We start from the raw sequence: 288,358 nt of genomic DNA on the forward strand, positions 1-288,358 counted from the left end.
ATAAAGCTAAAAGTCTTTGATTACCATCCCTAAATTCAGTCCCCATCCCCTTAAGAGGGAGCAGTTGCTATCAGGTTGCTATATACAAATAACAGACTTTTTTTCTTTTTTGAGATGGAGTTTCGCTCTTATTGCCCAGGCTGGAGTGCAATGGCACAATCTCAGCTCACCGCAACCTCCACCTCCCAGGTTCTAGAGATTCTCCTGCCTCAGCCTCTGGAGTAGCTGGGATTACAGGCATGCACCACCATGCCCAGCTAATTTTTGTATTTTTAATAGAGACGGGGTTTCACCATGTTGGTTAGGCTGTTCTCCAACTCCCAACCTTAGATGATCTGCCCGCCTCGGCCTCCCAAAGTGCTGGGATTACAGGTTTGAGCCACCACACCCGGCCCAGACCTTTATTTCTATGCAAGTACAGCCATACAAATGTTTTAGGGTTAATTCAGAAATTCTTCCTGGAGTCAGTATATGCGTGCTTCATAATTTTTGCCTCCTGAATATCATGGTAATGCATTTCAGGAGCTATTGTCAAAAAAGTGTTAATACACCAATTTGTTGATGCATTGTACAAAATCTAGCCAGCTGCACACATCTTGGTAGGTACACCCAAATGAACCACTCTTGTTCCCTCTGGAACAAAATTGGAATTGTTAGACAGAATTCCAATATGATACTGAACATCAACATGTTCGAACAAATGCTGAAAATGGCAATTCTATTTTCTCACCTCCAGCCTTAAATCTTAAATTGACCATCAAAGTTGAATGAAAGTAAATTTTCCTAAAGCAAGGAACCCCATTCACCTAATTTCCATCCTCTCTTGTTAATAACATTTGGCATTATTTTGCCCCATTTATTAAACATATTGAAGAGAAGATGAAACTGGAATAAGATCATTCTTAACCAATATGTTATGAGTTTTCTAGTGAAAAACAGAAATCACTTAACATGATTTTTGTCTGCCACAATCTTCAAAATTTCCCCAAGCCAATTTTTCTTTTTTGAGTATATATATATTCTGCTGCTTTTAAGTGATACTTGTCCATTATTAAATTCCTGATGCCATGCATCCCTGCCACAAAAACAGATTTAGGAAAGTAAAACAGTCAGACACGGATGTTTTTAATTTCCTCCTAATATAAAGCATCAGAAACCCAAGTTTGCATAATTCTAATAAACATAATTATGGCTAACATGTATTTCACATATCATTCAAGGCATTTTGCATGTATTATCTCATTTCTTGTCAAAATTACCCTAGGAGGTAGATACTACTACTCCAGAAATGCTAAATCTAAGCATTGGGTAAACTGAACAGATCAATGTCCTCCCCTTGTCAGAGCTGACATTTTTAGGGGCAAATAGATTAATTAATAAGAAAACAAATGAATACACCAAGTCCTCTCAAAGAGTGATTAGCGCTAAGAAGACCTAGTGGGACCATCTTTTATCTTTAGAAAAACACAGCATGCAGTCATACTGCCTTTCTGTAGATGAAGAAATTGAGGAGCTGAGAAATTGCCTAAGGCCACAAAGGTGACAAGCGGCAGGCAGAACTAAAGATGGCATCTATGAGTTTGTGACTTGTTGATGCAATTTTTGATGCATGGAAGATTGCATAATTATTATTGGATCCCTTCTCTTTCCCCCCTACCTTCCCACTGGAAAACCAAATAAAGCTATCCCAACCCACCAAGTATAGATAATTTTTATATTTTTGTCAAAGCAAGAGGGTCAAAATGGTTCCATCACTGAACCACTATTTCTTGAGTAACTTCTGCATAGTTAGTTGCTGGGGATGGTTTAGTGACCTGGACAGACACACTCACACTAGAGTGCACCGTCTAGTGGGAGATGTGACAGTAAGCCTGAGAATGAAAGAACCAGTACATATGATGAAGAGCAATGCATATGATGAAGAAGTAAACTGGGAACTTGGGTAGAAAATGACTGCATGGGTGCATGTGAGGGTTTAGTGGGATGGTCAGGGAAGCCTCTCTGAGGAGATGAATTCTGAGCTGAAACCTGAATGATGAGATTATGCAAAAAAAAAAAAAAAACACAAGTGGGGGAAGCGCATTCTAGGATGGGGGATTAGCACATACAAAGCCCCTGCTGTGGGAACCAGCTTGGCATGTTCAAGAATAGCAAGGAGGCCAGTGTGGCTGACAGAGGGAGGGAGGCAGAGAGAGAGCCAGATCAGAGGGTGCAGGTCCTTGTGGAGTCTAAGGAGTGTGGACTTTATTTGAGGGACCATGGGAGTGATGCGATCCAATGAACACAAGTTGTGGTACAACAGACTGTTGCATAGTATTGACGTGGAACATCCCAGACAGTGAGGAATTTGGCACAAGAACAGCTGAATCTCAGGGTCTCAAAAAGTATAGCTAAGCCCTATCTTCTATAGGACACCCACGTGGGGCTCACAGATAGGCATCATGCAGATTCCAGTGACTTTGAACACTTCACCCAAATTTATTTGTTTTTTAAAATTTTTATTCTTTTAGAGACAGGGTCTCACTCTGTTGCCCAGGCTGCAGTGCAGTGGTGCAATCATGGCTCACTGCAGCTTCAACTTCCTGGGTTCAAGTGATCCTCCCGCCTCAGCCTTCCAAGTAGCTGGGACTACAGGTGTGCACCACCACACCCAGCTAATTTTAAAATTTTGGGGGGCCAGATGTGGTGGCTCACGCCTGTAATCCCAGCACTTTGGGAGGTCGAGGCAAGTGGATCACGTGAGGTCAGGAGTTCAAGACCAGCCTGGCCAGCATGGCGAAACCCTGTCTCTACTAAAAATACAAAAGTTAGCCAGGCGTAATGGCAAGTGCCTGTAATCCCAGCTACTCTGGGGGCTGAGGCAGGAGAATCGCTTGAACCTGGGAGGTGGAGGTTGCAGCGGGTCAAGACCATGCCACTGCACTCCAGCTTGGGCAACAGAGCAAGGCTCTGTCTCAAAGAAAAAAAAACAACTTTTTTTTGTAGAAACAGGGTCCCACTGTGTTGCCCAGTGAGCAACTCAAACACCAGGCCTCAAATGATCCTCCTGCTTTGGCCTCCCAAAGTGCTGGGATTACAGGTGTGAGCCACCATACCTGTAAACCTTGAAGGTGAGGCAGAAGAAGCTTGAGTAACACATTACGTTTTTCAGGATTCAGCTTTTATTGGCTACTATAGATGATTTAGGTTCTGCTAAAATTACCATTTGAAGTGTTAGAAATAAAAAAACCTAGAAGGGAAAAACGTAAATGACATGTAATAAGAGACTTTGGGGAATATTGAAATTGGCATTGTATGTCCTATTGCATACTCTTTGAATAAGTTCACTGCATGAAAGGGCTCCCCAGCAAACTGGCTGCATTGATCTCTTCTGAGGAGGGAACAGGAAACTGGGGACTGAAGGAGGACTTCTCCCTGCATACCCTTGCGCCTTTTAAGTTTTGTAACGTAAGACTCTTTGGCCCTGCTTTAAAAAAAGGAAAGTTATATAAACAAATAAATTAATGTATTACCCATATTTTTATCAGTTAAATAGGCAGAACTGCTAATTGGTACATTGTCTTAAATGCGTCTTAAGCTGGTTTGGTTTTCGTTAGACTTTGAGAATGCTTTTCCTTGTTATAATTCCACTGAACGCCTATCAAATACAGTCCCTTGACTGAATTCTCTAGTAAAATAAAATCTTTCTTAATCAAAAGTGGAATGAATGGCAAATAACACAAAAGTTAAACTATTAGTTGATTATACAGCATGTTTAATCTATTGTATTCCTTAATGGATGTTTTCGTTGTTCCTGTTTAGCGAGAATTATATGAAATCATCACTAAGACTTCATTTACTTGGAGTGATTTATTTTGGGGAAAACCAGATGTTTGGGATGGCTGATAACGCATGAAAAGCTTCATTCTTTGCTGTTCGTTTTCTAAGGGTGTGTTAGGCAACGATGACAAATATTAAGGTACCACGTTACTCTGTCTTACTGACATGCCTGTGACTGATCTTTTTTATCAGTTAGTTGAAAACACACACAAAGAAAGAAAATTTAATAAAAAGCTTTAAATGTGTGCACAGTTCAAGAAGTTAATTTAGATTTAGATTGCTAACCTATCCTTTGTGTCTAAAAGTTTTTAACAAAAACCTCACACACTAATACTACATATGCGCGCGCGCACACACACACACACACACACACACACACAGACACACGCACACACTTCTACAATCTGTTGGAAATATTTCTAAAGGACCACCTTGGGTGAGGAAAAAACACGCTTTGGCTGCTTGGTTTGAATAAGTGATATAATTGCTATTTGTCTATTTTTAAAATTCCAATTCTTATTGAATTAGGCACATGGACCCTGATGAAGTTGCAGGAAACAGCTGAACTACTTGTGTGGCTAATTCCAGAAATTCAAAGAAAATGCAAACTTGAGCATGTCACATAACATGTTTATGGCAACATGCAGAAGGGAGATGGCCTTGGTCATTGACTTGATTTCTCTCCTTGTATCCAGATGATCCTGCAGGGGAAATGTGATGATTCTCCAAAAATTGAGCTGGGAGAGTCCAAGATCCACACCCAGGGCCCACCAGGGCCACCTGCCCCCTCAACTCTGCCACAACTGTGGGTTCAATCCCGGCACTGGGAGATTTCCCATCCAATGAAAGAAGCCTTCCAGTCCACCCTGGGGCTGCAGACCAGGCAACCCAAGGCACAGCTGAGCAATGATTCACTTGCCAGCCTTAGACTTATTTCTGCCCCTCTGGCACTGCTGGCCATACCTGAGTCTTCAAATTATGTTCTCCACGTGTTTTGAATGCAGGCAGTGCCTCAGTGCCAAGTGCAGGCTGTACTTTGCCATCCAAGGATAACAGTATCATGGGGAGAGCTTCTCTCATCTTACACGGAACTAAAAATAAGACAATCTTTCAGCATTCAGAGATAGAAACTTCCAGACTTTTCTGAGCAAAACCTTATTTTTGATTTCCAGTGCTAGAAATAGAAAATGGTGGGCAGATCATCTGTCTCCACCAAAGGTCAGTTCTTTTGCTTTACGTCTTTTGATGAAAGAGTGTAATACATTAAAATATGTATCTCCAGCTGGGCTCGGTGGCTCATGCCTGTAATCCCAGCACTTTGGGAGGCCAAGGCAGGCGGATCACCCGAGCTCAGGAGTCCGAGACCAGCCTGGCCAACGTGATGAAACCTCGTCTTTACTAAAAATACAAAAAATTAGCCGGGTGTGGTGGTGCATGCCTGTAATCCCAGCTACTTCGTAGGCTGAGGCAGGAGAATCACTTGAACCCAGGAGGTGGAGGTTGCAGTGAGCCAAGATTGCGCCACTGCACTCCAGCCTGGGCAACAGGGTGGGACTCCATCTCAAAAATAAATAAATAAAATAAAATAAAATAAAATAAAATAAAATAGGTATCTCCTATATTATAGCATGATGTGGCTGTGGCAAGTGGCATTATGGGTGGGAGGACCACACCCGGCAGAGCATATAATGCTTTTATAAGGTGAGCCTGAGCACGCACATAGGGACCTCACTGGGGATAGTTAAGTTTCTCCTTTGTGTGTGTGTGTGTGTGTGTGTGTGTGTGTGTGTGTGTTTGGTTTTTTGTTTGTTTGTTTGTTTGTTTTTGAGACGGAGTCTCGCTCTGTCGCCCAGGCTGGAGTGCAGTGGCGCGATCTCGGCTCACTGCAAGTTCCACCTCCCGGGTTCACGCCATTCTCCTGCCTCAGCCTCCCGAGTAGCTGGGACTACAGGCGCCCACCACCACGCCTGGCTAATTATTTGTATTTCTGTTAGAGACGGGGTTTCACCATGTTAGCCAGGATGGTCTCCATCTCCCGACCTCATGATCCACCCGCCTTGGCCTCCCAAAGTGCTGGGATTACAGGTGTGAGCCACCGCGCCTGGCCCTTTTTGTGTTTTTTAATGTGAGTGAGGGACTTTGATGGCTCCAATCGCATGGCGGGGGAGTGAGGCCCCAGTGTACTCCAATGCAAGCGCTGAGGCTGTGTCAACAAGACTAAACATAGTCGAAAGCTGAAAGATTCAGTAAGTCAACACTTCAGGGTTTGTGGAGGGAGGGAAAGACCATTGATGACTGAGCTTGAATAGGTTTCTCCCTTGAATTAATTTATTATTATTATTTAAAAATATACAAGAATGAGAGCAGCTGCTGCCTTGTGTCAGGCCTGGTTCTGAATGCTTTACAAACATGAACTCACCTACAGCTCATGGTAACTTCTCTTATCCACATTTGAATGATGAGGGAAGCAAGTCATGAGAGGGATTGTAAACTGCTGATCTATGGCCCCCCTTTCACTCACAGATGGATTTTTTTTTTTTTTTGAGATGGAGTCTCCCTCTGTCACCCAGGCTGGAATGCAGTGGCGTGATCTTGGCTCACTGCAACCTCTGCCTCCCACGTTCAAGCAATTCTCCTGATTCAGCCTCCCAAGTAGCTGGGATTACAGGCGCCCACCGCCACACCTGGCTAATAATTTGTATTTTTAGTAGAGACGGGGCTTCACCATGTTGGCCAGGTTTGTCTCCATCTCCTAACTTCAGGTGATCCACCTGCCTCGGCCTCCCAAAGTGCTGGGATGACAGCTATGAGCCACAGCACCTGGCCCCGTAGATGGATTTTAACCTACAAAGAGTTTAGAAGGTTGGTAAAATTCACATAAAATGAAAACTTCTGGCTTTTCTTTAAAAAATGGAAAAATTGGGTGGTTTTGGGTCTGCATTTCTGCATGGAGACCATTGGCTGGATCACGGGGGCAACAGTGAGAGGCTGACTGGCAAGACACACAGACACAGCCCCTGGAGACAGAATGGCCTGTGTCGTCACTAGAGTTCCTACCTGGCCCGCTGCACACATTTCTGACCCATGCCAGGGCCCCCTGAGATCATTGGAGTTGTGACCCTTATATTTCAAGCCATTAGAGTTCATTGAAGTGGGCAGATCAGTGGCGGTGGTGATGGGGTCTGAAGAAATTGAGGAGGGAAATATTTGTTGAGTGAATGAATGAATGAATGAATGAATGAATGAATGAATATGTCCCTGGGCTTGGGTTGAGTTTTCAGAGTAGCCTGAAGGATAGAAAATACAATGAATGCCCGAATGTGATGGTCTGTGGCAGGGACTCTGGAGTCAGCCTGCCTGGATTCAAACCCCATCTTATTAGCTGCTGCACAGTGAACTCTGGACTTCACGGTTCCCATCTGTAAAATGGGGAAAGTAGCTGTTCCACCAGGTAGCTGCATGAATTAAATGGGATATCAAGTGTTAGGCACAATGCATGGTACACAATAGGTGTACAACAAATGTTAGCTATGAAAGTCCTTTAAAAATGCACCTTTTGGGCCGGGTGCGGTGGCTCACGCCTGTAATCCCACTACTTTGGGAGGCCAAGGCAGGTGGATCACCCAAGGTTAGGGGTTCAAGACCACCCTGGCCAACATGGTGAAACCCCATCTCTACTAAAAATACAAAAATATTAGCTAGGTGTGGTGGTAGGCACCTGTAATCCCAGTTACTCAGGAGGCTGAGACTTGAACCCAGGATGCAGAGGTTGCAGTGAGCTGAGATCGCACCACTGCACTCTAGCCTGGGCCACAAGAGCAAAATGCTGTCTCAAAAAAAAAAAAAAAAAAGTACCTTTTATGAAGTTGAAACAAAGGTCTGTAGTTTAGTTAATAATAACATACCCAGGTTAGTTTCTTAACAGTGACATGTATCCCCAGTGAGGGGAAAGCAAGGAGGGGTATATGGGAACAGTCTGTACTCTCTTTGCAAGTTTTCTGTAAAACCCAACTTGTTCCATGATAAAAAGTGCACCTTGGTTGGACACGGTGGCTCAGGCCTGTAATCCCAGAACTTTGGAAGGCCGAGGTGGGCCTGATCAACATGATGAAATTCTGTCTTTACTAAAAGTACAAAAAGTAGCCAGGCATGGTGGCGGGCGCCTGTAGTCCCACCTACTTGGGAGGCTGAAGCAGGAGAATTGCTTGAACCCAGGAAGTGGAGGTTGCAGTGAGCCCAGATTGCACCACTGTACTCTAGCCTGGGCGACAGAATGAGACTCTGTTTAAAAAAAAAAAAAAAAGGCGCACCTTTGGCTATAAACTATGTAAGTCTCGTTTCATCAATGCTTATGCCAAATATTTACTGAAATTAAAATCTGCAAACGTACTCTCAGGTTTTCATGCATCGAGACCATAAAATCTGTGTTTGTGAAATGATTTCCCAAATTGGTTTTTAAAATGCGTGACTATTTTGGGAAATACCACTTTCTATATCGTTGGCTGACCCAATGTCATGATATGTACAGGCACTAGTGAGCCATGGTGGGTATCAGAGCAGAGGTTGAGCAGCACCACAGAAGTTCCAAGTTGGGATGAATATCCTGGCTGAAACAAAGAGGTAGAATGAAGTCCAGAAATCAGACCAACTGGTTTGAGTCTCAATTATATGGCTGCCACCTGTGTGACCCAGAGCAAGTCACTTGGATTCTCAGAGACTTAGTCCCTCCATCTGCAGAATGGGCATAATCATAAGAGACATAAGACTTAACAGATTTAAACTTAAAAAAAAAAGTACTTCTGGGCCAGGTGCGGTGGCTCACGCCTCTAATCCCAGCACTTTGGGAGGCCAAGGCAGGCAGATCACCAGGTTGGGAGTTCAAGACCAGCCTGACCAACATGGAGAAACCCCATCTCAACTAAAAATACAAAATTAGCCGGTGTGGTGGCGCGTGCCTGTAATCCCAGCTACTCGGGAGCCTGAGGCAGGAGAATCGCTTGAACCCGGGAGGCGGAGGTTTTGGTGAGCCAAGATCATGCCATGGTACTCCAGCCTGGGCAACAAAAGTGAAACTCCATCTCAAAAAAAAAAAAAAAAAGTTACTTCTAACAGGACTTAGGTTTTAAAAAAAACAAAAAACAAAAAACAAACTCAGCAGAAAGTCTGACCTATTGAAAACACTGAATAAATAATACAGTTGAGGTCAGGTGCAGTGGCTTACATCTGTAATCCCAGCACTTTGAAAGGCCAAGGCGGGCAGATCGCCTGAGGTCGGGAGTTTGAGTCCAGCCTGACCAACATGGAGAAACCCCTTCTCAACTAAAAATACAAAATTAGCCAGTGTGGTGGTGCGTGCCTGTAATCCCAGCTACCTGGGAGGCTGAGGCCGGAGAATCACTTGAACCCGGCAGGCAGAGGTTGCAGTGGGCTGAGATTATGCCACTGCACTCCAGCCTGGCTGATGGAGCAAGACTCCATCTCAAAACAAAACAAAACAAAAATGCAAAATAATAATAATAATAATACAGTTGAGTGCTTCCATACTCCCTTTTTTTTTCTAGTACACTGTGTCTCATTATTATTCCCAAAACACAAATTAGAAAACACAGTATAAATAGAGGCCACAATGGCTTTGTTAGGCTTGTGAGGCTTAAGTTTCAGGGCCTCTTTCATAGCCCCAGCAGGGGCCTTAGCAATGTTGTCACATGGTGACATGTGTCTGTTAAATTTGCAAACATGAGGTGTTTTTATAGGCTTTGTTTTAGAGGCCCCCCACCCCTCCAATTGTAAAGTTTCAGGTTCCACAAAATCTAGATCTGTCCTGTATGGAGGAGAAGTACCAGCACAACAAACTCCACACAACCAACTTTTCCCTCTCTGGACTGGAATTCCACGGCATCCAACGCCACTGTAATGAACATGGGATCACTGGATTTGGGACTCGATTGGCTGGCTCCAGACTCCTCAGCTGTATGACTCTGGACACCTTCCCTTACCTCCCTGAGCCCTGCGGCCTCGTGAGTAATATGGGGATTAATCACGATAGCACACAACCAATCCTAGGAGACTCTCCATAGATGTATGTTTCTTAAAAATGGAAAACAGCCCTTTTCATAATGGGATTCCATGTGGAAACTATAAACATCGCACAATTCTTACGCATCTGTCCTTCTGTTCTTAAACTTGTGGCTGAAATACCCATCACTCAGGTCATGTCTCCAAACTTGATTACCTTCAGATTCCAAAGGACAATGGCCTTCACATGACAATAGCCGCTATCTCTTAGGAGGATAATCAAATAAGAGCATCTAATCCAGGAACACTGGAATGTGAGCTCTATGGGCACTGAAACCCCAACTAGGTGATCAGTGAATATCCCAGGGGCTGAAATAGACCAAGAAAACCAGAGACCACGAAGGCCCTGCACTTTTCTCTGCTTAACCCAGGCTACAAGATCTCCCACATCCAGTTCTGATTGGCAGTTGAATGTAACAGTAAAGAATGCTCGTCGTGGAGCTGACAGGAGAACCTAGTTCAAATCCCAGATCTACCATTTATCATTTGTAGGACTCTGGGCAAATTGCTTAAAATTTCCTGGCCTCAGTTTCTTCATCTGTAAAATGAATATAATAGTACCTACCTTTTTTGAGATTATACACAAACAGCTTTTAGCATAGTGCTTGCTGAACAGTAAGTGCTCAAGAAATGTTAGCTGTCAGTATCAGACAGCAATAAGTGGCCGCTATCTTCCTTCCTATCTTCCTTCCTTCCTTCCTTCCTTCCTTCCTTCCTTCCTTCCTTCCTTCCTTCCTTCCTTCCTTCCTTCCTCCCTCCCTCCCTCCCTCCCTCCCTCCCTCTCTTCCTCCCTCCCTTCCTTCTTTCTTTCTGATGGAGTATTGCTCTGTTGCTCAGGCTGGAGTGCAATGGCACAATCTCGGCTCACTGCAACCTTTGCCTCCCAGGTTCAAGTGATTCTCCTGCCCTAGCCTCCTGAGTAGCTGGGATTAGAGGCACACTGCCACCACACCTGGCTAATTTTTGTATTTTTAGTAGAGACAAGGTTTTACCATGTTGGCCAGGCTGGTCTCGATCTCCTGATCTCATGATCCACCTGCCTCGGCCTCCCAAAGTACTGGGATTACAGGCGTGAGTCACCGCACCTGGCCTATGTTTCCTTTCCTTTTCTTTTCTTTATTTTTTTGAGAAGGAGTCTCGCTCTGTCGCCCAGGCTGGAGTGCAGTGGTGCGATCTCGGTTCACTGCAAGCTCCACCTCCCAGGTTCATGCCATTCTCCTGCCTCAACCTCCCAGGTTCATGCCATTCTCCTGCCCCACCTGTAGCTGGGACTACAGGTGTCCGCCACCACACCCGGCTAATTTTTTGTATTTTTAGTAGAGACGGGGTTTCACCATGTTAGCCAGGATGTTCTCGATCTCCTGACCTCATGATCCACCTGCCTCAGCCTCCCAAAGTGCTGGGATTACAGGCATGAGCCGCTGTGCCTGGCCTATTTTCCTGTTTCTTGAATGTTTGGTAGAAGTGTAAACCTGCTTACGTCTGGTGTGTGGGGGCATGTTTACACATGTATGTAGGCATGTACACATGTATGCATACATGTTAGCTACTAATTTAATTTTCTCAACACTGTTAGGTCTATTTAGGATTCTGGAGTCTCTTGGTTCAGTTTCAGTAAATAATGTTTCTCTGGGAAGTTGTTAATTTCGCAGTGTTCAACTTTTCTTGGCATGAATTTTTTATAGTATTAAATTTCAGTTATTACTCTCTTCTGCATCTGCAGTTAAGCCCTCTTTTTATCCCTAATATTTTTATGCATTTGTTCTTTTTTATTAGCACTTAGTAGACTAGTAAATTATTAGACTTTCCAAAGAACTAGCTTTGGATTAGCTAGTTTTTGTGTGAAAATCTTTGTTTGCTATATAATTTTTTTTTTTTTTTTTTTTTTTTTTTTGAGACAGAGTCTCGCTCTGTCACCCAGGCTGGAGTGCAGTGGCCGGATCTCAGCTCACTGCAAGCTCCGCCTCCCAGGTTCACGCCATTCTCCTGCCTCAGCCTCCCGAGTAGCTGGAACTACAGGCGCCCGCCACCTCGCCCGCCTAGTTTTTTTGTATTTTTTTTAGTAGAGACGGGGTTTCACCGTGTTAGCCAGGATGGTCTCGATCTCCTGACCTCGTGATCCGCCCGTCTCGGCCTCCCAAAAGTGCTGGGATTACAGGCTTGAGCCACCGCGCCCAGCCTGTTTGCTATATAATTTAAAAAATTACCTTTACACCTTGTTCCTTCTGCTTTCTTTGGATTACTCTTTTTTTTTTTCTCCTAATAGCTTGCATTTGTAAGAATTAAAATGTGACCAAGCAATAGTACTAAGCTCACAGGATTTTTTTTCTGTTTTTGAGACAAAGTCTCGCTCTGTCGCCCAGGCTGGAGTGCAACGGTACGATCTTGACTCACTGCAACCTCCACCTCCCACGTTCAAGCTATTCTCCTGCCTCAGCCTCCCGAGTAGCTGGGATTACAGGTGTGCACCTCCACACCGAGCTAATTTTTGTATTTTTAGTAGAGACGGGGTTTCACCATGTTGGCTAGGCTGGTCTCAAACTCCTGACCTCATGATTCACCCGCCTCAGCCTCCCAAAGTGCTGGGATTACAGGCATAAGCCACCACGCCCAGCAGGATTGTTGTGAAAAGTAAGATTATGCATATGCTTGATAAATGTGAACTATTATCTTCATGTCTCAGTTTCATCACCTCTAAAATGCGTCCATGGACAGATTAAATAAGGTCATCGGTATAAAGTACTTGGCTTATACATGTTACTTGTGATCAGTATTATTCCCTGGATGTACAAAATACTTGTCATTCATTATAACAGTCATGATTGTGTCCAGGGGTGAGCAAAAGCCTCAGTGTCACTCAAGGGTCCGAGGATCAGCCACAGAATTTGCAGTGCATGGTGCAAAATGAAAATACAGGGCCTCTTGTTAAAAATATTAAGAATTTCAAGATGGCCACAGAAGAGCATTAAGCCAAGCTAGAACCCATCTGAGCTCGGGGCCTGTGTGACCGCAAGGGCTGCATGGCCCTGAAGTTGGCCCTGTCTTCTCTCTAGGTCACCTGGGCAGAAAGTTGGTGTTTGGGTCTTGAAGGATGAGTTTTGTAAAGGCCCCTTCCCCTACCCCTTCACACATGTGCATTCTCATTCTTCTAACTAATTCCAGCACCTTAGAATTCTATCTGACCCCTAAGGGCTGCTCCTAATGCAATCAGGGGGAACACTGGATTCAGAGTCAGCCCCCAAATCAAAGGCCAGCACAAAACCCTGGATAAATTACAGCTGTTATAAAGAAGCCACCTCTTCATCCTTGTTCTCATATTCCTTGCATTTATAGTCACAACTCAATGAAGCCATCAACATTTGCCATTCATAAACTTGTTGGATAAGCAAGGCTGATGGGCTCACAATGATAACTAGAGGCACCAAAGAAAGTGACAAGCTTCAAATTGGAGGCCAAACCACACTTCTAAATGTACAGCATATTTTAAGAAAGAATGTGTGATGGTTTATATTGATGTGGCTCAGAATAACATATTTATATAAGAAACTGTTAAATGAATTTGCAAAAGTCTAAGTTGGCTTGTGTGCTCCATGTATGGGCAGACAAACATCACGGAAATACTAGTTTTCTCTGTTGTAAATGCTGCTGCTGTCCAGTATGAATAGGCACCATGTCCTCCTCGCATCAGCTGGCATCCCTGCAGCACTGATCACATACATGCCAGGTCTCCTGCTGGCATCCTTAAAGGACTATTTCATTTAGTTTTCTCAACCCCCGTATGGCTACTAAGCTACCCAAGTTCACTTAAGAAGTGGGTGAGTTGCCGGGCGCGGTGGCTCACGCCTGTAATCCCAGCACTTTGGGAGGCCGAGGCGGGCGGATCACAAGGTCAGGAGATCGAGACCATGGTGAAACCCCGTCTCTACTAAAAATAGAAAAAAATTAGCTGGGCGCAGTGGCGGGCGCCTGTAGTCCCAGCTACTCGGGAGGCTGAGGCAGGAGAATGGCGTGAACCCGGGAGGCGGAGCTTGCAGTGAGCCGAGATTGCGCCACTGCACTCCAGCCTGGGCGACAGAGCAAGACTCCGTCTCAAAAAAAAAAAAAAAAAAGAAGTGGGTGAGCTAGGTTTATAATCCACCTGTCTCACCACAAAGCCTATGTTCTAACACACTATCTAAAATAGTCACCCAGGGCCAGGTGCAGTGGTTCACATCTGTGATACCAGCACGTTGAGAGGCTAAGGCAGGAAGATCGCTTGAGCCCAGAAGTTCAAGACCAGCCTGGACAACATAGTGAGATCCCATTTCTACCAAAAAATTAAATAATTAGCTGGGTGTGGTGGTGTGTGCCTGTAGTCTCAGCTACTTGGGAGGCTGAAGTGGGAGGATCACTTGAGCCTGGGAGGTCAAGGCTGCAGTGAGCTGTGGTCGTGCCACTGCACTCCAGCCTGGGCAACAGAGTGAGACCTTGTCTCAAAAAAAAAAAAAAATTACCCTGTCATATCAATATGAGTGACAGAAAGAGATCAAGATACTGAAAAAATAATACAAATGTATTCAATAAAAACTGTACTAAGACCTGGCCAGGTGCAGTGGCTCACGCCTGTAATCCCAGCACTTTGGAAGGTCGAGGCGGGTGGATCACGAGGTCAGGAGATCGAAGCCATCCTGGCTAACAGGGTGAAACCCCGCCTCTACAAAATATACAAAAAATTAGCCGGGCGAGGTGGTGGGTGCCTGTACTCCCAGCTACTCAGGAGGCTGAGGCAGGAAAATGGTGTGAACCCGGGAGGTGGAGCTTGCAGTGAGCTGAGATCACGCCAGTGCACTCCAGCCTAGGCGACAGAGCAAGACTCCATCTCAAAAAAAACCAAAAAACAACAAAAAAAAACTGTACTAAGACCTTTACTCCTATGCCTGCGTTTGCATCTCCTATTGGTGTTGTGAAGAAGGTCTGATTATTTATTTATTTTTTTGAAACGGAGTTTTGGTCTTGCTGCCCAGGCTGGAGTGCAATGATGGTGCGATTTCGGCTCACCGCAACCTCTGCCTCCCAGGTTCAAGCGATTCTCCTGCTTCAGCCTCCCGAGTAGCTGGGATTACAGGCACGTGCCACCACGCCTGGCTAATTTTGTATTTTTAATACAGATGGGGTTTCTCCATGTTGGTCAGGCTGGTCTCGAACTCCCGACCTCAGGTGATCCACCCACCTCTGCCTCCCAAAGTGCTGGGATTACAGGCCTAAGCCAGTGCGCCTGGCTAGGTCCGATTATTATTATCCCTGTAAGGTAGATGAGCAAACTAATGTTTGGGGAGATTGAATGACAGAAGACTGTGCAGCTAGTGATGGATTTCAAGACAGTATTTAGAAGCAGTTAGATCTTCAGAAAACAAACAGGAGACACTTACTTTCTTTGAAGCAATGGAGAACGGTGTGGCCAACTTTTTAATTCTTCGTTACTTATTTTTTCCATTCAACATGGAACGTGTTTAGCCTTTAGTGGCTCAAATGTTGAGAGGTAAAGGAGTATGTAGGGCTCAAAACCCTGAAGCCACAGGAGAAGAAAAGAAAAATACGTGGCTTGATGCTAGTGAGGAAAGAGTTAAAAATTCTCTTGCTTGTCTGACTTAGACGTTGCTGGACGAGACCAGAAACTTTTCTCCCCTCAGAAAATGTTATAAGTAAACACTGTAGGTAATAGGTCTGTATTCTCTAACTGTAAGCCCTCGACAGCACTGGAAGGTTACAGGAGACACAGGGACAGACAATCTAGAGGGCTGGAGGTGAAAGAGGTTTCTTTTCTTTTATTATAGGTTTGTTTTTATTTAAATTTGGAGAATATTTAAATCAACTGAAAAGTACAGAATAAAGTATAACAAACACCTATAGCTTCACTACTTAAGATTACCAAATATAACCTTTGTGTTGTAGCATCTTAGATAGTATTTTATTTATTTATTTATTTATTTATTTATTTATTTATTTATTTTTTGAGACAGAGTCTCACTCTGTTGCCCAGGCTGAAGTGCCATGGCGTGATCTCGGCTCACTGCAACCTCCGCCTCCCAGGTTCGAGCAATTCTGCTTCAGCCTCCTGAGTAGCTGGGATTACAAGAGTCCGCCACCACACCCTGCTAATTTTTGTATTTTTAGTAGAGGTGGGGTTTCACCATACTGGCCAGGCTGGCCTCAAACTCCTGACCTCGTGATCCACCTGCCTTGACCTCCCAAAGTGCTGGGATTACAGGTGTGAGCCACTGCGCCTGGCTGATACTATTTTAATAAAAAATAAGACATTACTGATAAAGTTGAGCCCACTGGACCTCAAGGCCTCCCCAGGAGCTATTGCTACCATGAAACTGATGTTTCCTTCCAGCCCATATTGATCAGTTTAGTAATAAATGTATGTGTCCATGTCTATGTGTGTATATATATTTACCTGTATCTTTAAATGCTATAAGGTATTCTTAATTTATATACATAGTTTCTTCTTTGACTCATCCTTTTGTTTTTAAGATGTAACATGTTGGCCAGCAGCCACTGCACTTAGCCCCATCTGCTATGTTTAAAATAATTTTCTGCCTTTACCAGATGACAGATGAATGGATTTTAAAAATGTGGTATATACATACAATAAAATATTATTCAGCCTTAAAAAAGAAGGAAATAGCCTGGGTGCAGTGGCTCATGCCTGTAATCCCAGAACTTTGGGAGACTGAAGCTGGCAAATCACCTGAGGTCAGGAGTTCAAGACCAGCCTAGCCAACGTGGTGAAATCCTGTCTCTACTAAAAATACAAAAATTAGCCAGGCATGGTGGCGGGCGCTTGTAATCCCAGCTACTCTAGAGGCTGAGGCAGGAGAATCGCTTGAACCTGAGAGGTAGATGTTGCAGTGAGCTGAGATTGCACCACTGCATTTTAGCCTGGGCAACAGAGCAAGACTATGTCTCAAAAAACAAAAACCAAAAAACAAAACAAAACAAAAAGATGTGATGTATTGACACATGTGATTATTTTTGATTGCAGTTTCATATTCCTTTTCGGGAACAGATCACAGTCTATTACCCTCCCCCTGCCTGGTGGATATTTAGGCTGTTGGCAATATTTTGCCATTCCAGCCATGCCATGAGCTTCCTTATGACCTTGGGACATTCCTGAGGGTGCGTTCCTAGGTTCTACGGCATGAACATGTTACTTTTCTCTTGATGTGGTACTCTCCAAGCTATCACAGAGAAATTTATCCTGGTCTTGCACCCCTCTTACCAACTAGGGACTAACAAGTGACACTTATGGTCAATCTGAGCTCTTCACCCAGCCTGTGGATCCAAGGAGGCGCAAGGTGTTGGCAGCCCATCCCTGCCTCTTCTCCCTGTCTGGGTGCCCTGGAGCTCCCGGCCACCTTTTGCTCCTGGAACATGCCGTGCTCTTCCCAGCTTCCAGAACTTGCTCTAGCTGTTCCTTGGGCCTCTGATGTCCTTCCCCAGACTTCCGCTATCCATCAGGTCACCACACGGCCCAGGTGGTGACTCCACATTTGAGATGTGACTGGTGCATGGGAGGAACTGGAATTTTTTTTTTTTTTTTGAGACAGAGTCTCGCTCTGTTGCCCAGGCTGGAGTGCAGTGGCACAATCTTGGCTCACTGCAACCTCTGACTCCTGGGTTCAAGTGATTCTCCTGCCTCAGCCTCCTCGAGTAGCTGGGATTATGGGCACATGCCATCACGCTTGACTAATTTTCGTATTTTTAGTAGAGACGGGGTTTCCCCATGTTGGCCAGGCTGGTCTTGAACTCCTGATCTCAGATAATCCACCTGCCTTGGCCTTCCAAAGTGCTGTGATTACAGGCATGAGCCACCTCGCCCTGCCAGAATTGGATTTTTAATTTTACTTAATCTGCATTAAAACTTCAAAACTGATACTTCACTCAGTTATTAGAAAACTTTTAAGTATCTTTAGTACAACTGGCATATACGAATCTACCTTGGTAACTGTCAACTGTATGAAACCTGAATTCAGATTAAGTACTTCTAGTGAGAATTTACAGTCCAGATTGAGGTGCGTTGTTGGTATAAAATACACACCAGATTGTGAAGACTTGGTATGAAAAGAAGAATGTAAAATATTTCATTTACTTTTTAAAACACATTTTTGAAAATGACAACATTTTGGAAAAAATAGATTAAATAAAAATAAAAGATATTATTAAAATCATTTTACTTGTTTTTTTCCATTTTATTTATTTATTTAGAGACAGGGTCTCACTGCACTTCATAGGCTGATCTCGAACTCCTGGGCCCAAGTCGTGCTCTCACATCAATGTCCTGAGTAGCTGGAACTATAGGTGTGTGCCACCACGCCTGGCTTGTTGTACCTGTATTTTATGTGTTCTTTTTAAAAATCTTTTAAAACTGGCTATGAGAAAATTTAACACTACACATGAATTGAATATAATAAAACGTGAGGCCGAGGCGGGCGGATCACAAGGTCAGGAGATCGAGACCACGGTGAAACCCCGTCTCTACTAAAAATACAAAAAATTAGCCGGGCGCGGTTGTGGGCGCCTGTAGTCCCAGCTACTCGGGAGGCTGAGGCAGGAGAATAGCGTGAACCCGGGAGGTGGAGCTTGCAGTGAGCCGAGATCACGCCGCTGCACTCCAGCCTGGGCGACAGAGTGAGACTCCGTCTCAAAAAAAAAAAAAAAAAAAAATATATAATAAAACGTATTATTAAATAAACAAATAAGCAAAATTAAAAATGTAAAATAAATAAAAATGATGACAATGCAAATAAATATATTATTAAAATAAACAGAAAATATATTAAAATTGGTCAGGCGCGGTGGCTCACACCTGTAATCCCAGCACTTTGGGAGTCTGAGGCAGGTGGATCACCTGATGTCAGGAGTTCGAGACCATCCTGGCCAACATGGTCGAAACCCTATCTCTACTAAAAATACAAAAATTAGCTGGGCATGGTGGCGCATGCCTGTAATCCCAGCTACTTGGGAGGCTGAGTCAGGAGAATTGCTTGAACCTGGGAGGCAGAGGTTACAGTGAGCCAAGACCATGCCATTGCATTCCAGCCTGGATGACAAGAGTGAAACTAGTTTCAAAAAAAGAAAAAAGAAAAAAAGAAAAAAAAAAGAAAAAGAAAATATATTAAAATTGCTTCTACCCGTTTCTTCTTTCTTCCTCCTCCCCCCTCTCCCTCCTTCTCCTCCTCCTCCTCCTCCTTCTTCTTCTTCTTTTCTTCTTCATATTATTATTATAAGACTGGGTCTCATTATGTTGCCCAGGCTAGATTCAAACTCCTGGGCTCAAACCATCCTCCCACCTCATCCTATTAAGAAACTCTGAGACTACAGGCTCACACCACTGCATACGGCTCACTCATTTCTTTTTACCCTTTTAAAATATAGCTACTAGAAAATATAATAGTACATATGGATCTAAATATAATAAAATAGGCCAGGCACAGTAGCTCGTGCCTGTAGTCCTAGCTACTCAGGAGGCTGAGGCAAGAGGACCGCTTGGACCCAGGAGTTCGAGGTAGAAATGAGATATGGATGCGCCATTGCACTCCAGCGTGGGAGACAGAACAAGACACTGTCTTAGAAATATATATATAAAACTGGCCAGGCGCGGTGGCTCAAGCCTGTAATCCCAGCACTTTGGGAGGCCGAGGCAGGTGGATCACGAGGTCAGGAGATCGAGACTATCCTGGCTAACATGGTGAAACCCCGTCTCTACTAAAAATACAAAAAACTAGCCGGGCGTGGTGGCGGGCGCCTGTAGTCTCAGCTACTTGGGAGGCTGAGGCGGGAGAATGGCGTGAACCCGGGAGGCGGAGCTTGCAGTGAGCCGAGATCACGCCACTGCACTCCAGCCTGGGAGACACAGCGAGACTCTGTCTCAAAAAAAAAAAAAAAAAAAAAGAAATATATATATAAAATAAAATATATTATTAAATAAATAAGTAACAAAATACATATAATAAATTATAAACTCATTAAAAAATTTATGAAATTATTTCCATACATTTCCTTTTACTTTTTAAAATCTGGCTACTAGAAAATTTTTTAGCACTACAGACATGGCTCACATTACTTTGTTATTTTTGAGATAGTCTCACTCTGCCACCCAGGCTGGTACAGTACAGTTGGGGCAAGGATGGCTCACTGCAACCTCTACCTCCTGGGCTCAGCCTCCTCAGTAGCTGGGAATACAGGTGCCCCACCACGCCTGGCTAATTTTTGTATTTTTTTGTAGAGATGGGGTCTCACTGTGTTGCCCAAGCTGGTCTTGAATCCCTGGGTTCGAGCAATCCACCCGCTTCTGCTTCCCAAAATGTTGGGATTACAGGCATGAGCCACCATGCTCGGCCCACATTACATTTCTAATGGGAGCGCTAGCTACATCTTCCTGAGTTGTTCTCCTTCTTCTCATTCAGATCTTTACTTTGTCATCACCTCCCCAGTGGGGTCTTTCCTAACCATGCAGAATCTATGCACTTAGCCCCTGTCCCAGTGCCCTGTCCCATTGCTCATTACCACCTGCCATTTTGGGGTTCTTTGTTATTTGTCTCTCTAGCAGAACATAAGCACTTTCTCAGTGAAGTCTCCGCTGTCTTGTTCACGCAGCCTGCTAAGTGCTAGAACGGTGTCAGCCTCCTCGTTTTCGCTCATCAATATTCGTTGCATCAACTCATCCTGATCATTTCTTATGAAAATTTTCAAGAATCATACAAAACAAACTATAAGTGTATACTCACTGCCAATTTAAGGTCTCAGGACTATTTACCTTGAAATTCAACATTGAGAGATGGCATCCTTTTCCATTTTGGATTCCACATCATTTGATCTAATTATGTTTAATTTGCCACCCAGCCTCTCTGAAAAGTGGATGCACAGGGTGGGATGGAAGAAAAGAAAGATACAGTTTGGATTTATGTAGGAAGCATGTTTGCCTGCAGCTTGATAAAAGATCATGGCCTGAACCAAAAAAAAAAAAAAAATCAATCAATCATTCGTTTCTTGATGGCTATTTTAAATATTTAGCTGAAATTGTCCTCATCTGGGTGTCAGCTGTTTTCTCTGCAAACACCCATAACCCTTGTGATCACACACAATGCTGGGATGGCGGGGGGAGCCCCAGCTGCAGGACACCTCTTGTGTTTTCAATTTAAAGCCTCTGGGTTGATAGTTCACATTAACATGGAAAGAAATATACAACTTACGAGTTGGGAAAGCAGTTTTTACTCATAAAACCCTTTGATAGTTTAGCCATCTGGTCAGAGTGAAGGCCCCCATAAAAGAGACCCAAATAAGGTTAAAGGGCACAGTCTCTGAGGGTCAAGGAAGCCTACTAGAGTTGGCTCTAGTGGACTCTGCTAAAAGGATGCCTGACAAATTATTGTGCATTCCATAGCTTTTTGCGTAAGTATTTGATTACAGTGGACAGGAATGTTGTTGATATTTTCAACCTTGAGTTGGGGAGGAGGGGAGGCCGGAGCTCTGCTTTTCAGACCCTCATATTCCCTGCCCTTGTGGGGAGATGTGCTCTAAGCATTTTATCAAATGGGGTTTGCTCTGCTCTGGGCTCTATCTGCTCAATCGAAGTCTCTTGGCTTTGGCAATGGTGTGAAGAGATAGTTTCCTGTCTTGGGGAGAAAAAAAAAAACCACGTTGCATTTCTGTGACTCGCCAGGAAAGCCCCTGTGCTGTTTTTCTTGCTGTTTAGCAATAAAATCGGAGAGGAGACCACAATACTTGGAGCTCTGTGCTATTTCCGGTGTGAATGTCAACAGAACTCAACATATTTATGGCTTTATTTCTCAGAGGGGATCACAGACAGAAGGGAATTTGAGGTGATTAAGCGTCATGTTCTTTAGAGGCCTGGACAAAAGCAGAGGAAATCACTTGATTTTATGGGGTCTTTGATAACACAAGTACAGTAAGTAAATGGCAGGTCTCTGAGCAGCTCTAGCACACATCTTGGATTTCTACAAAGTTCCAAGAAGGCAGCTCTTTCACTTGAAATTAAGAAGAATGAAGACATGATCTGAACACACTTCTTGGCGGGGCTTGATAAGGTGGTTTGTTATCCATTAAGGAGAGGAGACTGTTTCATTCTGGTAAAAGACACCACATCTGTGAAGGCTTTGCAGCTCTTTTTGCATAAGACTTTGTTGTAGGCCAGGCGTGGTGGCTCACGCCTGTAAAACCAGCACTTTGGGAGGCTGAGGCCGGGAGTTCGAGACCAGCCTGACCAACATGGAGAAACCCCATCTTTACTAAAAATACAAAATTAGCCAGGGGTGGTGGCACATGCCTGTAATCCCAGCTACTCAGGAGGCTGAGGCAGGAGAATCGCTTGAACTGGGGAGGCAGAGGTTGCGGTGAGCCGAGATTGCGCCATTGCACTCCGGCCTGGGCGACAAGAGCAAAACTCTGTTTCAAAACAAAAACAAAAACAAACAAAAATAGACTTTGTTGTAACTATTTCAGCTGCCAGACCAGGAGGAAGCAAAGAGGTGGTACAGGTGGATGCATGGGTCAGTCCATGAGGAGACATGTGTGCAAGTGGACACCCGCATCTCCAGCAGATGGAGGATTTGCTATGGTGGGGGACCTGAGTGTCAGGAAAGCCCCCCATGCCTTTCTAGGAGGGACTGGAAAGTCACTGGACTCTCTTTTTAATTGTGGTATAATACACCTAACATAAAACTTAACATTTTGAAGTGTACAATTCAGTGGCATTTAGTACATTCACAATGTTGTGCAACCAGCCAACACTGTTTAGTTCCAGAACATTCTTATCAACCCCAAAGGAAAAGTTTGTGCCCATTAAGCAGTCCCTCAGGCCTCCTGTGAAATAGCTCTTTTACTCATGGTGGGGACAGCGCAATAAACCCCTAAAAGATGGTGGGAAATTACTTACTCAATGTGTTTGTTTACTGGATTGATTTCTTTCTTGATAGGATGTAAAGTCAGGAGTTAAATAAATCCAGACACATACATACACACACACACATATATATATAGCTTAGCTGTGTGTTTGTGTGTGTGTGTGTGTGTGTGTATATATAGATATATATGGGGAGAAAAAGACAGAACAAGAATGACTGACAGATGAAATAGATCAGGAAGAGAAGGAGAAAGGAAGAATTACTTCATTATTGCCTGCTTGTGTGAAATTTTAAGTTCTACTCACAGGGAGGGCTCCGTAGGTCATTGTGGTCTTGGTGATTTCACTACGTGGCACATTAAAACATCCCCTAGGCCGGGCGCGGTGGCTCAAGCCTGTAATCCCAGCACTTTGGGAGGCCGAGATGGGCGGATCACGAGGTCAGGAGATCAAGACCATCCTGGCTAACACGGTGAAACCCCGTCTCTACTAAAAACACAAAAAATGAGTCGGGTGTGGTGGCGGGCGCCTGTAGTCCCAGCTACTCGGGAGGCTGAGGCAGGAGAATGGCGTGAACCCGGGAGGCGGAGCTTGCAGTGAGCTGAGATCCGGCCACCGCACTCCAGCCTGGGCGACAGAGCGAGACTCCGTCTCAAAAAAAAAAAAAAAAAAAAAAAATCCCCTTGCCGACTGTGGTGGCTCATGACTGTAATCCCAGCACTTTGGGAGGCCGACATGGGCAGATCATTTGAGGTCAGGAGTTTGAGACCAGCCTGGACAACATGGTGAAACCCTGTCTCTATTAAAAATACAAAAATTAGTGGGGCATGGTGGCACATGCCTGTAATCCCAGCTACTCAGGAGGCTGAGGCAGAAGAATTGCTTGAACCCGGGAGGCAGCAGAGGTTCCAGTGAGCCAAGATCACACCACTACACTCCAGTCTGGGCGACAGAGTGAGACTCCATCTCAAAAAAAAAAAAAAAAAAATCACCTTGGTGGGCCTCCAGGGGACAAAAAGTTAATGAAAATGATTGTGACTGAAAACAGTAGTAAAAGTCATCAAAAAGGAATGAGAGCTCACACCACCGAGTGCTTACTTTGTGCCAGGCACGGTACTAGGTTCGGATATGCGTCATCTTCTCATCCCACCAGAAGAAGGAGTCTGCAAAATGGGCTGAGTGGTCCACGATCTCATTTTAGAGATTAGGACATTGAGGTTCTCAGAGCTGAGAGGCAAAAGGCTATACAACTGGTTAGTGCCAGATCTGAGGGGTCTAAACCCTTCACCTCAATGCCATGAAAAAAGTGTAAGTTTAATATAAATCATATACTGAAATGACAGAAATACATACAAACACCTAATGTATACATATGCTTTATAAACAATCTGAGTTTTTTTTTTTGAGAAAGGATCTTGCTCTATTGCCCAGGCTGGAGTGCAGTGGTGCCATCTCAGCTCAATGCCTTCCAGGCCCAAGTGATCTTCCCACCTTAACCTCCCGAGTAGCTGGGACTACAGGCGCCCACCACTATGCCCAGCTAATTTTTGTAGTTTTGTAGAGACGGAGTTTCACCATGTTGGCCAGGCTGGTCTCGAACTCCTGGTCTCAAGCAATCCACCCGCCTCTGCCTACCAAAGTGTAAGGATTACAGGCGTGAGCCACTGCTCCTGGCCACAGTCTGAGTCCCTGAAGTGTTGCAGACACTTGCTTTGCCTACTGAATAGCCATCTCCTCTTATTCCTTGTAACTGGATCCTGATTCTGCTGAAACCGAATGGTGCTCAATTTCTGGTTTCTTCTAAACCAATAGTTCTGAAACTTCTTGGTGTCAAGCCACCCACTTAGAAATGAAAACTGAGAAAATTGTAAATTTTTATATATTAATTCATTAAAAATAATCCTCTTACATATTAATACACATAAATAATATTTATGAAATATGTTATGATCAACTACACTTCCAAAAAAAACATTTAATGAGAAGAGTTATCACTCCATTTTTTACACATTTTGCAAATCTCTTCAATGTCTGGCTTTAATAGACGATGGCAGCATTTTCGTGTCTGCTTCTGTGGTTCAGTCTGTTGTGATGTACTGTTTTGGTTGAAGTATGAGAAAAAAACCTGGTTCTCATAGATATATATTTAGACAGGAGAGATGTATTTTAATGGTCTTTTCAGATAGTTGTAGAGGTACTAACTTGACACTTCACCAAAACTTGACAAATAGTTTCTTTTTTCAGTTTTTTTTTTTTTTTTGAGACAGAGTCTTGCTCTGTTGCCCAGGCTGGAGTGCAGTGGCACGATCTTCTTGGTTCACTGCAACCTCTGCCTCTCAGGTTTAAGCGATCCTCCTGCCTCAGCCTCCTGAGTAGCTGGTATTATAGGCACCTGCCCCCACGCCTGGTTAATTTTTGTATTTTTAGTAGATAATGGGGTTTTACCATGTTGGCCAGACTGATCTCAAACCCCTGACCTCAAGTGACCCACCCGCCTCAGGCTCCCAAAGTGTTGGGATTACAGGCCTGAGCCACCACGCCAGGCCTTTAGAGGTTAATTGTAATACCAATTCTGAAACCTTATCACTGAACTTTTTGTACTGTCTGTGACATTAAAATCAATTGCTCTGTCTTGCACTCTGAATGAATCTTTTACCTGTGCCTGATTTTGTAACAACATATATTGACCATCTGGAAAATATTGCTGTTTTGAGTTTTACAGATCTTCAAAATGTTGGCACAGTTCATTATTAAATATTAAAAACCAATTGTTAATATAACGATCGATCTCATTAGAAAAGTATTTAAGTATTGTGAAGCTTTCAAACTCATGGTTGTGAATATAAATAAATATCTCAAAAGTTGAATTTTTTGCTTGAAAGCTCAAATGTTACTGGCAATGAAGAGTCTGTGTTGTTTTTCTTGAAATAACAGACTTGGCCGGGTGCAGTGGCTCAGGCCTCTAGTCCCAGCACTTTGGGAAGATGAGGTGGGCGGATCACCTGAGGTCAGGAGTTCAAGACCAGCCTGGCCAATATAGCAAAACCCCGCTCTACTAAAAATACAAAAATCAGCTGGGCGTGGCGGCGCACACCTGTAATCCCAGCTACTCAGGAGGCTGAGCCAAGAGAATCGCTTGAACCCAACAGGCAGAGGTTGTGGTGAGCCGAGATCGCACCTCTGCATTCCAGCCTGGGCAACAAGAGCGAAACTCTGTTTAAAAAAAAAAAAAAAAAAATTCCTGGCTAACACGGTGAAACCCCGTCTCTACTAAAAATACAAAAAATTAGCCAGGCGTGGTGGCGGGCACCTGTAGTCCCAGCTGCTCAGGAGGCTGAGGCAGGAGAATGGAGTGAACCCGGGAGGCGGAGCTTGCAGTGAGCTGAGATCGCACCACTGTACTCCAGCCTGGGTGACAGAGCGAAACTCCTTCTCAAAAAAAAAATAAAAATAAATAAAAAAAAAAAGAGGGAGTCACAGGAGAAAAAAGTCACTTTTGCCCCTACTCTCATACCCCCTTGTTGTGTGAGAATATGATATTGGCCGGGGGTGTGGTGGTGCACGCCTGTAATTCCAACTACTCGGGAGGTTGAGGCAGCAGAATCGCTTGAACCCAGGAGGCGGAGGTTGCAGTGAGCTGAGATTATACCACTTCACTCCAGCCTGGTGACAGAGCGAGATTCCGTCTCAAAAAACAAAAAAAAAAAAAAAAAAAGAGAGAGAGAGAGAGAAAGAATATGATATTGGTTGCAGTGGCAGCCGTCCTGGGGCAATGAAATAAGACATCAGTGAAGTGCTGAGGAAGGTCATGTGGAGGATGGGAAGTGCCCCTGTCCTGGATGACACTGTTGAATCATTTGGAGATGCAAGATTTTTATTTTCTGAGACAATTAAATGTCTTTGTCTAAGCCATATTGTGTTACTTTTGTGCACACATCCATCCTACACGATATATCACATTACAGAAAATACCAGAGGCTAGTAGATTTTAGAAGTTATAGGATTGGGAAGGTACTTTTTAACTTTTACCAAATTAAACAAATTAATGCTTGAAAAAATACTTTGCAAAATGCAAACTTATAGAATCTATGCATACACTATCCATTCCATCAGTCAACAAAAAGCTACTGAGCCCGAATCAGTTAGGATTAGGTCTGCCTAGGAAAGATAGAAAACTTAAAGTAACAGTGGTTTAAACACAGAGAGAAGTTTATTTTTCTTGCGTATCTATAGGCAGTACAGAGCCAATATGTTGATTTCATGATTATCAGGAATTGGGGCTCATTCTAGCTGTTCTACTATTCTCAACATGTAGTTATCACTGTGGTTCAATATGGAAGCATGAGCTCCAGAGAGCACATCAACATTTACCTAGCAGTAAAGAGGAAGGGCGGCAGAGAGACCCCACTCCTTCCCTAAGGCTGTTATTGGGAAGTTGCCTGTGACACTTGCATTTACATCTGATTTGTCAGAACAGTCACATGACCATACCTAGTAGTAAGGAAAGCTGGGAAATATAGTCTTAATTCTGGACAGCAAAGAATCCTGCTAACAGTAAGGGTTTCTGTTTATAGAAACCCTTTATAGGGAAGAAAAGAATGGCTAAGGTAAAGAGCAGCCTATAGGTTCCCAACATGTGCCATTTATGAAACACTGATGGCAGAGCTTTGATATGGTTTGGCTGTGTCCCCACCCAAATCTCATCTTAAATTCCCATGTGTTGTGGGAGGGACTCGGTGGGAGGTAATTGAATCATGGGGGCAGGTCTTTCCCATGCTGTTCTCATGATAGCGAATAAGTCTCACGAGACCTGATGGTATAATAAGAGGGAGTTTCCCTGACCAATCTCTTTGCCTGCCACCATCCACGTAAGATATGACTTGCTCCTCCTTGCCTTCCGCCATGATTGTGAGGCCTCCCCAGCCAGGTGGAACTGTAAGTCATTAAACCTCTTTCTTTAGTAAATTGCCCAGTCTCAGGTATGTCTTTACCAGCAGTGTGAGAACGCACTAACACAAGCTTCTACTAGGAAAATAAAGTATGCTTTTCATTTATTTATATATTTATTCATTCAACAACTATTGCTTGAGGGCTGTTTGAACAATCTATGAGATATGAGACGTTTGGTGATAGAAAAACAAAGCAGAAGAAATCATTATATAGTAAGAGAAACAGCCTGATTGGGAAGAGAAGCTTACGAGCAATCATCACGAATATTTTTCCCTAAGAGAATAAATTGAGGATATGCGTACATTTTTTGTTTTCTGGTTTTTGTTTTGAAATGGAGTCTTGCTCTGTTGCCTGGGCTACAGTGCAGAGGCACAATCTCGGCTCACTGCATCCTCAACCTCCTGGGTTCAAGCAATTCTCTGCCTCAGCCTCGCGAGTAGCTGGGATTACAGGCATCTGCCACTAAGCCTGGCTAATTTTTTTTTTTTTTTGTATTTTTAGTAGAGATGGCATTTCACCATCTTGGCCAGGCTGGTCTTGAATTCCTGACCTCATGATCCACCTGCCTCAGCCTCCGAAAGTGCTGGGATTACAGGCGTGAGCCACTGCGCCTTGCCACAAAGTTTTACCTATATGGAAGCTCCCTGCACTTTTATTTAAACCAACGAAAAATGGAAAACAACTGAAATAGCAGGCTATTTTAACAATTAATTATGGCACATAATTAAAAAACAATCTGGCAAAATCATAGCTAAAGCTAACATATGCCAGACACTGCACCAGCTCTTTGCATGTGTTAGCTTATGTGATCCTTATGAGAGTCCTGCAAGATCATGATTATTTTCCTTTTTTCTCTGGATGGAGTCTTGATCTGTCATCCAGGCTGAGTGCAGTGGCGTGATCTCGGCTCACTGCAACCTCTGCCTCCCAGATTCAAGCAATTCTCCTGCCTCCGCCTCCTGAATAGCTGGGATCACAGGCATCCGCCACCACACCCAGCTAAGTTTTTGTATTTTTTAGTAGAGATGGGGTTTCGCCATATTGGCCAGGCTGGTCTTAAACTCCTGACCTCAGTAACACCCAGATCTTAACAGTCAGTGGTTATCTCTGGGTGGTGGGGTAGTGGGTAGTTGTTTTCTTTCCTTATATGTGTATTTTATAAGTTTTTTGCAATGTTCACGTATTCCTTTTGTACCTTAAAGAAAAAGGCGGGTCGCGCCTGTAATCCCAGCACTTTGGGAGGCTGAAGCGGGCGGATCACCTGAGGTCAGGAGTTCAAGACCAGCCTGACCAACATGGAGAAAGCCCGTCTCTACTAAAAATACAAAATTAGTCAGGCATGGTGGCACGTGCCTGTAATCCCAGCTTCTAGGGAGGCTGAGGCAGCAGAATTGCTTAAACCTGGGAGGTGGAGGTTGCAGTGAGCCGAGATCGTGCCACTGCACTCTAGCCTGGGCGACAGAGTGAGACTCCGTCTCCAAAAAAAGAAAAAAAAGAAAAGAAAAGAAAAGAAAAAGGCTTTATAAAACCATCTGGAATAATCTGAACTGGAGAGACTGTGCACACAGTGAGGAAATGAAACAAGGGGGGTGGCTCAGGAAAACAGTTCCTTCTACAAAGGCTGACCTGGGGCCAGGCGTGTTTTGACAGATCTGGGGACTGACTTGACCCAAGGATGACACATCTGAATGTCCTCCCATCGATGGCCAAGGCTTTAACGCTGCACTGAGTTCACGTGTCAAGCTTGCTCGGAGGAGACTGTCACTCACCAAACCTTGCTCCACCCCGTGCCTCCATTTGTCACCAGAAAGTGACACGTTTTGATAACATGCTGGCCCTTGCCTTTTTTATTTTTATTTTTATTATTATTTTTTGAGACAGAGTTTCGCTCTTTTTGCCCAGGCTGGAGTGCAATGATGTGATCTTGGCTCACCGCAACCTCTGCCTCCCGGGTTTAAGCGATTCTCCTGCCTCAGCCTCCCGCGTAGCTGGGATTACAGGCATGCGCCACCACCCCGGCTAATTTTGTATTTTTAGTAGAGATGGGGTTTCTCCATGTTGGTCAGGCTGGTCTTGAACTCCCGACCTCAGGTGATCCACCTGCCTCGGCCTCCCAAAGTGCTAGGATTACAGGCGTGAGCCACCATGCCCGGCGCCTTTTTTATTTTTATTTTTTTGAGACAGGGTCTTGCTCTGTTGCCCAAGCTGGAGTGCAGTGGCGTGATCACAGCTTACTGCAGCCTCAACTTCCTTGGCTCAAGTAATTCTCCCATCTCAGCCTCCCAAATAGCTGGGACTACAGGCACATACCACTGTGATCAGCTATTTTTTTTTTTTTTTTTTAGAGATGGGATCTCACTATGTTGCCCATCCTGGTCTTGAACTCCTGGGCTCAAGCCATCCTCTTGCCTTGGCCCCCCAAAGTGCTGGGGTTACAGGTGTGAGCCACCATGCCCGGCTTGACCATTGTCATTTTGCCCAGCACTCGTTGGCCCTCTGCCCACTCTCTGCTGACACCTAACCCACAGCTCTGCAAAGACCTGTCTCTGGGTCTGACTCTCTTGCAGGTGAGCCACTGGCAGGCAGGCACCGGGTTTCCCTAGAGCAGGAGCTATTGCACAGTCTGTTCAAAGAACAACCTCCACCTCTGCTTGTGCAGAAAGCAACCATTCCCTCTTGCCAATCCAACTTGCTCTCTTCAACAAAGCCCCAATTTTCACATTTTCCACCTTGAGGATTTAAATAATAAACACGTCCTATACAGGTATCCCAAAACTTACAATTAAATTAAATTAAAAATTAAAAAATAAACATACAAACTATGGGAGTTAACGCTTTCAGGTGATCCTAGAGGGTGTCCATCCAAATTCCAAATAAAACCTCGATGTGTTAGTTAATACTTTTTCCAAAAACAAGGTTCTGGTTAGGACTTTTTTTTCTCCCCATCACTTTTTTTTAAATCTAGCAAATATACAGGGACCATTTCCTGTGTTCTAGAACACATACCAAGCAATGTAATATAGCAAAAGATAAGAAAAATAATTTTTATATTTTTAGTAGAGATGGGGTTTCACCATGTTGGCCAGGCTGTTCTCGAACTCCTGGCTTCAAGTGACCTACCTGCCTCGGCTTCCCAATGTGCTGGGATTACAAACCTGAGCCACCACGCCCCAGGTAAAATGATTTAACTGCCTTGTCGATGAGTGCCAGGAAAGAGACGTTCTCAACACAACAGAGTTTATTCGAAGAGTCCTGGCCCAGGTTTGTGAGAACACAGGGCGGGCAGTGGAGGCTTCCCAGGGAAATTACTTTTCATTTTCTGGATAAAAATATTAATATTGGGCCGGGCGCGGTGGCTCACGCCTGTAATCCCAGCACTTTCGGAGGCCGAGGTGGGTGGATCATGAAGTCAGGAGATTAAGACCATCCTGGCTAATATGGTGAAACCCCATCTCTACTAAAAATACAAAAAAAAATTATGTGGCACGCACCTGTAGTCCCAGCTACTCGGGAGGCTGAGACAGGAGAATCGCCTGAACCTGGGAGGCGGAGGTTGCAGTGAGCCGAGATGGCGCCACTGCACTCCAGCCTGGGAGACAGAGCGAGACTCCGTCTCAGGAAAAAAAAAAAAAAAATTAATATTTATTTCCAGGCTGGGCATGGTGGCTCATGCCTGGAATCCTAGCACTTTGCGAGGCTAAGGTAGGTGGATTGTTTGAGCCCAAGAGCTTGAGACCAGTCTGGGCAACATGGCAAAGCCCGATCTCTACAAAAAATACAAAAATTACCCAGGTGTGGTGGCGTGTGGCCGCAGTTCCAGCTACTCAGAGGTTGAGGTGGGAGGATTACTTGAGCCCAGGAGGTTAAGGCTACAGTGAGCCATGATTGCAGCACTGTGCTCCAGCCTGGACAACAGAGTGAGACCCTATCTAAACAAACAAACAAAAAAATTATTTACATATATAAATGAATGGGAACACTGTGGTAGAAGACATTGTAAAGAAGCCTGATGAGGATTCTAGCGGATAACAGCCACGTTCGGATTTAGAAAAATGTAAGAGCAAGATCATGTGTGGACACTATTCCAATGAGAATGTACAGGTCAGACTCGTATCAGATAAGAAAATGCAAAATTATCTTAATTGACATTGAGAAAATAGGCCAAGGCATTATTGTTATAGAAAAAAGAGTAGAACACAGCTGGGTGCAGGGGCTCACACCTATAATCCCAGCATTTTGGGAGGCTGAGGGGGGTGTGGATCGATTGAGGCCAGGAGTTCAAGACCAGCCTGGCCAACATGGTGAAACCCCTGTAAAGATACAAAAATTAGCTAGGTGTGGAGGTGCTCACCTGTAATCCCAGCTAGTTGGTAGGCTGATGCACGAAAATCACTTGCACCCAGGAGGCAGAGGCTGCAGTGAGCTGATATTGCACCACTGCACTCCAGCCTGGGTGACAGAGTGAGACTGTCTCAAAAAAAAAAAAAAAAAAGAGAAGAAAAGAAAAAGGAGTAGACATGTAAACAGCAATCAGTGAGACAGAAGTACAGCCACATATGGAAATACTCTGCAGCTACTTTTAAAAATGTAGTTGGTAGCATGGCCAGGCGCGGTGGCTTACGCCTGTAATCCCAGCACTTTGGGAGGCCGAGGCGGGTGGATCACCTGAGGTCAGGAGTTCGAGACCAGCCTGACCAACATGGAGAAACCTCATCTCTACTAAAAATACAAAATTAGCCGGGCATGTGGCACATGCTGTAATCCCAGCTACTAGGGAGGCTCAGGCAGGAGAATTGCTTGAACCCAGGAGGCGGAGGTTGTGGTGAGCCGAGATCACTCCATTGCACTCCAGCCTGGGCAACAAAAGCGAAACTCCGTCTCAAAAAAAAAAAAAAAAAAAGTGTAGTTGGTAGTTTTCTCTATACTGGTGATATGGATCAATCTACAAGTTGCATATGTAGTGAAAAAAGCGAATGCAGGTCAGTGTGTTTAGTGAGTGTGCTTCCTCTGTAACAATAAAGAGTATGGCCAGGTGCCATGGCTCACGCCTGTAATCCCAGCACTTTGGAAAACTGAGGCAGGAGGATCATTTGAGGTTGGGAGTGCAAGACTAGCCTGGTCAACATGGTGAAACTCTGTCTCTATTAAAAATACAAAAAAAAAAAAAAAATTAGCTGGGCGTGGTGGCACATGCCTGTAATCTCAGCTACTGGACAGGCTGAGGCAGGAGAATCACCTGAACCCAGGAGGCAGAGGTTGCAGTGAGCCAAGATCATGCCACTGCACTCTGGTCTGGGTGACAGAGGGAAACTCCATCTCAAATTAAAAAAAAAAAAAAAAAAAAAAAGAGAGAGAGAGAGAATAACGTTATAACATTATTTGCTTGTAAATGTATAAACATCTCCAGAAAAGTATACAAGAAACAAATAATGGTGGCTCCACCTGGGTAGGAACGGGTAGGTGGAAAATGTTTCCATGCATAGCTCTTTGTACCTTTTGAGTATTGAATCATGTGAATAGATTGCCTTTTTTAAATAAATAAATCACACGCGTACACAAACCACAAAAACACAAAAACACATCAAACGAAAATTGCAAACACTGAAATAACAGAGGATTATCAAAGGTATCCCGGCCCAATGAAATTAAGAATGACTGGTTTAGAATTTCGCTCAGACTTTAAATCATGTTAGGGAATTAGGGCTTCCTAATGGAATTCACTTAGGGAATCTTATGTTTTCTATGCATGTCCCAGGATCAATTGAGAGTTGCTCTTAGTTTTCACCGTAATAATGGTGTGTAACAGACGGGTTCACACCGTGTTTCCATAGTTTCTTTGCATGTTGGTATTCACAAAAATCTGTTTTGCTTCTTTGGGCCTTTTCTGTAATTAAATTTTTATTGCTGTTGTTCTGCATGTGTATTTAGTAATTAAGGGTGGGAAAAATTAATATTATTTAAAATTAATATGATGATTAATAGGTTTCTATAAGAAAGCTCACCAAAAAAGTCTTTAAACTCAACTAAAATTTAAAATAAAAAGAAATAATAAGAGACTCCTGTCTGGCTGTGGAAACTTTAAGGCATCCTTTCTTTCTTAGAAATATTAAGCTCCCAATAAGTAAATTTAAAAACTTTACCCTCCATTAAATCCTAAAACAGTGGAAGTGAATGATCCATCCCACAGTGTCATATTTCCGGAGGGGACAGTGATTATGAATGTCTCTTGGATCTGCACGCTCCATTAAACTCTGTTAGGGAGAACACTTTCAAGCTCCAAGAGACAATTAATTTCTTACAGGGAGTGGCATTCTTGAACGGACAACTGGGATTTTAATTACACTCGAGCAGAAAGTAATACTTTACAGGGCTGGGTAAAAACACTCATTCGGAAGTCAAGTTGGGGGGTCATAAAAACTGGGGATTACTTTAGTTAGTCATTTGTAACAGGTAAAAGTTGTGTTTTAACTTCCTGGAGTTGGGCGGGGGAGGCAGAAGGGGCTGTTTTAGGAGGGAGAGTCCAGTTAAGGAAAAGGAACGTCCTTACGAATTTTTCCAGGGTTGCGAATTCACGAGTAACAAGAGCATTTATTGTAAGAAGGACAGAACTTGAGGATTAACCTTTCCACACATCTGTACTTAACCCATTGCCCCAGTAAAACAGAGCCCATTGTTGATTCAGTGTGTCAATCATTATTAGAGAAAATGCACACACATCTCACCCAAAAGTTGGCAAGAAAGCTCGGAAAACAGTCATCAAGCTCGAGGTAACTTGCATGGTCTAGCCCGGCGGTTCTAAGTGGAGGTGATTCTGTCCTCCAGGGGACAGCTGGCACTATCTGGAGACATTTTGGGTTCTCATAACTGGGGGGGGGTGCGACTGAGGGTAAAGGTCAAAGATACTGCTAAACGTTCTACATTCAGCCGGGCGCAGTGGCTCACATTTGTAATCCCAGCACTTTGGGAGGCCGAGGCAGGCGGATCACCTGAGATTGGGAGTTTGAGACCAGCCTGACCAACATGGAGAAACCCCATCTCTACTAAAAATACAAAATTAGCCGGGCGTGGTAGCACATGCCTGTAATCCCAGCTACTCAGGAAGCTGAGGCAGGAGAATCGCTTGAACCTGGGAGCCGGAGGTTGCGGTGAGCCAAGATGGCACCATTGTACTCCAGCCTGGGCAACAAGAGCGAAACTCTGTCTCAAAAAAAAAAAAAAAACACACACACACACACACACACAAACACTCCACATTCTAAACACAGAATGCCCCTATAACAAATAATTCTCCACAACATGTCAGTAGTGCCAAGGTTGAGAGACCGAGGTCTAGTGCATTGATGGATGATATTGGCAGGGACTCTTTCCTTGCAATTCAATGTGACATAAATTCAGAGCAACAACTCCTTTTTAGGACGAGGCCTAGCCCATGACACATAATTTTTTTGGGGGGAATTATTCAGATCCCAGGAGGACTCCCCAGTAACCACAAAAACAATCATTTTTCTGTTCTCCAAGATCATTTGGAGGGCAAGGAACATATCCTTGGTCTCCACAATAGGCAACATACATCCCGTCATTTAAGAAACAGCTTACAAAGCATGGAAAAGAAGAAGAAGATATTTAGTCCTTTTCTTTGGTAGGGAGGGTGTAGGGAAAATCAACACAAGTTGAAAGAGGAAGTTTGGCTTTGTAGTAATCTCGCTAATTGGAGTCTTTGAAAGTCTTGGATGGAGTTCAAGAGGGTCTGTGAAGTCGCTTGAAATTAAATGCAGAATGTAGTTTGTATGTGCAAAGGGCTGCAGCTTTCATCAGATTCTCAGTAGGATGCATAACCCCCCAAAGATTAAGAACCACAACTGCAAAGGGTTCCAAATATCAGTTGTAGCTAAATGCACTTATTTTTTTACTGCATTTGAACAGGCCACACTTGCATGTGGTGGAAATAAAATCAGTCTGAAAGGGCAGCCAGTACAGCGATTCCTCACTCGCCTGGAGCGTGCAGTTTAAGGTGGTGCCAAAAAACTCAGTCATCTGGATAACTGCTATTTCCATGCAACATTTTAAACAGCACAACTAATGGAAATGAAAAAAATTAATGAAAAAAATGATGGTGAACAAAGTATCAACATTTGAAATAAAGGCCAGGCAAAGTGGCTGAAGCCGATAATCCCAACACTTTGGGAGGTCGAGGCAGGAGGATCACTTGAGCCCAGGAGTTTGAGACCAGCCTGGGCAACATTGCAAGACCCTGTCTCCACATAAAATAAAGTAATAATAATACATTAGCCGGGCATGGTGGCATGCACCTGTAGTCTCAGATACTTGGGAGGCTGAGGTGGGAGGATGGCTTGAGGCCAGGAGTTCAATGTTGCAGTGAGCTATGATGGTGCCACTGCACTTCAGCTTGGGCAACAGAGTGACACTCTGTCTCTAAAATAAAATGACATACTTAAATAAAAACAAGATCAGTCAGGTGTGGTGGCTCGTGCCAGTAATCCCAGCAATTCGGGAGGCTGAGGCAAGAGGATTGCTTGAGCTCAGGAATTCCAGACCTGCCTGGGCAACAAAGTGAGACCCCTTCTCTATAAAAAATGCAAGTAAAATAGCCAGATGTGGTGGTGCACACCTGCAGTCCCAACTACTCAAGAGGCTGAGGTGGGAGGATCATTTGAGCCCGGGAGGTCGAGGCTGCAGTGAGCCAAGGTCACACCACCACACTCCAGCCTGTGTGACAGAGTAAGACCCTGTGTCAAAACCAAAACCAAAACCAAACTCCCCCAAAACCCCAAAATCAATATTACTCCTTGTTTCTTTTTACCTCAAGCTCCAATAAAGCTTGGGAGGATGCTGTTACTGACCCTGGCTGTTGGAAGTTTCTTATGTGTTTTTCCAGACATATTCTATACAAATATAAGCAAATATGTATCTATCTACTACCTACATGTATGCTTTTTGTTACAGTATACACATCATTCTATATCTTGCTTTCTTCATTTAATATATCTTCGGAAATGTTCTATATGAAAAATGTATATTCTATGTTACATATTTGTGTTCTACATATACATTTCATATATTACAGTTGTGCAAGAAAACCCACTTGTCTTCTTTTTTGAAGTGTGGCTATAACCGATTGCTTTATATAATCAAACTTCCTTCTGCAAAGCAGAGTTGTTTCCTTTAAAAATCCATTTCTTTTCTTTTCTTTTTTTTTTTTTTTTTGAGATAGAGTCTCGCTCTGTTGCCTAGGCTAGAGTGCAGTGGCGCCATCTCAGCTCACTGCAACCTTGGCCTCCCAGGTTCAAGCAATTCTCGTGCCTCAGCCACACAAGTACCTGGAATTACAGGCATGTGCTACCATACCCGGCTAATTTTTGTATTTTTTTGTAGAGATGCGGTTTCATCATGTTGGCCAGGTCTCAAACTCCTGACCTCACGTGATCTGCCTGCCTAGTCCTCCCAAAGAGATGGGATTACAGACGTGAGCCACCATGCCTGGACTTAAAAATCCATTTCTCTAATGCTGGATGCTACATTTGTTTGCAAGGTCATATCATATTTAAAAAATCTCTGGGGAACTATACTTAATTAGTTCTCTATTTTAAAAAAGTGCACACCCCCTTTCCTTCCTCCCTCGAGTTGGTAAAGTGGCCAGAAATGGCCAGACCGACTTGGGGAGACTCCTGGGTAAACTGAGTGCCTTAGGAGGGCACGTTGGCCTCCTCGAGTTACTAGTCACTGCTAATTAGTTTAGAGAGTCTAAACCCTTCGTACTCTCAAATTCCATTTTCAAAGAAAATGAGGCTTAAGTCACCACAGATGCGAATGATGTCACAGACAGACTTCATGAGCCGTGGCCAAAAATCATCTGATGCTGGTAAGGCAACATGAACCCACGACGTGGCCCTCTGCTAATAAAATTTAGCCAACACAAGAACCATACAGCTTATCCCTTCTAGAGCCCAGGGGCCCCCAATACATGCTGCAGAAAATGCGCACTTGATAGTTTCACTTTGAGCCTAAAATAAAAGAAAGTTGCCAGACATGGTGGCTCACACCTGTAATACCAGCACTTTGGGAGGCTGAAGTGGGCAGATCATTTGAGGTCAGCAGTTCAAGACCATCCTGGCCAACATGGTGAAACACTGTCTCTACTAAAAATACAAAAATTTGACCGGGCACGGTGGCTCATGAGGTCAGGAGTTCCAGACCAGTCTGGTCAATATGGTGAAACCCTGCCTCTACTAAAAATACAAAAATTAGCCAGGCATGGTGGTGTGCACCTGTAGACCCAGTTACTCGGGAGGCTGAGGCAGGAGAATCGCTTGAACCCGGGAGGTGGAGGTTGCAATGAGCTGAGATTGTGCCACTGAACTCCAGCCTGGGCAACAGAGAGACACCGTCTCAAAAAAAAAAAAAAATTAGCCAGGCATGGTGGCGCTCCAGTCTGGGCAACAGGGCAAGACTCCGTCTCAAAAAAAAAAAAAAAAAAAAGAAATTTGACCAGTACACTGTCACAGGAGAATTTCTTGATGCCAGTAAGGGCCATGGTTTAACACAACTTCCTTTAGGTATGTAAGTAAATGAAAAATTCCTTTATTGCCTTTCTGATGACAAATTTACTATATACAATAATCCAGCAAATAGCTATAGAGGGCGAACCTGGGCAACAAGAGCAAAACTCCATCTAAACAAACAAACAAACAAAACTGAAACTTTAAACCATCCGCTTTTTTTTTTTTTTGGAGACGGACTCTTGCTCTGTCACCCAGCCTGGAGTGCAGTGGCACAATCTCGGCTCACTGCAACCTCCACCTCCTGGGTTCAAGCAATTCTTTTGCCTCAGCCTCCTGAGTAGCTGGGATTACAGTCATGTGCCAACATGTGTGGCTAATTTTTGTATTTTTAGTAGAGATGGGATTTTGCCATATTGACCAGGCTGTTCTCAAACTCCTGACCTCAAGTGATCTGCCCACCTTGGCCTCCCAAAGTGCTGGGATTACAGGCGTGAGCCACTGTGGCCAGCCCCATCTGCTATATTTAAAAGAATTGTCTGCCTGTATCAGGTGACAGATGAATGGATTTTAAAAATGTGGTATATACACATAATATTATTCAGCCATAAAAAAGAAGGAAATGCTGCAATCTGCAACAACAGAGCTGCAGCGTTTTTATTTTACTTTTTTTATTTATTTTTTTTGAGACAGTGTCTTGCTCTGTCACCCAGGCTGGAGTACAGTGGTGCAATCTTGGCTCACTGCAACCTCTGCCTCCCAGGCTTGAGCAATCCTCCCACCTCAGCCTCCTGAGTAGCTGAGACTTACAGGCACGTGTCACCATGCCCAGCTAATTTTTTTGTATTTTTAGTAGAGACGAGGTCTCACCATATTGCCCAGGCTGGTCTCAAACTCCTGGACTCAAGCAATCCTCCTACCTCAGCCTCCCAAAGTGCTAGGATTACAGGTGTAATGCTGTACCCGGCCAGTGATGAAAGTTGAGGACGTTATGTTAAGTGAAATAAGCTAATCACAGAAAGACAAACACTGCATGATTCTACTTATATGAGACATCTGAAATAGTCGAATTCACAGAATCAAAGCATGGAATAGTGGTTGCCAGGGGTTGAGAGAGGGGGAAATGGTGAGTTACTAATCAATGGGTATAAAGTTTCCAATTAAGCAAGATGAATAAGTTCTAAAGATCTGCTGTACATGGTACCTAGAGTCAACAATACTGTATTGTACACTTAAAAATGTGCTAAGAAGGGCCTGCCATAGTGGCTCACGCCTGTAATTCCAGCACTTTTGGAGGCCGAGGTGGGCAGATCACCTGAGGTTAGGAGTTCGAGCCTGGCCAACATGGTGAAACCCTGTCTCTCTTAAAAAAATACAAAAATTAGCTGGGCATGGTGGTGTGTGCCTGCAGTCCTAGCTACTGGGAGCCTGAGGCAGGAGAACTGCTTGAATCCGGGAGGCAGAGGTTGCAGAGAGCTGACTGCACCACTGCACTCCAGCTGGGGTGACAGAGCCAGACTCTGTCTTTTGGCTCTGTTGCCCGGCTGGAGTGCAGTGGCACGAGCTCAGCTCACTGCAGCCTTGACCCCCTGGGCTCAAGCTGTCCTCCTGCCTCAGCCTCTGGTGTATCTGGGACCACAGGTGCATACTATCCCACTAATTTTTTTATTTTCTTGTAGAGAAGGGGTCTCATCTTGTTGCCCAGGCTGATCTCTAACACCTGGGCTCAAGCAAGCCCTCTGCTTTGGACTCCCAGAGCGCTGGGATTATAGGCATGAGCCACTGTGCCCAGCCTTAAAAACTATTTAAACAATGAAATGCATCCACACAAACTATAAACTGACAGGTAGAAAACTGTACTGCCAGCTGGGCACCGTGGCTTATTCTTGTAATCCCAGCACTTTGGGAAGCCGAGACGGGTGGATCGCTTGAAGTCAGGAGTTCAAGACCAGCCTGACCAACATAATGAAACCCTGTCTTGGCTGGGCGTGGTGGCTCACGCCTGTAATCCCAGCACTTTGGGAGGCCGAGGCGGACGGAGCACGAGGTGAGGAGATCGAGACCATCCTGGCTAACACGGTAAAACCCCGTCTCTACTAAAAATACAAAAAAAGTTAGCTGGGCGTTGTGGCGGGCACCTCTAGTCCCAGTTACTAGGTAGGCTGAGGCAGGAGAATGGTGCGAACTTGGGAGGCGGAGTTTGCAGTGAGCTGAGATCGCGCCACTGCACTCCAGCCTGGGCGACAGAGTGAGACTCCGTCTCCAAAAAGAAAGAAACCCTGTCTTTACTAAAAATACAAAAATTAGCCAGTCATGGTGGTGTGTGCCTTTAACCCCAGCTACTCGGGAGGCTGAGGCAGGAGAATCACTTGAATGTGGGAGGCAGAGGTGGCAGTAGGCTGGGATCACGCCACCGTGTTTCAGTCTGGGCCACAAAGCAAGGGTCCATCTCAAAAAAAACAAAAGAAAAAGAAAAGAAAACTGGACTGCCCTTTGTTAGTTGCTGTATTTGATGGAACAAGTGCTCCTAGAGAAAAGCACAAAGTCTCCATGTGGCTGTACTCCTCACTGAAGGGTGACTAGGCTAGAAAACGAGATGAGTATTCAGAATATTGATCCCAAAGAGTTCCTATCCTTTGAGGAATAAGTAAGAAAATACATATGAAAATGGGGTGGGGGGGGGAAGAAAATTTTAAAAAGCCGCAACAACTTTAAAGTAATTTCCAAATCTTAATTATATATGCACATTTTTAAAAAGATTATCTCATTTTACTTTTTGTATTGAGGTCAAATTCACTTAACAGAATTAACCACCTTAAAGTGTACAATTAAGAGACACTGTCATTTACGATGTTGCACAGCCCCCAAGCTGGATTATCTTCACAAACATGTACATTGCACAGGGCTCTGGGTACGACGGGCTTCGTTATTTTATGGTATAGTCACGTAGCGTCCCTCAAAGACACTCAGCTCCTGAAGAATTCCCCAACCCTAGGCCTCTGGCTCATACTGGGTTTCCTGCCTCTTCTACATCTCGTCATTGAATTTCAAAGCTTTATAACACACCAAACAAATTGCCATGGGTCTTAATTCACAGTCTCTTTGATATGTGGCTGGTTTATAAAGCAAGTAAATGTCTGGGTCTCTGATTGGTTAAAAAGCCAAAAATAATCCTGATAATGAGAAAATTTTAATTATAACCATACTTGGTTTGAAAGGCCCCCAGATTCTGTTTGTTTGTTTCTTTATTTGAGACAGGGTTTCACTTTGTTGCCCAGGCTAGAAAGCAGTGGTGCAATCATGGCTCACTGTAGCATCGACCTCTCAGGCTCAAGTGGTCCTCCCACCTCAGCCTCCCAATAGCCTGGATTACAGGTGCACGCCACCATGCCCAGCTAATTTTTGGTGGAGATGAGGTTTTGCCATGTTGCCCAGGCTGGTCTTGAATTCCTGACCTCAAGGGAACCACCGCCTCAGCCACCCAAAGTCCTGGGTTTATAGGAATGAGCCACCTCGCCCGGAATGTTTATATACAAACTCAAAATGATCTCCTCTGCCCTTTGTCAGGTTGTTTGATGGGAGACAGATTCAATGCTTATGGTTGAAAATTTCCAGAATAAAAGTTGGGCTCAATAACATTTAATACTTATAAATGCACTGAACTATAGAAGACAGTTCAAAGCTTTTCCTATACTGATAATTTGAACTATCATTTCTTTTCAAATGCAAATAAGTTCTTTGGGGTATTATTAGAAAAAAATTAAAACTACATTATTTGCATCATAGTGTAGGAGGATTACTTTTTAAAATAATGACGGTTTTCACCCAGACCCCAGCCCTGCTTTAACTTCCAGACAGGTAGTTATAGATTCACAAAAAAAGAGAAATCCTGGCTATTCTTTGAAGCTACAAACAAGCCCTGCATTTCTGTATGTTCTTAGAAAATGCTCTGGTCAGGCAGTTTTTGTGTGTGTGATCACACCAGTAGCATCACTGAGTTCAAAGTAGGGGGAAAAACAATTTTAACAATGCAAGAATTTCCCAAAGTCCAAATGCCGGGGCCACACTGCTCCCACAAATGGAAATAGTATCAGATCTGCATCATAATTGATCCTCCAGATTTCCACCCACAAAAGAAGGATGTGGTCAGTAAGAACAAATAACGCAGAGGCCGTGAAGAGAAGCTGTTTTGCAAACTTTCCCCTCACTCCACCGACCAAAGTCAAGCAACCGACGTACATGTCAGCACAATTGCTCAAGATATGATGGCGTTTGAAGCTTATGAAATGTTGTCAAATGCCGTGGACAAGCACATCGGCGATATTTTTTTTTCCGCTGAGATGTGAACTGCTGATCAATATCCATGGTTGAGTTTTTTCCGTACTTTGATTCTTCAAAAGCTAAGCCATTCAAGGTGTCAAGGCTTTTTGCCCCTGCCTTCCACAGATAACAAGGGGGAGAAAAAAGAAAAAAAGAAAAAAGAGGATGAAAATGAGGGGGAATAAGAGAGAAAAAAAATGGACACAGATAAAAGAAATTAAGCGAGCCATAATGTCTGCGCTTTATTTTAACTGGGTTGTCCTGTCCCGCTGTGCAGCCCATAATCCAAGCTGGGAGAGAGGCCCCCGCTGGGTAGCTAATTAAAACAATTATAAATACAAAGAAGGTATCAATGGCATTCCAAGACTCAAACAAAGAGATAAAGCACTGAAGATTTAAATTGTCAATGGCCAGTCTCTTTAGGCAATTGTGAAGAGGAGTCAGTGTCCCCAAGTCTCCCGAACTCCTTTATAAACTGACTTATGTTTGGTTACAGGGGACCCTCCTCCCTCCTTTTTGGGGGGCTTATCGACATCAAAATACATCAGCGATGGAATTAAGGGAAGTTAATTTGTAGGCTCGCACACATTTATTTGTCCTGGCACATCAGAATAGTGGACCTGAGTTTAAAAATAAAATCTAATCTGAAAAAAAGACCCCAGCCCTCCTTATGGAATCAGTATTTTTATTTTTATTTTTTGGCAAGAAATTAGGTGCAGGTATCAGTATTTTTAAAGACAAGAAAACAAACAAAAAGATCTTTTAGCCCCAATTGAAAGTGACACAAACCGTTTTTTTCTTTTTTTTTTTTTTTAAAGTACTGTGGGCAACTTTGGGAATGTTAAAAATGTAGCAAGTGTGCCAGACTACTTCCTCAATGTATTTTTAAAAAATGATTTGCAGAATCAAACTTATCCAACAAAAATAGAAAACTTTCCTCATTTCTTAGACCTAGGATTTCCCCTCCCTGCTTCCTGGCTTTTGTAGAACACTTAAAGGAACACTCAAATCATGCATGCTAAGAGATGGCAGCCCAGTGCAGTTTAAAAGGACTCTCAGCCCACAGTCTGAACGAATAGAATGGATGGCAGAAGTTTCCAGGTGGGTCCCTTGGAGAGGGTGGTCAGTTTGTTCTCAAGAGCTGGGTGTGATCAGCGACAGCCTGAGCTCCAGGGCCTGGCCCGTGAGTGTGCTGCAGGAGAGGGAGCCAAAGGCCCCAGCCCTTAGAAGGCTCACTCTGAAAAGGAGGTGGTGACAGCAACTCTGGTCCCTCTTTTCACCATGAAAGAAAGCGCAGTAACTGGTGTAACTGGTAAGAGCCAAGAGGGAGGAAGGCAATGAAGGTCGAGGAGACTGGTAAGAACTCAGTAGGGGTCAGAGAAGGCGTCTCCTTCTCCTTCATCCTCCCTTACTTTTTCCTTTCCCCTTCCCACCCTCCTCTGCTCCTCCTTTCTCAGCTCCTCCCACTACCACTCCTTCCTTTTTCTCCTTCCCTCTTCCTCTCCTCCTTTTCCCTCCTTTTCTTCTTCTTCTAATTCCTCTTTTTTTTTTTTTTTTGAGACGAAGTCTTATTCTGTTGCCCAGGCTGGAGTGCAGTGGTGTGATCTCAGCTCCCTCCAACCTCAGCCTCCCAGGTTCAAGTGATTCTCCTGACTCAGCCTCCCAAGTAGCTGGGATTACAGGCGAGAGCCACCATGCCCGGCCTCCTCTTTTAATCTTCCACCTCCTGGTCCGGCGTGGTGATTCACATCTATAATCCCAACACTGTGGGAGGCCGAGGCAGGTGGATCACGAGGTCAGGAGTTCGAAACCAGCCTGGCCAACACGGTGAAACCCCATCTCTACCAAAAATACAAAAAATTAGTTGGGTATGGTGGCGCATGCCTTTAATCCCAGCTACTTGGGAGGCTGAGGCAGGAGAATCGCTTGAACCTGGGAGGCAAAGATTACAGTAAGCGGAGATTGCACCACTGCACTCCAGCCTGGGCGATAGTGTGAGACTCCGTCTCAAAAAATAAAAAATAAAATAAAAAATCTTCCACCTCCTTCTAATTCTTCTTCTCATCTTCCTTCTCCTTTATCTTCTTTTCCTTCTCTTTCTCCTTATACTTTTTTCCTCCTTCCTCTTCTCCTTCTACTTCTCCTCTTCCTCTCCCTTTCTCCTCTTTTTACTTTTTTACTTTGCCTCTAGTTGTAAGGAGATTGAAACTTCTTTCTTTTCTTTTTTTTTGTTTGAGACAGAGTCTCGTTCTGTCGCCCAGGCTGGAGTACAGTGGCGCCATCTCGGCTCACTGCAAGCTCTGCCTCCCTGGTTCACACCATTCTCCTGCCTCAGCCTCCGGAGTAGCTGGGACTACAGTCACTGCCACCGCTCCCGGCTAGTTTTTGTATTTTTAGTAGAGACGGGGTTTCACTGTGTTAGCCAGGATGGTCTCGAGCTCCTGACCTCGTGATCCACCCACCTCGGCCTCCCAAAGTGTTGGGATTGTATACAGGCGTGAGCCACCGTGCCTGGCCGAAACTTTCTTCTTTAGGAATATCCATGGCTTCTAACTCTTTGCCTTACTGTTATTTCTAATGCAAGTAATTGGAAGATACGCTTCTTTCGTGGGTGGAAATATCAATAAAAAGATAGAGGTGTGAGACTGAATGGAAACATTAGCCCGAAGCATTTGCCACAGGTGATGGTGATTACGAAAAAGAAAAATAGGATTTGACCAGAATGACTTTGTTTTCTGGGCTAAAAACGTTGCCTAATAAAGCACCTTTGCTGATGTATGTATTTGTGAGTTATTATGTGTCCAGAGTATTTATAATATAAAGTACAGAAGCTCCTCTGGTTATGAATGTTCAATTCAGAACTGATTTGAACAAAAAGTCCACACGGAAGCAAAAGTGTGGCCGGGTGCGGCGGCTGAAGCCTGAAATCCCAGCCCTTTCGGAGGCCGAGGCGGGCGGATCACCTGAGGTCGGGAGTTCGAGACCAGACTGACCAACATGGAGAAACCCCGTCTCTACCAAAAAAATACAAAATTAGCCGGGCGTGGTGGCACAGGCCTGTAATCCCAGCTACTCAGGAGGCCGAGGCAGGAGAATCGCTTGAACCCGGGAGGTAGAGGCTGCAGTGAGCCAAGATTGCGCCATTGCACTCCAGCCTGGGCAGCAAAAAGGAAACTCCGTCTCAAAAAAAAAGCCGCAACAGTGTGATAATTCTGCCCATGGCCAACAGAGGGCGATAGATACTGGGATCTGACATTTTCGTCTCAAAGTTTTTAGAGTAAGACAAGGACTGAAACTCACTTAAGAGGCAGAGCAAGACAGACGGGCAGATCTTTCAACCATGTCTGTGGACCATAGCCCACGTATCATATGCTGGAATGTGTAAAAATAAAAAAATCAATCTGAAATAAAACATTTTATCCTCCTACTTTGACAAGTATACATTTATAATGACAGAAGCAAAACATCTGTCAAGCTGTGGTTTACATATGATTAAAAGTCAGAAAATGATCAAAGATGAGGGAATTTAATTATTATTGCATATGTCTGGGTGTTGTATTGCTGGGCCTCTGATATTATTAGTATGAGTAACAAACATAATAAATTATTATATATTTATTCCATAACATTTCTTTTTTTGTTGTTGATTTCAGCAACATCACTAAATATGTAGTGATCAAGTTTTTACATAATTTATATTCTACTGACCAGGATGTGGCAATTTTTTTTTTTGGTAGAGAGTCAGGTAGTACTAGGCTTTGTGGTCCGTACATGCTTCTTTGTTTTACAAATCTTTAAAAATATAAAAAATTAGGCCAAGCATGGTGGCTCATGCCTATAATCATAGCATTTCAGAAGGCTAAGGCGGGAGAATCACTTGAGCCCAGGAGTTTGAGACCAGCCTGGGCAACAGAGTAAGACTTCATTTCTACAAAAAATAAAAAATTAGCTGGGTGTGGTGACACATAAATATTTCATTTAATATTTATAAAAATAGTTATAAAATATTTTATAAATATTTTATATGGAAATATAAAAATTTATTTAAAATATTTACATATTACATATATTATATAAATATGTATAATTTATATATGTAAAATTTATATATGTAATATATAAATATTTTAAAGAAATTTTAAAATATTACATATAGGTATATATAATTTATAAATATATTAATATACAAAAATACCTAATAAATATATATTTGTATACTGTATATATACCATCCTTAGTTCATGGGTTAAATTCAGCCCTCAGGCTGTCATTTGCTGGCCTTTGCTATTGGCAATAATCATCTAAAAGGTGAAAAAAATGAAATACAATTATAAAGTATAAAACATTTTAAAAAGTAAACCAAGAAACTCATGTTTACACATATTTTTCTTCTGAAATATTCAAAATATTTAAGATTGAAAAGTAAAATACAGAACAATTGATATCAAGCCTTCACATCAAAATTAAAGAAAATGTAAATATATTTTTTAAAGTTTTAGCTAAATCCCATTAAATATTTGTTATAAAAATAAAACTAGCTTCAATTCTGGAATTCAGTGTCCATCTATAGTTGCCAATGTGAAGAATCTATAGCCATGTTGGTTACATCAAGGCCCGTATAAGCAGATTCAAGAATAATCTGGGTTGGGTGCAGTGGCTCACACCTGTAATCCCAGCACTTTGGGAGGCCGAGGTGCTCCCAAAAGTGGGTGGATCACTTGAGGTCAGGCATTCGAGACCAGCCTGGACCAACATGGCCAAACGTCGTCCCTACTAAAAATACAAAATTAGCTGGGCATGGCGGTGCACGCCTGTAATGCCAGCTACCTCGGGAGGCTGATGCAGGAGAATTGCTTGAACCCAGGGATGGAGGTTGCAGTGAGCCGAGATTGTGCCACTGCACACCAGGATGGGTGACAGAACGAGATTCTGTCTCAAAATAAAATAAAATAAAATAAAATAAAATAAAATAAAGAGCAATCTGAATTGTTGATTCTGCAAAATGTTCTTCAGCTGCCGTTTGCAACTAGTACAAATACTGTGCTTTTTTTAAGCCCATTTGGAATAATGAGTTGGGATACTGAGAAGCAAGAAAGAGGATGCTCAGGTGTTGCTGGGCATTGACTCTGCAAGTATCTGATGCATTCAAGCTACGGGAGAGAAAGATGGGAGGGTTAACTCAGTTGTCTTTTCTCTTTCCACAGTGTTTTCCCTGATCAAATTCTCCCTGCACTGTGGAGCAGTGCCTTTTGATTTACAGATACAGGACAAAAGAGGCAGAGAACGGCTTCCCTGGGGCCTGAGCAGTGTTAGTGGCGATGGTGGGTGTTTAGTGCTATGGATGGCACAATGCCAGTGCTAAGCAGCAGACACTAAGGGGCTGATTTACCCGTGTTTTTTTGTTTTGTTTTGTTTTGGGGGGGGTTCTTTTGTTTGTTTGAGACAGGGTCTCACTCTGTCACCCAGGCTGGAGTGCAGTGGCACAATCTCAGTTCACTGCAGCCTTGACTTCCCTGGGCTTAGGTGATCCTCCCATCTCAGCCTCTCAAGTAGCCGGGTCTACAGGCATGCACCACCATGCCCGGCTAATTTTTGTATTTTTAGTGGGGACGGGGTTTTGCCATGTTGCCCAGGCTGGTCTCGAACTTCTGGGCTTGAGTGATCTTCCTGCCTTGGCCTCCCACAGTTCTGGGATTACAGGCATGAGCCACCATGCCTGGCTTACCCATGATTTTTAATATTTTGTGTGTGTATTTTATATCGAGAGCCAGTAAAATAGAGCAGGGGCTCCTTTTGCCCAAGTCTAAAGGTAGACTGCAGGTTGGATGAGATAAACACACAGCTCAAGTGGGAGATGAAGGCAGTGCTGACACAGCAGGCAGGACCACAGAGGTGACGGATGTGGCAGAGGCTGTGGTGACCTGGGGAGCCTGTGCTCGTCTATAGAACACCGTCAACATTCTCCCCTTACCAGTGCCTGATTGGTAGGAAAGGGGACCTGGCCTTGTCGAAATGTTTGATTTCTCAAGAGAATGCCACATTTTAAATTGTCACGTGAAAAGTGGATATTGATGAATAATTAAAATTTAAAAAAAACTAAAAAGCACATTTGGGTGGGGATCACATCTTTGGGCTAGATTTGTTCACAAAGCCACCATGATCCGCCCTCTGGTCTACTGCATTATGATATATTTGTGCGTATTTTTGAAGTGTTTATGGTCATTAATTCCTTATTTTATTTATTTTTTTGAGATGGAGCCATGCTATGTCATCCAGGCTGGAGAGCAGTGGTATGATCTTGGCTCACTGCAACCTCTGCCTCCTGAGTTCAGTGACTCTCCTGCCTCAGCCTCCCGAGAAGCTGGGATTACAGGTGCTTGCCACCAGGCCTGGGTAATATTTTTGTATTTCTAGTAGAGAAGGGTTTTGCCATGTTGGCCAGGCTAATCTTGAACTCCTGATCTCAAGTGATCTGCTCACCTTGGCCTCTGAAAGTGGTGGGATTACATGCATGAGCCACTGCGCCTGGTCAAATTCCTCATTTTAGAAAAGAAGGTGAAAGTTAAGTGTATAGCAGTGTGTACACAAGGGTTATATGTGCGCTGCCACTTTGACTTAGCAAAACATGGAGCAAGCAATCTCCTGTTTATATGTAAAGAAACGGTTTGGCACGGTGGCTCACGCCTGTAATCCCAGCACTTTGGGAGGCTGAGATGGGCTAATTACTTGGGCTGAGAAGTTCGAGACCATCCTGGGCAACATGGCAAGACCTCGTCTCTACAAAAACATACAAAAAAAAAAAAAAAATAGCTGAGCATGGGTGATGCACACCTATAGTCCCAGCTACTTGGGAGGCTGAGATAGGAAGATTATCTGAGCTCAAGAGGTTGAGGCTGCAGTGAGCTGTGACTGCACCATTGCACTCCAACCTGGGTGACAGAGTGAGACCCCCATCTTAAAAAAAAAAAAAAAAAAAAAGGCAGAGAAGTTTCCATACCTGAAAATGTCAGTTTGTTTTGGGCTCTGCCACTAAGTTAGGATAATTTTTCAGAGAGCTTCACTGTACTGCACCTTATTTTCAGTAAGAGCAGAGTAGAGAACAATTTTCTAGTGAGATTTTCCCACTCTAACAGAAGAATAAAGTTAGATATCCAAGGAGAGTGTTTCTGGAAGATGTAAAGCCTCAGCACATGGTTTATCCTACAGTTCTGGAAGGGACAACAGAAAATATCTGGTATGGAAGTAGCAAAGGCACCAGAAGATAGGAAGGCAGCAAGTTATGTTTCCAGCATTTTGGAGCACAAGTGAGATGTCTGGTGTAGTGGTTAAGAGGCCAGACTTTCCCAAGTTCAAAACCCAGTTTTTGCCTGGGCATGGTGGCTCACGCCTATAATTCTGGCACTTTTGGAGGCCAAGGTGGGTGGATCACTTGAGGTCAGGAGTTCAAGACTAGCCTGGCCAACATGGTGAAACCCCATCTCTACTAAAAATACAAAAATTAGCTGGGTGGGGTGGCATGTACCTATAATCACAGCTTCTTGGGAGGCTGAAGCACAAGAATTGCTTGAACCTAGGAGGCGGAGGTTGCAGTGAGCCGAGATCATGCCACTGCACTCCAGCGTGGGCTACAAAGTGAGACTCTGTCTAAAACAGAACAAAAACAACCCAGTTTTTGTACTCACCAGCTGGAAAAAGTTGCTTTTCCCTCTGAGCTCCTGCTCCATCATTTATATAAGGTGATGATGATTACCTACCTCAAAGGGTTGCTGTGGGCAGTAAATGAGTTGATCAAAGTCAAAGTCTAGTACACATTCCTCAGTAAGTACTCAATAAGCACTACCTATTCTTCATTGGAGAGTGATTGGAATTAGCAATGATAATTTGTGTAGTTATATTCAGAGCCACTAAAATGAGAAGTCCAGGGCAGGGGCCCCTTTTGCCAAACCTAAAGCCAGACTGTGTGCTAGATGAGATATCTGCAGTGAGGTACACAGTTGAGATCTGAAGAGAACACCTGGCAGAGCCTATACGTTTGGGGGCATACGTGTTTGGGGAACATGTGGAACCTTCAAAGAGGGTCAGAGAAAGAAGAGTAAGGAAGGAGAAAAGCCAAGGGAGGGAAAAGGAAGGCTCTGTTTGAAAATAAAAAGTAGAGGCCTTATTTTCAGAAAAGTGTTGAGAGTGTAAGTGAGTTAGAATGGCATTTTATAAGCTTTAGGACATCTATGAGTCACCTTGGAGAGGGGAGAGGTAGACATTTAAAATGCAGATTCCCAGAAAGTATGACTCAGTAGTTCTGGGCGGAGGCCCAGGAATCTACAGGAATTCTAACTGGGTGTCCGTGTGTGTCACCCCTACTACCCATGTACAAAAAAATACAGAGTCTACAAAAGAAAATAGGTAGCTTTCAATAGGTTGCTAGGGGAGTAAAGGAAGAGATGGTGGCTGGAGGTGTTTATTTTTTCTATATGTATATAACGGTCAAAGGCACTCAAATATCTGTGACTTTGGGTCTGGATGGATGAATTAAATTGGTTTTCCAGGATTAAACCAACCTCGCATTCCAGGAATAATCCAACTTGCTCATGATGGTTAGTGGAAAAGAGAGACATTGATCAGAACTCAGTCTCAGGCTTAAGGCACAGTTTGCCTTCCCTGAGTTCTAGGCTGATGTGACCTTCTGTCTAAACAACACAGTAGCTTCCTGGGACTTGGACATAAACATGGGGTCTTCTAGAACAGTGATCTTCAAACTATCTTCCTCATATATACCCTCTAAAATAATTTTTTTTTTTGAGATTGGGTCTCACTATGCTGCCCAGGCTGGAGTGCAGTGGCTATTCAGAGATGCCATCACAGTACACTGCAGCCTCAAACTCCTGGGCTCAAAGGATCCTTCCTGTCTCAGCCTTCCAGATGGCTGGGACTACAGGCACACACCACCATGCCTGGCTTAAAATTTTTTTTTTTTTTTTTTTTTGAGACAGAGTCTTGCTCTGTTGCCCAGGCTGGAGTGCAGTGGCGCAATCTCAGCTCACTGCAACTTCCACCTCCCAGGTTCAAGCGATTCTTCTGCCTCAGCCTCCCAAGTAGCTGGGACTACAAATGCACGCCACCATGCCTGGCTACTTTTTGTATTTTCAGTAGGGATGGGGTTTCATCATATGGGCCAGGCTGGTCTCAAACTCCTGACCTTGTGATCCTCCCGCCTCAGCATCCCAAAGTGCTGGGATTACAGGCATGAGCCACTGTGCCTGGCCAATAATTTTTAAAAAGATATATAATTCCTTCCATGTTCTAAACTTGATATCTATAATGTTTTCATATCTTTAGATATCTTTAGAGGATTCTGGGGTATTATAAATATTTGTACATCATTACTTAAATTTGTATTCATCATCATTCATTTAAACTACGCATGAACAAGCTGTTTTCCTAACAGTTGAAGCTTTTTTGTTTTTTTGGTTTTTTTTGAGATGGAGTTTCGCTCTTGTTGCCCAGGCTGGAGTGCAATGGCACGATCTCGGCTCACTGCAACCTCCGCCTCCCGAGTTCAAGTGATCCTCCTGCCTCAGCCTCCCGAGGAGCTGGGATTACAGCAATGCGCCACCACACTCAGCTAGTTTTTGTATTTTTAGTAGAGACGGGGTTTCTCCATGTTGTTCAGGCTGGTCTCGAGCTCCTGACCTCAGGTGATCCACCCGCCTCAGCCTTCCAAAGTGCTGGGATTACAGGTGTGAGCCACCACACCCAACCCAGTTGAAGTTTTACATCATTTTTTTTTCCCCTTAACCTTGTACTTCAACTCCACTTCCCCTGTGCGATTTTATGTGAACATAATAATTTGGGGGTCTTCGAAATTGTTTATTGATCATTCTATTGGACTTCTCAGCAAGACAATTTTTAAAAATTAATGAATTAATTAATTATTTTGAGATGGAGTCTCGCTCTGTCACCCAGGCTGGAATGCAGTGGCACGATCTTAGCTTACTGCAACCTCTGCCTCCCGGATTCAAGCAATTCTCCTGCCTCAGCCTCCTGAGTAGCTGGGACTACAGGCACGTGCCACCATGCCTGGCTAATTTTGTGTGTGTGTGTTTTTAGTAGAGACAGGGTTTCACCATGCTGGCCAGGCTGGTCTTGAACTCCTGACCTTGTGATCCACCTGCCTCGGCCTCCCAAAGTGCTGGGATGACAGGCGTGAGCCACCGCGCCTGGCTCTCAGCAAGACAATTTATAGAGAAATTTTAAAAATTTAACTTTCTTTGATCAGAATTAAGCTACTCTTACAATTATTTTTACATAATTAATGAAAACAATGTGAATGTCCCACACAACCTGAATGACAGAACGTTGATAACTGAAGCTGTTCCTGGGGCAGGGAGGATCACTATGGTTCTCACTCCATTGTCTATGTTTGACATTTCTGATAATAAAAAGTTTAAACACATGTTTAAAAAATAAGTATGTCACAAATTTTGGGTAACAATTTCTAAACAAAAGAAATGTAACATTTTATTGGCAATAACATTTTAACAAGATGTTTAACAAGATGGATGTGACTTGAATGGTCTCTGGTTTTGGTGTCAACCAAGTAGCAAACACTATCATACATACACTATCATACTATCATACACTATTCATACATACTCCTTTTGATCTGCAAGTGGTAACACACTGTGTGTTCCATTTTGCATTTTTTTTTTCTGTCTATATAGCTTTAGCTATGACCATGTCACATATCTATAAAAGCAAGTCTTTATAGATATATGTGTATGTGTATATATGTGTATGTGTATATATACATAGACTTGTTTATATATGTGTTTATGTGTATGTGTTTTATGTTTACGTGTATGTGTATATATACATAGACTTGTTTAAATTTATATATATGTGTGTGTGTATATATACACACACACACACACACACTTTTTAGAGCTAGAGTCTTGCTCTGTTGTCCAGGCTGGAGTGCAGTGGCACTATCATGGCTCACTGTGGCCTCAATTTTCTGGACTCCAGCAATATTCCCACTTTGGCCTCCCAAGTAGCCAGGACTATAGATATGCATCATTATGCCCAGCTAATTTTTAAATTTTTTGTAAAGACTAGGTCTTGCTATGTTGTCCTGGCTGGTCTCAAACTCCTGAGCTCTAGCAATCTTCCGACTTCACCCTCTCAAAATGCTGGGATTACAGGCATGAGCCGCCGTGCCAAGCTGCTTTATATTTTTTAATATAAAGCTTTTAATGCTTTCAATGAATTCCAAGGAATGAATTTAGCCAGCCTGCTCCCTATTTAGAAATATTTAAGTGGTTTTCAGTCTTTTGCCTTTACAATCAGTGTTATCATGAATAACCTTCACAAATATTGTTTTGTTAATCTCTGAGATTATCTTAGAAAAAACAACACAATTTTTCAAGACTAGTTATAATATAAAAATGCCTCCTTCCAATAGCTTAAGAAGTATGTTTCCTAAATGCTCATCATCACTGGCCATCAAAGAAATGCAAATCAAAACCGCAATGAGATACCATCTCACACCAGTTAGAATGGTGATCATTAAAAAGTCAGGAAACAACAGGTGCTGGAGAGGATGTGGAGAAATAGGAACACTTTTACACTGTTGGTGGGACTGTAAACTAGTTCAACTATTGTAGAAGACAGTGTGGCAATTCCTCAAGGATCTAGAACTAGAAATACTATTTGACCTAGTCATCCCATTACTGGGTATATACCCAAAGGATTATAAATCATGCTGCCATAAAGACACATGCACATGTATGCTTATTGCGGCACTATTCACAATAGCAAAGACTTGGAACCAACCCAAATACCCATCAATGATAGACTGGATTAAGAAAATGTGGCACATATACACCATGGAATACTATGCGGCCATAAAAAAGGATGAGTTCATGTCCTTTGTAGGGACATGGATGAAGCTGGAAACCATCATTCTCAGCAAACTATCGCAAGGACAGAAAACCAAACACCTCATGTTCTCACTCATAGGTGGGAATTGAACAATGAGATCACTTGGACATAGGAAGGGGAACACCACACACTGGGGCCTGCTGTGGGGAGGGGGTAAGGGGTAGGGATAGCATTAGGAGATATACGTAATGTAAATGACAAGTTAATGGGTGCAGCACACCAACATGGCACGTGTATACATATGTAACAAACCTGCACGTTGTGCACATGTACCCTAGAACTTAAAGTATTAAAAAAAAAAAAAAAAAAAAAAGAAGTATGTTTCCTACAATTGAAACTGACAGAGTGATTCTCTTGGGTCACCTTCATGCGGGATTCTTGTCCAGCTTCCGCTTCTCTAACTTCAACCTGAGCCAACTCCAATGACTGACTACAAATCTCATCTTGTTATTTCTTTTCTGAATCCTGAAGCCCAACTGATTGCTACTTTTCCTGAAATGACAGAGAAGGAAAAAACCAGCAGGTATTGAGAATTTACCCTGTGCAGGCACTGGACCAGGAGCATTAATATATTATCTCCTGGAGACTTCACAATAACTTCATGAGATTGGTGTTTTCTAAAACTAAGAAACCTGAGGGGCTGGGCACAGTGGCTCATGCCTGTAACACTCTGGGAGGGCGAGGTGGGAGAATCACTTGAGGCCAGGAGTTTGAGACCAGCCTGGGTTACATAGTGAGACCCCATCTCCACAAAAAATAAAAAAAAGTTAGCCGGGTGTGGTGACACACACCTGTAGTCTTAGCTACTCAGGAGGCTGAGGCAGGAGAATTGCTTGAGACCAGGAGTGAGGCTGCAGTGAGTGGTGATTGCATCACTGCACGCCAGTCTGGGCAGCAGAGCAAGACCCTGTCTCTAAAAAAAAAAAAAAAAAAAAACTAAAATTTAAAAGACAGAAAATAAAGAAAAAGAAAACTGAGGTTCTGAGAGGTTAAGTCACTCACCCTAAGTCACACAGCTGGTAGCTGGCAGGGAGAGGGACTCAGTTTCAGGTCTGAGTCCCGGGATTCATGCAGTATCTCTGGAGTACTACAATATACATGCAGACCATCCAAGCTAACACTGTCTTGTACACTTTTAAAACTTTTAATTTTGGACAACATTTATTTATTTATTTATTTATTTATTTATTTATTTATTTTGAGACTGAGTCTCCCTCTGTCTCCTAGGCTGGAGTGCGGAGGCGCGATCTGGGCTCACTGCAACCTCTGCCTCCAGGGTTCAAGCGACTCAGCCTCCCGAGTAGCTGGGACTACAGGCATGCACCATCATGCCGGGCTAATTTTTGTATTTTTAGTAGAGACGGGGTTTCACCATGTTGGCCAGGCTGGTTTCAAACTCCTGACTTTAAGTGATCCTCCGGCCTCGGCCTCCTAAAGTGCTGGAATTATAGGTATGAGCCACTGTGCCCGGCCAATTTTGGATTACTTTAAATTTATGGAAATTTTGCAAAGATAGTACAGACAGTTCCCGCATATGCTTCACCCAGCTTCTCCTGATGTTAGCATCTTAGGTAACCGTGATATATTCATCAAAACTAAGAAATTAACATTGGTGGCCCGGCGCGGTGGCTCAAGCCTGTAATCTCAGTACTTTGGGAGGCCGAGATGGGTGGATCACGAGGTCAGGAGATCGAGACCATCCTGGCTAACACGGTGAAACCCCGTCTCTACTAAAAAAATACAAAAAACTAGCCAGACGAGGTGGCGGGCGCCTGTAGTCCCAGCTACTCGGGAGGCTGAGGCAGGAGAATGGCATGAAGCCGGGAGGTGGAGCTTGCAGTGAGCTGAGATCACCCCACTGCACTCCAGCCTGGGGGACAGAGCGAGACTTCGTCTCAAAAAAAAAAAAAAAAAAGAAATTAACATTGGTACAACACTATCAACTAAACTAGAGGTTTTATTTGTACTTTGCCAATTTTTTCACCAATGTCCATTTTTTTTCCTCCAGGACCCAATCCAGAATACCACATTCCCTGTAGAACCTTGTACTGTTGTAAATTATTTCTTTCCTGTATGTCTTAGCCCCCCAACTACTTCTGGAGAGCAGAAATATTACGGAACGTTTCTCTTGAGTCCATCCTAGAGCCCTAGAGACAGTGCTGGACCCACAACAGGAAGTCAGTCACGATGTGATATGATTTATCTGGCGTGGCCTGATTTGTTAAGGTTCTGGTTGTAGAAGGAAACAGAAAGTTCCAGGGCTCTGGAATATCAAGTGTGCTAATGAACGGCTTGTAAAGCTGGGTGGGGCACATCAGCACCCTGTCACCTTGTCTGCCAGGCGCTGGAGGAAGTGGGAGATTTGCTTGTAACACCGGGTCATTTCCTCCCTTCCTGTCCTGACCGCCCAAGTTTTCCCCGACAGCCAGTAGAAGCCATGGCCCAAGTCACTTAGTGACATCTTAAGGTGAGGCAAAGAACTGACAGGGAGCGCTGGTCCTAAACTCAGACGGGAACTTCCAAATCCAGATCCCCCTCCTTAGAGGGGTTGCCACCTGGAAACAGGAGAAATCTAGATCCTGAGTGGATGTCAGAAAATACCTAATAAAAAGAACATTTTGCTTTGCAATTTCACCCCATTCCCATAACCATCTACTACCTACTATCCATAATGGAGTTTTTAAAAATATGCGAGTTTCATTCACTTATGCATTCAACAAACATTTACTGATACCTACTGTATTTCAGACACTGTTTTAGGGGCTAGGTATGGGCAATAAATGAAAGAGTACTGACCCCTTTCCTATCAATAGTATAGGAAATAGGCAAGTGAAATGCTAACCAACTGTGGTGTTACATTTATTTATTTATTTATTTATTTATTTTTATTTTTAAAGCGTGAGTTTTGTCTTTGTTTTGAGACGGAGTCTTGCTCTGTTACCCAGGCTGGAGTGCAGTGGCACGATCTTGGCTCAACGCAACCTCTGCCTCCTAGGTTCAAGTGATTGTTGTGCCTCAGTCTCCCAGGGAGCTGGGATTACAAGCATGAGCCACTACTCCCAGCTAATTTTCATATTTTGAGTAGAGATAGGGTTTCACTATGTTGGCCAGGCTGGTCTTGAACTCCTGACCTGGGGTGATCCACCCACCTTGGACTCCCAAACTTCTGGGATTACAGACGTGAGCCACTGCGCCTGGCCTGTTACACTCATTTAAAACATATTTGAGCACCTCTGGGTGCTAGGCACTTTTCTAAATCCTGAAGATGTGATGGGGAGCAGAAAGGTTTTGAAGCAAAGACAGATTCTAATAAAAGGGGAGGCTATTTTATTGCCTTTTTTTTTTTTTAAAAAAAAGACAAGGATTTGCTCTGTCGCCCAGGCTGGAGTGCAGTGGCACATATCTCAGTTCACTGCAACCTCCACCTCCCAGGCTCGAGCAATCCTCCCACCTCAGCCTCTCAAGTAGCTGAACATGTGCCACCAGGCCTGGCCTGGCTAATTTTTTGTATTTTTTGTAGGAACGGGGTTTCATCTTGTTGCCAAGGCTGGTCTTGAACTCCTGGACTCAAGTGATCCTCCTACCTCAGCAAAGTGCTGGAATTAAAATTGTGAGCCACCACACCCAGGCAGGCTATTTTAAATAAAGGAGTCAGGGAAGGCCTCCCTAAAAAAGTCTTGTTTAATTTGGGCTCTAAGAGATGAAAAAGGCTGTGGCTCATCCCTATAATCTCAGCACTTTGGGAGGTGGAGGTGGGCGGACTGCTTGAGCCCAGGAGTTTGAGGCCAGCCTAGGCAACATGGCAAAACCTTGTCTCTATTTTAAAAACAAAAAATTAAAGAAGAAAAAAAAGATGAAAAAGAGCTAGTTTTGGAACAAGGGTGGAAAGAGGATTCCAAGCAAATGGAGCAGTGTGTGCAAAGGTCCTGAGGCAGAAAAGACTTGAGAGGTTTGAAGAACTGGGAGAGAAGAGCATAGTGATGAGTGTGCAGTGAACAAAGAGAGGAGAGGGCAGCATGATAAAGCTCCCCTTACCCTGAGTTCCAGGTTAGAGACTGTCAGGGGAGGTATGGGTGAGAACCCTGGTAGTCAGAAGAGAGGCTAGCTGGAGGGAGCTGCAGGCTAATGAGGGGCGTCAGACAGCTTCCTGGGGAACATCATGAGGATTAACTGTGGTTGCTGCTCAGTGAGAGCTTTCTAAAGGTTTGAAGGGGCTTCTGGCAAGCTTATGAAAACTACCCATTGGGCCGGGTTGGTAAATTATGGTAATCTATGGCTTGAGAAATCTGGTCCACTTGTTTTTATGAATAAAGTTTTATTGGCACACAACCACACCCATTTGTTTGTGTATTGTCTATGGCTGCTTTTGTGCTACAACAGCAGAGTTGAGTGGCCCACAGAGCTTAAAATAGATACGAAAACTAGGCTGGGCATGGTGGCTCATGTATGTAATTCTAGCACTTTGGGAGGCCAAGGCAGGAAGATTGCTTGAGCCCAGGAGTTCAAGAACAGCCTGGGCAACATAGCAAGATCCCATGTCTAAAATAATAATAATAATAGTAATAATAAAAAGGTTTGCCAACCCCATGCAAGGATGTGGCAGGCTAACCCTGACACCCAGCAAAGGTTTTTATGCTAAGGAATGATATGATCCAGATAATGTTTTAAGAATTTTTTTGTGTGTGACTACTTGGAGGGTAAATTGGAAGAAGGCAAGACTTGAAGTAGGGAGGTAATAAAGAGGCAATTATCCAAGTGAAATATGACAATTATATGTACCAGAAGGGCAGTAGTGGGGATGGAGAGAGGAGGAAGCAGAAGATATAGTCTAGAGACAACCAGTACCAATGGGTACACCTAGTGCCCATGTCATGATTTCTAAATACTATTCTCCAATTAAAGAAACTGGGGCTTTGAGAAATGGCTGATTCCAGGGCTGGGGTAGGAAACATACAAGATGAACCTGGAACATCTTGTGATGCCAGGAAGTAAGAATGTGCTTAAAAAATGATGGGACATGTTGAAAGGACCTAGGAGCCAACTTGGAGGACCTCTCAAAGACCAAATCTGAAGCAATTTGAGCAACCAAATAAGCAATGAGAATAATGAACTAGTTAAGTCCATAACTGAATAAATCAATAAATAGGGGAGAAAGAACAGTGCTTCCCTACAGAAGAATTCTAATTAGTAAGTGTGAAAGGAATGATAGAATTTGAAAAGCACCATTTGGCAAACACCAAAGGAATAACTCTTGCAGGCAAGAATCTTCGAGGATGGTTTGTATTGGGCAAAAGAATGACGACAAATGGGATATTTGCCATCTTGAAGAATCTCCCCACAAGATACTCATCAAAGACAAAGGGGCAAAGAGTTATGACTTTACAGTGGAGAAATCCTACAGACACCACCTTCACCAAGTGACCAAAGGTAACATCAGCAGTAATAATGAGACACTCTGACTTCAGGTAACTCCTCATGTGATGCACTAAAAAGGCCAAGTGTGGCATTTCCAAAAAAAAAAAAAAAAAAAAAAAAAAAAGGCATAATCACGATCTAATCATGGGAAAACATCAGAGAACCCCAAACTGCGAAATATTCTCAAACAACTGGTCAGTACTCTTCAAAAGTATCAAGGTCATGAAAGATGAAGGAAGACTTTGAGTTCCAGATTCTGAACTGGATCTTGAGCTAGAAAAGGAACCTTAGTGGAACATTGGCAACATTTAAATATGGTCTGTAGCTTAATATTGTATAGCAAGGTTACTTTCCTGATTTTGATGTTTGTACTGTGGTTATATAAGATGTCACTTGGGGAAGCTGGGTGAAAGGTTTTTCTGGGAACTCTGTACTATTTTTGCAACTTTTTTCTACATCTAAAATTATTTCAAAGGGGGAAAAAGATCTAGGTTGGAGACAACAGTAACAGGATTGCTGGTCAATAGGTGTGCTGGGGAGGAGGGAGAGGGAAAAAATATTTACTGCTTTGTTGCTTTGTCATCAAGCAAGATAAGAAGAAATAGACACATGTAGCAATTCTGGGCCAGGTGTGGTGGCTCACGCCTGTAATTCCAACACTTTGAGAAGCCAAGGCGGAAACGCAGAAAGACTGCTTGAGCCCAGGAGTTCGAGACCAGCCTGGGCAACAAAGCGAGACCTCTCATTTCTAGCAAAAGACAAAAAAAAAATAAAAAAGCCCTAACACTTAAGATAAACTGTATAATCTGTGTATTTCCATCTGTTTGTATACGGTAAAATCTATTTTATACGTTAAGTGCATAATTGGGCATCATCTCATTCATACATTTCTGGAAGGGTTGCATATGATAGGAGAGGAGAGCAGCTTTATTAATTTGTATCTTGATTTCATTATCTGAAATTGGAATATTTTCTGAATATTTGAGACCAAACACTAGAATTAGCCAGTATTTATTTTGTGTCTGTACCAGAGTCTATTTTGACAGGTCAAAAATTTTTGGAGGATCAAATACAATGATCCATTATTAACGGAGCACCTATTATGTGCCAGGATTTGGACCAGGTGCCAAAAATGCCTCATCTCACATAATCCTCCCAACAACCCTGTGAACACCACTTAGATGAGGATGCTGAGCTTCCAAGAAATTGATAGACCTGCTTACGATCTTACAGTGAGGGAACAGTAGTGGAGGTATTTGGGAGTAACTTGCCCAGGTCTCTCAGCCAGTGAGCAGCAGAGCTGGTCTGAGATGTGAGTCTACACTTCTTCTTTTTTTTTTTTTTTTTTTTTTTGAGACCAAGTCTCGCTCTGTCGCCCAGGCTGCCGTGCAGTGGCGCAATCTTGGCTCACTGCAAGCTCCGCCTCCCGGGTTCATGCCATTCTCCCGCCTCAGCCTCCCGAGTAGCTGGGACTACGGGCACCCGCCATCAGGCCCAGCTAATTTTTTGTATTTTTAGTAGAGACGGGGTTTCACCGTGTTAGCCAGGATGGTCTCGATCTCCTGACCTCGTGATCTGCCCGCCTTGGCCTCCCAAAGTGTTGGGATTACAGGCGTGAGCCACCGCACCTGGCCCTGAGTCTACACTTCTGACTACAGCTGCAGGGCCTGTTCTGTCTTCCATTCTCCACAACTAGCTGAGGGCAGGACCATTTAGGGTCTTTACGATTTTGTCCGAGTCAGTGTGTTTACTTGCAAGAGTAACATAGCAAGTTTGTATATTTTGGGGACTGGATACTCAAATCCCATGTTTATGTTTTAGCTACCCCTGCCAACACGTGTATCACCAACTATAAAACGTCTGCCAGTCTTACAGTTGGAAACAATCTTGCTTGTTCTCAGGTCTATTTCCCTGTCAGGTTAAGTCCAGCTCTTTTTATGTGGCACTAACGGCATCTGTCCTCTTCAACCAATGTCTGTCCACAGCTTCTGTCCATGTTCTCCCCAAAGGATCAACTTTTTCTGATTGATTTGAGTTCTTTGTGCACTCTGGATGCTGGATGTTAACCATTTGTTTAATGTAGGCGAAAAATATTTTTCCCCATACCCTGCTTATCTTTTTCCTTTCCTTTTGGTGTCTTTTTTTTTTTTTCTTTTGAGATTGAGCCTCACTCTGTTGCCCAGCCTGGAGTGCGGTGGTGTGATCTCAGCTCACTGAGAGCTCTGCCTCCTAGGTTCAAGCTATTCTCCTGTCTCAGCCTCCTGAGTAACTGGGATTACAGGTGTGCACCACAACACCTGGCTAGTTTTTTGTATTTTTAGTAGAGATAGGGTTTCACTATGTTGGCCAGGTTGGTCTTAAGCTCCTGGCCTCAAGTGATCCACCTGCCTTGGTCTCCCAAAGTGTTGGGATTATAGGTGTGACCCAGCCAGTCCTATTAGGGTCTTATTACCATTACCATTATTGCTGTTTTAAATCTGGAGGTGTCAAATCTCTTTATTTGATGGTTTTCTTTCTTTTAAATAAAGTCATAAATATATGCTTCTATATTTTCTGCCACAACTATCACAGTTTTTGCTTTTTAGGTTTTGTTATTTAATCAGTGAGGATTTATATATTTTTTTATTTTCGAGATGGAGTCTCGCTCTGTTGCCCAGGCTGGATGCAATGGTGTGATCTCAGCTCACTGCAACCTTCGCCCCCTGGGTTCAAGTGATTCTCCTCCCTCAGCCTCCTGAGTGGCTAGGATTACAGGCACGCACCACCATGCCCGGCTAACTTTTGTATTTTTAGTAGAAATGGGGTTTCACCATTTTGGTCAGGTTGGTCTCAAACTCCTGACCTCGTGATCAGCCCACCTCAGCCTCCCAAAGTGCTGGGGTTACAGGCGTGAGCCACTGCACATGGTCCAGGATTTATTTTTATAAGTAGAGTAAGGTAGGGAAACTAACTACTTTTTTTCCAAATTGATAATTGTTTTCCCAGCCAACTTTATTAAATTGTCCTCCATCTTTCTCTTCTTAAATTATATATAAGGTTTAACTGTTTTAAAAATGAACATATATTATTTGTATAACAATAAGAAATACAATTACTTAAAAGGAATATAGATTGGGTGCAGTGGCTGAAACCTGTAATCCCAGCACTTTGGGAGGCTGAGGCGGGAGGATCACTTGAGTTTGGGAGTTCGAGACCAGCCTGGGCAATACAGCGAGAACCCCATTTCTACAAATAATTTAAAAAATTAGCCAGGTGTGTTGGCGCACACCTGTGGTCCCTGCTACTTGGGAGGCTGAGGCAGGAGGATCACCTGAGCCTGGGAGATTGAAGCTGCAGTGAGCTATGATTGCACCACTGTACTCCAGCCCAGGCAACAGAATGAGACCTGGTCTCCAAAAACAAAGAAACAAAAAGGGCTGGGCTAGGTGGCTCATGCCTGTAATCCCAGGCCTTTGGGAGGCCAAGGCGGGCAAATTATTTGAGATCAGGAGTTCAAGACTAACCTAGCCAACATGGTGAAACCCCGTCTCTACTAACATTACAAAAATTAGCTGGGCGTGGTGGTGCACACTTGTAATCCCACTCAGGAGGCTGAGGCAGGAGAATCACTTGAAACCAGGTAGCGGAGATTACAGTGAGCTGAGATTGCACCACTGCACTCCAGGCCTGGGTGATAGAGCAAGACTCTGTCTCAAAAAGAAAAAAAGACAAAAGGAATACAATTATGTGCTGATGCTTACCTTTCTTGCATTTCTCAGTTGTCTTGCACGAGACCAGGCACATAACATGTGCTTAATAAGTATTTCTGAACTTAAGGCACCAACTTGTCTATTTTCTATTTAAAAATATTATGGACAATACCTTCTTCTTGTTAACTATGGTATCATTCCAGGCATTTGGTGGTGAGATCACAGTACTGAAGGTTTTGTTCTCTTGGTGTCAGTTTTTTAGTTAGATTGCAAAGAATCCCGTTCTACAGATATAAGAACAGTAATTTTGGGTGCCAGGATTCGGTATTTGAAAAAACAAAATTGACAAGCCACATGTAATCTTTATATCCTCTTATGCCCTTATTGGATTATTCATATCACACATTTTCAGCTATTCTTAAACTACTTTGCAGCAGTGCTGAATCTTTTCCCAAATAAGGAAACGAGGTTACAGAAATAAGGGTACAATGAGTAGCCTTTTATAGATACTACCTGGGACTGGCACGGTGGTTCATGCCTATAATCCCAGCATTTTGGGAGGCCAAGGTGGGCAGATCACCTGAGGTCGGGAGTTCAAGACCAGCCTGACCAACATGGAGAAACCCCATCTCTACTAAAGAAAAATACAAAATTAGCCGGGCATGGTGGCGGGCGCCTGTAATCCCAGCTACTTGGGAGGCTGAGGCAGGAGAATCGCTTGAACCCGGGAGGCGGAGATTGAGGTGAGCCAAGATTGTGCCATTGCACTCCAGCCTGGGCAACAAGAGCAAAACTCCGTCTCAAAAAAAAAAAAAAAAAAAAAAAAATAGACTGCCTGTGCATTTCTCCTTCATTTTAAATATGTCAAGTTTTAAGGGATCTCTGGGGGAAGATTTCCTCAGCGCCCGCCCTCGCCCCTCCCCAAGGCGGCTCCCATTCATTTTCTGACATAAGGAGCTTTGTCAACCGCTGCGCATTTCCAATTTTCAGGTTGCCCTCAGAGTTACTGAAAATCCGGCAAAGCTGTCCATTTATTTTATTGTGGCGCCCACTCCATTGGCTTTCCTTGATCACTGCTTTGTCCGGCGATCAAGATTTACATTTAAATATAGGAATAGAAACAGACTTTGAGGCTATTAGCAATGAAAGATAATCAATTGGAAATGGTTCCCTGCTGGGCAATTTTCAAGCAGAGTCATCACCAAAAACCAATTGTGCTGGCAGCTTTTGGCCGTTGTGAACATCACCGTCCAATTAGAATTACAGCCCTTGGCGAGTCCCGTGATTCATACACAATTGATATTGAATATTGATTCAGCAAAGCAAGGCCTATGGGATAAATTCCCAACATTTGGGGAACAAAAAGATTTTAAATAATTTCTGTTTTTGCTGATTACTACAATGGTTATGTACAAAAATGGTGAAACTTCAAATGATTTTATGCTTATAGCACTTACGTTGTCTGATTAAGGGGTTGGTAGATTTTATATATGTATGTTGACACCTGGTCATTAGAACACTCATGATCCTTGATATTTTTGGTATGCTTTTATTTAATATACTATATATCACCTAAACAATGCAAAAATATGATCTCATATGGATTTTCAAAAATTCTTTACTAATGTCATTGAGTTATTAATGCTATAACAATAATCAGCTTATCTAAATTAGCACAGTACTTAACAAAAGAATATGCATTTTGGAAAACGGGACAGTCACCATTTTGGCCTTTCACCATTGCTGAGGGTAAACCACTATAGTCCTTGTGGAAAACAATTTGGCAATGTTTAGCAAAAGCCTTAAAAATGTTCATAACGTTTAACCCATTAATTCAATTTCTGGGAATCTATCTGAAGAAAATAACCCTATATACGGAAAGAGCTTGAAGCATTAAGATGATAAACACAACATTATTTTTAATTACACAAATGCAGGATGAGGTGGCACACACAGTCCTGGCTATGGAGTAGGCTGAGGTGGGAGAATCGCTTGAGCCCAGGAGTTCTAGGCTGCAGTGAGCTACGATTGCACCGGTGGATACCCACTGCACTCCAACCTGGGCAACACAGCAAGACCTACCTCTTAAAAAAAATGAGAAGAAAACCAAATGCCTACCAAGAGAGTAATGGTCAAGTAACATGTTTTTAAGTCATATATAATAATATGAAGAAATGCCATATTAGTTTTCAAAGAAGGAAAAGAAAACGTTCACATTGTACACACATTAACATATACCATACAATGATGTAAAAACATAATAGAGCAAAAGGCTAATAGAGCAAAATGTTAGCAGTAGTGGCCTATAGATTTGGGACTAGATTATATAGGTAATTCTACTTTCCCATATTATTTTGTATTTTCCAACATTTCTGTATAATACATGAATTTAATGCATATAATGAAAATGAGTGACTTATAATATTTTCTTTTCTTATGAAAATACCAATAATACATTAGGGTACTGTCTCCCAATACAATATTAATACTTTTTTTTTTTTTTTTTTTGAGATGGAGTCTGGCTCATCGCCCAGGCTAGAGTGCAGTGGCGCGATCTCGGCTCACTGCAAGCTCCACCTCCCGGGTTCACGCCATTCTCCTGCCTCAGCCTCCCGAGTAGCTGGGACTACAGGCCCCGCCACCACGCCCGGCTGATTTTTGGTATTTTTAGTAGAGACGGGGTTTCACCGTGTTAGCCAGGATGGTCTCGATCTCCTGACCTCGTGATCCGCCTGTCTCGGCCTCCTAAAGTGCTGGGCTTACAGGCGTGAGCCACCGCGCCCGGCCCAGGAAGGCAGTTTGTTCTCCAGACTCACATCTAGAAAGGACAGATTACATGCAATTCACAAATTGCATTATAAAAAGCTCTTTTCGGTTTGTCACCCTAGTACTTTCCAGAGAGTGGCAGAAAACCAAGTTAAAAATATTCAGGCCGGGCGCGGTGGCTCATGTCTATAATCCCAGCACTTTGGGAGGCTGAGGTGGGTGGATCACAAGGTCAGGAGTTCAAGACCAGCCTGGCCAAGATGATGAAACCCCATCTCTACTAAAAATACAAAAATTAGCCGGGCATTGGGCGGGGGGCACTGGCTCACGCCTGTAATCCCAGCACTTTGAGAGGCTGAGGCGGGCGGATCACCTGAGGTCAGAAGTTCGAGACCAGCCTCTAATCAAAATACAAAATTAGCCGGGCGTGGTGGCAGGCGCCTGTAATCCAAGCTACTTGGGAGGCTGAGGCAGGAAAATCACTCGAACCCGGGAGGCGGAGGTTGCGGTGAGCAGAGATTGCGCCATTGCACTCCAGCCTAGGCGACCAGAGTGAAACTCCGTCTCAAAAAACAAGACAAAACAAAACCCCCAAAAAGGTGGTGGATTACTAGTGGGGAAATCTGGGCAAAATGTAGAAAAGATATTTCTTTATTATTCCTCACAGCTGCATGTGAATCTACAATGATCTCCATGTAGACTGAGATTCAAATAAAACTATTTACAAAAACAGGTGGCAGGACAGACTTAGTCCCTGGACTGTAGTTTGCTGATCCCTGGATAAGACTATTGGGGCCAGTTTTTACTTCCCTGGGATAGGATTCTTTGTGCACACCCTTTGTGATATAAATTTGCAGGGCTCTCCCACTGCACACAAAGTATATTTCCCCACCCTCTGATGCTGGACTTGCTCTAGGTAGTGGAACATTGGTAGACATGATGCAAAGAGGGGCTCTACCCTGTTTTGTGAGTTTGCTTGCCCTCTTGCACTCCTGTGATCTGCCATGAGAAAATCAGTCATTGTTGACCCAGGGAGAATGTAGGGATCCAGGGAATAGAACTGAATCCAATCTAAATCTGAAGCCATGCCCAGTTACCCAGAAGCCTAGAACAGAGCTGCCCTGTTCAATCATGAGCCAGAAAAATAAGCACTTGCTGTAAGGCCCTGGGCTTTTGGGGGTGATTTGTTATGGGGCATTATCTTAGCAATAACTGACTAATACACCATCCAGCATTCTTGGCCAACAAGCAATAGATGTTGCTTTGCACAGCTGGGGTGACCTCTGTCAGGGTATGTGTTTTGTTCACTATAGTCTCCATTTTCCAGATGAAGGACTATTGATTTGCAGCAAATAGTCGAATAAAACAAATGTGGAATTATTTTAATAGTCAACCATGCCCACTGGATATAAAAATGCAAGTTTTGGCCAGGCACCGTGGCTCACGCCTGTAATCCCAACACTTGGGAGGCTGAGACGGGTGGATCACCTGAGGTCTGGAGTTCGAGACCAGCTTGGCCAACATGGTGAAACTCCATCTCTACAAAAATTAGCTGGGCATGGTGGTGGGTGCCTGTAATTCCAGCTACTTGGGAGGCTGAGGCAGGACAATTGCTTGAACCCAGGAGGCAGAAGTTGCAGTGAGCCGAGATTGTGCCATTGTACTCCAGCCTGGGCAACAAGAGTGAAACTCCATCTCAAAAAAAAAAAAAAAAAAAAGTTTTATTGCTAGAGGAGGAAGAGGAGGAGGAAAAGGTCAGGGGGATGTGTGCTGTTTTAGTCTTGGCTTACCCAAGAACAATTCTTAAATCTTGAATAATTTTAAAGAAAAGAAGAGCAGATCATCAGTCCATCCTCAGTGCACTGACCCTCAAACAATGCAGGGATTAGGGGCACCAACGGCACATATTTTGTACATGTATTACATACTGAATTCGCACAATAGTACAAGCTAGGGAAAAGAAAATGTTACTGAGAAAAGTGGGAGTGGATCATCATGCAAATCTTCATTCTCATCATCTTCACATTGAGTAGGCTGAGGAGGAGAAGGGATTGGTCTTGCTGTCTCAGGGGTGGCAGAAGAGGAAGAAAATCCACATATAACTGGACCCACATAGTTCAAACCATTTTTTTTTATTTTTATTTTTTTGGAGATAGGGTCTGTGTTGCCCAGGCCAGGGTACAATGGTACGATAACAATTCACTGCAGCCTGCAACTGCTGGCTTCACGCGATCCTCCCACCTCAACCTCCCAAGCACCTGGGACTACAGGTGTACACCACCATGCCCAGCTCATTTTTTATTTTTTTATAGAGACAGGATCTCACTCTGTTGCCCAGGCTGGTGTCAAACTCCTGGGCTCAAGTGATCCTCCTGCCTTGGCCTCCCAAGGGGCTGAGATTATAGGCATGAGCCACCATGCCAGCCAACTAAGCAGCTTTAATGAGACGGTCACAAGCAACGTGTTATGACAGACGGGAATGTGTCTCCAAGGTGACGGGCAGTGACCCTTGCAGGAACGTTGTACTGCACATCCTTCTCAGGTGGGGCCCATGTGTTGATGGAAGCAGTGAAGAGAGAGCGAGCAGAGGTGTCATTCACAAGATGGCGATGAGAAGAGTCATTGCTGCTTGGTGTGTAGGAATGAGGTAGGGTGGTTAGAGGGAGGCATCGCAAAATGCCCTGGGAGCACTACCTGCTGATGTCTGATGACTCTGCCCTTCGGGAGCCTCCTCCGTAATGTGGGTCAGCATCACTTACGTTGGAAAGTTGCTGGATGATGCTGAGGTGTTTGTGACACTCACAGCAACACCTGGCACTGGTAGCTCCTGTAATTGTTAATTTGTCAGCTAACACAAAAACAGCCACGACGACAAATTTTAAATCACAACTTTTGGCTGGGCACGGTGGCTCACGCCTGTAATCCCAGCACTTTGGAAGGCCAAGGCGGGCAGATCACTGGAGGTCAGGAGTTCAAGACCAGCCTGGCCAACATGGTGAAACTCTGTCTCTACCAAAAATACAAAAATTAACCAGGCGTGGTGGCATGTGCCTGTAATCCTAGCTACTTTGGAGGCCAAGGCACGAGAATCGTTTGAACCCGGGAGGCGAAGGTTGCAGTGAGCTAAGATTGCACCACTGCACTCCAGCCTGGGTGATAGAGTGAGACTTTACCTCAAAAAAGCCCCACGAACTTTTACAAATACACCAAGACACTATTAATGATGACTGCTTTTTGGGAGGTAAAATCAGGGATAGTGAAAAGAGATGTTTCCCTATACATCCCCAGGTATTGCTTGACAAAAAAAAAAAAAAAAAAAAAAAAAAAAAGCACATTATTTTAAAAGACAAAATGTTTTAAGGATGTAGGAGTTTTTATAAATGGCTTTCCTGGCCAGGCCTGGTGGCTCACACCTATAATCACACCACTTTGGGAGGCCAAGGCGGGCGGATCACTTGAGGTTAGGAGTTCAAGACCAGCCTGGCCAACATGGTGAAACCCTGTCTCTAGTAAAAATACAAAAATTAACCTGGCATGGTGGCGCATGCCTGTAGTCCCAGCTACTTGGGAGGCTGAGGCAGGAGAATCACTTGAACTTGGGAGGTGAAGGTTGTAGCGAGCCGAGATTGTGCCACTGCACTCTAGCTTGGGTGACAGAGTAAGACTCCATATCAAAAAATAAATTAAATAAATAAATGGCTTTCCTATTTAGAAAAGATGTGTTTAGTTTTGTAGTGGGATGAACATTTGATATATGTAAATTTACTTCATATCATTTATATATATTCTTGAGAAACACTACAGTCTCTAAATATACCCACAACTAGATGACAAAGGCCTTTGTATTTGAGCTTAATATAAACCAATATTTGGGAACAGCATATATCAGAAAAAAAAATCACAAATACTGTGTTCATGTCAAAAACAATCTGAGAAATAAGAGCAGTTTAATTCTCATGTTTATTGCCGCACTATTCACAACGCAAAGGTAAAATCAACCTCAGTGTCCATCAACAGACAAACGGATAAAAATGTGGTACATATATAGATGGAATACTATTTGGCCATAAAAAGAATAAAATCCTGTTATTCACAGCAACATGGGTGGAACTGGAGGTCACTGTGTTAAGTGAAATAAGCTAGGCACAGAAAAACAAATACGCATGTTCTTGCTTGTATATGAGAGAGAAAAAAAAAAAAGTTCATCTCATGGAGAGTAGATTGACAGATACCAGAGGCTGGGAAGGGCCTGTGGGTGTTGGGGTAGAGGGTGGTGAACAGAGGTTGATCAATGGATACAAACATACAGTTAGAAGGAATAAGTTCCAATGTTCAATAGCAGAGTAGGTTGACTATAGCTACTAAAATGTATTGTGTATTTCATGGCCTTTTTTTTTTTTTTTTTTTTTGAGACGGAGTTTTGCTCTTTTACCCAGGTTGGAATGCACTGACATGATCTCAGCTCACTGCAACCTCCGCCTCCCGGGTTCAAGCGATTCTCCTGCCTCAGCCTCCCGAGTAGCTGGGATTACAGGCAACTGCAACCATGCCCAGCTAATTTTTGTATTTTTAGTAGAGATAGGGTTTCGCCACGTTGGCCAGGCTGGTCTCGAACTCCTGATCTCGTGATTTGCCCACCTTGGACTCCCAAAAAGATGGGATTACAGGCATGAGCCACCGTACCCGACCTGTATTGTGTATTTCAAAGCAGCTAAAAGAGAGGACTTAAAATGTCCCCAACACATAGAAATGATAAATACTTGGCCAGGTGCAGTGGTTCATGCCTGTAATCCCAGCACTTTGGGAGGCCAAGGCGGGTGGATCACCTGAGGTCTGGAGTTTGAGACCAGCCTAGTCAACATGGCGAAACTCCATCTCTACCAAAAATACAAAAATTAGCCAGGCATGGTGGTGGGCGCCTGTAATCCCAGCTACTCAGGAGGCTGAGGCAGGAGATTTGCTTGAATTGGGAGGTGGAGGTTGCAGTGAGCAGAGATCGTGCCACTGCACTCCAGCCTGGGCAACACAGTGAGCCCGTCTCCAAAAAGAAAAAATGAATACTCGAGGCGATAGACACCTCAAATACATTGACTAGATCATGACACATTCGACGCATGTAACAAAATATCACGTGTATCCTATAATCACAAATATCATGTATTAATAAAAAAAATTTTTAAAGCAATAGTTTAAAATTCAATACCATATTTCATAAGCTGCTCTGACCGGCTAGAGCAGGAGTTAGGAAATTATGGCCTATGGATCAACAATAGCCAATAACCTCCTAGTTAAATTGAAATTTTTGAGATAATTGTAGATTCATGTGCAGTTGTAAGAAGTAATACAGAAAAAGCCCTTGTATGCTTGGCCCAGTTTCTCCAGCGGTAATCCACCTCTTTTAGGTAATCTACCACCATGAGCTAAGAACGGTTTTTGAATTTTTTTTCTTTTTGGAAACAGGGTTTTTCTGTGTTGCCCAACCTGGTATACAGTGGTGCAGTTATGGCTCTGGGCTAGGATTAGTGAAGAAAAGAGTATCTAGAATAAAAATTATTCTTTCAAAGGTTAAAAATTCTAAGTGACATCTGCACCATTCTCTTAAACATTGATATAAAAACTGTTTTCTTGCAACCAGGGACAAATGGAAAACTGAAGTACAGTTAATATTTGGTTTTTCTCAAAATCCAGGGTTGTCTATGCATTCATTCATTCATTCATGAAAAGTTCTGTCGCCCAGGCTGTAGTGCAGTGGTGGGATCACATAGATCATAGCAGCCTCCATCTCCTGGGCTCAAGCCATCCTCCTGCCTCAGCCTCCCGAGTAGCTGTGACTACAGATGCATGCCACTGTACCTGGCTAATTTTTAAAGTTTTTTGTAGGGACGGGGTCTACCCTATGTTGCCCAGGCTAGTCTCAAACTCCTGGCCTCAAGCAATCCTCATATCTTGGCCTCCCAAAGCACTGGGATTACAGGCATGAGCCACTGCTCCCGGCCACGTCCATGCCTTTTAAAAGAACTATACACAGAGAATCAATTTCTCTTAAAGAGATAGTTTATCAAAAGGATGCTCAAAGCTAACAAGTACAGATGACACTGGGCTGGGTACTAGAATTAAGTTATTCATGTGCTGCCCCTCCCAGCTATGGGATAAAAATCCTGCCCTTGGCATTAGGATGAAATCATTCTTTTGTGACCTTTCAAGAAATATATATCGCACAGCGTGAGAAACAGCACTAGTGCAATGCCTTTAGAATTTTGGGACTGACAAATGTACATTTGTTTTCTGTATGCCTAAGTCCCTCAAACTAACACATGGAGATTGAACCATCTTAAGAGCAGTTTATGGGAAAAAGACTAATAGAGAGGTATTACAAAGAGCCCTGTTTGGAGAATCCTTCCCAAATGCAAGGGTTTTTATTTTTTATAGAGATGAGGTCCCACCATGTTGCCCAGGCTGGTCTCGAACTCCTGAGCTCAAGGGATCCTCTCACCTCGGCTTCCCAAAGTGCTGGGATTACAGGCATGAGGCACTGTACCTGGCCCGAAGGGTTTTGTTTTGTTTATGTGGGGGGAATAAGTATTCAAATGCTGGTTCTACTTGTTCTGGTTAAGATGGAAGCAATTGCAAGTCAAAATTTTACCAAGAAAACTGGATCCCAGAAACTCCTTTAACATCAGACTTTTTTTTTTGAGACAGAGCCTTGCTCTGTCATCTAGGCTGGAGTGCAGTGGTGTGATCTCAGCTCACTGCAACCTCCGCCTCCTTGGTTCAAGCAATTCTCATGCCTCAGCCTCCTGAGTAGCAGGGATTATAGGCACATGCCATTACACCCGGCTAATTTTTGTATTTTTAGGAGAGACAGGGTTTCACCATGTTGGCCAGGCTGGTCTCGAACTCCTGGCCTCAAATGATCTGTCCTCCTCGGCCTCCCAAAGTACTGGGGTTATAGGTGTGAGTCACTGTGCCCAGCCTTAACATCAGAGATCTAACGTGAGGTCAGGGGGACAGTGTATGGAATTTTACAAGTCCAGGAACTTGTGTGTGAAAATCTTTTATTTTTAAAAATTTTGTGTAGAGGCAGGGTCTTACTCTGTTGCCTAGGCTGGTCTCAAACTCCTGGCCTTCAGTCATCTGCCCACCTTGGCCTCCCAAAGTACTTTGATTACAGGCATGAGCCACTGCACCTGGCCAGAAAATGAATCTTTAGTTTCACTAGCCTCTGAATGAAATCCAGTATTTCTGCCAATTTTGGATGTAGGCACCAAATCACAGTAGCATTAGCCAACCTGTGCTTTAGTCAACAAAACAAATTGGATATTTTCATATAACATCATGGCCATTGTAGATTGCTAGTTCAAAATAAAAGTAGTTACTAGATCTGCTGCCTGAGCTTGTGTTTAATGTTAATAAAAACACACCTAACAATTTAAAAAATATTTTGATAACTATTTTAATGGCAATGGTTCCTTTTGCAAACCTATGCATTTTATTCTTTTAAACATCGCTGAGCAGATTCACGGATTTCATCGAATTGCCAAAGGGGTCCATGACTCAGAATGAGCTGAGTCTTAAAGCAGGTCTCCTAAGCAAGGGGCATGGGGTATTGAAAGGGGATCCACCTCAGAGACCCAAGACATGGGTTCTAATCCTGACAAGCTGCTTGACCTCAGACAGGCTTCTGTCTCTCATGCCTTCACTTGCATCTCTATTGAAATAAAATTGGGCCAGGTGCAGTGGCTCACAGCTGTAAAAAGCACTTTGGGAGGCCAAGTGGGGAGGAGAGCTTGAGGCTAGGAGTTGAGACCAGCCTGGGCAACAAAGCAAGATCCCATCTCTACAAAAAAAAAAAAAAAAAAAAAAAAAAAAAAAGCATCTGAAGCAGCCTGTGGGGAGTAAACGAGATGCAATCGTGAGTGTCTCCTAAGAGTAGCTTCTCAAGCTCAAGTGGCCAGTGAAACTCACATAAATAATCCATGTTTGGTTACCAGAGATCAGCATTTGAGCAAAATTTATAATTTTGTAACCTATGTTGGGGGAATGCAACGTTGGTCATTCCCGCAACACTTTCCCCAGCACACAGGCAGCCCAGGGACATTTTTCCAACCTAATGATACTCACATTTGAAATCTTTTCCCATCCTACTATAGACCTCATCATTCTTGCAAAAAAGACTTTGTTCTATCTCAACACTTAGAACTCATGATTCTGTTCCTGAGCTGCCCACCTCTGCCAGTGGGAGACGCCCTAGACTAAGGTGAGAGGTTAAGGAAGCTAGTGGAAGGCTGGGCATGGTGGCTCACACCTCTAATCCCAGCACTTTGGGAGGCCGAAGCGGGCGGATCACTTGAGGTCAGGAGTTCAAGACCAGCCTGGGCAACATGGTGAAACCGTCTCTACTGAAAATACAAAAATTAGCCAGGCGTGGTGACATGTGCCTGTAATCCCAGCTACTCGGGAGGCTGAGGTGGGATAATTGCTTGAACCTGGGAGGCAGAGGCTGCAGTGAGTATCACTGCACTCCAGCCTGGGTGACAGAGCAAGACTCTGCCTCAAAAAAAAAAAAAAAAAAAAAAAAAAAAAAAAAAAAAGAAGAAGCTAGTGGAGAAAGACTACAGGTGCCCGGGTCCAGCACAGCAGGTTAGACTCCCCTGTACCAGCTGCATGACGCTGAGTGAGTTAATGTCTCTGAAGATCAATTTGCCTCGCAAAGATGAAGGCAAATACTTTCCATTGTGAGGTCCCATCAAAATCATGAAGCGGACACTAGTGAATGTTAGTGGGCGCCAGGGCTTGTTCCTCCCATCCAGAGACCTGGATGGTCACCCCTATCCAGGAGTCTTGATTTCAATGGTCAAAGGGCCTTCCCACAGCTTATTAGTGATGCAGACAGGCTTAGGTATGCCCTTGTCTTCAGAAAACTGGCTATGTTATTTGCAAGGCTCCATGCAAAACATTTTCAAAATTGTTATTCAAAAAATTAAGCAATTTCCAGTTGGTGACAGAACATGCAACCGCACAGGGGGCCTCCTGACTATGGGGCCCTTTGTGACAGCACAGCCCGTGAACACGGTCCATCTCCAACTCGTGCGACTCTTCCCCACCCTGGTTCCACACTACAATCACCTGCAGAACTTTAGAAAGTAGAGATGCCCTCGCAGCTCCCCCCGAGAGATTTCAAACACCAAAGAGGCTCCCAGGGGATCGCAGCAGGCAGGCGCGGTTGAGTGCTACTGGAGTAGAGCCTTAGGATGCCTTGGAAGACTGTCATGGCCCAACATCCACAAGCAGCAGGCAAAACTGTCCCCATAAAGCCCCGATAAGACAACTGCTTGCGAACGGAACACCTCAGGGTCTTTAGGACCCATATCACGTGCTTAATACCTCCAACCCCATGAGCCTGCCTTACCGTGCAGAGAGCAGAGGATGCTCATGGGTTCAGCATCTCCCCTTCCAGGTTTTAACCGGCACAGCCCACTCCAGAGGAACCTGCTTCCCCGCGTCCTTTGTAGAGCTATGGTGTGTGACTAGGTGGGGAGGCAAGCAGCAGCTTATGTGTGACTTTCCAGCAGTGTTAAGGACACGACCTGCTGTCCTGGTTGGAGCTTAAGGTGTCATCTGGGACTATGTGTTAAAGATGTGTGTGGTGGGGGGCATGGGAAGATACAAGTCATGATCCCTGCTGATCATAAGGCCACAGTACCTAGATCTTGGTTATTCCTCCTCCCCCTACAAAAGAAAAAAAGCAAGCAGGGCTCAGGCAGTGGGGGAGACAGAGGGAGCCAACTTCTCTTAAGTCAGTAGATTGTATCATTAGGCCAAATGCCAGGCACGACCCATTTTACAGAAGAGCAAACAGACTCACGTGACATCCCTCTAGCTGAACGAGGCAGGGATTCCCCATCTTCAACTGCATTAGCTTATAACTAAAAAAAAAAAGGTGGCTTCTCAGAGTAGAAGGATGGTTGCCAGGAGTTGGGGGAAATGGGGAGATGTTGATCAAAGGGCACAATCTTTGTCATGACATGAACAAATTTTGGGTTGTAAGGCACAGCATGGGTTGTGGTGGCTGTGTTGATCTGTGGTAGTCATTACACAATGCTTAGGTATTTCCAATCAACATATTATAGACACTGAATATACACAGTCTTTGTCAGTTAAATATTTAAAAGAGGCAGCTTTTGGCCAGGCGCGGTGGCTCATGCCTATAATCCCAGCACTTTGGGAGGCCGAGGCAGGTGGATCACAACGTCAGGAGTTCGAGACCAGCCTGGCCAACATAGTGAAACCTCGTCTCTACTAAAAATACAAAAAATTAGCAGGTCATGGTGGCAGGCATATGTAATTCCAGCTACTCAGGAGGCTGAGGTAGGAGAATCGCTTGAACCCAGGAGGCGGAGGTTGCAGTAAGCCGAGATGGCACCATTGGACTCCAGCCTGGGTGACAAGCGTGAAACTCCATCTCAAGGAAAAAAAAGAGACTTCTAGGAAGTCACAACCCTAACCCAATTTATTACTGAGTCAAATTGTTATGTTTTAGGAAGTTTCTTCCCCTTATCCTTCAGTTTCTGCATTTAAACGAGGGACAGGGGCTTGGTGGGGTGGGAGAGGCCATGGCCTCAGGCACACATTTAAGGTGGTATCCCAGATCTCAACTGATAAATACCATAATGCAACTTTTAAAAAACCAAAATGAATGCAAAAGAAACCTACAATGAACAGGATGTCAGAACTCTAATCACGGGATCCAACTCTGCTTGCACAGCCCTGACTTGCCCTAATCCCAGGCCAACTTTCCACAAAACTACGAAAACAAAGCAGACGACCTGTGAGGCCACCATTTGCCAATCGGCATTAAGATATTTTTTGGCGACTGAGTTCTCAGCACTCCCTTAAGTCTCATGTCCCAGGCGAGTGCCTCACCCTACAGAAAAACACCTGCAGACAGTTAAAAAGTTCTTACTGCAGTGCCTGGCTGAGTCATGATGGCAACCTGAATTGAGGCTCATCTGCTTTCTTAGAAGAGGTTAAATACAGGGAGACAAATAAGCTATTTGTGCTCTGTAGTGTCTAGAAGGCAGCAAGAAACCTTAAGCAGAGTGGCAGGAGATCGCCTTGATTTCTGCTCTTCAATGGGGATTTTACAAGCTGATCTGAGTAAAAATCAAAAGGATCCAGTTTTCCCCAATACCTGACGGGAAACTCATCTGTCTGTGGCATGAAGCAACACCTTCCTTAAAGTGGCCCCATGAAATTTTTTTAAAGATGGAGTCGTATTGCTACCCAGGCTGGACTTGAACCCTTGGGCTCAAATACTTCTTCCCAGCTCAGTCTCTCAAGTAGCTGGGACCACAGACACTCATTACTGATGCTGGCACAATTTCATGTTAACATTTCTCCCTTGCCTTTTTTTTTTTTTTTTTTTTTTTGAGACGGAGTCTCACGCTGTTGCCCAGGCTGGAGTGCAGTGGCGCGATCTCGGCTCACTGCAAGCTCCGCCTCCTGGGTTCACGCCATTCTCCTGCCTCAGCCTCCTGAGTAGCTGGGACTACAGGCGCCCGCCACCGCGCCCGGCTAATTTTTTGTATTTTTAGTAGAGACGGGGTTTCACTGTGGTCTCGATCTCCTGACCTTGTGATCCGCCCACCTCGGCCTCCCAAAGTGCTGGGATTACAGGCTTGAGCCACTGCGCCCGGCCTCTCCCTTGCCTTTTATCCAAGGCCAATCATCCTGTTGCTTGTACTCAGGGGTTAACAGACTGGCCTTCCAAATCATGTCCTTTTTATAAATAAAGTTTTATTGGCCCAGAGCCAAACCTATTTCCTTCCCTATTCTCTGTAGCTGCATTACAGTGGCTGAGTTGGAGCCTCTGTGCTATAACAGGAGGGGCAACAGAGCTGATGACAAGTAGGACCAGCAAAGCTCAAAACATTTACTATGGCCGGGCGCGGTGGATCAAGCCTGTAATCCCAGTACTTTGGGAGGCCGAGACGGGCAGATCACGAGGTCAAGAGATCGAGACCATCCTGGCTAACATGGTGAAACCCGGTCTCTACTAAAAAATACAAAAAAAAAACAAAACTAGCTGGGCGAGGTGGCGGGCACCTGTAGTCCCAGCTACTCAGGAGGCTGAGGCAGGAGAATGGCATAAACCCAGGAGGCGGAGCTTGCAGTGAGCCGAGATCTGGTCACTGCACTTCAGCCTGGGCCACAGAGCGAGACTCCGTCAAAAAACAAAACAAAACAAACAAACAAACAAAAAAAACATTTACTATCTGGCCCTTAACTGGAAAAGTTTGTGGATCCCCGGGGCTCAGGTGAAGTCAAACTGCAAACACTCTGTTTCCTCTTCCAGATCCAGAGGGCTCTGCAAATGGAGGCTGGTATAAGAATTGCCATTCTGGTCTGTGCCATGTTAGCTGCTTCTTTCTATTAAGGCTGTTTTATTTGGTCATTACCTGTACATGTTAAGTCTCATTCTAGCAGGTTTAGCCAGTTCAGCCCCCACTTCTGAATGATTTAACTCCACTCACTGCCCCCTTCTAATTTCCTAGAAACGGTAAGACAAGACCACCCCTACTCCTAGAAGTTTCCTGGTCCTAGACTTCCCTCTGAGCCTACTTTTCTGAATGTTGGAATTCTTACCAGTCTCAAAAATTCTTTTCAGTTTCCCCAAGTTTTTTATAATACTCATTCAGCCTTATTCTCTTGAACTACACTCTCAGCTTTGTGCAAATCCATTTGTGTCTCTGCCAGAAAATTTGGTATCTTTTAACGTGTTTTACAAGTCACACTTGCCAGTTCAGAGCAAAGTCCTCTGCAGGAGAGTTTGCTATATTCTAGGGCCATGGGCCACATTGAGCCTGCCACCTGTTTTTGTAAAGTTTTATTGGAACACAGACATTTGTTTTTTCTTGCAATCTGTGGTTGCTTTTGCACTAAAACCACAGAGCTGAGTAGTTGCAAAAAACTTTATGGCCCCCTCATTGCCTGAAGTATTTAATACTAGGTTCATAGCTTTTTACTCACCTCTGTTTTACTGGGAATCCAAGTTTGCTGGGTGATACCAGCTTAGATATAAAACCCTTAAAGTCCATACAGCCGTTAATAACAACAACAAAAAAGCCTTCTAAAAAGGCTGATATCTTTCCTCTTTATCTAAAGAGCTACAACAAGAAGTACAAGGAACGCTTATGTGATTTCAATCTATGGGTTCCCACTTGAAATGTCAACAACCTTCTAGAACAGAAATGCAGATCAGACTCAACGACAAACAGCAGAAAGGTAACAATAGCAACTGTACAATCGCGCCAGCATTCAGTAATCACTTTTCTGATCAAAACCATTATCTCCAAAGAGACTAATTCTATCCTGGGTCTCTTTTCTTCTTACAATAGAGATTCAGCAGTAGTACACCATCACCCTGCTGGAAAACTTCAACGGAATCAGATTTACCTAAACTACCACTATTAACAAACTAGGTACCTCTATTTCACGAGTGAAATAGTCCCTTCCATACAATCTATAAAATTTTACATCCTTTTTTCCTAGTTTACCAAGAACAATGGATCCACTTAATCTGTTTCAATTCCAGAGATATTCAACTTGATGAGGGCACACAAGAATTTATATTAAAAAAGAGTATTTGGAGGAAAGATGCCAAAAGTAGAAACCAAGCAACTTTGGGTAAGTATTATATCCACTGAGATTTCATAACCTCCTAAAGATCCATCTATGAGAAGAGGTTGGATTTTCAGTAGTTTGTCAGTTCAGCAAACACTAAATGCTTTCGGTGATGAAACAGATGCTGGTGTGAGGCTGTCCCACGTATCACATATCCCAGCACCAAGCTCAGGGCCCACTGGGCCCCTGGACTTCTCTCTCCAAATAGAAGTAAACAGAATTTTGAATTCCACAACAGACAAGCACAGGCTGGGCTAGTTAGCTTGATCTTTGGCGCCACCTCCAGATCAAACTGCATTTCGTTTTACTAGAGTAGGAACTCATTGAGAAATCCAAGGTGCATTTATAATTAAGTTACTGAATGGGGTGGGGGCTGGGGATGGAGAACCTCCTACCATAACTGTCTGTGGAGGACTGCAAAATTGAGTATTCCTTACATCATGCTACCATGAGTCTGCCTTTTTTATTGTAAGACAACAGGTAAAAGAAACCACACAAACGTAAGGCAAACACTTAGAACGATCACCCAGGTTATGAAACAGACGTTTTCCAGCAACCCCAGACCCTTCATGTACACCTTCCTCACCTTAACCCTTCCCACTATAGAGATTAGTTTTAGTTTTCTATATCGTCTAACTAGTGTAATAATTCCATCAGAGATGGATCAGTTTTAAAATTGGAATTCATTACGTAAAAGCTATCCCCATGGGATAGAGCAGGGCTCGGCGGACCCCTCCTTTGAATGACCAAGTCGACTTGCTCAGATAATCCTTGGAGGGAAGAGACAAATGCGAGAAGTGTCTCCACAGCACTGTTTTGCTTTCATCACTGTCGCCCCAGCCATCGCCTCTGGAGGCCTGTGAAGTTGGAGCGGCCAGCCCCGCAAGGGGTGCCCAAAACCTGTCTCACTGGCTTCACACCTTTGGAGGGCTGGGCAACAGCACCGCTCAGAAGTTCCGACAGCTGACGACCCCCTTCGGCTGAGCTAGAGGTCTTGGCTGGGCTCTAGGGGAGCCTCCAGCTGCCCCACGGAGACCAGGGTGCTGAGCTGCCCCGACGCACCGCTTTCCGGTGGGAAGGTGACCAAGTCTGAGTTCTTGTTCTCGCTCTGGTCACTGTGCTGCTTCTTGTGGCATCTCAGCGAGTCATCCCTGACGAAGGAGGCGCCGCAGGTCTCACAGCGGAAGGCCCTCTGCGTCACGATCTTGGCCACATGTTGAGAGCTGCTCTCTCTGAGCCCTTCCTTGCCCAGAGGGGCCCAGTTCTCCGTCTTGGCCTCGTCCCTGTGCACCTTGTCGATGTGCTTGGCCAGGCTGCTGGGCCGCTTCGTGTCGAAGCTGCAGAAGTCACACTTGAAGGGACGGTCCTTACAGTGGACCCTGCTGTGCACGCGCAGCGCGGCCGCGCTGGAGCAGGAGTAGCTGCACTCTGGGCACTTCTCCGGGTGGTCGGCCTGGTGCAGCCGGCTGTGCTCCAGGAGGTCAGCGCGGTCCCGGCCCTGGAAGGCACAGTGCAGACACTTGAAGGTGTGCTTGATGCGGATGTGCGATTTGAGATTCGCCTTCATGGTGCAGCGGACGTCGCAGAACTCGCACTTGAAAGGCTTCTCCCCCGAGTGCACGATCATGTGCCTTTTCAAGTCCGAGCTGATTTTGAACTTGGCGCTACAGAGCCAGCACTGGAAGGGGGTATCCCCTAGCAATGGAAGGTGTGTTTCCATTAGAATAGGCAGGCAAAACAGACCCTCCCACCCCAACCTGCCTCAGCACACTTGGCCGCAGTGAGATGGCTGAGTTTTGTGAACTCTACCCACAACCTCCTAAGGACAACACTTGTTGTGCATATTAATGCAATCTTCACTACAATCCTATGAGTGGGTACTGTTACTCCCACTTTACAGATGGGGCAACTGAGGCTCACAGAGATCAAGTTACTTCACTTAGGTCAAACAGCAGGGATTTGGAACCCAGGCACTATGGCACTCAAGTTCATATTCTTGATGACCCCTTCAGTTTCAAATCTAAACTCCCATTTAACTTGACATCCCGGAATTGAATGTGCAAGAAGAGGTGAGATTTAAATTACAAACAACTGCTTCAAATCAAGCTAAGACCTGTGAAGATGCTTACTATAGTGTTTAATCTATATGACATCAGTTATTGAGCTTGTATTTCAAGTGAAAGCTTCTTACTTTTATAACTACACGCTGAATTTTATTTATAATATTAATGCATAATTATGGCAGCAGGGGACAAATAATAAAGAGCCATGGTCTACTCTCTAATTTAGAGTCCCATTCCCTGGAGACATTGCTAAGGGTTTCTAGTTGTTTTGAAGGTTGTTGCTTTAAACATCAGTTGAATATACACAAAGATAAGCATCTTATCCTACACACCCATCCTTTCCCTAACCTCTCCCTGCATTCTGGTGGTTGTGACTTTTACACTTTTTTTTTGTTTTTGAGACAGTCTTGCTCTGTTGCCCAGGCTGGAGTGCAGTGGTGTGATCTTGGCTCACTGCAAGCTCCACCTCCCGGGTTCATGTCATTCTCCTGCCTCAGCCTCCCGAGTAGCTGGGACTACAGGCGCCCGCCACCACACCCGGATAACTTTTTGTACTTTTTTAGTAGAGGCAGGGTTTCACCATGTTAGCCAGGATGGTCTCGATCTGCTGACCTCGTGATCTGCCTGCCTCGGCCTCCCAAAGCGCCAGGATTACAGGCGCCTGCCAGCACACCCAGCTAATTTTTTTGTATTTTTAGTAGAGACAAGATTTCACCATGTTAGCCAGGATGGTCTCGATCTCCTGACCTCGTGATCCGCCCACCTCAGCCTCCCAAAGTTCTGGGATTACAGGCGTGAGCCATTGCGCCCGGCCGACTTTTGCGCTTTTAGCTGAGTAGTAGCCTCACATCTTAGTCCATCAGCTTGAGATTTTTTGAGGATTCACTCCTCTTCTCCACACTTAACTCCTCACTTGTTAGAAGCAGCTTTCTTTTCACCTTTAAGTAAAAAAAATTTCCATTCTGTCTGGTGAATTCTCATACTTTAATCATTTTCAGATTTCAAGTTCAGAAGCCAATTATAAATAATTTAAATGGTGACTAGGAATGTGATATTCATCAGAGCCAAACACTGCACCAGGATTACAATCACTTCCTTCTAAGTCTGCTGTCACACTCGGGCCAGTGGATGGGGTAACCCATCAATATAATTTTGTTTGCTTTTCTTACATGCTGCTCATTTGGGGGCACATTTTAGCTTGCTTCTTGATTAGATTGTATTTCTTGAAAAAAGGCATCTCAATTTCAGAAGTCATCCACTCTCACAATTTTATAACTTTCACAAGGAATTTTTTTAATGGATTTTTAAAGCTTCTGATTTAGTTTCTCTTGACCTTCTATACAACTATCAGCCTGATATTTCTCTTTGCTGCAATCCCAGTTAGCCATATTCAGGTATTCACATATTAAATATCTCATGCCAGATGTTTTCTCCCTTCCTTTGCTAGAGTTTATCTTCTAGTAACTCCCACTAGCATGGTGGCTGGCAGTAAAGTCTTGAGTCCTTGCACATCATTCTATTTTGCTCTCATACTTGAGGTAATTTGGCTGGGTATAGAATTCTAAGTTCAAAATCATTTCCCAACTCTTGAGGGCACTGTTCCATTGTCTCCTAGAAGCCAATACTACCCCAGACATATTTCTAGATACAGATGTCCCCTGTCCACTCCCTTCCATCCTGATTGGAATCTTGTGAGCACTTTTACTCTCCTGGCCCCTTAGAATTACAGACTTTATTTCTCATTTGATTTTCTATTTTCACTCTATTTTCTTCTCACTTCCATTTTCTTTTCTTCCTAGACCTGGTCAGAAACCAGACTTCGGGACTGACTCTTATTCTCAGTTCACTCACTCAATTTTCCCCCCTAATCTCTGGGAAACTAATTTTATAGCTAGCAATCCTAGTTTTATTTCATACCTCTTTGTTCTCATTATCTCTTCATAGGTCTCTATTTGGATGCAACATTTCTGCCAGTGGGTAGACACCAATTAGAATGTGAAAATTACCCAAGTACTCTTACTTCCAGGATTAGTTATTGACTTGGCTCATTTTATTCCGTTCATTTCCTATAAATGACTTATGATCCTTGGTTGACTATATTTGGGAAGGTAGACTGGTTTAATGATTAGACATGGATGCCAGAGGTTTCACCTGCTACTGGGTTAGCTGGGCAGTTTTGCCAGGCCTTGGCTAGTCTCCCAAGCTTTGTGGCCCTGGCTGTCTACATGCTTGTTCCAAGCTCAGAGCCCTCAGGGCACTTGGATATTGGCTGGAACATTGGCTCCCAACTATATGGCTGCCTCCCATTTGTCTGCTGGGACACAGCTTTCTATACTCAATTTTAAACATCACTATGTTCCTGTCTGCTCATCATTTTCCAGGAATTCACTGAAAATTTTCAACTTATGAACATCCTTATGAATATCTCAAACCCCATTTTTCCATGCCACAATGAGTTGGTCCTATCACTTCAGTAGGCTCCCATAAAGAAAGGAAGGAAGTTCCTAAGGTTAAAAGTTTGTGATTTTTAATTATACTTAATGGATCTTGCTACATTCCCAATTAAGCCATGCAATCAGTGTGTACATTTACTGAAACATCTAGTTTATAGGTCTGACTGGAGATAAATCCTTACCTTCTTGGCAGTTATAGTGGGTATCCACCCCAGCTGGATTCCATGTAGTCAAGATATAAAACCCAGCTGTCAGTCATATTTTACCAAAAGCTGTTGTTTCGGCAACAGAAAAATGACAAATCTCACAATTATCATAGAAGTTCCAAATTCTTGTACTTCTACCACACCAAGTCATTTAAGTTGCTTGTGTTAAGTAAACGAAGGTTAAGAAATTAGAGAAAAAGTAAGGGACTGAGGTTTCCTGGTCAGGGACTCACCCGTGTGGGATCGCAGGTGGACGGTGAGCTGGCTGGAGTTGCGGCTGGCATAGGGGCAGAGCTGGCATTTGTACGGCCGCTCGTCAGAGTGGATCCGCAGGTGCTTCTTGAGGCTACTGCTGTCCACGGCAGCATAGTCACACAGGTGACACTTGTGTGGCTTCACACTGGTGTGGCACCGCATGTGCATGGTCAGGTTGTCCTTCCGGCTGAAGCACTTGTCACAAAACTCACACTTGTGCGGTTTGTCTCCTTCAAACACATAAGGAGTCAAAGTTAAGGGTTTTTTGGTCAAGATGGCTACAGAGATTTGACCAAGATGGTAGCCTGGGCATATGGGTGTGCTGCCTCCTCCTGTCCAAATACCAAGAGAGGAAGATACTGAAGTCTACATCAGCATGTTGGGAAACAAGAATGTGTATCATTCATTGATAGCTCAGAAATCCTAAGGGACAGATGACATAAAAAATCAGATTGATGGAGGAAATTATAGGCCAAACCCTGCTTGGGAAAAATGGCAGTTGTTATAGAAGTACTCAGGATAAGAAGTGGCAGCTGTAGGGATCTTGGACAGCTTCATGAACCACATGGAGAAGGATCAGATGGACCCCTTCCTCTCACTTCTTGCAAACAGCAAGCAGCACGCCATCTCCCCCTAGGCTGTTGGTCAAAGGGCGCTGAGGTCAGAAAAAGAATCCAAGGGCCTGGTAGTTAGAGATGCCAGGGATAGCAGAAGATCACATACCCAGAACATTTCCATCCAGCCATGTTTCATCACTACCCCCAAGCCCAACCATTCCAGGCTGATATCTAAATAAAAGTTAGTTTACCCAATAAACAAATGCTTGGGGAAAGCCAGAACCAGAAAGACACGCCCAAGTCAAGAACTTAGTTACTAAAGCAAAGGGAAGAAATGAAATTAGCAAAATGAAAACTATGGACATCAAAATAAAAGTTCTAATAAGTTGACTAGCAAAAAGAGTGTTGAATGACAGCTATTGGTGGACATATGTCATCATACATTTGTCCACACCCACAAATGTACAGCAGCAAGAGTGCAACTTGGCCAGGTGCGGTGGCTCACACCTGTAATTCCAGTGCTTTGGGGGGGCTGAGGTGGGTGGATCGCTTGAGCCCAGGAGTTCGAGACCAGCCTGGGCAACATGGCAAAACCCTGTCTCTACACAAAATATACAAAATATTAGCTGGGTGTGGTGGTGCATGCCTGTAGTTCCAGTTACTTGGGAGGCAGAGGTGGGACGATCACCTGAGCCCAGGAGGTTGAGGTTGTGAGCGGAGATCATGCCACTGAACTCCAGCCTGGGTGACAGAGCAAGACACCGTCTCAAAAAAAATGGACCCGGCCGGGCGCGATGGCTCAAGCCTGTAATCCCAGCACTTTGGGAGGCCGAGACGGGCGGATCACGAGGTCAGGAGATCGAGACCATCCTGGCTAACACGGTGAAACCCCGTCTCTACTAAAAAATACAAAAAACTAGCCGGGCGAGGTGGCGGGCGCCTGTAGTCCCAGCTACTCCGGAGGCTGAGGCAGGAGAATGGCGTAAACCCGGGAGGCGGAGCTTGCAGTGAGCCGAGATCACGCCACTGCACTCCAGCCTGGGTGACAGAGCCAGACTCCGTCTCAAAAAAAAAAAAAAAAAAAAAAAAAAAAAAAAAAAAAAAAATAATAATAATAATAATAATAATAATAATGGACCCTACTGTAAACTATGGTCTTTGGTTGAGAATGTTGTGAATGTTGTGTCAGTGCAGGTTCATCTATTGTAAAGATGCACGACTCAATGTAATGTTGGAAGGCTGTGCATATGGAGAAGCAAGGGGCATATGTGAAATATCTATCTTCTGGTCTTTAGGTTCACTTTTGCTGTGAACCTAAAACCGCTCTTATAAAATAACAGAACAAAAACAAAAAACCATCTATTAAGAAAAATCTTAGAAATGGAAGATACAGTTAAAGAATCTCCCAAAAGGACAAGAGGAAAGATGCCAAAAGCTAAGACACGAAAACTCATTCTAGATGGTCCAGGACAGAACAGAGAAGAATTATTTCCCAACACTAAAGACAGCCATGTATCTTATTTAGAAGCAGGGTGGTCCAATTTCAGAACCCTAAGAATGGTGAGATCTGGAAGCTTCCAGAAAGAAAACCACCAGCAAAATGCTCATATCAGCATAAAGCTCCTCAGAACAGTGGATGCTGGCAAGATAGGAACAGGCTCTTCAACTTTCTATAGAAACTGTTTTAATAGATTCTTATACTTGAATTAGCATTCAGTGAGAGGAGAAGATAGTTGATATATGACTTGGTATCACACTTAAACAGTGTACACCAGAATAAAAGATAAGGGTGATGGTGAAGGTAAGATGGTAATATGAGAAAATAGTACAATGGAAAAAGTATAGCTTTCAGACAAGAGAAAAACAACCATCAAAAGACGGTTGGGGCGACTGGGCACGGTGGCTCACGCCTGTAATCCCAGCACTTTGGGAAGCCGAGGTGGGGGGATTACCTGAGGTCAGGAGTTCGAGACCAGCCTGGCCAACATGGTGAAACCGTCTCTACTAAAAATACAAAAATTAGCTGGGCATGGTGGTGTGCACCTGTAATCCCAGCTACTAGGGAGGCTGAGGCAGGAGAATGGCTTGAACCCAGGAGGAGGAGGTTGCAGTGAGCTGAGATCACGCCACTGCACTCCAGGCTGGGTGACAGAGGGAGACTCCATCTCAAAAAAAAAAAAAAAAAAAAAAAGACTTGGTTGGGCAGAATGGCTCACATCTGTAATCCCAACACTTGAGTCCAGAAGTTCTAGACCAGCCTGGGCAACATAGTGAGACCCTATCTCTACCAAAAAAAAAAAAAAAAAAAAAAGGATTAGCTAGGTGTGGTAGTATACCCTTGTAGTCCCAGCTACTTGGGAGATTCAGGTGGGAGGATCACTTGAGCCCAGGAGGTGAGCTCTGATCATACCACTGCACTCTAGCCTAGGTGGCAGAACAAGAACTTGTCTCAATGAAACAAAAAAACCAAACAGCATAAAATAAAATCACATCAAATATCAGATAACTAGATGTCAAACTAAATATTATAAACAAAAACGTATTACATTTCCCTCTTAAAGATCTAAATTATAGGTCAGATGTTGTGGCTCACACCAGTAATCCCAGCACATTGGGAGGCCGAGGCAGGAGGATTGCTTGAGGCCAGAAGGTTGAGACCAGCCTGGGCAACATAGGGAGAGTTCATCTCTAATAAAAGTTTAAAAATATATTTAAGTTAAATTAAGAAAAAAAGCCACTAAATGCTCTGAAGATACGTAAATCAAAGTGATAGGAACAGAATAAGAAATTCTAGAAAAATACTTTTAAAAAGTAGGAATATCAATTTTAGCATCAGGCAAAATAGAAATCATGGTGAAATTCATTAAAAACTTCATATGGATGAGAGAGTTCAGTATGTAGATATAAGTCAAACTTTTATGAGTATAACATGGCTTCACAAATGACATTTTCAAAAATGTCAGCTTGGAAGTTTTAGAATGTCTTTTAGGACGGTTTTTGTCAAAATTAGATTACAAACTCTAGACACAGATAAGAGCTTCCTATTTCAAAACCTATAGCCGTGGCTGGGCTTGGTGGCTCACGCCTGTAATCCCAGCACTTTGGGAAGCTGAGGCGGGCAGATCACCTGAGCTTGGAAGTTCGAGACCAGCCTGGCCAACATGGAGAAACCCCGTCTCTACTAAAAATACAAAAAAATTAGCTGGACGTGGTGGCAACACGCCTGTAATCCCAGCGACTTTGGAGGCTGAGGCAGGAAAATCGCTTGAACCCAGGAGGTGGAGGTTGCGGTGAGCCGAGATCGCGCCATTGCACTCCAGCCTGGGCAACAAGAGTGAAACTCTGTCTCAAAACAAAACAAAACACAAAACGAAAAAAGCCTATAGCCTATAATGGCTTTAAAGAAGTTTGTAGACTTAAGTTCATTTTTAACAAAATGCTGAAATCAAGTGCACAGTATGCAATTCAAGAAACCAAAAGACAGAATTGAGGCTACGTACAGCACTTGATCAATAAAGGTAAAAATGGTGCTAAAGAAGGAAGGCTTAGCTCAAAAAGAGAGGATACCAACAGACCAGGGTTCTTAATCTCAACAGTACTGGCAATTCTTTGATGCTTGGTGCTCTCCTCTGCGTTGTAAGATGTTTAGCGGCATCCCTGGCCTCCACCCACCAGATGCCAGTAGAACCCTTCCTTCCCCAGTTGTGACAACCAAAGATGTCTCCAGACATTGTTCCCCTGGGGGGCAAAATTGTACCTAGTTGAAAACCATTCCAACGGACTTTGGAAAAGCAGAAGGGGACTACGGATACACAAAGTCAATCGTGACTATTAAGCAGAACTTTACCCCAATAAATTTAGAAGACTGGATAAGATGGGTGATGGTCCAGGAAGATGTAAAATTACAAAGTCTAGATTAAAAGATCGAAAACAAGGCCGGGCGCGGTAGCTCACACCTGTAATACCAGCACTTTGGGAGGCCGAGTGGATAGATCACGAGGTCAGGAGTTCGAGACCAGCCTGACCAAGATGGTGAAACCCCGTCTCTACTAAAAATACAAAAATTAGCCGGGCGTGGTGGTACGTGCCTGTAATCCCAGCTACTCAGGAGGCTGAGGCAGGAGAATCGCTTCCACCTGACAGACGGAGGTTGCAGTGAGTGAGATCACGCCACTGCACTCCAGCCTGGGTGACAGAGCAAGACTCTGTCCCCCCCCCAAAAAAAAAAAGATCAAAAACAGGCTGGGTGTGGTGGCTCACACCTCTAATCCCAACACTTTGGGAGGCCGAGGCCTTGAGGTCAGGAGTTCGAGACCTGCCTGGCCAACATGGTGAAACAGCATCTCCACTGTAAAAATACAAAAATTAACCAGGCATGGTGGTGCATGGCTGTAATCCCAGCTACTCAGGAGGCTGAGGCACAAGAATCACTTGAACCTGGGAGACAGAGGCTGCAGTGAGCCAAGACTGCACCATTGTACTCCAGCCTCGGTAAGAGGAAGACTGTCTCTCAAAAACAAAACAACCCAAAATGAAACAGATCGGTGACAATGAAGAATTATGTTAAAGATCTACTCTCCAAGGTGAATTGTTTATTGTTCGCAAGTATGTGCTGTAACTTCTGTGGAGAATTATGCTTCGCTGTCCCAGCAGCCTCTGGTTTGGGCATGACATACGCTGGCTAATGAAATATGACAGAAAGTGACAAGAATCGTTGTCAAGGGCCACTGTGTGGTTCCTCACACTTGTTTCTCTTGCCCAAGATACCCTGCAGTGTTCCAAATCAGGAGATTTAACAATTTTTTTTTACAGACGGAGTCTCACTCTGTCGCGTGGCGCAATCTCGGTCCACTGCAACCTGCACCTCCCAGGTTCAAGCGATTCTCCTGCCTCAGCCTCCCAAGTAGCTGGGATTACAGGCGGCCGCCACCACACCTGGCTAATATTTGTATTTTTAGTGGAGATGGGTTTCACCATGTTGGCCAGACTGGTCTTGAACTCCTGACCTCAGGTGATCCACCTGCCTCGGCCTCCCAAAGTGCTGGAATTACAGGCATGAGCTACTGTGCTCGGCCATCGGGAGATTTTTATTTGGGGTCTGCATGTAAATTTCACGGTCTAAGATCTGATATGGGATTACATTTTTATCTTCCCTACCTCTAGCTCCAGTTTAGCATTGCCTCCAATTATGGATGTAGGCAATGAACTACACTAACAACAGTGCTGGAGACGCTCGTCAATGGACCTGAAATGTGGTTGTACCACATTACACTCGCTGTAGTTCTCCAAGTTATCACTTATGCTCACTTCTGCACTTAGGGTAATTAACTTGCTAGCCACTAGGCTCCTGACATTAAATGCAGGTCTCTGGGACTACTGTGTATATTAACCGCCTGGGCTTGGGAGTGTCTCATTAAGATGCAGATTCTGATTCAGGAGGTCTGCGGTGCAGCCTGGGTTCCTGCATTTTGATCTACCAAGCTCCCGGCTGAAGTGGACATTTCTGGTCTTTGTACCAGTTTGGGTAGCAAGGGTTTAAAGTATGAAAATTGCACATTTAACATTGATGATTATATAATAATATGGTTTTTTTAAAATGTGATATATCTTATTAGATTTAAAGACATCTTTTTGAGAAGAGTCCATCCAAATTGCCAGCAGTGCACAGCAGAACAAAGGTCAAGAATGCCTTCATCTGGCTGTTCTGGACAGAGGCAGATCTACCAACTGGGTCCTGGAGAGAAGACCACAAGGAATGCAGCTGGGGTGACTGTGGGGGACAACGGCATATACGGAGCAGTCTTCAGTTGTCACTGAGGTTGACATTGCTATCTCAGCCTAATCTATACCTCCTCCTATGTTCCTAAGGATTGGAGCAGAGAGGGGATTGTGTGCACGTTCTACCAAACTTTCAAGGAAAGGCTTTTCCATAGTCAACTGTTTCAGAGCATAGAGAAAGATTTTGCTTCAGCTCACTTTATAACAGCTATCTGATACCAAGGCCACATGAAGAAATACAAAGTGGGAAAAAAGTACAAACAAATCAATCTTCTTTACGAAGCTAAATAAATGCCACAGGAGCTAGCGATACAGGGCTCGGGGGATGGGTGGCTCACGTCTGTAATCCCAGCACTTTGGAAGGCTGAGGCAGGAGGATCACTTGAGGCCAGGAGTTTGAGACCAGCCTTGACAACACAGACCTCATCACTATAAAATAAAATTAGCTGGGCGTAACGGGGCATGCCTGTAGCCCAGCTACTCGAGAAGCAGAGACATGAGGATCACCTGAACCTGATCGCGCTACTGTGTTCCAGCCTGGGCGACAGAGCAAGACCCTGACTCAAAAAAGTAAATAAATAAATAAATAAAAAGGAAAACGCAATACATTTGAAATGCAACGACTATTCCCAATTAAACACACACCTCAGAAAACCAACCTCAGAAAGCTAGGAATAAACTTGAATGCCATAAGTGATCTCAACCAAAATCCCAGGGCTTCTAACCCTACAACAATGGCGACATCAAAGCATGCCCACAATGAGGAAATAAGACAGATGGTTTGCGTTGACTGCTACTCTTCAAGCTGAACTGAAGCACCAAAGCCAAGGCACACAAGGTCAAGTACAAAGTCATAAACAGAAAACTTATTTGCATATGTTAATTTTCTTAGGCAATCCAAAAGAAACACGTGTTAGAATCGCTGCCTCCCACTTACAGCTGGGTCAGAGACACCCTGACCTTTCCCCTCTTCCCTTGGTAACAGAACCTTCTTTGCAGCTGGGCACACGACCACACAGGAGAAACTTCCTTTTCCCAGCCTTCATTTCCACAGCTGGGCGTGGCCATGTGATTAAGTTCTGGCCAAACAGGCGAGCCCAAGCGATGTGCCTTTAAGGTGGCAGGAGGCCATTGTGGAGCAGGCTAATGAGAGTTGCACCCTTGGGATGACAAAGCAACGCAAGAGCCTGGGTCCCTGAAACCACCAGGCCGGTCCCACACCAGCCTGATCACTTACACCTGGAACATCATGGGGCAGAAATACTTTGGTTTTAAACCACCATTACATGAGTCCCAGTAGTCACAAAGGATGCGACTTCTGGGTCATGCCCCAAGGGAGGAATACTGTGAGGCCCCCATGCCTCTTCTCCTACTTTCCATTAGTTACATTCAGAGAACTAAAGCAGTCACCTTGGGCCCAGAGAAGTGGCCTAAGTTTGCTTACACTAGGGAGGCGCGTCTGCTTCCCCCACTCAAGAACAAGGCCTTACGTTATATGTCCTGGACCCCCAGCATGCTCTGCAGTACCTCAAGAAAACATTAATCCAGCCCCTGTACATCTCTTGGGGTCGACCCCAGCCCAGTGAACGTTCCAGGCCTTTAATTCTTGTGAAGGTTATCTTCTGAATTTTAAGATTTTTGGCCTCCACCCATTGAATGGCAGTAGCCTAGCCCCAGTTGAGAACAAGCGCTCAAGTTATTTTCAGGATAGAGTCACCCACTCTGAAATTCCTTAAATTGAGCTGCCTCATCTTTCCTCAAAGGGTTCCGGAACCTGCATGCTTTCACTGACATCGTCACCCTGGTAGTCTGTCTTTCAAGGTGAAGATCAAACATTTCCTTGCTAACACGCTTGTCATGAGGCACCGTCCCCAGGCAAAAGTGGCCCTCTATTATAATGCCCTCTATTAAATATTACATAGGGCCTCTATTAAAAGTGACCCTCTATTATAACATTACAATGCCCATCTTTCTGGACAGAGACCGCCATCTTTGTCCAAAAATCTCTGTCCTCTCAGTGAAGGGGCTCCAGAGGCTCATCCGGGCATGTGCTGCCCCTCCTAAAACCATCCCTCATGTCCCCTTGACGCTCAGTGTGGCCATGACTAAGTCCCGCTCATGTTCCCCTAGGTCACAAGGGCCGCTGCTTCTGAGTTACAGCCCGAGGGAGGCATGCCGTGGGCCCCCTGGTCTGCTTCCATTGCCCGCTGGCTAAGAGATGCAGAGAACTACAGCACCTGCCTCAGACCCAGAGGCTAAGCTACGTGTCCAGGATGGCAGAGCCACTGGACCAGCTGTGGACTATGTGCCTCTGAAGCTGTATTCGAGAAATAAACCAGATTACGTTTAAGCCACTGAGAGTGGTTTCTGAAAGAACAAACCAATATCCTCCCTCAAACACACAAGTATAGGATTTGTACTATAGACTAAGGGTTGGCAAAGTGTTTTGTAAAGGACTAGGTGCTATTTTAGGGAGGACGGGCCTGGTGGCTCATGCCTGTAAGCCCAGCACTTTAGGAGGCCGAGGCAGGTGGATCACCTGAGGTCAGGAGTTCGAGACCAGCCTGGCCAACATTGCGAAACTCCGTCTCTACTAAAAATAGAAAAATTAGCCGGGCATGGTGGCAGGCACCTGTAATCCCAGCTATTTCAACAGGCTGAGGCAGGAGAATCACTTGAACCTGGGAGGCGGGGGTTGCAGTGAGCTGAGATTGTGCCAGTGCACTCCAGCCTGGGTGACAGAGTGGGACTCTGTCTCAAAAAAAAAAAAAAAAAAAAAAAAAGTATTTAAGGCTTTGTGCACCCTACAGTCCCTGTAGCAACTACCCCCTTGTAAGGCCAGAAAGCTACAAACAATAGGTAAACAAAGGAGCATGCCAACAGGCTGGAGTTGCCCATGGGCTGCAGTTTGTAGACCCCTGGTATAGATCATGGCACTCCTTTGCTTCAGCACATCTTATTTGTCTTCTCAGCGCTCGCTGCCCTAAAAGAAAGCACCTTTAAGAAGCTACTTTATTCCTCTTCTAAGATTACTATAGCCACAGGCCTCTGTGTAGCTCATCCTGGCAACCTCTTCATCTTCATCTCATAGCCCTTTGTTCCTTCTCCCAAGCCCACCCTACTAGACTGAGTTTCACGAGGCAGATGAGGCAGAGACCGTCCTGTTCATTACTGTGTCCCTAGTGCTTAATTCACATTCACTTCCTATCTTCTTACCGAGCTGTTGAACAGAGTGGATACCTACCCGTATGGATTCTGAGATGGCGGTCCAAGTCTTTCATGCCATGCACAGTTTTGAAGTGGCAACCTACAAAACAAAAATACAATTTTTTTTTTTTTTTTTTTTTTGAGATGGAGCCGTACTCTGTTGCTCAGGCCGGAGTGCAGTGGCACGATCTCGGCTTACTGCAACCTCCGCCTCCTGGGTTCAAGCAATTCTCCTGCTTCAGCCTCCCGAGTAGCTGGGATTATAGGCACCTGCCTCCACGCCCGGCTCATTTTAGAATTTTTGGTAGAGATGGGGTTTCACCATGTTGGCCAGGCTGGTCTCGAACTCCTGACCTCAGGTGATCTGCCTGCCCCAGCCTTCCAAAGTGCTGGGATTATAGGAGTGAGCCACCATGCCTGGCCTGAAAAATACAATTCTTAAAAGAGAACCTCAGTTGAGTGTGGTGGCTCATGCCTGCCATCCCCAAGCTTGGGAGACCAAGGTGGGAGGATCACTGGAGGCCAGAAGTTTGAGACCAGCCTGGGTAACATAGAGAGACCCCCATCCCCTCCTAAGATGCTGGGACTACAGGCATGAGCCACCAGGCCCGTCCTCCCTAAAATAGCACCTAGTCCTTTAGAAAACACTTTGCCAACCCTTAGTCTATAGTACAAATCCTATACTTGTGTGTTTGAGGGAGGATATTGGTTTGTTCTTTCAGAAACCACTCTCAGTGGCTTAAACGTAATCTGGTTTATTTCTCGAATACAGCTTCAGAGGCACATAACTTTTAAAACAAAAAACTTAGCCAGACGTGGTGGTGCATGCCTGTAGTCCCAACTACTCAGGCGGCCGATGAGGGAAGATCACATGCATCCAGTGAGTTGGAGGCCGCAGTGAATTATGATCACACCACTATACTCCAGCCTTAACAGAGCAAGACCTTGTCTTGAGAGTCTGAGGCAGGAGAATTGACAGAACCCGAGAGGCGGAGGTTACGGTGAGCCGAGATAGCGCCATTGCACTCCAGCCTGGGCAGCGAGAGTGAAACTGTCTCCAAAAAAAAAAAAAAAAACAGTTGCCAGGCGCGGTGGCCCAAGCCTGTAATCCCAGCACTTTGGGAGGCCGAGACGGGCGGATCACGAGGTCAGGAGATCGAGACCATCCTGGCTAACACGGTGAAACCCCATCTCTACTAAAAAATACAAAAAACTAGCCGGGCGTGGTGGCGGGCGCCTGTAGTCCCAGCTGCTCGGGAGGCTGAGGCAGGAGAATGGCATGAACCCGGGAGGCGGAGCTTGCAGTGAGCTGAGATCTCGCCACTGCACTCCAGCCCGGGCAAGAGAGCGAGACTCCGTCTCAAAAAAAAAAAAAAAAAAGTGTCTGTATATGTATAACCTCAGGATGGAAGCTCCTACGAATCCAATGTTCTGGCGAGTTCCACGCTGAGCTCTGGATGCTACAGGACTCTTAGGCCCCACAGGGAAGGCTGTGTGTGCTGATGTAGATGCTCGCATGTTATCAGCATGCAAGAGTAACACGAGCAGGCAGCTCGGGGATTCACGCAGGGCTTACATATCAGCACTTGGCTCAGAATGCTGGGTTTTATTCTTACCTGGGTAGCAACAGTTGAATGTCCTCTCTCCAAGGGTGGCCATTTGCTCCCTTGCCTCTGAGGGAAGAGTGATGACAGGGGTCTTCTGAGTGTCACTGCTTTCAGTTGAGAGGCAGGCTGCTTTTGGAACATCCTTATCAAGCTCTGAAGCTGAAATTGAGGCATAAGGTTTTGCTTAGTTTTTCAGTTATAACCACCATGCTAAGTCTTAGAATACAATAGGTTTAAGTTTATTTCACCTTCCTTCACCTTTCCAGAAATAATTAAAAACAAAAATGAAAGCCATGTGCCCAGGCACGGTGGCTCATGCCTGTAATCCCAGCACTTTGGGGGGCCGAGGTGGTGGATCACGAGCTCAGGAGTTCAAGACCAGCCTAGCCAATATGGTGAAACCCTGTCTCTACTAAAAATACAGAAATTAGCCAGGCGTGGTGGTGTGTGCCTGTAGTCCTAGCTACTCGAGAGGCTGAGGCAGGAGAATCACTGGAACCTGGGAGGCAGAGGTTGCAGTGAGCCCAGATCGTGCCACTGCACTTCATCCTGGGCAACAGAGCAAGACTGTCTTAAGGAAAAGGGGGAAAAAAAAAAAGCCACGTATGCTCTGTCTTGCAAAAGTCCTCTTCCCCTTACCATAGTTTCCAAGAAGTACAGGGGACAGGACACTGTCACGTAACAGGGAAACTGGCAAAATCCAAACTAAAAAAAGTAATATATGAGTACTTCTTAAATGGTGTGAAGACTAGTTTTTTTCCAAACAATTTCTAATCCATCCCAGGCTGATATTTCTGTAAAATATAATAAACACAAATTAGGAGAGAGTGGAGTAAGACGAAAACAGCCCAAACATCGTTACCTACAGCAAAAAGCTGGATGACATGGCAATATCAAAGTTTTGTTTTTAAGATGCTTACTCTGGATTTCTGATTTGTTTTGCCTCAGTTCAGCAAAAGGTCACAGGCCACACATCACTGATCTCCAGGATAAAACAGTTGTTTCAACAAATAACTTGAAAGAAGATGGAAGAGGAGAAAAACCAAAGACTGAGAGACTTGAGATGGTCGAAAACACTGTGACTCCTGATTAGAGTACACTGGAAAAGCTGTTTGAGATAGTAAGACGTGTGCTCACTTGCTGGAGTTTTGCTACAAGTGCTTTATACTTTGGTGTGAAAATGGAATTAGAGCTTAAAAAGCATTCCCCATAGTCTAAGGATGAATGCTGAAACATTTACAAGTTGTATGATGTGTAAGTTTTTCGTCAAAAATAATCCAGGGCAGGAGGAGAGCTGGCGTAAGGAGAAATGAGATTGGCCACATGTAATTAATGGTTGAAGTGGATCAGTAGGTGAGAATTCACTATATTATTCTATTTTTAGGAAGGTTAAACTATGTGAAATCGCCATTTTTGTTAGCCAAGACGGTCAAATAATTTCATGTTTCAATCTAATATGTAGGTTTTAAAATTCCTATAGCAAAGATTAAATACTCCTAGAAGATTCTGAAATATCTCAAAATAGACTTAAATCTAAAAGGAAAAAAGGTCCTCTCAAGGTCTGAAGTTTTGTTTTTGAAACGGAGCCTCACTCCGTGACCCAGACTGGAATGCAGTGTCACGATCTCAGCTCACTGCAACCTCTGCTTCCTGGGTTCAAGCAATTCTCCTGTGTCAGACTCCCAGGTAGCTGGGATTACAGGCGTGCACTACCACGCCTGCCTAATTTTTGTATTTTTAGTAGAGACAGGGTTTCACCATGTTGGCCAAGTTGGTCTCAAACTCCTGACCTCAAGTGATCCCCCACCTCAGCCTCCCAAAGTACTGGGACTATAGTCATGAGCCACTGTGTGCAGCCATCTAAAGTCTTAAAAGATTGACTAGCTTATGAATTATAGGCCAAGATCTGGGACTTTCTCTGTTCCAAGGTTATTATAAGAGGCGGATTTCACTTTTATTGGAGGATTTGTGGGGGTAAAGGAATCTTAGCATGAGAAGCTGTACGGCACAGTGGTGAGGGCTTCCGTCTTAGGCAGAGGGTTTGCTCAGCCATGTGCTGTGCTACTGGAGAGCTACTTAACCTGAGCTTCAGTTTACTCATTTGCAAAAGGAGACAACATACATGCCTCAGAGCTGCAGAGTTAAACAAGATGAAAAAATATAAGTTCTCAGTACAGTGCTCAGTCTGAGTAAATGCAATTATGTGGCTTCAGATGTCACAAGTGAGGACTACAGATTTCACATCCTAGCAGTTGTGCTCGAAGCCCCTTAACAAGTGATCTAGTCCAGTGGCTCTCAACTGGGGACCATTCTACCACCAAAGGACACTCAGCAATGCCTGGGAACATTTTCAATTGTCAATGTTTCTGTTTGCATGCATGCGTGAGAATGGCATCCAGTGGGTGAAGGCCAGGGATGCTGCTAGACATCCTATAGTGTGCAGGACAGCCCCCACAAGGAAATGATGCAGTCCCAAAGGTCAATAGGGCTGGGGTTGAGAAAGTCTGCATTAGTCCTACTCCCAATGTTTCTTCCAAGTGTAATTCTGATACTGTCACTATCAACTAGATCATGGGTTCAATGTAGTTTCCCAGGCCTTACCCTATAGTCACTGAAAACTTAGGGCAGGCAGAGGGTGGTAGTGTGGATCAAGTAGGGATTTGTGATTCCAAGGACTTGCGATTTTTTTTGAGACACGGTCTTGCTGTCACCCAGGCTGGAGTACAGTGGCACCAACATGGCTCACTGCAACCTCCACCTTCCAGGCTCAAGCCATCCTCCTACCTCAGCCTCCCGAGTAGCTGGGACCACAGGCATGCACCACCACACCTGGCTAGTTTTTGTTATTTTATTTGTAGAGACAGGGTTTTGCCACGTTGTCCATGCTAGTCTCAAACAATCTAGAGCTAGATTGCTAGAGCTCAAGCAATCCGCCCACTTTAACCACCGAAAGTGCTGGGATTAGACATGAGCCACCACACCTGGCCTCAGGGACTTGCATTTTTGAAGCACTTGCCAGAGGATTCTGCTGTATTACTTGCAAGTCCTTGCTACTCAAAGGGCGGTTCCTAGAGCACCAGCATCACCTGAGAGCTTGTTAAAAATGCAGAGTCTAGGCCGGGTGCAGTGGCTCACACCTGTAATCCTCTAGCACTTTGGGAGGCCAAGGCGGGCAGATCACGAGGTAAGGAGATCAAAACTATCCTGGCTAACACAGTGAAACCCGTCTCTACTAAAAAAAAAAAAAAAAAAAAAAAAAAAAAAAAAAAAAAATTAGCCAGGTGTGGTGGCGTGTGCCTGTAATCCCAGCTACTCAGGAGACTGAGGTAGCAGAATCGCTTGAACCTGGGAGGCAGAGGTTACAGTGAGCCCAGATCGTGCCGTTGCACTCCAGCCTGGTGAGTGAGACTCCATCTCAAAAAAAAAAAAAAAAAAAAAAAAAGCAGCAGAGTCTCAGGCCTACAGAACCAATCCACACTTTAGCCAGATCCCCAGGTGACTCTGGAGCACAACACATTACGATTTGAGAAGCACAGCTCACAGCCAGTGGTTCTCAGACATGAGCGTGTATCAGAATTGCCTAGAAGGCTGCTTACAACACAGGTGGCATAGGCTCCCCCTCCGGAGTTCTTGATTAAGTAGGTATGGGGTGGAGCCAGTGATTTTTCGCTTCTAACAAGTTCCCAATTGATGCCGATGCTGGTCTGGGAACCATACTTTTTTTTTTTTTTTTTTTTTTTTTTGAGACGGAGTCTCACTCTGTCGCCCAGGCTGGAGTGCAGTGGCCGGATCTCGGCTCACTGCAAGCTCCGCCTCCCGGGTTTACGCCATTCTCCTGCCTCAGCCTCCCGAGTAGCTGGGACTACAGGCGCCCACCACCTCGTCCGGCTAAGTTTTTGTATTTTTTTTTTTTTTTTTAGTAGAGACGGGGTTTCACCGTGTCAGCCAGGATGGTCTCGATCTCCTGACCTCGTGATCCGCCCGTCTCGGCCTCCCAAAGTGCTGGATTACAGGCTTGAGCCACCGCGCCCGGCTGGAACCATACTTTTGAGACTCTTACTCTGTGAGCAAGAAACTGGCTCAGATGCTAAAGGCTGCAGGACTGGAAGTTTTCAGCTCATTGGAACCCACACTTGCCAGATCTGCAACCCATCCTATGGCCCTCAGGGGAAGACACAAAGCCTCATTGCTTAGCAACTCACATAGAAGAGAAAACCATGAAACTCTAATTCCACAGAAGTCAAGCAACACTGGAAACAAATCTAAGTGAGGTACTGTATAACACCGTGGTTTGGGGAATAGACTGGGAAACCAGTAAGTTTCAAGTTTTACCATTTATCAGCTGTGTCCCCCTGGATAAGATACTCAACTTCCCTGTTCCTCAGTTTCCACATCTGTGAAATGGGTATTATGGCCATCTCATTAGCTTAGATGAAGTTCTTTAGTATATATAAGAGAACCTCGTGTGTTAGTCAATACTGTATAAATGCTATTAGTGTTATTCACTGATAATACACACATAAGATTCTACCAGATTCTCAGAGGGAGAAAAACGCGTGTTTTCAATGGAAACTAGAAAATAAGAGGTGGGTTAAAGGATGACCCAGATAGAGCCTCTGATGAGGTGTGAGGAGCCTCAGATTTTTACGTTTAGACATCCAGGAAACCAAGGAAGGGCCGAAGTCCACTCTCCTGGGAAAGGTGCAGCGGGGGGAGGCCCTCGGCCTCTGGAAGTGGGGGTAGGCCACATTTGACAATTAGAAACCAGGTGAGCACCGCGAGGGTTTTAACCCCTGGGGAAACGGATGATGTTCCCTCAGTAAAGGTTCCTCTGGCCCCTCCGTCATTTTACTGGTGGGACAGGAAGTCTACTAGTTACTTTCCATTTTATTTTCCTCCAAAAGCTACTTGAGTTGCAAAGACACTTGCAAATTAAGAGTGGCCCAACCTTAGTAAAAAATGTACCCCCTTGCCAGTGTCACAGACCAAAGATGCTAGGATAAAAAGTCAGCTGGAAGACGGCTTTTTCTCCGAAGTGGTGGCTGGGGTTGAGACACACTACTGGGCCAGCAGAGTCTGCGTCCTGCTCCCACAGAAGGCACCTCAGTACTCCAGGACGCACAACACCCTCCCCATGCCCGAAACACTGGGTGCGGCTCCAGAAGGCGCGTCGCAGCGCCTGCTGCAGGAATCCAAAGTAGCTCAGTGAACTGGCTTTCAACCCCAGCCTGGGGTTATTCAGCAACTCTCTTCTATAAACATCTCCCACAAAGACTCAGCATCCCCAGTACCTCCCCAGCTTCCCCTAGGCGCAGAGATCAGCAAGAGCCCCGCCCCTCCCCCCAAGGGGGCGGATGCTGTAAATCTCACCTGCCTATCTCCGTCCCAGGCCTTGGGCACAAGGGTGGTTATACTATTCTGGTTATGGTAGCTCCACCCGGACAAACTTTATTTTAACATACAAGTTATTAGTTTAGTAGAGCCTTCATTAAACTACTCCCCTCCACCCCCTCCTCGGGAAGGTGTGGTCAAAGCCCACCAGACCGACTGTAGTGGAAGTTGATGCGGAAGTTGGAAAGCCTGCGTCTCTGGAGGGGTGAGCCTCCCCGGAGAGGGGACCCGACATCCTCCTTTCCGCGCCAGGAAAGAGCGGGGGAGAAGAGGAAGTCCAGTTACAACTCCTTTCCTCACCCTCTTAAGGGAAAGGTATCGGCTAACCACGGGGAGCTGGGAGCCGAGGAGAAAGTAGGAACCTGCAATCTCTTAATCTAAGCTCAAAATAAGCAAAAAGGGAAGCGCCTTAGAAATGCAGATTCCCCAGCCCCACCCCCGAGATTCCAATGGAGGCGGGGAACGGGCAGGGGCGAGGGGGTCCCTAATGTGCGGGAGGAATTCGGCGAGCGAGAAAAGGTCCCCTCCCGTAGGCTCTTCTGAAGCGGAGGATCCCCGGACGAAAAATGCTGCCCAGGGGGCTTAGGGTAGCCGAGGATCTCCTTGCTACATCCTGTGTCCACGTGGCAGCCGAGGAGGGGGTGTGGGGGCCGCCTGTTAAGTGAGACAGTATCACTGCTCTATCCCCACCACGGCTCCCACTTCTCTCGGATAAAATGCAGCGCTCTTACCGGGGCTCATGGCCGCCCCCCACCCCCCACCGCCTGCCCCCATCACCTCTCCGGCCTCCAGTGACCTCTCCGGCTACAGCAGCGCTGACGCCCTGGGCCCCTACGCTTGCGTTCCCTCGGCCTGGAATGCTCTTCCCCCGGGTACCTGCACGGCTCGCTCCCTCCCATCCTTCTGGTCTTCGCTCGAACGTCCACTTCTCGGTGAGGCCTTCCCTGGACAACGCATTTGAACCGTAACCCCAGGGCAAGGAGCCACCTTCCAGGCGCGCAGCCGAAGCCTAGTGCCAAGGGGGCCGGGGACCCCGAAAACAGCCTCTGAGTGGTCCTCTGAGCATCCTTCCAGCGTGTTTGGGAGGCAAACTCGTTGACTAGCTCTTGAGAGGAGTGGCTAGAGGAATTCAGGCGGGGAAGGGGACCGGTTGACTCCAGGAGGATGTAATTTACAAAGGCGGGGCTCGGGGACGCCCAGGTCCGAGTCCCTGGACTCTGCGCCGGACGCTTCGCCCGCCCTTTCAGGCCCCCTGCCCGGTCCTCGTACCCGCGCGGGTCCAGAGAACCTCTGGGCACCAGCCCCCAGCCCCCGGGCGGGGCTCCAGCAGCGCTACTCACCCTGCTCCCCCGCCACCTGCGGGGCCACCTCCGCACATTCCCGGCGCGCAGGGCAAGGCTCCTCGGAGTTGAGGTGCTGGGGCTTGGCCTGCTTGCGCCGCGACATGGCGCGAGGACGGGGCTCCCCGCGCGTCCCTAGGAGTGGCCTACTTCACACAACGAATTCCCGGAGTTCGGAAATTACCCCCCTTCGGCTGGAACGCGCATGTCCCGGCAATTCTGCTCATCAGCCGAGCAGGGCGATTTATCAAGAGTCCTGACGGCTGATTGGCCTGGAGCCAAGACCCCAGGAGTCCGGTGAACTTGTGGTTCGCGCCCTGGAAGCCCGCGCCACCTGGGAGCTCGTTAGAAATGCAGACTCTCGGGCTCTACCCCAGACCCGCTGAATCAGAATCTGCATTTTAACAAGATCCCCAGGTGATTCGCATGCACATTAAAGTTTGAGAAACCGTGTCTGCATTTTAACGAGATCCCCAGGTGATTCGTTGGCCCATTAAAATTTCAGAAGCGCAGCTCTCCTCCAACTGTAATATGCGCACGAGTCACTGGGGATCTCGTTAAAATGCAGATTCTGACTCAGTGAGTCTGGGGTGGGGCCTGAGCTCCTGTATTTCTAACGAGCTCCCAGGTGAGGCTGTGGCTGCAGCGCTGCACAGGCTGCGCTTTTAGATTCGGACTTAATTGGTCTGGGCTGGGACCTGGGCATTGGGATATATATTTTTTAAAAGCCGTCTCCCTCCCTCACCACCCCCATCACACACACAGGTTATTCTGATGTGCATCCAAGCTGAGAAGCACGACCTCCACTCCTGGTTCTCAACCCTGGCTGCATACCCAAATTTAAATTTTAAAAGAGTTGGAGACACTCTGGTGTGTCCCTCCAACTGCAGGGAGAACATGTTCCTGGAGGACGGGGTTAAAAATGCAGATTCCGAAAGTTCTGGATTCAGGTGGCCGAGGCCAGGAATGTGTGTTTTTATACAGCACGCGCCCGCTCCCGCCCCGTGACTCGGGCGCACTGGGTCTTGGACCACACAGGAGGGCTTTTGGGGCCAACCCGACGCTGGCCCCACCCGGCAGGTGACGGAGGCGTGGTCTTCGGGGGGTTGAGCTAATTAGCGTTCGTGCTCAGACTGGCTGGGACCTCGATGAGACCCGAGGGAGACCCCTCCTTGCGCCGCGTAAATGATATCCAACGGGGAGTAAGAAAGCCACCTACGTACGCCAGGTGTTTACTTTCTTCAAATTGGGGAGTTACTTAAGACAGGGTTGTGCCCCAAGCTTGCCCGAACCTGAGAATCACGTGGGGGCCCTTGTTTCAAAAAGACCCAGCCAGGCTCTGCTCCGAGTTTTTGGGGCGGGGCCTGAGAATCGGTATTTTTAACAGCGCAGCGTATGAGTTTTACGGGGTCCCGGTCCTGGGGGGTTAGCAGCATCTGTAATGAGCCTTCTATGAGGTGAACGTTGGCGAACCCCGGGGCAGGGCCTGCGAGAACAGCATTTTTTGCTTAATTGTTTCCATTTCTTAAACGCTGACCTGTTTTCCTCAAACTTCCCTTTGATTTTCAGGTTGTGAATCGACTTAGGGATATTTGTGTAATGCCGGGTGAAGTCATGTCAGGTTCCATTTCCGAGACTTAAACTTTTTTAAAAAAACAACTCTTCAAGTCTTCTTTGGGATGTATGTGTAGTTACACGTATCTGTAAAGACATTTGAAAATATATACACGTGGCCGGGTGTGGTGGCTCATGCCTGTAATTCCAGCACTTTGGGAGGCTGAGGTGGGCGGATCACATGAGGTCAGGAGTTCTAGACCAGCCTGGTCAACATGATTAAACCTTGTCTCTACTAAAAATACAAAAAATTAGCTGGGCGTGGGGGTGGACGCCTGTAATCCCAGCTCCTGGGGAAGCTGAGGCAGGAGAATCACTTGAACCCGGAGGTGGAGCCAAGATCGCACCACTGCACTCCAGCCTGGGTAACAGAGTGAGACTCCATCTCAAAAAAAAGAAAAAAGAAAAAAAATATATATATATAATGTATATGCACACACACACACTCATGTTTATCATGTCTCCTTTTGAGGAGACTAGATAAACAGTGGTTGCCTCTGGGGAAGTTGAAGAGGGGTGTGTGAGGGATATGGGAGACATCTGATACCCCCTTATACTGCTTGAGGTGTGTACGTGTGTTTGTATTGCTTTGTTGTTATTTCACCTCAGGTGTACACAATCAATCATTGGTACATGAGGCATTATTACTGCCCTATTGTTAGCCTACACTTGTACACCTGCCTACATTTTTTAGGCTGCTTGCTTGCACCCTGTTTATTATGACATAATAAGTACCAGGGAACCTACTGCCCCGAAGTAGGACCTTAACCACAACCTACATCTCTCTTTATATGGCCTCCTGATGTCCCCTCTCCTCCTCTGCCCTACAACTGAATAACCATCAGCCTGACTCCTACAGATCTCATTCATTTGCTTTTTCTCTTTAGCACGTTTTATTGTACCTACATTTATTCCTTAAAAAAATACAATTTTAATATTTAAAGAATATAAAAGGGTATATAATCTTCCAAGAATAACTTTTTTTCACTTAATATTATTTTGCTAAGATCATCCAAATTGCTGTCATTGTTTAATTGATTTTGACTGCTCTGTAAATATTCCACTGTGTGAAAATGCCAGTTTCTTCACCTACTCTCCTGTTGATGGGCACATGGGCCTTTGCCAGGTCTTTGCCATTGTGAACAGTGCTGCTTTGATCTTTCTAAAAAGTGTCAGAGTTTCTCATGAGTGAATATATACCTTGGGGTAGTATAAGAGATAATGCCAAAATGATTGTATTAACTTATACTTCCCCAGCAAGGTATAAGAAATAACATAGGTCAGGCTCAATGGCTCATGCCTGTAGTTCTAGAACTTTGGAAAGTTGAGGTTGGTGGATCACTTGAGCTCAGGAGTTTGAGACCAGCCTGGGTGACATGGCAAAACTCTGTCTCTATAAAAAATATACAAAAATCAGCTGGATGGGTGACACACATCTGTGGTCCCAGCTACTCTGGAAACTGAGGCAGGAGGACGCTGAGCCTTGGAGGCTGAGGCAGTGGGCTATGTTTGTGCCACTGCACTCCAGCCTGGGCAACAGAGTAAGAACCTGTCTTGAAAACAAACAAAATACCCAAAATGTGAAGCCCATTCTTTCTCACACTCAGGATTATAAAATGTCTTGATTTTTGCCAACTATATTGACATAAAATGGGGTCTCAGTATAGTCTTGACTTGCATTTTCCATGTCGGTATACTTACAACCAAAAGCAAACTGAAAATTGTAAATGTGTTCCACAAATATAATGACAACTGATAGTCTTATTTTTGAAAAAAAAATTGTTTTTACTCTTTTGCAAAACATCCAATCAGAGTTCTAGTCCTAAATTAAGGTTTTGTGTTTTTTTTTGTTTTGTTTTTTTTGAGACGAAGTTTCACTCTTTTTTTTTTTTTTGAGATGGAGTCTAGCTCTGTCGCCCAGGCTGGAGTGCCATGGCACGATCTCTGCTCACTGCAAGCTCCGCCTCCTGGGTTCACGCCATTCTCCTGCCTCAGCCTCCCGAGTAGCTGGGACTACAGGCACCCGCCACCATGCCCGGCTAATTTTTTTGTATTTTTAGTACAGACGGGGTTTCACCGTGTTCGCCAGGATGGGCTCGATCTCCCGACCTCGTGATCCGCCCGTCTGGGCCTCCCAAAGTGCTGGGATTACAGGTGTGAGCCACCGTGCCCAGCCAAAGTTTCACTCTTGTTGCCCAGGCTGGAGTGCAATGGCACGATCTCAGCTCACTGTAACCTCCACTTCCCGGGTTTAAGCAATTCTCCTTGCTTAGCTTCCCAAGTAGCTGGGATTACAGATGTCCACCATGACGCCTGACTAATTTCTTGTACTTTTAGTAGAGATGGGCTTTCACCATGTTGGCCAGGCTGGTCTCAAACTCCTGGCCTCAAGCAATCCATCTGCCTTGGCCTCCCAAAGTGTTGGGATTACAGGCATGAGCCACTGTGCTGGGCCACCATGTTTGGTTTTGGTTTTAATGGCTTTATTTCAAGGCTCAAAATTAAATATCTGAAAATAAAAAATCTTACAGGGTCTACAGATGCAAATGAAAGCAAAGTATCATTGGCTATGCATAATCAGTCATGATTCTCCTCTTTCAGTCCCATTTGCCAATTACACAGGTTGACTATTCTGTTGAAATCCAGCTAGTAAATTTTCATCTTCCCTCATAACCAGGAGCTTCTGCAAATTAAAGTGAAGAAGACACATCACTATATTGTACCTGGAACAAATGGATTTCAAACCCAGGGAAGCTCTTTTTTTAAAAGATGTTTAAACAGGCTGGAAAAATCTGTTTGCTGGCTGAGTGCAGCGGCTTATGCCTGTAATCCCAGCATTTGGGAGGCCAAGGCGGGTGGATCACCTGAGGTCACGAGTTCGAGACCAGCTTGGCCAACATGTCAAAACCCCATCTCTACTAAAAATAACAAAAATTAGCTGGGTGTGGTGGCACGTGCCTGTAATCCCAGCTACATGGGAGGCTGAGGCTGGAGAATCACTTGAACCCAGGAGGCGGAGGTTGCAGGGAGCCAAGACTGTGCCACTGCACTCCAGCCTGGGCGACAGAGCGAAACTCCACCTAAAACAAACAAAAAAAAACCTGTTGTTAAGTTTAAACACATAGATTGAGGTTCTCATAGGTGACTTTTCATTGTTTTCAGCAACAGTATCACATAACAAGGGAATCATGACCAAACATGCATTTAAAAGTACTTTCTCCATAGGATGTTTCTGTTGAAAACTAGTTACTTCCTCTTCTTCATATATTGCCTTTGTCCTGATTTTTTTTTTCCCCCACTTAAACAAAACACTGAAACTTTAATTGAACCAGAATTACACCTGTCAAAGATCTGGGCGGTATACTCCTAACTCTTCTCCATAGCACCAGTTCCTTGTGAGGGGTTATTTCATCAGCCACCTGAGTAAGTGCTCCAGCTATCCCCAGATCAGCTAGAGACATCCCAAGCATGGCCACATCAGCATCAATGTCCAGGCATACTCAGGGTTCAGAATCGTGGGTTAGTACCACTTTTCCCACCACCCCCTTCTATTCCACAAAGGACTCACAGCCAGCAGGTTAACTCTTCCCTCCCCACCCCTACCAAACCCTGGAAAACCACAGAGAGCCTTTTTACAGCTCCTCTTTCTCAGCCCACTTCTTCTGGAAGGCAGTTAGGATGTTGAAGCTCTTCTGGAACTCCTCCTTCTTCCGGTCACTCAACTCGTTCTTCTCAATCAGCCTGGCGATCCATGTCATCTCTGATGCTGGGAAGTCCTCCCCTAGGTCTAAGATTTTCCCTATGATCTTCAGGTGTTGCTTGGCCCAGTTCTTCTCAGTCTCCCTCACACTTGAGAGGTGGTCCTGCCCTTGTTTCAGGAGGGCCTGGCGGGCCTTCACTCCAGAGGCCCTGACGAACTCCCCAGCCAGGGCGTCGTACGCAGGCAGGCCACCAGGCATCCCTAGATAGACGCATTTCCCCTTCAGCCAGCGCTGGATGGCTCCAACCTTAACTGCCCCAGTACATGGGACTGGGTTCTCAAAGTCCTCCTCCAGAAGAGGTAGAAGACCGGGTAGCTCTCCTTGTGCAGCTTGTATGTCTCACTCAGCTCCGTGTTCAGCGTGTCACCATAATCTGAGATCCCCGTCTCTGCCACCAAGAGATCATCGCTGGAATCCAAGTTTCCAGGAAGACGCCTGAACTCATCCTGCTTCTCACCATAGCGGTACTGGGTGTCGAACTTCACCAAGACGAATCAGCTTTTGGGAATGACCTTGTAGAAAGTGACCGTATCCAGGGAAAGGGCACCCTTGGTGTGCAGGCCGCTGCCGCCATGCGGGCGGAGAGGAGCAGGAAGCCCAGGAGAAGGGGAAGCAGTGGGGGGAGAGAGACGCGGAGTGGGGCACGGCAGCAGCCATCTCGCTGGGTTCCGCAACCGGGAGGTGGGGAAACTGTAGTGGAGAACGGCCCAAGTCAGCCGTCAATTTTTTTTTTTTTTTTTTTTTTTTTTTGAGACGGAGTCTCGCTCTGTCGCCCAGGCTGGAGTGCAATGGTGCGATCTTGGCTCATCGCAACCTCCGCCTCCTGGGTTCAAGCGATTCTCCTGCCTCAGCCTCCTGAGTAGCTGGGATTACGGGAATGTGCCACCACGCCAGGCTAATTTTGTATTTTTAGTAGAGATGGGTTTCCCCATGTTGGTCAGGCTGGTCTTGAACTCCCAACCTCAGGTGATCCGCCTGCCTCGGCCTCCCAATCTACCTTGCCCAGCCTGCAGATTTTTTTTTTTTTAAATAGTTGTTAGGTAATCCCCTTTGTTCACACAGAAAGTTAATAAATTTTCAAACATTATCGCTTTGTAGAAGAAAAATGGAGAATATCTGTAATTCTCACAATGCTTAAGTATTTTGCCAAGAGATAAACAGCATACTTCTGAATTATACAACAGATTCTCCTGGCCACTCTACCTCTCTTTACAAACATAAAGATTCCAGAGGCAGGATAATGTAGTAACTAAGGGCACATTCTGGAGCCAGCCTGCGTTAGAATCCTGGCTCTGGCTAGGCACGGTGGCTCACACCTGTAATCCCAGCACTTTGTGAGGCCGAGGAGGGTGCATCACTTGAGCTCAGAAGTTTGAGACCAGCCTGGACAACCTGGTGAAACCCCATCTCTACTAAAAATACAAGAAATTAGCTGGGCATGGTGGCGAGCACCTGTAATTCAGCTACTCAGGAGGCTGAGGCATGAGAATCGCTTGAACCCAAGAGGCAGAGGTTGCAGTGAGCCAAAATTGAGCCACTGCACTCCAGCCTGGGCAACAGAGCAAGACTCCATCTAAAAAAAAAAAAAAAATCCCTGCTCCTCGCTCTGGCTCTGTTCACATCCCACTTGTGTGATCTCGAGAAAGCTGTTCCGTGTCCCATTTTTCTCATTAATAAAATGGCAATGCCAAAGGTGGCTTGAGGATTAGTGAATTTATATATGTAAATGGGTACAGAACGACATGTAGTACGTAAATGTAGTACGTACATGTAGTACTCTAAGTATTAACAGTTGGTATGATAATGGGGTAAGAGTTATAGTTATCTATGAAAGTAGCACTCATCTGTAATTGGTTATTCCATTTAACTAGGCACAGTTACTGTTTTACATGGAAATAGATTTGAAGCAAACAAGCACGTGTGACCTTATTCCACTCTTCTGAGTTGCAGAATTCCCATGCTTTCACAGTTTCAATCCACATATTAAATGAGGAAAGCTTACTCTTCTTTTTAAAGAGAAAGAGATAATAACAAAGTATCAATACAGTGTTGTTTCTGATTGTCCTGGGCCTCTGGGGATGTGGGCACCCTGGTTGTGTTCTCCTACCTTTTTTTTTTGTTGTTGTTGTTGTTGGGACAGGGTCTTTCTGTGTTCCCCAGGCTGGAGTACAGTGGCGTGATCTTGGCTCACTGCAGCCTCAACTTCCAGGTCTCAAGTGATCCTCCTACCTTAGCCTCCCAAGTGGCTGGGACTACAGGCACATGCCACCACACCCAGGCTAATTTTTTTTTTTTTTTTTTGTAGAGAATGTGTTTCACCATGTTGCCCAGGCTGGTCTTGAACTTCTGGGCTCAAGTGATCCTCCCACCTCGGCCTCCCAAAGTACTGGGATTACAAGTGCGAGCCACCATGCCTGGCTGGGTTCTCCTTCCTAAGCATCCTCATTAAACTTGTATCATTAATACTACCATTCTCTACTGTGACTACCAGAATGAACAAATAAATGTTTATCCAGGCACAAATGATTCCCCAAAGGGGTGTAAAACTAGACAGGAGGCCGGGCATGGTGGCTCATGCTGTAATCCCAGCACTTTGGGAGGCTGAGGTGGGTGGATCACGAAGTCAGGAGATCCAGACCATCCTGGCTAACACGGTGAAACCCCGTCTCTACTAAAAATACAAAAAATTAGCCGGGCGTGGTGGCGGCGCCTGTAGTACCAGCTACTTGGGAGGCTGAGGCAGGAGAATGGAGTGAATCCGGGGAGTGGAGCTTGCAGTGAGCCGAGAACGTGCCCCTGTACTCCAGCCTGGGAAACAGAGCAAGACTCTGTCTCAAAAAAAAAAAAAAAAAAAAAAAACAAACTAGACAGGAACAAATCTTATTTATTGATCATCACACTTGTCAGGAATTCTTTTTTTTTTTTTTTTTGAGACCAAGTCTCACTCTGGTGTCCGGGCTAGGGTGCAGTGGTGTGATCTCGGCTCACTGCATACTCTGTTTCCTGGATACAATCGATTCTTCTGCCCCAGCCTCCCAAGTAGCTGAGATTACAAGGCGCTCGCCACCATACCTGGCTATTTTTTTTTTTTCTTTCATTTTTAGGAGAGACAGGGTTTTACTATGTTGACCAGGCTGGTCTCGAACTCCTGAATTCAGGTGATCCACCTGCCTCGGCCTCCCAAAGTGCTGCGATTACAGGCATGAGCCACCATTAGTTCATTCGATAACAATTCTTTGAGCCCACTTTATTGCCTGGCTCTGTTCTAGGTGCTGGAGATAGAGTGATAAAGACAGACAAGAGCCAGAAGGGATTCACAGAAGTAACCAGAGAATGTACAAGGTCACTTTAGAGAACAATAGGTGCTATGATCAAAATATTGTGGTAGTGTGATCGGGAGTGACTGGGTGGTAGCGGTGGGTACCTGATTTTCGCTATAAGTGACCTTTGAGCTAAAACACGAATGTAATAGCCAGCCATAGAAGGAACCAGGGAGAGAGCGTTCCCAGGGGAGGGAGGAGCAACAGCAAAGATTCTTTTAAGAGACCAACTTTGGTATGTTTGAAGCAAGTTAAGGAGATTCAGGGGCTAGGTAGCTCCCAGATAAGAAAAACATGATATGTAAAAATTTGAAAAAAAAATGTTCAAGGTCACTTATGATTAAAGAAATGTTAGTTCAAATAAACGGAAATGCTAGTTTTCGCCTGTCCCGATAGAAAAGATTAAACACACACACATGCTGAGTGTAAGCCAGCTATTCCATGCCTATGCTGTATTTTTCAAACTCACTGTGCAGAGAAGTCACCTGGGGATCTTGTTAAAATGCAGATTCTGATGCCAGTGTGTCTCAAAATGTAACATGTATACAGATCACCTGGGGACCTTGTTAAAAGTCACATTCTGATTTCAGTGCTTCTCAAACTTTAATGGACAGAGGAGTCACCCGGGGATCTTGTTAAATGCAGATTCAGGGCAACAAACATGGAAGGGGTTACTAATTATAAGGGAATGGCTAGTAAAGCTCATTCCCACTGTTCTTTTCACCTATCGGATCAATAAAAATTAAAAACACTCAGAACATCTGTTAGCAAGAGTGCAGGGAAATTGGTTTTCTAATGCATTACTAGTGAGAGCATGAATGTTTATAGCCACTTTCGAGGGCAATTTGGCAATACGTTTTTAAATATGTCCTGCCAATCTATCAATTCTGCTTTCCATCTATTCTCCTCCAGAGAAACATTTGCACAGGCACACAAGGAAGAATGTCCAAGAATGTTTGTTGCAAGTCATTGTTGTAGCAAAAAAAAAAAAAAAAAAAAAAAAAAGAAGAAAGATCCATCCTCAATGTCCAACAATAGGCAAGTGGCTACATTAAACTGAGGTTTAGCCATATCATGAAATACCAGGCCAGATTTATGAATATAAGCATGCTTAGATCTCTAAGATATATTGCATTAAAGAAAAAAAAGCAAGGCCCACATAGATATATAGATCTAAACACATACTCCAATCTATACATATTTTCTTTGTTTTTTTTTTAGGCAGAGTCTCACTCTGTCGCCCAGGCTGGAGCACAGTGGTGGTGTGATCTTGGCTCACTGCAACCTCCGCCTCCCAGGTTCAGACGATTCTCCTGCCTCAGCCTCCCAAGTACCTAGGATTACAGGCATGTGCCACCACGCCCGACTAATTTTTGTAATTTTAGTAGAGACAGGGTTTCACCATGTTGGCCAGGCTGGTCTTGAACTCCTGACCTCAGGTGACCCACCTCAGCCTCCGAAAGTGCTGGATTACAGGCGTGAGCTACTGCGCCCAGCAGGCTGACTCCAATTTTGAAAGAAGTTCTACTGTGGTTAAAATGCTATCAAACAGCATTGCATGTTACAGATAAATCTTTTGTGACAGGAAGTGTTAATTGATGCAGAAAAACTTCATTGTTGTCTTATTTTAAGAAATTGGCACAGCCACCCCAACATTCAGCAGCCACCACTCTGATCGGTCAGCAGCCATTGACCTCCAGGCAAGACCCTCCACCAGCAAAAGGATTATGACCCACTGAAGGCTCAGATGGTCACTAGCATTATTTAGCAATAAGTATTTTAAAATTAAGGCATGTACACTATTTTTTAAGACATAATGCTATTACACACTTAGTAGACTCCAGTATAGTGTAAATATAACTGTTTTTTTTTTTTTTTTGAGACGGAGTCTCGCTGTGTCTTCCAGACTGGAGTGCAGTGGTGCGATCTCGGCTCACTGCAAGCTTCACCTCCCAGGTTCATGCCATTCTCCTGCCTCAGCCTCCCGAGTAGCTGGGACTACAGGCGCCTGCCACCACGCGCGGCTAATTTTTTGTATTTTTAGTGGAGACGGAGTTTCACCGTGTTAGCCAGGATGGTCTCGATCTCCTGACCTCGTGATCTACCTGCCTCAGCCTCCCAAAGTGCTGGGATTACAGGCTTGCGCCACCACGCCCAGCCTAACATATATTATTTGATTGCAGATACCTTCATACTGTTTTGTTAGTACCTGGGCCTCATAGGCATTGGAGCCCTGGTTTCAAAGTCACTTTAAGAATGAATGGGTTTTGCATGAGTTGACATGAGTGATTTCTGAATCTCCAGCCCCTAGAGGGTGGCATGTCTGTTACAGAGAAGTAGCTTGTACACAGTGGTGCTTAGTAAACTTTTTTCTTTTCTTTTCTTTTTTTTTTTTTTTTGAGGCGGAGTCTCGCTCTGTCGCCCAGCCTGGAGTGCAGTGGCGTGATCTCGGCTCACTGCAAGTTCTGCCTCCCGGGTTCACTCCATTCTCCTGCCTCAGCCTCCCAAGTAGCTGGGACTACAGGTGCCCGCCACCACGCCCAGCTAATTTTTTGTATTTTTAGTAGAGATGGGATTTCACTGTGTTAGCCAGGATGGTCTCAATCTCCTGACCTCGTGATCCGCCCACCTCGACCTCCCAAAGTGCTGGGATAGTAAACTTTTCTTAAATGAATTCTGATTAAAAGATACATTGTTAAATGTAAAAAAAAAAAAAAAAAAAAAAAAAAAAAGTCAGACTATTGGCCACTATGTAGAGTAAGAGCCCATTAAAAAGGATGAAGAAAAAAACTGAAACAGAAAAATAAGCTTGTGTCTGGACAGAAGTTTTCTGAAAATGCACAAAAGAAGCCACTACAAGTGATTGCTTTTGGGGAGCGGAGTTGGAAATTCAGTGCGAAAAGGAGAATAATTTTTCACCGCATATCACATTGAAATCTCTGAATTTCTTTTACCCTGTGCATGTATTACTTTTCAATGAAAAATTTACTGTAATAGACAGACATATGGTAAAGCAAAATAGTAACATGTGAATGATACAATTTTGTGGTATTGAGTGTTTACTAAAAAATTCAGCTTTGCTGTATGTTTGACACTTTTTACAAAAATATTGTAAAAAAGCAAACATTTTTTACTTTATTATTATTTTTTTGAAACAGGGTCTTGCTCTGTCACCCAGGCTGGAGTACAGTGGTGCAATCACTGCTCGCTGCAGCCTTGACCTCCCAGGCTCAATTGCTCCTGCCTCAGCCTCCCAAATAGCTGGGACTACAGGCTTGCACCACCATGTCTGGCTAATTTTCTTTCTTTCTTTCTTTTTTTTTTTTTGTACAGGCTGGTCTGGAACTTCTGCGCTTAGGCATTCCTCCTGCCTTTTCCTCCCAAAGTGCTGGGATTACAGGTATGAGCCACCACGCCCAGCCTAAAAATTTTTACTTTACAAAGTCCTACCACTATGATGAAATCAAAGGCCAGCCCTGAAGCACATCCAGCTCTCAGAGGGAAGGAAAGCATTCGTGGTGTGCTGGGGAATCTTTCAGCATAAAAGCACCAAGTTTTGTTTGCACTGTTCACGTGAAACCATCTAAGCTGGTGTCCTTGACAAGGGCAAGGGCTGAGCTCACAGCAATGAATTCTACGTTGGTATGGTCACAAATTCAGCCCAACTGGAGTCCTCACTGTTGGTGACAACAGATGCAACCAGAGCTTCTCTCTCTGGGAATGTATTAACTACAGTTTGTTGATTACATACACCAGAAACTGACACTGACCAATTAAACCAGGGTGGAAATTTATAGCAGCATATGAAGGAGCTGAGATCATCAATGGGAGGAGAGGAGAGCCAGGCTCAGGTGATGGGCAGAAAGTGAGGCGGGCCTAACAGCCATAACTATGACCAAGGCACTCTTCCAAGACTGCCTATGATGCTCCTGGCGGCATACTGGAACTGATGCACTGGGAGCCCCTAAGCTGCACCCCACTGCCCAGAAACCCTGCAGCAGCCATCATACACTAGTTAAAGCTCTGCTGAAATGCTGCTACTGCGAACAAATATTAATCTCTTCCCACAGTTTTGTGTGCTTCCTTGGTCTTGGGTGGCAGCAGCTGCCTGGCCAAGCCTACATTCCATGCTTGTTGTCCAGCTACTAGGACGTGGGAGGAGCAGCTGGTGCCTGCCAGCCTGTACAATGCAGGGTGGGTCACTATCTTCCACTGAGATGAACATAATGACTGATGCCTCTGCATAGGGAGAGGGTGGACCTGAGCAGCCCTAATGATGACAACTATAAGCCACCGATGGCTTAACACAAGATATACTGGGAAAACAAATGATTAGAGCTGCCATTGAACATGGCTACATTAATTGACTGCCTACTGTGTGCCAGGTACTTAACAACTTAACATGTTTTTTTTTTTTTTTGAGACAGTCTCACTGTGTCACCCAGGCTGGAGTGCAGTGGCGCCATCTCGGCTCACTGCAAACTCCGCCCCTTGCTTTCAAGTGATTCTCCTGTGTTAGCCTCCCCAGTAACTGGAATTACAGACACCCGCCACGACACCTGTCTACTTTTTGTACTTTTAGTCGAGACGGCATTTTACCACGTTGGCCAGGCTGATCTCAAACACCTGACCTCGGGTGATGTGCCTGCCTCGGCCTCCCAAAGTGCTGGGATTTCAGGTGTGAACCAGCACGCCCGGTCCACAACATGTATTGTTTTATTTAATTCTTCCCTACAACATTATAAGGTAGGTACTTTTACTATCCCCATTATAGAGAAGAAACAAATTGGGGGAAGTTATTTCACTCATCTGGGTCAGATAATCTGGGAAGATGTGGAGCTGGAATTTGAACCCAGTTACTTTCTGACTTCGGAGCCCTTCGCTTAACCATTACCCTCTACTGTCAATCAGTCTAGTTCTCCATGGGCCTGTTTAAAACTACAACTCAGGCTTAAAAGGTCTTTGAATGACAGCACCTGCCTGCTTAAAGGTAATTTGGGTGCGTCTGTACTGTCTACACCAGATTAGGTTGAAAGATGCTCTGTAAAGATGACTGCTGGTTGGGTGCAAGAAATTTTAATACTGAGAAAAATGTAAATTCTCATTGAGTATTCAACATATCAGTCTTTCAAATCAGTCTGAAGTCTGACTCTCCTTCTGGAGACACATGGTAACTTGGATTTGGCCCAAAATGAATAGAATCCTCTTTAGGATTTTATGTAAAGTCTCATAAAAGCTTAGGCATCTCCAACACCTTATTCCTTTTCTGCATCTTCTCCTGTGAGGTGCTGAGTCTTAGAGCCAATAAGGAACTCAGTGCCTTTAATGAAAGACACCGTACGGAGGCAAGCAGGTGGTGGGCAAATTGGGTGGGGACTCCTATGGGCAGGTTTTCTGTCAGTGGAAAGAAGTTTTCTTTTTCTTTCTTTTTTTTTTAAGAGGAAGTTATATGGTTAGGTTTGTCGGAATTTTTTTTTCTTTTTTCTTTCTTTCTTTTTTTTTTTTTTTTAAGATGGAGTGTTGCTCTGTTGCCAGGCTGGAATGAAGTGGCCTGATCTCGGCTCACTGCAGCCTCCACTTCCCAGGTTCAAGTGATTCTCCTGCCTCAGCCTCCTGAGTAGCTGGGATTACAGGCATGCACCACCATACCCAGCTAATTTTTGTATTTTTAGTACAGATGGGGTTTCTCCACATTGGCCAGGCTGGTCTCAATCTCCTGACCTCGTGATCCGCCGGCCTCGGCCTCCCAAAGTGCTGGGATTACAGGCGTGAGCCACCGCGCCCGGCCCAGAATTTTTTTTTAAAGGAAGTGATATGGTTAGAAATTTTTTTTTTAAAGGGAAGATTTTTTTTTTAAAGGAAGTGATATAGTTAGGCTTTGTGTCCCCACCCAAATCTCATCTTGAATTATGATCCCCATAATCCCCACGTGTCAAGGGAGAGACCAGGTAAAGGTGACTGGATCCTGGGGGCAGTTTCCCCAATACTGTTCTCATGATAGTGAGTTCTCACAAGAGCTGATGGTTTTCTGAGGGGCTCTTCCCCTTCCACTCGGCACTTCTCTTTCCTGCCTCCTTGTGAAGAAGGTGCCTTGCTTCCCCTTCGCCTTCTGCCACGGCTGTAAGTTTCCTGAGGCCTCCCCAGCCATGCTAAACTGTGAGTTGATTAAACCTTTTCCCTTTATAAATTACTCAGTCTCACACAATTCTTAACAGCAGTATGAAAATGGATTAATACAGGAAGCAAGACAAGAAGACAGGATGGGAAGAAATTTTACAAAGACAAATACTGTTTTCACCAGACTTGTGTTGAGAGTGACTTCAAAGCAGTATTGTAGTGAAAACGTGATTTTCACTTATCCAGATATCGAACACTGTCTTCAGCATCTCAGTAGGAAATAATAAGTTGAGGATATTCACTAGTAGTCTACTACTGTTTAAGACAGTTTTTGCTATACGACAACCTCAAAATCTCAGTGGTTTTCCACATAAATGTTTATTTATTTTTTTCCTGGGTCTGTGAGTTCACTGTGGCTCTGTGGAGCTTGGCTGTGGCCTGTGGGTTGGGTTGAGGTCTGTTCCATATGTCTGTTCATTTCTGCTTAGGCCATCAGTTATGCAGGGTCTGTTCTAAGGCAGATCACTCCAGAGCAAGAGGCTGTGTCAAATTCTACAGCCACATTGAAAGCCCCTGTTCCTGGGCTAGATGTGGAGGCTCACGCCTCTAATCACAGCACTTTGGGAGGCCAAGGCAGGAGGATTGTTTGAGGCCAGGAGCTTGAGACCAGCCGGGGCAACATAGCAAGACTCTCTCTATAAATAATAATAATAGTAATAATAATAATGAAGCCCCTGTTCCCATCAGGTCCACTGATATTCCATTGGCCAAAGCAAGTCAAATGGCTTTGCCCCATTATGGTGGTACTCCACCCACCATAATGTCAATGGACAAGGTGGGTAAATATTCTGCAGCTGAAGAAAGTACAGAATTTGAGACCATTATCTAGCCTACCATAGCGACTAACATGAGGACAGGAATAAAATCATATAGCTGGGATGAGAACAGATTGATAAAGATGGACACATTTACAGTATTAATAAATGTATACCTAAACTGCTAGGGGGAAAAACCCAACCGAGCTGCTTTGTGGCACGTGACTTGTTATTCTTGGAAACTGACCGGAGGGAGGTGAAATTCTAAACTGCCTTGTGTTGAGTTGCTGCACTCCACCACTGGAGGGCAGCATTAGTCACCATTTTACAGCTTCTGAGCTTGGTCTTCCGTCAGCAGCAAGGGCTGATTTCCACCTGGTCTCCCACCGTCTTTACCACTTTCAAAAGTGTCCCAGCTTAGATGATAAACTACACGATCGTCTTATATACATGGTATAACCGTGGCATTTCTTCTCCAGAAATGAACAAAATTTTCAGAAGCTAACACTCCACAAGGACCTCCGACCTCTTTTTTTTTTTTTCCATTCCTTTTTTTTCTTTGAGACTGAGTCTCACTCTGTCACCCAGGCTGGAGTGCAGTGGTGCGATCTAGGCTCACTGCAACCTCCGCCTCCAGGGTTCAAGTGATTGTCCTGCCTCAGCCTCCCAAGTAGCTGGGATTATAGGCACGCACCACCAGGCCTGGCTAATTTTTGTAGGTTTTTTTTTTCCCCCCCAGTAGAGATGGGGTTTCGCCATATTGGCTAGGCTGGTCTCGAATTCCTGACCCGCCTGGTGATCTGCCAGCCTCAGTCTCCCAGAGTACTGGGATTACAGGTGTGAGCCACCGTGCCCGGCCTGGAACAGCAACTATCTTAACGAGAACATGCGACCTGGCTTCCTGATGTGCCTACTTCAGGGATTTCCCTTTTTGGTCTAATGCGCCTCGGGTAGTGGTTTCTCCCTTCTTCAAGACGGAGAAATGTCTGGGCATGGTGACTCATGCCTGTAATCCCAGCACTCTGGGAGGCTGAGGTGGGTAGATCGCTTGAGTCTGGGAGTTTGAGATCAGCCTGGGCAATGTTGTGAGACCCTTTCTCTACAAAAAATACAAAAATTAGCCGGGTGTGGTGGTGCACGCCTGTGAACCCAGCTGCTCGGGAGGCTGAGGTGGGAGGATCACCTGAGCCCGGGAGGTGGAGGTTGCAGTGAGCTGTGATCATGCCATTGCATTCCAGCCTGGGCAACAGAGCAAGATCCTGTCTCAAAAAAAAAAAAAAAGGAGGACTTTTCCCTGTTGCAGGAAATCACGCACTCACCCCACTGAGAACTAAATGCTAAGGCAGATTTACTGTGAGAATGCTGCAACTCAGGATCCCTCGGCTCCCCAAGGCCCCTTTTAAGTTCCTGTATTGGTAATTTTACATTTTTTTTTTTTTAAAGGCTCCCTAGTTTGCATACACTTCAGGCCCCACAAAAACTGGATCCACTCCTGAATGAAAGTCAGATTTTATCCAGGCTGCCTCTCTGCTAAATTTCTCATCTAGTCAGGAGAGAAGCTTGCCTATTCTGTGTCTGGAAGCCAAGCCTTCCGCAGTAAGCCACTGAAAAACTGAACTCGAATTCACAGGTGTTTTACAGCAGTCACTGATTTATACAAGCAGGAGGTTATTAAGATATCTCAGTTTGGTGGCAAGCACCCTGTTTTAATCAAGTGTCATTGTGACTTAAGCCAGAGCCACTGGGGGACTGACAGCTTTTCAGCCCAAAGGTGCTTCTTTGTGATGCTTGAGGAAGGGTGGCATCAAGGTTCACAAACTGCCTTATGCCTTTTCAGGAGTTTATAGGCCATTCCCACAACAGGATACGGGGTGACTTGGACCATTTCAGGAAAGGGTCTCACACGTTTGTTTAATCACGTACCAACAACAATAGCAACAATAAAAAACCCTACAGGTGGTCTAGTTTTTAAACAGAATTCTCCATTCCAATATAAAAGGAAGTCATAAAATAAAATATAAATTCAATCTAATTTGAACTTATGGACCACTTGTTTTTTGTATGATCTGTGAGCTAAGAATGGTTTTCACATTTTTATTTTTATTTTTATATTTTTTTGAGATGGAGTCTCACTCCGTCACCCAGGCTGGAATGCAGTGGCACAATCTCATCTCACTGCAACCTCTGCCTCCTGGGCTCAAGCAATCCTCCCACCTCAGCCTCCCAAGTAGCTGGGACCACAGGTGCACGCCACACCTGGCTAATTTTTTGTATGTTTGGTAGAGACAGGGTTTCACCATGTTGCCCAGGCTGATCTCGAACTCCTGACCTCAAGTGATCTGCCTGCCTCAGCCTCCCAAAGTGCTAGGATTACAAATGTGAGCCACTGTGGCTGGTCTGGTTTTCACATTTTTAACTGGTTCACAAAAATCAAAAGAAAATTAAATTTTGTGAGGTGAAAATTTTATGAAATTGAAATCTCAATGCCTATGAATGGAATTTTATTGGAGCACAGCCATGCCTACTGCCCCAAATATTGACTGTGGCTACTTCCCTGCTACCCGGCAGAGCTGAATAGTTGCAACAGAGAAGAGACGACCCACAAAGCTGAAAACATGTACTATTTGGCCCTTTACTGAAACAACATTGCTGACTCCTGCTCTATGGCTAAAGGTCTTCAAATTGAGGGTTTTGTATTGTGGAAATATGCAAAGATTCCTTCCTTCCTTCCTTCCTTCCTTCCTTCCTTCCTTCCTTCCTTCCCTCCCTCCCTCCCTCCCTCCCTCCCTCCTTTCTTCCCTCCCTCCCTCCCTCCCTCCTTCCTTCCCTCCTTCCCTCCCTCCCTCCCTCCCTCCCTCCTTCCTTCCTTCCTTCCTTCCCTCCCTCCCTCCCTCCCTCCTTCCTTCCTTCCTTCCTTCCCTCCCTCCCTCCTTCCCTCCTTCCCTCCCTCCTTCCTTCCTTCCTTCCCTCCCTCCCTCCCTCCCTCCCTCCCTCCCTCCTTCCTTCCTTCCTTCCTTCCTTCCTTCCTTCCTTCCTTCCTTCCCTCCCTCCCTCCCTCCTTCCTTCCTTCCTTCCTTCCTTCCTTCCTTCCCTCCCTCCCTCCCTCCCTCCTTCCTTCCTTCCCTCCCTCCCTCCCTCCCTTCCTCCCTCCTTCCCTCCCTCCCTCCCTCCTTCCTTCCTTCCTTCCTTCCCTCCCTCCCTCCCTCCCTCCTTCCTTCCTTCCTTCCTTCCCTCCCTCCCTCCCTCCCTCCCTCCCTCCCTCCCTCCTTCCCTCCCTCCTTCCTTCCCTCCCTCCCTCCCTCCTTCCCTCCCTCCCTCCCTCCCTCCCTCCCTCCCTCCTTCCTTCCTTCCCTCCCTCCCTCCCTCCCTCCTTCCTTCCTTCCTTCCTTCCTTCTTTCCTTCTTTCTTTCTTTCCTTCTCTCTCTTTCTCTTTCTTCTTCTTCTTTTTCTTTTCTTTTTTTGACATGGTCTCACTCTGTTGCCCAGTCTGGAGTGCAGTGGCATGATGATGGCTCACAGCTCACTGCAACCTTGACCTCCTAGGCTCAAGCAGTCCTCCCACCTCAGCCTCCCAAGAAGCCAGTACTACAGGCATGTGCCATCAAGCCTAGCTAATGTTTTGGTATTTTTTGTAGAGGCAGGGTTTTGACATGTTGCCCAGACTGGTCTCAAACTCCTGGGCTCAAGTGATCCTCCTGCCTCAGCCTCCCAGAGTGCTGGAATTACAGGCATGAACCACTGCCCCCTGCCAAGATTTTCAGTATATACAAGCATGATTGACTGGGCTCGGTGGCTCATGCCTGTAATCCCAGCACTTTGGGAGGTTGAGGTGAGTGGATCCTTTGAGGTCAGGAGTTCCAGACCAGCCTGGCCAACATGGTGAAACCCCGCCTCGACTAAAAATACAAAAATTAGCCAGACATGGTGGTGGGTGCCTGTAGTCCCAACTACTCAGGAGACTGAGGCAGGAGAATTGCTTGAACCAGGAGGTGGAGGTTGCAGTGAGCCGAAATCACGCCATTGCACTCCAGCCTGGGTGACGGAGGGAGACTCTCTCTCTCAAAAACAAACAAACAAACAAACAAAACCAGGCATGATTAAGGACATCAATTCTCAGATCCTTAACTTCTAGGCATACCTTTTCCTAAAACTGATCACCTAAGAACACACAGAGAAAGTGGCCCATTATTAACAAACCATACTGAACCAGTGGCCGGAGCCATGAAATCTGAGACATCACAGCGTCAGTGTTGAGAAGGCAAGTGATTCCATAATTGGAAAAGAAACCCAGGTTGTTTTCAGTTCTTTGTTTTTAACAAAATTGACCCAATTAATAACTGATCAATATGTGATTTTCTGGCACAGAATTCAGAAGAAATTAAAATAATCGAGAAATAGTGCTATAATAATACAATTTGTATTTCTATATTCTTATTTATGTGAATAAAACTCAGAGTTTACATAAATAAAAGAGAATTTGACACATAACTGAAAATAAACTGTATCTCATTCTAGCAACTGCTAAAAAACAGTTTTTTAAAAAAGTAATATTCATAAAGAATATGTAAGCTGACTAAAAACCAGGCCTATCTACCTCATTAAAATAGAAAAACACCAGTACATTGCTTATATTTAATAACTATTTTTCAAATTATATAATAAATGTATGTTGCTTTGATCAAAATTCCTAATTATCTTGTTTTTTGAGATGGATTCTCATTCTGTCAACTCAGGCTGGAGTGCAGTGGCACGATCTCAGCTCACTGCAACCTCTGCCTCCCAGGCAAGTGATTCTCCTGCCTCAGCCTCCTGAGTAGCTGGGACTACAGGCGTGCACCACCACACCCAGCTAACTTTTGTATTTTTAGCAGAGATGGGGTTTTGCCATGTTGGCCAGGCTGGTCTCAAACTCCTGACTTCAGGTGATCCATCCACCTTGGCCTCCCAAAGTGCTGGGATTACAGGCGTGAGCTACTGTGCCTGACCCTAATGGTAATCTGATATTGAAGAAATGTCTAAAGCTTGGAGCCCTCTGATCATAGAAAATAAAAGATGTGAATTTCAATTTATATAGCCATAATTTTGTTGCGGAGAAGTATGATGAAATAAATGATAATTTTTTAACTTTAATAATATTTCCTACTTTCAAGGCCCGCTCTCTATCTAAGAAGTTTCAGAAACTGATTCTCTCAACCTGACTGGCTAGGATGAGCCACCGCCTTGTTTTTTTTTCCTGGTAACACCATGATTTTGTCTCAACTTTGCTGGGCTACAGGACCTAGGGCATCTAAGAAATGGATCAGATTGGGATTCAACTTTTCATCTCCACCAGAACAGAGTTTAATGACTACTGAAGAGAAAAGAATGTTATGTCCAAGGATATAATTCATCTGCCAGGACAAAAGAAGTCCCAACTATGTGCCCTTCTGAGGAGCATACTCCAGGAAGTACTCTAACCAAATGAAAATGAAATCAGAGTAAAGGCACAACAAACGGAAGTTGAAGGATATAAGAAACAATGGTGAACGATGAATGCAGTAATTTTTGGTTAAATCTAAATGGAGATGGTAAACTGACTGGGAATTTGAATGTAAGTTTGCCCCATAGGGCAAAACTTAACAAAAGCCTAGAAATAAACTTATAAGTCATCTCAGCAAAACTCAGAATTTGAGGATAGGGGCTGTAGAAGATGAAGTCCAAAAGCTTCCTCTCATCAGGGAAGAATTTCTTAATGGAAGATTGAGGCATGGCTAATGTTTACTTTTTATACAGCAGTAAGCAAATATATATTTAACAATCACAATCATTGTTAGATATTGGAAAGTAGGCCAGGTGCACTGGCTCATACCTGTAATCCCAGCACTCTGGGAGGCAAAGGTGGGCAGATTGCTTGAGCCCAGGAGTTCGAGACCAGCCTGGGAAACATGGAAAAACCCCATCTTTACAAAACAAACCAACCAAACAAACAAAAATTAGCCAGGCACGGAGGCACACACCTGGAGTCGCAACTACTTAGGGGGCTGAGGTGGGAGGATCACTTGAGCTGGGGAGGTCAAGGCTGCAGTGAGCCAAGATCACTCCACTGCACTCCAGCCTGGGAGACACAGACCCTATCTCAAAAAAAAAACCAACACACAAAAAATTGGAATGTAACTGTCAGCAGAATGGAGATGAATATATACCTTTCTAGAGAAAAGAAATAAAAAGGAAAAAGGAGAAAACTGCAAACTTTAATAAATAGCAAATACTAAATAAGATGGAAGTGAATAATAGCACGTATATATTACTGTAATAAATACAAATGATTTGAATTCTCCTATCAAAGACAAGGGGAGGCTGATAAAGAAAGATACTGAATAACAGAATGGGCAGACATGAACCGGGCAAATGAAATAAAATACAAAATAAGACTTAGAACGTTATTATGAGATAAAGCATGATTTAAGGCCAAAAGCTATTATTAAATAGAAGGAACAGGTACATAAGAATAAAAGGAAAAAATGACAAAGAACATAGAATAGCTACAAACTTTGTATACATCAAATAACATATGGCAAAATATAATTTAAAAAAGCACCCTGGTAATATAAGGAAAGCTTGGTTTTAAAAATGCAATCCTCATGAGAGATTTTAAAATATTTCTTTCAGAGTTTACCAAATAGACACAAACTAAGAAAGGATTAGAAGAGCTGAATAATTCATAAACATTTAAACTTTACAGAGACTATATATTCTTCTCTAATAGTCACCAAATACGTACAAAAATTGGTCATGTAAATAGCCATACAGAAAACTATTAAATTATAAGAAGACATACAAGCAGCCAACAAACATATGAAAAAATGCTCAACATCCTAATCATGAGAGAGACGTAAATCAAAAGCACCGTGAGATACCATCCCACACTAGTCACCGTGGCTACCGTGAAAAAGGCAGAAAACTAAAGATATTCGCGAGGTTGAGGACAAAAGGAAACATTTGTACACTGCTTGTGGGAATGTAACTTAGTTCTGCCAGTGTGGAAAGCAGTTCGGAGATTTCTCAAAGAACTTAGAACTACCACTTAACTCAGCAATCCCATTAGTACAAATCATTCTACCAAAGTCACATGCACGCGTATGTTCATCACAGCACTATTCACGATAGCAACATGGAACCAACCTAGATGTCCATCAGTGATGGACTGGATCAAGGGAATGTGGTACGTACACCATGGAGTACGTCACAGCCATAACAACATGAAATCATGGACTTTGCAGCAACATAGATGCAGCTGGAGGTCATTATCCTAAGTGAATTAATGCAGGAACAGAAAACCAAATACCACATGTTTTCACTTATAAGTGGGAGCTAAACATTGAGTACCTGTGGACACAAAGATAGGAACAACAGACACTGGGGCCTACTTGAAGGTGGAGGGAGGGAGGAAGTTGAGGGTTGAAGAACTACTTACTGGGTACTATACTCACTACCTGGGTGACCAAACCATTTATACACAAAACCCCAGTGACATGCAATTTACCCAGGTAAAAAACCTGCCCCCCCAAATGACATGCAATTTACCTAGGTAAAAAACCTGCATACGTACCCCCTAAACCTAAAATAAAAGTCAAAAAAATACAAAAAACAAAAACAAAACAAAGAAAATGGCATAATGAGGGAGAAAAATATTTATTTTACAGGTCACATTTTCAGGCCAAAACCCAGTAACATCAGAAACCAAAAGCCAAAATATAGTTTCACAAATTGTAATCCAGGCACACCTTGTTTGATTGTCCTTAGCTTTATTCTGCTTTGCAGATGCCCAGGTTTTTTTTGTTTTTTTTTTCTTCACACATTGAAGTTTGTGGCAAGCCCGCATCGAACAAGTCTTATGGGCACCATTTTTCCAACAGCGGGTGCTCACTTTGGTTCTCTGTGTCATATTCTGGTAATTCTCACATTTCAAGCTTTTTATTATTATTGTATCTGTTATGGTGATCTGTGATTGGTAATCTTTAATATTACTCTTGTAATTGCTTCGGGGTGCCGTGAACCATGTCCATATAAGATGGCGAAGTTAATTGATAAATGTACTGTGTGTTCTGACTGGTCCACAGAACAGCTGTTCCCATCTCTCTCCCTCTGCTTGAGCTTCCCTATTCCCTGAGACTCAACAATGTTGAAATTAGGCCAGTTAATAACCCTATAATGGCCTCTAAGTGTTCCAGTGAAAGAAAGAGTCCCACGTCTCTCACTTTAAATCAAAAGCTAGACAAGGTTAAGCTTGGTGAGGAAGGCATGTTGAAAGCCAAGACAGGCTGAAAGCTGGGCCTTTTGCACCAGTTAGCCAAGTGGTGAATGCAAAGGAAAAGTTCTGCAAAGAAATTAAAAGTGCTACTCCAGTGAACATATGAATGATAAGAAAGTGAAACACCCTATTGTTGATGTGAAGAATGTTTGAGTGGTCTGAATAGAAGATCACACCAGCCACGACATTGTCTTCAGCCAAAGCCTAATCCAGAGCAAGGACCTAACGCCTTAAATTCTATGGAGACTGAGAGAGCTGAGGAAGCTGCAGAAGAAAATTGGAAGCTAGCAGAAGTTGGTTCAGGAGGCTTAAAGAAAGAAGCCATCTCCAGATCATAAAAGTGCAAAGTGAAGCAGCAGGTGCTGATGTAGAAGCTGCAGCAAGTTACCCAGAAGATCTAGCTAAGATCACTGATGAAGGAGGCTACACTAAATAGATTTTTCAATGTAGATAAAACTGTCTCCTACTGGAAGAAGACACCATCTAGGATGTTCATAGCTAGAGAGGAGAAGTCAAAGTCTGACTTCAAAGCTTCAAAGGACAGGCTGACTTTCTTGTTAGGGGCTAATATAGCTGGTAACTTAAAGTTGAAGCCAGTGCTCATTTACCATTCCAAAAATCCTAAGGCCCTTAAGAATGATGCTAAATCTACTGTCTAGGCTCTAGAAATGGAACCATGAAGGCTGGATGACAGCACCTCTGTTTACGGCATGGTCTACTGAATATTTTAAGCCCCATGTTGAGACCTACTCCTCAGAAAATAGGTTCCTTCCACAATATTACTGCTTATTGACAATGCACCTGGTCACCCAAGAGCTCTGATGGAGATGTATAAGGAGACAAATGTTGTTTTCATGCCTGCTAACATAACCTCCAACCTGTAGCCCATGGATGAGGGGGTAATTTTGACCTTGAAGTCTTATTATTGAAGTAATACATTTTTTAAGACTATAGCTGTGATAGTGATTCCTCTGATGCGTCTGGGCAAAGTAAATTGGAAACCTTCTAAAAAGGATTCACTATTCTTTTTTTTTTTTTTTCACCAGAACATCAAGATGAAGGATTCGCCATTCTAAATGCCATGAAGATCATTCGTGATTCCTGGGGGAAGGTCAAAATATCGACCTTACCAGGAGTTTGTAAGAACTTGATTCCAACCGTTATAAATGAACTTGAGAGAGTTCAAGACCTCAGTGGAGGAAGTAGCTGCAGAGATGGTGGAGATAGCAAGAGAACTAGAATTAGAAGTGGAACCTGAAGATGTGGCTGAATTGCTGTAATCTTATGAGAGAACTTGAATGGATGAGGAGTTGCTTCTTATGACTGAGCAAAGGAAGTGGTTCCTTGAGATGGCATCTACTCCTGGTAAAGATGTTCTGAACATTGTGAAAATGACAACAAACAACTTAAAATATTACTTAGCCTTAGTTGATTAAGCAGTGCCAGGGTTTGAGAGGATTGAGTCCAATTTTGAAAGCAGTCTTACTATGAGTAGAGTGATATCCAACAGCATTGGATGTTGCAGAGAAATCTTTCATGAAAAGGTTTAATTATGTCTTTTGCAGCAACACAGATGAAACTGGAGGCTGTTATTTTACATGAAATAACTCAGAAACAGAGAGTCAAACACTGGATGGTCTCATAAGTGGGAGCTCAATAATGTTTATACATGGGCATACAGTGTGGAATAATAGGCATTACAGACTCAGAAGGGTGGAAGGGAGGTAAGGGATAAGAAATTGCTTAATGGGTCTGGTGTGGTGGCTCACGCCTGTAATCCCAGCACTTTGGGAGGCCAAGGTGGGCAGATGACCTAAGGTCAGGAGTTCGAGACCAGTCTGGCCAGCATGGTGAAACCCCATCTCTATTAAAAATACAAAAATTAGCTGGGCATGGTGGCACGTGCCTGTAATCCCAGCTACATGGGAGACTGAAGCAGGATAATTGCTTGAACTCGGGCAGGGGAAGTCGCAGTGAGCTGAGATTGCGCCACAGCATTCCAGCCTAGGCGACAGAGTGAAACTCCATCTCACACACACACACACACACACACACACACACACAGACACACACACAAATTGCTTAATGGGTAAAATGTACATTATTTGGGTGATGGTTACATTAAAAGCCCAGATTTCACCTCTATGCAATATATCCATGTAACAAAACTGCAAGCAGTTGTACCCCTTAAATTTAAACCAAAAAAGGCAAAAAAGAGGCCAGGTGCAATGGCTCACACCTGTAATCCCAGCATTTTGGGAGGCCGAGGCGGGCTGATCACAAGGTTAGGAGTTTGAGATCAGCCTGACCAACATGTTGAAACCCCATCTCTACTAAGCATATAAAAATTAGCTGGGCGTGGTGGGGCACGCCTATAGTTCCAGCTACTCAGGAGGCTGAGGCAGGAGAATTGCTTGAACCCAGGAGGCAGAGCTTGCAGTGAGCTGAGATCGCGCCATTGCACTGCACCCTGGGTGACAGAGCGAGACTCCGTCAAAAAAAAAAAAAAAAAAAGGGAAAAAAGAGGAAGAGTCCATTGATGTGGCAAACTTTGTTGTTGTCTTATTTTAATAAATTACTACAGTTACCCCAACCTTCAGCAACCACAACCCTGATCAGTCAGCAGCCATTGGCATTGAGGAAGACCCTTTAGCAGCAAAATGACTGCAACTTGCCGAAGGCTCATATGATTGTCAGCAATTTTTAGCAACATAGTATTTTTAAATTTAAGTATGTACTTTTAAAAGTCACAATGCTATTGTGCCCTTAATAGACTTTAGTATAGAATAAACATAACTTTTATATGCACTGGGAAATTAAAAAATATGTGTGACTCACTTCACTGTGATATTTGCTTTATTGTGGTGGTCTGGAACCAGACTCACAATATCTCCGAAATATGCCCGTACTTGCAAAATAGGAAACGTACCTTTACAGAACCCCTGGATTCTGGTCCTATCCCCTTCAAAGCAACCAACTAACCATTCCCAAAACTGAAATAACAAAGTCTAGAAGTTTATGGAAAGAAGGGCATGTCATACAAAAGTTTATGGGGATGGATATAAGGAAAATTTTTGAATGATTTTGTAGGCAATAAAGATCACAGGATATCAGCCGAGCACGGTGGCTCACGCCTGTAATCCTAGCACTTTGGGAGGCCAGAGCGGGCCGATCATGAGGTCAGGAGATCGAGACCATCCTCACTAACACAGTGAAATCCCGTCTGTACTAAAAATACAAAAAAATTAACTGGGCGTGGTGGCGGGCGCCTGTAGCCCCAGCTACTCAGGAGGCTGAGGCAGGAGAATGGCGTGAACCCGGGAGGCGGAGCTTGCAGTGAGCCGAGATCACGCCACGGCACTCCAGCCTGGGTGACAGAGTGAGACTCCGTCTCAAAACAAAAAAAAAAGATGACAGGGTATCCTGTCAGTTCCTGGTTCTGGATTATCTGCTTCTATAGAGGTTAGTGCCCTTTAATGGTTTTGAGCTATTTTACACCTTAGGTTTTTTTTTTTTTTTTAGACATGGTCTCACTCTGCCACCAAGGCTAGAGAGTGGTGGTGCATGATCACAGCTCACTGAAACCTCAATCTCCCCAGATCAAGTGATCCTCCAATCTCAGCCTCTAGAGTAGCTGGGACTACAGGTGCACACCACCACGCCCAGCCAATTTTTTTTTTTGGATAGTATTTGTAGAGAGAGGGTCTCCCCTATGTTGCTCAGGCTGGTCTGGAATGCTTGGACTCATGTGATCCTTTTGCCTTGGCCTCCCAAAGTGCTGAGATTATAGGCGTGAACCACCGTGCCTGACCATTTTACAACTTTGCAGGTTACAGAAACAGATAGTGTTGCAAATAACTCATCCACAGCACTGCAAACAGATTTCTTTTGATGGAACGCAACTGATTACTACTCTGGAGATGGTGACCAGTTTTGCATCTGTTGGTGAATTTATTTCAGCATTCCTGATTGCCTATGTAATCATGCATTTGTTGATTCTCCTTTGAGCCTGTTGTATCTTACAGATTCCTCCTTTAATTAATGAATACTTGACATGTGCTAATCTTATATTTGTATGACAGTCATGATTTTAACTCAAAAAATTATCTTTTAACACAGGTGAATGCATAATGGAAAATATATAGCTTTAAATATTGTTATTGCTAAAGACTGAATAAGTGAACTTAATATATGAAACTAGAATAACAAAATAAAATGAAAGAAAAGCAGGGGAAAGAATTATTAAACTAAAAGCTGAGGCCGGGAGCAGTGGCTCACACCTGTAATCCCAGCACTTTGGGAGGCCAAGGCAGGCGGATCACGAGGTCAAGAGATCGAGACCATCCTGGTCAATATGGTGAAACCCCATTTCTACAAAAAATACAAAAAAACTAGCTGGGTGTGGTGGTGCACACCTGTAGTCCCAGCTACTCAGGAGGCTGAGGCAGGAGAATCACTTGAACCCAGGAGGCGGAGCTTGCAGTGAGCTGAGATTGCGCCACTGCACTCCAGCCTGGGTGACAGAGCGAGACTCCGTCTCAAAAAAAAAAAAAAAGCTGAAAGCTGAAATGAATGAAATGGGAGAGGGGTAGAGAAATAAATAAAAGCAAAAGTGCTACTTTTACTTTAATACAAATGACTAAATAAGTAAACCCTTAGCATGCTAAGTAGAAGACTAAAAATACAACAATAAAAAAGGAAACCCCAAAACCAGTAGCAACAAGAAAGGTGATGGACCCCCAAATGCCAAAGTTATTAAAATATTTTAAAAAGAAAGTTAAATGGAATCATAGGGCCGCAAAATTGAAAATTTAGAGCAGAGTAAATGATTTTTTTTTCTTTTGCTAAATATAAACTACTAAAACTGATCCAGATAAGATATACGACCTGAACAGATCACTAATTACAGAAAATAATTGGGAAGTTTGTTAAGAACGTTACAATGAAAAAGACTATCAGCCAAGATAATAGAACAGGTAATTTCTGAGATAGTCAACCTATAGCAGGTCACCGAAAAAGAAGAGAAGAGCTCCAGTGTATTTTTAGAGTTGCACAAGCTCCAATTTATTTTTAGAGTTCTGTAAGAAACAAGCAAAAATCAGAGATAGCACTAAAAAAGAAAACTAGAGACCAGCTGCATGTATGTGTATACAAGTCATTGCCACTTATCAACAGGGATCCATTCTGAGAAATACGGCGTAGTCTATGGTTCCTAGGCTAGAAATCCATACAGCACGTGAATGTGCTGAGTACTGTAGGTAATGGTAACACAATGGTAAGTACTTGTCTATCTAAATATAACTAAACATAGAAAAGGTACTGCAGCCCAGGCGTGGTGGCTCGTGCCTGTAATCCTAGCACTTTGGGAGGCTGAGGTGGGTAGATCACTTGAGCCCAGGAGTTCAAGACCAGCCTGGGCAGCATGCCAACACCCATCTCTACAAAAAAATACGTCATGGTACATGCCTGTGGTCCCAGCTACTTGGGAGGCTGAGGTGGGAGGATCACCTGAGCCTGGGGAGGTAAAGACTGCAGTGAGGTGAGCTGTGATTGTGCCACTGTACTCCAGCCTGCGTGACAGAGTAAGACCCTATCTCAAAAACAAAACAAAACAAAAGTACAGTAAAAATATGGTATAAAAGATAAAAATATGGTACACCTGTTTAGGACACTTATCATGAATGGAGCTTGCAGGATTGGAAGTTGCTCTGGGTGAGTCAGTGGGTGAGCGGTGAGTGAATGTGAAGGCTTAGGTCAGGACCATGTACTACTGTAGACCTTATAAACACTGTACACTTAGACTACTCTACATTTATTAAAAAATTCTTTCTTCAGTAGTAAATTAAGTATAGCTTATTGTAACTTTTTTACTTTATACATGTATTAATTCTAAAGATTTTGACTCTTATCAGTCTTTTGTAATAACACTCAGCTGAAAACACAAGCATTGTATAACCATACAAAAATATTATTTCTTTATATCCTGATTCTACAAGCCTTTTCTATTTTTTTCTCTTTTACTTTTTCAACTTAAAAAAAAAAAAAAAAAACTAAGACACAAACATGCACACTAGCCTCAGCCTATGCAGGGTCAGGATCATCAAGATATCAGTAGGCAATAGAAATGTTTCAGCTCCATTATTATTATGAGATCACCACTGTAATATGCAATCTGTTGACCAAAATGCCATTACGCAGCAAATGGCTAGAGTTGTAAAACTTCCAGGTAAGATATTAGAAAATGAAATCCAGCAGTGTTTTGGAAGAATAATTCAACATGACCAAGAGGATTTGTTCCAGGAATGTAAGGTGACTTAACATACCAGGGTATATGCTATACGAATTCACTGTGTCAACATATTTAAGTGCAAAACCTAAATACTTATGGCTAACGATTTTAAGGCGATATTTGATAAAATTCAGCAAGCTACCCTGATAAGTGAAATTGCATCAGTATTTTATATGAACTTATCAAAAGAATTACTATGAAAATATTAAGTCTTGTACTCAAAAACCTTTATTCAACTCCATTGTAAACATTATTCAGTCAAATTATTTAGTCTATTTTTATTATATAAGGTCTGTGTTTCTTTTTTTTGAGATGGAGTTGCGCTCTGTCGCCCAGGCTGGAGTGCAGCAGCGCAATTTTGGCTCACTGCTGCCTCCACCTCCTGGGTTCAAGCAATTTCACTCTAAGTGAAAACTGGAGCAGAAGAAAATGACCTAAGTATATAAAAACCATTATCCAAAGGAGTGGTGTATATTACATTGGAAAATTCTAAAGTTAGAATTAGGAATCACAGCAAGGATGCCAGCTGTATCAGCGTTGTTTGGAGGTTCTGGCTAAAGCAACAGGACAAGAAAACAAAATAAGTAGTAAAAATATTCTAAGGGAAGAGATAAAACAATATGAAAATAAAAGACTACATCAGATAATTATAAATCATATTTATCAGAGACCAAGGATTTCTAATAAATACAATTCATTACTGAGAATTTTTCTTTAATATAGACAAATATAGTCTATTTTGGCTTTTCTTGATGTCTGCAACAAATACAAAAATTCCTATTCACAATTATGATAAAATTATGGAATAATAAAAAAACACAGGGCCGGGCACGGTGGCTCACTCCTGTAATCCCAGCACTTTGGGAGGCTGAGGCAGGCGGATCACTTGAGGCCAGGAGTGCAAGACCAGCCTGGCCAACATGGCGAAACCCCATCTCTAGTAAAAATACACACACAAAAATTAGCCAGGAATGGTGGCAGGCGCCTATAATCCCAGCTACTCAAGAGGCTGAAGTGGGAGAATCACTTGAACCCTGTGAGCCAAAATTGCGCCACTGCACTCCAGCCTGGATGACATAGCGAGACTCCATCTCAAAAAAAAGAAACACAGACCTTATATAATAAAAATAGACTACATAATTTGACTGAATAATGTTTACAATAGGAGTTAAATAAAGGTTTTTGGGTAGAAGACTTAATATTTTCATAGTCATTCTTTTGATAAGTTCATATAAAATACTGATGCAATTTCAATAAAAAATTCCAAAAGGTTTTCTTTTTTGGTGGGGGTGGTTTAGGTACTGGATAAAATAACAGTTCCTTTGGAAGAATAAATATCTAAGAATTGCTAAGAAAATTTTGGAAAATAATAGCTGGGGGAAGTTTGTAAGTCTAAAAGATTAAGCTTACCTTAATGCTAATATGATCAAATAAGTGACGTTAGCAAGCCAGATCATCTTCTGGAATCTCAGATCTCTAATATTCCAGAATAAAGAAGTTCTGGAAGTATATTTGTGAACTTTATCTACATGAGTTAAATTAGGATTTCAGTTTTCAGGAAAATAATATTTAACAAATGGTTCTGGCATAAGCAGACAGTCAAACTTGTTCATCATAACATATAAATATGAGTTCTGGGCATGAGCTGTAATCCCAGCACTCTGGGAGGCTGAGGTGGGCAGATCACAGGAGGCCAGGAGTTTGAGACCAGCATGGCCAACATGGTGAAATCTCGTCTCTACTAAAAATATAAAAATTAGCCAGGCATGGTGGCACACACCTGTGATCCCAGCTACTTGGGAGGCTGAGGCAGGAGAATTGCCTGAGCCTGGGAGGCAGAGCGGGCAGTGAGCTGAGATCGTGCCACTGTACTCCAGGCTGGGCGACAGAGCCAGACTCTGTCTCAAAACAAGAAAAAAAAAAAAAAAAAAGAAGGAAAAAAAAAAAGAATTCTGGCTGCAGCAAGGAGCCAATGAAAAACAAACAAGCAAGTAGGAAAAACACCAAAGGGAAAACCAATTTAATCTCAGGGGAAGGATGGATGTTCTTAGAAAATACAGGTGCCACAAATGAAGCGACAGGAGCATCTAACCACAGAAAAAGACAGTCATTTTTATATGGTGACAGCCCCACAAGTAAAGTCAAAACACAATGACAGGAGGGGAAGAAACTCAGCAATGTGTGACTGACGTCGGGTTAGTGTTCCCAACTTCCCAACAGCCAAGGAGAAAAAGGAGGCAGTAAGAGTTCTAAGTTCACAGAAGAGAGTAGCACACATGGTCAACCAGCCTATGCAGAGATCTCTCAGAAAACGCAGACCACACCACCAGCTAGGGGAGTGCATGAAGGCCAGATAACCATTTTCACACAGCAGATTGACAAAACTTCCAAAGGTAGTTAGGCCCACATCATGGATGAGACTATCATTGTGAAAATTAATCCATATTTATGTAAGTACGAACTATGCAAGCTCCATGAAACTTACTCTTTCGAATCTACTTACAGAAAAAAAAAAAAAAAAGAGCAGAATATGAAAGTTTACTGGGGCAGTTTGTAATGACAAAACTATTCCTCAAACAACCTTAATAATCATAATAGCAAGATGACAGACTAAACCCTGGCATGTCTGTAACGTTTGTTTAAAAAAACTAGGTCTATAGATGGAATAATCAAAGCAAGTTGCAGAGAAATGTGCAGAGTATGATACAATTACTGTAGAACTAGGAAAACGTTTTCTTTTTTTTTTTTTTTTTTTTTTTTTTTTGAGACGGAGTCTCGCTCTGCCGCCCAGGCTGGAGTGCAGTGGCCGGATCTCAGCTCACTGCAAGCTCCGCCTCCCGGCTTCACGCCATTCTCCTGCCTCAGCCTCCCGAGTAGTTGGGACTACAGGCGCCCGCCACCGCGCCCGGCTAGTTTTTTTGTAATTTTTTAGTAGAGACGGGGTTTCACCGTGTTAGCCAGGATGGTCTCGATCTCCTGACCTCGTGATCCGCCCGTCTCGGCCTCCCAAAGTGCTGGGATTACAGGCTTGAGCCACCGCGCCCGGCCAGGAAAACGTTTTCTATGTTATCTTTTGAGTCCACGTATATTGGTAAGAATACAGAGCACCTAACATTACTTACCTTGGATGGGGTGAGAATATGGAGGGGCTGGAAGTTGTTGGCTTGGTGTTTGTACAATTCTGTGTGTAATTTATTCCAAAGAATAAGTTTTACTGTTGTAGTTTGTAAAGAGACAAAACAACCAACAAATCAAATATGCATGTGTGTACATGTCCATGCATGTGTATGTATGTTTGTGTATGTATATATATGGAAGGCAGCTGGTAGGTAGAGATCTAAGGATGCAAAAAGAAATATAGAATATAAAAATATTATGCTTAATTAAACTACAACTTTATAACTGGAGTAGAAAACATATATACATAAGCATAAAAAAAGAGTGATAGGGTCTGGGCGCAGTGGCTCACACCTGTAAACCCAGCACTTTGGGAGGCCGAGGTGGGCAGATCATGAGGTCTGGAGATCGAGACCATCCTGGCTATGGTGAAACCCTGTCTCTACTAAAAATACAAAACATTAGCCGGGCATGGTGGTGGGCGCCTATAGTCCCAGCTACTCGGGAGGCTGAGGCAGGAGAATGGTGTGAACCCGGGAGGTGGAGCTTGTAGTGAGCCCAGATCGCACCACCGCACTCCAGCCTGGGCGAAGTGAGAGACTGTCTCAAAAAAAAAAAAAAAAAAAAAAAGATTGATAGGAAGTCCATCAAAATGGTTACAGTCTGTATAGTTTGTATCTGGACAGTAAGATTATTAGTAACTTCTATTTTTTTCTAGTAATATTCTGTTTTTCATATTTTCTATCTTGAATACACATTATAATCAGGAAAAAATCCTTTACAGTTGAAAAAAGTGGGAAAAAAGAAAGATGTAGAAAATAGGACCAGGACAATGGAAGTTTCCCAGCTGAAATTCAAAAGCAGAACAGTTTTCTAAAGGGTTGTAAGCAGTGAGTTTGAAGTGACAAAATTATTTAAATCACTAACATTGTATACTGTAAGCCTTTTCTGTTTCTTACCAAAAACCATAGCTAATAACTCACTATTATCATTGATGATAGGAAAATAAAGAAATTATGGCAAATATAATATAGCAAGTCATCAAAATTGTGTTCAAATATTATGGATCAAAGAAAGAAGAATAAAAGTGGCAAAAATGTATCTAAGTATTCTCATAATATTCTAAATATGCTTCTGTCGCAAGAGTAACCTCTTCTCACCAATCCTTGCTGACAGCAGAAATGAGTGGTATTACACCACTAGAGAATGGCTTAAGGTACAAGCATGGGTGATTCTAGCTTGCTCTCTGGCACCACCTACTGATCAAACAGCATCTCAACGGAAAACCGCACAATTTGAATTTTCCTCTTCTCAATACAACCTATGCTCTGGAAAAAATCTAGGTACGCTCTCAGTCCACTCATCTGGGTTCTGCACAGATATTAACATCTCAAAAATGCTATTCTAGAAAATTCTGTCTTGTTAGTAGAAACTTTGATCATTTTTGCATCTAAACAGAAATGCCAGGATTGTCAGTCTGAGGTTTCAAAATGAAAACGACAGTGGGATGGATCACTTTATCACGTTAGGTACCACATCTATTTAATGTGACTGTGGAGGAGGTAAGATGACTGTGTGATATTTATGAGAGGATTAAAAACCTTTGCTGCTTCAGGTTGTTTTTGACTAATGACTCACACCCCATCATTCCCAAATCCGACCTTGGCTCTAAAGAATCATTAACATTCGGTATATTTTAATCAGATATCAATTTATTAGGGAACCGTTCATTTGCTGCGCATTAGCACTAAACATTTGTTTTTGGGGGGTCAAGTATCCATGTCACATTATGTAGAAAATGGTCCTTCATGCCAACAGGCTTACATGTGGAAAACATGAATCCCCCCAAACTCTGGGGAGTATTCCAGAATGGGGCAAAAGAGAGGCTGGGAAGTACCATTTACTACACAAATTTAATAAGATGGACAAAAACCTTTACCAGAGTTGGAAAATCAAGTTGGAAACAAACACATATATTCACTACTTAATGCATTTAATTCCAACCCCTCATTGGAATCACCTTGGTAACATTTAAGATTCTACAACAGTATGATGTGACGATTCAGAGGTGGTCTCAAAGTTGTTACAGTGTTAAAAAAATTATAGTAAGCAGTATAAAATTACAATTTATTATGGGGCCAGGGGGATTCACAGCCATCCTTAAAAATATTAAGAGCAAACCATGGCCAGGCATGGTGGCTCACACCTGTAATCCCAGCACTTTTGGGAGGCTGAGGTGGGCAGATCACTTGAGGTCAGGAGTTCAACATGATGAAACCCCGTCTCTATCAAATATACAAAAATTAGCCAGTCATGGTGTCGTACACCTGTGGTCCCAGCTACTTGGGAGGCTGAGGCACCAGAATCGCTTGAACCTGGGAGGCTGACTTGCAGTGAGCCAAGATTGCGCCACTGCACTCCAGCCTGGGAAACAGAGCGAGACTCCGTCTCAAAAACAAAACAAAACAAAGAAAACATGAAGAGCAAACCTTTTAGAGAATTCTACTTATGATTTCTTTTTCTCAATTCCTTTCCCCCACTCCTTTTGTTTTTTAAGCACTAATCTGGTATGGAGTCAGCAGGACAGAGCAAAGCTGGATGGGCTGCCCCTTGAATGATGGAGTAGGTCTGCTTGGGTAGTTCTTGCTGGGAAGAGGAGGAGAACACCGGCGGCGCAGTGGTGGCCACTGCGATGTTCTGGCCTCCATCGCTCACCACTGTCACTTCTGCTGTCCCCTCCTGAATCAAGGCGTTTAGGCCTTCAAAGTCCGTGCAAGTAATACCCGAACTGGTAATGAAAGTCTGATTGCCAGAGCCTTCCTGGGGACCACCTGGGGCCGTGGGGATGAGAGTCTGGTGCAGAGTGGCTCCGTCCGTCTGGTCGTGAGTGGTCAGCAGGACAGCCGGCTGGGTCATTGCGCCCGCCTCGCTCGGACACCGCGAGGACTGAGGAGGGGCGATCAGACTGACCTGGCGCAGGATCTGCAGCCGGCTGTTCCCCGGGAGTTCCTCTGGGTTCTGGGCCACCAAAGCAGGCGGGACGATGTTCACTGCAGCGGCGGCAGCCTGGACGATGGTGTTCGCCTGTGGCACCTGATGCCCGACGATGATTTTGACTCTTCCCTCGCTGAACTGGGGCACTTGGCTGGGCTGGAGGGGTACCTGGAGGTGTCCCACAGTGAGGGGCGTGGCGGGCTGCTTGCTGGGGTCGATCTGAAACTGGAGGACGGTCACGTCCGAGTTCTTACTCTCATTGTACTCACTGTGCTGTCTCTTGTGGCTGCGGAGCGAGTCCTCCCGCATGAAGGAGGCGTCGCATATATCGCAGTGGAAAGTCTTCTTGGCATCGAGCTTGGCCACCTGCCGGCTGCTCTGCCTGCCCGTGTCCTTCCTCTCCAGAGCCTCAGTCTTAACCATGTCCGCATGGAACTTCTTCATGTGCTTGCTCAGGTTGCTAGGCTGTTTGGTGTCGAAGCTGCAGTAGTTGCATTTGAAAGGGCGGTCGGTGCAGTGGATGCGCTCGTGGATGCGCAGGGCGGCCTTGCTGGAGCAGGAGTAGCTGCATTCCGAGCACTTCTCGGGATGCTCCGACTGGTGCACGCGGCTGTGCTTCCGGAGGGTGGCTTTGCTGTCACCCAGGAAGTCGCAGTGCGGACACTTGAAGTTATTCCCGCTGTGCTTGATGCGGATGTGCGACTTGAGGTTCCCCTTCATGGTGCAGCGGACGTTGCAGAACTCGCACTTGAAAGGCTTCTCCCCTGAGTGCACCCGCATGTGCCTTTTCAAGTCCGAGCTGATTTTGAACTTGGCGCTACAGAGCCAGCACTGGAAGGGGGCGTCCCCTGTCAACACAAGGTGAGTTTCGATAAGAACAGGCAGGCAACAACCACAGCGGATCCCCCCGAAGCACACACCAGAAAATCGCTTATACAAGGTGGGTGGGTGCAGACCTTCTAACTGCAGCTTCTAGCAGCCCCTGGGAGTGGGGGAACAGGGGCAGGGTTTCTTTTTCTTTCCCCAGACCCAAACCACCACCACCGGTATCAAACCCAGAAGAAAAATGGGAGATCGAAAAGAGCAATTTAATTGTCCCAGATAAAATAAGATTTACAAGTATACTTGTTATATACTTTAGAACACTCAAACTATCTTTCATACTGTTAATGTGCCCACTCTGCTAGTTAATGGTTCACAGTTGAAGACTTTGGCACAACCCGCTGAGTTTGACTGAGTTACATGTTGTAACAGATTCAACAATACATTTTCGAACGGGTCAGCTCCGTGCTGCACTCATTGGAGTATGGTTTTACAATGATGGAAACACCCAGCTTCTATTTCATGCAGATCTTTATTAATAAAGATGTGTTTATTGCACAAAATTTATTTATCCCATATTGCCAGCTGCGTTCTTTATTTGTGAAGTTACAAAATCCAGCTGCTTGATTTTTTTTAAAAAAATTCATATTCGCTGAAAGATGAGCAAGGCAAGTGAAACTGCAAACATCTGAATGGATATCATATTCCAAATTTACTTCCTCAATGAATGCCAAGTCCAAATTATCTGAGGCAATGACAATTCAAGCAAATTGGCGACCCCTCATTTCAATATTGTTTAAGTAAGCAAAATAGCAGCTAATATTCTTCAATGGCTTCCGGGATGGCAGGCGCTATGCTGAGCACTCCACAAGCGTGGTCTCGCTTGATGCTGGGAAGATGGCCCTGTGGTGGGTACTATTATTAATATTGTTTTTCAACACAGTTACACAGAGGAGAAGGCTGAGACCCAGAGAGACTATATAACTTGTTCTCGGTCACCCAGTAGTGCAAAGCAGGGCTTGGATTCCAATCCAGGCTGACTCCAAATCTGGTATCTTTAGATGCTAGGTAATTATCTGTACATATAACAGATGTTTGCTTTCTTAGGACATAAACCCACAAGACTGGGATGGTGTTCCAGCTTTTTGACATAGGATCTGCTACTTCACCATGAGCTGCTTAAAGAATGCAAACAAAGATGGCAGGGGGCAATTGAACAAGCTTCTAGAACACTGAGAGGCCTAAACATAAACCTAAAAAAATGCTTTGTATGACTGAATACCACCAAGATCATGCATATTAAACTCCAGAACAAGGAACAGTAAGCTACAGCCTCTGGGCTAGATCCTACCCATAGCCTGTTTCTATTAATAAAGTTTTACTGAAACACAGCCACGCATATTTGTTTACATATGGTTACTTGCCTGCCATAATGGTAGAGGTGAGTATTTGTGACAGATACTGCATGGCCCACAAAGTCTAAAATATTTACTATCTGGCCCTTTTCAGAAAAAGGGCCTTTTGCTGCCTTAGAATGTTGTTCTTAACCTTTTTTATGCCATTACCCCTTTTTGGCAGTTTAGTGAAGTCCATGGAACCCTTCTTAGATAATATTTTAAATGTACCAAAAAAACTAAAAGAAGAACCAATAGGAATATAAAAGAAACCAATTATATTAAAATAGTTATTAAAGAAAAAAATTGTGATATGCCAATGTGTGTGTTTCATTAATGTGTTCAAGAATCAGACCTAGTGGCAGGTCTAGTAACTACAGTCATTTCTAAATAAAGAGGAGTGTAAAAGATATTTTACTCTATCTGCAGCAATCATTATGAAGAGATTTTTTATTTCCACTGGCGACAACTTTACATGCACTGTTATCAGATTGGTTGCCTGTTTTCATAATTGAAGGACATGTCAAATTTCAATACAGGCTAGTGAAAATGAAGACTTTTTTTTTCCCCATCCAAGGACCTCCCTCCCAAATCTACTCATGGATTTCTCAGGGGCAGACGTCTGTAGACTCAAAGTCAGAATCCTTGCTCCAGAATGTTTTACTAGGTTTTCCAGTTACATCCCTGCCAAAATTATAGTGACAGTCTTTTTTCACTTCTTTAGCAATCTGCAGAGGTGAGACCCAGAAAATCGAGAAAACCAAATCTCACAGCTAAGTTGCAGAGCTTAACAACACCCTTTGGCATGAAAGCAAAGGTTATAAATTCCTTTGTCTTTTTTTTTTTTTTTTTAATTTAACCATAAACATTACTTTAATGAAGTATACTGGGCAAATAGTCCCACTGGACACTAAGGTCTTCAAACCTAATGACTATGTTCATTCTTGCCTACTACCTGATTCCCACTGTGTCTGGCACATAGTGAGGTTTAAAGAATGTTGGATGAATAAGCGACATATATTTAAGCTGACAGATCTTCCTTGAGTTTGGGTTGCTACTCAAACAAGTGTTGATGTAGTCTATCAAATCACCGAAAGGGTAAAAACAAAATCCTATTAATTTACAGTTTTACAAGTGCCACAGATTTATAAAAGGGAAAATGAACATTCCACGAAGACCATGCATAAATGGCACACATTTAAATTTTTGAAAAACACACGTTTTCTAGACCAATTTAAAGATGCTGCTATAAATAGTAACTTCATCCTTGTAAATAAAAATGAACCATTTTCATACATGAATTGTTCAGCTTCTCTAACTTAGGCTGGGGGAAATTTCTGAAGCAAATCAGTGGGGCATCGATTATGCCAATGTCTTAACTTGCTGTAGATTACTAAAATGTTCCCACATCTCCCCACCTCCCACCCCTCCTAGTAGCACGGCCTCTGCCCTGTCATTAGGATGTTCTCCCATGATCCATGATAAAAGCCTCAACCATGTCATTGGATTTGGCCAAAGGTATATTTAGTCACTTGAAACAAATAATGGCTTGAAATGGACTTGTGCACTGGGGCTTGCTTGCTTACACCTCGGTCATGACCATGAGGTCAATCCTGGCCTACCTACTGCTGGTCTCAGGAGAAGACCAAGAGACATATGGAGCAGAGCTGATTTCCTCAGCCAAGGCCAGTGGATAGCCAGTCCATAACCAGCAGATCCTCAGACTAATAAGAAAGCCCAGCCAAGGTCAGCTGGTTTTGCCCAGCTGATCCTCACAGGTGAACAGAAAAAGCATATTGCATCTATTGAGGTTTTGTGGGCTATTACGCTGCATCGCTGTGACAACAGACAATGGATACAGATACAGGTATCTAGAAAAAGGGTGATGCCATAACAGAGAACCAAAATACAGAGCATTGGTTTTGAGATTGGGTTGCATGTGGAGGCTGGAAAAATGGCAATGCACACTACTTAATGGCAAACATTGTCACTCATGGTAGCTTAGAAGACAGAAAATGTACATAATGAGTTTTGGACTTGAATAAAGAGATAAATTCTAGGCAGAACAGTGAAAGTGTCTTATAAGCTGCATATGATAAAAGACTACAAGAAAGAGACAAACTCAAAAAAAGAACTGGACATTTACTAAGCAGAATTTAGAGGGAAGACAGAAAGTCAAAGATTTACTGGATATAGTTTCTCATCTCCAGCCAGCTTCTCCAGCCAGCTTTCCCAGGTAAGACAAAAGCCTGGGACAAAGATCAATCTAAGAAACTAGTCTCAGAGTGAAGACCAAATGTGAAATAAGGTGTCTAAATGTAAGACTCTTTATTAAAATCTTCAAAAGGGAATTAAGAATGGTGAGAATGAAGTTGGTGCCAAGTATGTTCTTTCAGCTGGACAAAACCCACAGAAGGTTAAATGCCAAAAGTACCTATAATTGAGTTTAGAAGAAGAGGCAAGATTCCAAAAGAATTGTGGGTATCGCTTTTGGCAAATGGATACATAGGAAACTCACACAGTTTTTAAAGACAGCTCTACCAGCAACACTGTCACCAGCCTTACTAAAACAAAAGGTAAAAGACCTCCAGCTGTTGGCAGACAGGAAGCAAGCTGAGAAAGTTTCTCAAAGGTACATTTTGCAATCTTTTTTAGAAGTAGCTTAGGAAAGTGATGGAAAGGATGCTCCAAAGGGCAGGGTTAAGAACCAAAGAGCTGAGCCAAGGCCTAATCAAGAAACATTCCCTATCCCCTGAGTAGGGGGAACCTGGGAACATGTGCCCAAAAGAATTTCAGAAATGCTATGGACCAGGGACTGACAAATGCCTTTCTGCCTTTCTTTCTTCTTTCTTTCTTTTTCTTTTTCTTTCTTTCTTTCTTTCTTTCTTTCTTTCTTTCTTTCTTTCTTTCTTTCTTTCTTTCTTTCTTTTTCTTTTTCTTTTCTTTCTCTTTCTTTTTAATTATACTTTAAGTTCTGGGATACATGTGCAGAATGTGCAGGTTTGTTACACAGGTATACATGTGCCATGGTGGTTTGCTGCACCCATCCACCTGTCATCTACATTAGGTATTTCTCCTAATGCTATCCCTCCCCTAGCCCCCAACCCCTTGACAGGCCCCAGTGTGTGACGTTCCCCTCCCTGTGTCCATGTGTTCTCATTATTCAACTCCCACTTACGAGTGAGAACATGTAGTGTTTGGTTTTCTGTTCCTGTGTTAGTTTGCTAAGAATGATGGTTTCCAGCTTCATGCATGTCCCTGTAAAGGACATGAACTCAACCTGTTTTATGGCCACATAGTATTCCATGGTGTATATGTGTCACATTTTCTTTATCCAGTCTATCATTGATGGGCATTTGGGTTGGTTCCAAGTCTTTGCTACTGTGAATACTGCCACAATAAATATACATGTGCATGTGTCTTATACTATTTTCAAATGGTAGAATTATGGTAATTATTTTGGCTTTTTGTTTTACCACTGTATATTGGGTGTATCAGGACAGACAACTTGTTTTTTATTTCAACCATCTCTAGATGAAGAGAAACCATATCCAGACCCAAGGGAGATCACACAACTGTGGTCCTTAAGGCTGATCCTATGATTGGATGAGACTTGTGGGGTTCTTCGGAAAGTGTGAACGCATTTTGCCTGTCAGAGAGATGTGAATGATGGTGAGGATAAAGGTGGACTGTGGTTGTTTGCAAAAACGGTCCCAATTCAGCCCAGCGAGGTGGCTCACGCCTGTAATCCTAGTACTTTGGGAGGTGAGGCAGGTGGATTGCCTGAGCTAAGGAGTTTGAGACCAGCCTGGGCAACATGGTGAAACCCCATCTCTACTAAAATACAAAAAATTAGCCAGGCATGGCAGCATGCGCCTGTAATCCCAGCTACTCAGGAGGCTGAGGCAGGAGAATCACTTGAACCCAGGAAGTGGAAGTTGCAATGAGCTGAGATCACGCCACTGCACTCCAGCCTGGGTGACAGAGCGAGACTCCATCTCAAAAAAAAAAAAAGTAAAAAAAAGGTACCAGTTCTTCACCTTCCCTGCATCCCTGATCTTTGCCACGTAACACTGTGACGACCTCTCACTGTAAGTGAGCTCAGTTCCACCCTTGACACCAGGATGAAACATGTGACTTGCCTTAGCCAATGTGATGCTTGACAACTTATAGAAGCAAAGACTTGAAATGGGCTTACACTGGGGCTTCCTTGCTTGCACCTCTGCCATCCTCATGAGAAGGACAAGCCCGGGTTAGTCCATGGTCCCGGGAGGACGATGAGAGATGCACAGAACACAGCCAGATTGCCTCAGGCAAGGCCAGTGGACAGCCAGCCAGCCCACGGTCAGCAGATCCCCGGGCAAATCTGGAAGGCACCCAGCCTTCCCCACACATGTGGTTAAGCCAAGCCAAGATCAACAGAGTTGTCCAGTCAACTTCCTGCTGACCTAAAGTATGTTAGCAACAAATGTTTATAATACAACACTGAGATTTCATGGTTGTTATCACAGCATTATGGAATCTTTATCTAACTGATACACCAAAAGAAAGAAGTATGTAATTTGTTGAGTTACCTACCCTGCTAATTTTGCTGTATGTTTTTTGGTCAAGCTGTTCCATGCTGAACTAGAGGATGCTTCAAAAATGACTGGAATGCCTAATCATTATGCAGAATTTATCAAAGATACATGACTTATACCTGTATTTTATTTCGTGCACCTCCTCAATTACATACTTTACAAGTGAATAAGTTATAAAGTTATATAAAGAGATATACATATGTATAAAGCTATAAACTTCATGGTTTTCTCCTATTTTACTGAGAAAGGCTCTTCAAGGCAGCTGAAAAGCAAAACTGCAAATGGGCCAAGCACGGTGGCTCATGCCTGTAATCCCAGCACTTTGGGAGGCTGAGGTGGGCAGACCACTTGAGGTCAGGGGTTCAAGACCAGCCTGACCAATATGGCAAAACCCCATCCCTACTAAAAATAGAAAAAGTTAGCTGGGCATGGTACAACATACCTGTAATCCCAGCACTTTGGGAGGTTGTGGTGGGCAGACCACTTGAGGTCAGGGGTTCAAGACCAGCCTGACCAAGATGGCAAAACCCCATCTCTACTAAAAATACAAAAAATTAGCTGGGTGTGGTGCAACACACCTGTAATCCCAGCTTCTTGGGAGGCTGAGGCACAAGAATTGCTTGAGCCTAGGAGGTGGAGGTTGCAGTGAGCTGAGATAGCGCCACTGCACTCCAGTCAGGGCAACAGAGCAAGACAAAACAACAACAACAACAACAACAAAACAAAACTGCAAACAACGGGATGAGCAAAGGTTCCAACTCGATTTCTTCCATCGTGGCTGAATGCTTTAAGGTGCTTATGATTTATGCCATAGGAAGTGTAGAGAGCAAATAACAGGCGGGACTCACCCGTGTGGGATCGCAGGTGGACGGTGAGCTGGCTGGAGTTCCGGCTGGCGTAGGGGCAGATCTGGCATTTGAAGGGCCGCTCGTCCGAGTGGATCCGCAGGTGCTTGTTGAGGCTGCTGCTGTCGGCAGCGGCGTAGTCACACGTCTTACACTTGTAGGGCTTCACGCCCGTGTGGCACCGCATGTGAGTTTTCAGCTTGTCCTTCCGGCTAAAGCACTTGCCACAGACTTCACACTTATGAGGTTTGTCTCCTTCAAACACACACACACACACAGATGGCAGCAGGAAACGAGATTAAAAAAGGAAAAGGCTTATTTCCCACTGCCTTACGAAAAAAGTCATATACAACCACCAAAGAATATCCAGAGAACCCTGAAACACTGTGTGGATGATTGGCAAAGAGCTAACATCTTGGGAGAGGGGAATTTTCTTCCATTTTCCTTATTGATATTACTTGAATTTTTTAAATGATGAATATGAATTTCTTATACATTTTGTATAAATTAAAAATAGAAGGCAATTAAAATAAAATTTTAAAACATAGGTAAGTAAAATAATAACAGTTGTGTTAATTTTCTCTTATACTCACTCTCTCCTTTTTCCTTTTCTTTTTTTTTTTTTTTTTTTTTTGATACGGAGTCTGGCTCTGTCGCCCAGGCTGGAGTGCAGTGGCGCGATCTTGGCTCACTGCAAGCTCCGCCTCCCGGGTTTACGCCATTCTCCTGCCTCAGCCTCCCGAGTAGCTGGGACTACAGGCGCCCACAACCGCGCCCGGCTAATTTTTTGTATTTTTAGTAGAGACGGGGTTTCACCGTGGTCTCGATCTCCTGACCTTGTGATCCGCCAGCCTCGGCCTCCCAAAGTGCTGGGATTACAGGCGTGAGCCACCGCGCCCGGCCTCCTTTTTCCTTTTCACAACAGAGATGCACCCTAAAATTTAGAACACCTAAGTTTCAGCAGAGTTCATGGCTGACCAGCGAAAGACTACACTTCTCAGCCTCGCCCGCAGCTAGGTGTGATCTGTGACTAAGTTTTTATCAAAGCGATGGCAGAGAAAGTAAAGTGTGTCTCTTTCACGAGAGGAAACTGCTTGCCTTTTACATTTTCTCTTTTCCTGCTTCTAGCCATGGCATGGGGGTAAGGCAGCAGGTGCGGGCAGGTGAGTGAGTGGGTGAGGGCAGGCGAGTGAGTGGGTGAGGGCAGGTGAGTGAGCGGGTGAGGGCAGGTGAGTGAGCATGTGAGGGTGGCATACCTGCAGATGGTGGAGTCATGTAACAGAATGAGGTGGGAGGAACTTAAGTGCCTGGATGGTCCCTAGGACAGAGCTGCCCACCTGTCCCGACCTGTCTGCTCACCTCCGGACAGTTACACGGGACAGATACAAACCCCTATCTTGCTTGTTAGAGCTGGTGTTTCAGTTTCATTCTTACAGCAGCTTAATCTGAACCTCACTAATGCATATGTCAACTTGACATCTGTGAACAACTGCTAACTTTTTGGTGTATATTTTTCCAATCTGTGTGTGTGTATGTGTTTGATCCTGGCTAACATCAATTTAAACACTTTTTGAATGGCACTGTGCCTTTGAATTACTATATTTAATCCTTGCAACAGCTGGGATTAGAACCCAGGACCGTCTTGCGCGCGCGTGCGTGCGTGTGTGTGTGTGTGTGTGTGTTTTGGCAAACACTGCACTGCCTCCCTATTGACTACTTTCTTGCACTTACAGTAATTTCTATGACCTGTTTCATATCATTACATATCCACAACATGGTTGTTAAGGCTGAAGTATTTCACTGTATGGATATGCATAAATTATTGAATCCATTCCTTACTTGGTCACGAAAAAGAGTAAGTCAATATGACATAGTGATGTGAAACGATGTGCAAAAGTAATTGAAAAAAAGCAAGTTGCACTGATAGCGTGTATTGTATTAACTTAATAAGACATGGAAAAAATTAAATGTGTGTGTTTTTAGACCTGGTCTAGGCATGCAAATATTTCAGAATGAGACATAGAGGTATATTAGGACAGCTGACTTTTGGTTATGGAAGGAGGTGGCTGTGAGTCAGGATCTTCTTTTTTTTACTTTATATATCAAATATTATCCTGACCAAATCGTAACTAGCCAAGTGCTAAAATAGTCAGCCAAAGCTGATCACTGTCATCATAAAATAAATATTTGGGATTTAAGAATACATCTAAACGTTTATTAAAGATCAGCATTTTGGCTGGGCACGGTGGCTGTCGCCTGTAATTCCAGCACTTTGGGAGGCTGAGGCAGGCAGATCACTTGAGGTCAGGAGTTCGAGACAAGCCTGGCCAACATGGTGAAACCCCGTCTGAACTAAAAATAAAAAAATTAGCTGGGCATTGTGGCGGGTGCCTGTAATCTCAGCTACTCGGGAGGCTGAAGCAGGAGAATCACTTGAACCCAGAAGGCGGTGGTTGCAGTGTGCCGAGATTGTGCCACTGCACTACAGCCTGGGTGACAGAGTGAGACTCCATCTCAAAAGGAAAAAAAAAAAAGCATTTTTATTATTAAACATTTTAGTAGGCCAGGTGCAGTGGCTCACGCCTGTAATCCCAGCACTTTGGGAGGCCGAGGCGGGCGGATCATGAGGTCAGGAGATCGAGACCATCCTGGCTAGCACGGTGAAACCCCCGTCTCTACTAAAAATACAAAAAATTAGCTGGGCATGGTGGCAGGTGCCTGTTGTCCCAGCTACTTGGGAGGCTGAGGCAGGAGAATGGCGTGAACCTGGGAGGTGGAGCTTGCAGTGAACTGAGATCGTGCCACTGCACTCTAGCCTGGGTGACAGAGCAAGACTCTGTCTCAAAAAAAAAATAAAAGAAAAAAAGAAACACAAAAACAAAAACAAAAAAATTTTAGTCATCAAATTAAAAAGCCCAGTAACAATAATTTACCAGCATTGTCAGTGGCTCAGTAGTTCCTGTGGTCACTACACTGGATATTTGCAACACTGGGCAGATGCTGGATGTTGGCAGAGCTCAATGGTTTTTGGCCAACTCAGCTGGTAAAGAGCTCTGTTGCTGTTGCTCCCCCAAACCCCAACCCCAGGGGTAATTAAGCATGCCCCCACTCTCTGAAGGTAACTAAGGTGAGGATACATTTAAACTTGAAAATGTAGACAGAGACACTTCAGTTATGCAGAAACTATCCTACAAACACCAGGTGGGCTAACTGTGTAGAAGATATTTTCTGTGGATTTGCAGAAATAGACAAAGTTGTGGCCCTCACTTGTACTTTTACAAAGCTTTCCCTATCATCATTAATAATTATAGTACTCAGCCAGATGCGGTAGCCCATGCCTGTAATCTCAGCACTTTGGGAGGCCGAGGCAGGTGGATCACCTAAGGTCGGGAGTTTGAGACCAGCCTGACCAACATGGAGAAATGTCATCTCTACTAAAAATACAAAAATTAGCCGAGTGTGTTGGTGTATGCCTGTAATCCCAGCTACTCGGGAGGCTGAGGCAGGAGAATCGCTTGAACCTGGGAGGCGGAGGTTGCGGTGAGCCAAGATCGTGCCATTGCACTCCAGCCTGGGCAACAAGAGTGAAACTCCGTCTCAGAAAAACAAAAAACAAAAAACAAAACAAAACAAAAATTATAGTACTTTATTCTTTCAATAACAAATATGCTATGGCTTGATGGATGAAACCTCAACATATGAAACCCACATGGAGAGTTTCATTGCTTATTACACTAGAATGCTTGCCAATCAATACTTGAAACTTAATATTTGGATCATTAGAACAAATCCAGATGGCATGACACTGTGAGGCTGATTAGATATGATGGTGACCCCAGTGCAATAAGGCACTTACTGGTCATGGCCAAGGAATATAAGAAATAACTGTTGGCTACTCATCTTCCAAAGGCTGAAGCTAAATAGCAGGTGTTGGGCAATTAGTGAAGCCAAAGCCAAAAGTCACTGCATCTTATACACATTTATACTTTTTAAATTTAAATCTGTATCATTTGAATATGAGCATCTAACACTTTGTTTAAAAAGAGTCTAAAGGCAATTCCTTTTCCATGCAGAAAGTCTGGGAGACATAAAAATAATATATTAAAGAAAAATAAAATCACCAGAAATCATCACTTTTTTCTTTTCCCATGCATTGATCTTTTCCTCTTCTTTTAAAACAAGTATTTATTAAATTCTTCTTTCTAAATTACAAAAATAACACACACTTACTGTATTCAGTGATATAACGTAAAGATACATAAAAGGAAAGTTTTGGCCAGGTGCAGTGGCTCACACCTATAATCCTAGCATTTTGGGAGGCCGACGTGGATGGATCGCTTGAGTCTAGGCATTTAAGACCAGCCTGGGCAACATGGTGAGACCCCCCTCTCTATAAAAAATACAAAACATTAGCCAGGTGTGGTGACACCTGCCTGTAGTCCCAGCTATTCCGGAGGCTGAGGTGGGCAGGTCAAGTGCCACTGCACTCCAGCCTGGGTGACAGAGTGAGACCCTGTCTCAAAAAATAAAAGAAAAAGACAAAAAAAGAGACAGTTTCTTTTCTCTCCCATTATTCCTCTCTTTACTAATCATTACACACACACATGCACTTGTAGGATCATCTCCTCAAAATGAGAATATGTGCATTCAAATTTTAATTAATTTTGGCAGAATCATTTTCAAAATGGCTGTAGCAGTTCATATTCCCACTTAGCTAAGTTTGCTCACATCCTCTCCAGAGCTGGATTTTATTATGTTAAAGACTTTTCTGCCAAAATCATGTGTACAAATGGCACCTTATTTTTTGAAATCTGGACTTGTATTCCCGTAACAGCCAGTGATGTTTGGAGTGGTATCATTCATCTGACCTATGTGGGTCCCCGGCTCCTAGCACAGAGCAGGTGTTGAGGGCATATGTGCTAAAGAAATGCTATTTACCCGTGTGAATTTTTAAATGCCGCTCCATGTCCTTCATGCCATAAGCAGTCTTGAATTGGCAACCTAAAAAAAAACAAAAAAAGGAAAGATTAATCATACAGGGAAACTTAGTAACTTTTAGTGGGGAGAAAACTGGCAGAAACGTCCTTACCCAAGTGACAAGAGTTAACACCACAGTACGGGGAAAAAGAGATCTCATGTGCCTTCGTATGTGATGACCAGGAAAGACACAATGTCATTTTGTGGTTCCTGCCAAAACTGCGTAACCTGAATCTAATCATAAGGAAACATCAAACAAACCCAAACTGCGGCCCTTTTGACAAAATCACTGGCCTATACTTTTCAAAAATGTCAAGCTTATGAAAGATAAATGCTTAACTGTTCCTGATTCGAGGAAATGAAAGACATAAAATCTAAATGCAATCAGTAATAATTGGTTGGAAACTGGATCAGAGGGGGAAAATGTCATTCTTTTGATAATGGTAGAGAGGACATCAGTGGGACACTTGATGATGAAATCTGACTAAGGTCAGTAGGTTAGATAATAGTACCTATAAATGTTACTTTTCTGATCTTGATGATTGTCCTGTGGTTATTTAAAAGAATATTCTGGTTTTTAGGAAATACACACTGAAGTATTTAGGAACAAAAGGGCATTGCATAGTCAGCAACTTTCAAATGGTTTGGGGAAAACTACACTTGTATATACATTGTATATATACAAAGAATGACAAAGCAAATATAATAAAATGGTAACATTTGGGGAATCTAGATGAAGAGCACACAGGGATTTTTTTGGTACAATTTTTGCAAACTTTCTGTATGTCCGATATTATTTCCAAGTACATTAAAACCAAGGTAAGGAAAGAAAATTTTTTACTGGATGTCGTCCTAAGCTATAGCATAGGAAAAAAATTTACAGCAACCTGAAATTTTCATGAGTTCCACTTCAAAGGCCTATGGCTAGAAAAGTCTTAGAACCCAGGTGCAGAATGACCACAGACAGTGGGAGACAGGTTGTATGTGCTGATGCAAATGCCAGAGGGCCCTGATTTTTATGCCAGGTAGTTTGGGGCACTTCCATGAGCACTTGTCAGGAACTCATGAGGAAAAGCCCTGGAGCCTGGTTAAATGTCACACCTTCTACGCAAGTAGAACATAATTCTGCCTTTACCTGGATAGCAACAGTTAAGCCTTTTCTGAGCAGGTGGCGTTGTGGGCTTTTTGGTGCGTGACTTGGCAGGGAGAGAGATGACAGTGGCTGTTTGGTTTTCATTACTTTCCGTGGGCAGATAAGTTTGATAGCCATGTTCAAAAACAAATTCTGGAGCTGAAACTAAAAGATACGGTGATTATTAATTTTCTTAATATAAATGCCCTCTAGCTATGCCCTCTGCCTACTTTTCTTTGTAGAGTGAATGCACATACTAGTTTGCTTTCCCAGCCTCCTTTGTGGCTTCAGAGTGATCATGTGACCCAGTTCTAGCTAATGAGACACTAGACAGCATTTGCTGGGAGGCTTCTGTAAAATATTTTCCTCCCTGATTTAAAATAGTATGGAGGGAAAGGGTAGGCAGGGCAGATGGAAAAAGACGCAGTTGAGAAAAGCTCATCTTGTTACCCTGGCTGCCGTACTTCCTATCTTTCTACATGCTGGAATGATGACGCGATGCCCGGATCTGTGGCAGCCATTCTATAACCGTAAGGGTAAACATGAAAATCAGATGCTGAGTCAGAACTCCGAAACCACTCAAATCTATACTTTTTTCTTTTTCTTTTTTATTTTTCTGAGATAGGGTCCCACTTTGTCACCTAGGCTGGAGTGCAGTGGTGCAATCACAGCACACTGCAGCCTCGGCCTCCCAGGCTCAAGCAATTCTCCCACCTCAGCCTCACGAGTAGCTGGGACTATAGGCATGCACCACCATGTCTGGCTAATTTTTGTATTTTTTGTAGAGACTGGCGTCTTGCCATGCTGCGCAGGCTGGTCTCAAACTCCTGAGCTCAAACGATCTACTTGTCTCGGCCTCCCAAAGTGTTAGCCACCATGCCTGCCCTAGACTTCTTAAATGAACAAGAAATGTCCCTATAATTTATGTCTCTATAATTTATGCCAGGTAAGTTTTCTGTTAGCTGCAGCCAAATGCCTTAGGTGTTTTCATAAGCTATAAGACAAAATCCTAATAAAACACCAAACGGGAACTGATAGAAGGGATTTGGGGCAAAACTAGTCTAATTGACATTCTCCTCAGCATTTCCCCCCTCAAAAAATTTCCTTGTACTCTTACTGAGGTTCTGACGCAAAAAGAAAAAAAAAAATAGCAAAACACAGACTTAATATAAAATATAATTGTAGGCTAGGCGTGGTGGTTCACACCTGTAATCCCATTATTTGGGGGGCCAAGGAGAGTGGATCACCTGAGGTCAGGAGTTCGAGACTAGCCTGGTCAACATGGTGAAACCCCGTCTCTACTAAAAATACAAAAATTAGCTAGGCATGGTGGCAGGTGCCTGAAATCCCAGCTACTCTGGAGGCTGAGGCAAGAGAGCTGCTTGAACGTGGGAGGTGGAGGTTGCAGTGAGCCGAGATCATGGCATTGCACTCCAGCCTGGGTGACAAAAGTGAAACTCCATCTCAAAAAATAAATAAATAAATAAATTTTAAAAGACAAGATAGGCAGTCTCAAATTTTTTTGTTATAAAAAATTCTGTGACTACTTTGCTAACTACATTTATAGTCTGGACTTAAGCATGTTTCTTTCCTCTCTTCCCTCCCTTCCCTTCTTCCCTCCTTTCTTTTCCTTTCCTTCCTTCCTCCCTCCCTCCCTCCTTCCCTTCCTCCTTCTCTTCCCTTCCCTTCCTTCTTTCCTTCTCCCCTTCCCTCCCTCCCCTCCCCTCCCCTCCCCTCCTTTCCCCTCCCCTCCCCTCCTTTCCCCTCCCCTTCCTTCCTTCTTCCCTTCCCTCCTCTTTCTCTTTTTGGTTCTATCTTTCTTAGAATGTAATTTGTCACAAGAAGATTTGTCTTCAAATATGGAGTAAATATGACCAATGGAGGCTTGTTCAATGAGTGAACCTTTCAGGCTAATAGGCCTTAGTGATGATTTTGAAAGCCACTGTAATATTCTGTTTCCCAAACTTCAGTCACTCAGACACCATCTTTGACATTTTTGACATTTTATTTACAGATGATTTAAGTCAGCACAGGCTTAACATCACTATTTATTTTAGCTTTGTCCAAAGCACTAATATCCATGCCACAGGCTCCAGGCACTAGTTATGTTTTTCTCTTAAAACAAACACTGTATTTCTTTGAATCTAGGATGTTTTAGATTGTAAAATGCATCATAATTTCATATACGATGAAAAGGCTGCCAATTAAACACATGATGACACCGCTTTCTTTTTTGAGGTATTTTATTTTGTATTTATCAAATGGGCTTTTCTTGACTTCTTTGGACATTTGGCAGGAAACTCAGGTTCCTGATGTCCATCTTTTTGGCACCTTCAGTAGTGACCATATCACTCTGATACATGTCAAATGATACCTTGGTGCTGTCAGCATTTGGTATTTGGGTAAGGCCATAGTTTCCATTTTTCTCAATGGAAATATGTGTAGGGAAGTCAAGGGCTTCGGTTTAAAGTCAGCTGAAAGATTCCGACAAACTGATGTTTCCTGTCTTCACGCCAAGTATCTCTGATGCATGAATCAGTTGCACCTGCCTCCTGTTGAAATGTTTTCATTTACTCTGTAGGATCTGGCTATTTCTCCCGGTTTCTCTTGCTCTGCTTGGGTTCTCAAAGCATGGTCCCTAGCCAGCAGCATTGGAGCTGCCTGGGAACTTGTTACCAAGGCAAATTTTTTGGGCCCCATCTCAGACCTACTGAATCAGACACTCTGGGGGTGCACCCAACAATCTGTGCTCTAACAAGCCCTCCAGGTGATCCTGATACACACTCAAGTTTAAGAAGTACTAGCAGAGACCATCCTTTTCCATCTATCTTGACAGTAGAACTTAACCCAGCTCTGTCTATATGAGGAATTCCACCTTTCTCGGTTGTTGCTTTGCAAGAACGTGCAATTGCAGTCACTCCTCCAACAATGAAGATTTGCTTCATTAATATCAAATTTACCCCTGTTACTGTTTTCAGGCATTTCTGGGTAAGCAATTACTTTTCATCTTCAACTTGATTCATTATGCAACATCTTGGAAGACATTTTAAACAGCAATTAAACTCAAGACATATAGTTCCAAAATTGCACACAACGCAGCTGAGGTGAGAAAAATGTGACCCACTGAAATCAGGTTTGTTCACATGCACAGCCAAGTAATGTTTTTGGACTGCCTGTTGGTTGACAGAAATCTCACTGATTCTAAAATGCATCGTTGTTTCCGATATGTTAAAATGCATCTTCCAACTGATATAAGCTCAGGTTTGACCATTCACTGTGGATGTGACCTCAGGCCAGTCATGTAACTTCATTGAACTGTTTTCTCACTATAAATGGGGATAATCACCATGCCCACTTCATAAGGATGTTGCAAAGTTTAACACGAGAATTCAGTAGCACAGGATGTGGCCATGGTTGAATCTCAACAAATGTCAAAGGGGATATATTACAGTTCAATAGAACCAGACTCTGGCACTTGTGCATCAAACTCTCAGCTGAAATGCTCATGAGCTAGGATGATCAACCATCCCTGTTTGCCTTGGACTGGGGTTTCTCAAGAACTTTTGGTGCTAAAACCAGGGTGCTGGGTCATGGTCATACTCCCATGGCCTCCCAACCTTCTGCTCTACAACTTTCTGTACAAGTGACCTCCTGTGCTGGAAGGTGTTCACTGTGGGGTGAGTATGGATGGCCAGGCCCTCCCTACAAGTCAGCTCACAGGCTCCTCGGCACTCTCTTGAAAGGTAGATGGTAGGCCCTTCACCCTCCTGCCACTTTCTGCTCTCCCCAGGGATTGGCTGGGCTCCATCTCTTAACTGTCCTCTACCATAAGCCTGGGCAAGTCCCAGCAGAGGGAAATGCAGGAGTATTTTGTATATCAACCCCTTCTCAGATGTATAATTTGCAAATATTTTCTCATTCCATAGGCTGCATTTTCATTTCTGCTGTTTCCTTTGATGCACACAAGTTTTAAGATTTAATGTACTCCCAGCTGGGTACAGTGGCTCACACCTGCAATCCCAGTACTTTGGGAGCCCAAGGCAGGTGGATCATGTGAGGTAGGGAGTTCAAGACTAGCCTGATTAACATGGAGAAACCCCGTCTCTACTAAAAATACAAAATTAGCCAGGCGTGGTGGCACATGCCTGTAATACCAGCTACCTGGGAGGCTGAGGCAGAAGAATCGCTTGAACCTGGGAGGCGGAGGTTGCAGTGAGCCCAGATCACGCCACTGCACTCCAGCCTGGGCAACAAGAGCAAAATTCCATCTCAAAAAAAAAAAAAATTTAATGTAGTCCCATTTGTCTATTTTCACTTTTGTTGCCTGTGCTCTGGTGTCTTGGAGAGGAAGCAGGAAGCATCATGAGTGGGTAGGTTAAACACAGCAAACGGCCGGGTGTGGTGGCTCATGCCTGTAATCCCGGCACTTTGGGAGGCTGAGGCGACGGCTCATTTAAGGTCAGGAGTTTGAGACCAGCCTGGCCAACATGGTGAGACCCTGTCTCTACTAAAAACACAAAAATTAGTCAGGTGTGCTGGTGCGCACCTGTAGTCCCAGCTACTCAGGAGGCTGAGGCAGGAGAATCGCTTGGACCTGGGAGACAGAGGTTGCAGTGAGCTGAGATCATGCCACTACACTCCAGTCTGGGTGACAGAGGCAGACTGTCTCAAACAAACAAACAAAAAAACAAAAAACAGCAAAGGGATTCAGGAACCCAGGTGCAGGGATTATTTTGGGGGCAGGGCTAATCCCATGTAACCTGAGTCATCCCAAAGTAGATGGCTACAGACCAGAAAGGGTGTGCTCCAGAGTTTAGGCTGTGAGGTCTTACCTCCTTGATCCTCAGTTTCTTTACCTGGAGAATGGGGACAATTTCCATTCCTGTCTCCTAGGACGTTGTGACCATCAGAAACCAGGCATGTAAAGTTGCTGTTGCTGTTGACTTTATTCACTAATTTATTCAGCAAATGTTTACGAGGTACGGTACTGACTGTGTGCCAAGAACTGTTCTAAGCACTAGAAACAGAGCCCTGACCCAAAGAGACAAAAATCCCTGCCCTCATGGAGCTGATATTCTAGTTAGGAGTGGTGCAGGCAATAAGTATTTCAATACACAGTGTGTAAATCAGGTGGTGTAAATATTATGGAGAAAAATAAAGCAGACTTTGGGAGGCTGAGACGGGCGGATCACAAGGTCAGGAGATCGAGACCATCCTGGCTAACACAGTGAAACCCCGTCTCTACTAAAAAATACAAAAAAACTAGCCGGGCGAGGTGGCGGGCACCTGTAGTCCCAGCTACTCGGGAGGCTGAGGCAGGAGAATGGCGTGAACCCGGGAGGCGGAGCTTGCAGTGAGCTGAGATCCGGCCACTGCACTCCAGCCCGGGCGACAGAGCAAGACTCCGTCTCAAAAAAAAAAAGAAAGAAAAAAGAAAAAGAAAGCAGGGAAGGGAACCAGAAAATGCTGGTGGGCATGCACTTTTTTTGTTTGCTTGTTTTTTGTTTTTTGAGACAGAGTATTGCTTTGCGCAGTGGCATGATGTCCGCTCACTGCAAGTTCCGCCCCCCCGGGTTGACGCCATTCTCCTGCCTCAGCCTCCCAAGTAGCTGGGACTACAGGCACCCGCCATCACGCTTGGCTAATTTTTTGTGTTTTTTAGTGGAGATGGGGTTTCACTGTGTTAGCCAGGATGGTCTTGATCTCCTGACCTTGTGATCCGCCCGCCTCGGCCTCCCAAAGTGCTGGGATTACAGGCGTGAGCCACCGCGTCCAGTGGGCATGCACTTTTAAGCAGGTCCAGGAAGGCCTCAGTGAGAAGGTAACATATGAATATAAAACATGGAAGCATATAATTATTATATTAATACTATTCTGTTGCAGGTGACCGGAATTCAATAGCAACAAAGGGGCATCGGTGCTGAAGACTCTCATCCAGGTAGTCGGCTTGCTGGCACCTCCTGGCTGGATTTATCAAGGGCATCCCTTCCCACACACATGGCCTTTCTAGAATCTGCCGTGAAGAGCAGGACCTGCAGAGACACCCCAGGGAAAGGCTTATGGTAATCACTGAGGGACTGCTGGCGACCAGAGGCCTTCCTCATTCCCTTCGGTTGTTCGCACGTGATTTGATGGCGGAGTAGCCACTCATCCCCGGTGTGTGTGTGTGTCTGTGTGTGTGTGTGTGTGTGTGTGTGTGTATGTGTCTGTCTCTGTGTATGTGTGCACATGCATGGTCAGACTGACCGTGGACCAATTTGGGTGTTTTATTTTATTTTTTTTTTGAGATGGAGTCTTGCTCTGTTGCCCAGGCTGGAGTAAAACGGCACCATCTCAGCTCACTGTAACCTCCCTCTCCCGGGTTCAAGTGATTCTCCTGCTTCAGCCTCCCTAGTGGCTGGGATTACAGGCACGCACCACCACACCTGGCTAATTTTTGTATTTTTAGTAGAGACAGAGTTTCACTATGTTGGCCAGGCTGGTCTCAAATTTCTGACCTCAGGTGATCCACCTGCTCAGCCTCCCCAATTTCTTTTTTTTTTTTTTGAGGTGGAGTCTTGCTGTGTCACCCAGGCTGGAGTGCAATGGCATGATCTCGGCTCACTGCAACCTCTGCTTCCTGGGTTCAAGCGATTCTCCTGCCTCAACCTCCTGAGTAGCTGGGACTACTCAGTCCCAGTCATGGTGCCTGCCACCATGCCCAGTTAGTGTTTGTATCTTTAGTAGAGATGGAGTTTCACCATGTTGGCCAGGTTGGTCTCACACTCCTGACCTCAAGTGATCTGCCTGCCTCGGCCTCCCAAAGTGTTGGGATTACAGGTGTGAGCCACCGCACCTGACCAACTGGGTGTTTGTATGCAATTTGATGCCAGAGTAGCCACTCATCGCCAGGTGAGTGTGTGTGTGTGCGTGTGTGTGTGTGGGGTCACAATGAACTTGGACCAACTTGGGTATGTGCATGTGATTTGATGCTGGAGTCGCCACTCATTGACAGAGGTGTGTGTGTGTGTGTATCTGTGTGTGTGTGTACAGTCAGATTGACCCTGGACCAACCTCTGTCTCCACTCGATAGCTGTAGAGCCTTGACCAAGTCACTTCTCTGCTCTTCAGTTCTTTTGTTGGTAAAATGGGGATATTGCACTGATCTCAGAGCTTAGATCTTGTTGTTCTAGTAAAGATTCAAGGGAAGGATAAGGCGTACTGCGAGCCGGGCACACTGCAAGTTCTTGAGAGTTCTCAGTGGACATTATGGTAACCATGCACAATAGGTTATTATTTATCTTTATTCAGGTTTGGCATAACGAGTGACATGAGCCTTGGGGAATCTCAGAGCACCCTAGAAGAAAGTGAAATGCCCCACATCTGCTGAGGCGGGATGACTCATAACCTTGGGGGGAAGTGCTTCCAGTAGAGGCGTGACTTGCCCACCCCCTAAGAATATTCTCTAGTCCCTCTTTTCACCGAGAATGCAGCAAGGGCCACCTCTTTATGTAGGGGTCTTATGTCTAACTTTTTACAAGAGCTCAGGGCTTCAGCCCCTACCCTGGTATGGCCATTAAAATCAAGTCTCCTGTTTAGTGAGATCAGACCCTGTCCCCGATACAAGAAGCTCACAGCCTCATACACCTGCTGCTGCTTTTAGTTTTGTTTTCTGGCTCCAGGGGATTTCCCTTCTTTCCTGCGTGTTCAGGTGTGCATCTGAGAATTGCTTATTGTATTTAGTTCCGGTTTGTAGCAGGGACATACTGAGTTGTCTGATCATGATGCTGCTTAAAATGTATGACTATTATATGAATTTCATACATAATCCAAATCTATTTCTCTGAAGTTTGTCTCTGTGGCGTCTTAGGGCTCACATGAATCAACCGTAGCTCCTTTTCTACCAAATTGCCTTTCAGACATCTCAAGACAGCTTTGATATCTCCCTATCTGATTTGCTTCCTCCTTCCCTTCTTCAACTTAAAAATTCCATTTAATAAATCCTTTTCTCTTTTTAACTTACAATGTTAATTTTTGCAAAATAAAAGTTAACACGAATTTTAGGATTTTCTTCTCTACATAGAAAAGTGCAGAGAAGAAAAAACTAGGCTAAGTTTTTGTTGTTGTTGTCCAGGCTCATGCCTGTAATCCCAGCAATTTGGGAGGCTGAGGCAGGATGATCACTTGAGACCAGGAGTTTGAGATCAGCCTGAGCAACAAAGGGAGATGCCGTCTCCACAAAAACATACAAAAAAATAGCTGGGTGTGATGGTGTGTGCCTGTAGTCCCAGCTAATTGTGGGGCTGAGGTGGAAGGATGGCTTAAGCTCAGGAGTTCTAGGCTGCAGTGAGCTAGGATGGCACCAGTACACTCCAGCCTGGGTGACAGAGCAAGGCTGTCTCTAGAAAAACAAAAGAAAAAACTTCCCAATGCTGTCAAAACATGGCAATACACATCCTTGCTTTTTTTTGAGATGGAGTCTGGCTCTGTTGCCTAGGCTGAAGTGCAGTGGTGTAGTCTTGGCTCACAGCAACCTCCGCCACCCAGATTCAAGTGATTCTCCTGCCTCAGTCTGCCAAATAGCTGGGACTAAAGGTGCACGCCACCAGGCCCGGCTAATTTTTGTATTTTTAGCAGAGATGGGGGTTTCACCATGTTGGCCAGGGTCGTCTTGAACTCCTGACCTCAAGTAATCTGCCTGCCTCGACCTCCCAAAGTGCTGGGATTACAGATGTGAGCCACCGGTGCCCAGCCTACATCCTTACTTTTTATACAAAGCTCCTATCGCTACTGTGATTAAATACTTACTTAAGAAATTATTTAATGACTATTCTCTCTTCTATTTGGTTGGAGGAGTTAAGTGAGGACAGACCCTTGTTTGATTAAATACTTACTTGAGAAATTATTTAATGACTATTCTCTCTTCTATTTGGTTGGAGGAGTGAAGTGAGGACAGACCCTTGTTTCTTTCCATTACTGTTCCCCGTGCACCCACCACAGAACGAGGTGAAGGGGAGGAGATCAAAGAACATTTGTTGAATTAATGATCAGCTAAAGGACTAACCTCTTTTATATATAGAAAATATATTTTAAGGCTGGGCTCGGTGGCTCACGCCTGTAATCCCAGCACTTTGGGAGGCTGAGGCAGGCAGATCACCTGAGGTCAGGAGTTCGAGACCAGCCTGGTCAACATGGCAAAACCTCGTCTGTGTTTTGTAAAGATATAAAAATTAGCTGGGTGTGGTGGCGGGTACCTGTAATCCCAGCTACTCGGGAGGCTGAGGCAGGAGAATTGCTTGAACCTGGGAGGCGGAGGTTACAGCGAGCCAAGATCACATCATTGCTCTCCAGCCTGGGCAACAGAGCGAGACTCCGTCTCAAAACAAATAAAAAAGAAAATATATTTTAAAAGTATAAAATCTATCTTTAAAGTATAAAACTAGGATCATGGCTTAAATCATTTTATTTTTTTTAATGAAACATTTGCCATGTTAAAACATCATGTTGTCATTCATCGAAAACACAACCTCTAATGGCCACATAATATTTCATCATTTTGGTTGCTGAATAGTTTAATTAACCATTTCCCTTTCTTGGGCATGGAGGAGATATCTAGGAATTGACTTTTATGAGTAAAACCTGTCCAGAAGTTTAAATTTATCCCTCGTTTCTTTGAGTACATTCCTTGAAATTGAAGAGTTGGGTTAAAATGGTACGAATGTTTTATTACTTGGTGATTATATAACATCCTTTCAGAAAACTGAAATAATTTGCATTTTCCCCTTAACCTTGGCTGTCACAGAGAGACTTGACAGGACAAAATGAGATCACTTGAGTTTAATTTGCATTTCCTTTATATGTAATTAGTGAGATTAAACTCCCTTTCAACATTTATTCTTCCAATAACATGCCTTATTTGGTGAACTTCCTGTTTATTCTATTAGCTCGTTTTTTTTCTATTGGAATTTTTATTTTTTTCTTGATTTGTAAATGCTTTTTACAGATTAAGGATACTGTCTTGTTTTGTTTTGTTTTTGAGAAAGAGTCTGGCTCTATCTCCCAGGCTGGAGGGCAGTGGCATGTGCCTCCCGCGTGCCAGGGATTCCAGGCACCCGCCACCATGCCCGGCTAATTTTTGTATTTTAGTAGAGACAGGGATTCACCATGTTGGCCAGGCTGGTCTCAAACTCCTGACCTCAAGGGATCTGAGAGCCTAGGGCTCCCAAAGTGCTGGAATTACAGGCGTGAGCCACCAGATAGGGAATTCTTAGTTTACATTTGGGATACTTGCCTGGAGATCAAGAACCCTAAATGAGAATCCTAAGCATGAACAACACTGCAAAAAACAACACACACAAAAAAATCAAGAGACCTGAATATATGATAATATCCTGCAGGGCGCAGTGGCGCATGCCTGGAATCCCAGCACTTAGGGAGGCGAGGAGGAAGGATCGCTTGAGCCCGGGAGCTCAAGACCAGGTTGGTCAACATGGCGAAACCCCGTCTCTACAAAAAATACAAAAATGACTTGGGTGTGCTGGCACACACCTGTTATCCCAGCTACTTGGGAAGCTGAGGCAGGAGAATCTCTTGAACCCGGGAGGCAGAGGTTGCAGTGAGCCGCGATCGCACCACTACGCTCCAGCCTGGGTGACAGAGGGAGACTCCGTCCCCCTCCCTTCCCACCCCCGCTCCCAAAAGAATTCACTTTCTGAGAGAAAATTCACCCTTTTCACTTACGCTGTTCCCAAAGCGCCTTTACCGTCCACAGTGGGCGTTAGACCGGCCCAAACGCCCCTCCCCAGGGGTGAGCCCTGGTGGAAACCCTGACCACGCCCCTGCTCTGCCATCGCTGATTGGTGCAGTGGAAGACACCTGACAGCAATTGGGCCAATCGACTCTCTTGCTCTGAAATTGAATCCTGCAGCCAGGCGTATTGGCGGCTGCCGTTAAGTACCAACTATGACCCAGGCTGAGGTGGGAGCATAGCTTGAGCCCAAGAGTTCGAGTCCAACCTGGGCGAGAGAGTGAGACCTTCCCCCGCACCGCCTAATCTCTTAAAAAAACCCAAACTGGGACTAAGACGCTCAGGTTTGGTGTGGACTTTCCTTCTGAACAAAGAAGGCATAAACTTTGGGAATGGTCACGGGGGCAGCAGTGCTTCTCCAGCCACAGTCTCTCTAAAACGCGGATTCTGATCAGCAGTTCTGGATGGGGCCGAGATTCTGCCTTCCCAGCATTTCCAACAAGCCCTTTGAGCTGTACGGTCTAGAAAACCCTAAAATATTTCTAGCTTCTGGTTCAATCTCTTTTTGAGATCCAGCTGCGTGCCTGCCTGTAATTCTCCCTTATGCCTATATCCTTCTAAACAAAGTCTCCCCTCTGGCTTGAATTATAGTCAAAGTGGGGGGTCTGTTCTAAGCAAATGAACAGTCCTATGTAACAGAAAATTAACTTGCCCTACACTGGGACTTCACCAAATAGGAAAAAAACCGTAAGTGGAACAGAGCTCCCTCCCACAGTGGGCCGTTCATTCATTCCTCAGATCTGTTGAGCAGCTATTGTGAACTAGACTCTAGTGCCCGTGGGTTTCCATCCCTTCAACCCCTTCTGGTTGAGTGGTTCTCATACTTGATCATGCATCACAGATTCTGATGCAGAGATTTGGGGTAAAGCTTAGATATCTTTATAGCTGTATTTTAAACACATTTTCCAGATGATTTTTTGCACAGCAGCATTTGAGAACTGCCACTCTAGTCCCTTTAACGGGCAGTGGTAGGAACGTGGCCCTGCAGAAGGGGCTTGGGATTGCGTTCCACTGGTAGGACCCTTCTCTTTGTCCCTTGGCAGCCTAGCTGCCTCCACTACAGTGCAACTGGGCAAAGCCATGTGTCCCAATTTTGGCCAGCAGGATCTGGATTTTGGGAGTTTATCAGGGAGCATTTCTTCCCTGATACAGATAAGTTGCTCCTTTCCCTATTTGTGGGTGTGCCTGACAGATCTGATGCCCAAGGCATTAGCCACCACTATCCAGCCATGGGGAGGGTGGGAGGGCAAAGGATAAAAGCCCACCACAGAGAACAGGGGGAAGATGCAAAGAACTCCGCACCTTTGAGCTGCCGAACTGACCTTGCCTGTTCGGCTATGAGAGATAATACGTGTCTTAACTGTTCTGTGCACTTTTAATTTGCTGTTGTTAAGAGCAACAGAGGCCGGGCATGATGGCTCATGCCTGTAATCCCAACACTTTGGGAGGCCAAGGCAGGCAGATAACAAGGTCAGGAGTTTGAGGCCAGCCTGACCAACATGGTGAAACCCCATCTCTACTAAAAAATACAAAAATTAGTGGGCGTGGCAGCGGGCGCCTGTAATCCCAGCTACTCAGGAAGCAGGGGCAGGAGAATCGCTTGAACCTGGGAGGCAGAGGTTGCAGTGAGCCAAGATCGCACCACTGCACTCCAGCCTGGGCGACACAGCGAGCCTCCGTCTCAAAAAAAAAAGCAACCGAAAGCATCTGACTTGACCCAACCACTCCCTGGCTGGTTGAGATTCCCAGGACCCTGCTCAGACCCCCTAATATATTATCCCCAGGAAGGGTCTGGATATCTGCATTTTTCACCAAAGCTCAGATGATTCTTATGCACAAGCAAGTTTGAGAAACGTTGCAATGAGGAATTTACTAAGTGGCAGTACTGATTAAGAGCACAGGTTCTGCAGCCAGACAGCCTAGGTTTGAGACCCAGTTCTGCCACTTTCTGTTTCTGTCATCTGGCCAAGTTATTTAACCCCTCTGTGCCTCGGTTTCATCATTGGTAAAATGGGGATAATAATTATTACTACCTAACTTTTGGTTATGAAAAACTACTTCATACAGAGTACTTAGAAAAGTGCATGGCATAGAATAAGCACTGTATAAGAATTTGCTATTATTGTTTCCAGAGCCTGGCAATCACTACATAGTTTGTCTTACTAAATCACTCATGTGCTCACGAACTTTATGGATCCCCAGCTCCTTCAGAATAAAGGCCAAAGCTGAAGCACAACCCCCACCACGTTCCCCTGTGCCATCTCTAACCACTGTTTTCCAACCTTGCCCCAATCTTCCCCCACCCCCTCCAAACCACCATTAGGAAATGCCCCCTTTCCCACCATCTTTCTCCCAACAGCCAATGGGTCTTTCAATGCCGGTTATACATTTGCTTTCATTCACAATTCTCTTCCCTGACTTTCCCAGTTGGAACCAACAGACTCTGTGAATTCTTCGCACCTTTAAGACGGCACTTGTCACAAACTGCCGGACTTCAATGTCTTACAACGAAATCCTCTTCCCCTCCCCGAGGGGCTTGGAATTCTCCAATGGCAAGCATCTCTATTATCTGAGTTCCATCATTTGCCACACAACAGCCCTAAAGCCACTGATACAGTTTGGCTGTGTCCCACCCAAATCTCATCTTGAATTTAACTCCTACAATTCCCTGTGTCATGGGAGGAACCCAGTGGGAAGTGACTGAAGTTTGGGGGCGGGTCTTCCTGCTCTGTTCTTGTGATAGTGAATGAGTCTTATGAGAGCTGATGGTTTTAAAAAGGGGGGTGTCGGTGCACAAGCTCTTATCTCTTGTCTGCTGCTCTTCAAGACGTGTCTTTCACCTTCCGCCATGACTGTGAGACCTCCCCAGCCATGTGGAACTGTGAGTCCAATAAGCCTCTTTCTTTTGTAAACTGTTCAGTCTCTGGTATGTCTTCATCAGGAGCATGAAAACTGCAGATCTCACCATCCTTTCACCACCTGTTTATTAGTCGCTACATTAATAAAAGCCACCGTCACCAAGTCCTCATTGATGGGGCACATGCCATATGCACCATGTGCTTCAGACACATGAACACATTTAATCCTCACAGCCGCTCTTTTCCGCCCTCATTCAATAGCTGTTTTATTGAGTGCCTATGATGTGCCAGACCTGGTGTTGGGTTGTGGGAAAATAAGACTGATTAGGTCTCTGCATGCAGGGAGATTTACAGTCTAGTAACCTAGAAATTGAGCCACTAATTTGGGGCTCACAGGCCAAACTGAACTTTCAGATTCTTTTTTAAGGCTTTCAAAATCAATTATCAAAATCAAAATGTGTCATTGTCCTCTGGCCAAAGACCAACAGAGACACCCCTGTCGCTGAATAAGTTTATTACTCATTGCAATAAGGGAAACCTTAGAAGGTGTTAGAAAGAACTTATTTTATTTTAGGTTTGGGCTCATGTTAGATGCTTTTGGAGGAGGTTCAAGAAAACCTGCATCAGAGGCACCAGTAAGTGGGGCTCATTCTATGATTTGTTATTTTAATAAATATTATCAAGAGGGAAAGAAGGCTAGATAGAGCAAGACTCAAATTTTAATAGGCAAAGAAGTAACTGTCACTCAGATTGACAGAGGAGAGGAGGACGTTTGGTATTTTGTGGCTTGGACAGCGTTCCCATTTTGTCTGGGCTCACACATGATGACAGATGTGGTTTTATTTTCGTCTTGCCCACCAAGATCAGAGTGGCCTGGTCTGATGTTGGTGTTTTGTGAAACTGTGAACAACTGTGTATGTTCAACAGTAGAACAGCATGGCCTACCTGTGGGCCAGCCCAGTTCCTAGCAATACCAAGACCCAGCTGATCACGGCTGCTAGCTGTCAGGGGCTGCTGTCCTCTTTCTCTGCTAGTTGGCCACAGGCCCTCTCCCTCTCTATGGTAGTATCTGCTGCTGCAAACACCACCGCTGACTGCCCTTGGAATCACGTCGGAATTCACTTCTCTAATTAAAGACTAATTAGTTAACAATTGTGATACATGCTAGCTGAGAAAACAGAAACCTAATTGTGGGAGTAGGGAAAAGGGGAAATCAGAGCTGGCTTCTAGGTAGAGGTGACTTTTAACCTGGGACTTAAAGAGTAGGAATTAGCCAGAAATGGCCAAAAAAAAAAAAAAAAAAAAAATCATTCTTGGCCAAGTGATCAATTCAATTAATATTGACTGAGGGCTTGCCATGAGCTCTGTGCTAACATTATCCATGTGCTGTTTTGTTTACTTTCACAGCCTCCTGATTTGGTAATGAGAGCTAACAGTGACAGCTCAAAATGGCTTCCATGTAGGACCCACTGAAGCCCACTGAGGCCCACTGAAGCCTGGCTCGAACCCTCGGAGATGAGTTCTAGCATCACTTTCATTTTACTATTGTGGAAATGGAAACACGGTGTAAGTAATCTGCCCAAGGTCACATGGTTAGCAAGTGGTACAGCCAGGATGTGAACCCAAGCAGTCTGTCTCAGGACCCCAGACTCTTCATTACCAAACCCTGTGCCCTCTCTGCTTATTTTTTTATTTTTGTTTTTTATTATTTATTTATTTATTTATTTATTTATTTATTTATTTATATTTGAGATGGATTCTTGCTCTGTTGCCCAGGCTGGAGTGCAATGGCGCAATCTCTGCTCACTGCAACCTCTACCTCCCGGGTTCAAGCGATTCTCCTGCCTCAGCCTCCCAAGTAGCTAGGATTACAGGCACCTACCACCATGCCTGACTAATTTTTGTAGTTTTAGTAGAGATGGGGTTTCACCACATTGGCCAGGCTGGTCTCGAACTCCTGACCTTGTGATCCATCCACCTCAGCCTCCCAAAGTGTTGGGATTATAGGCGTGAGCCACCGCGCCCAGCCCTCTCTGTTTACTTTTAGCCTCACTTTGAAATGAATGTAATGTAATTTGCCATGGTCATGGGGTTCCTAAGGCCTTATGCAGCCAGGATTCAAACTCAGGGACCTGACTCCAAAGCCCCATGATTTGAAGCTGTGGACTTAGAAAATGCAAAATGCGGCCGGGCGCAGTGGCTCACGCCTGTAATCCCAGCACTTTGGGAGGCCGAGGCGGGCGGATCACAAGGTCAGGAGATCGAGACCACGGTGAAACCCCGTCTCTACTAAAAATACAAAAAATTAGCCGGGCGCAGTGGCGGGTGCATGTAGTCTCAGCTACTCGGGAGGCTGAGGCAGGAGAATGGAGTGAACCCGGGAGGCAGAGCTTGCAGTGAGCCAAGATCGCGCCACTGCACTCCAGCCTGGGTGACAGAGCAAGACTCTGTCTCAAAAAAAAAAAAAAAATTAGAAAATGCAAAATGCACATGGGATGTATTTCCACCAGCATCCACATCTAATTTTACGGCTCCCATATGAAAATCCTTAAATCATATGCCAGACAACGGGCAGCTTTCAAAGCTAGCAGGCAGATAATAAATTTTACTTTAAACCCAAGTATTATCAGGCAGAGGAGACATAGGAGAAGAGCGAGAAACAGTTTGGCTTAATCAAGGACAAACGAGTCTGGAAAATGTCCAGATGAGGATATCTGCAGAAATCCACTATTTGGGGGGTTGGACTGTGGTTTTGAGCAGTGAATAACTGTCTAACCTGGCTGAGACCCAGAATCCCCCAGGAGCTTGTTAAAAATACAGATACCTGAGCCTCAGCTCCAGACATTCAGATTCAGGAGGTGGAGCCCAGGCACCGGTATCCTTAACAAGCTCCCAGGGGATCTTGGTCCATAGGCAGGTCTGGGAACTGCCAGTCAACGGAAACTTGAAGCACAATAGGGGGAACTGCACCCAGAAAACCAATCTAATAAGTGTAAAAAAGAAAAGAAAGCAGAATTCTGCTTGTTTAGTTGGCACAGAGGCAGGAACCATCAGGAGGAGCAGCTGAGTCAGGCAGAGACAACGTACGCTGCAGATCTCACCATCCTTTTGCCACCTGTTTATTAGTCTCTAAAATTAATAAAAGCGATCGCTCATGAACCCAATTTCTCTATATCAGGTCCTTTACGTGGATTATCGCAGAATTCTCACAATAACCCAATGATGATTAGATATTATAACCTCTTTTTACAGATGGGGACTGGTAAGTGAAAGGGAGAGTAAATGATTTGCCCACAGCCTACGGCTGTTAGGTGGTGGATTGGGATGCAAGTCCAACAGTCTGTCTCTGAGCTTGTGGCTCCCTTCAGCACTGTGCAGGGGAGGGCTCTGTGTGCCAGGCACAAACAGGACTCCGGGACTGGCCTGAGCATTCAGGGCAGTCAACAAAACTCAGGCATGGCAAGATCCAATGATCGCAGGGCTGTGGAAATGCTAAGAGGAGGGCAAACTTCTTCGAACAAAGAAATAGAAGTGCTGGGTGCAGTGGCTCATGCCTGTAATCCTAGCACTTTGGGAGCCCAAGATGGGAGGATCGTTTTAGCCCAGGAGTTCAAGACCAGCCTGTGCAACGTAGCAAAACCCTATCAATAATTTAAAAATTGGCTGGATGTGGTGGTGCATGCCTGTAGCCCCAGCTTCTTGGGAGGCTGAGGTGGGAGGACTGCTTGAGCACAGGAGATCAAGGCTGCAGTGAGCCATGATTGTACTACTGCACTCCAGCCTGAGCAACAGAGCAAGACTCTGTCTCAAAAAACAAAACAAACAAACAAAAAAACTAGGAGGACAAAGAAGGGAGCCGTTATTTTGTTGTGAGGTCAGCTTCACTGATGTATATGAGATTTGAGCAGTTGTTCACACCCAACAAATAATAAGTGCCTTGGTGTTGGGATCCAGTGGTGAACAGGAGCAGGGCTTACAGGTCAGGGATGCAGATAGACTTTAAAGTCATTCTTTTATTAATCATTTAAATATGGGACATGACCTGATCTGGGAAAAGAGTGAGTGGTGCAGGGAAGGGGTCTTTGAGAAAATGCCCTTAAGCCCAGCTCTGATGTAAGAATTAAGGCAGTTCCAGGCAGAAGGAACAACACAGGCAAGGTCTGAGCCTGGAGGAAATGTGGCTCATTCCAGAAACAGAAAGGAGTTCATCATGGCTGCTGCAGTATAGAGGGGAGGGGAGTGTCCCCAAGAGGAAGGCAGACCCTTTTTTGTGAAGATTGTCATGAAACTTAAGGTCTTGAGGTGGAGTTGGCATCAGCCAGGCCAACATGGGAAAGGTATTTTAGGCAAAGGAAAAAGCATCAGTGAAGGCTCAGAGCCCAGAAAGAAGCAACGGCCCCAAGGAAAAAGTGTGGGCCTGGAAGCTTCCCACACGGCAGGGCATCCATTTTTATATGGCTCCCACCCAATGTGAGAGGTACCGGGATTTTGGTTTTTGAGGACAAGAAAGCAAACACTGTCCTCATGAAGAAGGCCACTAGGATAAGGGGCAAAACACATGTCCCAGGACTGTCCCGAAGTTCTGATGGGACCTTGGCCATGTCCCTTCCCCAAAGGCAGCTTTGCTTGATCCTGGTGCAAAATAATTAGGTCCTACAAGGCCCACCTTTAAGGGTTTTCTGGTATTCACCTTTTCTTGGTGACTTCCTTTAAGATGGGAATGAAGGAGACAGTGGGAAGATCTCAGTGTTCTTTTGTTAAGGTTTGTAAGGGGATCAGTTTTATTGTATTTCAAAATGTCTAATGTTTAAAAAACTCAGCAGAAACATTATTTTGGATGCATTAAAAAAAAAAAAACAACCACAAAACTTTGCTTATTGCCAAAAAAATTCAAACCTCACCCCAGTAGATACCTCATAAGGGGAAAGTTGGTTTCCTGACTTTTTTTTTTTTTTGAAATGGACTCTCACTCACTCTGTTGCCCAGTGGGGAGTGCAGTGGCACTATCACTGCAGCCTCCGCCTCCTGGGTTTAAGAGATTCTCGTGCCTCGGTCTCCAAAGTACAGGGACTATAGGCGTGTGCCACCATGCCTGGCCAATTTTTGTATTTTTACTAGAGATGAGGTTTCACCATGTTGGCCAGGCTGGTCTTGAAATCCTGACCTCAAGTGATCCGCCTTGGTCTCCCAAAGTGCTGGGACCACAGGCGTGAGCCACTGCGCCTGGCCCTGACTTCTGGTGCTCCTAACTCTTCAGTTCCAGACTATTGGGTAAACATTCTCTGAGAACAAGCTAGAAGAAACTTATGGACTCAGTCAGGCTCAGAGATGTATTGTTTGGCAACAAAGTTTTATATTTGGAAAATTTCACATTTTCAGCTTCTCTGAAAAACTGAAATATCTAACTGGCTGGATCCAAAGAACAGCTGCACTTTTGGATGAGGCATGTGTGATTTCTCCACTTCACCACAGTCCCCACCACTCTCTGACACCTCCCCCAAAGACAACTTCTCTCATTTACATCACCTGCCCCATCCCTGTTCTAGAAACTTTCCTGAAATATAAGACCATATAATATGTAGGCTTCCTTTTTTTTATATATATATGCCTTGAGAATCTTTCTGTGACTACACACAGATCTAAATCTCCTCCTTTCCAATGCTAAGTCATATTCCGTGGTTGGAATCTTTGATATTTATTTATTTATTTAAATCCCTCTTTTTATTTTTATTTTATTTAAGAAACAGGGTTTCACTTGTCACCCAGGCTGGAGTGCAGTGGTACAATCATAACTCACTGCAGCCTCAAACTCCTGGGCTCAAGCGATCCTCCTGCCTTAACCTCCTGAGCAGCTAGGACTACAAGTACCTGCTATCGTGCCTGACTAATTTTTAAAATTTAATGTAGAGGTGGGGTCTTGCTATGTGGACCAGACTGGTCTTGAACGCCTGGCCTCATGCGATCCTCCAGCCTTGCCCTCATAAAGGGCTGGGATTACAGGTATGAGCCACCGCACCTGGCCATCTCTAACTCTCTCTTGACGTATACATACAAAGGTTCCACTTTCTCTATAGTACATGCTGTAAATGAATATCCTTGTACATTTGTTTATGAAGTTTTTTGTTTTTGTTTTTTTGAGACAGACTCTTACTCTGTTGCCCAGGTTGGAGTGCAGTGGCATGATCTCAGCTCACTGCAACCTCCACCTCCCAGGTTCAAGCAATTCTCCTGCCTTAGCCTCCCGAGTAGCTGGGATTACGGGCATGTGGCACCATGCTGGGCTAGTTTTCATATTTTTTGTAGAGAAGGTGTTTTGCCATATTGGCCAGACTGGTCACAAACTCCTGACCTCAGGTGATCCACCTGCCTTGGCATCCCAAAGTGCTGGGATTACAGGCGTGAGCCACCGTGCCTAGCCTGTTCATGAAGTTTTATAGGATGAATACCTAGCTGCAGGCTTATTGGATAAATGTCTTTATGTACATTTTAAAACTAAGAAATTTTAAATTTAAGATTTGAAAGCTATCACAACATCGTCCAGGTTATAAGAATTTACATCCCCAGAAAATGAAATCAGTGTCCTTCCCCAAGCCTTGTTTAGATTTGCATTTTTGTAATTACTAAGGTGACCAAACCTCCCTTTATGGCCAGTTGTCCCCTGTATATCATCCAGTGACCTTTTCACTTTGCACTTTTTTTTTTTTTTTTTTTTGAGACGAAGTCTCGCTCTTGTCCCCCAGGCTGGAGTGCAAAGGCACGATCTCGGCTCACTGCAACCTCCGCCTCCCGGGTTCAAGCGATTCTCCTGCCTCAGCCTCCCAAGTAGCTGGGATTACAGGCGACTGCTACCACGCCCAGCTAATTTTTGTATTTTTAGTAGAGACGGGGTTTCAGCATGCTGGCCAGGCTGGTCTAGAACTACTGACCTCAGGTGATCCGCCCGCCTCAGCCTCCCAAAGTGTTGGGATTACAGGCGTGAGCCACTGCACCTGGCCTCCACTTTGCACTTTTTATATTTTACTGGTTTTAGCAGTTCTTTGTATAAGAGGGATATTGGGCCTTAATTATATATGCCACAAAATTTTCCCCAAGTTGATTGTCTTTAGATTTTGCATTTTACTTTAGAAAACTTGTAACTTCATTTGCAATCACATATGTGATTCTTTTTCTTTGAGGGGGTGGTCCATAACCCGCTTTCTTTGGTAGGCATATTAGTACGTTTTTTAGAATCAAATGCCTTTAGCTAAGGAATGCATTCTCTGTTTCCCCACAAGATCCAGGACTATCCCATAAATGGGCTACTTCATAATTTTAAAGTTATCTTCCTGCCCCTTAAGACAAATTACACAGGTATAACTGTGTGTATATGTGTTTGTGGGTATATCTCCTCTAGGACTTTTATGGTTTTCTTATGCACATTTACATTTTGGACCCATCTGTAATTTATTTTTGGTGGAGTGAGTGTACACAACAGAGAACGGGGATGTTTTCCTCATCAGCAGCACGAGGGGGAGGAGATACCAATGCCTGTTTAGAGATTTTTTTTAAAACAACAACAGGCTTTTTGGCCCTTTACACAAGTAAATGCAAACCCAAGGATTGTAGCCATACTTCTACCACCCAAAACAACCACTTTTTTTTATTGCAATGTATTTTCTGCTAGTCTTTTTTTCCCCTTAGTATACAGATTTTTGTTTCAGAAATCTTTTTTTTTTTGGTCTGTTTTTTATAACATGTGACAACATTTAAAACTGCTAACATTTAACGTTTTAACCTAGTAGCTCCCAAACCTGGCTGGGCAGCTGGCTTCCCGGTGGAGCTTGTTAAAAATAATGAATCAGCAACCCTAGGGGGTGGGCTCTGGGAATCTATATTTTTAACAAGTTCCATGGAGGTGTTTGAGACATAGCCAGGCCAACTCTGGCCGACTCCCCCATGCTGCAGCGGTACCTGTGATTGTCTGGGTCTCCGATGTGATGGTTCTGGTGGTGGTCTGAGTCTGGGTGGCAGGCACTGTTTCCTCCGATACAAACTGGACTGTGCTGGGGGCTGCCGCGGACGTGCCCGTCAGCTGGCAGCCACTTTGCTTGTGAGCTACAAAGGCATCCAGGTTGTTAAACTGCTGCTTGCAGATGCCGCAGATATGGATGTCGGGAGTCAGCTCCACCAGCACCGTTGTGCCACCTGGAACTCCATGGGACAAAGGGAAAGTAACAGATTAATTCCAAACAGCTTGGAATTCTAATGCAAACCAGATTCACAGTAGGAAGAAAAGGCATGGTGGCAGACATGGCTGAGTGGTGGTCCAGTATCCACTCCACCTTCCACTTCTTGCAAAATTGTGGCCCAGTATCCACTCCACCTTCCACTTCTCCTAATTGTGTCCTAGCAGCAAGGTATCATATTTCCACACAGAGATTTCTTGCCTTAGTTAAACCTGGGGAAAATTGGACATAATGTAAATACCTTAGAAATCTTCAGAAAATTGGCTGGGCGCGGTGGCTCACACCTGCAATCCTGGCACTTTGGGAGGCTGAGGCAGGTGGATCACCTGAGGTCAGGAGTTCAAGACCAGCCTGGCCAACATGGTGAAATCCCGTCTCTACTAAAAATACAAAAATTAGCTGGGCATGGTGGTGCGTGCCTATAATCCCAGCTACTCAGGAGGCTGTGGCAGGAGAATCACTTGAACCCAGCAGGCGGAGGTTGCAGCAAGCTGAGATCCCACCATTGCACCCCCGCCTGGGGGACAAGAATGAAACTCTGTTTCAAAAAAAAACAATTTTCAGAAAATTGTGATGCATAATTTTATCCAACCATATAGGCACAAAGGTATTCTTGTATTATTTAACTTGGGGAAAATTAGAAATAATGTATAGCAACCAACCACGTGATGGTTCATGCTGCATTGTTACTCATGGGACACTAGTCGTGTTGTTTGCAAGAAAGTTATTTGATATGCAGGGATGTCCTGCACTTTGCAGAACCAGCAGCCACCTCCTATCCTAACTAAAAGATAATTATGAAAACTGATCCTCCCGCACATTTCAAACATACTCACCCAACACACATACTATGAGAACCACTAGTCTAAATAATCTTGGTCCCCTACATACTTGTGAACTTCTCCAGCACAGAGCTGGAGGAGTTTCTGGGAAGAGTTTGGCGTTCGTGATAAAAAGGGAGGAGATGTGGCTAGCACTGTGCCCCTTTTCTTCTGGCTTTGGATGCAAATGTGATACTGGGGCTTCTGTAGCCATCTTGTAACTATGAGGAAAATGCCGAGACCCCTATGGGCTCTGCCCTTTATTTCACTGATTCCTCTGATTCAACACTGCAATCAATCAGTTCCAGATTTCATTAGACCAGTATAATTTGGGTTTCTGTTACTTGTAGCCAAAATTCATTCCTAACTGGCAGGGACATTATTTGTTTTGTTTTGTTTTGTTTTGAGACGGAGTCTCTCTCTGTTGCCCAGGCTGGAGTGCAGTGGCGCGATCTCGGCTCACTGCAAGCTCTGCCTCCTGGGTTCACGCCATTCTCCTGCCTTAGCCTCCTGAGTAGCTGGGGCTACAGGTGCCCGCCACCATGCCCAGCTAATTTTTTGTATTTTTAGTAGAGATGGGGTTCACCGTGTTAGCCAGGATGGTCTCAATCTCCTGACCTCGTGATCTGCCTGCCTCGGCCTCCCAAAGTGCTGGGATTACAGGCATGAGCCACCGTGCCCGGCCGACATTATTTCTTGATACTAATCATATCAATAGTTAATACTATATTAATACCTGCAAAGCATAGTAACTGGCACTGTACTAGAAGGTACTATATAAATATTTGTTCAATAAAGACATAGCGGGTGGATCATGAGGTCAGGAGATCAAGACCATCCTGGCTAACATGGTGAAACCCCATCTCTACTAAAAATAAAAAAAAAAAAAAAAAAAATTAGCCGGGTGTGGTGGCACACACCTGTAATCCCAGCTACTAGGGAGGCTGAGGCAGGAGAATTGCTTGAACCTGGGAGGCGGAGGTTGCAGTGAGCTGAGATTGTGCCACTGCACTCTAAGCCTGGGCGACAGAGCAAGACTCCATCTCACATAAAATAAATAAATAAATAAATAACTCATGTTTGTAAGAAAATTTAGAAGAAGCTTAAAAAGAAGGGGAAAATCACTCAATATTTCCATCTCTGCCTGCCATGAATATCATAAAATTTTTTTTTTCCATTCATTTTCTTTACCCTTAAAAGTTGCATAAGATGGCTCACGCCTGTAATCCCAGCACTTTGGGAAGCCGAGGTGGGTGGATCACAAGGTCAAGAGATCAAGACCATCCTGGCCAACATGGTGAAACCCTGTCTCTACTAAAAATACAAAAATTAGCTGGGTGTGGTGGCATGTGCCAGTAATCCCAGCTACTCAGGAGGCTGAGGCAGGAGAATCGCTTGAACCCAGGAGGTGGAGGTTGCAGTGAGCCAAGATCATGCCACTGCACTCCAGCCTGGTGACACAGCGAGACTCCGTCTCAAAAAAAAAAAAAAAGTTGCATAAGATCATAGTATTATAAATATTCAGATAATAGTGTGAAACTAATCCTTTTCCTAATTTTTAAAATCTTTTTTTGAGATGGAGTTTTGCTCTTGTTGCCCAGGCTGGAGTGCAAGGGCGCGATCTTGGCTCACTGCAACCTCTGCCTCCTGAGTTCAAGCGGTTCTCCTACCTAGGACTCCAGAGTATCTGGGATTACAGGCATGTGCCACCACACCCGGCTAATTTTGTATTTTTAGTAGAGACGGGGTTTCTTCATGTTGGTCAGGCTGGTCTCGAACTCCCAACCTCATGTGATCCACCTGCCTTGGCCTCCCAAAGTGCCACTCCACCTGGCCCCTTTTTCCTAAATATTGCATAAACATTGTGCTATATCATTAAAATCTCTTCATATATATCATTATTTAATGGCAATACATTATTCCATGGTGTCCATGCATCATAATCTTCTCAGCAACAATAAGGTATTTTCATAATTTCCAATTTTTCCCAAGTTAAATGATACAAGACTACCTTTGTGCATATATGGTTAAAATTATGCATCAAAATTTTCTGAAAATTTCTAAGATATTTACATTATGTCCAATTTTCCCCAGGTCTAACTAAGACAAGAAATCTCTGTTCAGAAATACAATTTGGTTCACTTGCTAAGGAGAATGGGCTGAGCACTGTGATAAGCCATCTTGCAGAGATACACTTAAGCACTTTGCAATCAATGGATGGAAGGAACCAAACCTTTTCTTCTTGGCAGCTACTGAGATATCCATGGAACTAACAAGGAAACAAGGAAGTGAGACATGAAGTAGCTTGCATTGCTGACGATTCCTTAATGATGGAACAGGACTGACATCCAGAACGGAATAATTTTAATAACAAATAATGTCACTGGTATGTGCAAAGTGCAAAAGTAATGACATAGACCTTCGTTAGAATCTTGACATTGTCACTTAACAATAGTGACTATAAGCTTGGGTTTTCTCATCTGAAAAATGGGAGAAGAGAGGTTTCTAATTCATGGTTTTCGTTTGCTTGTTTGTTTTTAATTTCTCCAAGAAAAAACACGGGCTTGTTATGAGAATTAAATGGGATGGTGCTCATACCAGCACAGTCCCCCCTTCCCGCCAGTCCCCCAGCATGTTACCTGCTGGGGTTATTACTGAGGTACACTATTTAAACATGGACATATCTGAGCCCCACCTAGGAGATACTGAGTCATAACAGGGTGGGGTGAAGAGGATGGTGTTTAGGAAAATCTGTGCTTTTCACAGTCATGCAAGGAATACCCCGCGAAGTTTGGGACCCAGTGTCTTCCAAACCGTTAACAGTAGCAGCTAACAAGCTGGGAGCTTAATATGTGCCAGGTTTTCTGCAAACCCCTGGTAGACAGGTTCTCAAACTTCATGTGCTTCAGAGTTGCCCAGGCAGCTACGAAGGACAGCGGATCCCCAGCCCCACCCCCGAGATTGAATGGGTGGGGCCCAGAAAGCTGTTTTAAAATACACGCTCTCGCTCCCAGGTGGCTGGTTGCACTCAGTCTCTGGACCACACTTTGGGAAACAATGCACCAGGAGAAACCAGGGACTTGAAAAACGCTGATGTCCTCATCGGTTAAATAAAAACTGAACCCTAAACCCAAAGAAAGCGATCACGGCCCCGTTTCCCATTCAGATCCACCCTTAATGTGGAAAAGGCTTTGCAATGAGCCGGCAGGACCTCGTGAGACCTGGAGACTCCCCCAATCTCCAGGCTCTAATTTTGAGCCACTGAGGCAGAAGTTTTCCCATCAGTGTTGCCCCATTTACCCCAGATTCCTTCCTCTCTCCTGCCCGCCCCAAACTCCGCCTGGTGGGGCGGGAATGCCCTTAGGGGGTGGCGATTGTCTGAACGGCGTGCCCTCCCCCACCGTTCCCTTCCAAGGGGTCTCGCAAGGCTGGAGGGCGCCCCGCTTCTTGCGCCAGGTCGGGTGCACCCCCACCCCAAGCCCATTCCGGCGCCCCCTGCACCGCGCGCCCGCCGCGGTCCCCGAGACGCGGCTCCCAGCCGTCACCCCGATTTCGGGGCCCCGGGCCTGCTGGCTGCGTCGCAAACGTGCTTGGGCCCGGGCCCCGGAGCGCGCACTGGGCCCCGGAGCGCGCACTGCGCCCGGAAAAGCACTTACTTTGCACGGAGCCCGCGAAGCTCTCGCCCTCGCTGCTCGCGTTCATGGCCGCAGACTAAGAGATCCCCGGCCGGCCGGGATGCCAAAGTGGGGGACGCTGATCTACATGGTGCAAGGACTTTTCCTTTTATTTTTCCACACCCCCCACCCTGCCTTCTCCCAACTCTGCGAGGCGGGGAGGACGGATGTAAAGCAAGCTGCACTTCCGCTGCCTAGAGGGCGCTGGCCGGGCCCGGAGCCCCAACCTGGCTTTGCAGCAGCGGCTTCCCGGGGAAGCGGCGGGCGAATCCCGAGGCCCAGGCCCGCGGAGACCCCCAACGTCCCGGGGGAGCTGGATGGCCACGCGCGTCCCGGCGTGCTGGGAGACCGTGGGTGGCGAGGGATGCGCCCCTGCCCGCACTCTGCTTTCTCCGCGGACGCGATTGGCCTCCCCGGCTCGGGGCGCCTTTTGCACCTGCAGCCCCAGGCTTCGGGCCCCAGCGCGGCAGTGCAGCAGCGCTGCTCCGGGGACGTCTGGGTGGTTTGCGGGGAGACCCGCGTGCGGCTGCCGTTGCGGGGTGGGTGCGCGGGGCGCGGCGGGCTCCGGAGAAACTCAGGTTGGGCGTCAGTGCTAGGCAAATCAGCAAAGCTCTGGGCGGGTCCCCTGCCCCGCTAGGGAGACTGAGAGGACCGCGATGAGCTGGGGTCGTAGCGCGAAGGGACCTCTGCTCCCGGAGCTGCCAACTTTATCGTGCATCACAGTCGCCTGAAAAGCTTGTTAGAACACACGCTGCTGGGCCCACCCGAGCGTTTCTGCTTCTGTAGGTCTGGGGCGAGGCCTGAGAACGAGCATTTCTAAGTTCCCAGGTGATGTCCCTAGTGTTGGTCGGCGGCCACACTCTGAGGACACTGCCCTCTCTGCTCTGTCCCTCATGTCTTACTACTACTCTCTCCCCTGGGCTCCTGAGTCAGCCCTATTGTCTCTGCCTATCCTCCCAAGCCTCAGACCTCTCCAGCCTCGAGGCATTTGCACATAGAGTCTGCCCTGCCTCTGAAGGTCAGCATTCAAATTCACACTCAGGGAGACCAGGCTTGGCCTAATCTTATCATTCAAATATTGCAGCTCCCTCCTCCCCACCCAACCACTCCCTGTCTCCTTCCTGTTTTTCTCTTCTCTTCTCTTCTCTTCTCTTCTTTCTTCTTTTTTTTAGAGAGTGGGTCTTGCTCTATCTCTCAGGCTGGAGTGCTGTGGTCGGATCCTAGCTCATTGCAGCCTCCAACTCCTGGGCTCAAGCAATCCTCCCAACAGGCGTGGGCCACCACCTTGGCTCACTTTAATTTTTATTTTTGTAGAGATGTTGCCCAGACTGGTTTTGAACTCCTGGCCTCAAGCCATCCTCCTGCATCAGCCTCCCACAGTGCTGGGACTACAGGTGTGAGCCACCATGCCTGGCCTGCTTTGTCCTTAAAAGGTACTACATGGAACATAATATGTATCTCTGTGAATATGTATATCTATCTTCACATACAGATAGAATTTAATTGTATATTATCTGTGTTCTCCTCCCCCTTATTTTCAGTAAGTCCCTGTAAAAATGGGGATTAAAAAAATCTCTTTGCTTCACTGATGTAGTCCAGTGACTTGGCTGGTGCCTGACACATAGTAGGCTCTCGGTAAATATGGCTTGTATAATGAATGGGATTTCCCCTGCTGCTTCCTCTAAGGCTTAGTTTCTGCCTGCAGCGGCTGTTTGTTCTCAAGTGTTTGTGATGTGCCAGGCACTGGACTAGCCACTGGAGGTAGGCCAGGGACGCAGTCAACATGAAATAATCAAATCAGTACTGTAATTATAGATAGATAGATAGATAGATAGATAGATAGATAGATAGATAGATAGATGCAGATATATAGTACTTCCTGTTTTTTAAACCTTAAGTTCTGCAGAATGTGCAGGTTTGTTACATAGGTATACATGTGCCATGGTGGTTTGCTGCAACTATCAACCCCTCACCCAGGTTTTAAGCCCCATATGCATTAGGTATTTGTCCTAATGCTCTCCCTCCCCTTGCCCCCCACTCCCCGACAGGCCCCGGTGTGTGATGTTCCCCTCCCTGTGTCCATGTGTTCTCAATATTTTACTAGTGAAAAGGGCTCCAAAGACCATAAAATGGGGCTGTAATAGTGGCTGTAGAAGTGGTCATGGTAGTCCTTTCTGAGCAGGTAATATCTGAACGAGGAGCTGGGGAGGGTGCAGCCATGTGAGGATGAGGTGGGAGCAATTCCAGCCTGAGGAACTGGTGGGAGCAAAAGCCCTGGAGCAGGAATGAGCTAGATGTAACTGGCTGTGGTCTGCCAGTCCCACTGCAGATCACATCACTCTCACCCTGCATCGCCCAAGCCAGCTCCCCCAGGCTCCTTGCTGTTGTTTAAACAAGCCCAACCCTTCCTGACCCAGGGACTCTGCATCTGCCCTCCCTCTGCCTGGATTGCTCTTCCTGGTCTTTGCAGGACTGACTATTTTAGGTCATCCAGCATCAAATGAAATGTCACCTTCCCGGAGAGACCTTCCTGTGTCTTACCTAAAGTATTCACTCCCCCTGTGACTCTACCACATCACCTTCATGATACCTATCTAGCTAACATGACCCAGGAGGGCACCGCAGCTTATGGCAATATTTATTTTTTATTGCTTGATGAATGTTTACATATGTGCACACCTGGGGAGCCCCCATCCAAGACAGACATTTCCAACCCTGGTCGGCTCCCTCATGCACCTTCCCAGCCAATAATACTATTCCAGCCGAGCAAGGTGGTTCACATCTGTAATCCCAGCACTTTGGGAGGCCAAGGCAGGCAGATCACCTGAGGTCAGGAGTTTGAGACCAGCCTGACCGATATAGCGAAACCCCATCTCTACAGTACAAAAATTAGCCAGGCTTGGTGGTGCATACCTGTAATCCCAGCTACTCCAGAGGCTGAGGCAGGAAAATTTCTTGATCCCAGGAGGCGGAGGTTGCAATGAGCCGAGATGGAGCCACTGCACTCCAGCCTGGCTGACAAGAGCGAGACTGTCTCAAAAAAATATAAATAAATAAATAAACAAACAAATAAATAAATAAAAATAATACTCTTCCCACTATCCAATCCTGCAGAGGTCACCATTTTAACTTCTATTGTCACGATTCCTTTTGTTGAGAGCAATACATCTCACATTTGCCTGAAGAGAAGAAGCATCTGGAGGGCTCGCTAAGGAATGAATTCTTGAGTCCTGACCCACGCTTACTGCATCAGAATTTTCTGGGGTAAGACCTGGTAATCTGCAAATATCTCAAAAGTGCCCCAGGTAATTCTTATCATGATGTAAGTCTGGGCCTTACTGGTTTGGTGGTTAAGTGTGTAGGTCCTGGAGTCAGGCTATTCCACTGCCATGCAAATCCTGGAGTTGCTGAACTAGAATTAGTTGCTTAACCTTGAGTAGGAGATTCAACTGCTCTGTGTCCCAGTTTTCTGTAGCTTGGAGATAGCAGTAGCACCTAGTTCATTAAGTTGTTTTGTAGGAGGAACCAGTCTATATTTGTAAAGTGCTTAGAATAGTGCCTGACTCATATAACTCGGCATAAATCCTAGCTATTATTATCTTTTATTGATTTTTGGTTATTATCTGTGTCCCTACCATGTAAGCTCCAGGAGGGCATGGACCTGGCCTGTTTTATTTACCTTGTATCCTCTGAGGCCTAGAACAGAGCCTGGCACACAGGCATCCTCAGTTCATTTTTTGTTGTGAAATTATTTCATGCATGTTTCCGTGAGCTCCATTTTAACCTTTTGCTACTACGTCCAGCCAACCTTCTCTATTACTGTAAATATCCTAAAATAACCATTGGCATATGCTGTTTGTCCCTTCTTCTTTATTTCTTCCTCTTTTCCTTCCTTGGGATAAGGATATGATGGCTGGAGCTCCAGCTGCCATTTTGGACTATGAGAATGAGGCGATACTCTAAGTATGGCAGAATAGTGAGCTAGAAGGAGCCCAGGCCCCTAATTTCTTGACCACTGCAACAGTCTTTTTCTGGTCTGAAAATGTCCTATTTTCATTTCTTATTTTTCTTTTTATACTTTTTAAAAATGTTATTTTTCAACATAAGCTACATCAAGGTCAACACACTCCTATTTATTTATTTATTTATTTATTCATTTAGAGACAGAGTCTTGCTCTGTTACCCAGGCTGGAGTGCAATGGTGCGATCTTGGCTCCCCGCAACCTCCACTTCCCAGGTTCAAGTGATCCTCCCACCTCAGCCTCCTGAGTAGCTAGGATTATAGGTGTGTGCCATCACGCCCAGCTAATTTCTTTTTTTTTTTTTTTTGAGACGGAGTCTCACGCTGTTGCCCAGGCTGGAGTGCAGTGGCGCAATCTCGGCTCACTGCAAGCTCCGCCTCCTGGGTTCACGCCATTCTCCTGCCTCAGCCTCCTGAGTAGCTAGGACTACAGGCGCCCGCCACCGCGCCCGGCTAATTTTTTGTATTTTTAGTAGAGACGGGGTTTCACTGTGGTCTCGATCTCCTGACCTTGTGATCCGCCCGCCTCGGCCTCCCAAAGTGCTGGGATTACAGGATTGAGCCACCGCGCCCGGCCTAATTTCTTTGTATTTTTGATAGAGACAGGGTTTCACCATGTTGACCAGGCTGTTCTCAAACTCCTGGCCTCAAGTGATCTGCCTACCTTGGCCTCCCAAAGTGCTGGAATTACAGGTGTGAGCCACCGCACTGGCCCTATACTTGTTTTTCTTATTGCAAAAGTATTAGAAATTGTTGGTTAGAATTTGAAAAAAAATATATAGGAAAACATAAGAAAATAAAACCCACTTATAATTCACTACCCAGAAGTAACATTTTGATTGATGAATGTTCCTAAAAGTCTTTGTGTGTGTGTGTATGTGTGCATACACACATATAAATCATATTCATATATTTTATAAAAATGTAATTACAGTTTACATGTTTTTCATTTCCACATGAAATATACACAGCTATCTGAGATCTCACCAACCAGAGATAAATACTTATATCTTTATGCACTGCATATCTATTTCTTTATAGGCTTTTTTCTGTAGAAATGTAACAGAATGAACCATATGAATTGCTGATATATTTATTTTTTACTGAAAAATGATAATTTTATATGGTTCAAACCAATATGTACTCATAATATTAATATTATACTTCTTTTTTTTTTTTTCTTGAGATGGAGTCTCACTCTGTCACGCAGGCTGGAGTGCAGTGGTAAAGTCTCAGCTCACTGCAACCTCTACCTCCTGAGTTCATGAGATTCTTCTGCCTCAGCCACCTGCATAGCTAGGATTACAGGTGCCTGCCACCAGCCTGAATAAGTTTGTGTTTTTAGTAGAGATGGGGTTTCACCATGTTGCCTAGGCTGGTCTTGAACTCCTGACCTCAAGTGATCCACCTGCCTCAGCCTCCCAGGGTTGGAATTACAGGTGTGAGCCACTGTGCCTGGCCTAATATTATACCTCTGATAGAGAACTCTGTTTGTGTATCCAATGTCTGTTCTCTCAAATTTTCTTTTCTTTTTTTTTTTTTTTTTTTTGAGTTAGAGTCTCCCTCTGTTGCCCAGGCTGGAGTGCAGTGGTGCGATCTCGGCTCACTACAAGCTCTGCCTCCTAGGGTCACACCATTCTGCTGCCTCAGCCTCCTGAGTGGCTGGGACTACAGGCGCCCGCCACCACACCCGGGTAATTTTTTGCATTTTTTTTTTCAGTAGAGACGGGGTTTCACCGTGTTAGCCAGGATGGTCTCAATCTCCTGACCTCGTGATTCGCCTGCCTCGGCCTCCCAAAGTGCTGGGATTACAGGTATGAGCCACTGCGCCTGGCTCCTACCATTAGTTTTAATGGTCACATAATATTTCATTATAGGGTTGCATCATAATTTATTTGCTATGTTACTGGATGTTTGTTAATGATTTTCTTTTTTTTCTTTTTTTTTTTTTTTTTGAGACAGAATCTTACTCTGTCACCCAGGCTGAGTACAGCGGCATGATCTTGGTTCATTGAAACCTCCACCTCCCAGGTTCAAACAATTCTCCTGCCTCAACCTCCTGAGTAGCTGGGACTACAGGCATGTGCCACCACGCCCGGCTAATTTTTTATATTTTTAGCAGAGATGGGGTTTCACCATGTTGGCCAGGCTGGTCTCGAACTCCTGACCTTGTGATCTGCCCACCTCGGCCTTCCAAAGTACTGAGATTACAGGCGTGAGCCACGACCCTGCCGTTAATGATCTTTTAGATATCATAATATATCATAGTAGCTTTTTTAATTGGCCCATGCGAACACATTATTTCTCTATGCCAGCCATCCTGAAGAGCTGCCAGAATAACTTGTTTCAACACCATGTGGAAGGGCTTTTTCTTTCTTTCTTTTTTCAGATTATTTTTTTTCAATGTGGATTCTATCCAGATCTATTTCTCAGTAAGAATCACAGTTCTTGAAAAGTTAACAGCCTTTGTTTGACTAGAAAGCTCACGATTTCTTCTGTTCTCAAGTTTTTGACCACTTCTCATTTAATAGATAAAATATAATATAGAAATGGCAAATGTCTTGCAGGGTGCAGACATATTGGTAATCCTACTCCATGTTCTAAATCTGGCAACTAAAATAAATTTGAATTTGTTACCAGTGCTTAAAAGTTGATGTATTTCTCATAAGAATTGGGATTTATAGCTTTTTGCAAAAATGGAAGGATCTGGCAAATCCGGGCCTGGATTGTCAAATGGTAACCCTTGGCTGGGTCTGAGAAGCTCCGGTGGATGAAGTCCAGCCTCTCTGATTTACCCCAGTCCCCATTCCTCCCTGTTATTCTTGATAACAAGGCCGAGAATCAGTTTCCCTCATTCATTGCCCCTGTGAGTCATGTTGAATTTAACCAAAATGTGTAACATGTTTCTGATAGAAAAAAAGAACTTCTCCTTCCCCATGGTTTCAATATTTCTGTTAACTAAAAGACTTCACTAAGTTACTTACATTACCTCCACTATGTCCAAATAAATAAAATTTTTAAAAAGCCTATTTTATAACAAAGTGTTGGATGCCTCATGTAATTTATTATTCTTGACTGTCAGAACAATAGTGAAGAGGTAGACACTATTATCACTATTTCATAGATGCAGAAACTTAGTCTCAGAAAGCCTAAATAAATTTTCTTCAGGCAAAAGACCAATAAAAGACTACGCTAGTTAAGAATCTTTGGCCAGGCACGGTGGCTCACACCTGTAATCCCAGCACTTTGAGAGGCAGGCCAGGAGTTCAAGACCAGCCTGTGCAACATGGCAAGACCCTGTCTCTACAAAAAGTATCAAAATTAGCTGGGTGGTGGTATGCACCTGTAGTCCCTGCTGCACAAGAGGCTGAGATGGGAGGATTCCTTTAGCTCAGAAGGTTGGGGCTGCGGTGAGCTGTGATGGCACCACTGCACTCCAGCCCATATGACAGAGCAAGCCCCTGCCTCTAAATTTAAATAATTAATTAATTAATTAATTAAGAATCACTGATGGCAAGTAACAGAAACCGTAGAACAGATTTTCACAGTATTTTAAAATCAATCTATTAGAATCATTTACCTGCTTAAATTATTTCTGGCAAGAGACTTTCAGATACTATCTTAAAGTATTAAGAGAACACACAGGTTTTTTTTGGGGGGGGTGTCTGCTAATGTTGATAACAAGAATAATGAGGACATAGTAACTGAATTAATTACTGTAAGTTTTTCGAGCAAATATATCCTTCTAACAAAATACAGATGCTTGTTCAACTTATGTATGATGCGCTATGTCCTGATAAACTCATTTTAAGCTGGAAATGTTTTAAGTTGAAAATTCATTTAATAGATCTAACCTACCAAATACCGTACCTTAGTCTAGCCTAAATTAAACATGCCCAGAACACTTACATTAGCCTATGGTTGGGCAAAATCATCTAAAAAAGCCTATTTTGGCCAAACGTGGTGGCTCACGCCTATAATCCCAGTTCTTTGGGAGGCTGAGGCGGGCAGATCACCTGAGGTCAGGAGTTTGAGACCAGCCTGGCCAGCATGGTGAAACCTCGTCTCTACTAAAAGTATGAAAGATTAGCGGAGCGTGGTGGCATGCACCCATAGTCCTAGCTACTCGGGAGGCTGCGGCATAAGAATCACTTGAACCTGGGAGGCAGAGGTTGCAGTGAGCCGAGATCATGACACTGCCTGAGCGACAGAGTGAGACTCCACCTCAAAAATAAATAGATAAATATATACATACATAAAATAAAAAAGCCTGTTTTATGACAAAGTGTTGGATGCCTTGTGTAATTTATTTGATACTGTACTGAAAGTGAAAAACAGAATGGTTCACTGGTGCTGCTCAGCAGCATGAGAGAGTATCACACTGAATATCTCTATCCTAGGAAAATATTCAAATATCAAAATGGAAAGTATGGGTTTCTACTTAATGGGTATCACTTTCACACCCATGATAAAGTTGAACAATTATCAACAGTACTATTTTACATCAGGAATCGTCTGTAGTTTATAATTTCAAGAGACCAAAATTTTTCAACACTAAGTATTTTAACATACGTAGTTTCCTATAGTAATCATTCATAGTTAGTAAAACATCAATTCTCAAGGAAGGAAATTTTATTTTCCTCCTTGTATACCAGCACCTATAACAGTGCATGGTATTTAGAAAAGGTTGGATAGATATGTTGATGAATGAATGAATGTGCCTTTTGTCAAGATGGCTTCAGAATATAACTATTAAAGCAAACATTTAACTATTACAGGAAAACATTTTTTTCCTTTCTAGTAAACATACGGAGAAAAAATGTGACATAATAACAGAATACAGCAAATTATAGATTCCATTTAGACTTTATGATAACTCGTATTTTTAAACCTCCTTTATTTTTCTCGACAAGGGCTAACAACAATGGGTATCCTGGGGCTTGGCATTTTCAAAAGTACTTACGTCGATAATCTCTCCACTTAGAAAGTACTACAGAAAATTGTGGCTAAGGTTTCAATGATACATTTATCGAAGGCTGGTGGGCTGGTCCAGAGGCTGTCGCTCTGTGATTCTTCCCTTGCTCCTGCTATTTGTCGGGGATGCTGACCCTTGTTTCTTGTATCCAGGGTTCTGGGGGCTTCTAGCTTCCTGCTGGGTTTGGGTAAGGGGTGGAAGGGAGAAGGCAGAGTATTTCTCCTTTTCCCCTCTGTCTTGGTGGCAGTGGCTGTGTCTCCTCCATGGCCCTAGATCCTATCGGATGGGACCACTGTGGCCTCACCTTCTGCCAGGTGACTGTGGTCTCTGAAAACACCACCTCCTTCCTCTGTCTCTCTCCCTGTCACCTTCCCTGGGGAGAAAAGGCAGTGGCTTCCAGGTGTTAATGTCTGGGTTGCCTAACCATTCCCATTTGATCTCTCAGCTCTTGCATCACTTGGATATCAAATTCCCTGTGTTACATTTACTGAAATTCTTAGAATTGCTTCTCTTTCTCTGGTTAGTCCCTGATTGACATAGCTGTATTAAAGTTTGCAGGGATTATACTTTCATTCTTGCTTTTCTGGACACCCCATGGGTGATTCTTAGACTGGAGAGTGCCTCAGACTTTTAAGGGAACTTGTTGAGGACACATATGCTTGGGCACCATCCAGGGGCCTGGGGTCAGAATCTTGGAGCCTCTGGTCCAGACATGCACAGCACGGAGAGACGCCTCAGGTGACTCCAGTGAGCTCCTCCTGACGTCACAGTCACTGCATCCTGATCCCAAATGTTGGAAGGGGACTAAGGGAAATTTCTCTTCCAAAAATTGATTCACTAACAATATTTAGCAATTGCCTGGAATCCTTTATGTAAACATAAATGACAATGAAGAAACACTTGAAATTTAACCTAAGTGCTAAACTCTCTGTAATGAGATATGATCCAGACTAAACCCGCTGGGCATTAAGTGGTAGTTACACAACCAATCATTTTGATGAGAGCTGGCTTTGAGTCTTGCCTGGCACATAACTGAGTGTGCACACCTGTGTTTTAATGATATACTCACTCGGATAATTTCACACAAGCAAGCATGCACAGGCCTGATTTTTTTGTTGTTCTTTCATATAGTTAATGCATCAACACAGAAATTCTCAAACGGCATGAAAGGGTATATAGTGAAAAGTGGATGTCCCTTCAATCTTCCCCAGCCCCCTAATTCCCTTCCCCTTCCCCTTCCCCCTCCCCTCCCCTCCCCTCCCCTCCCCTCCCCTCCCCTCCCCTCACTTCCCCTCCCCTCCCCTCCCCTGCCCTCCCCTCTGATGGAGTCTTGCTCTGTCGCCCAGGCTGGAGTGCAGTGGTGCGATCTCGGTTCACTGCAAACTCCGCCTCCCAGGTTCACACCATTCTCCTGCCTCAGCCTCCTGAGTAGCTGGGACTACAGGCGCCCGCCACCACGCCTGGCTAATGCTTTTTGTATTTTTAGTAGAGACGGGGTTTCACCGTGTTAGCCAGGATGGTCTCCAGCTCCTGACCTCGTGATCTGCCCACCTCGGCCTCCCAAAGTGCTGGGATTACAGGCGTGAGCCGCCGCGCCCGGCCCCTAATTTCTTTTAGGAAGCAACATTGTTACCAATTTCTTGGTTGTTCTTCAGAACTTTCTGACATACGTACAAAAAGACATACACATATTCATCGCCCCCGCTTTTTTTTAAACAACAAATTATATTCTAATGCAAATAGCATTCTATACCCTGCTTTTTTGCACAACAATATATCTTGAAAAATATTGCTTATCAGTGCATCTAGATTTGCCTTATTGCTTTAGGAAAAATTCAGTTTTTCACTGTACATGTACACATATACTAAAATTTAAGCAACTCTCATTAATGGACACTGTTTCTAGTTTTTTGTTACTATAAACATAGCTGTAATGAATATCTATAATTGCATCTGTACATGAAAGAGTCTATCTGCAGACTAATTTGCTAAAATGGAATTGCTAGGTCAAAGGTGCATTTAACATTTTGACATTTTCAACGGGGTACTGCTTAGAACTCCCACCCAGAACTTATTAGAGGACCTGTTTCCTATAGCCTCACTCACACAAAGCCTCAGATTTTTTTATCAATCTGACAGGTAAAATATGGTTTTCCATAGGGTTAATTTGCATATCTGAATTTAAATAAACAAAATCACATACTTAACACCCACCTCCAAAAAAATTGCTAACAATTTGTAATTATTGACTCAGAAGAGGTGCAAATACAATGCAGAGATGGCAAGGGGGATACTTTGTTACGAAGTGTGAATGCCAAAGAGCACATTTGAAAGTTGAAGTGGACTTGTTGGGAGCCCCCACGGGTTAGAAGTTAGAATGTAATACTTTTGAGTGTGAGCTTACAATTGTACTTGATACAATTGTATTTGATACAATTGTGTTTGATTTTCTTTAAAATATCCTAAGAAGGATTTTAGTAAGGGCTACACTGGTTACTAAAAATCAATAGTCCGGCCCGGCGCGGTGGCTCAAGCCTGTAATCCCAGCACTTTGGGAGGCCGAGACGGGCGGATCACGAGGTCAGGAGATCGAGACCATCCTGGCTAACACGGTGAAACCCCGTCTCTAATAAAAAATACAAAAAAAAAAAAACTAGCCGGGCGAGGTGGCGGGTGCCTGTAGTCCCAGCTACTCGGGAGGCTGAGGCAGGAGAATGGCGTGAACCCGGGAGGCGGAGCTTGCAGTGAGCCGAGATCTGGCCATTGCACTCCAGCCTGGGTGACAGAGCAAGACTCCGTCTCAAAAAAAAAAATAAATAAATAAATAAATAAATAAAATAAAAATCAATAGTCCCCCAAGTAGAAAGGCTCGAAGTCACAGAAACCTATTTCTCATTCTCAACAGTCTGAGATAGATGTTACCATCAGTAGGACATTCGCCATCAAAGGCCCGGACCCCTTCCATCTTATGGCTCTGTCATCCTTTGGGGCTTGACTTGGAGAAGGCCACTCACTTCCCACAGGCTTTGTCTGCCACACATCTATTTCCTGCTTAAGTGCCATTGGCAGAATCCAGTCACATGGTCCATCATGGAAGCAAGTGGGCAGGGCTGGGAAATGTAGCCTCTGGATGAGCAGCCGCTTCTCAGCTACAACACTACACTAAAGGTGGGGCAAATTTTGATAGATAGTTGTCTCTGCCACAGAAAGGGTTTTCCACTTTTGCACATCTAGAGATCTGTGGAGCTAGATTTTAATTCAGAGAATTGTTATTTAGCTAACTCTACTGGACTTTTTTCTTTCTTTCCTTCTTTCTCTCTCTCTCTCTCTTTTTCTTTCTGTTTAGACAAAGTCTTGCTCTGTTGCCCAGGATGGAGTGCAGTGATGTGATTTTCGTTCACTGCACCCTCTGCCTCCTGGGTTCAAGGGATTCTTGTGCCTCAGCCTCCCAGGTCGCTGGAATTACAGGCACTTACTATCACGCCTGGCTAATTTTTGTATTTTTACTAGAGACAGGGTTTTATCATGTTGGCCAGGCTGGTCTTGAACTCCTGAGCTCAAGTGATCCACCCACCCTGGCCTCCCGAAGTGCTGAGATTACAGGTGTGAGCCACCACGCCCAGCCTCTAGTGGACTTTTTTTTGTTGTTGTTTTTTGATTTGGTCAGCCTGGCATCCCCTTCCTACTTCTGATAACAGAATTTTTGTTCTATGATTTCCTTTGGGGGAAATAGTTTCCCATTATTTCACATAACATTAATCACAGTCTCCCATCCCAGTGGTCACAAATGTGGTCATGTCACCCAGACATAGCCAATATCTCCTACTGTACTGAATTATTTTGAAGTTCCTCCCAGCTTCTGTACCATGTAGTTTGTTCTATTTCCCATCTGAAATTCTGTTTCCCATTTGATTTCCTGGGACCACTTCTACTGCTTCCATTTGAGCTGAAGAACTGCCTTATGTGGAACCTCTTCGAGAATCGCCTAGACTGATTTGGGATCCCCTCCCTAGATCCCTAAGTGTGGCTACACTCCAGCACTCACCATAGTGTATCGATTTGGTTGATTTGTTGTTCTGTACTCACCACAGTGTATCGTATTGGTTGATTTGTTTGTGTGTTTCAGTTAAGACACCTTTGGCTGCAAGCATCTTACATGAAGCTTTTCTTGGGTATACCTCAAGATGGATATGCCATCAGTCCTTCCAGTAGCTGAAGAGGACTGGGTTTACTGGAACTCTTAAGACTGGTTACATCAGTCAGGACTAGCCTTTGTCTGGGGCTGTGCCCAGTCTCACTGTAAACTATACATGACAATCTCATTTCCTTTGGCCAGCGATTGGGCCAAAGGAAATGAGACACAGAGCAAATCTCCTGATGGCTTTTGAGAATGATTTTCCTTCCTGGAAAGAAAGAGGCATGTGAGAAGAAAGCCCTTGTCTGCCCTCTTCCCCACCTCCATCCTTTCTAGTCTGGTCATTGCCATGGTAGACCTTTTTCCAAGGCGGCAGCAGCCATGTGGTAGACATCCTGTGCAGCTTGGGAGGAAGCTGGGACGCTGAGGTCGGTGGAGTAGAAGGATGAAAAGAAACTGGGTTCTTGCTGACAGTGCTGAGCCACTGAATTCACTCTAGCACTGCCTACCTTCTGATTTTTCATTAAATATCATAATAAATGGCCTTAGAATGTAAGACAGTTCTCCCCAACCTTATTCCCACTGGGACACATAATTAAAATAACAATTGTATAGCACAAGGTTAAATGGCAGAATATTTGGGGCTTTGATATGGATACTGTTCACAGAAATTAATCGTATTTCTGTATGTTGTTTTCTTGAAGTATAAAAAATACAAAAAATAAAATAGGAAGTTTTAGAAATAAGTAATGCATTTTTATAAAAACTATTTTTTTTTTTTTTTTTTTTTTTACATGAGAAACTTGAATTTGCTTTCATGGATAGAACTTTCCTGTGTCAGATTTTATGCTTAAAGTAACTACAGGCAATTTCTGTTCAAGCCTTTTTAATTACGACCTGGCCATATATTTGATAGGCACTATCCACTAAAAGCTTTATTAGTACAAAGAAGCTACATACAAATATAACACTTTTTTTTCTTTTCTTTTTTTTTTTTTTGCCCAGGTTGGAGTGCAGTGGCGTGATCTTGGCTCACTGCAACTTCCACCTCCTGAGTTCAAGCGATTCTCCTGCCTCAGCCTCCCAAGTAGCTGGGACTGCAGGCACTCACCACCACACCAGGCTAATTTTTTTTGTATTTTTAGTAGAGATGGGGTTTCATCATGTTAGCCAGCTGGTCTTGAACTCCTGACTTCAGGTGATCCACCCGCCTCAGCCTCCCAAAGTGTAGGGATTACAGGCGTGAGCCACCACGCCCGGCCGAGACAGGTTCTTGATGTGTTACCAAGGCTGGAGTACCATGGTGCCACCATTGCTCACTGCAGCCTTGAATCCCTGGGCTCAAGCAGTCCTCCCACCTTGGCCTCCTAAGTAGGTGGGATTACAGGTGCAAGCCATGCCTGGCTAAGTTTTAATTTTTTTTTTTTATTTTTATTTTTGTAGCGGTAGTATCTTGCCCAGGCTGGACTCAAACTCCTGGACTGAAGTGGTCCTCTCACCTTGGCCTCTCAAAGTGCTGGGATTACAGGCATGAGTCTTTGCGCCTCGCCAAAATTAATTTTTAAAACACCTTTTCAGAAATTCCCACTGCTAACATTTTATTTAAAGGCTTTACGAGTAAGTATCTTCTTTTCTTTCATTGACAAATGTTGGTATTTGGGATTTCTTGTGATAATGCAGATGGCTTGCAAGTCCAGTGAATTTTTCTAGATGGAATACTGTCTATTTCACAATAGTGTAAAGTGCGCACGGGCAGAACACACAAGCCTGGTTAGATCAATTCCCTGCTGCTAGCCTGGATTCATTAAAAGGGAACAGATGAGAAAGTACAGAAGTAACTAGGTTATATAAAGACAGAAATCAGAACAACTACCTGGAAAGGAACTCAGCAAGAGTTCTGGCCAGACTTCCCACCAATGCCTTGTTAGCTTGGATCTCATGTTCCTTGGCATTTGGAACACAAATCCCCCCAGCAGCCCCATTGCCCCTTGGGCAGTGTACACAGCAGCAAGGCTTGCAACTGGCCAGTAAGGCAGATGTCTGGCTGGTGGAACACCTTTTGACCACACTGCATGCATCAAGCACTGTCAGCACTGTTCAGTGGAGGACCTAATTGAAGACCGGTACTGCTTTTTGGCATGGAAGGTCCATACCTATTGTATTTGTCAGGATTCACCTGGTTGCTAATGGGAAAAACCCAAATTTGAACTGACTTTAAACAAAGGAGGGAACATGACTTTAGCTTCAGAGATGGCTTCTGGTAAGACATCATCAGGGATGACTCTCTCTCTTTCTTAGCCATGATTTATTTTTGCTTCATCATGTGAAATTAAAATTTTTTTCTTTTGGAGATAGTCTTGCTCTGTCACCCAGGCTGGAGTCCAATGGCACAATCTCGGTTCACGGCAACCTCTGTCTCCCGGGTTCAAGCCATTCTCCTGCCTCAGCCTCCCAAGTAGCTGGGATTACAAGTGCCCACCACCACAGCTGGCTAATTTTTGTATCTTTAATAGAGACGGGTTTCACCATGTTGGCCAGGCTGGTCTTGAACTCCTGACCTCAAGTGATCCACCCGCCTCGGCCTCCCAAATGCTGGGATTACAGGCGTGAGCCACTGCGCCTGGCCTAAAATTTAAAATGTAGTTTCAACTTTTATCTACATTATAAAGGTACATAGTTTAAAGACTTAAATACTCAGCTGGGTGCGGTGGCTCACACCTGTAATCCCAGGACTTTGGGAGGCCGAGGTGGGCGGATCACGAGGTCAGGAGATCAAGACCATCCTGGCTGACACAGTGAAACCCCATCTCTACTAAAAATACAAAAAATTAGCTGGACATGGTCGTGGGCGCCTGTGGTCCCAGCTATTCAGGAGGTTGAGGCAGGAGAATGGCATGAACCCGGGAGATGGAGGTTGCAGTGAGCTGAGATCGCGCCACTGCACCCCAGCCTGGGAGACACAGCGAGACTCCATCTCAAAAAAAAAAAAAGAGTTAAATACTCTACCAGGCTTGTTATGAAAAAGATCTTCTCATCCCTATTTCCCAGGCCTCAAAGGAATTATGGTGTAATTATGTTTAGACAAATATTCAATGTTTACATTATGTAAATAGTAGTCACAGCTGAGCCATCGTACATTCTGATTACTTTTCCTCTTCTGCACAACTTTTTGTTTTCATTAGAGTTAAAAAAATTCTTTTCTGTTTGTTTGCTTACTTTTCTATGCACTAACTCATCTGAATTATTCACCACTGGTTGTGTAAATCTCCCCTCAACGTACTCAGACACATTACAGTCTCTATCAGTTTGGTCTTTTTGAAGAGCATTCTTCAATCTGGATTGGGGCAGCTGAGCAGTGGTTGTCTTAGGCTATTTTGTTCATAGTTTTCCTGGAATTTCTTATATTTCTTCCTAATGAGAGATCCTCTGGTTTTATGGACTTCATGTCTTCACTTTTTCAGTTTTTTACCCTGTTTTTGGTGTAGTAGACTCCTGTGACAATGCACAAGTGAGGTACATTTTAAGATTTAACGTATATTTTCATACTTTTTTGATAATTTGCTTTTAAAATTCTATGCTAGTTAGTATATTACTCAGCAGTAAAAAGGAGCAAACTATTGATACATGTAAAAACTTGGACGAATCTTGAAGACATTACATTGATAAGAAGAGGCAGTTTCAAAAGGTTACATACTGTGTGATTCCATTTATATGACGTTCTCTAAAAGACAAAACAATGGTGATGGAGAACAGATCAGTGGTTGCTAAGGTTTAAGGGTGAAGGGAGGGTCTGACTACAAATGGACCACAGGAGGGAGTTTTTTGGGGTGATGGAAATGTTCTGTATTCTGATGTTGGTGGTGGTTATGATATGGTTCCCATGAGTGGAGGGACACCAGGGCTCTTCTCTCACATGAATTGGATAAAACGACATGGACACGCGTGGAGTGTTTTTTTTTTTTTTTTTTTTTTTTTGGTGAGATGGAGTCTCGCTCTGTCGCCCAGGCTGCAGTGCAGTGGTGTGATTCGGCTCACTGCAAGCTCCGCCTCCTGGGTTCACCCCATTCTCCTGCCTCAGCCTCCGGAGTAGCTGGGACTACAGGCGCCCGCCACCTCGCCCGGCTAATTTTTTTTATTTTTAGTAGAGATGGGGTTTCACCGTGTTAGCCAGGATGGTCTCGTTCTCCTGACCTCGTGATCCGCCTGCCTTGGCCTCCCAAAGTGCTGGGATTACAGGCGTGAGCCACCGCGCCCGGCCTACGTGGAGTGTTTTTAAGGAGCAGAGAGTTTAATAGGCAAGAAAAAAGGAGGAAGCTCCCCTGTACAGAGACAGAGGGAAAGGGCCTCTAAAGCCAAGAGAGGAGATCCCAAGTGTGGCAGATACCAGCCAGTTATATGAGGAGGCTGGAGGAGGCGGTGTCTGATTAGAAGAGGGCTCAGGGGACTGGTTTGACCAGGCATGTCATTCACGTGGCCCACAAAAAAACTGGCCCTCCCACCCTAGTCTTTTAATATGCAAATTAAAGTTGCCACGATGTTCTATACACCTTGGGATATGTGGGGGTGGCAATGTTGCCAGGCACATGTAGGGCAAGGGCAAGAGGACAAAGGTGGGAATTGCCATGTTTGGATGGACCCAGTTTCTTATGGCCTGCATTTGCATATCAAAGGTTGCCGGCCTGACTCTAACAAATGGGACTTTCCTGCTAAACAAGAAACGTTTTTGGAGCTGCTTTAAAAGCAACGAAAACTTCCCAAGGACTCCTTTTCCTCTCTATCTGCCTAAGATAATTTAATAACTCCCATAACAGTTAAACACATCTATATGTATGCTAAAATTTGTAGAACTGTACACTGAAAAAAGTCATTACGTATGTTATAAATTTAAAAATAAAACAGAATTATACATTATAAAGGTGCAGTTGATTCTTACTTTCTTAGAAAGTCATCATGAACACTGAATTCGTGAATACTGAACCATTGCTCCTGGGGAAATATAGGGTTAGGTTCCTGTGAACCCCAGGTACAACATTTTCAGCAGCCAATCAATACATAACCTTATTTTACGTGTGTTTCTAAAGAGAACCTTATTTAATGTGTAGTGTGATCCATTATCGTTAAACTCACAGCCAACAGCACTGTAATGCATGCTTGAAGTAAGCTCATCTAACACATTGGTGTTCTCTGTAAGGCACATTGCAACTTTCTTGCACTTAGGAACACTAGACTGAACTTCCTAAGCTTGGGTGGTGTTTTAAACGGTGAACTCACCAAGAAAAGCCACAAAAATGCAAAAAAAGATGCAGCACAGCACCAAATAGGCTGTGAAGAGGACCCTAGCTTGCAGTAAGGTCGTGGAACAACAAGGCAGAGTGCTGCCCCCTTCAACCTCAGCTGGGAATGTGTGCATTGGGCAAGTCAATTTTTTTCTTGCTCTGTGCACGTCCATGAAAGCACCGGGATCATTGATTTTGAGACTGCAAATTAATTTTAGTGGGTAATCCAAGGCTCTTGTATTGGTTCGAACCCCGAACATGCGCCAACAGACAACACGAGGCAGTGTGGAGCAACACGCTGCTTTAATAAAAAGCGCCGCAGGCACGCAAGCTGAGGCCTCAAACGGCGTCAGCGCCAAATGAGGACTGGGCAGGGGTTTTATAGTCTCCCGCAAACAGGAAGTGTCTGACGTAGCTGTGACGCTTACCAGAACCGCCTCTCTCTTGGTCTTCAGGGGGTACGTGTCTTCCGGCCAGCCCTCTTCCTGCTTCTGCTATCTTGCTGACGCACACTGCTGACGCAAGTGGTCTTGCGCCTTGAGCTGAGCGTGGGCCTGAGAAGGGAGGAGTTATTCATTCCCTTAAGCTTTCAGGCCCCGGGGAGAATCTTTCAGGTAAGCAAATTTGCAAATATTGAACTTACAGGTAATGAGAACTGACTGTAATTGACCCTCAGAAATTTGAAAATAGGGCCAGGAGGATCTCTTGAGCCCAGGAGTTCAAGACCAGCCTGGGTAACATGGTGAAACCCATTTCTACCAAAAAAAAAAAAAAAAAAAAAAAAAAGCCAGTTGTGCTGGGGTGTGCCTTTAATCCCAGGTGTCAGGAGGCTGAGGCGAAAGGATTGCTTGAGCCTCGGAGGAAGAGTTTGCAGTGAGCCAAGATTGCACCATTACACTCCAGCCGGGGCGACTGGATCTCAAAAAAAAAAAAAAAAAAATCGAAGGTATTACTCTGTTTTCCTTGAGTTTCTCATGTTGCTGGTGATATAACTCTGATGCCATTCTGATTGTTTCATCTCTTAATGGAAACTGTTCATTTTTTTCACCAGCTTTTAGCTACTTTCCTTGCTCCTTAGTAATCTAAAACTTAATGATAGTATTTATCGGTTGGGTCTGTTTCCACGTATTGCCTGTGATACGCCTACCATCTAATAACTTCTGTTCTTTGCGGGTTCTGGGACAATTTGTTAACATTTTTTCTGCCCTTCTGGTTTTCTTTGTTCTCTGTCTGGAACTCCTGGTGTTTGGAATAGGAACTCTTGCGCTAATCCTCTCAGTTTTAAATTTATCTTTTCTCCCCAATTTGCGTGTGTTGGTCTTTCTGCTCAGCTTTCTGGAATATTTCCTTAATTTTATTTTTCAAGCTTTCTATTTAATTTTTCATTTCTGCTGTCATATTTTTAATTTCTCAGAACCTTTTCTATTATTTGAATGAAAACAAATTGGCATCTTATTCTTATTTCGTGAGTGTGGTATTTTCTCTTACGTCTCTGACAATGTTAATGTTTTGAAGGAGGGACCTTTTTCCTCCTGCCCGGTTTTGGTTTCACCCATGTGGCTTCTGCCTTTTTTCCCTTTGGTTGTTTTGGCCTTTGTCTTTCAGGCCTGCTCAAAGGTCTTGTGCTCCTTGGCTATCTGATCTTATTTATTATTATTATTATTTTTTATTATTATTATTGAGATGGAGTCTCACTGTTGCCCAGGCTGGAGTGCAGTGGCGCCGTCTCAGCTCACTGCAACTTCTGCCTCTTGGGTTCCAGAGAGATTCCTGCCTCAGCCTCCCAAGTAGATGAGATTACAGGCACACACCACCACTCCTGGCTAATTTTTGTATTTTTAGTAGAGATGGGGTTTCGCCATGTTGGCCAGGCTGATCTTGAACCCCTGACCTCAGGTGATCTGCCCGCCTCGGCCTCCCAAAGTGCTAGGAGTCTGATCTTATTTTAGAAGGAGGTGCTGAAGAGCTGATTGATATTCTGAGAACACAGGGTAGGGTTGGGTTGCTTGTCAAGCCTAAGCATCAGTGTAGGGTGACCTGGGTGGGCCGTGTCCTACCTGCTCCAAAATATCAGTGTATTTAGTTTTCCTTTTTCTACACTGGGTGCATTTCTCAGAGAAGACTGGATCACTCGCCTGCCTAGAGGATATAATCCCTCCTGCCATTGCTTTTGGGACATGGTAGGGAAGGAAGGTTGCAGAGGTCTCAGCAATCAGTATATAAGCTTTCCCTTGTACCCCCTGCTTAGTCCCTGTACCTGAAGCTCCCTGTCCAGAGACTCTCTCTTTTATCCTCTCAAAAGAATAAAGTGCAGTCATCTGAACAGGACAGAGACAGTCAGATGCCCGTGGCATAGGGGAGGAAACCTGGGATCTAACTCTTTCTTTGATTTTCAAACACTCTATTTTTTGCCCCACTTATGCTTCCAACCTGCAGAGGTATCTGGTGCTACTAATTCCTGAATGTTTCAAGGCCCTGCAGGATACATGGGTTCGTTCTTTTTCTTCTTTTGTTTTTTTTGGCTTTTCCCACTGCCAGCTTGGGATTCAGTTTTCCTGAGTCTGCTACTCCAGTTATCGCTTGTTCATCTACTTTCTAGTGTTAAAAGATTTTTTTTTTTAAAAGGTAAAATTATGACTCTCAGGAAAAAAAATGAACACACATGAAAGATTCTATTGAACTCATGAATGGGGAAGCTGGTGAGGTGTTAGAACTAGCTCAAAGGAGAACGCAAAGAGCAGATCAGAAATTTGAAATTCACTGATCAGAAATTTGAAATGAATTTGCAAATAGAGAAGTATCAGTTTCCTACTGCTGCTGTTACAAATTGCTTCAAATTTAGTGGCTTAAAATACTAAGTGGCTGTGAACCCCAAATATCTGAGACAAGTCTCAGTCAGTTTAGAAAGTTTATTTTCTGAAGGTTAAGGACACACCCATGACACAGCCTCAGGAGGTCCTGACGTCATGCACCCAAGGGAGTTGGGGTACAGCTTGCTTTTGTACATTTTAGGGAGACATGAAACATCGATTGGTATGTGTAAGATTACATTGGTTCAGTCTGGTTAGGTGGGTCAACTAGAGGTGGGGGCTTCCAGGTAATAAGTAGAAAAGAGACAAAAGGCTGCATTATTTTAAGTCCTTGATCAGCCTTCCACTCAATACACAATTTAGTCTGGCTCATTAAGTCTTCATTTTTACACAAAAATAAGGCAGAGGAAGTAATCATATATGCATTTGTCTCTGGTGAGCCTCAGAGGGATGACTGAGTTCTGTCTGTCCTTTGTCCACAAGGAATTTCCTTGTGGGCAAATTGTGAGGGAGGTATATAGCTTTTTATCTTTGTAACTATCCTATTTAGGAATAAAATGGGAGGCAGGTTTGCCTGACATAGTTCCCAGCTTGACTTTTCCCTTGTCTTAGTGATTTTGGAGTGCCAAGATTTATTTTCTATTGCTTCTCAGCCTTTTGGCTAAGATCAGGATTTATTTTCCTTCCATATGGCTTATTAGCTTACAGTTCTTGTGGTAAAAAAAATCTCAAGACCAAAGACTGCTTTCCTTCTGGAGGCTCGAGAGAAGAATCCATTTCCTTGCCTTTTCCAGCTTCTGGAGGCGGCCTGCATTCCCTGGTTTGTGGCCCCTTCCATCTTCAAAGCCAACAGCATAGCCTCTGCAAATCTCTCTGACCACTGCTTCCATTGTCACATCAACTCTGACTCTGACACACCAGCTTCTGCCTTCTAGAGACCCTCTGACTACAGTGGACCCACCCAGATAACCCAGGATGATTTCTCCATCTTAAGATCATTAACTTCTTCACATTTGCAAAGTCCTTTTTGCTACGTTAGGTAACATACTCACGGTTTCTGTGGATATGATGTGCAGGGGGTGGGAGCATTATTCTATCTACCATAGAAGGCAAACTGGTTTTTCCATGGATGGGTGTGGGAGCAGGAGATAGGAGGAGAATTGCCCCTTCACTGGACAGAATCCATTTGCAAGTCTATAGACAAGAATTATTTTGCATTGCTAATGGATCTACAGCTTACAGAGTTGTAAGAGGTCCCATAAAATCAGAATGGCATTGTGTGGAGGGTGTCTTACGGTCAGTGAGTAGTTTTCCATGGAAACATACATTTCTTCCCATGCCAGATTCCACCATTTCATTGCTTTTGCTTTTCCCATTTCCTTTAACCTAGTGGGTTTATACCTTAAGAAAAGACTATTTTCTGATGTTTAGTGGTATTGGGGAAAAAGGAACAGATCATCAATGCATTCAGCTTCTAGCTTTCTCCCAGTTCTGCTTTCCTTTCTGTGGGCTTTGCTCTTAGGCACATTTTCTCCACATGAACTGTACACCTAAAGATCATGTTATCTGTATTCTAAATTAAAAAAAAAAAACATTTAAATATATTAAAAATTTAAAAGACTTTTTTTTTTTTTTTTAAATTTGAGACTGAGTCTCACTCTGTTGCCCAGGCTGGAGTGCAATGGCATGATCTCAGCTCACTGCAACCTCCACCTCCAGGATTCAAGTGATTCCCCTGCCTCAGCCTCCCGAGTAGCTGGGATTACAGGCATGCACCACCACGCCTAGTTAACTTTTGCAATTTTAGTAGAGATGGGGTTTCACCATGTTGGCTAGGCTGGTCTTGAACTCCTGACCTCAGGTGATCCGCCTCAGCCTCCCAAAGTGTTGGGATTACAGGTGTGAGCCACTGCTTCCAGCCTTAACTTTAATTGCATATACAAACTCTACTTTATGCCCCCCTCAATTTATGTTCTCAATTTCACAAATAAATCTTTTTATAATTTGTATCCATTGGCATAGTTTTATAGTTACGGTTTTTTAATGGTTTTATCTTCTAAATTCTATACCAGAATTAAAACTGACTCACATACCACCATTACAGGATTACGTGATTCTGTAATTGTCTATATATTTGCCTTTACCAGTGAGTTTTATATTTTCATGTGGTTTTGTGTTGCTGTCTAGCATTCTTTCAGCTTGAAAAATTCCCTTTAGCAATTCTTAGAAGGTAGGTTACTGGTGATGAACTCTGTCAGCTTTTATCTGGGAATATCTTAATTTCTCCCTCACCTTTGAATAACAGTTTACCTGGATACAGTATTCTTTTTTTTTTTTTTTTTTTGAGATGGAGTCTGGCTCTCTTGCTCAGGCTGGAGTGCATTGGCTGACCTTGGCTCATGGCAGCCTCCACCTTGCATGATCAAGTGATTAAGTGATTCTCCTACCTCACCTTCCTGAGTAGCTGGGATTACAGCAGTGTGCTACCACACCCGGCTAATTTTTGTGTTTTTGGTAGAGATGAGGTTTCACCATATTGGCCAGGCTGGTCTTGAACTCCTGACCTCAAGTGATCCATCCGCCTTGGCCTCCCAAAGTGATGGGATTACAGGCATGAGCCACCACTCCTGGCCCTGGATATAGTATTCTTGATTGACAGTTTTTTCCTTTCAGCACTTTGGAAATATTACCCTACTGTGTCTTGGCCTGCAGCGTTTCTGCTGAGAAATCCATTGATAATCTTATAGAACCTCCTTTGTACATGACTAATTATTTTTCTCTTGCTTCTTTCAAGAGTCTCTCCTTGTCTCTAACTTCTGACATCTTCATTTTAATACATCTCAGTAGGCCTCTTTGGGTTCATCCTAGTTGGAATCTTCTGAGCTTCTGGAATTTGGATACCCATTTCCTTCCTCAGATTTGGAAGGTTTTAGCTGTTATTTTTTCAAATAAGCTCTATGAATGCCCCTTTCTCTTTCTATTATCCTTCTGAGACTCCTGCAATACCTATATTGGTGCACATAATGGTGTCGCGTAAGTTATTTAGGCTTTCTTCGCTTTTCTTCATTCTTTTTCGTTTTGTTCTTCTGACTTGATAATTTCAAAATGAGTTTTTGAGTTTGCTGGTTCTTTCTTCTGCTTGGTCAAGTCTGCTGTTGACCCCTCTAGTGAATTTTCAGATTCATTTATTATATTATGCAGCTCCAGAATTGTTTGGTTCTTTTTAAAAATGCTTTTTCTGTTCTTATGGATATTCTTATTTTGTTCAGGTATCATTTTCTTGTTTTCGTTTAGTTGTCTGGGTTCTCCTGTTGTGCACTGAGCCTTTTTAAGACAATTATTTTGAATAAATTATCGAGTAATTCACAGATGAATTTTTTTTAGAGTTGGTTTCTAGATATTTATTTTGTTTCTTTGATTAGACCACATTATCTTGTTTCTTCATGTGCCTTGTGATTTTTCTCTGTGATTTGTGCACTTGAAAAAAAGCCACCACTCCCACGCTTTATGAATTGGCCATGTATAGTAAAAGACTTTGACTGATCAACCCAGCTGCCTCACAGACTTTTTCTGGGGTGTGTCTTTTCTAGGCATGTGAATGCAATTTACCAATTAGAGAGGTTTGTGGGTTTCTGTTTCAGTACCTTGTCTTGCTCAGTCTGGTGTCTGCCTGTGACACTGCAGGTTCTCTATTGCTACAAAAAGCCATTGAGCCCTCCTTTGTTTTCAGTGGCACTCAGAGAATCCAAGTATGCTGATTCCCCATCAGTACTCTGAATCAGGCAAGAAAGAAACCAGTCCCTGTGGCATCCCCTCCAAACGCCAGAACGTTGGATTATGTTCCACTCTTTTTGTTCCTCCCAAGGGATAAGTCAGAATTTGGACTTTTTCTCCCAGTTGTATGGAGCTATGCCAGCTTGGGGAAAGGGTAATCACAGGTAACATGAAATAGCTGTTCTTACCTGTTTCAGTGTGGCTGTTCTTGGCTTTGAGCTTGTCTGGGGTACTGTGACATCTGAATTAGTTTCTAGAGTTCTCATAAAGGTATTGTTGACCATATATTGTTTTTGAGTCGGTACCTTGTAGGGAATAAAGTTTAGGGCTGCCTAATCTGCCATCTTGCTGATATCATTAAAAAATGACTGTGAATTTAAATGTGGTTATTTTTGCTATTCATGGATATTAAAGACAAATTTCTGGGTTATAAGTATACTTTAAAGTTGACCGTGCCAAAATAACCCACAGAATTGTTTCACCTAGCTCTGGTAAATGTTTACACAAATGAAAGCTGATAATTATTAGAGTTTTATCCTGAGGTTTTATTAAGTGTCAGTCTCTGAAATAATTTCTTCGAATATGGAACTGACAAGTTGGACTTCAAAGTTCAGAGTGTGGTCAATACCTCCTCTTCATGACCTGTCACTGGCTTGCTGGGAAACTTTAGGGAAGTTGCCTAACTTTTCCAAACCACTGTAAAAGGGGGAAAACGATGCTACCTCTCTTCCAAGTTTAAAGTGGCAATTAAAAAGATAACATAATTGAAGTGTTTATTTGAGAGCCTGGCTCAAGGTGAAGACATAGTGAGTATTAGGTATTGTTTCATGTACTTTTTAGCCTCTGAATAACTTTGAATGAAAATTCAAGCCCAGGGGCTGTGCCTCCAGCCCTCTCTCATAATGGCAACTGTATCCTCCTCTATAATGTCAGACTGGATGCAAGAGTGCATCCTTAGCTCTGAGGCCAAAAATTAAATCTACAAAGCTTAGGAGGGCAGCCCAATGGATCTGGTTTTAAAATGAAAAGTTCCATGTCCAGGAAACCTCTTGAGTCCTGGGCAAACCAGGACATATGGGAAACCCTATTAGTTTCTACAACTGTGTACATGCATACTCTTTTAATGGGAATAGAATGAGAATGTTATCTATATTGGATGACAGTGATGATGGAGATTAACAATGATGACAACAACAATGATGACGATGATGATGATATGCAACAGTGAAGTAATTGCACCACTGTTTTTATTTTTTATTTTTTTGAGATGGAGTCTCACCCTGTCACCCAGGCTGGAGTGCAATGGCATGATCTCAGCTCACTGCAACCTCTGCCTCCCGGGTTCAAGTGATTCTCTTGCCTCAGTCTCCCAAGTAGCTGGGATTACAGGTACCTGCCACCGTGCCCAGCTAATTTTTGTATTTTTAGTGGAGACAGGGTTTCACCATGTTGGCCATGCTGGTCTCTAACTCTTGACCTCAGGTGATCTGCCCTCTTCAGTCTCCCAAAGGGCTGGAATTATAGGCATGAGCCACCGCACTTGGCCCGCACTGTTATAAGGGTTTTATATACATTGACTCATTTAATCTTCACAGCAAAAACATATAGCCCCACCCAGTGGCGATAGGATAGACCTTTCCCCAGACTGTGAACTAGAGAGGCACAACGTGCTGTTAAGTCTGTCCAGAGCAGCCCACAAACCACCTACATCAGGACTCCTGGCCAACTCCTCTTATTTTTGATTATCGTTTTTTTTTTTTTTTTTTTTTTTTTTTGACATGGAGTTTTGCTCTGTCATCCAGGCTGGAGTGCAGTGGCACGATCTCGGCTCACAGCAACCTCCACCTCCTGGGTTCAAGTGATTCTCCTGCCTCAGTCACGCAATTCTCCTGCCTCAGAGCTCCTCTTGAATTTTGATTGAGAAGGTCAGAGTGGGACCGAGGAATCTGCCTTTTAAATGCACACCCACGGTGATCCTGACCAGCCACAATGAAACGGTTCTGGGACAGCGTGTGGGAGATGATTTGGTGAGAATGAGGGCGACAGTTTAGGCCAGATGATTTTTGTGTGTAGCCAAAGGTTTTTGCTTTGGAAACTTTACATTCTTCTCCAGGTCTCAGGGAGCTTACTGGATCTGATTCTATCATTTGGGTATTGTATTAGTCCATTCTCACTCTGCTATAAAACTACTACCTGAGACTGGGTAATTTATAAAGGAAAGAGGTTTGATTGACTCACAGTTTCCCATGACTGGGAAGAACTCAGGAAACTTCCAGTCATGACAGAAGGAGAAGCAAGTACCTTCTTCATAAGGTGGCTGGAAAGAGTGTGAGCTAAGCAAGAACTTGCCAAACACTTATAAAACCATCAGGTCTTGTGAAAACTCACTCACTATCACAAGAACAGCATGGGGGAAACTGCTCCAATGATCCAATCACCTCCCATCGGCTTCCTCCCTCAATGTATGGGGATGATGGGGATTACAATTCAAGATGAGATTTGGGTGGGGACACAGCCAAACCATATTGTTTTGCCCTGGCTCCTCCCAAATCTCATGTTCTCACATTTGAAAACATAATCATGCTTTCCCAACAGTCCCCCAAAGTCTTAACTCATTCCAGCATTAAACCAAAAGTCCAAGTCCAAAGTCTCATCTGAGACAAGGCAAGTTCCTTTCACCTTGGAGCCTGCATAATCAAAAGGAAGTTAGTTACTTGCAAGAGCAATGGGGGTACAGGCATTGGATAAATGTTCCCATTCCAAAGGGGATACATTGGCCAAAACAAAGGGGCTACAGGCTGCATGCAAGTCCGAAATCCAGCAGGGAAGTCATTACATCTTAAAGCTCCCATGGTCTTGGGCAGCTCCGCCTCTGTGGCTTTGCAGAGTACAGTCCCCCTCCCAGCTGCTTTCATGGGCTGACATTGAGTGTCTGTGGCTTTTCCAGGTACATGGTGCAAGCTGTCAGTGGATCTGCCATTCTGGGGTCTGTAGGACAGTGGCCCTCTTCTCACAGTTCCACTAGGCAGTACCCCAGTGGGGACTCTGTGTGAGGGCTCCAACCTCACATTTCCCTTCCTCATTACTCTAGTGGAGGTTCTCCATGAGGGCTCCACACCTGCAGCAAACTTCTGCCTGGACATTCAGGCATTTCCATACATCCTCTGAAATCTAAGAGGTTCCCAAACCTCAATTCTTGACTTTTGTGCACTCACAGGTCCAATACCATGTGGAAGCCACCAAGGCTTGGGGTTTGCACCCTCTGAAGCAATGGCCTGAGCTCTACATTGGCCCTTTTAGCCACAGCTGGGATGCAGGGCACCGAGTCCCGAGAATGCTCAAAGCAGCAAGGCCCTGGGCCTGGCCCACAAAACCATTTTTTCCTCCTAGATCTTAGGCCTGTGCTGGGAGGGTCTGCCATGAAGACCTCTAACATGCCTTGAAGACGTTTTCTCCATTGTATTGGCAGGTAACATTTGGCTCCTTGTTATTTTTGCAAATTTCTGCAGCCAGCTTGAATTTCTCCCCAGAAAATGAGTTTTTCTTTTCTATTGCATCACCAGGCTGCAATTTTTCTAAACTTTTATGCTTTGCTTCCATTTTAAACATAAGTTCCAATCTCAGATCATTTCTCTCAAGTTCAAAGTTCCACAGATCTCCAGGGCAGGGGCAAAATGCCACCAGTCTCTTTGCTAAAGCATAGCAAGAGTGACCTTTACTCCAGTTCCCAACAACTTCCTCATCTCCATCTGAGACCATCTCAGTCTGGACTTCATTGTCCATATCACTAATAGCATTTTGGTCAGAACCATTCAACAAGACTAGGAAATTACAAACTTTCTCACATCTTTCTGTCTTCTTCTGAGCCCTTCAAACTGTTCCACCCTCTGCCTGTTACCCAGTTCCAAAGTCGCTTCCACATTTTTGGGTATCTCTATAGCAGTGCTGCACTCCTGGTACCAATTTACTATATTAGTCCGTTCTCACACTGCTATAAAAATACTACCTGAAGGCCGGGTGCAGTGGCTCATGCCTGTAATCCCAGCACTTTGGGAGGCCAAGGTGGGTGGATCACCTGAGGTCAGGAGTTCGAGACCAGCCTGGCCAACATGGCAAAACCCGTCTCTATTAAAAATACAAAAAAATTAGCTGGGTGTGGTGGCATGTGCCTGTAATCCCAGCTACTTGGGAGGCTGAGACAGGAGAATCGCTTGAACTTGGGAGGTGGAGGTTGCAGTGAGCCGCCACTGTACTCCAGCCTGGGTGACAGAGCAAGACTCCATCTCAAAAAAAAAAAAAAAAAAAAAAAATATATATATATATATATATATATGTTACCCGAAACTGGGTGGTTTGTAAAGGAAAGAGGTTTAATTGACTCATAGTTACACATGGCTTCAGAGGCCTCAGGAAACTTACAATCACAGCTGAAGGAGAAGCAAGTACCTCATTCACAAAGTAGCAGGAAACAGTGTGAGCAAAGGAGGAACTTGCCGAACACTTATAAACCATCAGCTCTCATGAGAACTAACCCACTATCATGAGAACAGCATGGGAGAATCCTCATACACCCCCCTACCCGTTGCCCACTTCCTCTCTGGAATGTTGATTTAAAAGTAGACTTTTGACTTATAGATATTAATAAACAGGCCCTGATTTTATAAACCCAGCAGATGTTACCTTACATAGTCTCCTTGGGTGATTTTGGGGTGAGCAAATCTACCAAGATGATAAATGATTTTGCTCATGATTGAAGTAGGGACATTAGGGATATGGATTTTGTATTACATGTCCACATTAATATTAAATATAAACATCCATAATATATATCCATAATAATAAATATTAATATTATTAATATATAAATATAGAATAAGAGCTCTAACTGCAGAAACAGTTTTCATGCACTGGGATTCATATATTCAATAAAATAATGTTTTCAGGGTTGTTCTAAGGGCTTTCCATATTTCCCTTATTTAATTCTCAAACCTATGATGTAGTTACTTCTATTATTTCCATGTTACAGATGAAAAATTGAGGCACAAAAAGGTTGAGTAACTTGTTGTAGTTACATAATTAGTAAATAGCAGAGTTTAAAGGACACTAAACTATTGTAGGAGTTAAAAAGCATGTCTGCAAATTCTTCGACATTCTTCCCATAGATTTTTTTCAGTCAATCTAAAAATCTGGCCATGTTCAAAGAGATGCTGAGAAAATGCTAGAGACCAGTGCTTTCCAAACTGTACTGAATATATAAATCATTTGAGGATCATGTTCAAGTGTAGATTCTCATTTAGTAGCTGTGGGGTCCTGCATTTCTAACAAGCTCCCAACAGATGCTGATGCAGTGAGTCGTGGAGTACATAGAGAAGCAAGGCTGTCACTTTATTAAAAAACAAGGCCAGGGAAAGTAACTTCTCCAAGACCAATAGCTGGTTTAGGGACAGAGCCCGAGTAAGTAATTCTAATTATAGGTAAAGTTCAAAGATACACATGATGAAAAATTTGAGTCTGATGCCAATGAAACCACTAAATACTGAAGTCATTTTTTTTTTTTGGAGACTGGGTCATTTGTTTTTGTTTTTGTTTTTGGAGACAGGATCTCACTCTGTTGCTCAGGCTGGAATGCAGTAGTGCAATCACAGCTCCCTACAGTCTTGATCGCCTAAGCTTACTTGATCCTCCCACCTCAGCCTCCTGAGCAGCTGGGACTACAGGCGCATGTCACCATGCCTGGCTAATTTTTGTAGTTTTTGCAAATACAGGGTATCACCATGTTGCCCAGGCTGGCCTCAAACTCCTGGGCTCAAGCAATCCATCCACCTCAGTCTCCCCAAATACCAGGATTACAGACATGAACCGCTGCACCAGGCACAGATAATTTTTAAGGCAATCTTGGATCCACAAGTATTGGTAAATGACTACAGAAATAATTATTACCTAAAAATTACTTGCTTATTACTTTCACATTTCTTTTCTATACCCATGTTTTGGGTTGAGTTCCTTAGAAGCAAAGCCTAAGACAAAGATTGTGTGTGAAAGCGGTTTAGGAGGACGTAATCCCAGGGAAGCCAGTGGGGAGTGGGGATTTGCGACAGGGAAAGAAGGCAAGGAAGGATGGAGTATCTGGCAAAATCCCATGGAGGGTAACATTTGTTGAATCCCCCTAGGAGCTCTGTGGACAGTATAGGGCATACTCAAGCTGATGTTTTAGTTCAGGTTGCTGTTAAAAAAAAAATCCCACTGACTAGGGGACTTAAATAACAGAAGTTTATTTGTCACAGTTCTGGAGACTGGAATATCCATGATCATGGCACTGGCCCAATTGGTTACTGGTGAAGACCATTTTCCTTTATTCTCACATGGTGGAGACAGAGATCATCTTTATCATGCCTCTTATAGGGGCACTAATCCCATTCATGAGGGTTTTAGCATCATGACCTAGTTTCCTCCCAGTCCCCTCACCCATCAGATACCATCACAAGGGGATTAAGGCTTCAATGTATGAGTTTAGTGGGGGCTCAGTCTGTCCATAGCAGCTGTCTAGGATTGTACTGTTCAAGATAGCAACCCCTAGCCACATGTGGCCATTGAGCCCTTGAAATGTGGCCAGTCCAAAGTCAGTATGTTGTAAGTATGAAACATGCACTAGATTTTGAAGACTTAGTACAAAAAAGTAAACTTTCTCACTGGTAATTTTTAATATTGGTTACATGTTGAAATAATATTTGGACTATCGTGGTTTAATAAAATGTATAATAAAACTTATTTTACCTGTTTATTTTATTATTATTTTTTTTTCTTAAAAATCTAGCTGCTAGAAAATTTACAGTTACACTGGTGGATGCTACTTGCTTTCTTTCTCCCTCCCCTCCCCGCCCCTCCCCTCCCTTCCCCGCCCCTCCCCTTCCGAGTTTCGCTTTTGTCACCCAGGCTGGAATACAATGGCATGATCTTGCTCACTGCAAACTCTTGACTCCTGGGTTCAAGCAGTTCTCCTGGGATGGCACAATATTTCTATTGGACGGTGCTGGTTTATGTTCTTGCACACATAAGTCACTAGATAAGGACACTGGTTAAGGCATTTCTAGCTCTCCCTGATCCCAGGCAAAACTGGTCTCAGCAGCTTAAGATGGGCAATAAGCCGCAGGTACTTGGCTGCTGGGCGGAGAAGCACACTGGGAGTCTACGTGCAGAAAAACGGGAAAGAGATGCAAAGAGATATGGCGGTATACTGACAGTGCCTGTTATGATCTATGTAATGCTGTACAATGACTTAGTGATGTTTTATTTATATGAATTTCTTTTTAAAACAAAGTTCATCGTAAGCAATAGTATTGGTGGCACCTCAGGCTTCAAATGCTAGAAATATTTATTTCTAAGAGACATTAAAATAAACACATAACTATTAAAATAGAATGATATTTATCTCCCTTCTCAGCAGTGATGTACATTACGGAACATTCTGGCAAAAACCAATGTTCATTAATCTTCAGCAAAGGAATTCTGTTAAAAGAATAGTTAATCATTCTCTGATATGTGTAATTATGACTCTCTTTCCCTTCGATTTTATGAAGCCATTTGAATTCCTTCAATGTGTTACTTTGACACTTAATGCAATGTTTATTCAACAATCACCAAAATTAATTGTGTTGCTTTTGGAAACTATTTAAAATCCCCATCTTTGGCCAGCCTTATTGACATGTGCACATTAAAGTATGACTATGTGACAATAATACTTTTACAGCAATGAATAAATGTCAAATTAATTATGTCAGAATTGTAATTTGTCTGCTTCCTATCTAATATGTATAATTATTAATTTGGGGAAAGTGTGCAGAAAATATTAAGTATATTGTCAGAGCTGAAGCTCAACATCTAAAGAGAGGTTTACTTTTCCTCTGAAATGTATTCTTTGGGGGTTTCCTTTTTGGCAGAATTTGTTACTTGGTGGCCAATGACTTTTAGGGAAATTCCATACTCTATCTCATATTACAAGCCAATGGCTAGAAAATATCAATGGAAATATCATCAGAATTTTCTGTTTATAAAAAAGTTGTGGGTTCTTTTGAGTAGGTTTTCTTTTTGTTGTGAATAGGATTGCACCATCTTCTAATTTAGTTTGCCAGGCTATATATCTAGCTAAAAATAGAAAGTGCACCTGCTTCTTTTCATTCTTTAAATATTATCTTATATATGCATCCTCAGAGAATCCTTCCCCATTTTGGCTGAACATTTTTGATGGTGTCCTTCTGCCATCATCTCAGATGGCAGGAAGAGATGAGCTGACTGCCTTTTTCTAGTTTTTTCTTTTAATTGTGCTTTGTTTATAACTTTTACATACATAAATTTCCATATATAGTATTTCCATAGCATTCTTTAATTGGCGGTGGATTCACTGACAAGCACTGTGGACATAAGTGGGTTTGGGTGGGGGCTCTGGCAGTCTCTTCTCTGTTGTAGTATAGTAAGAAATTACAGGGTACAACTTTCAGTGTGATTTTAGCAAAGTTTGAGGAGGCACAAGACTATTAGAGCTGTTAAATGTGACTGTTTGCCGAACCTGTAGACCCAGGCATGTTCTCAGGATCCCTCCCTAATCCCCTGTTAGCACACAGCCTGCCTATATTTACAGGGGCCAGCTAACCTCCAGTTTCCAGGAATGTTCTGGGCAATCCACTTCCCTCTCTTCCAGGCTGCCTCTGAGTGCTGATCTCTCTCTTCCACCTCTCTCCTTCCTCTTTCTCTTCCACCCTCATTTCTCTTTTCTGGAATGTGGGACTTGGTACTAGGGTGAGTGCTTAAGGCAAACTGTGCGGGTGCAGCAGCAGGTTCTCGTTTATTATAATTTTGGCTGCTATGCATTTCTTTCTTTTTTATCTGAGACGGAATCTCGCTCTGTCACCCAGGCTGGAGTGCAGTGGTGCAATGTCGGCTCACTGTAACCTCTGTCTCCTGGGTTTAAACAATTCTCCTGTCTCAGCCTCCTGAGTAGCTGGGATTTCAGGCACGTGCCACGGTGCCTGGCTCATTTTTTTTTTTTTTTGTATTTTTAGTAGAGACGGGGTTTTACCATATTGGCCAGGCTGGTCTCAAACTCCCAACCTCGTGATCCGCCCGCCTCGGCCTCCCAAAGTTCTGAGAGTACAGACGTGAGCCAGCGTGCCCATCCACCTGCTGTGCATTTCATGGTCAGAACATACCACAAGGATGTGGCCGGCCCCTTACTGATGGGCATTTACCTGTCTCCAGTGCTTTGCTGTTACAGATTGTGCACCAGCAATCATTCTGGAATGTCCACCTTTACACTCATGTATGAGGGCATCTGTTGGGCTGATGCATAGAAGGGGAATTGCTCAAACAAGGAAAATATTTTAATGTTACAGAATACCACACTTTCATGACAAAAGTTTTCATCTGTATAGAAAGGTTTAATAGGAAATGAATGAAGACCTCTGATATGGTTTGGCTGTGTCCCCACCCACATCTCATCTTGAATTGTAACTCCCACAATTCCCACATGTCATGGGAGGAACCTGGTGGAAGGTGATTGAATTATGGGGTGGGTCTTTCCTGCACTGTTCTCGTGATAGTGAATGAGATCTGATGGTTTTAAAAAAAGGAGGTCCCCTGCACAAAATCTTTTTGCCTGCTGCCATCCACATAAGATGTGACTTGCTCCTCCTTGCCTTCCACCATGATTATGAGGCTCCCCAGCCATGTGGAAATGTAAGCTCTATGAAACCTCTTTCTTTTGTAAATTGCCCAGTTGGGGGTATGACTTTATCAGCAGTGTGAAAATGGGTTAATACAACCTCTTTTGAGGTATTTCTTTGAAATGACAGTTTTTCTGGTTTCAAAGACTATATGGACTAGTCCTAACCCTGCCTCTGCTCCCTCTAAGAGGGACATCTTCCTCATGCACAGAGTTTAGTCCTTCAGTGTGGTAAGGGAACATCAATTTCCCTTTTCCTCGTTATTGCTTCTGTTTTTTTTTTTTTTTTTTTTAATTCAGACAGAGTCTCACTCTTACCAAGCTGGAGTGCAGTGCCACGATCTTGACTCACTGTAACCTCCAACTCTTTGGTTCAAGTGATTCTGCCTCAGCCTCCCGGGTAGCTGGGATTACAGGCACACACCACCATGCCCGGCTAAGTTTTGTATTTTTTGTATTTTTAGTAGAGACAGGGTTTCACCATGTTGGCCAGGATGGTCTTGATCTCCTGACCTCGTGATCCGCCCACATCAGCCTCCCAAAGTGCTGGGATTACAGGCATGAGCCACTGCGCCTGGTCTGCCTTTTTTAAAAAAATAAATTTTATTGTACATATTTAAGGTATATATTATGATGTTATGAGTGGGATATGCATAGATAGTTAAATGGCTACGATAGTGAGGTAAATTACCATATCCACTATCTCATATAGTTACACATTATTTTTTTTGTGTGTGGCAAGAGCAGCTGAAATCTTTTCAGTTAGCAAAAATCCTGAATATAACACACTATAATGTTGTATTATATTGTATAACTATACTTAATAATTAACTATAGTCCTTATGTCTCAATAAAACAGACCTGGTCCATATGTTTATATTTATTATATTTATATTCCATAAGCCAGGGGTCCCGGTCCATGGCCTGTTAAAAACCCAGGTCACACAGCAGGAGGTGAGCAGCAGGCAAGTGAGCAATTCGCCTGAGCTCCACCTTCTGTCAGGTCAGTGGCAGCAGTAGATCTCATAGTTCTCACAGGAGCACGAACCCTATTGTGAGTTATGCATGGAAAGGATCTAGGTTGTGCACTCCTTGTGAGAATCTAATGCCTGATGATCGGAGGTGGAAGTTTCATCCTGAAAGCCTCTCCACTACCCTTCCCACCCTCACTGCCCTGTCCATGGAAAAATTGCCTTCCAGAAAACCGATCCCTTCTACCAAAAAGGTTATGGACTGCTGCTATGTGGTCCCAGTTACTCGGGAGGCTGAGATGGGAGGATCACCTGAGCCCAGGAGGTCAAGGTTGCAGTGAGCCTCCACTGGGTTCCACACCAGCCTGGGCAACAGAGTAAGACCTTGTCTTAAAAAATAAGTAATATAGTGAATAAATGAATATATTCTTTTTATAAGAATGCAAACAATGCTCAGATATATCTATGAGTACTTATTTTTGCCTGTCATCTTAACATACTTACTAAATGCTGAATACTTTTTCATTCAACAGTGTGTCATGGGTATCACATTGCATGCTGATATCAGAACATCTCATGTGATCCATAAATATGTACAACTAATATGTACCCACAAAGATTAACACATTTTTTTCTTAAAAAATATGTCATGGATAAACTTCCACTTCATTATATGCAGGTCTATAATTTTTTTCTTTCTTTGTTTTTTAGAGACAGAGTCTTGCTCTGTTGCCCAGCCTGGAGTGCAGTGGTGTGATCATTGCTCACTGAAACTTCAAACTCCTGAGCTCAAGCAATCCTCCCACCTCAGCCTCCTGGGTAGCTAGTAGCATAGGCATGTGCTACCACATCAGGATAATTCTCTTTATTTTTTGTAGAGATAAAGTCTCACTATGTTGCCCAGGCTGGTCTCAAATTCCTGGCCTCAACTAATCCTCTTTCCTTGGCCTCCCAAAGTGCTGAGATTTCAGGTGTGAGCCACGGAGACTGGCCCTTATCAATTTTTCAAAAATGGCTGCAAAGTATTCTATATCCTGATTTTATGATTCTGATTAAAATTTATTAGCCATTCCCTAATGATAGACAGTTGTCTGCAGTTTGTTAATATAATATGATACATTCAACATCTTTGCACCTATATTTTTGCTTATTTGTATGTGGATATATATCACAATGTGGAATTGTTGGGCTGATGTATTTAAAACTGCTGATGTAGTCCATAAACTAAGACAGGTAAAGTTAAGATTTGAGACAATAAAGTTGCAATCCCTCTTTTTTCCCCAGTAGTTGTCTGAGGTATTATTGCATAAATACTAAACGTATGTAATTAAAAACCAAAATCAGCCAAGCAAAAATACTGCCTCTGCCCAAATTTCAGTTTCAAATTCTTATTTACAAACACTGTTTCTTGTTTTTCCTGCCTTTGATGTGAACTTTAATTTTTAAGTGTAACCTAAACCACCTTTAAAACAAATCATTTATCCGTAAGGTTTGCTATGTCATAATTGCCTGGTTATTTGGGTGATAGGTGTGTCGTATCTGAAAACTAACTAGTTATCTTTTGAAATTTATTTCAACTTGCATTATCTGAAGCACCAAAGGTGAGAACACTGCATGGATAAATATGATAAAAAATATGATGGATTTAGAAGCACAGCACTCAGGTTTAGTATTTAGTCATTTTTATTATGTTGTTGGGTCGAAAATGTAAAAGAAGACCAGCAGAGGAACTGTTAAGTCTCCTTGGAGTTTTTGCCTGCCCTCCTGCCTGGGGATGGAGGTAATTCTAGCCTAGAAACTCTTGAATGCTTTACAAATAATGGAAGCCAAGTGGGAAAAGCATGTTCTATATTTTAATGCTGACATCCTCATAGAAAAAAAATTAAAGATTCAGAATAGTTGGCTGTGATTCAGTACCTCAACACTTTCTGGTGTTTCTCAGAATCCCCCGGAGACTCATAAATGCTTCTGTGTTGGAGGTACCCATTGCCTCTGCACACTTAGGCCAGTTTGTCAAACTAACGAGCTCAAGAGCGATGCTATTTCTAGGTTCAACCCCATGGGGGAGGAACAGAGAGAAAACAAAACCAAAATTCAGACAGAAGAGTAATCCTAAAGGCCAGTTGACAAAAAATTTATTAACACATATATACCAAATCTCACCCAGAGTAATATGGAGGTTTTACTCTACAAATCTTTTGCTAGCTCCTTGAGTCCAAGCATTATGGATAAGGTGGTGTGGTTTTTACACTGGGTGATGTTTATTGATCTGGACTTAAAAAACAGCACTGTCTGGCTTTTTTCACTAATACAGTATTTGCAAATAACTATGGAATGGAGAGAATGTGTTTTTCTCTTATTGGGGCCTATTTTTTAAGAAAATTAACAAAAGGGAGAAAGAAGCTTTAAAACTCGTTGAGAGGTACTTTTTATTCTGGGATTTGATATGTAAGATTGGGGGAAGATAGTGAGTTTTGGTGTAATTTGTGTCATCAAAACCACCCGTTTTAGAGCAGGAGATACAGTATCAATGAGAAAAGAAAATGGAACTTGTACAAATGTGTATTTCTTAAAAGCTTTTGCTGCCTATTATTTTCTAGCCTATAGGCAAAATTTAGAGACATATAATGGATATGCTTGTATTGTTAGTAACATACCATGTAATTTAAAAGGCTAAGTCCACCTTACAGGTTTGCCTCATGCCATGATGAATCATTCTGAAATTTGATTGGTCTTTTAAGGGTCTGTTCAAAGACTGTCAGTCAATCATTGACAAAAAACTCTATGAGGTGACTTACTACAGTTTGGTTTTGATGTTTACAACATAACCAAATGTGAACTTTGGAGCTTGTAAAGTTGTTCTTTCAGCATTATAAATTTGGCAGCTTCCTCTTCCTCCCTCCCTTCTCCTCTTCCTCCTCTTTTTCTTCTTCTCCTTCTTATATTCCCTTCCTGCTTCAACAAATTCACAGAAATAGGAGGCCTGCTGTATTAATTTTATTGTGTGCTTACTTTAAAATCTTTTCTTTCAGGCATATTTCAATATATAATTCATATGAAGTGTGACAATTTTTAATTTGTCTTGACTTTTTAAATTTTATGATAGAAAATGGAAACCAACATGTATAAATAATCTACTAATATTTCTTAACCTTTGTATATATGCTCAAGAGAAGACTTTTTTCTTTCGCCTGGAATGAATTTTTTTTTTTCTTAAAGTCAAGTATTATGTATACACAGCTTTTTGAATTCTTGGATACACTTTTGAAACTTTAAAACATTATTATTTATATTAATGTTTGAAGTATTTCCTCTTGAGGAACTACCTATACGTTTTGCATAGTGACCTAGGTTTCAATAGTAACATTTTATAGAAGCTGATGTTAAAATTTATGTCCTTGGAACTTCAGGCCATAATTAATTATGTTCTGAACTTAAACAGGAACATCTCCTTTCTCAACTGAATGGCCATGTCTTAACATTTATCCTAGCCACGTGATTTGCTATTTGTACCTTAAAGAGGTGTAATTGTTTTATTATGTTTTTATGTCATCAGTAATTTCATACATGAGTCATGAATACCATAGATTTAGTCATGCTCAAATACGCTTATTGATTGATTGATTTGCTATACAGTTGGCTCTCTGTATTTATGAGTTCTGTATCCGGGGAGTCAACCAACTTTGGTTTGAAAATATTAGGGGAAAAAAACCAAGAAAATATACAACAATAAAAATACATATTTAAAAAATTCAATGTAACAACTATTTACTTAGTATTTACATTATATTAGATATTACAAGTAATCTAGAGATGATTGAGAATTACAGGAGGATGTGCATAGGTTATATGCAAATACTGTGCCATTTTACATAAGGGACTTGAGCATTTGTGGATTTTTTGGGGAGTTTCTTGAACCAATTCCCCATGAATACCCAGGGATGACTGTATATGGTTGATACTTTGGGAAGATTTTAGATTTAGTGTAAATGGAAACTTAAAGCCTAGGCTTGTAATTAAATATATTTAACCGCCGTCATTCTAGAAACCAAGAGTTGAAAAAGCCCTTTAGGGACTTAATGCTGTTCTTTCCATAAATGTGTAGAGCACAGCTGCCCTAACCCAGCTCATCACCAGAGCTTCCTGGGGACCTCTTAACAACCTAGATTCCAGGATCAGCCCCCAGGAGAACATGGCTTTGCAGGTTTAGGGTACAGCCAGTAAGCTTCATTCAACAAAACCAACCCCAATCCCAAAAATGTTCCAAACACTTTTGATAATCAGCTGTGTTTGGGAATCATTGCTGTTTAGCAGGGCGTGTGAAAGGAGAAGGTGCGATTATGAATCAAGAAAATGAAGATGTCTTTTATAAAGTCACTCTGCAAATTTTGGGAGTGTTTTAAAATTTTTTTTAGTTGACAAATAAAAGTTGTATTTATTTGTCATGTACCACATATTGTTTTGAAATATGTATACATCCTGGAATGGCTAATTAACATATGCCTAACTTCACATACCCTTTTTTTGTGGTGATAACACGTATCTACTCTTTTGGCAGTGTTCAGTAACACAATATACATTGTAATTATACTAACCATGTTGTACAATAGCTCTCTTGAATTTATTCCTCCTTTCCAATTGAATTTTTTTTTTTTGAGACTGGGTCTTGCTCTGTTGCCCAGGTTAGAGTGTAGTGGCGTGATCACGGCTCACTGCAGCCTCCATCTCATGGGTTAAAGCGATCCTTCCATGTCAGCTTCCCCAGTAGCTGGGACTACATGCACACACCACCATACCCAGGTAATTTTTGCATTTTTTGTAGAGATGGGGTTTCTGCGTGCTACCCAGGCTGAATTTTTTTTTTCTTTCTTTTTTGAGACACAGTCTCGCTCTGTCACCCAGACTGCAGTGCAGTGGTGTGATCTCGGCTCACTGCAAGCTCCGCCTCCTGGGTTCACGCCATTCTCCTGCCTCAGCCTCCTGAGTAGCTGGGACTACAGGCTCCTGCCACCATGCCCAGCTAATTTTTTTGTATTTTTAGTAGAGACAGAGTTTCACCGTGTTAGCCAGGATGGTCTCGATCTCCTGACATTGGGATCCACCTGCCTCAGCCTCCCAAAGTGCTGGGATTATAGGTGTGAGCCACCGCACCTGGCCAGAAATTTTTTATTCATTGACCTATAGCTCCCTAATCCTCCTACTCACTAGCCTCTGATACCTACCATTCTCCTCTCTGCTTCTCAGTTTAACGTTTTTAGATTCTACATGAAAGTGGGATCATGCCATTTTTCTCTTTTTGTGCTTTCCTTATTTCATTTAACACAGTGTTTTTTAGGTTCATCCATGTTGTTGGAAATGACAGGATTTCCTTTTAATTCAAAGCTGAATAGTATTCCTTTGTGTATATGTGCCACACTTTCTTTATCCTACTCCTTGGTTGGTGGGTACTTAGGTTGGTTCCATGTCTTTACAATTGCAAATTGATGTACCACATCTTCTTTTTCATTCATCTGGTAATGGACACGTAGGTTGATTTCACATCTCAGCTATTGTGAGCAGTGCTGCAGTGAACATGGGAGTGCAGGTGTCTCTTTGACAGACTGATTTCTTTTCCTTTGAATTATACCCAGAAGTGGGATTGCTGAGTCACTATGCTAATTTTGATATCATTAAACTAGCATCCTTCCAAGTGCATATTCCTGATATTAAACTTCTTGGGAAATTAGCAAACATGTATATGTGTTCACCAGGGCACCTCTGGGGTGTGTGAGTTCTGGATAAACACTTTTTTTGAAGGACTTTTGTCTATATAAATAATTTCATTAAAAAATATTTTTGAGATAGAGTCTCCCTCTGTCACTTAGACTGGAGTACAATGGTGTGCAATCTCTGCTCACTGCAACCTCCACCTCCTGGGTTCAAGTGATTCTCCTGTCTCAGCCTCCTGAGTAGCTGGGATTATAGGAACCCATGACCACGCCTGACTAATTTTAGTATTTTTAGTAGAGGTGGGGTTTCTCTATGTTGGCCAGGCTGGTCTTGAACACCTGACCTCAAGTGATCTGCCCACCTCCGCCTCCCAAAGTGCTGTGGTTACAGGTATGAGCCACCATGCCCAGACTAAAAAAATATAAAACTTATGGGCTTGTATGAGGTGTGGTAGTCATCAAAGGAGAAGAGAAGAGGTAGTCACACATTTGTTTATTGTCCAACTGGCACATGGGAAGATTCTAGTGTCCAGGCTCCATTGTCTCCTGTTGAGGTACAGTAGCCATTGCTTCCATTCTTCATTATCTAATGTGCTGGTTCAGGCTAATTTCATGTCTTCCACCACCAGGAGAAAGAGGGAGCCACACAGTTTGCTTTTATTTTTTTTTTCTCTTTTTTCTTTTTTGAGATGGAGTCTTGCTCTGTCACCCAGGCTGGAGTGCAGTGGCACGATCTCGGCTCACTGCAAGCTCCGCCTCCTGGGTTCACACCATTCTCCTGCCTCAGCCTCCCGAGTAGCTGGGACTACAGGCGCCCGCCACCAGCCCGGCTAGTTTTTGGTATTTTTAGTAGAGACGGGGTTTCACCGTGTTAGCCAGCATGGAAGCCACACTGTTTTTATTCATAATGCCATGCTCTTTGGAACCTGTTTGCATTGAGACAGTGTAGGCCTTCTTGCCTTTGCAATCCCCAATGCCATTTACATCATCAATTCTGCTGCTGCCCCATTCATTGGACTGGCCATGAACCCTGGCTTCTGATGACTCTCTCAAAGGTCATGACTGTGTGTCCACGATGGTGGCCACAAATGGAAGTCTCATTCAGCATCTGCAGGGAGATGTGAATGGTAATTTGTTTTCTGGTCTTGTTAAATTTACCGTTTGGAACTTTAGAGCGTAAACGTAGAAAAGCATATCTTCTGAGTATATCTTCTTCTGGAATCTTTAGGTGGTAACTGCCAGAACTCTTAGTATGTTGACCTCACCTCTGCCTTCCACACACCACTACCAATGAGGAATTAGGAGTGCACGAGAAGAGCGTCCGAGAAGAGTGTCCTCATTCATGCAAGGCTTAAGAGGGAAAGCTTGTCAACATCACCATGTCAACCAGTGGTAGGTGAGCTCACCAACTGGAAAGGCCCATTGGTGTGGGGATGAATGGTCTTGAAAAAGCCCTTCAAGAGATAGGTGTGAGCACCCAAGAGGATTGCCTAGTGTGTGGTATGAAGCTAGTAGACATTGTGGGGTGACTGCATTAGGAGACACAATGTATAGGATGTCAGCTGCCACCCCCACTATCCTAAGATGCTGTAGACCAGAGGTAGCATGGTGAGGGGCGTATGGGTGGGTGAGAGCCTGGCACGGGCCCCCAGTGTTTAGTTTAATAGTAGTCCAGAAATTTGACGTTGTCTTGTGCCCCGCTTGAGTGAGAATCATCAAAATTGGTGTGTTTGCCCTATTCTACTTGTCAATCTTGTGCAATCCCATCAAAGAAATACTGTGCCAGCTGGCAGGGAGCTATCTGCTGGTCTCCTGGAATTGCCACCTCCCAGATGACCCATGCATGAGATTCAGGGCTCCTCTGGGCAGCTAGAGGACACGTGGGATAGTGGGCTGGAGAACAACCTGGAGGGGAAACCCTGGGGGCAAAGGGGGTCCATGAGGTAGGCCTTGAGCATCCCACCAGTCACTACTGCAGACCCTGCCCTCCCAGGGAGGGGACTTAGGCCACTTAAACCTGGGGCCTAGAGCAGGACTCTCACTTCCCGCATCCGAGGGGGGCCCTGGTACTTTCTATGTGCCTTGCAGTGTTCTGAATGCTTCACGTAAATTAGCTCATTTAATCCTCATGGTGCCCTGGGAGGTATGAACTGCTATTATCATCATCTTCGCTATTTCACAGCTGTGAAAACTGAGAAGTGGTTAAGTGTGTGCTAAGGCAACCCAGCTAGTAAGTAGCTGACTGGTATTTCAACCCAGGCAGCTTGATTGCAGATTGCTACCTTAATCCCCTGCTATGTTGTTTCTCACTGTTTGAATTCTGCTAAAGACAAGACAAGGCACACTGCAAAAAGTTGCTTTTTATGAACATATTACTACTACTTTACATTCGCATGACCTTTAATCATGTAGTCAACATTTGTCTCCCCCACTGCATGCTGCATTCCAATCCCACTATCCCAATTCTAACAGTATCCTGATTTCTTATTCAGAAATTATCTTTTTCTCATAGGCATGGTCAAAGTGTTCTGTCTTTCCACTATATGGCCAAAGGAGTCCCTTCCAGAACCTTCTTCTTAATATTACAGTGCATTTCAAAGTGAGCAAGTGAGAGTCTGATTGAGCAAGTCAGCTTTTACCCAGGACTTCCAGTCATGAGCGTAGTGACTCAGAGATGGAAAAATGGCCCAAGAGCAGTGGACCCTGCTATGTTGTGCATGTTTGTCCCCTCCAAATTTCATGTTGAAATATTCCCATTGCTGGAGGTGGGGCCTGGTGGGAGGTATTGGATCATGGGGGTGGATTTCTCATGAATGGTTTAGTGCCATCCTCTTGGTGATCACCGAGCCCTTACTCAGTCAGCTCATGTGAGATCTGGTTGTTTAAAAGTCTGGGACTTCCCCCGTCTCTGTCTCTTGCTTTTGCCACATGATGTGCCTGCTCCTACTTTGCCTTCTGCCATGATTTTACAGTGCCTGATGCCCTCACCAGAAGCAGACGCCAGAACCATGCTGGCACAACCTGCAGAACCATGAGCCAATTCAACCTCTTTTCTTTATAAATTAACCAGTCTCAGGTGTTTCTTTATAACCACGCAAAAAATAACCGGACACAGACCCTGACGAACATTCTCTATCAGTTCCTTGATTCCCGATCCTTGTTCCTGCCTGACTTTACAGACTTCCCATAAATTGTGGAAGCCTCCAGATACCCTTCTAGTGAATCCCTTTTTTCCCTTTTGCTGGCTAAACCAATTTCTGTTGCTTGCCACCAAAGAACTGTAACTGATATAGCATATGGTCTCATGTGATTCTCACTAACCAGATTGGAGTGGGGAGGCGGTATCACCATCCCTGTTTTATAGATAGAAAACTGTTCAGAGGGACTGAATAAGTTGCTCAAAAGTACACAGTGAGTAAGGGACAGAGTCAGGATTTGTTCCCACAGTATCGACCTCTGCTTCAGAGGGCAAAGATAATCTTGATTTTCTTTCATTTCTTTATTTTCTTTCATTACTTTTCCATTTCCATTAGTGGCAGAGCATGGCTTAAATACCATCGCATCTTAGTCAATGGTGGAAGCTCTCTGAGCTTTATTCCCTCACTGATGAATGGGGATGATGATAGTAACTACCTGAAAAAAAAACAAAAACAAACCCGTTGTGAGGATCATGTAAGAGAATGACCTTGGAACATCCTTGGCACAGTGCTTGGCATGCAATATGTACTTGATACATGTAATTCCCATGTCAGGAGTGACAAGATAGAATTCAAGATTCCTGGACATTGTTTAGGCAATTCTAATACACTTAAAGTCCCTTAACACTAGAAAATTGGTTGAAGAGCCCTCAGAACAACAGTTCTAGTTGGGTTTGACCAGGATGCTACATCCACCCCTGTGGGTTCCCCAGTGAATATTTTTGCAGTGGTCCACCAAAACTTCGTTGGGTCGTGCCTTTGAGCAAGGAGATGTATTGCACTGTGGAGCAATAAGGAGGCAATGGGATGGGATGGGGAGAGCTGAGGTCTCACAGGAGGAAACGTGGTTTGAATCCTGACTCCACTCCTTCTGGGCTTTATGATTGGACAAATAAAGTTTAAGTTCTTGGCAACACTATTCTCACTTAGAAAATGGGCGTAACATAGTTGTCATCCGGAGGCTTCCTTGTTCCAGGGGATCTGGAGGAACTCTGACCTCAATTCCCCTAGTTCTAGGGTTGTGGCCATCCAGCCCTTGGATGTCATAATACTTTTGTGAATTCTTGGGAGATTTCAGTGCAGGCACCCTCTGTTGGAAGAGGAGTGAAGAGAAACCTAAAAAGAGTCTACTCAAAAGGTTCTTTGAAATGGGTACAGACTGTCTTAAAACCAGAAGAGACTGAGATGCCTTATTGGGCAAGTTTGTTTTGACTTCCTCTGGGCTCCAGACCTGGGCTGTCCAGTTGAACTTTCTGTGAGGATGATCATGGTTTATATCTGCCCTGTTCAATATGGTAGCCACTAGCCACATGGGTCAATTTTACTGAGCACTTGAAATGTGGCTCAGCCAAATGAGACCCTGAATTTATAATTTTCCTTAATTTTAATTGATTACAATGTAAATGGAAATAGTCACACGTGGTTCATGGTTACCATACAGGGGAGGAGGCTCTAGAGGGAGAAGATGCCAGTTATGGAAAACAAAGAAGCTCTACTTGTTACCTGAGTGGTAGAGTTTAAATTAGTAATCCTGCCATATGTAGGGTGTGGCCTCTCTTTCTGAGATTGTAGGTGACGGGCATGCAGAGGGCCAGGACCATGAGGCTGGGGCAGAAATGGGGAGCAGAGAGGAGCAGGGGCAACCCCAGTAACAAGAAAGGAAGGGCCATAGGATGTGATCACCAGGGTCCCTTCACAGGTTATTGAGTTTTTAAAAAAACAGGACGGGGTATCACTATGTTTCCCAGGGTGGTCTTGAACTCCTGGGCTCAAGGGATCTTTCTGCCTGAGCCTCCTGAGTAGCTGGGATTATAGGCATGCACCATTGTGCCTGGCAATTTTTGAAAGAACCAAACTTCTTTACAGAGAGGAAAGTAATCTCAGAAAGCAGGTGGGGGAGAAACTCAGCCAAAAGAGATAAAAAGCTACTTGAAAAGTTCTATTTTGAGCCAAAAGATACTGTATGTAAACAAGAAGAGAGTGAGATGCCTTAATTGGCAAATTTAAATCTCTATTTCTACCCATCCCATCTGCCCACCGCATTGACCCAGGGTTCAAAGAGCAGGATTAAGATCAGTTATAGAAAATAAAGGTACATTTTCCTACATAAATGAACATAGCATGCTAAATATTTTTTATTTAATTATAATAATTGCATATTTATTTATGTAATCACTCAGTTAATGTCTGTTGCCTTCTTGGTTGTAAACTCCCCGAGGGCAAGGTTATGTTTGCTGTTCTCACGGTTGGATAAAAGACCAGGTGGAGTGTTTGGCACAAGGGTTGTGTGCTTGGGACACATTTTCTGAAAAAAACAAGCTTAGTCTAGTGATGAGCACCCAGCAGTTATTCAGTGATTTAATTTTCCAGCCTCATATAGCAACGGCCCTTAAATAGAGTAGTCAAAATGTGTTTTTGTTATGTGCCACCTGGTAAAGACCACTGGATTCATTTGTCTGTAATCTTGACAAATAGTAATTTTTTTAAGTGATACGATCTTGCTACACCTTGCTGTAGCTTGCTACAGCTCAGGCTAGACTTGAACTCCTAGCCTTAAGCGACCTTTCTGCCTCAGCCTTCTGAGTAGCTAGAATTACAGACACAACACCATGCTGGCTGACAAATGGTAATTTTTGTCTTCAATAGGTTAAGAGGAACGGTTACTTAAAGACATAGTCAATTGGATATCTGTTTATCAGATTAAGTAATCAAAATAAACTTATGTAACAAGTTAGAAAGGATTTTAGTATTATCTGTAGTCAAGTTTTCTCCAGGTTTTCAAAGAGTCAAAGATTTTTTTGCCATCGATATATAAATGCGTACTATTGTTTTCTTTGTTTTTCATTAAATTAACTCAAAAAATCAAGCTTAATTCCAATCTTGGCATCTTGTTTCACAAGAATGTCTACAAAATCAAAGATTTGCTGTGCAAAATTTTTTCCTAATACAAGCTAAAACAAACACATCCCTAGCAGAGAGCAGAACCATTGTGTCTGCTACCTGAATTCTGAGTACCACACTTCGGGTGAATCCCAAATGCTTAACTGTTGAAGTGATGTTTATGGATTGAGCCTCTTTGTTAAATATGGGAGGTCCAGGGTCTCTGAACTGGAAACTGTGGGGTCCTCTACCGGGTGGGAAAAGAAGTAGCTGGTTAGGGTGATTGACAGTGTTTCCAGTTTCCTCAGGACTTTGCTGGTATTGCACTAAAAGTCCCACTCCCTGGGAACCCATAGTCCTGGGCAAACCAGAATGGTTGGTCACCCTATAGCTGGCATAATCATAATTTTAAGCCACCATCTTTTTAGAGATGGCTTGGTTAGTCCAAACACCTTGGCAAAGAGAGAAAAAATAAAAATAATCCTAGACTGGGAGGTAGAAAAACTGGGTTTAAGAACTGACTCGTGGCCAGCTCACACCTGCAGTCCCAGCACTTTGGGAGGCCCAGTGGGGAGGATCGCTTGAGGACAGGAGTTTGAGACCAGCTGGGGTAACATAGTGAGACCTCATCTCTACAAAAAGTAAAATCACCTGGGGGTGTTGTGATGTGCGCCTGTAGTCTCAGTGACTGGAGAGGCTGAGGGAGGAGGATTGCTTGAATCTAGGAGTTTGAGGCTGCAGTGAGCTATAATGGTCACTTCACTCCAACCTAGGCAACAGAGCTAGGTCTTATCTCTGAAGAAAAAAACAAAACAAAACAAAAATTGTACTGCTAATTTGCTACTTGTTTTGATTTGGGATTCCTCAGAGGTAGAGGAGACACGAATTTGAGTACAACTAGTTTATTGGGTGGTAATCCCAGGAAACACCCGTAAAGAAGTAGGGATGTTAGACTAGTAGTGAGCCAAGAAAGGGTACACTATTAAGCAGGTTACCACTGTGGGTAACTGGAGTTTAATCCCAAGTGGATGTGGAAAGCATGCACGCCCCTCCCACCTCTCCCACCAAGGGGGAGAGGGAGCTGGGGTATTTACACCCTAGTCCTGTTAGTCATTGGTTGAGAGATGTTCCTGGGGATGTTAATTCTCCCATACTTTTGGCTTGCCCTGAGTGCATGAGCAGAGTGGGTTCCTGCCACCAGGGAAACTCCTTCAGCAAAGAGAGGGGACGCTGGCAGAGGGTATTCACCCTAGTGAATACTATTAGGTTGATGCAAAAGTAATTGTGGTTTTTGCCATTACTTTTGCACCAGCTGAGTAAAATGGAAAGGCCTTTTAGGGGCTGTGAGCCAGGCACCATGTCTGTTATAGGGACTGTGGGCAAGCACTTTCCCTTCTTGAGTTATATTTTTTCCATGAATCATATGAGAAGTGGGAGTTTGATTAATGCTTCCTAAAGTGTGAGACAGAGACCTGCCAATATGGGAGATGATTTTGGTGCCACATGGACACTAGCTTTAAATAGCAGGGAATCACAGGGAGGAAGTGTTCTCATCTCTCATTCATCCCTCCAGATATATTGACGAGAAAGTCTCCATCAGGTGTTCCTTTGACCCAAACCCCTCTCTTCTCTTTTAATCTCCCTCTTTTAACAGAAGAAAGCAGTCTTCAATCCACATTATAGTATCTGGCATGTAATAATACGGTTTTAAAACATTTTATTTATTTTTATGGCTAGTGTCTATATATGAAATATGATCTTAGCCCTCCTTTATTTAAAGTCAGGCTGGTTAAAGACAAACATTAAGTCAGTAACTGGACACATGGGATGTTAATGTGATGAAAATTATGATGGTGAGATATTGGATAATTCTAAATGTTCTCCTCGTTCAAAAAATTCAATGTTTCTGTGTTTGTTTGAGAACCTTGTTTTGTGACGCTTCCTGTTGTTGACTTTTCTGATCATATGTTGAACCTTCTCCACATGCTAGGTTTAAAAATCTTTTCCATGTCAGGTGCAGTGGCTCATGCCCGTAATCCTAGCACTTTGGGAGGCCGAGGTGAGTGGATCATTTGAGGTCAGGAGTTTGAGACTAGCCTGGTCAACATGGTGAAACCCCATCTCTACTAAAAATACAAAAATTAGCCAGGCATGGTGGCATGCACATGTAATCTCAGCTGCTCTGGAGTCTGAGACTTGAAACTGGGAGATGGAGGTTGTAGTGAGCCCAGATCGTGCCACCGCATTCCAGCCTGGGTGACAGAGTGAGACTCCATTTCAAAAAAATAAAAGAAAATAAAAATTAAAAATCTTTTTCTGAACTTCACTCATGTGGTATGTTATTTAATGTACTAAACAGAGACCAACTCTGATGAACGGTTATATAAAGATCGCCAGTCCTTGGTACTTTTCTGAGATATGCTGCAGCAGGCTTTCTCAGAGTCTCTCAGTTCTGCCTAAAGAGGAGTTTTGATTTGGTTGTTACTGTCATCTGCATCAGGCCACGAGATGACATCAGCAGATTTTTGCCAAAGCCCAAAAAAGATAAATATTTAAGAAGTATTTAAGAGGGGGTAAATGTGTCCCCATCTTACAATAATTCGGGATCATGCTTGCATTCAAGGATTTCTAAACAAAGGATGGTATTTTAATAAGAAAAATGATTGTGGTTCCAGTTTTGATGTGATTTGAGAAGAAAACGATATTTTAAAGACTGACCAAAATTGCATTTAATAGCTGAAAAGAAAAAACACTTAAAAATATAATGGCCTTAACAAAGAATGTTGTGATTTAAAGCAATGCATTCTAAGCATAGTCTGTTTTATCCATAGCAAATGTGAGATGCAGTATTTCCTGGAAATAGGTCAAATTCTGAGTATTTTGTATAAACAATATATTCCACTAGAGGGCGATATTTAGTTGTGTATTTAACATTCTTTTTATAAAAATAAAAAAGGCTATAAGACGATGAATTCTGATATGATTCTTGTTGAGCATGTTATGAAATTTCCTCCCAGACATTGTTTTATTTTCAGCTTATATGTGTGAAATTTCACTTTAAGAAGTATACATGACCCTGAATCTTTCAATATGTATACAGTCCCAGCGGTATTATGGTACAGTAGAAGCAAAAGACATAAGTTTAAATTATCGTAATCCCAGAGGTCTTTTGACTATTGTTTCTCTTTATATTTTACTGCATGAAGAAAATTTATTGTAAATATTAATATTGTCTGTTTAGATATTATGTGAAAAGACAAAGAGAGGGAGTGTGGCTCTGGATGGGTGATCCTGTCAGTTTTTCGGGGTGACTTTTGTTATCGAAAACAATTTACAGGAGAGTCTTTCAGTTTGTTTTTCAGGATTTCAGTCTCTTAAGCTCATATTGTCTCCGTAATAGTCATGGCCTACATTTCTTTGATTCTAGTTCTTCTAGACTCATTGCCTTTCTCTTTTCCCTCTGGTTTCACAGACTATGTTGTATGAGATGCTAATTTTTTTTTTTTTTTTGAGATGGAGTTTCACTCTTGTTGCCCACTCTTGTTGCCCAGGCTGGAGTGCAATGGCATGATCTCGGCTCCCTGCAACCTCCAAGGGGTTCAAAGGATTCTTCTGCCTCAGCCTCCTCAGTAGCTGGGATTACAGGCACCTGCCACCACGCCCGGCTAATTTTTGTATTTTTTAGTAGAGATGGAGTTTCACCATATTGGACCAGGCTGATCTTGAACTCTTGACCTCAGGTGATCTGCCTGCCTCGGCCTCCCAAAGTGCTGGGATTACAGTCATGAACCACTGTGCCTGGCGGATGCTAGTATTCTTAAAACCACACTGGGTTACACTACCTTTAAAAACAAATTATGACGTTACCTCTAATTTTCAGAAAAAATAATCAACAGGATTTTCTCAATTTACGTTATTTCACTGCTTTACATTTTTCTTAAATGGTTTTAGGTTAAGGCTGTAGCTCAATATGATATTGATGTAATGCAGACATGTAAAAGTTATTTAAACTTAATACATATCTGCATTTTATCGATATACATTTATTTTCATGTTGTTGTACAAAAGACTTCATTAACATGTTTGGGAATTCTCTAACTTTGTCCTGAAGTTACCATTCTTTTTTAATTTTTATAATTACACATATGTTACAGAAACATGTTTTCATAAAAATTCAAACCATAAGCATTTCATAATATGATTCTTAACATAGAGTCAAAAACGATAGTTCCTCTTCATTCTTTCCTGCATATCCTCTTCCTTCCCCAGAATAGTCACTGTTCAGATTTAAATGTGGATCTTCAGACATTTCCTGTGCACATGTGTAGCTGAAAAGGAAACCTTTAGTTTTCATTGTTTTTTTCTGATGGAATCATAGTCTATGTATTGATATATTGCTTTTCTTAGTGAACAATGTGCCTTGGCTGTCTCTACATTTCACTACCTGTAGGTCTAGCTTATTCTTTATAACTGTTGAAGAATATTCTGTAGTCTATATGGATGTTCTTTCATTTATTTAGCCAGGGATTGAAGGTGGAGCCACTTATTCTCTGTCTGTCTGTCTATCTATCTATCTACACACACACACACACACACATATATATGTATATATATATATTTGTTTTGTTTTGTGTTTTTTTGAGACAGAGTCTTACTCTGTTGCCCAGGCTGGAGTGCAGTGCCACGATCTCGGGTCACTGCAACCTCCACCTCCAGGAAGCAAATGATTCTCCTGCCTCAGCCTCCCATGTAGCTGGGACTACAGGTGTGTGCCACCACACCTGTCTAATTCTTATATTTTTTGTAGAGACAGGGATTCACCATGTTGCCCAGGCTGGTCTTGAACTCCTGAGCTCAAGCGATCCACCCATCTTGGCCTCCCCAAAGTGCTGGGATTACAGGAGTGAGCCACTGCACCAGGCCCACTTGTTGAATATTTTTAACAGCTTTGCAAGAGACATCCTTGTTTACACACCTGTGGGTGTGTCTGTGGAATCTCTAGCAGAGTCTCTCGATCACAGGGTGGGTTTACATTTTTGGTCAGCATTTCTGTCCTCAGAACCATGTTTTCCCATTTCTTTCTTTCTTTTTTTTTTTTTTTGAGATGGAGCTTCGCTCTTGTTGCCCAGACTGGAGTGCCATGGCACGGTCTCGGCTCACTGCAACCTCTGCCTCCCGGGTTCAAGCGATTCTCCTGTCTCAGCCTCCTGAGTAGCTGGGATTACAGGCACACGCCACTATGCCCAGCTAATTTCGTATTTTTAGTAGAGATGGGGTTTCTCCACGTTGGTCAGGCTGGTCTCGAACTCCCAACCTCAGATGATCTGCCCACCTCAGCTTCCCACAGTTCTGGGGTTACAGGCGTGAGCGACCGCACCCAGCTTTCTCATTTCTTAACACCAGGAATAACTTATTAAAGTTCTGACCTGGGAGACAGTCATGGAAGTTTTCTTGAGGACCCACCTGACGCCTGTGAGGAGGTGGGACAGCTTCTGTGGTGCCACGTGTGGATTTCATGGAAAACCTCAAGCCCCAGTTTCAAGGATATCGCTAGGTTCAAGCAGGTTCGATTTCTTAGAAGTGGCATTGGAGACCATTATTCTGATAAGGTAAACCTTCCTTGGTTAAAGACAACATGAGAATTCAAATCCGTGAACATTTGTTGAGTACCTAACCTGTGTAAGCTGCTCTGTTAGTCAGGGCTTGAAATTAAAAATGAGTTAAATAGAGTCTGTGCCCACAAAGAGGGCAGCAGCACCAGCAGAGATGAGATGAATACACAATTAAATCTAATCCCAGGCCATGCAAGCCAGAGACAGTGGGGCTGGCCAGAGGTCTTGTGAGTTGCTAAGCTGGGTAGGAAAAATGAGGATAGGTGGGAGAGAGACAAAGTAAATGAAAGAGGAGGGGGAAGAGATATTGACTTGAAAACGAATGGGAGAGAGAAAAGAATGAGAGAGAGGAGAATGAGAGAGAGAAAACAAATAAATGGGGAGGAAGGAAGAAGAGACAGCAGATGGGTCTCGAAAGGTGGGCAGATCCTCCACTAGTGATGACGAAGGGAGAGAGGGGGGCGGTGGTATAGTAGAAGATTAAAGAAATAAAAGCAATGTAAAAATCCTGTGAATTTAACCTCACCAAGGCAACCACTACTCTTCTTGTGGTGTATTTCTTTTCCAATGCATATTTTATAATATTAAAAAAGTTATAAAAATAAAATTTTGATAATACACAGGGCCCACACATCCCAGCTTTGGGAATACCCCCCGGGGGTCCCATCCTGCTGACAAGAATGGGTGCAGAAGCGCTCCCCACCACCCTCCAGAGCTCTCTGGAAAGGGCCTGATTGCCCGTTCAGATGGAGCTCTGATTGCTAATGTTATAAAAGTAGATCCTCCTTCTCAAGGGCAGGGATAGTTTGGTCTTTGAGACACACAGATGCCCAATCACCATTTCTGGGAGGCACCATCCAGTGCAGCAAAGAGAAAGTCAAGCAAATTGAATGCCTATATCAAAACATGTTCATATCTGTCTACACTTGTCAAGTTATCAATCAACACCATTAGGTGATTTTTCATCACAGGCCTCCCTCGTTGCAGTGCAGAAAAAAATGGAAAGGAATGGCTGGAAGAATTCTGGATTAAGGAAGACGTTCCTGTTCATTCATTAAGCACTTTTTTTTAAGTTACAAAAAACCTAATCTTTATTTTTAATGTTATACGTTTCAGCTGGTTGTGGCAACATCAGGTAGACACCCCAAGCGGAAGAGAAACAGAGAGGCCTTGGCATGATTTCAGGTTTCAGACTCCCTCATGGTCTTTAGAAACATCCTTCTGGGGCTTCTGCTCCAAACTTTTTTTTTTTTTTTTTTTTTTTTCTTTTTTCTTTTTAGTGTTGTAGGTACCAGGAGGACAGGGACCATGTCTGTTTGAGAATGTTTGTCTTCCATCCTGGGGAAAGTCATCCTCCACATGAGAATGAATCAAATGTCACCTTAGAAATATAGCAAGAAGCAGAAAACAAGTTGATTTTTTTCTGATTGGATACAGTTTGAAACTTCAGATTCTACAATATGTTTTAAGTTTAATTTTTAATGGAGTGTAGTTTGGACCAACATTTTGACAGTCAGAAGAGAGACCATTTTAGAGAGAGGAATCAGCTTGTATAAAAGGGAGATAATTGATGTATTGGGGGTAGATGAGGAGGAACTCCAGATTTCCTGACTTAGATAGAACAGATGGAAGCTTCTGAACATCTAAAGGTGTCATAGACATGGATCTGGTCCTCAGGAATTGTACATTTGCTATTTCTTTTGGTTGTTCAAACCACTGTGTGTGTGTGTGTGTGTGTGTGTGTGCACGCACATTTTTCTTAGGCTTAGAAAATGTCCCAGATGTCTTTGTCATCTACTGTAGCAGACAGAGGCTCACCTTCCCAGCCTCTCTTGCAGCTAGGGTGCAGCTACAGCCAGACACCCCACCCCTGACCCTGAGCTTCTTTCTGGTGAGCTGAAGTAGGCACCATGTGGAACCCACGCTGGGGAGTGCAATGGGAGCTCCACCCAGGTTCTGGAGCCAGCAGCTCCAGGGGCTTTCGTGATGGTGTTCAGAGCCACACGGTGACACAGGTGGTGCAAGCCCCTGGGTCTGAGTCTAGAGGGGTTCCGTGGTGTTCATCATGAGGTAGTTCTTCAGGAGCTTTTGGATGTGTTTCCTGGCTGAGCTGGTTCTCTGTTTCTCATGGAGATTGTCTGATCACAAAATATCCTTTATTAAATTCCATTTCCACTCGAAGTAGCCAGAGGTGGTTTCTGTTGCTTACAACTCTGATTCTTGACTTTAGGATGGGTGTATGCCAGAGTGGTGAGAGAAGACGCGGGGGAGAAGCATTTTTGATAGAAGTTGACACTGAACAAATGCCTCTATGGGCATTGGCTAGGGTAACAAAATTTAATACCCTAAGGCAATTTGTAGAAAAATAAATTAATTATATGAAAAATTATGCAGCCTCAGTAAAAATGAAATTGCAAATAAAATCAGGTATTAATTTTATTTCAGAGAGGTGGAAAACGTTAAAAAGAAAATTCTCAGTGCTGGTGAGAATGTGAGAAAGTGGACACTCGAGGTTCCATCAATGCAAACTTTCTGCAATAAGTGCCACAAATACTTCTTGTCCATGTGCTTTGATCCAGCAATTACACTTGTGGGAATTAACCTAGGTAAATAATTGGATAAGTGCATTAAGATGTATGTGCCAGGATTCTCATTGCACTGTTGTTTATTTCAGTGAAAAACTGAAAGCACTCAACTGCTTATCAGTAGGGGCTTGACCAAATAAATTCTTATACCATGCAGGATGTATGTATTGATGCACAATGTAGTTAGGTATTGATATGTTTTGGCTGTGTCCCCACCCAAATCCCATCTTGAATTGTAGCTCCCATGATTCCTATGTGTTGTGGAAGGGCCCGCTGGGAGATAATTGAATCATGGGGGCAGTTCCTCCATACTGTTCCTGTGGTAGTGGATAAGTCTTACGAGATCTGATGGTTTTATAAGAGGTTTCCCCTTTCACTATGCTTTCATTCTCTCTTGTCTGCCACCATGGAAGATGTGCCTTTTGCCTTCTGCCATGACTGTAAGGGCTCCCCAGCCATGTGGAACTGTGAGTCTAGTAAACTTCTTTTTCTTTATAAATTGCCTAGTCTTGGGTATGTCTTTATCAGTAGCATGAAGACAGACTAATACAGGTATTTTGCCCTGCCAACAGGTAAGCTAATCTTTATCACTGTGGAAATATGTCCACAAAATATTGTCATATGAAATCCTGTTAATAATGGATGTGTGTATGTTGGGGCTTGAGTGGGGCCTAATAAAGTAATATTCTTCTTTCTTGTCTAAGTTTTGAATCAATTGAGAGAGAACCGCAAAAGAGAGATGGTGATAAAAACATCATCTTCATTACAGATAAAAGTTTTATTGGAGGATGTAGCTTAGGAGTGTATCCACATGGGCTCATTATAGCCCACCCAGGCAAAAGTCATGATTGTGGAAGATTGTTGCCTCAAAAATTGCTTGGCTCTGGGACAGAGAAGAAAGGGAGCAAATTGCGAATAGCCTTTTAGCGTGTTAGCTTACCTAGTTGAGACATGTGGACAAATGACTATCACCCATTGATATGGTTTGACTCTATGTCCCCACCCAAATCTCATGTCAAATTGTAATCCCCATGTGTCAGAGGAGGGGCCTGGTGGGAGGTCCCATGGATCCAGCCCCATTGGATCATGGGGGCTGATTTCCCCTTTGCTGTTCTCATGATAGTGACTGTGTTCTCATGAAATCTGATGGTTTAAAAATGTGTGGCACTTCCCCCTTCAGTCTCTCTCTCCTGCTCCACCATGCAAAGATGTGCTTGCTTCCCCTTTGCCTTCCACCATGATTGTAAGTTTCCTGAGGCTTCCTTGCCATGCTTCCTGTTAAGGATGTAGAACTGGGAGTCAATTAAACCTCTTTTCTTCATAAATTACCCACTTTCAGTTCTTTATAGCAGTGTAAAAATGGACTAATACGCCCATCAATCAATTAACTCACTCCTTTGTGGGGTAGGGACAGGAGTCTTACCATGATCGTGGTCCCTCCATAGGGAAACATGAGGAATAGAGAATAAGTGTTCCTGCCCTTAGCATTATCATGTGATTCCATTTTTGTTTGAAGACATGTATGGATGTTTGCATAAAAAGATACAAAAATAAGCCTGAGATGGATGTGTGAGAAGTAGGCTTCCCCCATGGGCTGGGACTATGAGAGGGATTTTCAATGTCTCTTTAAAAGTCAAATGACTTTTAAAAATAAACAATAATATCTTTCATGAGAAAAAAACCCAGAAATATGTTTCCTTTAGAAAACTAAGTTTCTGTTCGTGCTGTATGTAATTCATACTCTACGTAAATGACATTTTGTTATGCAGCTGGTATTTTTTACAATCAGCTGAACACTGAAAATCAATAGATACAGGTTCCGTGATGAAAATAATTACTGGGATTCTTTTTCATGCATTCTTTGATGTCCTTTCAATGTCTGGATGTAAATCAAGTTCCTCCTATGCCTTCACTCAGATCCCCTTTACAAATTCTCTTTATTAAAACGACTTCTCATATTTTCATTGTTCCTTGAGTGAGAAGTCATACTTAGTACGTTCATTTGCTATGTAAACATGTGAGTTACAGGTGGGTATCAGGATTGAAAAACAAAGGCATTTACAAACAATTGTTCTTTGGGAGTGCCTGAAGACAGTACATTTGGGATCTGGTAAACCTGCCTCCCAGATTTTGCTATGATAGGGAACTGTTTCAGATGCAGTTCAGCTACATTCAAAAGAAAATAAAATTAAAAGAAAAAAAAAGGAAGAAAAAGAAGAAGGCAAATGATTGGCAGAAGAGGATTACTGGTCTTTTTCACTTACCTTTTCATTTCCCCCTGCTCAATCAGCTTGCATTTCAGACTAAAAATAAATTGATTTAAACCCACACCTGAAAAATCAGTGAGCTTTCCGAGGTAATAACCAGGAGGATTGTATCTTTTGTTTTCAGACTTTCAGTATCAAAATCTGCTACTTCTACTTCCACTGCCCTTTATTGAAATCCTACCTTGTCCCAGGCACATAGTAGACAATGGTTGCTGTTCATCCAATCTCTCTCTTCTTCCTTACTAGTGGAACTCCAACTTTTTTCAAGCATGCAGTGTGTCCAGATAACAAGCATGCCCTTCCCCCATCTCTCTTGCAACCAGGGGTGGCCATCTGGTGCAGTTCTAATCAGTAAGGTTGAAGCTGGGCTTTCTATGAAAACTTCTGCTTTCCTGGTACATATGCAGTCCCTTCCTTCTCTCCCCACCTACACTGTCCCTTGGCCTCTCTCATCCTTCACATCTGGAATCTAGATGTGAGGCCTGGAGGAGACGCAGCCATCTTGTGACCAGGGGGATCCATGCCTCATACTGAGAGGGTTGGAGCAGAAAGAAGGAAGGTCAGGATCCTAGGTGGCCTCATTGACCAGCCCTGGCCTGTCAACTTCCAGACTTCCTGTTGCATAAGACAAATACATTCTCTACGTTTTAAACCCCTGGCTTACAGTTTTCTGTTATTTGCAATGAAAAACATTCGTTTTAAAATATGGAGGTGAAATTCACAGATTATAAAATTAACCGTCTTAAAAAGAACAGCTGAGTGACATTTAGTATGTTCATAACATTGTGCACCAACTATCTCTATCTAGTTCCTAAACCTTTTAACCCCAATATCAAAAGCGTTCTTACCTGACCCAAGTGTGAGGCCAATATTGTCTTATGGAAACTTCCATCAGTTCTAATGAAGCAGGTATTAGTGGTGGACATTTTTTCTGCCCCGTGTGCATCCTCCCTTGTCCAGGTAACTGACATCATTTTCCTCTGGAGAACTTTCTCTTCCTTGCGATCCATCCCTGTGGTTTGAGTAGCCCTGATGTCATCCATGGCTCCACCAGGCATGAGCACATGGACAATCAGAGCACCACTGAATGGGGAGCGTTTAGGGATGGGGACGTGATACAATTTGGGCCTAAGTTTGAATGGCTGGGGAGGGGAGTTCGATTTCTCATTAGAAAACAGGGAAGCCAAGAGCAGCTGGCCACCAGAGGGAGCTGGTCAGCCTGAGGGTGAAGCTGATGTGGTGAGGGCTGAGCTAAGAGAGCTAAGGCACTGGTGGGAGTTTGGAGCTCCCAAATCGGGCTGTGCTGGTAGCCAGCTCTTTCTTCAATACTTTTTTTTTTTGAGACAGAGTCTCGCTCTGTCACCCAGGCTGGAGTGCAGTGGTGCGATCTCGGCTCAGTGCAAGTTCCGCTCCCTGGTTCACGCCATTCTTCTGCCTCAGCCTCCTGAGTAGCTGGGACTACAGGCGCCCGCCACCACGCCTGGCTAATTTTTTTTTAAATTATACTTTAAGTTCTCGGGTACATGTGCACACAACGTGCAGGTTTGTTACATATGTATACATGTGCCGTGCTGGTGTGCTGCACCTATTAACTCGTCATTTACATTAGATAAATCTCCTAATGCTATCCCTCCCCCCTCCCCACAATAGGCCCCAGTGTGTGATGCTCCCCTTCCTGTGTCCAAGTGATCTCATTGTTCAATTCCCACCTATGAGTGAGAACATGTGGTATTTGGTTTTCTGTTCTTGTGATAGTTTGCTGAGAATGATGGTTTCCAGCTGCATCCATGTCCCTACAAAGGACATGAACTCATCCTTTTTTATGGCTGCATAGTATTCCATGGTATATATGTGCCACATTTTCTTAAACCAGTCTGTCACTGATGGACATTTGGGTTGATTCCAAGTCTTTGCTATTGTGAATAGTGTTGCAATAAACATACGTGTGCATTGTGTCTTTATAGCAGCATGACTTATAATCCTTCGGGTATATCCCCAGTAATGGGATGGCGGAGTCAAATGGTATTTCTAGTTCTAGATCCTTGAGGAATCGCCACGCTGTTTTCCACAATGGTTGAACTAGTTTACAGTCCCTAAGTTTTTGTATTTTTAGTAGAGACAGGGTTTCACCGTGTTAGCCAGGATGGTCTCGATCTCCTGACCTCGTGATCCGCCCGTCTCAGCCTCCCAAAGTGTTGGGATTACAGGCGTGAGCCACCGCGCCCGGCTCTTCAATACTTTCAAATATTTGAGTCAGTTAATCTCTTTTTTCTTTTCAAAATCAGTTTGAATTGGATTTTCCGTCAATTACAATCAAATGAGTATTGCGATTCATTAGCAGTACTACTACTATTAAATAGTAGTAGTAGTAGTTGAGGTAGTAGTAGTTGTAGTATTGCCCTATTTTGCAGACGTGAGATTTGATCTCCAGGGGTATATAATTTGCCCAGGATCAGCCAGCTTTGAACTCAGGCCAGCATCATGCCAGGGCTCGTCTGTATGACTACTGAGAAATCACATTCCCACTTCTGTTCCATGCTGGCTGTTTCCAAAGGCAGGGAGTCAGACTCTACCATCTTGTTAGTGGCATGCTGTAAACACTTGTTGGACTTAGGCAGGAAGAAAAGAAACATTTTCTTGAACAGATTAACTTTTGGACTCGGTATTTATAATTAGCTGGTTTTGAGTTAGTTACAATAACCTTTGTTGGTTATTTATTTAATCACACATGACTCTGATGCAAAACGGCTTTGCTTTGGTCTCCTAGTGACCTGCGTGAACTACATCATTAGGCAGCTGGTAGAGGTCTGACTAATTACAGCAAAATAAAAAAGTCTAAACACTCCTCCTCTTCCCCAAACATTCTTTGCAAAACGTGCCTTGCTGGGCCCTGGACTAGTTCATGAAAATGTGTCACTAACAAAATATGGAAGAGGCAGAAAAGCCTAATGGAAACAGTTTTATTGAGTGCCTCTGTGACAAAAATATCTTCAAAGGGAGTTCTATCAATTTTATTAAGCTACATTGTGCACTTTTACATGACAAGCATATCAAGCACAATAGCATTTGAATTAGCAATCAAGTTTTAATCGTATTTGACACTTCCCCACCTTGTACTGGCAGAAGCTGTCTCTCTGAGGAGCGACGCCATGCAAGGAGTCATCAGCCTCCAACGGGGAAATGGGTGGCATCCAAAAGTTCATTTGTGAATTTGCTAGTTGATTCTCAGAATACATGTTTTTCCCCTATGCTAAGAATGGTATTTAGAATCCCATGCTCACGCATAAAAGCCAGTTTAACCCATTTTTATTAATTAAGGGGCTTTGGTTGCAAATCACAGAAATTAACTCTGGTTAAGTTAAGCCAAAGAGAAAGTACTGGAAGGATATTGGGAATTTTGAATCAGGAGAAGGCTCAGGTGTTAAACTTTCTGAGAGGCAGCCCCAGAGTCCTGTAAAGCAACAGCACAGGAATGGCCACGTCTTGATTTCTGTTGTCACTGTGACCACCAGAAACCCACTCCTTCCTGTGGTTCTCCACCTCAGCCCTTCCTGAGGTCCACTGTTGGTTTCATTGTGGCCCCGGTGAGGACATTCTTCAGGCTTCGTGATCTCTGTAGAATGCTGTCCGTGCCTGTGCACACAACAAGTGCATCTGTGAGGCACACCTCACATCTCAGCACAGCTCCTGCTGTGCTGCGATGCAAGTCCCCAGGGAGCTCGGTTCCATGCTGTCACTCAGGGATCCAGCAGCCCCTTCCACCTGTGGCTCTGCCCTCCTCTGTGTTGGCATCCTCTCCATTCAGTACACAGATGGGGAGGAAAGTAAGGAGGTTGCTACAAGCACCCAGCAGCCTGCATGCACCAGCATGCACCCAGTTCCTCAGGACAATGTATTGGAATCATCATTGACTCTTCTGTTTCTCTCACACTACTCATCCAGTCCTTCCATAAATTTAGTCAGCTCCACCTTCTAAATATATCCAGAATCTGGATATAACCCCCACAGTTATAACCCTGGTTCTAGGCAGCATTGTTTCTTGGCTAAAACATCACCATTGCCTCCTCACTGGTCTTCCTTCCTCCTCCTTCCCATAGACAGTCTCCACTCCACTCAGCAGCCAGAGGGATTGTGTCAAAGCCTACGCCAGATGATGCTGCTTCCTCCAAGGATTTCTCATCTCTGAGTAAATGACTTGATCTGACTTGATCTGGCTCCTGTCACGTCTCCATCTTTTTCATCAACTGTCTTTCCCTGCCACCCTTCTGCCCCAGCCACAGTGACTTGCTCCTTGACGGTCCTCAAATACACTCAGCATGCTACTGCCTCAGGGCCTTTGCACTCGCTGTTCCCTCTGTCTAGAACACCCTTGCCACAGCTTCTTTGCTCAAATATAGTTTCCTTAGAGAGGCTTCTCTGGCCATCCTCTAAGACAGAAGCCCTACTTCCTCATTCCTGTTGAAATCTGTTCACTTTATCCTACTTAATTTTTTCATAACCCTCATCACCAGCTGATGTTATATAAGACTCTGATGTGTTTATTGTTTGACTCCCTTGCCTAGGATAAAAGTTCCTTGAATTTCTTTGCTTTTTTTTCAATTTCATGTCCTCACACTGGCATATATTAAGTGCTCGATAAATATATTTTTGGAATGAGTGAATAGATGAATGAATTAATGCATGGATGAATATAGGAATAGCCTACTGAAAGGAATGAACTCCAATAACTTTTTACTTTAATATCCGAATTTGAAGGAGGGGTTTCTGATTGGTGTAGGATGGCTAACAGGCCCACATCTTGCCTAAGGGAGAATAAATACAATTCCCATGAGCTTGTGCCCAAAAGAAAGAAACAGTCCCCAAAAGCAAAATATGCTCTATGTTTAACAGATGGTAAGAGATTCTTGGTGCATAGTTGAGGGAGCTATAGTCACCAAAACTTGAACTAGTGCATAGAAATTAAATAACTTCAGTCTTGTTAGGGATACTTTATGCTTCAAGTAACAAAACCCAAGTAATAGTAGCTTAGACATACCAGGGCTTATCTTTCATGTATACCAGTCCATGGAAAGGCAGTTACTAGAACTGGTTCGATGGCTCATCAGTATCAGAATCTGGGCTGGAATCTCTGCGATCCTCTTGGCCTTTGCCTCATGGTCACTGTGTGGCAACCATGTACCCGAGCTTACTGCCTTCACACATTTTTCAAAGGAAGAAAGGGGTTGGGGACAAGTGGCAGGATGTTTTCTTCAAGTGCATTTCTTTCTAATCACAGAAAGAAATACCTTTCCTAGCAACCATCTGAGACTTCCTGTCATTGCTTCTTGCCAAAACTGGAGGGCTGGACAATGTCCATTGGCCTTTTCAGTCTCTGTGGTGAGAGCCAGGCCGGGGAGAATTGTGTGGAGAAGGCTGGGGTCATCGATTAGTGGTGTCTGCCCAAGATCAAGCAGCTAGAAGGTAGCTAGGGGAATTAATACTTGCTCTGCATTTTGTCTGATGTGAAAGTCCAACTCTTAGACACTATGGTTCATTGCTTCTTGGGAGGAAAACTTCGCTTTCCCTTTTGTTTTGCTTTGTTACTTTTTTAAAAGATGTTTTCTCGGTATCTAGACACAAATGGTGACCTACTGCATGGTTCCATTTATGTGGAATGTCTAGAATAGGCAGATCTATAGACAGAAAGTAGATTAGTGGTTGCCCACAGCAGGAGGCTTCAGGGAATAGGGAGTGACTGCAATTGGATATTGGGTTACTTTTGGGGTTGATAAAAATGTTGTGAAATTAGATAATGGTGATGGTTGCACAACTCTGTGAATATACTAAAAATCATTGAATTGTATATTTTGAAATGTTGAATTTTATGGTATGCACATTATAATGCAGATGTTATTAAAAAAATAAAATAAATGCTAGACTGGGCACGGTGGCTTATGCCTGTAATCTCAGCACTTTGGGAGGCTGAGGCAGGTGGATCATTTGCGGTCAGGAGTTTGAGACCAGACTGGCCAACATGGTGAATCCCTGTCTCTACCTAAAATACAAAAATTCACTGGCCATGGTGGCGGGCATCTGTAATCCCAGCTACTTGGGAGGCAGAGGCATGAGAATCGCTTGAGTTGGAGGTTGCAGTAAGCCGAGATTGTGCTACTGCACTCCAGGCTGGGCAACAGAGTGGGACACTGTCTCAAAAAAAAAAAATGCTAAAGATATACTACAATTTTTGTAACCCGTTACGTTTAAAAATATACCAGGAACTTAAAAAAAAAGACTACAAGTGTCCGAGTCCCCTCTGGCGTCTAAGAGGACTTGGGCATATGCATATTCACCCCAAAGCGCTTCCCAGGTTCTAATCTGTCCATTAATTTTCCTCACCCTTCTTTTGCAGATCAGAACTTATTTTCTTTTATTCCTTTTAGATCTCCTTTCTAGGTAATTTTCCATATGTACTCACATATAAAAAGTACCTTATTTCCCTCACATTCTCATGACCTCATTAAATTGCAAACTCTACAAGACACACTTGATGTAAGAGCGAATATTGTTTCTGTGTGGTTGTTCCTCATGTTGCTATGTGGAGGGCCCAGTTAGAAAATATTCGAGAAGGGTTTGAGGACATGCCATAGCAGTGTTGGGCTCTCTGCTTTAGGATGGTGGGGGAGTCTCAGCTCTGGCTGCACTTTAGCATCCCCAGCCATGTCCACAATGCTGGAGCCTGGGATTCATGCACAGAGATCCTGACACCATTGGTCTGGGATGGAGTCTGGGCATTCGAGCTCCTTGGGTTAGTCTAATATGTAGCAAGGACTAGAATAGTGGTTTTCAACCTAAGGCAATTCTTCCCCAAGGAAACATGCGTCAATGTCTGGAGACGTTTTTGATTGTCACAGTGGATGAGTGTGCTACTGTGTCTGTGGGTAGATGTCTGGAGACATTTTTGATTGTCACAGTGGATGAGTGTGCTACTGTGTCTGTGGGTAGAGGCTGGGGCTGCTGCTAACCATCCTCTAAGCACAGGGAAGTTCCCATGCTGCACAGTTACTGGGCTCCAGCTGTCAGTAATGTGGAGATAAAGGAACCCTGGGTTAGAGGATAAATGAACCCTGGGTTAGAGGAGGAAAGAGAAGGCCAGCTAACTGCATCCTCAGACTATGACTCTAGGACAGGTGGTGGCAGGCTGGAAGTGGAAACACACGAATGTTATACACAGGTAGCTAAATGGCTGATCACTGGAATTCACTGCTGTGGTTAAAAATGGCATTGGTAATGATCAGCGAAATGCAAATCAAAACCACATTGAGGCTGGGCGTGGTCACTTACAACCATAATCCCAACACTTTGGGAGGCAGAGGTGGGATGATTGCTCGAGCCCAGGAGTTTGAGACCAGCTGGGCAACATAGTAAGACCTCTACAAAAAGTAAAAACACTTAGCTGGGTGTGGTGGTGTGCACCTGTAGTTCCAGCTACTCAGGAGACTGAGGTGAGAGGATCACTTGAGCCAGGGAGATTGAGGCTGCAGTGAGCCATGATTGTGCCACTGTACTCCAGCCTGGGCAACAGAGACTCTGTTTTGAGACTGTCTCTCAAAAACAAAAAGCAAACAAACAAAAATAAATAAAATAAATAGTATAAACAATGACATATTACCTCAGACTTTTTAGGATGACAATTATAAAAAAACAAAAGAAAACATAATGAGTGTTGGCAAGGTTTTGGAGAAACTGGAACCCTTTCTGCTGTTGGTGGGGATGTGAAATGGTGCAGCCACTATGAAAAACAGCATAGAGGTTCTTCAAAAAATAAAAAATAGAAACACCATATGATCCAGCAATCCCACTTTTGGGTATTGATAGAAAATATTTGAAATCAACATCTTGAAGAAATATTTGCACTCCCATATTCATTCAGCATTATTCACAATAGCCAAGATGTGGAAATAGCCTAAGTGTCCACTGACAGATGAATGAATAAAGAAAATGTGGTCTCTACCTACAATGGAATATAAATGAGTGTTAAAGAAGATGGAAATGCTTTCATATATGACATGAATAAAACCTGAGGACATGCCTGAGTGAAATAAGTCAGTGATATGGACTTATTATGGATCTGTGTCCCCACCCAAATCTCATGCCGAATTGTAATCCCCAGTGTTGGAGGTGGGGTCTGGTGGGAGGTGATTGGATCATGGGTGTGGATTTCTCATGAATGGTTTTGCACCATCCCCTTGCTGTGATAGTGAGTGAGTTCTTGTAAGATCTGGTTGTTTAAAAGTGTGTAGCACTGGCCGGGCATGGTAGCTTACACCTGTAATCCCAGCACTTGGGGAGGCCGAGGCAGACGGATCATCTGAGGTTGGGAGTTCGAGACCAGCCTGACCAACATGGAGAAACCCCTTCTGTACTAAAAATACAAAAAATTAGCCAGGTGTGGTGGCGCATGCCTGTAATCCCAGCTACTTGGGAGGCTGAGGTAGGAGAATCACTTGAACCTGGGAGGCGGAGGTTACAGTGAGCCGAGATTATGTCATTGCACTTCAGCCTGGGCAACAAGAGTGAAACTCCACCTCAAAAACAAACAAAAAAGTGTATAGCACCTCCCTTCTCACTCTCTCTCTTCCTCCTGCTGTTGCCATGTGAGATACCTGCTTCTCTTTTGCCTTCTGCCAGATTGGAAGCTTCCTGAGGCCTCCCCAGAAGATGAGCAGATGCCAACACCATGCTTCCCATACAGCCTTGGAACTATGAGCCAATTAAACATCTTTTCTTGATAAATTACCCAGGCTCAAGTATTTCTCTATAGCAATGTGAGAATAGACTAATAGAGTCAGACACAGAGAGACAAATACTACATAATTCCACTTATGTGAGGTATCGAAAACAGTAAAACTTGTAGAAGCAGAGAGTCAATAGCAGTTGCTAGAGGCTAGGGGGTGGGTGGGTGTGGAATGGGTGTGGGGAATGAGGAGCTGTTGTTCAATCGGAAAAATGTTTCAGTTAAGCAAGGTGGAAAAGTTCTAGAGATCTGTTGCAAACATTGTGTTTATAGTTGACAATACTGTAATGTACACTTACAAGTTTGTTAAACAGGTAGATTTCATGTCATCATGTGTACTTCTTATCACAATAATAAAAAAAGTTGCATTTGATACCCTCGTAAGTTCCATGGATCCAGATCTCCATTATTGATAAGCTCATCCAAAAGCAAGGCAGAAGATAGGTTGTTAAAATTCTTGTTATTTTTACAGACATTCTACAGCTAAAAGCCATCAACTGTCAATCATGATGAGCAAATGCCTATTCACATTCAAGATGAAGAACTTTTGACAATTACCATGCATCTTTATTCCTTCAGCAAGCTTTCAGAATTACTGCTTTTATTAGAGTGAAACTTGGGCCACAGCATCACACTCCAGGAAACAGCACAGCATTATTTGTGATAAGGAGGGAACAGCAGATAAGAACAAACATGCACAGACTTGGGAGAAAGGTCTCTTTGGGCTGGAGCGAACACCTGAATTGGATGCAGATCATGTGCAAGCCACCAAAGCAACAAGCACCCTCTACACCTTGCAACAAATGTTGACTTGGTGGATTTTTGTTTGTTTGTTTAAAACCAATCACTTGATATGTTCTCATAAGCCATGCAAGAGATTGCTATCATGGATAATGAAAACAAAATGACAGGCAGATAAATTTAGTTGCTGTTGAAGAAATCTTGTAAGGTATTCTCAATAGTATAAAGATAAGGAAATCACATAATTGAAAAGAGCTGAAAACAGCATTAGCACTAGACATATAAGGAAGAGAGCAAAGAAATCAATTGGGGGATGCAGGAGAAAAAGTTCAGATAAGGCCAAGTTCTCTTTGATGGGTAAAACTGTCTATTGTGGAAGCCAGAGGGTCTAGCCCTGTGGTTCTCAACCTTGATTGCATAATAGAATGCCTGGGGGGGCCTTAACAGCCCCTGATGCCCACATTGTATGTTCTCCAGGCCAATACAATCTGCACTTCTGGGGTAGGACCAGGTAGTAATGTGTTTTAAAGCTCCCCAGGTATGATGGTTTATATTGAGTGTCAACTTGATTGGATTGAAGGATGCAGAGTATTGTTCCTGGGTGTATCCGTGAGGGTGTTGCCAAAGGAGATTAACATTTGAGTCAGTGGACTACTAGAAAAGGTAGACCCACCCTCAAGCTGGGTGGGCACAACCTAATCAGCTGCCAGCACAGCCAGAATAAAAGCAGACAGAAGAACGTGAAAAGACTAGACTGGCTTAGCCTCCCAGCCTACATCTTTTCCCCATGCTGGATGCTTCCTGCCCTTGAACATCGGACTCCAAGTTCTTCAGCTTTGGGACTTGGACTGGCTTCCTTCCTCTTCAGCTTGCAGGTGGCCTACTGTGGGACCTCACCTTGTGATCGTGTGAGTCAATACTCCTTAATAAACTCCCCTTTATATATACATCTATCCTATTAGCTCTCTCTAGAGAACCCTGACTCATACACCAGGGGATCCCAGTGGGCAGCCAAGTTTGAGACCCCGGGGTAAGGACTGCCTCTCTCTACCCACTGTAGTGCAGACATGGCATCTTGTCTTGGCTCCCATCATGATCTTCCCTGGCACCTTGAGTGACATAGAGGTACTTTATTTAGAAAGTTTTGTGGCAAAGGCACCGGGGACAGTATTGTAAGCCCAATGGCAGTGAAGTCCAGTAGTAGCAGCCGCCCTGGTGCTTGGGAGCTATCCTAATGAGAATGTCCTTGAAGTGGTTCCTGTGACATGGCTCCCCTGCATTGCTGTTCATTTTCCCCTCCCTGTTCTCTAACCTTCCCCTTTATTTGGGGGACTTCCTGATTTCCTGCTAATGCATTGCATTTCTGCTAAGTTAACCTGAGTTAGTTTCTCTTGCTGCAGTCAAGAACCCTTGACTAATTTTTTTTGTTGCTGTTGAATGTTTTTCTTGAAATGGACAGATTAAAAAATACCTGTTTGAGCTTCATCCTAAGCAACGATATCCACAGAATTCCTTTAGAAGTGTTAGTAAAATTTTTCTGAATATGCATTAAAATACCTACACAATTATTAGAATAAAAACATCTCCGTATTACTTAAAACTGTCTTGTATCCCATGGGCTCATGTGCTACCCTTTGAGAAAGGCTGAGTTATGATTCTTTTAGTGCAGAGAATAGAAAGCAGAGCTGAGTAGCTTCAGCCAAATAAGGTACCTCTTGAGATTTCTTATAAAATGAAGGAAGCAGCCTTGAGCAATGCAGCCACAAGGGAGCTAGGGACTTAGCGAGGGTCGTATCCCTTTCCTCTCTAGAGTTCTCAACAGTGTAACTTAACTCCAGTATGTCCCTTTGAAACTTTCAAACACTGGGCAGGAAGACATTCAGCTGTGGCCAGGAGGGGCTGATCATGGAGTGCAGACAGCTGCTGAGGGCCCCAGCCCATGATGGTGGTGGAGGGGGCAGTTCAAGGGAAGGGTCATTGCGGAAGGGTCATTGCTTTAAGTAAGGTAACCATCAGAAGAGGTGCCTTCCGCATTATAAGAATATACACATAAACTGGGATAGGCGGTAAATCAGGCAGGATATGTTCAATTGCTAGTGACAAAAAACCCAAACTTTTCTGACTTAAGCAAAAAAAAAGTTCCTTTATTGACTCAGAAAGTTGGACCGTCTAGGAATGAGAACCAGCCTGAGTCATTGCTGAATCCAGGGCTCCAACGATGATGCGAGGCCTGGTCTTGCTTCTCTTCTTCTTTCTCCCTGTTCTCTGTATTTGTTGCATTCTCTGCTGGGTTTTATCCTCCTGACAGCCCCAGCAGTTCTGGGATTATCTGCCATCCTTAGAGATAACCATTTCAGGGCAAGGAGTATTTCTCTTCAGTAGTTTTAACAATAGTCCTGGGAGAGACTCCTATTGGCTGGGCAGAAATAATATGCTCATTAATATGCTTATCCATGAACCAACCATTGTGGCCTTGGGAGGCTTGAACTGCAGTGATTGGCCAGGCTCTAGCTAAGTGCCTACCCTGGATGGACTGGAGGTGGAGTCATTCTCTGTCAAACAACATAGGCTGGGGTTGTGAATGAGCTAGTAGATCTTGAACAACTGGCTCTGAGAATGGAGGTAGGAAACATTTTAGCATTTGCCAATTTCCCTCTGTAAATTCTCCAAAAATGGCTGATTTCAAATTCTCCACATAATATCAAATGACTTAGAAAGTTCTGGTTTCTAAGTCATTTGAAATTATGTGAAGAGTTTGAAATCAGCTCACGTTTCCACAGTGAACTGTGTGAGTTCGCTCCAGCATTGCACTGGCTGAGACCAAGGGAGAGGTAGTTCCTTTAAGAAAAGCATCATTCTAGTACCAGCACTAGAATGATAGGAATATTCGGTAATTGATATGGGGCAGATAAAACCAAGATACATCTTACAGAATGTAGTGAAGCTTCTGTTTATTTTGTGACAGACCTTTTGAGTGTTTATTCCCATAAAAGTGCTAAGAATTATGTTCTAGAAGAGAGAATTCATTGATCCTTCACCAAACATTATCTACCAAGGACAGATGCCACCTCAATTTTGGAACACATAACTGAACTCATTCTCTAGTGTGGGAAACCAGTATGTACCAAGAGCTTGTAGGACATATGGTAGGTGCCATCATAGAGGACAGGTGGTGTAAAGGAGGGAGTAAGCAACATATATGGAAAAGGGGTGACTTCTAGGGAATGTTTCACAAAGCAGAACTTATTTGTGCTGGATCTAGAAGAATGAGTGGCAGTTTGTCAGACTGTTCACAATAGGTGGTGTATTAGTCTGTTTTCATGCCGCTAATAAAGACATACCCAAGACTGGGTAATTTATACAGGAAAGAGGTTTAATGGACTCACAGTTCTACATGTCTGAGGGGGGGCCTCACAATCATGGCAGAAGGCAAGGAAGAGCAAGTCATGTCTTATGTGGATGGCAGCAGGCAAAGAGAGAACTTGTGCTGGAGAACTTCCCCTTATAAAACCATCAGATCTCATGAGACTTATTCCGTATCATGAGGACAGCATGGAAAAGACCTGCCCCCATGACTCAGTTACCTCCCACTGGGTCCCTCCCACAACATGGGAATTGTGGGAGCTACAATTCAAGATGAGATTTGGGTGGGGACACAGCCACACCACACAGGTGGGAAAGGGTGGAGGATGCCAGGCTGAGCATTTTCAGAGTCATGGGGGAGTGAAATAGCTTTAAGTGGCTTCAGATGAATGTAGGTGGGAGGTAGTCTGGGGCTGAATCTTGCATAAAGTTTTAAGGATGTTGGATTTTATCCTTCTGGCTTGGAGTGAACAATTAAAGCGTTTCAAGCAGGGAAAAGGATCACTATCACATTGGTATTTTAGAATAATCTCTCCAGCAGTTGCGTAGGGGATTGAGTCTAGAGAAGGGACACCAAAAACAAGGAAATTAGTCAGAATTCAGGTGAGAGAAGGTGGGAAGAGCAAGGAGGTAGAAAGGAATCAACATGGTGGCCAGTTGGGTGTGAGAGAAAGAGGTGAATTCAGGAGAACTCTTGCTGCTGGGATCCGAGAGTGGCTTTAACCCATTGGGAAGGACAGGCTACAGAGGAGAGAAACTTAAAATCTACATTGCAAAGAAGTGAGACCTTAGATTAATATCATAAATGAAAATAACTGGTGGTCAGAAAAGAGGGATATTAACTCAAGAAAATTCATGAAAGAGGCAGAATGGGAGATGCACTTTCACTACCAGAGGTTGCAATTAACAGCGAACCAGAGACTTCAGTGCAGATATTGTGCCCACACTTAACTTCCATGTACAGGGCTCAAACGATAATACCAGGATTCAATCTTTCTAAACTTCTACCCCCTCTCTCTTTCTCTATGGTGCTTTCACTCCCAGCCAGACATGGACTCTCTCTAGAGAAAAAGAAGAAAAGCTTCCCTTTTTCTGGAGAAAGGGGATCAGAGACTCAGTTTTCGAGATGTTGCCAATTTGAAACTATATTTCACAGCTGAGCAATAATTTTAACTAGCTATGGAATTCTTGGTTGGAAAAAAGTACTTTTGCATTAGTGTTTTGAAGAAACGTATTTATTGTCTTCCAATTTCCAGCATAACTGTTGTGATGTGTGATGATGCTACTATAAACCTTTTAAAAACATTTAACCCTCTGGAAAGTTTTTAAAATTTGAAATTTCATGATGATAGAAATAAATATGGGACTTTCCTCACTTACCGAGCTGGGTAATTGATGGATTCTTGAAGCTAGTTTTCTTAGGTTTGGGAAAATTTTCTTGGAAAATTTCTATGTTACTTTCCTTTTTAATTTTTGTTATTGTTATTTTCTAAAACTATTATTTGGATGTTGTATCTTTACTTTTTCTTTTAATGTTTTAGTCTTCCATTATTCATCTCTTTTTCCTCTGTTCTACTTTCTGGAAGTCATCTTCCAAACTGTCTTCTGAACTTTCAAAAAGCGATTTGTTGTCCTTTGAATGTTCCCCCTTAGACATTTTATTCATGAATGTTCTATCTCTCTGAAGATGGTTAGCATTTTTGATTTTTTTTGTAATGTCTTTGTTTCTTCCAAGTTGCCTTTTCCCACTGTTTTTCTTCTCTGAATTTAATGTTAAGAGGTTTTGTTAAAAAAAACATGGTGATGTTGGCTGGGCATGGTGGCTCAAGCCTGTAATCCCAGCATTTTCGAAGGCTGAGGTGGGCAGATTACTTGAGCTCAGGAGTTTGAGACCAGCCTGGGCAACAGGGCGAAACCCTGTCTCTACAAAAACAAAAACAAAAACAAACAAACAAAAAACAAAATTAGGTGGGCGCGATGTGATTGTGCTACCGCACACCAGCCTGGGTGACAGAGTGAGGCCCTGTCTTAAATACGTATGTATATATATTAAAATCTATAGATACATGTACATGGTGTTGCTTGGGTGCCCATTTGAATTTTGAAGTGAGGCACTAAAAAGCAGACTCAATGATTTATGTCTGGGTTGATCTTGTTGACTGGTTGGCCTCTTTGTGGGAGCCCTAGGTGGTACTTGCCTGCTTCATGGAGGGACTCCAATATATCAGTGTCTGTAGATTTTATTTTTCTTTTGGGTAGGCCAGGTTATTTATTTATTTTTTTTAGGAAACAGTGGATTTCCCACTTAAGAGGGAGGTGAGTAAGAACCGGGTAACCAGGACTGGGAGCTGAGCAGAGAAATGAGGGTTTGAGTGTCTTTGTTAGTTGCGCTTTTCATTTTCCCTACTTGTATCAGAAAGGCCCCTCATTCTCACTCTGCCTGATGCCTAGTGCCCTCCAGTCCAGCCTTTCAACTCAGGTCTGTTGTCTCCTCTCTGTGGGAGGAAGGTCGGGGAGGAGCTGCTTAGAATCTCTCTGATTTCACTCCTGTTCTCCATCCCTGACTTCAGAAGTAACTGGGGCCTCCAGTTCTTGTAGCTCTCCAAGGTTCTGGGGCTTAAACTGGTTTCATGTTCACTTGCCACCACCCAGTCCCCAGCCCATGGGAAAACACTGAAACCTCAATCACTTACCACTCATACATCCACTTTCCCTCTTTCAAAATTTGGCTGACATTTCTCTCCTGTCATTCTCCCACTCTCTTTGTCCTTGTGAATTTATATCTCTTTAATTCCTTTACTGTCATTTTAGTAGGATTTGGAGAAGGAGAGAAGATGAACAGGTGAATTCAGGCCACCATTTTTAACCGGAAGTCCTTTAATATCCTTCCTATTCATTTTTAATGTGTCCATCCGTTCCCCCTCTCTCTTCACTGCTGCATCACACTGCTTGGACACCTTGATTGAGCTGTTCTTGATGACTTTCTTTGAGTCTTTTCCTGTTGAGTATTTCACAAGGTCAGAATTCACCAGTGCTAAGGTCAACCCCCAAATGTGCAATAACACTGGCTTTAGGAGAGCATCTTTTCCTGTCATCCTCACTCCATTTCTTTCTTTTCTTGTGGGAGCTGACAGAAGTGGAAAATGGGGCAAGATAGGAGGCACTGTATTCTATATCAAAAAAATTACGGATGGAAGCCACATTATAGATTTGTATTTTGTGGTTTTATTATATTTTGCTTGCCTTTTAATTTTTTTTACATAAAGCCTTTTGAAAAAAATCTCATAGTAAAATTTCCAACTTCACAGAGCATCAACATAAACCTCGCCAGTCTCTCTCTCCTTTAATTTCGTGCGTTTTCTCCTATGAATTTGGTGTGCATCTTTCCATATCTTTTAAATTATGCTTGCACTATGCTTGCACTAGCAATCATTTAGTTATTCAACAAATGGCTTTTGAGTCCCTATAATGTGCCAGGCATTGATGTAGGGACTGGCAATATGTTGGTGAACAAGACAGGCTAAATCCCTTCCCTCATGGGGATTTACATTCTAGTGGATGTATAAAGCTTTAAACATTCAACACATGCACACTCCCTACCCCCCAGCATCACTGGCCGTATCATACACAGTGATCTGTAAGATACTTTTTGCCCCACTTACCACCTAGTGTATCTTTCCATGTTAGTACTATAGATCTTTATTTTTAATGGTTGTGGCGTTTCACCATATGAATGCATCATTTATCTACTCTTCTAATAACGATCATTTAGATTGTTTCCAGTATTCTGCTATTACAAACAGTGGGTCAAGCATGATTTGTTCAAATATTCTCCCACTGATGGACCTTGAAGTGTTTTCAGTTTTTTATTTTTTTATACAAACAACTTTTTAAAATCAATTTTGAACATGTAGTTTTGTACTCATATGCAAGAATGTCTATAGTGTACATATTCCTATAAATAGAATATTGGAGTCAAATGGGCTGATGTTTTACAGTTTGAAAGCTATTGCCAAATTGCCTTCCAAAAAGTGTGAATTCATTTATACTCCCACCAGATATGAAGAAAAGCGCCTGGTTCTGAAAAAGGTGTTTTAGACATGTACAGTGAACTTTTTCATTTTACCGTGATGCATTTCCCACCATTTCCCTGGTTAATTTAAATTTGTCTGTTGCAAAACTGTGTGCTTGTAGACACTGCCTCATTTACGTCACCTGAGATTTTTTTTTTTTTTTTTGAGACGGAGTCTGGCTCTGTCGCCCAGGCTGGGGTGCAGTGGCCGGATCTCAGCTCACTGCAAGCTCCGCCTCCCGGGTTCACGCCATTCTCCTGCCTCAGCCTCCCAAGTTGCTGGGACTACAGGCGCCCGCCACCTCGCCCGGCTAGCTTTTTGTATTTTTTTTTTTTTTTTTAGTAGAGACGGGGTTTCATCGTGTTAGCCTGGATGGTCTCGATCTCCTGACCTCGTGATCCGCCCGTCTCGGCCTCCCAAAGTGCTGAGATTACAGGCTTGAGCCACCGCGCCCGGCCCACCTGAGACTTCTTATCAGATGCCGTGGAATTAACTGCTCTCTCAAAGAAATGTGGACATTAAAAGCTAATCATTTTTCTCTTTCCAGATCTTGAGTAAACAAGTGGAAAAAAAAAAAAATCTTGGTTACAGGCCTGTCTTTGTGGCAGTCATTTAACACAACAAAAATATCTAAGAAAATCCCCAGACTAGGTGTGGTGGCTCACTCCTGTAGTCCCAGCACTTTGGGAGGTTGAGGTGAGAGAGTCGCTTGAGGCCAGGAGTTTGAGACCAGCCTGGGCAACATAGTGAGAGACCCCATTTCTAAAAAATAAAAGAAAAAACCCAGCCAGGCATGGTGGTGTGTGCCTGTAGTTCTAGCCACTCAGGAGGCTGAGGCAGGGGAATCCTTGAGCCCAGGAGTTTGAGTCTGCAGCAAGCTATGATTGTGCTAGCCTGGGGAAAAGAGCAAGGCCCTGTTCTCCAAAAAGAAAATTCCCAAACAAAATGTCTATCGTTTATGTATTGCCTAAATCACTTTTAATCCATAACAAAATATTATCCTTAAGTCTCTGTTTAGAAAAGCTCAGCAAATTCTATAAATAAGATAGTCTCTGTTCAATATGTCAATAAGCCTTTTCTTTCTTTCTTTTTTTTTTTGTTTTCAGACAGAGTCTCACTCTGTTGCTCAGACTGGAGAGCAGTGGCACGATCTTGGTTCACTGCAACCTTCACCTCCCGGGTTCAAGCACTTCTCTGTCTCAGCCTCCCGAGTAGGTGGGATTACAGGCGCCCACCACCACGCCTGGCTAATTTTTGTATTTTTAGACGGGATTTCACTGTCTTGGCCAGGGTAGTCTTGAACTCCTGATCTCGTGATCTACCCATCTTGGCGTCCTAAAGTGTTGAGATTACAGGCGTGAGCCACTGCGTCTGGCCCAATAAGCCTTTTCAAAGAATTCTGTGCAGGTTACAGCATAATTTAATTACAAATGAATATGCATTATTAGTTATAAAAATGAGAGATGTCTGAGTATGATAACTAAGATAGACAGTGTTAGAACATCATGATATGAAGGACGGTCACTCACCGTTACTTCCAGAAGTTATCTCCAATCAGCTAACTTCATTTTAGATAAGATAGTTCCTGTAGAATTACTCACATTGGATCTTTCTTCCTTTAATCTATTTCTCTGTAAGCACATGCAAATTATGCTTGACTTAACCAAGCAGCTCTACTTTAATTTGTTGCCATGATGTGATGCGTAACCAGAATGGATTTTTAGGCTCATCAAATGTCTATGCTATGTGGTTCAAAAGCACAGTGACCTTTACAACTTGCATTGTGCATTGCAAATCTAAAATTTGAGGCTAAGATTGGAAATTCTCACATCATTTTCCTTTCATTAGAGGAGAAAACAGAATTCAGCTGGACACATGCACTAAAATTAGATTCTTAAATAAACAGCACAGGTCTTAATAATTCATGCAAAGATACAGGAAAAAAATGAGGAAAATAATTGAGCATTGGCAGGCAAATATCATGTCGTTTTGTACTGCCTGAAACTAACCCTCAGTACTGTATATCTCTGATATACAGGTTTATTAATGAAACAAAAAGGCATCTACTATGGATAAATAATACATCATACGGATTTCACACATTCTATATATAATAGAGATCAGTGACACCTATCAATTCATTTTAAATCAGGCCATGCGTATTTTGCTCAGTCTGCAGTTTGTCAGTCTCTGCTTTCTACTTAATAGATGTCAAAGTTTGGTATGCTTAAAAAAATGCAGTGTAGTGAGGAACCAGGTGAAATATAAAAGTAATTACAAAAAATCAGCAAGACTAACTGCCCCCACGAAGACAGCCTAAATAGTGATATATTTGTGCATTTATCATTAGTAACATGGGCTCATCTTAGAGATTTAGTGGAAGAATTCATCAGTGTCATTAAGGAATGAAGACATTTTGAAAACTTCTTTTTTTAAAAAAAAATTCTACAAATCTATTAAAATATTTATGACTATAGATGAAAATAATTATTGTCATCTACACGAGGGCGTTGTCATGGCAGGGACACAAAGCCAGGGGTTAAGAGGTGGGGGCAGGAGAGAAAGATGCAGTCCAGACTGCAAAAACTGGATTAAACAGAGGTTTCCAAAAAAAAAAAAAAAACCAAAATAATTAGTGGTATAACATAAATAGATGTCATTAGCTGTAGTAATGTCTATGACAAATAAATAACAGTTGAAAACAATAAAACTCCCGGTAATGTACTCTGTTGTAATATCAATGGCAGCATGTGGGGAACATCTGACAGCTGTTAAACAGATGTGGCAATTAGCAAACCTTATGGTCATGCTGGTAAAATTATCATGCAACACGCTCTCCAGCAAAATTAGACGACTTCCTTCTTTGTGTGGCTTTATCCACATGGAGAGTTAGACTAATCCTCCATTTAAGCAATATTTTAGCTGATATAGTCTAAGCCACATATGGGTGTGTGTGTGTGTGTGTGTGTGTGCATATATAGACATATATTTTTTGATGTCTTCTGAAAGATTTAGAGAAATTCAGAATTTAAACAAGAACAATATCAATTCAGCTGTGTAGCAGATTCTTCAATTATAATCGCTAATGGACAAATTGAGAGATAAAAAGACTTTTCTATCATGTTGAAATTCAATGAACAGTTTTCAATTAGGCTTTGGATATAAAAGGAAAAAAAGAAAGCGACTTTTCCTTGATGTTAACATTGCCGAGAAAGATGAGAGGAACTTTGCTTTTGCATTATACTGAAGAGATGCATATAAGGCCGCATATTTGAATTATAAATCAGGTCGCTATCTGCCAACTGAAAGCAATATCAATTAGAACTTAGGTGGATTAAGCTTTAAAATGCCTTATATTTAATGACAAAAGTATGACTGTTAATCTCCGTAGCCATCAAAGGGATAATTTAAGGCAGCAAGAAATCAGAGAATGATGTCACAAAAATAGGCCCTTGCAGCTTTTTGGATAGTATTATCGTAATTAATGTACTTCAAATGACTTTTTTTGTGGGTTATGAGCTTTCACAAAAGCATTTATTGCGGGCATAAAATATAAAACTCTAAAGAGTGGGTTTGACTAAGGTTGACTGGAGGGGCCTTAGCCTTTCTGCTACAGTAATTCCTGTAAAATAATAGTTTCATTTACAGGCATAATTTATAATGTTGAATTTATGCCAGTTCATCTGATATAAATCATGGTAATAGCATGATCTATTGTATGTCACTTGAGCGAATGCAAATTAAATATTGTTAAATTAAAGAAAAACTGTTAAAATAACATTAGGTTGTAACCAGAGCTGCTGGAATGAAGGAAATGTGGGGTTAAGGATGAAATTTCACTGCTGTAGGTCTTGAGCTGATGCTGGAGGATGTTGCCAAAAGCAAATATACATCTACAAATAAGTAAATAAATAAATAAACTGTACTGTGTGATTGGGGACAAAGTCATACATCACCCCAGAGTGTTCTTTCATTGTAATTTCTAACAGCAACTCTAAAAATTAAATAGCTGTTTTTCAGTTTGGTTTTGCTTCCTGCAATTCTTTAATGTTTTATTTGGCAATTGGAAACGGAGTTTCTTTCTTAATTACTTGGTGATTTTTTTTTTCTTTTGACTCATAGGCTTTTTTTTTTCCCCCCCAGGATCATTGTCAACTAAACTGTTATTTATTTGCTTTTCCAGGCCTTAGCATCTCCCTGCTAAGAGGCCCAAAGAGCACACTGAGGTTAGTTGGTTAGACAGTGATCGCTGATTCTTTTCACTGCGTATGTAGTGAAATGTTGCGAGACTGAATCAGCAGAGCCGATTACAGCTTCAATTCTTGAATGTTGCTCTAGAAAGCTTGGGTCATTAAAAACAGGAGTCGTTAAAATGCATCTTTCACACAAATCCACTTCTTCCCACAAACAAAATTATTTTTATTCCATTTCAGAAGTTGATGACAACTCATCCTCAAAACCAGCCAGAGCCATTGTGCTAAGAAAAATCTGGGGGTAGGACAAGAGAAAGCGAGACAGGTACAGAGGCACTATTTCCCCTATTACATAAAAAAAAATCCATTATAAATCATATCATTAATGGAAAGGAATAAGTTGAGATTCTGGGGTATGTGTGTGTGCATGTGTGTGTTCTGTTGCACATGTAACCTAGCACATTGTCAGAACTCAATAAAAGAGGCTAAGAGAAAACAGGGCAAACCGGCAATATTATTTCCCTTTTACATTAAAAAAATCCATTACAAATTATATCATCAATGGATCACACTTGATAAGGAATAAGTTGAGATTTTGGGGGGTGTGTGTGTGTGTGTGTGTGTGTGCACTGTTTCACATGTAACCTAGCACATTGTCAGAACTCAATAAATGTTGATGGATGGCAGGGTGACATACCCATTATAACATCAATTAATTTGCTGTCAAGAAAAAGTGGGCCCTTCAAATTATCCTGCCATAATTGCCTTGGCTTTGCTAACTTTTCCCCCTACATAATAGGTTATGTGAGTAGTTATCAACACATATGCCTCAAAAATATTCAATAAAAGACTGCATTTTTCCCCACATGCCATGATAGAAAAAAAAAGACCTAATTTATTGTGGTGACTATTACGATGTGACTATGTGGTTATTCTGATGGACCCAGGGAGCAGGGCGGGAGTTGTGAAGGAATACTCAGAGCAGTGCTGGACAATTTGGGTTTGAAAAGGAGCAGCAGAGCTCTCTATCATTTATTAAGCACTTGATTGCTGTGCCGTGCATGAACCGTCTAGGGCCAGGACTTGGGCGGGGCCAGTGGAGCGCTTGTTTCAGGCACAAAATTTAGGGGAAGGGTAACACCCCAAATCTCAAAAATCAAGATAAATCATGTTTTCATGCAATATTTAAAAATCTCAAATGAACACAAAAATTCATCATGAACAAAATACCAAAATTTTAAGTATAGACAGGAGCCTTCTCAGAACTGGGGGCAAATTATATCCTAAGCAAATTAAGGCAAGAACAGAAAACCAAATACCACATGTTCTCACTTACAAGTGGGAGCTAAGCATTGAGTACTCATGCATGTAAAGATGGGAACAGTAGACACTGGGGACTACTGTGGGGGAGGAGAGGAGAGGAGGGGCTGAAAAACTACCTACTGGGGAATGGGTGCTGGGCTCATGCCTGTAATCTCAGCACTTTGGGAGGCTGAGGGGGGCTGATTGCTTTGAGACCAGTCTGGGCAACATAGTGAAACCCTGTCTCTACTTTAAAAAAAAAAAAAAAAAAAAAGGCAACTAAAACTTATCTATTGGGGGCTGGGCGCGATGACTCGCGCCTGTCATCCCGGCACTTTGGGAGGCCGAGGCAGGCGGATCACAACGTCAGGAGATCAAGACCATCCTGGTTAACACGGTGAAACCCCATCTCTACTAAAAATAAAATAAAAAAAAAAAAACCCAAAAAACAAAAAACAAAAAATTAGCTGGGCATGGTGGCAGGCACCTATAGTCCCAGCTACTCGGGAGGCTGAGGCAGGAGAGTGGCGTGAACCCGGGAGGCGGAGCTTGCCGTGAGCAGAGATGGCGCCACTGCACTCCAGCCTGGGCAACAGAGCTAGACTCCGTCTCAAAACAAAAAACAAAAAACAAAAAAAACTACCGATTGGGTACTATCTCACTACCTGAGTGGGGGGATTGTTCTTACCCTAAACCTCAGCATCATGCAATATACCCAAGTAATAAACCTGTATACCTACCTCTGAATCTAAAATAAAAGTTGAAATTTTATTTAAAAAACAAAGAACTGGAGGCAAAAGGCAAAATGTTTATCGTTCTCTGTGTATGCTTGTAGGTATTTTTTATTGGTCAATTTTTTCCCAGAATATTAAAGAAATTGAAAACAATACTGAAAAACTAAAAAGTAGGTATATTAAAACTCACATTAAGTTAATATATTTTTTTTTTACTTCAAATAGAATCTATTATAATGTCACTCTTTTTGGCTTTAAGGGGAGCAAAATCATCCATGATATTTTCATTTCTTTATCTATTTAGTTATTTTTACTGTATATAATTAAGGTGTACAACATAATGGTCTGAAAAGCCTGATTCTGAAAAATAACTGCAAAGGGCATCATAAACTTACATCCTTGTAGGGATGCACCATTCCTCCCTTGTTCCAGGTGCTAAGATGGATCTGTACAGCACTGTAACTGATCCTATTTTTATTTAAAATTCTGATCTTTGTTTATAATGAATTTTTTGGTACTCAATTTTATTTTATTTTATTTTATTTTACTTTATTTTATTTTACTTTATTTTATTTTATTTTTGAGATGGAGTCTTGCTGTGTTGCCCAGGCTGGAGTGTGGCGTCATGATCTCCGCTCACTGCAACCTCTGCCTCTCGGATTTAAGCGTTTCTCTTGTCTCAGCCTTCCAAGTAGCTGGGACTATCTGTGCCTGCCACCACACCCGGCTAATTTTTATATTTTGGGTAGAGACGGGGTTTCGCTATGTTAGCCAGGCTGATCTTGAATTCCTGATTTCAAGTGATTCGCCCGCCTTGGCCTCCCAAAGTGCTGGGATTACAGGCATGAGTCACCGCACCCAGCCCTCATTTTGATTTAAAAAAATATCACAGGCTGACACAGTGGCTCACGCCTATAATCCCAGCACTTTGGGAGGCTGAGGTGGGTAGATCACCTGAGGTCAGGAGTTAGAGACCAGCCTGGTCAAGATGGTGAAACCCCATCTCTACTAAAAATACAAAAATTAGCTGGGCATGTTGGGGGGAGCCTGTAATTCCAGCTACTCAGGAGACTGAGATAGGAGAATTGCTTGATCCTGGGAGGCAGAGGTTGCAGTGAGCCGAGATCGTGCCATTGCACTCCAGCCTGGGCAACAAGAGTGAAACTCCGTCTCAAACAAACAAACAAACAAAACTAAATAAATAAAATCACACGAAAGTATGATTTATGTTGATTACTAAGTTTTTTTTTTTTTGCATCTTGTGAAATTCTGTGCTCAGGGCGAGTGGCTCGTCCTCCTCACCTGATCCCAGCTCTAAAGCACTTTACAGGTTCTTTCCTCCTATCTTTCCATGTACACAGAGGTAGCCATTATTTTTTAGTTACTGGTTTTTTTTTTTTTTTTTTTTTTTTTCTGAGACAGGGTCTTGCTCTTTCAGGCTGGAGTGCAGTGGTGTGATAACAGCTCACTGCAGCCTCAATCTCCTGGGCTCAAGGGATCCTACTGCCTCAGTGTCCCAAGTAGCTAAAACTACAGTCACGTGCCACTGCCTCTGCCTAACTTCTTTTTTGTAGAGATGGAGTGCTGCTATGTTGCCCAGGCTGGTCTCGAACTCCTGGCCTCAAGCTATCCTCTTGCTTCGGTCTCCCAAGGTGATAGGATGACAGGTGTTAGCCGCTGTGTCCAACTGGTAGCTGTTGTGATTATGCCTATTTTGTAGGTGAGGAAACAGTGCTGGCCTTCAGTTCCCCACTCCATGCCTAAGCTTCACAGCTTCCTGATACACCAAAGACTTTGCATTGTAGGTTCCCTGGGACTCTGCTCCATGGAATGCTCTGTTCACAGATGGGTGGGGGACAAGCTTGGGGTGCGTTAATGCTCCAGGAGGAGCCGTCAACCAGTGATAGACCGGAGTCAGATGATCAGTACCCCAGCTTCCTTGCTAGGCAGGGTGACAGTGGCACACGGCCCATGCAGTCTTTCAGGGGACCCTAACAAGTCTCCACTTGCCTCCAGTAGGAACCTGCTCATTAACATGACTGGTCGTGGCCTCCCTGCCTCCCTTGTCATACTCCCTACCAGAGCTTCCTGATGTCACTTCCCAAATCAATTACTTGCCCTCAAAACCTATCTCAGGGTTCGTTTCTAGGGAAACCAACCTGAGATGCTGAGGCACAGAGACGTTGGCTAAGTAACTCACCACGTTTATTAATGTATGATGTGGGAGAGCAGGAACTCAACCCCAGGGAGTCGGCCGCTAGGGTCCATGATCTTATCCACACTCCACCAGAACCTTTGCAAGCTATGGCCAGAGGGCAGAGTTTGGTTTGCTGCCTGTTTCCATCTGCCTGTGAGTTAGAAATAGTTTGTATAGTTTCAAATGGTCAAAAAAATCAAGAGAAGAATGATATTCACGTGAAAATATATGAAATTAAAATGTCAGCATCCGTAAATAAAGTTTAATGGGAGCATAGCCATGTCCATTTGTTTACATACTGTCAATGGCTGTCTTTGTGCTGCTAACTGCAGAATTGAGTAGCTGAGACAGAGATCAAATGGCCTGCAAGGCCAGAAATATTTCCTATCTGGCCTTTTGCAGAAACAGTTTGCTCAGCCACTGCTTTTCTCTTCCAGTTTTGTGACTGATTAGTGGTTCCTTTACTAACCTCTCTGAGTCTCAGATTTTGCAGATGTAAAATGGGGATAAATCACTGCTCCTGTATAGTACTTGTGAAGATTGAATATACGAGATAATATTTGCAAAGTTCCTAGCACAGAGTTCACCTCTTGCAAATATAATAGCCATTTCTAACAAAATAAATTTTATGAAAATATTGTTATCTCCGTTGTTCCTGAGCCTATAAAATCCCTTATTTAGTAACCAGCAGATTTTTCTGGTGGGTTGGCCTGGGACAGTGTTTGTATTCTATAGGTAATGGGTGGGCCTAATTGCCTGTTAGTTGCAGATTTCTTTAAAGTTGGGCAAGACATGGAAAAGCAGAGAAAACAAATGAATAAAAACAAAGCAGCATGAAAAACGTCGGGGGTAGTATGTGAGAAACTGGAATCAATATTCAAAATGCATGCATGTCTCAATTTTTCTTTGTTACTGTGTCACTGTTTTGAAAAGTCTAAATTATGCTTGCAAAAACTTAACGTATGCATACATATGTATGAATGTATACGACTTAGCAGGGTTGAGACAGACAAGCACAATAGTAGGTTTTGCTCAGAATAAGAGGCGGAAGTATGTAGTGAAAGTCGTTTCTGTACACAGGCGAGTGGTGGATCATTCCAGCAGACCCTTCTCAGGGGCGTGTAAACAGACCAGTGAGAAACTTCAAGGCTGTTTCTCCATTTTCTCAACTCCATCTCCTTTGCTCCATTTCTGCAGTTAAGTCTGCCTTTATCTCTCTCGGGCTTATGGCTCCCCAACCTGGCTTTCTTTCCTCCAGTGCTTCTCAGGGGGAGCCAGCTTTGCTCCCCAAGATATGTTTTTTTTGTTCCGTAATCAGGAGTATGCAAGTGGCTTCCATCCCTGGGTACAGGTCAGGAATGCTGATGAAATCCTACAATGTACTGGACCGTCCTCCTGCTCAGGGAAGAATTATCCTGCCCAAAATATCAGTAGTGCTGTGGGTGGGAAACCATGCCAGTCTTTCCCTCTGATGGGTTCTCAATTCAGCAGCCAGTGCGATTTCTATTTTCTGGAATGTAAATATTTTATTTTCTAAAGTGTGGTTCTTTGCATAAGACCCTGTATTGCATTCTTTTTGCCTGCAGGCTAAAATCTGAATCTGAATCCTTATAATATGATGAAAAAACCTGTGTTGCCTGTTTCTTGCCTATTTTCCCCCTCCTCTCTCTCCTCTTTCCACTCATACTTCATAAATGCATTGAGGTGTTGCTCACCTGTAGGACTCGGCATAAACTGTTTTCAAATTCTGAGTCCATAACCTTCTTCACCCTTTTCTGGTCAACTTTTATGTACGAGTGACACCAAATATCAGCTCACGAGTTACTTTCCCCTTGATGGCAGCTACCATTTAACATGATAATCTCTTTTGTTGTAATTGCTTGCTCAATTATTTGTATTTCTGTTTACAGGCTTACCTCTCAGAGCGCAGGGATCATATCTTTCTTTCTCACTACCACGTGTGCAGTAAAAGGCACACAGTAGGTTCTCAGTTAATATTTGTTGATGAATGGAGTGCTTCTGCCAGTTCGTTTATATTGAGCAACTTATTTAGAATGTTGTTAAGACATTTATAAATGTAAATATTATTATTCTTATTTTGAGATGGAGTCTCATTGTGTTGCCCAGGCTGGAGTGCAGTGGCACGATCTTGACTCGCTGCGACCTCCGCCTCCCGGGTTCAAGCGATTCTCCTTCCTCAGCCTCCTGAGTAGCTGGGATTACTGGCACCCGCCACCATGCCTGGCTAATATTTGTATTTTTAGTAGAGACAGGGTTTCACCATGTTGGCCAGGCTGGTTTTGAACTCCTGACCTCAAGTGATCCACCCACTTTGGCCTCCCAAAATGCTGGGATTACAGGCGTGAGCCACCGCGCCCGGCCTGCAAATGTAAATAGATGTAGCAATTCATATTTCTGGATTATGATAATATTGATTTGCTGTGTAATTATACCAGCTGAAAAATGAGGAAAAAAAGTAGAAATCCAAAATTGTGGAATTTGAGCAATATAAATTAATAGGCTGTTTTAGATTTTTTGGAGAGGAGGAAGAAATATTAGTTAATTTAATAATAATAAGATTTAAAAAATAATTTAAAAGATCACTAGACAATGGACAATGCTGTTGTCAAGAAGTGTGGAGGGTCTGAAATTTTTTTTTTTTTTTTTTTCCGAGACAGAGTCTCGCTCTGTTGCCCAGGCTGCTGGATTTCAGTGGTGCAATCTTTGCTCACCGCAAACTCTGCCTCCTGGGTTCACACCATTCTCCTGCCTCAGCCTCCCGAGTAGCTGGGACTACAGGTGCCCGCCACCTTGCCTGGCTAATTTTTTTTTTTTTTATTTTTTGTAGAGATGGCGTTTCACTGTGTTAGCCAGGATGGTCTTGATCTCCTGACCTCGTGACCTACCTGCCTCGGCCTCTCAAAGTGCTGGGATTACAGGTGTGAGCCACCACGCCCGGCCCCTTCCCACTACCAATTTTATAGATGCTGGCAGCGGACATGAGACTTGCGGGTCAGAAACAAAAGACCTTATTACTCACTGTACAACGTGCAGCATCTCTCCATTGCCAACATGAGACTTGAGGGCACAAGGGGAATAGAAATAAACATGAAGCTCATACTGCGTGTTGTGTTGTGAGCAATAAAGTCTTTTGTATACTCATTTACATGCAAAATAGATGGGATGAAGAAACAATGTAGAAACATGCTTTGTTTTTTCTGCCCTATATTATTATTATAAATGTATCGAATGGTGCTGGCAAACATTTGAAAATGCATTTCTCTGGAAATGGCAACAGCCACCTAACCATTTAGCCCTGTTGATTTCATCTTTCAAATATTTCTGGATTTCATCCACTGGTCTTTACCTCCATTAATACCTTGCCACCATCTTACTTCAAGCTGCTGTCCTCTCTTAAAGGGGTTTGTAACAATGGATTCCTACGTGGTTCCCTTCTTCTCCTCCAGTCATTGCTTAGCTAGTTTCTTGAAGCCCAGTTTCCTTATCTATGAAATAGAAATAGCAACATTCCTAGCCCATAGGATTTTTGTGGAAATTACACAGAGTGATGTAAATCAGCCTGACAAGTGCTGAGATTCAATTAATGTAAGCTCTTATGATTGATTACTTATATATGCACAAGCCCTGAATTTGTATCTTCTATGTTTGATTTTTTACAACCAACAGATACTTTGAGGCAAAATCTTCAAAGTGAAATTACCCCTTATGAATGGAATCAAGTTAAGCCGAAGCCTTTCTAGTGGAAAGCTGCTGTGTAAGAAGGGGAGTTTAAATTTGGGAAAAAGGATAAATTAGATTAGTTGATGCTTACCCTTTAGGAAATATTATCTGAATTATTCTTCCATTGCCAGCCAACCCCATTTCACAGGGCATGTATATTTGCTAAGCAAATCAGAATTTTTCTTTTTTAAAGATCTGAAAGCTCTTCTCTATTCTATTATTAATCGAATATGTTTGGACCAATACAGGAAGAATAAAATTACCACATCACTATGTGTGTGTGAGATAAAATATGTGATTAAAGATATTTATTGTACTGATGTGGGAAACAATAATATGTTAAACAGATAAGCATGTAATAATGCATATTTTCCCCATAAAATTTAATTTATCTCTTGGGCTGGGCATAAACTTTCTTCTTGAACAACTTGCTTTCCAACTATAGATTGCTGAGCTAAACTGCTTAGTTTTATAGCAAATTGATCACTACTGTAATATTTCAGGAGCAAAATGATCCTCACCAGTCACTTTGATTTCAAAGGCCAAAATTTATAGTTTTGTTCCTGATTTAGTGATAAAATTTTTTAACATATTGAGCATTTTATCACCTTCTATCAGGACATGGAGTTGAACTCACAAATGAAAAAAAAAAAAAAACCAACAAAAAAGGGGCCATAAATAATATACCACAGAATGACAGAAGAGTGTAATATTCCCTTTGGACCAGTGGGAAATTACTCAGATTTCTTTCCTTGTAAACATATGTCCTGGTCTCTATGGAAGACGTGTTATGCAATCTCTATGCTCCCGGAAAGGGAGTCACAGATAATGCTGGAGCTGGAAACCACATGGACTTTGTGAAAGCATAAAGGAAACTTTATTATATGTGTGCTCCCCAGTGTCTCAACTCGACTTTATTCAAGGCAGATAAAATGTAGTTATTGGACACTTCTGATATGTTGAAAATAGGTGCAGACAGTTAATGATGGGAAAGTTCATGACTCAGTGAAGATTACTCCCTAGCTGGTAGCTTAGGACAGAAAACTATAAAATCAAATTATGATAATCATAGGAGTCAGGAGAAAAAAGTAGGCCCATGGAGCTCTATTTACTGAATTTTTGAATTCATTATATACCACCTACTGTGGAAGTACAGGAAACAGATTTTTGATCATCTCAGTAGATTTGCAAAGTAAACTATTTTGTGATTACCAAAGTGAATTTTTAAAAAACTTAAAATTGTAAGAGAAAGAACCAGGGCTAGAAGGAAGGTGCAATAATAGAGAATAAAAATAATCGACATACCCCACAATACACTCGCACACATCCAGACTTTACCTTTTGAGGAGTTGGTTGAACATTAAACCAGTGAAAACAGATGTGGCTGTCTCGGTTTTTACCACTAAAAATAATTTTTTTTCCAAACAACATTTCCATCACATAGCAGTGTCTACCTGTCCTGACATAAGAGTTAAACCATTGATCTGGGGCTTAAATAGGACTTTGAGCTGCAGTGGTCTATTTTATCACATGTAACTTAGGTGTTGAGTCAGCAAGGCCAAATATGCTTCTACTAGATATCAAATCTAGACAGCTAGGGTCTGCAAGGTTTTTATTTTTTAACCTTCACTCAGATCTGTGTTTTAGGGAGAAAGTCGGCCTTTTATACCTGATATTAAGAATATCTATCTGAACGGTGCCCTTGAGTGACAAATCTCATTGATAATTTTCTATGGAATGTCAGCCCTTGCCACGTTAAATTACACAACTGCTAGTGTTTTTATACGATACCTTCTTTTTTGTATGCTTGTTAACATTTATAGGATTCTTATGATGTGCTTGCTTTTTTTGTTTGTATTTAAAAACTTTAATACAGTTCTGTAACATTTAGCTATTGCTGCATAAAATAACAGCTACAAAAGCTCAGTGACATACAACATAGGCATTTATTGATTTTTCTCAGGAGTGGTCATCTAAGTGGCCCTGCTGAGCTTGTCTGGGTTGCTCACATATCCGGGGGTCAGCAGGCTGTCAGCAGGGGCTACTGGGTGATGGGGTGACTCGACTCAGCTCCACCTGGCTCATGTCCTTTGGCAGGTCAGTCTGGGCATGGTCTCAGGACAGTGGTAGTAGGCCAAGCAGGACCACACAAGGCTTCTTGGAAGCCTAGGCTCAGAACTGTCACACAATCACTTTCATTGCAGTCTGTTGGCCAGTAAGACACAAGGTGATATAAGAAGCTCTATCTCTTTTTTCTTCCCCCTCTTTTTTTTTTTTTTTTTTTTTTTGAGACAGGGTCTTGCTCTGTTACCCATGCTAGAATGCAGTGGCACCATCATAGCTCACTGCAGCCTTGAACTCCTGGGCTCACGCAATCCTCCCGCCTCAGCTTTCCAAACAGCTGAGACTACAGATGCATGCAACCACACCTGGCTAATTTTTTAATTTTTGTGGAAACTGCTACATTGCCCAGGCTGGTCTCAAACTTCTGGCTTTAAGCGATATTTCCACCTTGCCTTCTAGGCCAAGTGCTGGGATTACAGGCCAAGTGCTGGGATTCTGGGCCAAGTGCTGGGATTACAGGCATGAGCTCATTGCGGCCGGCTGAGGTTCTCCCTCTTCAGGGAATGAAACTGCAAAGAGGCATGCCAAAGAGGGCAGATACAGTGATGGAGAAGAATTAGAGCCCTTAATTCAATCTGCCATAGAGCTCATTCATCCTCCGAATAATGCGATGAGGTAGCTACTATCATTATTCCTTTTTCTTTTTTTGTGCAGGAAATTATTGCAGAAGGTGCTAAATAACAAGAAGTCACCCAACTAGTAAGTGGTGGAGCCAGGAATTGAGAGAGTCTGGGTTCTTCACCCCTCTGCTGAGCAGTTTGATTGTAACAAACACAAAAACAGTGGACCCTTGACTCACACAAAAGTGAGTACAAACTTTAGTCTGTAAACTAAGATGTGCAGTCGGATTTTATTTTATATATCTCTCTTTCATTGCTGACTTGGAGTTCCCATTGTTCTGGGCTGGCAGAAGACTTCAACTCAGTTCTTTCTGGAGGTTCCTTCATGGGTTGGACATTTGTCAGTGCATCTGAGTTGCCTTCCCAGGTCTGAGGAAACCTTGTCTTTGTAAGGCTGAACTCGCCTCTCCCATCTTAAGAGGAAAACCCCAGTTACGTGCTTTCCTGATCTCCCTGGAAGTTCCAGATGGCCATTAAAAGCTTGAGACAGGAGAATGCAGGGATTGCACGGAATGCATTCTGGTGACTGGTACTAGCAATGGCGGTGGCATTTGGCAGAAGTCGTTTGGGTATCAGTGTCCAGTGTTCAGCACCGTTGGCATCACTACATATGGTCCAAACTCCTGTATCTGTGCCCAGGTCTGTTCATGGGGGCACTGTCATGGCACCAGTATTACACCTTAATTTTGTGCAATATTCTGACTGCAAAGCCTCCAAACCTGGCTCTTTGGAGCTCCTGGGAGCTTTGTGAGTGACTAAGAATCATATGATAAATGCTCTTCCTGCTGGAATTAATCAGAATGAGCTTCAGTTGTTGGTAACCATAAGCCCCCCTAGCCTTTCCTGGTTGTTTCATGTTTTTGGGGCATTGCATTATGCCCAGGCAAAAGAGGTGGCTCCCTTGATCTGCTGGCTTTGACCACATAGATTTCCTGCAGGAATGTTCATTGCTCCATTTTCCCTACAAGCACAGCAGCTTTCTCCTACCTCTCTGCCATGTTTGGGATGAAGGGATTTGGGGGAAGTTGTTTATGGCCCCACCTTCCTCGACTTGCTCTGTGGTCATTCCTTTCCTGGTGCTTGTTGCCTTTCTAGAGTCCACAGAGAATTGAAGTCCAGGTCTCCTGCCTCTCCTACCTCTCTGTGCCCGTAGACCTCCTTCCTTCTCTCTTTTGCTTAAAGCCTTCTCCTCCAACCTGGGAGGATTCTCCTTGTATTCTAGTGTGATATGGTTTGACTCTGTGTCCCCACCTAAATCTCATCTTCAATTGTAATCCCCATGTGTCAAGGGAGGAACCTGGTGAGAGGTGATTGGATTATGAGGGTGGTTTTCCCTGTGCTGTTCTCATGATAGTGAGTGAGTCTCGTGATATCTGATGGTTTTAAAAGTGGCAGTTTTTCCTGTGCTTGTACTTCACTACCTGCCTGCCACAATGTGAGACATGCCTGCTTCCCCTTCCGCCATGGTTGTAAGTTTCCTGTGGTCTCCCCAGCCATGAGAAACTGTGAGTCAATTAAACCTCTTTCCTTTGTAAATTACCCAGTCTCGGGTATTTCTTTATAGCAGTGTGAAAATGGACTAATACATAGGGAAACCGCTTTTCCTACATATTTTCTCCAATATACTTTGGATTTGTTTGCAAACTGCCTCTCTCTCACTTTTTTTTTTTTTTTTTTTTAAAGCACATTTATAAATCACAGGATTTTGTAAAAAAAAAAAAAAAAAATTAGCCAGAAAAGACTGGGGGACAGTTTGTGTTCTGCCCTGAGTTACCAAATGCAGATCTGTCCACTTAATTAAAAGTGAGGAGGAGGCCGGGAAAATGCCAGGACAAAACGCCCATTTCCCATAGGGTAGTCTATTCATCCTAAGGCACTTAGGTAAGGCGGAATGGATTCCAAACTGCTTGGAATAGCTTCAGTCTATTATTTTGACCTCACCTCTTGCCATGTACACCTCTTCCTCACCATACAGCCTAGCTTCCAGCTGAATCAAACCAGCCAACGGGTCCTGAATATCTCCTTGTTAACACATCTCTCAGCACATATATTTTTCTCTGCCTAAAATACCTCTTTTTCCGCCCCCCTCTATTTTCTATAGACAAAATCCTAAAGAAGAGATAGAGGAAATTCCCAATGGCAGGTCTGGATACTATTTGGGTAAACATTTTAACAAATGGTTTGGCTATTTGGAGGAATTTATGTGTACAGGGCCCCTGTTTTCTGGAGGTTTATGTTTTGGTAGACTAATCAGCTCAAAACTTGAGCTTCTGAGACTCCAGGGGTAGGCAAATTCATTTGTTCACTGATTTAATACATAGGAATGGGTACCAGAGAGGAATTTTCAAGTCTCTAGGAATAAACAGAATGATAATTTTAACGTCATTTTAAATGTAAGTGTGCTAGAAATTACCTATGGGATTTTGTCCTCTTGTTCTCACTCTTTTATCTTCAAATGGTAATTTTCCAGCATTTTTTCATTCTTTCAGGGACATTTACTGAGAATTTAACATATGTTAGGCATTATGTTAAGTAGCAGTTTTCTGTATAGAATAGAATATTAAACAAGTAGAAATAATGGGGTGTAAACATAAAGCAATTTCATTTTGTCTTCCACTATCACTTAAAACTTTATTAAACTGGGAAGGTTTTTTTCCTGCCCCTGCGTGACTTTTTTGATCACTCATTTTAATAGAAATTTCTGCAGTCACTTTAGGCTACTAAACACACAGTCTTAGTTCAGAAATTAGAATGTTTTGTACCATATAATAAGCCAACCTCTGAACTTGACTTAAAATTAAATCTTCTCTTTCCCATAGATGTGCTCTCCAGGGAAGCCTACATCCAGTAAATAGTCACCTTCTTTCTTTCCTCACTCTGAGTCTACCAGCTTGCTAAAAGGGGTTTCTGACCTCTTAGTGTTCAGAGAAAGGGCATGGAGGAGAGGCTGGGAAGCCAGAAAGTCTACACTTTACCGCTATCCTTGTGGAATGACTGCACAGTTTCTGAACCTGGGGGATGTTTAGGCTGACTTTTCTCTCCTCTGGGCATTGTCATGGGTCCTTTGGAGATTCCCCTCTTGTTGTTGGAAACCTCACGGGAGGAAACTTTCTATTTTTCTTCTGTTATGTCTTGCTCAAAGGCCAAAGATTTCTCTTGACACCTCTTTTCCGACTTGAGACATCCATGTCCCCCATGCTGTGTTCAGAGAGTTTACAGACATCTAGGATTGTTGGACAGCAATATGTACCCAGGGACATACTGGTACAAGGTCTCGTTCCTTCTGCACTGTGGTTCTGCAGACAAAAGCCCATTGGTAGTTAATTCTCTCTGGCAGTTTCAGGATTCTGGGTTCTCCACTTCCTCCTGAGTCTGAGTTACTTGTCTGTCACCTCCTCCCACTTTCTTAGAGTCTAAGTCTGACTTTTCTTATTTGGGAGCCAAAAACTCTGCCTATAATCCTGCATCCAAATCTTTTTGTCTCATAGTTAGTCCTGTGGCTTCTTTGAGACTTTGGTTCTGTTTGGGAGAAAACGTTCCTTGGAATAAGGAACTGAGAAATAAGGAATTAAGAGAACTGGAATAAGGAATTAAGGAACTTGGAATAAGGAAGTAAGAGAACTGCAGGTGAGTGAACTGAACTGAAATAATGCAGAATAATAGTTCAAGATCGATTCCTGCCACAGACCTTGAGTAAACGGCCATGGAAGGTTTTTCCAAGAGGGGTTATTTTAGCTGGTACCGAAGCATTAGTCTGTCTCTGAGGCAAAGTAAAGAAAAAGGATGTTCTTGACAGAAGAAATAGGGCACCAAAAGGAAAGTGTCTGCAGGTACCCAGTGGCTGCAGCTTTAGCAGGCATGGTTGGGAGGGTCTGTAGTGGAGAAAGGCTTGGCCTGTATCCACCATCCAAGGGGAGCCTTTGGAAGGTTTTAGACGGAGAAGTGATATGTTCTAGAAAGGTTTAGCGCGGTGGTGCGTGCCTGTAATCCCAGCTACTTGGGAAGCTGAGGCACGAGAATCACTTGAACCCAGGAGGCAGAGGTTGCAGTGAGTGAGATTGCGCCACTGCACTCCAGCCTGGGCGACAGAGCGAGACCCTGTCTCAAAAAACAAAAACAAAAATAACCTTCTCAAAAACAAAAACAAACCTACACCTGGGGGGAAAAGCTAACAAAAGATGCGTAAGATGTCCACAGAGAAAAACCACGCAGCATTAGTGAGGGAAGTAAAACAAGCTCTTTAAAAATACAGAGCTCTGCCCATTCCCACACTTGTGTTATAAGTTGGTCTGATTTTCCTGTCTGCTTTTTCTCTCTTGATTACTTTTCTGCTAGATATGGGAAGGAGAAGAAAGAGTTAAATAACACGCATTTAAATGTCCTCATCCCCCTCCCCTCCAAGCCAGTAGCTGGAGAAGTTGAAAAAAGAAAAACAAAACTAAACGATTTGGGCTAAAGAAATAATTGAGAGAAAAGAAAGTTGCCCAAAAGCATATATATATATATATATATATATATATATATATAGCATTATATATAATATATATAAACATTATGTATAATTATATATAATGTATTATATAATATATATGCACATTTATTTGTAATAAGTGAATAAATGAATAGTGTATATGGTGGTCTTAGTGTATGCATGGAAAAATTGGAGGAATATACAGCAAATTGTTAATATTGGTGTTTGGTGTGTTTTCAAGTATTATATCTGCAATATTTACTATTTTTTAAAAACAATGAGCGTGTATTACTTTTGGAATCAGAAAAATCCCAATAAATATATACACCTATAAAGATGTCACACTTAACATCCAAAGTCCTTATCAGGGTTTCTAGGGCCCTGCGCGACCCAGCCCCTCTCTCTGCCTGACCTTGTTTCCTTCATGCTCCATCTCGTTCACGGTGGTCTCTTTGCTCCTCCTCGATCACACCAAGCACGTTTCCAGTTCACAGTGTGTGCATTTGACATTCTCTCTGCCAGGTGTACTGTTCCCAGGTATCTGCATGGTCCCTTCTCCACGTCAATTAGATTTTGCTCAAATGTCATAATTTCAGAAAGAATTTCTGAAAATTCCCATCTCCTGTACTTGCTTTATGTTTCTCTATAGTACTTACCCACTACATTATATCATGTTTGTCTATTTATTGTTTATGTATCTATCTATGTATCTATGTATCTATCAATCATCTGTCTATCCATTGATGTCACTCCTTGAAGACTTTGCCTAGAATAGTCTCTGACATACAATGGAAACTCAGTAAATATGTATTGAATATATATTATTTGCTTTTAAACAGTGAGTACCTGTTTTTACTTTTATTTAGTGAAGATTGAGTTGTAGAAAATATTCGAAAACCTGCAGCCCCAACTTATGGCAGCTTAAAGGTTTTTAGTTACTTTTTAAAAAACACCTTTCCTCATATAGGACAGAGTTTTTCCACCTCAGAACTATGGACACTTTGAGATGGATAATTCTTTGGTTTGAAGTCTGTTCTGGGCATGGTAGGGTGTTTAACAACCAATTTAATGCTGGTAACATCCTCCCCCACCCACCTCATTAGTTATGACAATCAAAAATATCTTCAGACATTGCCTAATGTCCGCTGGGAGCCCAAATCCCCTTCTCTTCCCCATTGAGAACCACTGCTATAGTAGCGATCTAGAGTCAAATACCTCTCCATCTTTCTAAAAATATGTACAGCATCGTATTGACGGAGACAGGCTACAGTTTCATCTACTGCTATGCTATTAGGAGGGAATGAGCTGAAATTTGTGTCATGGGTTCTTATACTTTAATGAGAGTTACTCAGGTCTCAGAACCTCTCTACATTTTGGTTTTCTTGTTTAGTATAAATGCAATCCGATTTAATCTGCATATAAACACATCTATTGCATATTAAAATCAACATATTATAAACATCAGGCTGAATGCTTTCCTGAAGAAGCAGGCTAAAAAAATTCATGCATATTAATATCCCAAATAAGCCAATTATTATATGGAATAGTAAATAAAAAAACAATATGATTAATCTAAAACTGGGAGCTTCATAAAGCAAAATATATGATATGAAGATTAGACTGCCTTAGAAACAATATTACGAATCCTTGCATTTTACATGTAATTTGTTTAAAATTAATTTCCCAGTGTGCTATCTTATTTTTGTTTCACCTAGACCTACACTAATAAGTTTTATGAAACATTGATATTACTTAAAATCACAACACAGAGAAGAAACCATTTCTCTGCTCTTAATTGAGGCAAACCACACTGCTTAGCTTCACAGTTTCCAAGGCCCTGAGGACTTCCAGGTATGCTGGAATTCTTGATTATTTGCTGGCATGGAGCAGTGATGCACTGACCTGACTTTTTAAACAGTCACCGTTCTTTACTACCGAATAATAATAACCTTTATGAGAAAACAATCCAGTTCTTGAGCACTTACTATGTGCCAAGCTTTCAGCATAATGATTATTTAATTCAGTCTTTACAACTACCTGGAAGTTTGGGATTGTTATTAACCCCATTTTACAAAAAGGAAATCTGAGAGGTTCATCTGCCCAAGATTACATGCCATTAGTAGGTGGGCTGTGCTGGGCTTTGAACTCCGTCCCGTTAGACTGCAAGAACTTGTGTTCTTTACCATTAGAACACTTAACTGTAGAGATAATTAGCAGCACATTGTTATCTTCATGTTAAATAGATTTTTACATTGGTAACTTGCCACTTTGCCTTCATTCATAATATGACTATTCAAGTGGACTCTAGCAGGGAACAGTGTGCCATAGGTAAATTAAAATACTTACAGGAAGCTTAGGGAAGATGGCAAGATGGTAGAAAGGGAGGCCTTCCAGTGAAAAGGCCGTTGAAATAGCCTAGTCAAGAAAAAAATGGCAGCCTGGACCAAGGTGGTGGCAGAAGGCAAGAAGAGAAGAGATGGATTTCAGAGACTTAATTATTATTTTTTAAATGAGATGGGGTCTCACTATGTTGTTCAGGCTGGTCTCGAACTCCAGGGCTCAAGTGATCCTCTCCCATCAGCCTCTCAAGTAGCTGGGATGACAAGCATGTGCCACTGAGCTCAGTTTGATATTTCAGAGACCTTTAAGAAGTAGGATTGGTAGGGCTTGTTGACTAGAATCTTGGGGGATGTAAAAGGGGGAGAAGAGAAGAATAATACCCAATTATCTGAGTCATGGTCCTAGGAAAATGGCACCCCTCATTCAACTGGGAAGAGGAGGTGTGGTGGAAGATGATGGGTTCATATTTCGGCAAGTTGGGGTTGCATGGCCTGAGGTGTTCATCAGGCCGTGGGATAACAGGGTTTCTCTTAGCTAGGCTGCATTTCACTTTGCCCCTTGAATCATAAATGCATACAAATACTTTATTCTTCTTTACCACACTATAAACTCTTTTAGGGCAGTGTTCAAGATTTGTCCATCCCTATTTCCCTTAGAATGCACCATCGTTGCTGGTACTTCAAGAAACATGAAGAAACATGATCCAGATCTACTTGTCTTTTGTCCTCGTTCTTCCTGGGATGTGTTTTGTATTTTCCCATTTATAGTCTTTGATTTTTCCCACTCTCTCCAACTAAAGACCCTTGCATTCCAAGCTACATCTCTGTGTATTTTATTCCTTCTCAGCTTCAATCTTCAAGGTCAATTTCAACTTCCACTTCCTGGATGAAAATATCTAAGCTTCCACTGAGCACTTGACATAATAGTTTCCTCTTTCCAACTTTTGAAGCATCTTTTTTGTAGCCTTTTTGCAACCCAGTGTAAGTTTCTCTTTATATCAATTTGTGTTTTCTGAGCCTGTTCTAGTGCCTGGAATATACTAGGCAGGTAACGCATGCTAGCTATTTTTATCACGTGCTTGTGTCATACACACTTTATATCAAGCAGAAAATATTTCAGTGCCTACACGGTCCTACCACATGCTAGCAATGGATCATGAACACGTCACTTACCCTCTTTGAGCCTCAGTTTTCTCATCTGTGAAACTGAATCATAAGAATACCAACCACCTAGAGTGGTTGTATGGCTAAAATGAATTTAAATATATAACAGGCTTAGAAAATTGCCTGACGCTTACTAAGAGTTGCATAAGTATTAGCTTTTATTTTTGTAGGGACCTATTAGATAAGTGAATCAAATAAGCTGAAATTGAGAAAATGTTTTCTTAAAACACACAGATTGCTTGGTTTGTCTTTAATTTTTCTACTTTTAATAGATATATGGGTACAGGGAATATTATGTAGGTTTCTTAAATCTACTCTAAGGAAGACAATAGTGTAAGCAGAATGATAAATGGTAAGTGAGACTTAGCTTCTATGCAAGAGAACAATAAGGAGTGGTGGAGACTGGGGAGAACCAGAGTGACCTTGCCCTGTCTTAGGGGGCGGCCACTATTTAGGCCAATTGTTGTCATATGAGAATGAAGACCTGATGTTGTCATGGGTTTTTAAGAAGCCAGAAACCTGAACTTTTAAATGAAATCTCCTAATTTGTAGATGTTGGCAGCTAAATAAAAAATAAAATTCAGTACACTCTAGAGTGTTGCAGTGTGAGTGTCTGTGCTATGATATAAAACAAAACATGACTGTAGGCCAACTTGGCCCCCAGGTCACCAGTTTGCAATCTCTGCTTTATCTCATAACTTCCTCTAGGGTTTGAACTATGGCCTGTCCGCAGTAGACAGGCAAAAATAGATGTGGAACTAAGTTAGATTTTGGTGTAAGAACTCTGGAGTACTTTCCATACATCAAACTGAGCTGAAAAAAATAATCCAAAGGATATTTTCCATTGTCGCTATTTTTTTTTTTTTGTCTCTGTGTGCACAGTAGCATAACATGCCCTGAATGCAGAGAAACCATAAACTAGGTCATTTCCTTGGACAGTAAAATTCTCTGAAACAAAAGCAGCCAAAAATTGATCATTTTCCTGCTAAAGAAGCACATGCTCCCTCCCTGTGAACACACACACAGTTTAATACAATAAAATCAAGCCTGATAAAAATGCAAAATGTATGCATTTTAAAAGAGGAATTTTTAATCATATTAATTTAAACAGAAACCCTAAATTAGTTTTCCTGTAAGAACATGATCAACTGCTTAGTTTCCCTAAAGACAACGTGTGACCTCTATGAGGAATGCAGTTGTTTTCACTTTTTCCCCCCTTCCCTTCTAGATATTTTTTTCCACCTTCATTTTATAGAATTTAATAATGGGCGAAGTAACAAATGAGAAGATAAAAATATTCCTGAACACTCTAGGGCATACATGGGGATATAAACAGATACTGTAGCCATTTCCTTAAGTTACATCATTTGCTGGACTATTTGACTTTCTAATTTGAACTCCCTGTGTATTACTAAATTTAACTTGTATATGCCAGTGTGTGTCTGTCACTGAATTCCCTCAAATGGTAGGCTCTGAGAATAAAATGCCAAATTATCTATTTCATCTGTGTTTCTGTCCATTTATGTATTTGTCTGCTTATTGATCTATTTTAACACGATCTATCAAGGAAGGCATTTCGACGTCTTTGTTTCTTATTCCTTCTTGTTTACGGAGACCACATTCCCCCCACCCTCAATTTCAAATTGCCCTCTCTTCTTGTCTGCAAATGTTCGTGGTATAGATATTTCCTTTATTATTCCCTCTAAACTTTCTTTGTTCCCATCCCTGTCTTTTATTATTTCTACTGTGTCATCAGAAACTGACTGCTGGATCCTGCCAATTAGCCTTTGTCTGTCAGCACCAGCCTCAGCCTCCCGAAGAGCGAGTGTGCACGGCGAGGCGGACAGGCCCTATTTCATATGCAGCACAGTGTCCCCACACAGAGATATGCCATTACTGACAAAAGAGCAGTAGATGGGCTCAGATTAGCTGCTGACAAACTTCCTATGTGTGTGTGCGTGTGTGTGTGTGTTTGCACGTGTGTGTGTGCGCATGTGTGTGTGCGTGTGCGTGTGTGCGTGCCCGGTAGGAGGAGGTCGAGGGGGGTGGGCAGGACAGGGCAGGTAACGGAAGCATACCCTGGAGCACCAAACCGCAAATCTAACTTGCAAAGTAACTTATCAATTCTATTCCAAAACACCGATCATTCTGAAATGGTTTCCGTCATAGATGTGGTCCATCTGTACTGGTGGGCGCAAATGGGCAGGTCGCAGCGACAGGAAGAATCCACAGATTTCTGCCTCTTGGTCGCATCTGCTTGGCCGTCCACTGTGAAGTGCCCCTCTCCTTCCCCAGGTTAATATTTCTGGGCACCGTCCAGGGTAAAGGGAGGCACTCACCTTGGGTACAGAATTTCATGGGGCACCAAAAAACTCTGTAGTCAAAACAATTGTTTTACAATATCTATGATGTAATTAAAAAATAAAAATGAATGCCAAAAACCTAGATGAAGAAAAGATTAAAATTTCAGATAAAGAAAGGATCAGTGTTAGTGATGTTTCCATATGCATCAGGCCCTAACGTGGCTCAGCAGAGTGCTGTGACTGATCCTGTCTTTATATACACCATCATATATATGTGTGTGTATATATATCATATATATATGCATTGAGTGAGTATATATGTGTGTATGTATGTGTGTCTGTGTGTATGACATTTTGTTTGACATGTTTTTGGTAATTTCAATTTTTTAACAATGTGGTATTAAAATATGACTTCTCTTGATTACTGTGTTCCATGGTGGCCCCTTAACTTCTGCTCCAAAGTGAGTTCTCCATTGGTCTCACCCTGGTCTGGGCCCTGAGCCTCTCCCACATGGCCTTACATGAAATTCTGCTCCTGTCAGGGGCCTCCCTCTGGCTAATACCATGGACCTGCAAAGCATTCAGAGGGCACCATGGGACTCAATGGGCAGACACAGGGCACAGCCCTTCCCACTGGGCAAATCCATCTTTTGTAAGGGAATACTGAGAACTTGTAGCCTTAAGATGCCAAGGCACGTTGTATTCTGTGGATGTGTAAGGGGCTGTCATGATAATACCCTCTGATGGAGAAGACCCCAGGCAGTCTGCTGGTACCCCATATCTTACAGAGTCCATGGGGCTGCGGTGTCTTCAGTTTTCACTTGCATTTTCCCAGTTGTCCATTAGACTTGGAGGCAAGAGTCCAGTGGGGTGTTGGCCAGGAGGCACATCCGGGAGCCCCACCCCATGTTATATTCAGAATCTCCCTTTCTCTTAGGCAGCTAAGGTCAGTCTCAGTGTGTTTGTTTGTTTTTATTTACTTTTTTTTTGAGACAGAGTACTCGCTCTATTGCCCAGGCTGGAGTGCGATGGCGGGATCTCAGCTCACTGCAACCTCCGCCTCCCAGGTTCAAGTGATTCTTGTGCCTCAGCCTCCCGAGTAGCTGAGATTACAGATATGTGCCACCACGCCCAGCTAATTTTTGTATTTTTAGTAAAGATGGGGTTTTGCCATGTTGGCCACACTGGTCTCGAACTCCTGGCCTCAAGCAATCCACCCACCTTGGCCTCCCAGAGTGCTGGGATTACAGGCGTGAGCCACCACGCCTGGCCATTCTAAGTGTGTTTGGATGCCCCTTTCCTTAGGATGCGTTGTCTCCCAGGGTCCCCCTCAGACCTGCAGGCAAACAGGCCCCCTGCAGGCTTTGCCACACGCAGATCAGACATACTGGTGCCATCATCACCTTGTTGTAACAGAAAATACCCAGAAGGAGGTGGGGAAGTGAGCCAGGGAAGGAAAGTTGAGTCATCAAGACAGTTACCGCCATGGAAGACTGGAGCTTAATGTCATCACCATTTCTCTTCTAATCCTCACAATAACCCTGTCAGATGGGAACAATGAGTATTTGCCTTTCGCCAGTGAGAAAGGCGAGAACCCAAGGAGTGCATTTCTTGCATACACTGGCTTGTAAACAATGGGCTTAGATTTAAACCCACATCTATCTGATGCTAGATACAGCACTCTTAACCTCTACCCAGCCTTGCGTTTGCCCTGTAGGCATCCTGGGAGTCTCAAGAACCAGGAAGATTTGTAGAGCTGTTTTGCTGTATTTTGTGTGATGAAACATTACCTTTTATTCTACAAAGTTGTATTATGAAACTTTGAAATAAACTTGAAATGTTTATTTCAAACTATACTCCATCTATTTTCTTTCCGCCTTAACACATGTGCGTATCCACACGCACATGTACACACACACATGCACAGACGCGTTCTCAAAAGTTCTGGCACTCTGACCTGGGTTAAAATCCAGTTCTTTGTCATGCAGGTGATTAAGGCAGAGACACTGCCCTACGAGGTACTACAGTCTGGTAATAGAAGGGAACATCTTATCAGTGAAGGTTGTTGGGTGTAAGCAACAGAAATGAACTCTGGTTAATTTAGACAAAAGGATGTTTTATTAAAAGAGTACTGGCTTGCTCAAAGAATATTGGGAAAGCCAGAAACTCAAGCTCAGGGGCAACATACCAATCTGGTTCCCTGCCCACTTAATTATTTTGCCTCTCTGTAGATGTATATTTGTTGAATAAATGCCTTAAATGAGGTGTTTGCAGGAGGAAATGCAATTCCTGGTGGAGTCTCTTACGTATATGTAAGCTACAGAATCACTATTCATCCAGCTTCTTTTTGTGGAAACTATTCCCGTGAGAGAGTTTGGAAAAGAGGATATGGGGTGAGAAATAAACTTTATTTTCTCCTTCTAATCTCCTTGTATCACCCCATCCTCCCTCTCTGACCTCCCCTGCCCTATCAGGGAGCTGAACAAAACTAGGTACTTGTGAGTTTCTTCCCCCTCAATATCTGGATAGATTATTTGTATTTAGGGTTCTCCCCAGAAGCAGAACTTGAGATAAAAATTTGAGTACAAGTTGTTTATTTGGGAGGTTGTAACAGAAAATACCCAGAAGGAGGTGGGGAAGTGAGCCAGGGAAGGAAAGTTGAGTCATCAAGACAGTTACCGCCATGGAAGACTGGAGCTTAATGTCTTCTGGAAAACTCTGGAAGCCAGTGGAGAAAAATGCCTCAGAGTTGTTCCTTCTGGGGAGGGAGGGAATTGGGGTATTTATACACCAACATTGTCAGTTGTTGGTTGAGGGTAGCTTCTAGAGGACCATTAACTCTTGGTACTTCTGGACAACCATGCCTATGGCAAACTGGTCTCCAGAGGCCACAGGAATCCCTTAGGCAAAAAGATGCGATTGCTGCTGATGTTCCAGTCCTGCATCAAGCACTCAGGTGATCAGGGCATGGCCCTGACAGTGACATGCGGATGTCCCTGGCTACTGACTTCTCTTCCTTAACAGAGAGAAATTTGAGTGTTTCCATCCAACAAAAACCTTAAGAACCTCCAAATCACCCATCTTTGAGTTTCAATGTCATGAAAATACTGGAATAAAATATTAACGCAAATCTATGTTTTGTCAAGAGTAGTGTTTTGTTATTTTTCTTGAACTATCCCAGATATACTATTTCAAATTAGCAAAAGGACATTTTTTTTTTCTTGAGCAATATCAACTAAATAGAGGAGGGGGGAAAAGAAAAATTCACTTATCATGGTTTATTTGTTTCCATGTGATGATAAAAAGATTAAGTCGCACAGCTTTCGTTTTTCCCCATTTTTTTCTCTTGCCTTCTGCATTGTGTTTCTATTTATTTTAATTAGAATTTAGCCTTTTATTGAACCTGTTTTCTTTCTGTGGTATTTTTATAAGCTATGTTCAGCAATTCACAGTTTCTAAAACACTAGAGGTACTTTTTATTTTTTATTTTTTTTTCAGTCAAGATGATGCACGTCATCTGGCCTTGGATCTGGTGGCCAAATATTCATCTCAAAGGTTGTGTTCATCATGGCAAATGGGACTAAATTTTACTCTTTAGAATCATTCCAGTTCCAGTACCTGAACACTTAACTTTAAATTTTTTTTACTATGATATTCATTGGGTATTTGTAGTGTATTCTGTATACTAGCTGGTAATATCACCAACACCAACAGTATCCAGTGTTAGATGTTGTTGTACTGTTTCCAAGTGTTAAGAGTCCTAGCTCTCCCTCTTCTAGCTGTGCTGTTTGGGTGCTTTGCTTTACCTCTCATCAGTTTCTTTACATGTCAGCCTATAAGTTTTTATTTTAAACAGACTTTGTATATATAGAATACGTAGTCCAAAGCCTATAACATAGTAAAACATTTGACTCATGTAAGCTTTTATTACAAAACACTGGCATACACACACTCATTTTATTTAAATAGAAATGATACTGTTGGCTTATGCGCACCTAATCTTGAATTATCAGGTGACTAATGCATGGTTTGTGTGTGTATGTATATAACACACAGAGTCAATAAACAAATGTATATGTATATGAACTATCTGTGAGTCGTGTTCTCATCTCTATGCCCGTGGTCTTAAGTTTGAAAAGTCAATTATATCACAGCTTGATGGGTGCACATAGCAGTGTGTCTGAACATCCTTTGGCTTTCTCGATCAATACATTGACCTAATTTTATCCGGGGTGGCTCTATTTCCCCTCCGTGGTATGTGAACATCTGCAAATCGTCTCAAGGAAATGAAGTCACAGTAACATCTAGAGAATGCAATATGATGGTGATTACTCGGAACTCAATCTCTTTCACCCTGTGCCTCCCTCACCTGCATTAGCCCCGTGACTCACCTCTGTGGGAATGGGGAATGACTCTCTTCTTAGGCTCTCCAGTGGTAAGAAGGGAAATGATAACAGGAGTAGCTAACAGTTACTGAGAACTCACCATGGGCAAGCACTTCTGTGCAAATTCCCTTACTCCCCTGTGTAGCCAGAACCTTTCTTATTGCCATCACCAGGTGATGGATGAAGAGGCTGACATGAGTGAACGCCCAATGACCTTCAATAAATACATGGCAGGGCCGAGATTGTGGCCCCAGTGGTCAGCTCTAGGGCTTGCCATTTATACAAAATGAGCTTTCAGTTTGGGAATAATTTTAGATTCGCTGAAAAGTTGCACATATATTATAGTACAAGCCTACTGTTTTAGCCATTGCTTTTTCCTCTTCCTTAAGCCTCTAAGATTTTTACCAAATCATGTCAACTTCATCACCAGCTCATCTAGCTTCTGAAGCGTAGATCAATCTGACCTCAATTAGAGGCTCCAATTACCCACATTTAAGGCACCATCAGAGAACACAATGCAAAATTTCTTCTTTCATTCAACACATAATGATTGACTGCTCTCTATGTCAGTTAGGGACCAAGTGGTGAGCAACTCAGTCCAGCTGTTTGTCCTTATGGGAAGTAGACATTGTACACACACACACACACACACACACACACACACACAGAGTCAGCTGAGTATAAATTTATAAGAAACAGACATTAGAGAGCATGCAGTAGTGGAGGCTGACCGGGCCGGGGGTCACAGGGCAGGAAAAGATGGTCAGGAAGTTTCCCAAGGAGGTGATGTTTGAGCTGATACTTACTCAAAGGAAGGAAAGGAGTGTGAAAGAAAGGATGGAAGTGTGGGAGGGGAAGACTGTTACAGGCAGACAGAACATCTCCTACACAGACTCTGGCGTCTGCCATCAGCTTGCCTTTAATGAGTTTCTGGCTCAGAAATGTAAAAAAAAGCCTGTATTTCTTAGAATGCCTTCTAATTCTTTTACCCCCCTTGCAGGCTTCATCTCCTCTGTGATTTTCTTCTAGGCCCACTCTCTCCTCCCCAGAATTAACCACCCTATACTATATCAGAGCACTGTATGTACTTCTATTATTCCATGTAAATACGGTTTTAATTGCTTTCCTAGAAATACCTGTCTTCTCTACTACATTGATTGCTCCTTGAGAAATATATTTTATTCCTATTTTATATCTCCAAATAATGAATCAATAGTCTTTATTGAGCAATTGCTATACATTAGGCACTTTGCTAATTTTTTTCATGTAATATTTTATTTATTTCTTAGGTCAAACTTATAAAGTTGTATTATTCATTCCCTATCACCCATTTAGCCAGCATTTATTGGGCACCAACCATTGTGTTGGGCACTGTTCTAAATCAACCAATGAAGTCCTGCTGGTCAAATCTGGCTTTCTGTCTGTTTAGGTAAATAAAATTTTATTGGGACATGGCCATGCTCATTTGTTTACATATTGTCTGTGGCTGGCTTCATGCTACTATGGCAGGGCTGAGTAGTTGCAATAGAGAATGTGTGGCCCACTAAGCCTAAATATTTACTATCTGGGTTTTTACAGGAAAAAGTTTGCTGATCCCTGTTCTAGATGCTGGGGGCACAACGTGGAAAAATGAAAGACAAAAATCTTTGGCGTGGAGGGCTTGACCATGCTTGTGTCAGAGATGGATAACTTCAGCCTGCACAATAGCTATTCTGGGTTTCCTAGCCTCTCTTCCAGTTAGGTGTGACCATAGGATGGTTCTAACCAATAAAACATGAGTAGGAGTAATGAGGGCTATTTTCTGGCCTGGCCCATATGAATCTCCTGTATGTATTCTTTCATAGCTCTTCCTCTTGCAGAGACATGACCACAGTAAGCTAGAATTCACTTCTTGAAGATGGCAGCACTTATCCTGCTGGCCCTGAGTGACAGTATGGAGCCAAGATTCGTTCTCCCCTTACCACAGACATACCCATCTGGAACCACTTAGTATTGTTATATCAGCAACAAATACGTGGCAATTGTGTTTGAGCCATTTTTATATTTTTGGGTTAACTTGTGCCATCAGCTAGATTTTCTCTAATGAATGCAGTTTTATTATTATGCTTGCTGTATAGCTATTAGCCCCGATTTTAACATGTCTTAATCCAAGTGTATTTTCTCTCATCTAAAGACTAGAGTGATAGGCAGTCAGGATGTCTTAATCCAAGTATATTTTCTCTCATCTAAAGACTAGAGTGATAGGCAGTCAGGATGTCTTAATCCAAGTATATTTTCTCTCATCTAAAGACTAGAGTGATAGGCAGTCAGGATGTCTTAATCCAAGTATATTTTCTCTCATCTAAAGACTAGAGTGATAGGCAGTCAGGATGTCTTAATCCAAGTATATTTTCTCTCATCTAAAGACTAGAGTGATAGGCAGTCAGGGTTGTTGCGTGATATCAACCATGACCTGGATTTCTTCTCTCTCCGGTTCTGCCGTCTCCTGGAGCATTGCCCTTGACCCAGTGGAGCTGCCTTCATAACCAGCACCTTGTATTCCAGCATGAGAAAGGGGTGCACAGCTTGTTTTTAAGTTCTACTCTTTATTTCTGTTCACATTCTCTTGGCTAGCCACGTGAGTCACATGGCCACATTTAGCTAAAAGGGGGACTGAGAAATGTACTCTGCAGCTCCGTGGCCATCTGCCCAGCTGCAATTCATGGACTTCTACCATTAAAAGGAAGAAATTGCCGGGCACGGTGGCTCACGCCTGTAATCCCAGCACTTTGGGAGGTGAGGTGGGTGGATCATGAGGTCAGGAGTTTAAGACCAGCCTGGACAAGATGGTAAAACCCCATCTCTACTAAAAATGCAAAAATCAGCTGGGTGTGTTGGCAGGCACCTGTAACCCTGGCTACTCAAGAGGCTGAGGCAGAGAATTGCTTGAACCAGGGAGGCGGAGGTTGCAGTGAGCTGAGATCACACCACTACACTCTAGCTTGGGTGACAGAATGAGAATCTGTCTCAAAAAAAAAAAAAAAAAAAAAAAATTTAGAAAAGGAAGAATTTGGGAATGGGTGGTGGGCACAGTTAGTTGCCTTTCATACACATGATGATGACTCAGAACTTACAGTCCAGAGTAAGTTAAGTCACTTATAGCAAAAAATAAGCACTGTTTCCCTTTGTTTTTAAAAATAAAAGACATTGTATTTAGTTTGGCAGTGTAATGACAATAGCTAACAGTTATAGCAGCACACTATGAGTGGAAGTCTGGGTTTTGTGTTGTATATGTATTGGCTCATTTAAGTCTCTTCACACCACTACGAGTAAAGTGTTATTTTAATTCACATTTTATGGATGAGGAACCTGAGACTGATAGAGGTTAAGTGAGTTGCTCAGGGTCTAAAAGTTAGGAAGTCAGGCCCGGATCCGAAGCCAGAGAGCTGGGCCCCAGAATCTACTTGCTTGAATCCGTCTGCTAGACTGCTTCATCTGTGAAATGGGGATAAAATATGTACTTTAGAGCTGGGCATGGTAGCGAGCGCCTGTAGTCCCAGCTACTCTGGAGGCTGAGGCAGGAGGGTCCCTTGAGCCTGGGAGTTTGAGGCTGCAGGGCACAATGATTGTACCTGTGAATAGCCACTGCACTCCAGCCTGGGCAACATAGTGAGACCCTGTCTCTAAAATAAATAAAAATGTACACACACTGTATCAGGATAAAGCATGAGAGAGGACACAAAGTAGTTTCTTTCTTTCTTTATTTTTGTAATTTTTAAACACAGGAACAGAAAACCAAACACCGCATGTTCTCACTCATATGTGGTAGTTGAACAAGGAGAACACATGGACACAGTGAGGGGAACATCACACACTAGGGACTGTCAGGGGGTGGGGGGCAAGGGGAGGGAAAGCATTACGACAAATACCTAACGTATGTGGGGCTTAAAACCTAGATGATGGGTTGATGGGTGCCACAAACCACCATGGCACATGTATACCTATGTAACAAACCTGCACGTTCTGCACATGTATCCCAGAACTTAAAGTAAAATAAAAAAATAAAAAAAACAAAGCCATAAGTTATTTTCCAATAGTTAAATAAATTCCAATGATAGGCTACAATTAATTAAATTTAAACTTAAAAAATGTGAAGTAATCATAATCTTAATCTGAAATAAAGAATTTTCAAATAAAAAACTTTAATTGATTTTAATATGTCTTTTAATTAATTTTAAAAAATATAGAATAAATAGTAGAATTTCCCTTTCATTGCTTTGTTGACTCCCTGCTAGCATCTTCACTGCCCAAATAATACTCATTTCTCTAGAGGAGGGGGCTGGCAAATATGGGCTCCAGACCAAATTTCTCCTCCCGACATCCACACCTGTTTTTGTAAACAAATTTTATTGGGACCCAGCCATGATCATGCACTTAGTTTTGCTTTTGGGCTATAAGGGTAGAGTTGAATGGTTATGCCAGAGACTGGCCCACAAAACTGAAGACAATTTACTATTTGTCCTTTTATGCAAAAAGTTTGCCAACCCTTTTTTCAGAGCTAATC

General features: G+C 43.4%; 1 protein-coding gene and 1 pseudogene across 11 annotated transcripts; both read right to left on the bottom strand.

Moving 5' to 3' along the window:
• Positions 1–65,229: 65,229 nt before the first annotated feature.
• Positions 65,230–179,537, bottom strand: ZFP64 (ZFP64 zinc finger protein). 11 transcript variants are annotated; one of them, XM_074005566.1, is made up of 9 exons: positions 179,349–179,537; positions 174,597–174,830; positions 153,006–153,167; positions 151,832–151,894; positions 146,897–147,148; positions 96,214–96,363; positions 94,635–94,697; positions 85,034–85,285; positions 65,230–81,773 (listed from the first exon to the last, which is right to left on the bottom strand). In XM_074005566.1, the coding sequence occupies exons 1-9, from the start codon at positions 179,392–179,394 to the stop codon at positions 81,064–81,066; spliced, it is 1,932 nt and encodes a 643-aa protein (XP_073861667.1). In that variant the 5' UTR covers positions 179,395–179,537; the 3' UTR covers positions 65,230–81,063. The 11 variants fall into 11 exon arrangements, with proteins under 11 accessions (XP_073861667.1, XP_045219076.2, XP_073861669.1 ...); XM_045363141.3 differs by having other exon boundaries at positions 174,597–174,836; XM_074005568.1 differs by lacking the exon at positions 153,006–153,167 and having other exon boundaries at positions 174,597–174,836.
• LOC102116397 (endoplasmic reticulum resident protein 29 pseudogene) lies at positions 107,678–109,044 on the bottom strand (annotated as a pseudogene).
• Positions 179,538–288,358: the final 108,821 nt, after the last annotated feature.

The sequence above is a fragment of the Macaca fascicularis genome, chromosome 10, assembly GCF_037993035.2.
Source record: "Macaca fascicularis isolate 582-1 chromosome 10, T2T-MFA8v1.1".
Taxonomy (NCBI): domain Eukaryota; kingdom Metazoa; phylum Chordata; class Mammalia; order Primates; family Cercopithecidae; genus Macaca; species Macaca fascicularis.

Excerpts from the sequence above, each read along its gene's own strand:
- ZFP64 (XM_005569366.5), bottom strand. The coding sequence starts at position 179,394 with ATGAACGCGAGCAGCGAGGGCGAGAGCTTCGCGGGCTCCGTGCAAA. Across the intron at positions 174,837-179,348 it reads CTTCGCGGGCTCCGTGCAAA|TTCCAGGTGGCACAACGGTG; the intron begins GTAAGTGCTTTT and ends TGTCCCATGGAG. Across the intron at positions 151,895-153,005 it reads GCTTAACTGTTGCTATCCAG|GTTGCCAATTCAAGACTGCT; the intron begins GTAAAGGCAGAA and ends GTTTTTTTTTAG.